Genomic DNA, 288,358 nt, shown 5'->3' on the forward strand with positions numbered 1-288,358 from the left:
TTAACGAAGATATTAATTTAAAACACATTTTTGCCCTAAATAGCTCTTTCTGCACAAATGGATGGTCTCTTTTTTTCGAATTCGATATGGTTTAAATGGTCTTAAAAAATACCCCATCGAAGTTTTCCACAAGGATCCCAAAGTCTTATAACCTAAATCCACTAGAAAAACTTAAGTGTTTTTTTAGTAAACGAAACTCATAATTTTTAAATTTAACTCTTTTTCATTGTTTAAACTCATTGTTCGTAGAGTAAAATATTAGGTTTCAATTGATTTATCTACACGAAAAATGCATTTTAGTGTTCAAGCTTGGGTATGGCTGGAAAGTTTGCAAAAATACCCTTTAAGCCAGGAGTTTTCAAACTACAGGTGTCGGCGTAGGAAGAGGCTAAGGGTCCATGTTATCAATAAACATGTTAGGTGGGTTTGCCATATAAGGTCATACAGACCCATTACACCATCCCTCCATTTTTTGATGTAGCATTGAAAAAATTCGCTAAATAGTGACTTCATCGGCATAAAAAAACCTAACTGATGATAAAGGGTTATCAACAAGCAGTTTTTCATAACCAGACCAAAGTGTAGCAGAAGTTATTACAGAAGAGTGATGTAAAAACGACCTGATCTTATTTTGCTGCAAGTTTTGCTTCTACATGGTTCACTGTAGGTTATTAGTATTAAAAAAAGTCGTTTACAGCCGAGTCCCGACTTACGCGAGGGATGCGTTCCAAGACTCCTCGCGTAAGTCGATATTTCGCGTTGTGGAAAAATATATGTACATATTTTTTTTTAGAACCGTACCGAATTCCTTTAGACACTTATAAACACCCCTCAAACTGCTTTAAAGCATTCCTCAACTATACATTACAGTTTCTTACATAAAGAACAGAACTTATATTGTATTTAAAAAATAAAAAGGGGTTTTATACAACTTGAAATACTTCAAGATGCACAAAATGAATGATCAATGGGAGGGAAGGACATAAAACAGCACGGTACGCACAGTATGTAGTAATAATAAAACGATGCACTATAATAGTACTATACACTGTAGAGTAGATACAGTAACATATTTATGAGTTAAAAATGGACGATAATGATAATTTATGCTCTATATGATCATTTGTGGCTCAATTTGTGACAACAGCCCCTCTTCCTGATCTCTTTAATCCATAATACAAGAGCATCTTCTATTTTCATTTTATTTACTTTGCTAGACTAATTTGCAAGCTTAAATATTGAAACTAAGTTCTGAACTTTTACGGATATCGTTTTGTTTGACTTTTATTTGTACCCATGGAAGATCCACTCATATTGATTGTTGCGCTATCATCGGCGTTTTGTAGTTGTTCAAGCATCTTGAAAATCTTAGCCTTTTTTTTTTTTATCAGAAACTTTTTTTTCTTCCCATCTTCACAAAGTGTAGATAAAGGTGCCACTAAGGAACCAATATATTTCATCAACTTTAATATTTAGAATGAAAAAAAAAATGAAAGATGCTTGAGCGGTTATTTGATGCACTAACAACTCGATGCGTAGACTAATTTGATGTGGGATCTTTAGCTCTCAGTGACACTTAAAGGAATGTCCAGAGTTACTACATTAGTACAGAGTAGAGACTTTACGTCTAGAGTTTCCGCATGAACAATTATGTTTCCGCGAATAGAGTTCGTTCATTTGGTGTGTTCACCAGTTTCGCCGATACAAAATTTCCTTCCCCCGCTGCTTCAGTCATACCTTTTAATATATTGAAGGGAGGAGGAAATTTTAAATGTTGGCGAAACTAGGGGCAAACCGTTCATTTGATAGTTGGAAATTTTGTATTTCTAATTCTAATGTCAAGCCAACTTAATAATGTAGAGTTAAGTGGCTTACCTAAGTAATCTTTTTATAAAGAATATTGTTTTGACAGTAGTTTTACGTATAAACTGAGTTTTGCGCTATCATTTTACTCGGGAAGATTTCGATAAAAGGGAAATTGGCGATCTTTATCCATTGGAGTCAAATTTTATACACCAATGCCAGAGCAAGATATGTTTTTCCTTTTCATGCGTAAACAAAGAGTAGGGTAATATCTATTTGCATAGGGTTATCACTAAGAAGTGATACGAATGTTCACGAATGACGTCGCGCTTTAAGGTAGAGTTCAAGAAATTGTAACAGTTTGTTACAAGGGGAGGAAGGAAATAACAAGAGGGATATGCAATTGGGAGAGTGTGACACGCTTTTTTTAATAAGAATGTTCATGGAAACAGTGTGACATAAGGAAGAGGGGGTATGGTGAAGTGTGAAACTTTGTAACAGAGGGAGGAGGGTGTCAAAAAAGTTAGGAAAAAAGTGTGACATCAATACAGAGCCTTTAACCATTAACAAAAAACAAAGACAATACTTTTATAAAACTGTCTAATTATTGCAACGCCTAGTGTTCTCGAATAGGTAATTTTTTCTTGCTGTAAGCAGAGTTCATTCATTTGAGTGCTTGAAATTTGATGTTTATGGCGAAGGTCAAGACAACTTTCTCACTAAGAGTCGACTTAGTAGTATTGTTCATGCAGATGTTTCAAGTATGAACTGAGTTTTACTGCATCATTTCATACGATAATTGGGAAATTGGCGATCTTTAGCGAAACTGCTCCAGTGCAAGGCCACTGTGGTTCCCCAGCCCCCCCCCCCCCTTAAGTCCCGAGATGGCCCCCTGCGGTTTTTGAGAACATTTAAGATCGTGTTACAAAATGCAAAACCAGGTTTCACGCGGATCGATTTCCTGTAGCTGTGGCTGGTATAAGAGCGAACTGAGCTCAGTTGCCATCGAAAAAGCAGACCACCCACTACGTTTTCCCGCCTGTTGGAACACGCTGCACCGAAAAGTCACATCAGAAAAAAATCTAACATATGGGCCAATTTTTCTCACCTCAGAACTTAGACAGTCATTAAAAAGCTATCAGTTTAAAAAATAAATTAAGAGTTTAGCATTTAAAATTCAAAAAACTTTTTGCGGTACCATCCTCATTATTGGACCCATTCCTAGAGTTTGGAAGGGCATTGGCACACAATAGTCGTTTGGTTTAAGAAACATAAAAAAGTTTAAGGTATTTCTTAATTTCACGCTTCAAGGAACGCAGGATTGGGAATTTTGTTTTCCCATTTATCCAGTGTAATGTAAATACCAAAACATGATGTGTGATTGGTGTGTGCGGATTATTTCTCTTTGACTCTAACTAATCAAATAAAATCGAATATTCCTGCACTGTTTCACAAAACGAATAAAACAAAAAGATAATAATAAATCAACAAAATAAAATAAAAGTAAAGAAAACGCAGTTAAGTATTAACTAAATTACGCACAAAGAATATAAAAGCAAATAACCTTTTTTTTTTGCTTCGAATTTCTAGACTCTATAGTTAATTACTCCCCAGCTTCTAAAAGTTACAATTTTGGAAAACACTCAGTGCATCTTTTGAGATTTCTTCTTTAGAGCTGAAACAAAATTCCAATGTTTCAACTTGAGATTCATTCCTTTCTTTTGGATAAATTGAGATATAAAATTATGTCCAAGACTACCTCTCTGAGAGTAACCGGGAATGAAAAATTTGAATTAATACTTTTTCTTAATGAGTGAAATCATTTTTCCTTTTACCCCATTTACGTCCCCATGAGGTTGATGTAGCTAAATAATTGAACAATACAAAATTAGTTTAGAAGCTTCAAAAGTTCTACATCAACATTACTTAATCTGTGGCCTGTAGAGGACATGTGACCCACTGAATCCTTTAAAGGAATGAATCCTTAAATCCTAAAGTCATTTAAAAAGTGTGCGCTTAGTTTATGTAACTTACGCACAAAAGTATAATTTTCATAAAAATTTATCTTCCAAAAAACCAGAAGGAGCGCAAAACTTAGATGTTTATATTTACCCCTGATTACACTATTTATGGGGTAAATGGAAATACGTAATTGAACAAAGCTGGGAAAGAAAAATAGCTGGGAAGGGAAAACCCTGGAGAGGAAAATAATCACGAAACTTTAAAGTTCAACTTTTTTCACTGAGTCACATTTAAAAAATGATGACACCTACACAATTGTCTGGAAACTAAGAATCTCTTCTTCCTATTCCTTAGTCTTGACTCACCAGTCAAAAGTTTAGTTTCAAAAATTACCACAAGTATGGCATATATTTTCATTTATCCCATGTTTCCTTTCACCTCAACTGACCTTACTTGCATTACCTTTTATTTGATAACCAATGTTTTGCATCAAATGGCACGAAGATAAGCTGTGAGAAACTAAAATATATTGTAGACGAGCAGTTTAGGAGTTAATGACTGCAGCATATTGGCAACCCAATGACCGCAAGTTGCAGGTGAAGATTATTGATCACCGTTATGATAAGCGGTTAAAAGATATGCTTCAGTGGTGAAAGGTATGAATTCTCTTGTTGATGTTCTTGTTGCTTGTTTATGTAAAATTTAGCAGTTCCTTAAAAAAAAGTAAAGAGCAAACCAATTTATATGTCTTGTGTTTCCGTTAAACTGAGTTATAAAAAAATGAAGAATCAACTCATTTAAAAACAGCTTTGAATCCGCAACCAATTACAATGGCTGACCCGTACGAAACATTCGCACGCAGTGGAAGGGATTTAAAAGCCCATTTTTTTTAAGGTTTTTTTCTTTTTTTTTTTCATAACAACAAGTGTGACTAGTTTATTTAGTTTTCACTCATAGAGGTGAAAAAATCTTTAAAATAATGTCTTGCTTTTGAAGTTTGATAAAGCATTACGAAAGTTATGGGCGTACCCACAAAAAACATTTGAGAAAAATATACTAATTGCGATTTACCATGTTAAACGGTTTTTTCTTTTTGATTTCAATGCAGCAAAACTGTTGCTTCGAATCTTGCCCCCAATGAGTTAAGATTATATATTCCTAGAAATTTGGATCAAAATTCAGTTGAGAATGATTAGTCGCTCAAAAACTATATTTTCCGGCCTATGGGAGGATCGATCTCATGGTCTCGAGTTCGATTAGCAAAATGATTTTACCACTTTTACCAATTGAGTTAAAGGCTTTTCATCTCAGGAATGCTTTTTACACTAAATCAATACGTAATAAATCAATAAAATTAAAATTAATCCCTCTATTTTGTTAAAATATTTTTAAAAAGTTATACAGCGATTTACCATAGTAAAACTAATATCTTGGTTCCAGATTTCAACAACAACAGAACTGTGTATCAGAATCTTGAAATGAGTATCGTAATAAAAGAACTGAATAAATCGGTTTTTCGGCAATACAACCAAATTGTGTCTCTTCATTTTTCACCGAAATAAGTGAAAAAAAAAAATCTTTGAAATGATGTCCTACTAATGAAGTTTGCTAAAGTATTGAGCGAGTTATGACACAAAAACACCTTTGAGAAATACAGGGGTGCCCACCAGGGGTGCCATTGAAATTTTTAGGGGGCGTTGTTTTAAGGGGTATTTTTGTCCTTTTTAGGGGACGGTTCTTGGATTTGGAGGGGTCTTCGCGATATTTAGGAGGTGCGCCCTTGCCCTTAGGGGGGGGGCACCCCTGAATAATATATAGTAACAGCGTTTCTTAATTTGTGTGTTGAGTGAAATCCTTTTAAATGTCGAATTTTTTCGTGGAACTCCTACTTTTTCCTCTATAGTATATTTTGCAGCAAAATATTCTAGGAATTCTTTATTCTCAATAAAGCTCTTTTTTTTTTGTTTAAAAATATTTTCAATTTTTTTAATTTAAAAAATATTTTTTTGGACTTACGAGAGTAATTTCAAAATTATTACAAATTTCTCTAAATTATATCTACAACTCGTTTTCAAACAAAATTTTAAAGTTTTAGTTTTAACGATATGAGTGGTATCTATTTTCACTATGAGAGATACATCCTTAAAATCGGGCTTTATGGCTGAAAGTTGCATTCTTGGATCAGGTTCTCAAACAAGACATTTCGTGACAATTGAGAACATTCATATTTTAAATTACGTCAGAATTTCACTGAATGGCATCATTTTAAATTTCTGATGCAACTAGGGATCAAGTGCCGTTTCAATAAAAAAAAGTCGTATTCTAGAGTTGGCATAATTGATGGTCATACAATCACAATAAATAGCTTTCTAATCAACTATTGATATTTTCTCAACCGTTCATTTGGAAAATAAACAAACAGTTCACTCAATACTTATGTTTTTTAGTGACTAATTTGAACGTTTTGAGAAAAGAAAAAAAATGCACGTTACCCTTGCGTGATCTCCATGGAACCGTGGAGTTCCACGGAACACAATTTAAGGAACGCTGATATATACGATGGTATCTTGCCGTTGTATATTAATTAACGAAATTTATTTTTTCGTTTATAACAACAGTAGAGCTTTGGAAAAAGCCAATATCACAGTTTTACAGCTTTTTTAAGACTCTTCGCATCATAAATCTCAAAAAAGCGTGCAACCATATGTATACCGATGGAAAAAATCCAAAAATACTTATCAAGTAGCTTGATAATCTAACGATATAATGTTTTTGTTTCGAGTTTGTGACACAATAGCAGTTTTACTTTGGGTTTCTGAACTGTTCATGCGTGAATTTACGCATCTAAACTCTTCCATTTTTAAATTGATTGCGAGTGAAAGCTTTAAAAAAGAATGAGAGAATACTTAATGTAGCGTAAAAATATCGCTGAATATAAAAATTTATTAATGATAAATTACATAATAAAATAAATCTTTAAAATTAAAAGAATTGGAAGTAGAATTTTGAGCCTGTTCACCCCCCCCCCCCCCCCCTTAAAAACTTTTTAGGCAATTCTACGACTCAAATAAGACTTTTTTTATTTAAGAGATCTTTCAACCAGAAAACTCTGAATAGATCAATAAAACAGAACATTAGCATCTACAGGGAAAGTAAAGGAACAAACAGTTATCAAAATAATGCAAACACCTGTGAATAAAAGTGACATTTTTGAATGCGCTTAAGTAACAAAGAATAAAACTAGATATTTAGTTTTTTTATAAATAGCAATGTATATATTCTGGTAGTATATGGTGGTTTAATGGAAGTTCTGGAAGTCTTAGATTTTTTTTTCAAGCGCGTGAAGTGTCGGACCTCTCATTTTTAAAGAGGGCAAGTTGTTGGAGCGCGTCTCGTTGGAGCAAGTGTAACCAAAACATCTCAAATTTTTGACGTTTCTAGAGATACAGTATCTAAAGTCATGATAGCATGCACAAAGCGCGGTAAGACAAGCTCTGCAAAGCATGTCTAAAAAGCGAACAGCAGCAGCAAAAGTGACCACAGAACTCAATCACCATCTGGATTCACTAGAGTGTGAGTGATTACAATTAAAAGGGCACCTGTATAAACAAAACATTTACGGCAGGGTAGCGATTCCCAAAAATTTTTTCAAGTTGTTTCCATTATTTTTGATTACTACCTGTATATATTAAACTGAAATGCCGAATTTCTCGAAACAAACTTTGTAAGAAAAAGCTTTTGACGAAGAACATGTACGAAAATTCTTTTTTCTTGGGGGGGGAGGGGGGGATATTAAGAATATTTTTCATAAATTTCAAACTTTTTTTGCCATAAACCCCTACGAGAGAAAGTTAAAAAAAACCTTTTTATCTAAAAAATATTTTGGGTAAAGAAAGATAAACAAAAATACTTAAAGGAAAAAAAAAAAGATTTTAAATAGTTCATGGTTTTTCTGTTTCAGAAAATTGAAAGAAAAGCTATTAATAAAAATCGAAATGCATTTTCTCGTAGCCTTTAACATTGAGGAAAGTTTGATTTGTTGATTAAACTAAAGTGAAGTGAATTTAAAGCGCAAAGAAAATTTCAAGCGACGTCATTTTTCACAGAACTGGTTATTTAAAAATAAAATTATAATTTTTGTGGGAAACATGAAAATTGCTATAATTCTTTTTTGTATTTGGCAGGGACTGAAAAGCAAAGGTGTTTCCTTTGTGCTGATCAAGAACAAAATAAAGCTTCAAGGGAAAAACTACATTTGATTATATGCGAGAAAAATAAGGGTTTTTTTTGCAAAATATTTCATACAAATATCGTTTTAGGTTTTCTAATTTTTGTTTTTACTTATTCAACTTAAGAATTTTACTTTATTTCAGACAAATTTATTCTGTTTTATTTGAATGATTTTTTTCTCGTTTCATTTCACTTACATATTGAAGACAAAAATTTAAATATTCAAAACAATAATAATACTTCATTGTAACATAATGCCTAACCGAGTAAGGGAACGAATTCGATGTCTATATTATTTTACCATTTTTCTTTATTTTCATGAATTTTCCTTTTCAAACTTCGACTCTTAGAAAGGTATCGAAAGGCGGGGTAGATTGGAACATTTAATACATAACAAGCTGCAAAAAACTTAATATGAAGAAAAAATGTGCTGAAATCAAAGGTACCCATGAATTTAACGCTTGTTCTCTAATTAGTAACATTCATACGTTGAAAAGTAACATTAAACGAGAAAAAAAATATACGATAGACAATACGATCCGTTCTGTCATCCAGAACCCGGAGTAGAACGGAGACAATATTTACTCAAAAGTTGTTTTGGTGGTTTAAATTAACTTTTTCTTACTCATTTAGCTGTTTAAATTTAAGCGTTCAGCTTCTCGTCTGAAACTTTTAGGAATGACAGTAGAATTTATTTCATTTCCAACAGCAGATTAGAGCAATCGTGATCACCGCAATAAGTTTGACCATGATTCTCATCAGGTCAGACTCATCGGGTCAGACTTCTCGAAAGAGCATTGAAATCATTAACATATAGCCCAATGGGTTCCCAAACTATTTTGATTCGCATCACCCTTTCAAGAAATAGATTTTTCTCAAAGCACCCTTGTCGATCTCTATTATATACAAATATATTGATAAAACTTGACCACGGAGAAGTGGCGTATGACTTTGCAGCAGAAACATTATTTGTAATCGGTTGTTTGTTATTTTGTAACAGATAAGATCAGCGAGAACGTGCCTCTTACTACTCGGGATTTTCTGGCTGATTCTACAGATTAACGAGCTGATGTGTGCATCACATGTCTTCTTTTTACTCCAATTTAAAGTCATTTTCTCATTATTGGCAGTTTTAATATGATTCAATGATTTACTCTCTAAATATCACCAACAATGGCCAAATTGAAACCAGATTAAATTTAAAAAATCGCCAAATTTGTCGTCAAATTAGCGACACAACTTGGCGACCAAAAGACTGGCGATATATCGCCAAGTGTCCGCCAAATTATAACACCACTCGAGTTTACATCGAAATTAACAATAATTTCCCCCAAAAAAGGGGCAGAAGACCCCTTTTGGAGCATACGAATGCAACCAAAAAGGAAGGTGCACAACTAGACCCCACTAGGAGTCTACGTACCAAATTTCAACTTTCTAGGGCATTCCGTTTTCGAGTTATGCGACATACATACACACATACGCACATACAGACGTTACGAGAAAGCTCGTTGTAATTAACTCGGGGATCGTCAAGATGGATGTTTCGGGTGTCTGTACGTTCCTAGGCACATATCCAAGTGTGGTCGGGTTGAAAAAAAACTCAACATTCATTTGGGTGTGAGCAAAATGGAAAATAAGGCCGATTTTTGGGTGAAACTTTTTTCGCGAATACAATACTTCCTTTTTGGTAAAAGGAAGTAAAAATGATACAAATGATGTTTCCATTTCATTGTCATGCGAAAATCTCTCCGTAGTCAAGCTTTACCAGAGATACTAGCTTCGAAGAATTGAGAGGTGCCCTTGCCTCTTCTTGTGGCACTCACTTTGGAAACCCTTGATAGCCTAATTAATCGTCAATTATTCAATGTTGTATCTAAGGTATTTCGCCCGCTCAGTTTTTCTTTTTTAAACACTAAGGTTTTCTATATATATATTTTAAATCTTACCAAACACGATACACTTTCAGAAATGTTACGAAACAATGAAACGGGGTCGGATTGTGCACCGAACCAACTTGCACCTTGTTCAAAGCCTTTACCAGCACCAATATACATTTCTGCACAAAACGGGAGATCGATCCGTTTAATCGTAAACAATCCAAATGAATCAATTATAGAACATAGAGTGTTGCGCTCCATGTATAGAACACTTCATATTCCACAAGGAGTGTTGCGCTGTTATGGATTCAGAGTAATTGTGACACTTTCAAAAATGAGCAGGCAGATCAACTAGCTAAGGCTGAATCTCTTATGACCCAACCAGAATCTCTTCTGCCTCTACGTAACATTAAACGAACTGTTCATTACGAACTAAAAATAATATGGTATCTTCATATAGTGACGCAGAGTAGGTAAAAGTGGAATTTCCTACTCAATAAAAGTCGTAAAATCTCAAAATTCCTTACCACGATCTATTGGAGTAAGTTGTTTTTCGTGTGAATTCTGGGATATGACTATTTGCAAAAACATCTGCATAGAATTGAAGGATTAGCCCCGTTGTCTTCTGTGCCTCCCGGGTGAGATGGACAGTGATCATCTCAGGCGATGCCTCACTATTTTCAAGTTTTTAAACGTAAACTCGAACGACCCTAAATTTCATTTACATTTTTATACTTTTTCTTCTTATGAGGCTGCTCGTCGATTAATGGCAGAAATGCCGTAGACGGGCGTAGGATTTGAAAAAAAAAAAAACTAAATAGAACAGGTTGAACTCAGATGAAAAATTGCTCAATTTTAATGTCATTAAAATGAATCTCAGAAATTAGTAAAGGAATAAAGCGAGTGAGAAAAATAAATCACCAATGAAAAAATGAAAGTCAAAAGAAATGTTCACTGCCCGTGGGTAACAACATCGAACTACACTGGCAATCGTAAAAAATAATGATGTAGGGACGATTTTTTTTTTAAGTATCTGTCCAAAATTAGGGAAAAAATGAGGATTGCGCCTTATTACCCCTGTAGCAAACTAGCCCCGGTTTACCAGGAAACCATACCATAGTGTTAGAATGAAAAACATATATAAAGTGGAATCGAGGGAGCACAGTAAAACATGTTTTAGGACGCATGATTTATTTTCCCTAGTGTGTCCGTCATCGAAACATTAGGTGTTAAAATCTGCCGGATAGTAAGAAAAATCGTCAAATTTAGCAATTTTCAAAGAGAAATGGAACACACGTTTCACACGCTTTGCAGATGAATGTTTTGCCGCATGCAGACTGAAAAGTCTTGTAGTATCTTCCTTTTGCGTCAAATTTTAAAATTTGACTTTTCTTAAACTTCGAAAGAATTTAATACCGACACGATAAGGGAGACGCCAGGGTAAATAATTTATCAGCCAAAAAAATACATATTTTTTTTCCCTCAAGTGCAATCTTAACTGGTCCCAAGTTCCACGTCTAACGCAGTAGTACGTGTGAGTTCATGATACCATGAAATCTCAACCCCTTGAGTGGTCCAGTACTTATTCAGACCATTTCCAACTTAAGAATTTTAAAGATCACGCAACTGTCCACCAGAAAAAAAGGAAAAGAAAACTCTTGAAAAAGGAGGAAGTCATTATTTAAACTTTTACTCAAGGGAAATCTTCGGACAGAAGTCTGATTTAAAGGTATGCAAATTAACAATATATCCTCTCAAGTGCAATATTAACCGATCCCAAGTTCCACGTCTAACGCTGTAGTACGTCTCACATGGGATTGCTCGGCAAGTTTTGTGCTCTTTTTATGCAACGAAGAAATTTTTGTACTTATTATACCGCTTTTTTTCACTACTCTAATTTTAAGTACCATTTTATGTGTACTTAGCAGCACTGTTAATGCAAAAATCTACAACATAAAAAATATTCAAATAAGTTGTTCCTTTAAATATGCCCTTTTAATATACGGAATTCCGTTTCTTAGAAATTTTCTTACAGATATTTACTATGCAGATTTATTTTTCTTGAGGCAGTCACAAGTTTTAAAAATTGTGTGTTCTTTAGTGGAAACCCTACTAAATATTATGCGTTTTTTATCACTCAGTTGCGAGTTCATGATACCATGAAATCTCAACCCCTTGAGTGGTGCAGTACGCAAACAGACAATTTTCAAACTTCAGAATTTGGAAGATCACGCGACTGCCCACCAGAAAAATAGGAAAAGAAAACTCTCGAAAAAGGAACAGTCACTATTTCAACTTTTACACAGGGGAAATCTTCGGACAGAAGTCTGATTTATAGGTATGCAAATTAACATTATATCCTCTCTTCAAGTGCAATATTAACCGATCCCAAGTTCCACGTCTAACGCAGTAGTACGTCTCACATGGGATTGCTCGGCAAGTTTTGTGCTCTTTTTATGCAACGAAGAAATTTTGTGTATTAACTTTACAGCTATTTTCACATAATCTAGTTTTAAACACCTTTTTTATGTTCTTAACACTATACATGCAAAAATATACCACAAAAAAAAAAAAAATACTCAAATAAGTTGTTCGCGTTTAATTATGCCCTTTTAATATACGGAATTCCGTTTCTTAGAAATTTTCTTACAGATATTTACTATGCAGATATATTTTTCTGGTGGCAGTCACAAGTTTTAAAAAATGTATGTTCTTTAGTGCCATACAATCACTAAATTAATGTCAATATTTTTATATGACATTAATACATAATGTCATATAAAAATATTGACATTATGACAAGTGTTTCATCAAGTGTTTCAGATGTTGGTAGAAAATCTGCATAGTAATTTTCTTACAGATATTTACTATGCAGATATATTTTTCTTGAGGCAGTCACAAATTTCAAAAAATGTATGTTCTTTAGTGGAAACCCTACTAAATATTATGCGTTTTTTATCACTCAGTTGCGAGTTCATGATACCATGAAATCTCAACCCCTTGAGTGGTGCAGTACGCAAACAGACAATTTTCAAACTTCAGAATTTGGAAGACCACGTGACTGCCCACCAGAAAAGTAGGAAAAGAAAGCCTTTTGAAAAATATGAAAAGACATTGTTTAAACTTTGACACGTGGAAATCGTCCGAAAAATGTTTGATTTAACGGTATGCAAAATAAAATTTTTTCTTCAAGAGCAATTTTAACCGATCCCAAGTTCCACGTCTAGTGCAGTAGTACGTCTCACATGGAATAGCTTAGCAAGTTTTCTGCTCTTCCATCCAACGAAGAAATTTGTGTACTAATTTTACCGCTTTTTTTTCTAATCTATTTTTAAGTACCATTTTAAGTGTGCTTAGCAGCTCTGTGCATGAAAATTCTACTACAAAAAAATTTCACAAAAAAAGCTTGTTTTTTTAATCATGTACTTTCAATACACGAAATTCGACATTTTCTTATAGTTTTGCACATATATTTTTCTTGAGGTATTTACAAGTTTTAAAAGAATATTTCTTCAAGAGAAATCCCTACTAACGATTCGCGTTTTCCATCACTTGAGAGTTCATGATGCCATGAAATCTCAACCCCTTGAGTGGTCCAGTACGCATTCAGACAATTTTCGAACAGAAGAATTTTGAAGATCATGCGACTGCCCACCAGAAAAATAGGAAAAGAATGCCCTTGAAAAAGAAGGAACAGTCAAAATGTCAACTTCTCCACAGGGAAATCTTCGGACAGAAGTATGATTTAAAGGTATGCAGAATAACATTTTCTCCTCAAGTGCAATCTGAACCGATCCCAAGTTCCACGTCTAACGCGGTAGTACGTCTCTCTTGGGATTGCTCGGCAAGTTTTGTGTTCTTTTATGCAACGATTTAATTTTTTTACTAGTTTTACCAGTGTTTTTCCTAAACGAAGTTTTAAGTACCTCTTTCCATGTCATTAACAACACTATACATGCAAAAATCTATCACGTGAATAATGCACAAAAAAGGTTGTTTTCTTAATCATGCATCTTCAATACACGTAATTCCACTTCAATTGTTTTTACAGACATTTTTTATGGTTATTTATTTACTATTCAGATATATTTTTCTTGAGGCAATCACAAGGTTTAAAACATTGTATTTCTTCAAGTGGAATGTCTACTAGTAAGTCTGCGTTTTTCATCACTTAGTTGAGATTTCATGACCCTGTGAAATCTCAAGCTCTTGGGTGTGCTTGCTAACAATCGTTAAACTAATGAACTTAGATCACGGGAATGCGCACCAGAAAAATGGGGAAAGTAAGCCTTTAAGAGAGAAGTCAGTCTAGACAGATTTTACGAACAATCGTACGTAAATATGTTTTTGCAATTATTTTTAATTATGTTTTCCATATTCTTCAGAACGCTATTTTATTCGTACAAACAATTTTTAATCTTAAGAAATTTAAAGGAACAAGAGACTTAAAACTTTTACAATTGGACATTTTCAGAAATCAGAGTGATTTTTAAAGCAGTGTGGAATAATAAAGTTATGCTTTCTCTTCAAGAAAAATCTTGACCGATATATCCCAAGTTCCACTTCTAAAGCAGTCGTACGTTTTACATGGAATTACTTGGCAAGTTTTAGGCTCTTTTCGGTAAAGCGAATTTTACAAACATTTCTAATGAAAATTAAAATATATATGTGTATGTATGTGTGTGTGTTCCTGAAAATAAATTTTTCTAAATCATACTGAACCTACCACAGCAACTAGTACTATCTCTTGCCCCTAGTCAAAAGAGAAGTTTACCTAGCATTTGTACTGGTTAACCCCAAATTTTTAATTTTGTCACTTACATCCATTTGCTTCTCACTTCCTCAAATGGAAAAATCTAATACATTAAATAAGAGTAAAAAATTACAAAAAATAAAGTTTATTATCTCAGTTATACACCTTCAATGCGCAGAATTCCGCTTCTTACATCCTTTGTACAACAGAGAAATACCCTCGGTCCTCAATTTTTCCTGGTTTTGGACATATCCACAGGGAAATTTTTCGAAGTACATTTCTTCTTCCCTTTCCGCATTGCCATTGTAATTTGACTGCGTTACACACGAGCAATGCACATTTACGTTTTTTATTACTTGTTTCTATTTAAATATGTATTTGCACCGCAGAGTATTTTTTGACGCTGTGTTCTTTTACTGATTTTTGATACTCCTCAGTTATGGAGATTTTACTTGCGTAGTTTTTCATAGTGTATGATTAAATCAACCTGTTCTATATATTTTTCATTAGTAATGTTCTTATACAGGATGGGCCGTGGGAACTTTTTTGAATTTGGCGCGCAAAAAGTGTGGAGCATCACAGAGTGGTGGGGAGAGGCTCAACGGAAACATCCGAATGGGAAGTAGTATTACATGATGTTTTCGTCGCGACAGAATCGCGCTTTTACTATGAAGGAGTATTTTTCTAACAGCCGCTCGATGGGAATGGGACTTAAACTGGCCTGTACGCTCGCCTGATTTAGTCCCCTGTGACTATTTCCTGTCAGGTAATCTGAAGTCACGTGTTTCTAACAATCGTCCACGAACCCGGGAGGATCTGAAGAGCCACATCCGAGCCGAAACTGCCAATATACTGGTCGACATACTTCAAAGAGTTGACCAAAACATCCGAGTTCGATTGAATCAGTGTATTGACAATGGTGGGCAACACTTACCAAGATATTGTTTTCAAAACTGTAAAGCATAATCTTTCCTAATGTATGACAGGAAAAAAAAAGAATTTTTAGGTAAGTAACATTTTTCATTTCATTTTCCAAAAACGAAATTTCCGCGCCCCACCCTGTATATTATTCATTAGTAAGTTCAGAAGCTTACATTTCCCATCTTGTGAAGAAATACATTGCACTGTGAAAACTACAGATTGCATTTGGCACCTTTCAGGGGTGAAACGCTTGTTCACCAGCGGCACCCAATACGGAGCCGAAATCGCACTTCTTATTAGGGTGAAAAATGGGCACCTTTAAAAAGACAGACAGCGGCGGTGAAAAGAAGGAACCTTGCAGAGAGATAAATGGCACCCTTACTGATTTCTACAGTAGATCCTCTTTCCCCCTCCCCCGTATTGTGTGCGTTTTTGAATATTATTGTCTTTAATTTTTGGGTTTACGATATACAAAATCTTGGTACGTTTTTCACATTGAATTGATTTTGGATTAAAAACTTGTCATTTAAGGCATTTGATCACATTTCAGACTTTCCAACATAATTAAGAACCGTTCATGACTTCAATTCCTCAGTCCGAGTTTTAACTCTCATAAAAACCCTTGGATTGCTCTGTAGTTTTAAATGATATTGACATTTACTACAGCATAATACCAAAAATTAAGTGTGTAGGCATTTATGGATAATTTACAGGCACAGCCAAAAATATTCAGTTATATTACAATCACGGAAAAATCAAATCGCTTCATAAATTGCAGGTGTTCCATAAACGTTCAAAATATTTTAATCAAGGGTAACATATTGATACGTATATATGGTTCGACATTTGAATATCCTATTTCAACATAAGTAATCTAAAAAAGCACTTTTTTCTTTTTTAAATAGGAACTTTTTTGACATTAAAATCAAAACAAGTTTTTGGTATCCCACAAAATGAAAAAGCATTGGAAACAGAAATTAGAAAAAAAATAATAATAGCGTAAAAATAAATGCGTCTAGACACTGCATTTTTTTTTTTTTTTTTTTTTTTTTTTTTTTTTTTTGAAATAACACCAACGAAATATTTTTACGTAATGAGTCGTGGCATGAAACACACAGAGAGGTTTCTTTTTCAAGCGTTTTTTTTTTCTTTGCTACCTCTACGCAGCTATTTTATTGGGAAGATAAAGACATTTAGTGTATCTGCTGTAGCAGTTAAGTTACATCGTTGGACTTTCATAACGGTTACTTATTAATTATTTCGTATTGCTAACCAACATTTCGGGGAAAATCCGCGAAACCGCTGACGCGACAAGCAAGTAACAGCATATATTAGTACACATGATAGAAAAAAGCCATACATCACTATGTTAAAACGGTTAACTATAAACAATAAGTAGTGCTTAGTTTACTTTGTTGAAACTCGACTCTGAAAACACTAAAACCCTGTTGGAAAGCCTTAAATGTTATACCATGATTAAATGCCTGTACTTACGCAAGGTTTTGAAGGTTTGTCCCAGAAATGTTGAGTTTTAATCCAATTTCGTTGTCTATTCAATGTGAAAATTTATTAATCTACCAACAACTACGTTGCAGCATCGTCGTCCGCCATTAAAGTGGCTCAATTGAACTTGTGCCGGACCGCACAGCGCATGTGCGAGCGAGGCACCTTTCCGGAGGAAAAGATTGGACTATTGGCTACTGCGTGGGCTGATGGCTCTTCATTACCTTCTTTCATCCACTGAGGTGCTAAAAGATATCGGAACAATACTTCCTAGCCTCCATGGCTCCCTATGGCTCCGTCTTTGCACCCTAAGGCGGAAAATCGCACCAATCTGGCACCTCCGGTTTTAAGTGTATGGAGCTAGTAGACGTAAAGCTCGGGGCAAGTTTGAAATGTTCACAAATGAGCCCTGATACACTGTTTCATAATATTTTCTGCTAGCTTACCCTGTTTGATGAATTGTTTCTTTTCAGTACGGAAAACATGCCTATTTACCAAAGAAAACTGAATGAGTCAAAACACCGAAGAATATTTTAAGTGTTGTGAATACAGTATTAAGTAATGGACGATCAATTAGGCAAACTGGTAATACTCTTCCGAGAAGTCTAACACGATCTGCCCAAATAATGAAGAATGAATTTCAACTAGTTGCGATGTTCATCATTTATTTGTTCTACTATTGAAGATGAAGTAAGCTGGACTATCATTTTTGAAAGTGACAGCCGTGGAACTGAATACTTAGCTGTATGTCCTAGGAGTGTGCAATGTCGTTCTTTTTAATGATCCGTTCATCAGAGGATCGTTCATTATTTTGATCCGTTCATTTAACTCGTTCAGTTGAACGACTTCGTTCATTTGAAAAAAGTTGCAGGTGATTTCTCTGCACGACTTACTCACGCAAGTTCGAAATGTTTCATTGGATCAGTACAGTCGAACTGGCTTATAACGAGCCCTGTTATAACGAGAACTCGGATATAGCGATTAAATCAAAAAGATTTGGTTGGTACAATGATAGGTGTATGGGAATAAAACTCGCTTTTAACAAGCAAACCCCGCTTAAAATGAGCAATATTTTTATAATTTATAAAATGTCTGTTAATTTCCCGCTCAGAAAAGATTATTCTATTTTTTGAAAAAATCCATTAGCATTTTGAATTCTGCCGAAAGTTAGAGTTATGACATAAATCATGAGAACAAGTGATGGCAGTGCCCCTTTTTTTAAATTCGTGGAGTAGAGGACATTTAAAAATTACATATTTGTTGAAGAGAATGTTATTTCCGAGATATACTTCCGAGGATATTGTAGCTGAAAGTCAAGAGCGAAAACAAAAATAAAAACAACCACCAAAACGATAAATTTCAAGAACTTGAAGTTAAATAGCACTCGACATACTTGTCTTCTGAAGTGTAGGAAATATTCAAACAATTTTGAAGCCCCGGAAAGCAAATTAACGAAATTTTTCGGACCCCACGTTCCTCGAAAACAATAACAAGAAAGAGACAATAAGACAGTTTAAATCAAGTAACCAACTTCTTTAGTATGGTATAAAAATGACAATGCAAGCATGCATACATTTTTATGATTTTTCTCCCTAATCCGTTTTCATACGAACACCCGGATACAACTAGAAAATACCGCGATTCCTTCGTGCTCGTTATAAGAGAGTTCGACTGTAATACTCTTTGAAGAAAAAATAACTAAAATGATCTAAAAATCACCTAAAAATATTAAGGAACTTCAAAATTATTCCACACTACCGATGAGAACAAAAAAAAAGCGAAACACTTTTTAAATGGGGGAAAAAATTCGACAGTAATAATCAGTAAAAAATAAAGCCAAATCAATAGATGGTAGTTGATAGGGATGTTATAGAAGACGAAAGGTTTGCCAGAAACTGATAAAAGGTATTTTTCGAAAACATTTAGGCGACAGAAAGCGTGAGGATTTTAGTACGTGCGAGGGACAGGAAGTGGAATGTCCAACATTTTGTTAGTAGCCCAAACACGTTACACAAAACATTACTAATGGATACATTGGAAAATTGCAAATGAACTGCAGCAATTAAAGAAAACTGATGAATAAAGCATAAAGTAAATAGGTTTGAATGATTATATTGTGCTGCAACTGAGAAAAAGTAAGTTTGAGATTGATTAAAAGTTAAAAAATTGAAGATAAATGTCAATTTTAAAAAAAAATGCGATTTTATCCCAAGTGCATCAATGCAATGTTCCAAACTGTTCACCGTTCAAAAGAACGGTCGTTCATTTTTTAAGTGAACGAACGGATCCGTTCATTTTAAGGATTAGTTCTTTTTGACCCGTTCGTTCAGGAACGACACATCCCTAGTATGTACCAAGTTTTTTCGGTACTTCAGACGCTTTAAATGGTAGGCTTTTTCTAAAGACCTGGGGACCATTCACTTCTGAGGATGTTAGACCGTTATTAAACACCGAATAAGAAAGAAAGCATTTGAAAATAGACGTAGGAAAAGTTGATTCACCGCAATATTGACACATTTGCCAAATCTGAGGGCAATGGAAGTGGAAAAAGAAATTTTAGATGGATGGATGTGAAATTTAAAAAAATAAGAAAGAAAAGGTAGTAGAGGTGGTTGATCGAAAGTGATGCAACGATAACTAACAGTCTATTCCCACCTAAAGATTAATGATTAAAGCTCAATTAAGGAAAAAAAGATTTTTAAATTCAGAAAAGAATCATCATGACAATAACTCAGGAGACTGACAGAGAACGTTATTTTTGATACGTATTGGTAACTTTAAAAACAGCACACACGGAGAAAAGAAGCTGAAATGCTAGCTTAAAACCCGCATAAACGAAGATCCTCAATTTTGTAGTTGAGATTTCGGAATTGAGTGTGTTGATGATCATATATATTATTTGTCAAAGCTGACGTTTTGTGACATCGCCAGAACTTCGTGAATAAATTTCTTTAGTAAGACATCATGTTAAAAAAAAAATTTCACTACTTTTGGCGAAAAATAAGCAGAAAACTCACATTGTGACGGTTTTTCAAAGATATTGGTTTAATCTGTTTTTTAGTACACATTTCTTAGTGAAGTCTTATAGCTCAGTTGTTTCGACCGTCGTGCAAGACACGCGAAGATCGTCGAATTCGATCCTACCATGGGTTTTATAGCTTTTAATGACTTTTTCCTAGGAAAAATTTTGATCCAAATTTCCAGGAATATATAATCTCGCAAGTCATTGCAGGATTCCGAACCCCCCTCCCCCCAAAAAACGTTTATTTTTCATGGTAAATCGCATTATCCAGAATGATATTTCTTAAGGGTTTTTTTTCTAAATTATTATTATTAGTTAATGCTTCATAAAACGACAAAAGTAAGGCATCATTTTATTTTACTTTCCACCGTCATCGGCGAAAAATAAACTGACAATCAACATTTTCTGTTTCTCGAAACATTCCCGTTAAGAAAAATCGGGTTTTATAATTACCACTTTCAAGTACGAATGTTCTGCGCAGGTCAGCTAATGCGTATATTAGAACGCAGCATAAATCCTCATCATTTCTTAGATTAAAAATGTTATTGTTTCTACTGTACATTACTACTATAGTATATTATTTTATTATTACCGTAAGTACCGTACTCTTTCATTTTGTTTCTCTCTTTCCCATTGATTTTGTACATCATAACAGTATTTCATGTTGAATAAAACAGCTTTTTTTGAACACAGTAAAAATTTACTTCTTTATGTAAAGAACGGCAATGTATGGTTAAGGAATAGTTTAAAACAGTTTGTGGTGGTGCTTACAAGTGTCTAAAGTAATTTGACATGTTTATAAAAATTCGTACACATACCTTATTCTACAACACAAAATTTCGACTAACGCGAGGGAACTTGGACCGCATCTTTCAAGTGAGAGGCACGACTATATCTATTAGTAGGATAACTTTTAGTGTACGGGGGAAATTCTTTCTTTGAAGCAGTTGGGAGTAATAAAATTGATTTCTCTGAGCTGCGCCTGATTTGAGCATCAGTCAAATCCTTTCAAGTGTGCATCCAACTTATCCATACCCTATAGGGTATATTAAATATATTTTTAAAAAGCAATTATTAATAATACGTAAAAAAAATATTGAGACATTTGCGTTAGCTTCTTGCTTGGAAGTACAGGGTGTCTATAAAAGAACTCCTGGGTTAAAAAAATTAATATTTTTTAAACTATAAAAGATAGCGAAATTTGATCAATTCCTTTGAAACAAGCAGCTCAAAGAGTTTTACTCATACCAATTGGGAATGTTTCTCTCAACAGTTGGCGGCGCTGCGGAGCGTTGACCTTGAAATGACGTAGCGGCTGCGGCAGGCAGTCAGTGTCGTCTGGACTGCCGCGCTATGGCGACGCCTCAACAAAAGGCTCAATGTGTTATTTGGCTCATAGAAACTAATTCTGTTGTTACTGTACAAAGAAACTTTCGACGTAGCTATGGTGTTGACCCGCCTACAGACAAAACAATTCGTCAGTGGTTAAGTGCGTTCAAGGAAACAGGAAGTGTTTTGAAGCAAAAGTCGCCGGGTAGGCCGCGTGTGTCTCAAGAGAATGTAGACAGAATCCGAGCTTCATGCACTCGAAGCCCTAATAAATCGGTAACAAGACGCAGTCTGGAGTTGGGGTTACCAAGATCAACAGTCCATAAGGTCATTCATAAAAGACTTCGTTTAACTGCCTACAAGATTCAACTTTTACACCATATGAAACCGGCAGACAAGGTTAAGAGATTCGACTTTTGTTTCCATGCTGGATAAAATTGATGAAGATAATGATTTTTTTAAAAGTGTGGTTTTTAGTGATGAAGCTACTTTTCATGTGAACGGAACTGTAAACAGGTATAATTGCAGAATTTGGGGTTCAGAGCCGCCCCATGAGTTTATTGAGTACGAACGTGACACGCCCAAAGTGAATGTTTGGTGTGCTCTTATGCATGACAGAGTCATAGGTCCCTTCATTTTTGCCGAAAGGAATATCAATGGTGATGTCTATTGTGACATGTTAGAGGAGTATGTTTATCCTCAGTTGGATGACATTGAGGCGGAGAAAGGTTTAGTTTACTTCCAACAAGATAGGCGCCGCCACACTTCAGTTTGCGTGTGCGTGAGTCACTGGACGCTCGTTTGGGAAACAGGTGGATTGGAAGGGAAGGACCTATTCCATGGCCACCAAGGAGCCCTGATATGACTCCGTTGGACTTTTTCTTCTGGGGGCATATCAAGAATCTTGTGTATGCGGAGAAAATTCGAAATGTTCGCCATCTCAGGGAACGAATAGTGAATTGCGTGGCGTCCGTTCCCCCAGACATGCTCGCCAGGACATGGGAAGAGGTAGAATACCGTTTCGACGTGTGCCGTGCCACTAACGGAGCTCACATTGAACTTTACTAAGTTGTTAAAAAATCTTGAAAATGTAAGCTTTCTAATCATGTATAAAACATGTATGTACGTTTTTTACTTTATTAAAATATTTTGTCTTAAAACCCCGGAGTTCTTTTATAGACACCCTGTACAGTGAGCTCTCCCTTATGCGCCGGTCCAAGAGATCAACAGGAAAAAGCGCAAAAGTGAGAGGGACGTGAATAAGGGAAAAAGTTTCTTCAAAAGTCTAAAGTGCAACATACGCTCAAGTAAGAATAAATAAGAATGTTTCTATAGAAAATAGGTTGATATTAATAATGGTCTGGCAATCATTGTAACCTAACGACTATGCATAAAAAACCAATAAGTGATCTATTTCTATTCAAAAAAAATTTGCCGAAGAATTCAAAAATAGATTTTTCAAGTTCATACAAATAAGGAACAGAAGTTTCAGTAGCAGAATTAAATTGCAAATGTTCCCGAAGTGTCTAAAGCTTCTAACTTTTTTACATGATTTGAAGACACTTTTGTTTCATCTTCTTCATTTACATATCAATCACCACTAAGCACTACATTAGCGATATCTTCAACATATCTAAACAAGTCCATGAGATAATAGAGAAGGACTTATTTCTTCTTAGAATTTCTTTCAAAGACAATTCCGGATTTTCAAAATAATCAGCTAGTTTTTTTTAGACCCCCCCCCCCCCCGTTGAAGGATTTTCTTCAAATTTCTTTAAGACAACCACAATTTCGTCTTTTTTACCGTTTGATTGAGCGCATGGTGGAGTGATAACTCCTAAATGACTGAACAAGTTAAAACTTGCTAACTACACAGACAAATTGTTTAAACCACAAGGAAAGAAGCACCTTATCCTAGAGCTGCATTATTCCAGAGGCGGATACCCAGAAAGCCATTTTATGGAGGAGGGGGGAGGCGATTCATTGGCATGACCCCCCCCCCCATGAACGAACCTACGGTTTTGGGTATGAAAAATTACTGAAACTGCTTGGGTGTCAATAAAAAGCAACAAATCGGCCAGGAATAAAGCACCTAATTGGAGATAAACGTTGCAGATTAATTTAACAAGCAATAAAAAGGAGTAGTTAAAATATTTACTTTCAAAAATAACTATGATCTGAAAAGCGACTGTAATCGTTTATGTTTGATGCTCAAAGTACTTGAATACAATGTGGGCAGATACTGTTGTCGACGGTTTAAGGTGGGGGGGGGAGGACCCCCATGACCCTCCCCTTGTATTCGCCACTGCCCTACTTTCTGCTAAGATTTCACTGAGGAAAAAACCCTGTTTCATTTACCGAACTGGGAGAATCAATATGCATTATTTCTCGTCACCTGTTAACAAGTAATGGTATGCGACTTACTCGCACGGGTTCTCAATGGGGATGTTATACAGATAAAACATACCAAACTTCGTATTCTAATTCATGCTGAAAAATTCCTTCTAGATGCAACTAAGGCGAGATATTGTAGAAGGAAACTGAAAATGCACGTTCCATTCTATGTAAATTATAAATATTTTATTTGTTAAAGTTTCTATTCTGAAAAAAAAACATTAAAAAGGTTGAAAGAATATAAAAATAATGATTTTTTTTAATGTAAAAAAATTGGCTCATAAGTGAAATATTTATCTTCAGAGCGACACAAACGAATAACATTGTCATTATTTTCTTGTTAAACGAACAGGGGACACAGAAAATCGTTGTATAAGTGAAGAAGACGCATAAAAGAGGCGGTGTGTCTGGTATAAGTGAGGTTGGTAGGTTTGTTTGATTGGCATTTTGGCGGAAGAGCCTTAATAGGCTATACTGCTCCAAACGATTGTTCAATAGTGGAAAGAAGTGAGAGTTTACAGTAGTTAAACATTATCAATCTTCAAGCCACCAATTGACAATATTTCGACATGGTCATAAATATTATTCGAGTATAATAACGATTATTTGATGTTTATCGGTTTTTAAATCGATTTTAAAATTGTCACAATCGATATAGTTAAATATCAGTTAATACAAGAGATTTTATGAAGGTCGCACAAGAAACACGTTCCCTACCTCTGTTCTAGATAAAAGCTGAAAAGAAATATGAAATAGCTTTTCTAAAATAAATTGATGCGCAATATTTCATTTTGTTTTCACAACGCGAAAACGTGCTGTTTAATTTTAACCAAATTGGTATTTTCAGTTAACAGTTTTAACGAGCTCACATATTTAAAGCTTTTCCATAAGAAAAAAAATTAGAAGCTGTTTCTAATCGGTTAGACAGTTCATCACTTTAAATATTGATCTTAAATCAGAACGAACATATTTAACTTTTTTTTAGATACTTTTCTTGAATTCGTTATTTTCTCATTCCAACCGAAAAATATCGCTCGTATCGATCCCGTCAGTATCATTTCAGACGTCATTACAGTAGCAACAAGGTCGCAACTACGCTAAATGCCAAAAGATGATATATGGCAGAAATATTTATTTTCTTTTGCATCGACTCGAAATCTATTTTTGTTTATCCAACTAACAAATTCAACGATAGAAAGAGATATGAGAATGTTTCCCCCCCCCCCCAAAAAAGTGAGTGACTTGATTGCTTCATCGATAAAGCAAGTACGAAATAACTTTTTCTACATGCAGTTAACTTTTTACGTCGAAACATACGTCATGACCTATGACGTTGTGTGACGTCTGTATGAAGGGAGCAGGGGATACTTGATTTTCTCCTAATAGAGTCAATTAAAATTTGACCTTAGCTGCATCACAAAATCTATTTAATCGCTCCAAAGTGAAGCGAATCGAGCATATTCAAGAAGCTTTAATTTCTTTTTCTTTTTAACCCAAAATAAAAAGTCTAAATACTTGAAAATACAGGAAGTCCAAAAAAAAAAAAGTACCCCATCCTCTTCAAAAAGCAATAAAAACGAAGTAAAAAAATAACCGGAAATGGCCGCCAAAAAACAGAACATCACAACAGTTTTAATTTTTAAATCTTTAAAATTAATTAGAAACTATCTAATTGAATTAGAAAGTTTGAATGAAGTTCATCGTGCGTTAAAAAACATTTCGATTGGTAGGAACATAAAAAGTTTGCCCTCAAAATAGGAAAGTTGAGTCAAAGTTTCGCTTAAAACTGATACGAAAAAAGAACAAAATCGATTTATTCTTTTTTATGCGCATTTACGAAATAGTGCAATTCGAATGATATGTTTCGTAAAACTACTCTTGAACTTTAAAGTACCCAAAAAGGGAGGGTCAGTTTTTGACGTTGATGCATTTTTGTAACGATTTGTGGTTTTTCTTTTGGAGCTGTGGAGTCGAAGGGAAAATGATCGACTCCGACTGCGAGAATTTTAAAGCCTTCGGCTCCTTTACCCCAAAATCAGTCCGATTTCGCAGCCCTGGCTCCTTTGCATTGTTGTTACTTTCATAAAACATCACTGTTGACGATTTTATAAAAAAGGATCGAATATGCGCGTAACGCATTATTTGATGCACGTTGATTTTTGTTTCAACGAAAACGTCGCCGTCGAGTTTTAACCCCGTCAGTTCCCGAACTGAACCACTAAATGTTTTCTTTAAATGAACTAAATTAGATATCAGCTCTAAAGCAAGGCCCCTGATTACCCAAAAGGCTCGGGAAGCTTGAGCTTCCCCTCAGAATTTTTAGGAGGCACAAATGTCACAATAAAACTGTGCTTAACAATTGCAGTTTCTTGCTTTCAACTGCGTTTTTTTAAAGAGATTGCAAACATTTGAACTTGCTAAACAAAAATGTTTGAAAGAATTAAGTTATTGATAGTGAAGTTAAATTTGATAAAATGTAGCTACAAGCTAGATATTCAAATGTGGGATTTGATTCAATTCTGTTACAATGCACTTTTATGACATTTAATTTTCTTTGTGAAGTGTCAAATATGATTCAAAAAACGTTACTACCCAAATTTTCTGAGAATTCAAGTGTAACACATGTAATAAACAAAATTTCTGTCAGTTGGTAAGGCGAAATAAACTTAACTCTGAATTCTGCTCGCCCACTTAGCATTATTCATTGTAGTATCAATGTGCATAGAATTTTTAGAAAAGTTTTCCCGAACAGACAGAGTTTTACCCAATTTCAGAGGTTAACCGGACCGTGCTCCAAAGTGAAAATTTTCATTACAATTTTAAATCGAAGATTTCGTTTCTCTTTGAGGTTGAAGTTATTAGGTTTTATTAGTCAGTTCTTATTTAAAGTATTAAAAGCAGAAAAAAATATAATTAATGCACGACTACGATTTCATTTATTATTCATTTTTGCATGTGTTCTTTAATAGTCTGAAGAGATTTGGGCTGAGAGTTTTCAAATTTGTAAATTTAAAAGAAAAAAATCTCAAGTGTTCTAATTATCATACAGAACTCTCATGAAACTGGGTTTCTTAGTTTTTTTACGGGCTTTAAAGTGGTATAAAATTCGAAACAATACAGAAATTCATTTGTGTAGAAGAGAGCAATTTAGACAATTTTATGGTTCTAAATGTAGAGTTATCCGCATTTATTTTAAACTTAAAAACCCTCCTATATGAAATCCTGGACATCGAAATATCTCTGTACTAAATTTAACGAAGATTCGAAATGAACTGTAGAACAAATACTTTCTCTCTCTAAAACACATACACGCGAGCGCGCACACACGCACACAAAGCAACATAAACATTTTATGTGTGTAGACATGCGAGTATATTATGTTAATTATACCTGCATAGCAGTGATAACATTAGTTAAATAAAAGCAGTCCCCTCCTCCTCCCCCGGAGTTATGCTTATTTTTGCGCAATTGAAGGTAATATCAACAAGCAGCAGAAGTGTCGGTAAGAGTGAAGTCATATTTCTGAAATCAAATGAAAAATGGGTAACACTTAAGCAATGAGAGGGATCGTATCTAAGTGTTTCGCGCTTTTTGCGAGATTTCTAACCGCTTTACCACGAGTGCTGGTATTTCAAGCAATTATTTTACTAAAATTTCAAAAGTTAAAACAGTTAACTGATGTATGTCCATATGCAAATCCACATCCCGCAGGGGCGAATTTACAGGTTTGGGGACCCGTCGCAATGCATTTCGAGGGGAGGGGGAAGGGGCTTAGAGGTAATAGTACAAAGAAAATATTTCTCATGTTCCTTTTCGGATCTATTTCGGGATCCTCATTAATAGGGCCAATCACAATCGTGACATTTGCGAAATGGTAAAGTCTCCCCAAGATTTGAGAATTATCCACGGTCCTTCGCGATCTCTTTATGACGATTATTTAGAGAATGCAAAAAAAAAAAAAAGACACGCTTTGAAAGAATGTACATGAATCAGAATCAGCAAATGTAGACTATATTTTTTACTTAAGGACCCCAAATATTATACAGATGATAGAAAAACAGGTGCTTACTAAGACATCCGTGCGTGGCAAGAGATGTTGTTTAACAACTTCATTCGCAAACAAAGAGGAATTTCAAAACAAAACCAATAAATTGACCTTTTACATTAAAAAAAATATATCACTGTATTGTTAAGCAAGTCTTAATGTAATGTGTCAGTACATATTATGATTGATACAAAAGGATTGAAGTAACATTTTTTGGTCTGTTGACCTTGATTTGTTGATCAACTATTGATCTATTGACCAGCTTTGATTCGTTGATCTATTGATCAACTATTATGCGGTTAATTTATTTATCCGTGGCCGCCGGGCCACCATTTCCCGTAAATAATCGTAGTGGTTTGAATAGTTTGTCTCAAATTTTTGGTAGTCTTGTAATTTACAGTTATTTTTACATCTTTTTTCCCTCCTCTCTTTAGAAATGAGACCTTTCATTGGGAAAGATGAATTTCAGAGCTTCAATTGTCAACGGGAAAAAGCTTGAAATTGAAGGTTTTTAATTCACTTGCCATATTTTGTTTTGTTCATTTGCATCTAGGTATCGATTATTGATTTTCTATTTAACCTGTTAAGTGCCAATGATCTCAAATGGGAACATCAATTTTAAAAAATATTTTAAAAACTTTTTTTCACGCTTGACTACTTAATAAAAAATCTGTCTACTATAAAAGCAGACTTGATTTTTTGAAAGGAAAATTATTACCCTCTTATAATAGTTATGGCCCACAAAAATTTGCGAAAACTTCTATTTTTGTCGGCTTTCACGGAGATTAATAAAAAAAATTATAGAACATTTTTAAAACGCCAAATGTTTATGAAATTTCAGAGTAATAATAAATACGGACCATGTTGATGAACAAAAATGACAGAAAAAAAAATTGCATCAAAAATTAGCTATCTATAAGCTATAAAACTATGTTACTGATCGGTAACATAGGCGTGTTTCAGTATACAAGATCGGACATTTTTTTATGCTCTATTAGGTCTGTAATGTGCAAAGTAAGAGTCTCATAATTGCTGTGCACCACTATTGGCGCTTGTCAAAACAAGTTGATGACGTGTCAATCTTTAACTTGCACTACTGTGCCCCTTTCTTGTCCCCTCCCCCCAGGGGGCTTGCCCCCGCCCAGCCCTCAATTTTCAGATGAAAGTGATTTAGGAAAACCCCCTTTCTACTTTTAAACGGAGATATTTACAACTTCTAGTGGAGTCTAGTTGTGCACCTCCTCTTTTGGTTGCATTCAGGTGTTTCTAAAAGGATCTTTTTCCCTTTTTTTTGGGGGGGGGGGATCATTGTTAATTTCGATGTAAACTCAAGTGATGTTATAATTTGGCGATATATCGCCAGTCTTTTGTTCGCCATGTTTTGTCGTGACAAATTTAGCGATTTTTTTTAAAATCTGGTTTCAATTTAACCACTGATGGTGATATTTAGAAAGTAAACTATTGAATCACATTAAACTTGCCAATTATGGGAAAATGACATTAAAGTTGGAGTAAAAGGAAGTCATGTGATGCACACACATCATCTCGTTTTATGTTTGGATAATAGAGCGGCGTATAAAGGGCTATTTAAATAATGAGCTGCAAAGAACACAGCTCGCAATGCAAAAGGGGTTATAAGGACATACGGGATGGAAAAAGGACTTTCTATCCCGTATGCCTTTTAAACCCCATTTTTTCCTGTTGCATTGCGAGCTGTATATTCTTAAGATCTCCTTAAAGGAAAAATTATTTAAGAAGCGTTTTTTTTTTTTTTTTTTTTTGTGGGAGGGGGACAAAACGCAGGTTCCCCTCGGAGATAAACTAAATTTGTTAGTATCCTAAATCCACTTTTAACCCCAGGTTCACCAACGGTGTTCCCTTCCCTTCCTCCCCAAAAAATATTAAGTGATTCAGCCCTTATTTTTTCTCTATCTTTTTGATAATCGAAAACAAAATTTATGTTCAAGACATTTCATTCATTGATTATTAAAATTGGTTAATTTCAAGCATATCTGCTTTAAATTTGTTTCAGTATGATATTTAAAAAGGTTTTGAAAGAAATAAAGATTAACAGCTCGATTGAATGAAAAATTACAGTTAAATGATTTTTTTTTTCCATGTTTTGAATTCCGATTAGAAATTTAATTTCATGGTGTCGTAAGTTACGTTCACAAACCCGGTAGCTTATTTAAATTACGCTCTCCATCTTAAAAACTCATCCAGATTAACGTCTAAAACTCTTTTGAAATCAAAAATTTCCTCTAAAAATTGTGAATTTAAGAAGTAAAGCGAGGTCATAACTAAGTACACCAAACTTGTTCCACGTGCGTTTAGATTTTCAAAATATTTATGTACAAATTTTAAATTCCAGTATGTAAAAGCTTGAAATGTCCAGCACAAATTGTGCAAAAAAAACATCCTGCTGAATCGAATAAGGTCGAGAATGAAGTTAGTTCAAACACTGGAAGAAAAATGGGTACAGATGTGATATACCCCCACCTTGGCGAGGATAGAATTTTTAGCTCATTTCGAAAATCGACAACGTTGGCGATAAAACTTTTTCCGGTAGCCCTAGTAACCCTGCAGAATATACCTGGGAAGTACAGATGTGAACTAATTCTTTTCGCACGTGTGTCCGTGGAGGTAGGTGCACATATGTTCCGCTCTTAGGGGGATTTTACGACGTGGTGTTTCGTGCAATATACCTTACAGGAATGCTTATTTTGTGTTAGTTTAAATTCAGTAGTTGTGTTTTGAAGTAAAAACATTAGAAAATGTCAGTTTCTTCAAACTTGAAGGTTAATTAAAAGTTAACTCCAACGTGGTGTGTATCTGTAACGTGCCATTGTCATATGATGTATTGTTTTAGACTGAGTGTGAATATTTATACCATATAAAAAGGTAAGTTCTTTATTTTAGAATTCAAAAAAACCTCTCACTTCCAAAATTCTTTGTTTTTTACAAATCCTTGAGGGAATCATGTAGTATACATAACTGTGATCATACTCCGACTGTAATGTATATTAACAGTCGGAGGGATAACGGACCGTGCGGAGCGAGGTCCTGGCGAGCCAGAGGTCTCATAGTACTTTCGTAATGAGACCGAGGCAGGGCCGGCGAGCCGAGGTCTCATTACGAAAGTACTATGAGATCGAGGGCTCGTATCCCGGAGAAATGATGAAAAAAAAATTAATGCATTAATTTCGACTTGTAATTTATACAATAATTTATTTCATTGTATTTTAATATGTTTACAAAAAACCCCGGCCCTGTACATTTTTGAAGCATATATTCGTGATGTTTTTTGTTGTGCTTTTAGTTGTTTTTATATATATTGTGTTCTGAAGTGCTTTGATCATGTTTTCTTATCTGATTTTTTCCTGTTGGCGCTAAAAAAGCATCGCTAAGAACGATGTATGACATATGTCGTCATACATCGTTTTCTTGGCGACGCTTTCTTGGCGCCAACAGGAAAAAGTCGCCAAGGGTGGGGTATATCACATCAGTTCCGAAAAATGTAGAGTTTGTGAAAAAAGTTCCTAAGTAAATAAGTGTCTTCTAACACGAAGCAAAGTTTAAGAACTGCTTATCTCAGCAGCCTTTTTTAAGTGCCAAATATTGAAATTCGTGGTGTTTGTTTTCGTCATAAACATTCATTCCAATGACGTTCTTTAGGGGTTTCCTTCTTTTCTTTCTTTTTTTTTAAAGCATTTGTGCCTAAATTACATGCAAATTTCAAGCTAAATAAATTTATATTTTTCTTAATTTCCGAATACAATCCATATTGAAGTAGCGCACTAAATCTATGATATGTAAACACTGCGTCTGTTACTGAACAAATTCAACGAAAATATTATTCAAAAGTAAATTCTGGGCATGGAAACTCTGGGCACAAAATCATTCATTCAACATTGTAAAAACTTATTTTCCCCCCCAAAGACTCGGTCAGAAACGCAAAAAGGTACAATTTTCCGACGAAAAAAAAAAGTAAGTGTTGCAAAACAACGCTTACTTCCTAAAACAGGTCGAGAAGCTACACATAAAGGTCTCAACCTCTGTTCTAGAAAGTTGCATCAGTTGACAACAGAGGGGCTCTAAGCAGTAATAAGGCTTCGTTGACAGCGATTTTTATTCCTGCTTTTGTCCTTCATAAAAAAGGGAAACAGTAAAAGGAAGGATATTTTATACGTTCGTCTTTTGAAGCGCAAACCTAAGACCTTGATTTATTTCTTGTGCAACTGCGAAATTATTTTAACTCACAGGGAGTAAAGTTTCGTAATAATTTTAGAAATTAAAGTCTTATGCAAAACCACCAGTAGTTTTACTTTCCTTGAGACGTAAAATTCATTAGACTTAAACAACAAACGTCACAGAAACAGCGAATATCCAACAAAATTATGAAAATGTATTTCAGATTGTTTCAGTAATGAAAGGGAAAGTATTAATTTTCCATTAAAAACAAAGCATGCTTTAATAGAAATATAAACTCATCGCATCATGCATCTGATTCATTCATTCAGCCATTGAAGATTTTCACGGTTTTCAACTGGTAAAAATTATTGAATCATTAAGCCTACCAGAAGAAATATATTCCGTCACAGTCAGGATCTGGCTTGACTTTTGCGGCTACTGGACAAAACTCTATTTGGAGCCCTTACCCTCGTAAAAATTGTTTAGTGAAGTAAGGAAATAATTAATAATTACGTATTAATTAAAATCAGGCCAATTTCGGTGATGTCTTAATTACAATACATATTATCATACATGATGAAATGCATATATATGTATATATTATAATATTTTTAATGATATATACATATTAACAGTGCTGTAGCAGGATAAGATTTCGTGGGAACGCATTTTTTTAGAGGGTGGATGACATGGTTGACGGATCTTTTGTTGGACCAAAAAAGGTCGATTTAGATTTTCAAATAGCTTAAAAGGTGAACTTTTTTAAGACTTGGACTGAAACCAAATTACATTAAATTTGTATTATTATTACAATAAAAAAAAAAACATTTTTGGAAGATTGGGTGTTACCCGCTCCCCAACTACAGTGACTAGAATTGATAACATCTCTCGCACCCTCAGAGCTAGGCTCTACGGTTGCGGCCCGGCAAGAGAGGGACACAACTCAAAATCTGGGGAAAGTGTACTAGCTATCGATTTAAAATCTAAATTTCATGCACTTTCTTACCACAAAAGGCGCACAAAGCTAGCTCACTTAACTAGTGCGTGGTGGGGTTAAAACCGATATAATCGATAGCAACATCAAGATTTCGTAATTTAAAAATAAAAATTTCCAAATTTTAAGAATGCATTATTAATTTAGACAGCAGAAACTAACCAATAAATAACTCATTTACAATTTTTTTTTTGCCCGTATGGAAATATGAGATAAAATCGTTTAAAACTACTAAAACGTAAAACCTTGATTGTCTTTTTTTTTTTTTTCAATTCGGTTGTGTCACTTTCCTTGGCGGGACACGATGTCGTAAATGTACTTAATATAAGATGACGTCAAATTTTGTCTGACTGTAATACGACAAGGACCAAAAGTATCTATTATATGAGGCCCCTAGTTTCAAAACCGGATACTTGTAGGAGCGGGACAAACGCTCAACTTGTAAAAAGTCCGGTTTTGAAACTGAGGCAGACCTTCCCGCCCCATTTCAAGGGGGAAAGAAGCGGTTTTTGAACCCAATATTGAGCAGGCAAATAGGCCTTATGATTCTCTACAAGATTAACAAAAAAAAAGAAAATCGAATTTTTTGCAAGTAATCCGGTTTTGAAACTAGGGGCCTTATATAACATCTAAACGTTATACAATGATGTAAATGCAGTGTTAATCCCGGAATTGCTTCGAAACTTGCGATAAAGATTACAAATTTTGAAATTATTTTTCCTAGATTTCGTATTTACATCTTGCTACAGTGCAATATGAAATTACTAGATTTTTTTGCCTTCAATTTTGCTTCAAAATTTGGTGCTTACCGAATTCTGGGGCCGGCAGTTATGGTATACGAGAACAATCCAAGTTAAAATTGTAAAGCATGATTTTTTTTTTTTTGGGGGGGGGGGGGTCTGTAGGAAATAATAAACCGGAAGAAAAAAGAAACAAAAGTACGTTTTTCAAAGTGGGGGGGGGGGGCGATAGGGCTTATGTCGAAATAGGAAACTGCAGAATGTTTCTTACGGTAGATAAAATAATGTTCAATACATACAAAATAATTCTTCTATGGTACAATAGAAAAAAGTTGGGGGGGGGACGAAAACAGGAATGTAAATGTTAAAATTATCGGGATCGTCTATCATCAAAAGAAGTTAACACTACTACCAAGGATTCGTCAGAAGATGAATTTTTAACTATTCGGCAATCATTAAACTCTTGCTTAAATCGTTAAAACGAAGTAAGTTGAAACTCTGTGGGTTTTGAAAATCTGGAAAACGCATGAAACACTAAGTCCTTTAACCATCTCTCAGATCATTTTTACGCGCATTCAGTTACATGAAAAAGAAAGAGCCCAGAGATATACGAAGAAATGTATTCTAAGAAATTTCAAAATATAATTTTTTCCAACCACACGTCACTTAAAACTAAAGTTCCACCGACAATGCTGTCAAAAATAAACTAGAGTCAACAGAAAATCATTTATCAAGAGTCTTAAGCGAAATTACAGAAAACTATTTAAAAAAAAAAAACGAAATTACCGTAAACTCAAAAAATAACTTACAAACACAAAATTCACGTGAAAGTAAAAACAAAGTTTTTCTGCAAGCACAGAGAAAATATTTATGCAAAATTCAAGAATTACAGCTAAAGCAATTCAAAAATCTTGACCGCAACCAAACGGCCAAGATTCGGCAGATTTAGCAAATATAAATACACTAGACTGTAAACTGGCAGAAAATTGCAGAGACGAGGTATATTGAATCTTCTGGAAAACCTTCTGGAAAAAAATCCCCCCCCCCCCCAAATTTTGATGGCGCAACTTTCGCCATAACCCCCCCCCCCCTTGTGGACACCCCTGGCACAAAATATGCTAAATTACTTAAATATCAATTAAACGCAAAGGTTCCACCCTTAACTGATTTTGTGGGGTGTCCGACACCTCAAAAGAATTCGATTTTTGCAATCAAATGTTTTATAATGTTTACATATAGGGATTTATATGTATTTGTATGTCATTAGCGGTACTGCTTCAATAAATAGAAACTGCTAAAACTTCCTACTATAATTTAGTAATCCTTGTGAAGTGAACGAAACATAATTTTGGGGTTAAATACAGTTCACCTCACCACTTACGTTACAAAGAAAATACCTTACCCTCAGCAGTTCAAGATTTAAAAATAAACCCCTTTTTTTACATTTAAGACTAAGTTTAAAAACACATTAAACAATTACAATGGTTGTAAGAGCATACAATTATTTTGAAGAAGATTTATAATTAATTAACCATGTCTTTTTTTTTATATATATATTTTTTGATATCTGAGATTTAAAAAAATGTTCACAGTAACTTCAGTTTTTAGACTATATAGTGTAATCACTAGTACGATCAAATATTTACAAATTTCTGAACGGTGTTTAAATGAAAATGTTCGACGTGCGCCTCAAATAAAATGTTTAGGTTACATTCTTCCCACCTCAAGACTTAGGAGACAAAAAATCCACTCATCAGTTAAGGGTTAAAATTGTAAAGCTTCTCTAATTAATGTACAGGAAAGTAACACAAAATTAAATGAAAAAATAAATTTAGAACCGACCTTTTATTCCGTGTCTTGCTTCTTTTCTTTCACGAACATACAATCCTTATTGCTTCATCATACCCTTAACAATCCAAGATTTCCAAACACCATACGACATGCATAGTACACTTAGATTGCAACTCGCACACCACTTATTTAACCTTTAATTTCACGTCTTCGTGATTTTGTTTTCTTTTATATTGATTGGTACTTGTAATTTAGAAGAGTTATTCAAAATCATTTCAGTTTTGTATATTAGACTATATGGTTCAACCACAGAGACGATCAAATATTTGTAAATTTCTAAACGTTGTGAAAGGAAATTTTTCAATGCGCCCTACAAATAAAATATTGGCGTTTCATTTTCCCCACTTCAAGACTTAAGTGACAAAAAACCCCCCCTCATCAGTTCAGGGTTAAAATTGCAAAGCTTCTCTAATGAATATGCTGGAAAGTGACACAAAATGAAATGAATGAATAAATTCAAAACTTACCTTTTATTCCATTTCTTGCTTCTGTTCTTTCACAAACATAAATTACTATTTTTATAATCCTTATTGCTGCATTACATACTTTACAATCCTAGATTTCCAAACACCAAATGACTTGCATAGTCCACTTACGTTTGCAACTCGCACACCACTCAATTTAGGCCTTTCATTTGATTCGATAAACTTGATCCAGTACTAGAAAGTTTAGTTTTTCACATTTTTCAATCTTTTCCTACCCAACTAGATGAAAAGAATTCCAACGAACAAGTTTAAAACACTTTCAGTATAAGTTTCACACCAACGCTCCAAACATGGCGGAGGGGTGGATATCGCATGGGTTGCCATACAGTTAACGAAACTTCCAAAGGCCATCGTCGGCAGTCAACAACTAACAGCGAAAAACCTAGATGCCAATTCATTCATGCCTATTCTTGGATTTACACTCGAATAAAAATATACAAGAATGTTTATTGTGAGGCTCTGATAAATTGAGTTCCGACTCTGACAATGTTTACCTCTGTTTCGGAAAATAGGGAGGGGTAATTGGCGTTGAGTTAAGAAACTTTCTTAGTAGTTTTTCAGAAATATTCCAACTAAAATCCGAGCCATTAACACGTCTATTTTTCACTAAGCTCCCCTAAAACAGGTAAACATAGTCAAGATCACAGCTCAACTAACCAGAGCTGCACTATACTCTTTATGTCGAAATAAATGTATTATTACACAAAAAAAAAAAGAACTTTTACTCTGACATCAAGGATTTAAGAGGTGCTTGATTGAAAAGTGTTTTAACCTTTTAAAAACCATTGAACATGTGCCCAGTAGCAGAATTCTTTTCTGAAGTGTGCGACGAAAATAAAAAAAAGCCCAAAAATAGTCTGCTAGGTAAACCAGCATGAGATTAGTCGTAACACTTATAAATCATCACCAAGGACGCCTGAAAAAAAGATGCTAAACTTAAAATTACGAGTAAAACGTAGTCTAAAAAGCTTCAAAATCAAATGGGAAAATGAGGCGCAGGTAGCTGCCAGTGAAAGTGCATTTAACCTCTCAGCAACTGTCAACTACATACAGATTTAAACAATTTTTTTATTACTTTTACTTCATGTTTCATGATGAACTTTTTTTGCATTCTTTAAATTCGACACATTCCTGCAGAAAACGAAAAAATATTCGAATTCTGAAACAGTCACATTTCTCAGGGATCTGCGACGATCGTCGCAGCGTCGCGTTGTTTCTGCTACCGGGTATGTGACCCCTAAGTTTTGTAAAATATCGATAAAAATAATTATAAATATCCATGTTATTGAGTCATCAAAAACTTAATACTTAACAAAAGAAAAGTTTAAAAATAGCACTAATTTTATTTTGAAGGCTTTGTGAATGATTGATGATTACGAATCTGCATTCATGCTATCATGCTTTTAATTTTATTGAAGGCTACTTTTTTTCTGATTAAATGTTGGTAATGTCATCACTTGTCCAAATATTTCTGATTTTAAAAATAAGGCAATTGTCTTTTTTTTTTTTTTTTTAATTGCAGTTTTGTATCTTTTATGCTCTTCGGATGCGATATATTGGCAGATAAAAAAACTGCATTACTTACGAAAAAGTGGAAAAGTGTGCAAATAATGTTTCTCGTTTGTATGTTTTATGCAATAATGATGTTGTTTCCATAAATACAGTTGCAGGGTCCACCTCAACCACATTTTATTGCGATTAATATATTTTTTTTAATTTATAATTACTAGGGCTCGACCGATGGCATTTTTTGGCCGATGGGCCGATGCCGATTGTTGGCCGATTGTTCAAAGATGGCCGATGGCTGATTGTTTTCCTCCAAATGGCCGATTGCCGATGTTGTTGGCCGATGGCAAAAAAAAAAAAAAATCTAACAGAAATAAATTGATAAGATTGTCAGGTTTAAAGGATCACTGATTCATTTCACTTTACTTTCTTTCGACGAATAAGGAATTGTAATCACAAAATATATATATATCAGATTTCGACCTAAATTTATATTTTACGATCACCCAATTTAAACTTCACAAGTTTTTTCGGCACGTCTGTACATGCATATGTACCTAAGAACATATAGATGACCGAAATTTCCATTTTGAACTCCTCCTTAGTTAATTATCGCAAACACACTTGTGATGTCTTCATCCGCGTAAACTTGCGTCACTCAAAAACGTTATGGAATAGTAAGTTGAAAACTCATACGTACACTGTTAAAAGTTCAGGAAGATTTTCTGGTAATTGTTACTGTAAAATTGCATCGCTAACGCATCGCTGATTTTTACGGTAATTTATACCGGAGAAATAAGCGATCCCAGCGCCAACTGGTTGCTGTGGCCTACCGAGGAAACCGTAAAATTTTACAGTAACATTTGATTTTTACGGTAATAGTTACTGGCAACATGGATGCCAGTAACAATTACCGTAAATTTTCCGGAAAATTTTTAACAGTGTACGTAGTATGATCTAAAAGTTTGAGGCAAGCTTTATAAAACCTTACCCTGAATAGTTCACATTACCGAAGCACATCTATCTACAAAATTGTCACCTCGATCGATTATGCACTTCTGCCAACGTTCGTAAAGCTTTTAGAAGCACTGGCAGCCATTTTCGCAACTTCCTGTAAGGCTTTAACTTCATCGTGAGAAGGCGACTTTCATGTTGAGGATGCACGATTTGGTTTGTCAATACTCTGATATGACAAACAAATAACGTAACGTTTCGTCGGACTTAGCTCCATATGACTTTTACCTGTTCCCAGCAAAAAAGATTTGCATGGACGCCGCTTTCTTCCGTCAGGAGAAGATAAAGCTTCACCACAGAAGGTAGCGAAAAATGGCTTCCAGGAGTGTTTCCAAAAGTTATATGAACGCTGGAAGTAGTACATAGTCCAGTGTTGCCAGATTGGGGGAAATTTCCCCATTTTGGGGAAATCCGGTGCTCTCTGGGGAAATTTTGGAGAATTGGGTTTTGAGGGGAATCCTTTGGGGAAAAAAATTTTCTTGGGGAAAACCTGGGGGGAAAAAAACCTCGGGAAAATTTGTAATTAAATTTGCGTCTTGACATCTGGTAGTTACATTGTTTGTATCAAACAGCGTTGGTTTAGTTTTGTTCAACTTTATGGAATTCGCATTTCGTATTATGTGTAATATTATGTACGGAATTCGCATTAATAGTTCTGCGTGAGTTACTAGTTGATACGTGAAACAGGCAAAAATAAGTGTGATGAAGAATATTCTTGGATAAAAATATATACAAAATCATAGTTAAAATTTAAAGAAGCAGAGTAGTAAATGCGAGTAGAAAAAAACATATTTGGTTATTTCTTATCTTTCGGTCAGGCGCTTGTATTTATGACTAGTGGCACCTGCACGGTTTTGCCTGAAGTAGAAAATTAAAAGGTATTTTGGTTCCCCTGTATATTTACAAATAATGCATGGTGAATTTCTCGCCAATTGGCTTGCCCACGTTACGGTTCCACATTATGATAACTTGGTAATTAAGTCTTCCATCTTATGATAATTTTGCTCGGGAAAATGTTCTTAAAATTGGAATAGAAAAAGAACAAAATCGAATTTTCCAAAAATCGCTTAAAGGTGCGCACCCACATGCTACAAACTGATTCTTTGACAAATTTCATGAAAATCAGTTGAACGGTCTAGGTGCTATGCGCGTCACAGAGATCCTGACAGAGAGCGAGGGAGAGATCCGGAGAGAGAGACTTTCAGCTTTATTATTAGTAAAGATAAAAAAAAGATAAAGACAAAAAAAAAAAAGCAAAAATGGGAAGAAAAAAAAGTTGAGGAATCTTGTAAGAAAATTTGGCTATTTGGGGGGAAAAAATTTTTTCAAGAGACAAAAATATCAGGGGAAGTCGATTCATTTTATGAAAATTTTAGTGGAAAAATAATTTTTGAATTTGGGGAATTTTGATAGAAAACATCGCTTTTTGGGGAAAAGTTGGAAGTTAACTGGGGAAATCTGGATTTGACCATCTGGCAACACTGACATAGTCCCTCATGGTGACCTTTTGAAGGTGGATGTGCTTCGGTTATGTGAACTATTCTGGGTAAGGTTTTACACAGCTTGTCCCCCGAACTTTTGGATCGTAGTACGTACAATCTGTATAGGGTGTAGGTATGTTTTTCCTTTTTTGACTGCTGTATGATGGAAGACAAAGAACAACCAAAAAAAAAAGAATAAAATAAAATAAAGAAAGAAAGAAAAAAAGGAAGAAAAACAAAGAAACTGTTTAATAACCAACTGATTTTTTTAAATTGAACATATAACTAAGATTTCAGTAATATTGTAATAATGTATGGATTTAGGTACATTAAACATAGTTAAAAAACATTAAATTATGTTTTATCACTAAAAAAAATTAAGAATAAAACTATGATACCGTCAACAAATAACGCAATTAAAGTGGAAAAATTGCACGTAGACATTTTTTAATCATCAAATTAAACAAAAAAGGTAACAGATAAATTTCAATAATTAATCATATTAGGAATATTTTTATACTTATTTAAAATTTATGAATAGAAAAGTTTGCATTTTTCATAAAAGCTATAAGAGTGACATAAATTTTGCTGAAAAAAGAAATAGCCATGAAAAGAGCGAGGTACGCAACTACAATAAACAAACTCAATATTTACACCAAGTTCATAACTGAATACATATACTACTTGATCTGATGTTTGCACACGTAATATTGAATAATTTGATTGTTTAATCTTTTATGAAGCACTACGAAGAAGTTCAAATTAATTTTTTCAATTTAACAATAATTTTCTGAAATTTAAAAAATTGCATAATAGAAAATCGTTTAAACTTTTCTATAACATATTATTAAAAATATGATGAAAACAAAAATAACTTATTCATTGATTTTATATAAATACATAAAAATAGTTACTTATAACAGAAAAAAAAATCGATCGCTATTGATGATGCAAAAAAGATGGCGCATTACGAAATATAGGTAAAACAAATATAAGAAATACGCAAAATGACATTTCTTGACCAAAATAAATAATCGCTAAATATGTAAGAAATGCTTGACACGACGAGGGGGGGGGGGGGTAGGAGGGTCATCCTTTGATTTTGGGGTTACTCACAACATTAAACTTCGGCCTCATTTTTTTAGTACAGAACCGCTACCACCAACGCCTCGGAAGAGTTTCTGAATCTACTTCAGTACTTACGAAGAAAAAATTCAAAAGTCCCTTTGATTTCCGAATTATGTCACTATTAAAAACGTCTTTAATCAATTTTGTTACATTAATCCTCTAAATTTTTCCTAAACAAAAAATAAAGCTTGAAAAAAAAAAAAAAAAAACTGTAATTTTATGAATGGTGTTACTTTTAAACAACTCAAAAGTACAACTACAGTTTAATTTCAGGAATTGAAGGAGTGGGAGGAGGGGCACGCAAGTGTTCTCGGAAATACAAAAAATAGTCGTAAAAAATAGAGTTCAAAGTAATCATAAACATTGAGCAGAAAAACTCTTTTAAAACTTGCACCCGAGTTGGTTTTGACGCGCAGTGGCGGATTTAAAATATAGCAAGTATTGCAATTGCACGAGAGGCCCCATAACCGTAGGGGCCCGAGTCACAAAAATGCTTACGATAAATGTTTTACATTTTCTATGATAGAGAAATAGGGCCCCAAAATGTATTTCGACGGGCCCCAAACTTGTAGCTCCGCCGAAGCGATACAAAAAAGACTGTATTACTGTGATTCATATCACAAATATCGAAAAATTAAAAATTACCGTCGGTTCAACGAGAATCTAACAAAATGAAACAAAACCGGTTTCGCCATCTCATATTTGTTTCCATGATCTCCAATTCGGCAATATATCACCAAATGATCGTCAGTCTGAGGCAGGGGCGTAGCTAAGGGGGAGGGACAAACCCCCCCCCCCCCGAAATGTTTGTCCCAAAAAAAAGGAGAGAGAGAGAGAAAGAAAGAAAAGAGAAGAGAAAGAAAAGAGAAGAGAAAAAAAAGAGAAGAGAAAAGAAAAAGAAAAGAAAAAAAATCAAAATTTTTTTTTCTGAATAACAGTGGTCAAAAATTCACTTCGCTCTCCCCCCCCCCCCCCCCCCCCTCCAGTGCCATTGAAAATCAGCTAAATGAGTGACCCTCAAGCGTAAAGACGCCTCACTCCTCACTGTGCTGCAACATTTTTTTGATAATTGAGTGAAATTTCACACTTCGCTTTAGAAATGAGATTGATTTATTAAATCCACGTATATGCAGCCTCTTTTGTCATAGATTCTGAAAATTGTTAAGTATGTTTAATTTTATGAGCGGCGCAGTGGGAATATTACATACAGTTGAATCTGTATGTTTCGAATTTCACAGGAAGGAAAAAAAATCGAGATAAAGAGGTTTTAAGATACGGGGACTTTAAGAAACTTTATAGAAATTTGGAATATGATGGTGAAAATTTGAAATCGATACTATAGACCACATGGGCTCTTGATCAAAATTCCTCTGTATTAGTTTTGTTAGGTCTTTGTTCTATTATTACATTATTATGTGCTTTATTGCCAGTTTAAAGAAACTTTGAGCATATCTTTTTGAAGAAAACATCTTTTATTGCTTTTTGGTGCCTGATTTTTTCTTTTTCTTGTTTTTTGATTAATTATTTATCCTCTTGAGGTTAGCAATTGCTGCAAATCTAACCTGGCCAATATTCTAGGATTTTCCTTTTTTCTTTACTTGAAAAAATCTTAAACTTCCCTCCTATCATCTTGGTTTTCTTTAAGGAATCATAATTTTAAGAAAGATAGCGATCACAGAACAGTACTAAACCAGATAACAGAGCAAAATGGCTTTTAACTTGAATGACCTTTAACCATGAACTTGAAATACTCATCCATAAGGCAACTAATACTCAACCTGTGAATTTCACCCCTTTACTCTTCTTCCAAGAAAGTGCTCGAAACGACTGTCCTTTCCTTAATTTTCCTAAAAAACCTATTCGTGGAACGCATTTCTCCTTTTTTTGCCCCCTCAGCCCTTTCTGTTTCGAGTTGAAGAAAATGCTTTTGCTTGCTGCTTTGAAGATCATTGGGCTTCGAATCCGAAAATGATAGCATAGCCGGAATTCGAGACATAAGATTTTTGTTGGCGTTGTGCTGTGATAGTCAAAACGGCCTTTGCTAACCAGAAAATCCACCGCAATCACATCGATTTGTCGAAAATGTCAGCCAGTATTTACTGCGTATTCTTTTAAAAACGTTTAGTCTGAACTATTTAGAATAGTATATTCTAAGTGAACGTTGTTGTATAATGAAGAGAGCAAAACCGATAACAAGCTTTTCAAACCTCCCCCCCCCCCCCCCCCAAAAAAAAAATGTAAATGACGAAAATGGTTGCTCTAAAAAGAGAAAGTTAACGTCCTCTGAAGAAAACGAAGAACAGTCTGCTGAAGCAGCATTAATTCCATCGAACCCTTCTGAAGGAAATTTTATTTTAATTTAAAAGAAAAACTGCATAGCATTACAGGAATAAAATGTTTAAAAACGAAATGAATCTAGACTTCTGTACTATTTCTGTTACCTTGGTTCGCATTAAAAAGTAGAAAATAAACAAGACTTCTGTTTATAACACTCGAAAATTGTTGTTGCTCTCTCAAATAGATATTTATATAAATTCTAAAGCAGGTAATAAAATTAAAAATAAAAACTTGAAAGGAGAACAGATGGTATGCAGCTTTGTGCAAATAACTTTCTACCGCCTATATTTCTTCCCTCTTTTTTAATTCAAATTTTATTAACTGCTTTAGAACTAGCATAAATGTAAATACATATAAAAAGCAACATATAAATATAACGATATGAAAAGTCATTTCATTTTTTGCAGGTTATAATCAAGAAGTCTTTTTTTATTTTATTTCATGCTTTTAGTGCGAACCAAGTTAGTAAAAATAGTCTGACCACCGATGAGATTGAAAGTCAAACATCCAGTTCACAGGCGGAAATGGATCCATCTATTAGCTTTCAGGGATGCCAGCTTTTGAAGATGTGTGTTAGCCTCTAAATTAAGCAGTCACACTGAAATGAACCGAACACGCTCATCAGATATTTGATTTTCCCCCTGATTTGGATAGACTGGTTTTGACTAGACCTGTTGCTAGAAAGTTTCACTTTAAATTAAATGGAGAAAAAGGAAAAAAAAAGTTAAATTTCCCAAAACATTACAAAAAATAAATTAAAAAAAATTCTTTGATTTTGTTTTGTTTGACACAAGTATCGAACTTGGGGCACCCCATTCCAAAGTATGTAAAAGTTCACACACACACACACACACACACACACACATATATATATATATATATATATATATATATATATATATATATATATATATAAAATTAAGCAAACAGAATTACAAATATTAAACAAATTATAAATAACAAATGATGATAAAAAGGAAAAATGCAAACAGCTATTAAGTAGGAATAGAAAAAGAGTGAACACCGCACCTACTTTCTTTACTATGGGCTTATGTACAAATAATCGTTGTAAAATTTGATCTTTGGCTGACACTGAAGCTAGTGTTCATTTTGAGGGTAACTTTTGAAAGCAACATCATCTTGTTTATCTTATTAAATGTCTTTCCTGAAATCTATGTTATATTGGACAAACTAGGAATTCTCTAAATATTCGTATCAACAATCACAGACATGATATACTTTCGTTCAAAAACAAAGAAGACAAAGAACTTCAGCATTTTCAATTTCACAGTTTTGATAAAATTTCTATTTCAATTCTAGGTTTTGAACACTCTTTGGAAAAGAGACTTTCACTAGAATCTCATTTTATTCTTCGTTTCAAATTTATTTTCCCTTATGGGTTAAATTCCTCCCTTGATAATAAATTATATACAGCATACCATAACTCTTCTAAAAATCTTTGTATTTATTCATTGTTTAGATTTGGAAATAATACAAGTACTTCTCGTTTTAATAGAGGATCAGGAAAATCCCCTCCTCGTTTCTGCATTTTTTCGCCCTTTGAAATTCTTAATAAGCTTGAAAATTCTTTTTGTCATTCTTATGACACTGAATATGTTAGGAAATTTCTTTTTGGTCTTAAACAAAAATTTCTAAAAAAACTTAAATATTTCCTTCCAAACTACCTTTTTAAAAATTCACACTTTGAATTTCTTTGTTATGATCTTCTGATCTACAAAGTTGGTTATACGCAACAACATCAAACTTACTACTGCACCTTTAGTTTTTTACAAAAATCATTCGACTATTTAAACTTTTCTAAACTACACAGTAAACTTTTGGATTTTTTTCCCATCAAGGATCTACAAATTGTCTTCAGCTACAAATTCAATCCTCCTTTCTCAAAAAATATTCTAAACTATCAAGAAGTTGCAAAAAACTTTGATAAATATTTGAATTTTGATTGTAATTGTGCTAATTTCTCTAATTCCATCTTCTTCAACTCTGATTTTGGTCATATTCTGACCGGTGATTTGAATTTTTTACAAAACAAAAAACTCATTAAACTTTTTAGTTTGGGTACTAAATATCGGCCTAATTTTCGTATTAATTTCCTAAAAGCTTTTAATAAGCTTACATTTGAACTTGAATATTTTTTAAGAAAAATCTCCTATTGTTTTAATGTTCCACTCAATGCATTTCTTGAATATAGACACCACTTTTTAATTGAAGTGAAATCACGTTTACGTGATATTGCTAACACTGAATCTTCATACTTCCATCTTTCTGCTGATGAAAATAATGCCATCAATAATTTTAAAAAAGCTTTTGTCTTTACAGTTGTTGATAAAGCAAGTTCTAATTACTCTATCTGCTGCAAAAAATTATATGCTAATATTTTTGAAAAATGAACTAGAAAAAACCACCACTTATGTTTCCTCCAAACTTAATGAATCCTCCATCATCAAAAAATTTGCTGCTGCTTACAAACTTTTTAAATTGCCACGTCCCGATTCTGTTAACTTACCTTACTTATATGCAATTCCAAAATTTCATAAAACACCTGTTGGATTTCGATTTATTTGCTCTGCCACCAACACCATTGGAAAAAATCTGAGTGTAAAGCTTGAACAATTTCTCAAAAAAATTCTTGAACAACTTAAACTTCAACAAATGAATTGGTTCTGGATAGTTAATAATAGTGTTGAAGTCATCAATTTACTTAATATGCTTGATATAAACCACTTAGAAACTTTTGATTTTGAAAACCTCTTCACCAATATCCCACTCGTTGAACTTTTTTCCTCTGTTTCAGAACTTTTTAATTCAGTCAAGGATTCCCTTGATTTTAATGAATTGTTTTTTCTTGGTCTTTTTAAATTTTGTATTTTCAATAATTTTTTCAAAAATGGTAATTCATGTTTTCTTCAAATTAATGGCATAGCAATGGGAGCTAATTTTAGCTCTACATTAGCCAACCTTTTTCTTTTATATTATGAACGAAAATATTTAATTGACAATCCTTCCTCTACACCTCTTTGTTGCAGATACATTGATGACCTTTTGTGTATAAATTTTCCTAATTTTTCTGAACTCAGCAAAACTATTTATCATAGTTCATTAACGCTCAAAAAGACCAATTCTAATCATAATAGCTTTAATTTCTTGGATATCAACATACAAATTGACTCAAATTGTTCCACTACAATCTATGATAAAAGACGTGAATTCAATTTCACAGTTAACAGTTTACAAGATTTCTCCTCCTGCCTAAGTAAAAAGGTTTTTATTGGCATTATTGTTTCGCAAGCTATCAGAATTAAAAGAATTTGCAACACCATTTCTGCATTTAAGCAAGAAATTTCAGTACTCAAAAACTTACTTTTTCATAATAACTTCCCTGAAAATCTAGTTGAAAACATCTGCTTAAGTATAGCCTTCGATGAACATTTCGCTTCTTTTGAAACTGTTTAACTGTGTAAATGTATGATACAACCGTGACAAACCATTTTTTTTATGAATCACCGTAGTGGATAAGTTTTACACGTGCGAAACAGGCGACCTGGTACGTGTTTGGACTGATTTCCGGACAAGTTTTTTATATTTTTAATGTTTTGTTGACGAATGGATAGGCTTTTTTATCAGGCTGAACAACGGACAGGATATGTTTACGCGGATTTCAAGGTAAGACAATTTTGTTATTGGCAGGTACTGTCCCGTGGAAGGCTAATTATCGGAACTTGTTTTCCTAATTAGTCGAGGCGAAACCCCCTGCTTTTAGTTTTAGGTTTGAGCTCTAGTTTATTGTTTTTAGTTTAGCAAGTGGTGCGTTTGCCCATTGTTACTCTATATTACATGTACTGGAGCTTAAGCATTCTCTTCTAGTTTATAGTTAAAATTTTGGTCTTTTGACCACAATTAATGAATCCTCCACGGCTGATGAGCTCTGGATTCACTCTTTTTCTATTCCTACTTAATAGCTGGTTGCATTTTTCCTTTTTATCATCATTTGTTATTTATAATGTGTTTAATATTTGTAATTCTGTTTGCTTAATTTTATATTTACTTGGCTTTTTAGTTTTGCTGCGTTGCGCATCTATGGGCTCTTGGTGTGGTCTTTTCAATATTTTTCACTTTTATTATTATTTTATATATATATATATATATATAATAAAAGAAGTAAGCCCCCCGAAAGTCGGGTCTAGCTACGCCTCTGGTCTGAGGCGCTGTATTAGTTTTGCCTTGAAATAAGTAATTAATAGCCACAAAAAATGAGTAAATAGGCTTTTTAGAACACCCGATTGAAAACAAAAAGGGAATTGCACAACTGGAACATACACACACCCCACACGCGAAAATTTAGCCTTCTACAGCTTACTATTTTTGAGTTATGACTTATGAGAGATACTTACGTACATCCAACCGCAAGAAACAACGCAATAATTAACTTGTTTGGTACCTGAATGTAGTATTAAAAACTCTTTCAGGGGTGATTAAAATAAAAATTCATACTGAAATTTAAGTAAACAATTTTATGTGAAAGCAATAACTCACTTTACTTTGTATTAAAAAGTAAAACAACTAAGGTACTTTTTTTTTCTCCAAAAACATCGGCCAATTCCATCGGCTTTTCGATGTTTTTTAAGGCCGATGGGCCGATGTTTCCTGCAAGTTAGCATCGGCCGCCGATGCCGATGCCGATGGCTAAATTGTTGAACCATCGGCGCCGATGCATCGGCCAGGCCGATGCATCGGTCGAGTCCTAATAATTACTACTTCGAAAAATCGTAAAAGGTGAAAAATGCAATATATTTAAATTCTGTAGTCAATGTTAATTATACATTACTGCAATCAAATAACATATATCCTTAGAAGCGTATATGTTACTGTGAAATACCAAAATTGGAAACTGGCAACATTCACCGGCGACTCATCAGAAATATTCGGTCTTCCATCGATGTCTTTGCTAGGTGAATGCTGATATTCAGTGGCAAATGTCGACATTTAGCAGGTTCTGATTCTTCACAGTAACATATACATACTTCAATGTGTAGAAGATCTTCCACGAGCTGCGAGGAGAGGTTTTTACAGCTGTCTCGCATTGAAGATATCAACTTCTGAATGTACTCCTGAATATGCTTGTGTCTATAGGTATCTTATTTAAATGAATAAAGCAGTCGTGCTGGCATCAGTATTTCTCAATGTTTCTAATGTACGTGTGAAGTCGATTTGTTCTGCTAAACGTGTTTCAAACATGAATCTATCTTTGCAGAAAAGAATTACGAGAAAGTCCTTTGAGTGCCCTATATTTGGCCACCCGAGAGATTTGCCAACAAATAAGCTCCCTACTTATGAAAATGTACTTCAAAGTTACTTTCAAGAGAGATTTGAGTTAGCTAGAAAAGTCAATAACACGAAAGTGAGTTTTTCCATTGTTAAGGACATAGTGGCGCAAAAAGTTAAATATATCTTTGATAAGGCCTCGATTCCTACAGTTTCCGTGAAAAGAATTGCTCAGCTCATTGATATCTTCTACAAAAAATATCTCAATTTCATGAGATCTTACAACCGAGACAAGGATAAACCAAAGTTTAAAGAAAGGATTGATAAATTTAAAAGTGAAGTAAGGAAACTCTTTGACGTCTCTGCGTGTAAGTGCGTAATGAATGTTGTTTGCACTTGTCAAAAAACCCCAGTCATTTGTGAATGTCCAATTTACATGAAATGTACGTGTGAAAAATCTAAAAAGATACCGATCTCTGAACAAAGATTTCTCTATCTTCAGAGGAAACATGGCATAGGAAAAATTGGAACTTTGGACCAAAAGGAAACAAAAAGGTTGAAAAAAAGATTTCAAAGAAAAGCCTATGCCTTAAAACGAAAAGTTACTGAGTGCATTTCAGTCATGAAAGATGAATCTGATCTTTCAAATGAAGAACAACCAAGTTGTTCAGTCAAGAGAGAACCTGATAATGATTACAAGTCAGCCGACCCCAGAGAAGAAAACCCGGTGACAGATGAGGATTAAGCTGAAAACTATGGCACTAAGTAGCGATCGTTACGGCGTATCTGATCGTGCAACTGCTGCCATAGCATCTAGTGTGCTTCAAGACGTTGGCTTAGTGACTGAAACAGATACTTCTAAAGTTGTTGATAGACAAAAAATTAGGAGAGAAAAGAGCCAAAATAGAAAAGATCTGCAAAGTGGCATTAAACAAGACTCCGTTCGAGGTATTTATTTTGACGGAAGAAAAGATGATACTTTATATATAGATAAGATTGAATCAAAGCAATTTTGGCGAACAGTGAAATAAGAGCATTATTCTATTATCAAAGAACCTGATTCCGTTTATATTGGCCACGTGCTCCAAACTCTGGATCAGCCAAAGACATAGTGAATAGCATTGTTTCATATCTAAATGAACAAAGAATTTCACTGGATGGTTTAGCCATCGTAGGTTGCGATGGTACTAAAATCAATACTTGGTGGAAAAGTGGCGCGATTGGTCAATTTGAAATTTATATTGGACGACCATTGCAATGGGCTATTTGTTTATTACATTTCATTGAGTTGCCTTTTCGCCATCTTTTCGGTATTTGGATGGTGGAACAACTGGCCCAAATTCGTTTTCTGGACCAATAGGAGAACAACTCAGAGGTTGCGAAAAACTGCCAGTAATATATTTTCAAGCAATTGACTGTACAATTCCAGATGTAAACAGAAAGTGCTTGAGCAAGGATCAAAGATATCTTTTAGATATATCTCAGGCAATAAAGGATGGCAATTGCCCAAATGATTTGTCAAATCGTGACCCTGGCCCACTCTCACATTCCAGATGGCTCACTTGAGCAAATAGAGTCCTTAGACTGTACGTAAGTGTATCGATCCCATCAGGTGACTTAAAAGACATAGTGACTTTTATTTTGAGATGTTACATGCCGGTCTGGTTTGAAATCAAGAACCGCAAAAATTTCACAGACGGTGCCATTCATGTTTACAGAACAATTCAAACCTGTCGATACTTACCTGACAATCTAAAACAAGTTGTTTACCCTCTCATTGAAAGAAACTCTTTCTTTGCGCAACCCGAAAACTTTTTAATGGCAATGGTGTTTGATGAAAGGAGGCACATAAGAGAACTAGCGTTTAAAAACGTCTTAAAAGCCAGGGAGTCTGTTTCTAAAGGCAAAAGCATTAGAAACTTTGTCATTCCATCTCTAAATTTCGAAGCAGAAGATTATACAGATATTATTAATTGGAACACGACAAAGCTATCTGCTCCACCTTTTCTTCGAAAAGTTCCTAACAAAGACATTGAAAATCTGATTGCAACAGGCACTATACCCGACTGGGATATAAAACTATAACCCTGCCATACGCAAGCTGTCGAAAGATGTGTGAAGCTAGTGACGGAGGCTTCACTCAAAGTGTGTGGATTTAAATCAAGAGATGGCTACATAAGAGCAACATTGAAATCTAGGTCAATTATGCCCGAATTTTCCATAAAATCTGATTATAAATTAGCTTTAACAAGTAACACTTAAAACAATAAGACTTGTATACTGGATTGTAAATTTGGTAAATATTTTATAACTTTCTATTATTTGAAAATGTTTCATTGTTGTAAAGAATGGTAGTTTTGCATGTTTAGAAAATACCTTAAAAGTCAAGAAATAAATTAATGTTTATGTGTAATATAGTGTTTTTTAAAAGGCTTTTCCCTGTAACACCGGGGGAAGAAAACAAGAAGAACAATTTAATTTTTAATCACTATAAGAAAAGATGAAATTCTCCCTTTTTTTTTTTTTTACTTTTCATGCTTGTTCCTGGATCAGAATGATTTCAATATGTTTTTTTAAATTTCTGAAGGCTTCAGCAATCGTAACTTTTCCGTGTTAGAGTATTAAAAAGAAACGTTGGAGCAAAGTTTTTAAAAAATCGCTAAAAACACATGAAATTTTCCATTTTTTCAAATTTTTAGGCTCGTTGCGGGATCAGAAGATATTATCCGATTTTAAAAATTTTTGTTTTGTTTTGTAATTCTTCACCAATCGCAACTTTTCTGCACTATTACAATTCGAAAATAAAAACTTTGTTTTTTCGTTCCACCCTTATATATATATATATATATATATATATATATATATATATATATATATATATATATATATATATTGTTTTGGGCGACATGAAATTATCATTGCTTTATTTCAATGAACAATTGAACACCTGAATTCCTTGTCTCACATTTATCTCAGTCATCAGTGAAAGGAGCACATGTTTGAAGAAAAAAAGTTTAGAAATCGGACCTAAATCCAATGTCAATAATTTCATTTTTTTGCTACACATATAGCAACTATTTGTGGCTAGTAATGTTTTTCTACACATTGATTTTATGCATCTATCTTTTTTCAGGTAAGAGATTTTCTTATTAAGTTAGTGAATCCACATGAAGCGTTAATGTAGTACACATGACCTATTAAAGATGATGCTTGTATGGAACTTCTTGAAATACATTATTGAAAGTACTATTAATGTCTTCAACTGGGTTTTTCTACAAAAAATGAGCCAAAAATTTTTAGCCAGTTTGAAAGAACTTTTAGAGAGCAAAATAAAAAAAATCTTTTAGTGCATTTGTTGAAATTATGATTATTATTATTGCTTAAGATATAAATTTTATCCACAATTTTTTTTTTTTTATAAATTTCACATTATGCCAGCTTAATTTTTTTTTAAATTGAAATGAATTGAATGTTAGATGATGATGAATGGTGATGCTTTTACATTTAGCTAGTTCTTTGAATTTTCGTAATTTCACATAAAACACAAAAAAAAAATGCTGCTGGTGTTTTTTTTTTTTTTTTAAAAAAAGCTTAAAAATCAAAAACCAATTTCGAATTTCTTTAAGCAAGTAGTAGAAATACTGTTCTATTTTTCTATTTTTCTGCAAAATTACTGTTCTATTTTTCTGCAAAATTTGAAAGTTGTCGAAAGTTTCCCTCATTTAAATTTGTGTGCCTATGTGTAGGGGAAAATCACCATTTTACAAAATGTCACTCTGTTCAAAACTGATTTTGAAGACAAAAGGAGTTAAAATACAACTTCAAAAGTTAGGTATTTCTTCTATGACACTTAGCACGTTATTGGGTATTAATTTCAGCTAAGCTAATACATTCCTTAAAGATTGCGATTAAAAAATAAAATGCTTAATCATGAGAAAACTTAAATATTTTCAGTTTTTGAAACTCGGTTAAAAGTTAATTATAATAACTTTGAAAATTTTACTGATATCAAATGAATTGCCCTACTCCAGAGATTACAACAACATATAACTTTTATGTTTTCATTAAATAGTTAATAAAGTACAAGCCTTCAAAAATGCTTTATTTAGCATTTATGGGAATGCTGTTCAATTTGACCAATTTTCAATCGCATGTAGCTACTAAAATAAAAAATATTAAGCCAAAATATTTTAGATGTTTCTATATGGGCATAGAAGGAACCTGTATACCAAATTTCATAAAAATCGGTTGCCATGCTGCCACCACTTTTTTGTCATTATTACTCATTTCGTATGGAATGACCCTCAATCAGTAGCTTGAATTAAGAACTTTTATCTTACTAGATAAAGATATTTCAGAAATAACTTTTCCTCTTTTTTATGGAAGTCAACTGCTGTAAAGTGAGACTAAAAGTCATACCGTGTTGAAACAAAGCCTTCTGTATCTGTTATTCTCAATAAAGAAGTAGTACGCCTAGAGAAGTAAAATTCTAGATAATAGTCTTTTGGATAATATTCTCAAAAATATTCTTGGAAAGGTGAATATTCTGTTAAAAATCAATTCCAGTAATAACATCACCTAACTCATTTTAGATGTGGATTTCTATCTCCAAAAAGTACTAAAAAATTCTTGCATTTTAATGAATAATCATTCCTGCATGACAATAAGATATTATCAAATGCATGACAATAAGATATTCGCCCAAAAATAACCTCTCATTGTTTTCCATTTATCATCATCGATTTTTCTTAGATCATATCTCCCTCTCTCTCCCCTCTCCCTCTCTCTCTCCTCTCTCTCTTACACACAAACACACACACACACAATAGATCTAAATCGTCAGTAACAAATATTTAAAGCCTTGTAAAGTGTCGGAGACGCAGTGACTTTAATTGGAGTGCTTGAAAAAACTGTTTGAAGTAAACTTTACTTCATGAAACTAACTTTATGGAGGAAGGGGGAGAGTTGTACCTTCGGACACTTTTCATATTTTAATTTTTAACATCAGTCATTTGAATCAAATTTAAAATCTAAAAGCCATATTAAAACAACCCAACTTAATTCTCTGTAATATATATATTTTTTAAATTCAGACAGTTTGAAAATAAAATATTGCCTACCATTTAAAGTATAAGAGTTCCAAACTGTCCCAAGGTACAACATCCAATTGTACATTGGGACATATCCCGTTGAATCATGAAGCACTCTTATGATTGAGGAAACAACCATATACTTTAACCAATTGTGCACCAAAAAACATTTTTTTTTCATGATAATGAATTAAGAAAATAAAAATGCACAGTTAGAACAAATACAAATGCACAAGATACAGCTATTTCTAATATCTAATTGACAGCAGATAGATACAATTCCACAATAATAAATACAAATTATTTAATATTATATGACGTAAAGTCAGCTGCGTAATCTGTCATTCTAATCCATCTGTGGAAATTCGATGCGGAAGTTTACACTCGATGTCTGATAACAAAATATCATAGAAATTTTCACTTCCATGAACGAATTTGTTAATTTGTTGTCAACGTGCTTTAAAAATTTTACCAGAAATTCTTCATTGCTAAGGTCATCAACTACTTCTGATACAGAGAGTGGGTCGTTTTTTCTTTGCCAGATACTTTTATAGGAAGGTAGTCTCTTTTTACTTCCTTTTACAAAAAAAGGAAGTATTGTATTCGCGGAAAAATTTTCACTCAAAAATTGGCCTTAATTTCCATTTTGCTCACCCCCGAATGAATGTTGAGTTTTTGTTTCGACCCGACCACACGTGGATGCCTAGGAACGTACAGACACCCGAAATATCCATTTTGACGATCCCCGAGTTAATTACAACGAGTTTTCCCTTGGCGTCCGTATGTACGTATGTATGTGCGTATGTGTGTATGTGTGTATGTGCGTATGTATCTCGCATAACTCAAAAACGGTATGTCCTAGAAAGGTGAAATTTGGTACGTAGAGTAGGGTCTAGTTGTGCCCCTTCTCTTTTGGTTGCATTCGGATGTTCCTAAGGAGGGTCTTTTACACCCTTTTGGGGGTAAATCATTGTTAATTTCAATGTTAACTCAAGTGGTGTTATAATTTGTCAAACACTTGGCGATATATCGCCAAGCTTTTGGCCACCAAGTTTTGTCGTCAACTTGGCGAAAATTTAGGCGATTTTTTTTTTTTTTTTAAATTTTCAAGTCTGGTTTTAATTTGGCCAATGTTGGTGATATTTAAAGAGTTAACCACTGAATCACTTTAAAATTGCCAATAATGGGGAAATAAATCTGTGTAAAACATTTTTTTACCTCGATTCGCAAGAAACTAGTGATGGAAATATTTAGTGTTTCCTTGCTTACTCTCTTGCAAGGCGCTAGTATCATTAAATTGGCGTAAAAGGAAGTCATGTGATGCACACGTTTATTTTCTTCTTCTAACACATCTGTGGTATGATCGTAGTTAATATCAGTACAGTCATCATCTGTACTTGATAGAATTTTATAAGCGTTCTGGTTCTGGCATGCGAAAAGTTTTTTTACATGAGGTGTATACTTTTTTTAGTTGATTTTGTCTACTGAATTAGATATAGATAGGAAAATATAGTATATGCATCTATATGTTCCTAAAAGCATTGCAGTTACATTTTATTCAGGCCTGTCATTTCGAATTTTTCCAGCGGGGGGCAAAGGGTGTCAATGTAAATTTTCCAAAAAAATCTGCAGAAACCAAGCTCAGTTACACAAAATACATTAATTTTCCAAAGCCAGGGAGGAGAGCCCTTGATCCCCCCCCCCCTTCTCCTCCGAAATGACAGGCCTGAATCCCTGAATTTACTGTTTTTTGTCTGACGTGTAAGCCGTAGTGGTATCAAAAAGGTACCCTTTTTCCTAAAACAACTTAGCAGGGAAAAAATCACGATTTTGCAAATAATCTCAAATATTTTGTCAACTACTATCAGAACACCCAACTGTGGCTGACGTAGTAGCTAAAATACGTCAGATGATAAAAATGAGCTCAACGAAGAAAATCATGCCATTCCATCGGATAAGATAACATTTTTGAGTCTCTGTAGTTAGTACTAAAGTACCAAGATACAACAATTTCGGTTTTCGGCAGCAAGTTTCAGATTTTTCAATGATTGAGTAATGTCTATGAATTATTGCTATTTGTTTGGATATTGACCTTTTAAACAAAATGAATTAAACTGTTCATTAACTTCATGAAAGTAACCATTTACAAGCTTTTGCGTGGGTGTTCTGAGTAAGTAGCAGGGATATGTCTAAACTCAAGAAACTTGAATAAAATTGAAGCACAAGTCGATATTTCTTACATAAAACAGTAATTCGTAGGGCGCCCTTAACAAAAATTTTGAGAGGGCGAAAATTCTCAATTTGCGAAATGAAACCCAAATTTTGCCGAAGGTTAAAATACGAGTATGCACACAAAGTGCATATAATGAATGGGACAATCGGGCATTTAAAAACTGCAATTATGTTACCAAATTTACCGAATCATCAGGAAAGATTTGCTGAATGAACGAAATTTTTGGAAGGTCACTTTGACCTCCCGTGACCTCCCATCGTGCGTTGATGCAGCCCGATGCAATGAAATTAAAACTTGTGCTGACTTAAAGGCCTTTCTAAAACATGTGATTATTCTTCTTTTAAAAAAATCACGAGTGTAAAAACGGACCGCTCTCACACTAGAGTACAAAAACTACATTTCCGTTTTTTAATTTATTTATTTCACTTTGTTTTCATTTTTTCAAAAATATTTCTCTTTAACTTCGTGCCGTTAAAAAAATATAAAAAAGGCGTTTCGAAAGGGTGTGAGTGAAGAATCTTTTGGTTGCATATGTTAAAACAAAAATGGCTGATCAAAAAGGAATTAACTGCAGAAAAGTATAAGATTAAAACTTACATTCTAGTATGCTCAAAGGATTTATATGACATATAGCAAGTTCCGAATAAATTAATATGAACATTTTCGCAAACAAAGAGTGTTTTCTAGTAGTAGTAGCTGTTTAACTACTACAATAAAATTTTCATCAAAAAGTATTCCCTTGTTTATTAAGTGAACTGAAATAAAATCAATATTTTTTATCCACTGAAAACGTGCCAATGCCATGAAAGAGTATTAGATTATTAAGCAATGAATAAATACCTTTGTGCCGAGGAATAACAGGAAATATCCAACGTTGTTTAGCACAAATAAACAGTTTACAGAATACACGTGTTTCGGGTTTTCAAGTAACGCCTTTTTCAATTCAAAGGTGTGAGCTTCAAGATGTAAAGACACATTTGTGATATGAACCTTGTAATAAATTTCATCAATGCAAAAATAAGGGTAAGTAATACTTTGTCTTAAAACGTTGTAATCTTTTATGGAATAAAGATTTTTTTTTAAAGGTTTTCTCTCTCAATTTTTAAAAACCTCACTCTCATTTCATTTCAGGGTAAAATTTTCATCAGAAGGTAAAACCCGGGGCTCTAGAGGTTACTTTAATATCAAGTTAAACTTGTTTGCAATCTTTTCTAGTCTAAGGCTTGTTGCACGTATATATATTTCTTTTTTAGTTTTCAATTGCATGGTAACCATATTTATATTCAAAACAGACCAATTTTGATTGCTTTGATTACATCATAGATGTATTTATTTTAGATCTTTAGAAAAAGAAATTTTAGTTGTATGGTTGAAAAAGGTTTTTTTTTATTTATTTATTTATTTTTTTTTTTTTAGTCACGAATAATAAAATTTGGATAGAAATCAATAGGTATGGTGGAAGTATAGGTGCAAGGAATCCCAAATTTCTGTTAGAGACCCTGCTCAGATTGAATTATAATTCAACATAATTTAACATTCTTCTACTGGAAAAATATTTTGTGTGAAAAAAATGATTCATCTCTTTAAAAATAAAGAAAAAACTTATCCGTGACATTAATTTATATCGCTTCTATTTTTAGATCTACAATCATGTTTTACTAAAAAGGGAATAATCGATAAAAATATCTATAGAAACAATTTCACCCACGAACGCAAAAAACACAAATTTATTTTCCACTAGAGGGCAGCACGATAAACATGACCTAAAAATAATAAGAAAAAAAAACTCCTCACCATGTGTGGTGTGCTCCCCCACTACGACTTGTTTCTCTACTTCTTTCTTTCCGGGTAGTCAAATCAAAGTGCTTGTATTCGAGTAGCGGTGGGTCCGATTCGGTTGGAAAGCGGCTTCTCAAGGTGCATTCCACTTGGTTTTATTACGGTGATTCACTTCTGACTCAACAAGCTGAAGTTCATTAATCGACAGGTAAGTGAAGTTGTATTTGCAGTTAAATGTTTCAAAGCTTTTGCTCCTGATATGGTGTGTAATTTGCGAATTTAACTCAGATACTATTATGCGTTTCGGAAAAAATTAACATGTGTTTTCATTGTATGTATATCTGTTTGTTTACGTTCAAGTTGTTTACTTTCCAAAGTTGTTGACTCTTGATTGCTCCTTGATCGCTCAAGACTTCACAATACCGTTATGCTTTTTCAACCAGTCATAATTCTTTGAATAATATTAATTCTACAAAAAGAGAAGTTTTTTTTAAAAAATAAATCATTTAAAAATTTTATTTAGTAGTAACAAGGAACTGAATTTTGTTTATTTATTTATTTATTTATTTTCGATTATAGTTAGTTATAATTTTTCTTGTATTAGCGACTACTGTAAAAGCACTTATTTTCGCAAGTCGTAGTTGAAGATATCGGTGATTTTGCAAGTTAGATATTTCGCGAATTTCATCTGAAGAGAACCGAAAGTTGAACAAAAATATATTTCGAGAGGCTAAAATTTTAGCGAAAATGATGAATTCGCTAAAAATCAGGAAAATTACTGCCTCGCGAAAAAAAAGTTCTTTCTACAGTATTTGATTCAAGTTTTAATGATTTAAGGTAGAAAGATCATCAAGAAACAATATCAATGAGTTTAAAAATTTATATTCTTGTGAAATATGGAAAATACACTTTTGTTTTCAAATAGTTTGTATTTGATTAAGCATAAATCTCCAAGCTAAAGACACTTTAAATAATCGTCACAGTATTGAGCAATGAAAAATTATGTCAGATTTAAATTAAAAAACAAAATAAATAAAACACAGGTTCCCAGGAAAATGCAGAATTTTCCTGACGATTTGGGCTGTATTTACGTTGTTTTTCAATTTTAATCATATTTTAAGCGCAGAGCATTATTGATCATTTTAGTCAATTATTTGATTTATTCACTATTTTTAAAATGATTAATTTGTACCATACTAATCATTAACTTTTGAAAAAAATTCAGGGGAAAAAAGTGATAAACTTGATGTATACATATTTTTTATTTTTCTTGTGAATTCGTTTTAATTTTTCTACATTTATATCTAATCCTTCACATTGTACTCAAAAACTCACTAGAAATGTCAACCCATACTTGATACAATTATTTCCAAAACTAAACATTGAAAATAATTCGCTTAAATAAGTTGTTTTTAAGTCTAAAAATATATTTCACCGTCTTGCTAATTTGCTTCCTACACGATTCCAGTGTTTACTTTCTGTTTGAAATTTTGTTTTATGATATAAATAAAACATGATGAGAGAGAATGGGGCTTTTTGATTTTTGTTTACTATTTTAAATTCAAACCTTTTACTGACTTGCCAAAAACTCCTACGTTATTTCTTCTGAGGGGGGGAAAAACTTGTTTCTCAATTGTTTCGCTAGAAAGAAACATTTGTCTCACTGAAAATAAATAAAGAGTTGGCGAGAATTCTATCTTTTTACAAGATTTTACAAACAATTAATGAAACAGAAAGTTCGTTCAGAACTAAACGAGCCTACTTTCCCATTCACTAATATTTCACTAATATTGCTTTTGTAATATTAGCTATCACTAGGTTTTGGCCCCAAATTACCGCTAGAAATCCTTTTAATCTTTTTTATTTTTCTTTTGTTAACTACACACGTATTTCTTTCACAGTGATGCAATCAGAACATTTTCTGATTGGAGAGAGGACGTATGCATGCATATTATCGTACTAGGATTGACAATATGTCTCAAGGCGACAGGTGCTAAGTAGAGATTGATATAGAGGGGGTGATTTCGGGATGGTTCTTTTTTGATAGACCTCATATTTGACATTTAGTAATCAAGTTCCCCAAGCATTAAAAATTTTCTGAATATATTTAATATTTTGTGATTTTTCCATCAATTCTGAGATTACGTATTTGATTTTTTTTAAAGGTTTATTCTTTGCTAAAACAAACTCGCTGTTCCCCGAAATGTGTTTTTTTTTTTTTTTTTGTCGTAAAAGTAAAGCAAATGTATTGTATATTGAGATCAAGTCACCTTTTCTTTTGGTGAGTTCTCTTCAAGCAGTTTTTCCTAATACAGCGATGCATGCGAAGGCTCATATCACCAACCCAGGCCCGTCATTAAAAATTTTCCGAAGAAGGGGGGGGGGGTATATAACCGATGCATTTTATGTCGAAAAAAAAAACTACACCCATATGGCCGCACGTGCAAATACATCTCCAAGCCAGGGGGTTATTGACCGACCTGCATCCCCCCCCCCCCAAAGAAATTAATTTCTGGCTGCGCTAGTGATGCATTAAAGAAAAAAATCATGTACGCACAAGGGCCGAGCCAAAACTCAATTTTTTTCAAGTGTGTTATAACACACTTGAAAAAATACAGTTAGCAATTGTCATTTGACTATTACAGCCTTTTTTGTTTTTCTTACTGTAAAATTTTGCTGGTTATGCATAGATCTTTAGTTGAACATCAATAGCAATGTACATACCCGTAACAGTCGAAAGTGTTATATATATATATATATATATATATATATATATATATATATATATATATATATATATATATATATATATATATATATATATATATATATATATATTGATAGCATTACGACAGACAAGTGAAGGTAAGCGGATTTCCGTGTTTAAATGAAATTTTCGAATCTCCCGCCCGGCCTATTTTCAAAGTGGTTTCTAAGAAAATTCTATGGGATTTCCGTCATTCCGCCCTAAATTTCAGCCGCTGTATAAATTTCCATAAGCAAATCCGACTATTTAGCCAACAGTTATGAAATATGCTATTTCCGAGTGGGGTTATTGTTAAGATTTCTACCATCTTCAAAAATTGATCAAAATAGTGTCGAAATCATAACAATGAAACATGAAAATAAAGCGCGGAGGTGACGATCTTTGGAACGAAAAAATTAAATAAATAAAACCCTTAAAACGTATGGGAGGAGAGGGGGGGGGGGTTCAGACCGATCGCACGACACTTCTTTTTCCTTTTCTTATAAATCAACTTTTTCTTTCTTTCTTTTTAAGTTAATTTCATTTATATTTCTTCTCATATTAATTCATTTACTTTTCTCACGTATTATTATTATTATTTTTTTAACTATTATTACAGAAAAGTAGGTCAGAAAAAAGTTTTTGTCAATAGTACATTATATTTTTGACAAGTTTCTTCTTTTTTATTTGCTGTCGTAGTTCAGTCAGTTGTCTTACTCAATATCCTAAACTAAAGCTTTCGTCCATTTATTATTTCTTTTTCATATACATTTCTATGTGTAGAAAGTTGAAACGAAATAAAAATCGACATTATCAAGTGACGAAAAATATTTCATGTACCTGAAGCATTAAAATGATTGTAAGATATGTGTATCATTTAAATAATGTTTAGTTTTTTGAGCAAAATTCCGTAATGAATAGCATTTTGAAGTGATGGTTACTTTCAAAACATATAAGGTAAACACACCAGTAGTAACCAATGCTTCAGTAGCAGCCACTTCAAGTTTTAAAACGCACTAATAGTAGCCACAGTGATGTATACTTTTAAACTCTCGGCCTACAATATTAATTACCTCTCTTGAAACTCAATGAGCGTATTATAGCAAAACTCTTCCTTAATCGTCCCACATTCTATAAACACCAAAATTTCAATTAATTCAATTTTTTATCAATTTTTCCCCAAACTTCAAATTTGATCCATTATGACCATTCCAAATTTTGAAATTTTCAGTAGTGGCCATCTGACATTCTCCCATCCGAAGAATTTACATTACTTATTTTAAATTCAAATAACTGATGAATAAAATGTAAGTACCAGTACATTAATCACATTATTATTGTTCATTTCTTTCTTCAAAATACAAGGGTCAGTCAGAAAGTTAGTTGTAATGCTCAAGAAAGCAAAAAAGGGATTGAAATTTTACAATAACTTTATTGTTATTCTAAAGTTTCATTCAAAATCTAGTTTTTTTAACGTAACCACATCCGTTATTTACGCAGTTGTCGTGGCTTGGTACAAGTTTTTCGTTGCCTTCTCTGCCAAGAATGTCCGATAACCATTGTTGGGTTGCAGCTTTGACTTCGGCACCCGAATGGAATCGTTGCCTTTAAAGTTCTTGTTTCATGGGACCGAAAAATATGGGAGTCAGGTCAGGACTCAGGTTAGAAGTCAAGAGTCAGGTCAGGTTTTAGGCGGCTAGGGAGGGCGATAACACACTTCCCACCTAAACTTGGTCTTCCCTCGCGCTCAGCGTCGTCAATATCTGTACGTCCATTCTCAAACCTGTTGCACCATTTCACAATAGCTTAACGTAATATTGCATTTTCACCATACACTTCATGCTACAGCCCATAACTCTTTCAGTGCAGTGTTGCATTGTTTTGCTCACAAAATCGAATCACTGCACGCATTTCGAATTTGGACGCTACTTGCAGCTGTCGAGACATGTTTGCGACTGATTATAAGAAAAACTAAATTTGCCTTGGGGAAGCCGCTACGTCACACGATAAAGGTACATGCCAGAAGTGTTGCCACAGAATTTCATCAAACTTGTCTCAGACGGGACATATTTACGAAAGAGTGCAACTAACTTTCTGACTGACCTACGTATATAAGTTACCTTGAAGAAACACTACTGGTGTGTTTACCTTATGTTGTTTTAAATTAATTTTATTTCATTAGTTTATTTCTCTTACCATTTTTTCAAACACATGAGTTCGGTAAGCACTCAAGCTAGCTAATTGCCATAATGTCAGTTATTTTCTCATTAGTATCTTTTTATATATGTAATCGAACCAATTGGTAATCAGTTTTTAAAAAATGCAAGGGGAGTCAGTGAAAAGGAAAGAAAAAAAGAAGCCCGAAGTCGGAGTCGGCATGTTTTCTAACAACTCCGACTCTTCGACTCCGACTCCACGGCCCTGGTCGCGTGATCCATTGCTTTATGTGTTTTCTTTTTATTTATTTCAATTTTTTTTTCGAAGACGATAAAACCTTTTACATATTATTGATTTTTTTTCGTTTCGCCTTCTTTATTTTGTTGTAGACGAAATATCTTTTTGCGTCTTTCTGCTTATTTTCCCCTTTGGCAGACGATAAATCTTTTCGCATCTTGATTTTTTTCTTTTTTCGCATACGTAAATTACGAGTTTGTCGAAGCTTACAGACGATTATAAAATCACCACTTTGTACTACTGAACAAAATTTTAACAATGATGCATCATGTTCCGGAACTATAATCCTTGATTGTGGACATTTTAGTTTGCCAAGAAACAAATTCAGTTTTATATATATATCTATATATATATATATATATATGATATTATTACTGAGTGTATATGTGCTTATGAGAAGATTTTCTTTTTTTTTCTTTTTTTAATTTTCCTCGGCAATAGTTTGTCACTTACTTTTATTTATTTATTTTTTTTTTATTTAGTATTTTCATCCCTCTCATTACAAAGTCTATTTGTGCCATATAGCATCTTTAACGCTTACTTTCTTACATCAGATTTTCAAGTCAATTTGCTTTTTCGTTTTTGGACAAAGGCTCGCCGCCGACATTTGTTTTAACTTGTTCCAAAAGATTCATTGTAAATTTATTTAGTAAGATTGAAGAGGTGACACGCTTTCTGGAAAGTATCCAGAAACGAAATTCTGACACCTCCATTTTAAATTTGGAACAATCTATCTTTACAAATCTATTTTTAAGTGGAAGTTCATTTTCTGTAATATAATTCGTTATTTTTCTTATTTATGTATCTTGTTTTATTATGCCACTCTTTAATAGGTCGTAAAAATTCTTTTCTCTTGTTAATCATAATAAAACTTGAGCTGCTCAAATAGAAACCTTAGAAAAGTTTCCTTAGAAATAAGTAGCTATTTTTATTAATATACTAGCCGCCTGCGGCGACCAACTGGTCCGCCTTTTTACGCCAAGTTTGCCGCCTTCGGCGGCGGCTTAAAGAAATTTCGTGGCGGTATCAATCAATCTATATCTATACTATTATTAATTTGAACAGAATAATTTCTAGACCTTACCGTTTTCCCGGTAAGCGCGCCACACACACACACAAACATCTTATTTCATCATAACCGCCTGCGGTGACCAGCTGGTTCGCCTTCTTACGCCATTCGCCATTCTATGCAGGCAGCCACCTACGGCGGCTGTTTGCCTAACATGTCATTTACCTTTTTACTTCAAGTTTGCCGCCTTCGGCAGCTGTTTAAATAAATTTGGCAGCAGTATTAATCAATCCATCTCTATCTTTTTTTTGTGCCATTCACATTTTTACGCAAAGATTGCCGCCTTCGGCGGCTATCTACCTTTACGATCTATCTCTAAATTTTCTTATATATCTCTATTTATTTTAACCTTCCCGCCCATTTCCTAATAAAAACAAAGATCACTAAAAAACCGCTTTTTTTATTTAAGTAGGGCAAAAAAAAAAAAAAGTTATCTCCAAAATTCCCCGTAGTGTGCAAAAAGTAGCGTTTGACAAAGAAAACAAATCCCGCTGTTTTTATTGAAATAAATGCGCACAACTGTGCAATGTAACCTAATATAGATACAGCAAAACGTCCAGCTTGGGCAGGGGGGGGGGAATGGAAAAAGAAATAAATGCAATCCCTAAATAAAACAAAAAAAAAAAAGGAAAGAAAAAAAGCAAGCGCTGCCGAAAAACACGTGGTCATCACTTCATAAAATGTAGAAGTAAGCTATATAGGTAAAAAAAAAAAAAAATTACCATTTGTTTGCGATTAAGATTCCATCCTAAATATCGAATCGAAATCCAAATAGTGACGTCAGAGACATAAAAGATTGAAGAACGCTTTTTTTCGACCGATGCGTGGAAAGACATGATGTTCAGTATTAAAAGAATTGTAAAAAAAAAAAACTATTGCGTATTTTTAAGAACTTTTTTCTTCTGAAGAGGGCGAAATGTTTTTACTATTACCAACTTAAATTTTAGAAATGAGGCTTTGATACTTCTCGCAGGATGATATTAGAAAAAATGAAACCCAGGAAAAAAGGCAAATTAAAGGTTTTTCCAAAAATTCATAAAAAATACCAAAACTGCTCTATCTTCAAAATTTTTTCATTCATCATATTTAAAATTAAATTTCGTACACTATAGTACAAAAAATATTTGTGTGGTGCGATTGGTTCGGGGTCTGTGAGGTAAAACGTACTAAAAAGTGCAAAAAAAACACATAAAACATTAAATAACTTTTTTTCTAATTAAAATTTCAAAAATCGAAGCCCGAGGTGCACATCTTCGGCAAAAACTGCAACTGTATACCAAATTTCATCTTTCTAGGCCTTACCCTTTTCCGGGAAGCGCGCCACACACACACACACACACACACACACACACACACACAAACATCTTATTTTATTATATGTATAGATTCCTACATTGAATATTTAAGCCGTATCAGAAAAGCTCACTTCTCATGATAAATTATTCGCGACTATAAAATTTAATTATAATAAATAAAAATTAAGCTATAATAATCAATAGCACAATTTGCGCTCATTACATGAAAAAAGTAAAAATGAGAAAAAAATATTTATGTAAAAAAATCATTTGTATACCGTAATAAAGTTATACTTTTATATTTCAGTGACATAACTTAGGCTAATAATCAATAAACGCTTATTTGAAACGATTTTTGTTGATTCGTTTTCATGCATGTAATGAAGTACTCAAAAACTTCAGCTTAAATGATTAGAAATTATTCATCCACACTTTAAAGATTGCTTCAGGCAGAAGCAAAGATATGTAAAAGTGGACTTTTTAAAGTTTGAGTGAAACGTGTGCAAAGTTCAAACTGCAAGTAGCATTTCATTGAAAATGCTGCTTTTCGTTAGTATATAGCAGAGGTACCCCACCCCCTCATAAGAACAAGGGCACTGCCCCATAAAAATGGCGAAGACCCCCCAAAAGCTAGATTCCCACCGCCCGTCCAAAAAAACAGAGAAATGTCCCCCAAAACAACGCCACCCTAAAATTTTCAACGGCACAGTCTGTCATGACACACCCCCCCCCCCCTTCCCTAGGTATGCACCCCTCTATATACAGTAAGTAAAGAATTAAACAAGGCCTAACTTTGGGCCGGCTCAAAGTTGCGCTAAAAAATGGAGCAAAACTAAAATCTCGTTACGTATTTGTAAATTTTACTACATAAACAGTCAAAAAAAATAAAACGCCGGATAAACAATACAATATAAACTTCTAATGAGTATAATATCATTAATCATTCTTTAAAAGATTTGAAGGTTTTCATCAACTTCAAATTGGCATTCCAAAATAGAGGGGGGGCTTCCAAGTGACTGTAGGTTTGTTGTATTTTAATTAAAAATGTAAAACAAAGGGTAGAGTATAAAAATTAAAGTAAGAGTAGTAGATTATTAGACTTTTTAATTTATATTTATTTTCTGATCGCCCGGTATTTGGTAAAATTGATCTCATTTTGAACTACTGTTATACATTAAAAATTCTTTTAAAACTCGCACCTGCTTCAAAACGCATTCAGAAATATTAGTGCTTTTAAGTCTTTAGTGCTCATCAGTCCATAGAAACTTTCACTTAATGATTACGATAACCGTCACTCCACCAGGTCAGTCCAAGTTGCTTCTGTTAGGAGCTCAGAATCAAAGTCTTCAAGTTCGTTTCAGAAATTTTTGCATCCGTGCTACTTAATGACATTTGGTAACATATTTAGTAGAAATTAATCTCATTTTTGACAAAAATTTCACGTTAAAAATTCTTTAAAATTCCCATGCTTCGAAAAAAAAAATAATAATAATAAAAATATAAAAAAAATAAATAAATAAATAAAAATATTTTAAAAAAATAAATAAATAAAAATAAAAATTTTTGTGCAACCCAAATATTTTGAACTTTTAGAGCAATAACTAACTTAATTTAAATGATATTACTGGTTACCCACCATATTATATTACTACCACCATATATTAGGTTTTTTTTTTTTCTCATGATCTTTGTTAACAGTTTTAAAGTTTTGAATAAAACTGACTAGTAAAAAATACGCATTGCATTTGGATTTGCAAAATTTGTACTATATGTAAAGTTACAGGACATAAAAATGTTCTTGCTCAAATCGAAAATATTTTAAATTAATTTTGTGTAGTTAAATTTGCTATAAATAAATTGCAAGTTTTGGATAATTTAGAATATTATCTCAAAGTGGAAGGGGCGGAGGGGGGGGGGCTTAAATACATCTGTAGCAAGTTAATGTTTCATCGCAATTTGCACGTCGTCGTAAAGCTCAGTGACGATTGACGTTATGTGCATACAGGGGCTCGCCGATAGGAGGTCACGGGAGATCATTGTGACCTTCCAAAAATGTCCTCATTCGGCAAATTTTGTCTGATGATTCGAAAAAATTTAGAGTCCCATTCAACAAAATTATCATCATTCTGCGAAATTTGGAGTTCCACACGACAAATAAATTAAGAATTTCTGCCCTCCCAAAAAGTTACGTTCGGGGTGCCCTTTTGTGCATATGATCCATTGTTCGACATCATCCAAAAGTTCAAAACGTTCTGTAAGCTTTTAAAAAATTTCAAAGTGTAAAAAAGTTTCACAAGTGAAAAGTTCATACCGAATAAAGTAAAAGTTAAAAATATTCCTATTATCTGTGAGCTCGTTGTCCAGGTCAAGAAGTCGCAACCGGCCATTGTGTCCACATCCGCTTTAGTCCTTTGCATTGTATATTTTTCAGCCGAGTGCGCTTTTACTTAATGGCCAAAAAATGACGAAACGTTGAAAAACAGACATCATATTTATTTTTAAATGATGTTTACACAGCCTCAATGAAGGTCACATTTCTGATATTGATAGTAAAACGAAGGAAGCTGTAAAGAAACTACAACTGTGTAAAATGTTTTCCGCAGTGTGGAGCCCATTGTTACTCCAAACATTTAATGCTCCACTTGACTTTGTAGACATGAAAGAATGATTCACACAAAGTAAACACAAGAGAATTTTCCGAAGTATGACGTCGGAACTTGTAGTAATATAACTGGGCGTGGAAGCGTGAGTAATTCTCTACTTCCAATAGCTCACGTTCTTTTGAAACTTGTTGAAATCTTTTCTGGTGATGTTTATTTAACTTAATCAAGGCTTGTTAAATGTTACAATAGTGCTCCCTTCTTGTTTAGCCAATTTATGAATTTCGGCACAAATTACAATGAAACATATTTCAAACGCTGCGTAAAATGCAGTCGGTTAATACGAAATCTCAAAAAAATCTACGAATTTTTTCGTATTTGTCCTTAACCGTGAATTAGTGACACTGTATAAAAATAAAGAAATGCTCACCTAAAATAATTACTACAAATTATTATTGCTATTACACACATTTGTTATCCAAATATTGTCGCATTCTTCAAAATTGAACTTATTTTTTAACATTGAATGCTTTTGAAAAAAAATGGAAAAGGAAGCTGACAATCAACAGTTGCGGGACAGGTTGTAATCGATAATGAAAGATAGACTTCTTTATCTCCAAACCAATCCACTGGTAGACAAATGGATGACTTTAATAGAGTTGAACGCGTGCACTGTATGTTGGTCGAACCACATCTAAACGGTACTCAAGTCCATACCGTGTCAACAAACGGTACACACATTACATTCTAGTAATGAAGGGTATTTTTTTCTCTTTAATAAAATGATTAAGCACCTTACATGACTTTTTTTTTTTTTTTTTTTTTTTTTTGTGGCGATACAGACAGGGGCGTGCACAGAAATTTCGGGGCCCGTCACAAATGACTTTTGCGGGGCGGCCCCCACCCAAAAATCAACAAAAACAACAAGGTTGTTCAAGAAACACGATACAAATCGTTACTGCCTCGTAGAGCGGAGAAGCTGACTGCTGACTTTTATATCTCCTGCTGCCTTAGCAACGTCCACAAGAATACATGAACTCATTTCAGCAACACCAGCGCCATAGTGCTATTATATGGTAACCAAATGTCCAGGTTTTATGAGATATTTTCCAAGAAATGTGTGAAAATGCCTTCCATCTCTTAATTTTGTTCACCACTATATATATATATATATATAGGTCATTCTCATTCTTCAAAAAGTGTAATTTTTCTGCCGCACGCCTTTTACAGTAAAAACTTCAACGATCAATTCATTTAACAATAATTTTTAATTTCATCAAAAATATATCTACTGAAACCTGCCAAAATTTTTCAATAATAATTTTTATTTTAGTATAATTTTGGTTCACAACATGTGAATTCTCAGCTTCGTGGCATGTCACACACCTTGTGTGGCTGTTTATGTTGCTTAATAACTTGTTTAATTAAAAGTATATACTTATTTATTTATTATTCCTTTCACAAATGTCTCAAATACTAATTGTTTAAGTATATTTAATTTTTTAATATTATATTTTAGTTCGTGTTAGAAGGACAAGGAGTCATGTCACACAATAAATTCTCACTTCCGTTACCTAAATGCAAAATGCCATTCCTCATTAACACGTAGTAATAATGACATCGAATTTTATTTTCCATGATACAGGGGAGCCCCCTTGTTTATTTTCAGCCATAGTTGAAGTTGTGAGATTTTTGTCGAAAAGCAAGAAGATAGATTTTGCTTTAAACACTTAATGTGGTTATTCTGACTTCTCACCTCCGTGAACTTGAATTCAGAGATGTAAATTAATGTAAAAGAAGAAGTAAACATGTATGCTTAACATGTGCAGATTATAACAACGAAGAAAAAAAAATTCCATGAAAAATGTATCTATTAGGTCTTTATTAATTGAAAGATCCTCACCTCCGTGACAGACCTTATCAATGTCATTATTTCTGAGGTGAAAATAACTAATGGAGGGTAAGTACATCAATAATAGGCATTCTACCAAAATCATAAATTGCCAATATATCCTCAAATTTACTAAATACGATTTTTTAAAATACATTTCAAACTACTAATTAAGTCGTACTTTAATTAAGAGAGCTAAATATTATGTTCCCACTAATCATTAAAATAGCTGATTATTTGCAAAATTAACAAAATTACTACTTTGATATTAAATTTGCCTTGATTTTTAAACATTAAAAGTTTTTTCTTTTTTTTTTTCGTGAACAAGGCATTTTGTAATTTTTTTTTTTTTAAATTTATAAGGAAAATAATTGGAACTTAGCTGGGCCTTTGTTTATGGTCACTTCTAGTAGGTAACACTTTTATGTAAGAATGAGAAAAAAGAAAAAAGGTTTCGAAATTGAAAAATATTTGCGTTCAAAAGTTACGTTTTCTGGAGAACGACCCATATATATATATATATATATATATATATATATATATATATATATATATACACAATTAAAACAGTTCCGTCAGCAACACTCATATACATATAAAGCCATAAATTGTTGCCTCACAGCAACAGTAAGACATCTAAGCCCAGGAATTACAGCAAGATTTCCGACTCTTTCTCTGAGGTGAGGACATATAAACATTCCAACACATTTGATTTCAGAAGTCCAATTCTTGTGTGATGTAAGACCTCAACAGTAAAGGTTCAAAAAACTTCTAAACTAATTATTTTCCTAGTTAAAATACCACTTAACCCCCACTCCACTTTGATAAGTTATTGAATAAAATTTTATGCAAAGGTTCTTGTGATAAGAAATACAGTTTATAATTTTATGTAGTATTTGAACTTTTGAAGGTTTCCAAAACAATGGAGAAAAAATAAGAGACATTTTAGGAATTTTTCTAAAAAAATTTCTTTTCTTACGGTTACATTTCAAATATCCCATTACTACGAAAAAGAAATAGACTTGATTTTCTTCAGGTCCTTTCAGTTTTAAACTTATCAGAGAAGCAACCTTTTCTCATTATTATTCTCAGTACAGTGAATTTCTCGAGGCAATGTAAAAAGCAAAAGCTACCGACTTTGACTCTAATGTAATTAAATTGCAACCTGTAGAAAATAAATTAGTAGTTCAGGTTTAATCGAGCGTATCGCAATAGCCATTTTGTTGAGCATGGTTTCACTGCAATAACAGTTAGACACGAACTTTTGAAATTGCCACTGTTTTGCCTAATTGTATGATTTTATCACTGCTAAATTGTCGCACTTTATTCAGCGTGATTCATGCAAAATCTTAATTACTCGAAGCAGCTCAACTACTAATTAATATGCTTATGATTTTGAAAGTTTGAAGTAAGTTACAACAAACTGTAGATTTAAATAAAACTGAAAACTTTGTTCATGTGTATATATTCTACGCAATAACAACCAATTATGGTATGAAGTTCTTCGAAGAATAGCAAATTTAAAGCTTTTACTTTTCTTGATTTCATTATAGCAACCATTCCCTATAATCCCAGAAAGATCACCCCAGATAAAGTTTGGTATAGGGTCATTCCATACAGATTCAACGGATGAGTGCACTCGACCATTTTTAATTTTTTTGAAACTCATATCCCAAAAAGATGCATATGAATGATGTTTAAAACCACTTTTATTTTTTCTCTAACCTTAACCCTTCATTTGTTAGAGGTCATCAAAAGTCATTTTCGTAGTCAAAAATGGGACTTTTAGACCTTTGCATTTTGGCCCAAATCTAATTGAATAACAATAATGGCAGAACATTTTACATTTTGATGTTAAAGTACATAAGATAGTAGTCTCACACACTGAGTTATATAGCTGTAACTTAATAATTAAAATGATGGCATCAGGCGAAAGTTCAAGGTCAAATGTAAAATTTTTACTCATTTCAAAGGGTCATAACTCGCTTAGGGGATAAAAACACAAAGTGAAATATGGCAAAAACTAATCACTGGAGTCACACTAATGAGAAAATATAGCTGTAATTGTGTGTTTGTTTACTCTTTATAAATTACAGCCCCTCAAAGATCAGAAAATTGAGAAAAATGACATTTTTAGACCCCTGTAAACCAAAAGGGGATGGAATTAAAAATAAAATTTCTTGGTCAATTGAATATTCCATTCAAGTACTATACATGTTATCTATATTGTTCTGTGTATTTGGTTTTTAAAAAAGATATAGGTTTTTGAAGTTGAGCTATTTTGCTAGTTAAATCACACAGTAAAACAGAAATAAAATGTGTGTAAACTTTATTGCACTTTCTTAAATTACGTCTAGTGTGCTCTATGTAATATATTATATTGGAAAAGATATTTTAAGTATAAAAATATTTTTTTTAATTTGAATAACTTAGAAATATTTGGTATATGAGGTATGTTGGTTCGGTTTATGAGTAGTTCATATATGATTGACAGCTTAAGTAGTTAATTTATAGACTATCTACACACACAAATTTTCAATACATACAAACATACGCTCTGTACATTAACTTATGTAACTTGCCTAATCACGTGCAGAAGCATTATCTACATAGTTGAAAGGGAAAAAAAAGGTGCGTTTTTCATTTCTTGCTTCAGTGTAGTTTTAAGAAAATGAACTCACACAGTAGTACTATAGTTCTGGTGGTGACACAGCATATGGCGTACTGAAATACTTTACTCAAATACACAACAAAAATAGAAAGAACTTTCTTAATTTATGTAATAACGAAACGGATGTCAACTTGAGAGCTGAATGGCATTTCTATGCAATATCACACGGTAATGGACATTGAAACGGAATCAGAAGAACCGTAAATAGAATTGATACTACTAAGACTAGCTTGCAAAGAACTACTAGAAGCCACATTTTAATTTCTACAGAAATGTATACCTTCTGCATTTTTTCTACTAAACATTGCATGTATCCTTGTGAGCATTCAGTATATTAAACTAGTTAAAAAAATGCTGCAAGAAAGGTTTGACTCTGCAAATTAAATTCCCAATACAACATTTAATCACTGCTTTATGCCACCGTATTTAAATATTATCACTGTAAAATTATTGTCCCCTAGCAATAGGTATGAAGAATAGTGTGTTACTAAAAATATTATTAAAAGAAAATGCCCATTATTGTCAAAAAAGTTATTACATAGCTTGTGTTGATCACTAAATTTAGAACCCATGTCATTGTCTTGCTCCTAGTACATTTTCAAAGTATCGAATTATGAATGTGCTTTGGTAAAGCATTCCCAAAAGGCCATATACTTGAGTCACCATTACAACTTACTAGGTGACTACAAGGTGAGTTCATTTTTTCAAAACTACACTCAAACAAGAAATAAAAAACGCACTTTTTAAAATTTAAATTTTGTATGTATAATGTTTTTGCATATGATTAAGGCAATTTAGATGTGTTAATGTACAGAGCATATGTCTGTGTGTATTGAAAATTTGTGTGTGTAGATAGTCTATAAGTTAACTATTTAAGCTGTCAATCAAGTATGAACTACTCATTCATATCCAAATATTTCTAAGTTATCAAGTTAAAATAGTTTTTTTTATACTTAAAATATGTTTCTTCAGTATAATATATTATACAGGCCATTTAAGAAAGTGCAATGAAGTTTTCACACTTTTTATTTCTGTTTTAGTGCGTAAATTAACTAGCAAAATTGCTCAATTTCAAAGACCTGTATCTTTTTTACAAACCAAATACACAATACAATATATATAACCTGTATAGTACTTGAATGGAATATTCAATTGGCCAAGAAATTTTATTTTTAATTCCATCCCCTTTTGGTTTACAGGGGTCTAAAAATGTAATTTTTGTCATTTTTCTGACCTTTGAGGGGCTGTAACCAATTGAGTGTAAGCAAACACATAGCAGCAGTTACATATTCTTATTAGCATGGTTCCAGTGATTAGTTTTTGCCGTATTTCATTTTGTGTTTCCGTCCCCTAAGCGAGTTATCCCCCTTTGAAATAAGTAAAAATTTTACATTCGACCTTGAACTTTAACCTGTTGCCACTATTTTAATTATTAAGTTACAGCCACGTAACTCAGCATGTAAGACTATCATCTTATGCTCTTTAACATCAAAGCGTAAAATTAACTGCCATAAATCATTTATGGCCATAAATCATTTAAAATGTAATTCAAATAGATTTTGGCCAAAATGCAAAGGTCTAAAGGTCCCATTTTTGACTGCGAAAATCACTTTTGATGACCTCTAAAAAATCAAGGGTTAATGTTAGAGAAAAAATAAAAGTGGTTTTAAACATCATTCATATGCATCTTTTGGGGATATGAGTTTCAAAAAAATTAAAAATGGTCGAGCGTACTCATTCGTTGAATCTGTATGGAATGATTTTCTGCCATACTCACCCTATCATTATGACGACGGTTCAACAGCGAGGTTTGCCAATACGTGAGGCTTGAAGTCACAGAATTGAAATTGGTATTCATCAACGAAATTTTCCGTTTACGGCCGTATTCTCAATACCGTCACAGAACGGAGATGAAACTCGGCTCACGTGGGTCTCGCTCGGCTCCCCAAAACCGAGAAGTAAGGGAAAACTAGTTTCGAATGCGGTGCGTATTCTTCAAGTCATTTCAAGCACGATTTAGGGAAGCCGAGTTTTAACTGAAGGAGAAATGAAACGGCTGTTACCATTGGGTAGAGTGACTCACGTGACATTTTCTACATGACTGCATTCTACGTGGTAGTAAATTCGCGCGCAGAAGAATGATTGACATATAATAAGAATTGGGAGTAGCAAAATGGATCTAGTTCATGCAATTTTTTTTTATTAGACTCAATTTGAAATTTAAAGACATCAATGCATTTTTTTAATGTTTCTGTATAGAAACTTAAAACGTTTTTTATCTTGTTATTAATTAAATGTTTTTTTTTTCATCTTGTTAGTAATCAAGATGAAATAAAAACTAATTCAATAACGGCCGTATTCTCAATACCGTCACAGAACGGAGATGAAACTCGGCTCCCCAAAACCGAGAAGTAAGGGAAAACTAGTTTCGAACGCGGTGCGTATTCTTCAAGTCATTTCAAGCACGATTTAGGGGAGCCGAGTTTTAACTGAAGGAGAAATGAAACGGCTGTTACCATTGGGTAGAGTGACTCACGTGACATTTTCTACATGACTGCATTCCACGTGGTAGTAAATTCGCGCGCAGAAGAATGATTGACATATAATAAGAATTGGGAGTAGCAAAATGGATCTAGTTCATGCATTTTTTTTTTATTAGACTCAATTTGAAATTTAAAGACATCAATGCATTTTTTTAATGTTTCTGTATAGAAACTTAAAAAGTTTTTTATCTTGTTATTAATTAAATGTTTTTTTTTTCATCTTGTTATTAATCAAGATGAAATAAAAACTAATTCAATAATATAGTCACATTCTTGGCAAGGGTTTCATCTGGGCCGGGCTGTAATTTACGAAATCCCCCCCCCCCCCCGCTTTCCAAAAGATGTTTTATGTAAATATTAAGTTCGTGCTATTTTTTTGAAACAACAACTTTTTTTTATTTTGGCGTTGTAACTCTTAAAAAAACGAGTTTAATAATTACGAATAAATTTTATGTAAAATTTGCCCTAGACGCATATGTAACGAGCTCCGTCCAAGCGCAATATTGTGCTTTGTTTTCGTTGACATTTAATGAATTAAATATGATTTAAGAAAAAAAGGGAAAACTTCAGAGAATTAATTAAAATTTATTTATTTTACTAACTTTGAAATCCACTTTGGATGCAATTCCGGGGCAGACTGTTGTTCCCCCCAATCTAGATACGCTACTAGTTAATATATTAATCTCTTTCTAATATTGAAAATCTGTCAGTCATAAATGTTTTTTTTTTTCTTGTGTGTGAAGTAAACATTTTTGAATAATATAGAAGCCTAATATTTTCTACTATGTTGTAAATGCATTTGAAAGAAAGAAAGAAAAGAATTAAAAACATAGAAAAGAAAAATAATCTATAATATTATTAAAAACTTGTTACAATGTATTAGCTTTAGAACCCGATCCCCTCCCCCCTCCATCTGTTCCATTTCATGAAACATTTGTTAACATTTATTGTCTTTAAAATCCATAAACTTATTAATATAAACGACACAGGGCAAATTCATAAACTGAATTTTGCCCTGCATTCGTTTTCCATGTAAAGAACTTATTTTTCCCAACAATATAGTCCTTTCTAAAAGTTGAAAAAATAATTTTATATTTTTATCATCCAAAAATTCAAGGGCACCCATATGGGGAGGGGGCAAGTGGGGACTCAAGCCCCCCCCCCCCCCCCACCTCTTTAGAAATTACAACTTCCTTGCTTTAGTATTTTTTTCTTTGGCTAAAATGTAAAAACATTTCTTTTCCAGCCATTATTGAATAAGTAAAAATGTCAAATTTTATTCGCTCTAAAATCTGTACTGAAATCGGTTTCCGCGGGAAAATATCCTGCTAAAACATATGGAAAATACCTGAGTCCCTCCCCCCTCCTCTTAAAATTTTGCATATGGACGCCCATGTAAAAATTCCTTGTTATCATTCACACCTTAATTTTTACAATCACTTGTTTTTCAAAGCTCTTTCTCATCCCCTGTCTTGTAATTACATGCGTGTTTGTATGCAAAAATAAAGTCACATTCTAATTGCTTCTATATTTACATTCCCTAGCATAAAATCAAATGTTATTTCATCCATTGAGAATATTTTTCCACATTAATGTGTTCATGAAGCTAGTAATAGTAATTTCTTCTGCAGTTAAAAATCTCCTGAACCGTTTTATTTATAATTATTTGAACAAAGAGAATTTTAAATTCGTTTAGGTATTATTGTGTTGCGCATTGAAATTTTGCGGAACATTCAACTTCATTCTGTCATTTTCTGTCTTGGAATGATTTATGTAATTCAGAGTCTCTCAATTGGACAAGATACCTTGTTAGAGTAAAAAAGTTGCAACAGGTACTACTGTTTAAGAAAAGTAATTAATTTTTCCAGGGGTGCCCCCGCCCTCCCTAAGAGCAAGGGCACACCCCTCCCTCCCGAACACTTCAAAGACCCCCCAAATTGGATGACCCCTCTAAAAAAAAGAAGAAATTATTCCTTGAACAGCCCCCCCCCGAAAAATTTCATGGCATATTCTGCGCCATGACGCCCCCCCCCCCCCTCCTCCCACAGCCGAGGTGAGCACTCCTGATTATTTTGCTTCAGACCATTTTTTCATTTTCCCCAAACTCATAAAAATAATGGCAAGTGCTATTCTGCTACATTTTTCACAAATTTAAAACAAAGCTTTAGCAATTATAAAAGCTCCGCTGTGACGTTATATGACTGTAATTCAGGGAAGAATTTGTTTAAAAAACTATTAGCGGTTTAAAAATTGTTTGACCTGCATTTTAAAATTGGAGCAATGCTGCATTAAAAAAAAATAATAAGTTTTCGTGTTCCAGAAATTATTTGATAAAGGATAGTTTGTAAGGGACGAAAGTGTTCTAAGATATTCTCTCAGAAGTGGCATCTAATCCCTCCCCCCCAAATAGTTATTTTTTCATGCAGTATTCTTTTGTAACGTTTTTGTTGTTAATTGAGGCGAAAGTTTAAAATACGAAGAAACGGTGCGGCAGAAATAAATCAGATTTCAAAAAAAAAAATGCTTACCAATCGCAACTTTTCCGCGCTACAGTGGCGTGGAAATAAATAAAAAAAATGATTCTTTTCGCACCATTCTGTTGATCATTGCATTAATGTTTTCGGCCGTACTTTTTGATAACACCTATAACGAATGTTAATTCTGATTAAATTTTGTAATTAATCTTTGTTTCTCTGACGTCAAGTTAGCGAATGTTTATCAATAGTTTCTAGCATTTGCAAATCACTCAAAATAATCCAAACAGCCGTCGTCCATTTTGTTTGCTCACAAAGGAATGATGGGAAGGAAATCTAGTTTTAAACCGTCGAAGTAGCGGTTACAAGCCGAGCTCTGGAAGTGGGCGTTCCGTGACCGAGTTTAACGCTAAACCGAGTTCGAGGTTTAAGCCTTGGTCCGAGTTTTAACCGGAGTGGAGAATACCGGTGTAATATAGTCACATTCTTGGCAAGGGTTTCATTTGGGCCGGGCTGTAATTTACGAAATCCCCCCCCCCCCTCTTTCCAAAAGATGTTTTATGTAAATATTAAGTTCGTGCTATTTTTTAGAAACAACAATTTATTTTTATTTTGGCGTTGTAACTATTAAAAAAACGAGTTTAATAATTACGAATAAATTTTATATAAAATTTGCCCTAGACGCATATGTAACGAGCTCCGTCCAAGCGCAATATTGTGCTTTGTTTTCGTTGACATTTAATGAATTAAATATGATTTAAGAAAAAAAAGGAAAACTTCAGAGAATTAATTAAAATTTATTTATTTTACTAACTTTGAAATCCACTTTGGATGCGATTCCGGGGCAGACTGTTGTTCCCTTCAATCTAGATACGCTACTGATTAATATATTAATCTCTTTCTAATATTGAAAATCTGTCAGTCATAAATGTTTTTTTTTCTTGTGTGTGAAGTAAACATTTTTGAATAATATAGAAGCTTAATATTTTCTTCTATGTTGTAAATGCATTTGAAAGAAAGAAAGAAAAGAATTAAAAACATAGAAAAGAAAAATAATCTATAATATTATTAAAAACTTGTTACAATGTATTAGCTTTAGAACCCGATCCCCTCCCCCCTCCATCTGTTCCATTTCATGAAACATTTGTTAACATTTATTGTCTTTAAAATCCATAAACTCATTAATATAAACGACACAGGGCAAATTCATAAACTGAATTTTGCCCTGCATTCGTTTTCCATGTGAAGAACTTATTTTTCCCAACAATATAGTCCTTTACACAAAAAGTAGTCGAAAACTTTGTACTGCATAGTGAATAAAATATGACAACGTATATAAAGTACAAATACAAAATGAAAAAAGGTTAAAAAACCAGCAAACAGCTGTTTCGGCACTCTAAAATACAAATGCCATCATCAGTGCAAATAAAAACGAAGACAGGTTCAACCCGACTAAAACACAGTCGAGGCGAACATTGGAATGAGAGACGAGTTGTAAAAGATATGAGAGCAGTACCGGAAAAGATGACGTCAGGGTTACGTCAGAACTACAGAGGACAGTTGCACTCAGGAGAAAACGACACAGACAAAAAAAATAAATCAAATAACAGACTTCCAAACATTAGGAAAAGGGGGAGTGCTAGACAAATCATTGACGATTAAATTAGCATTTTTCCATATGTAATATGACTCCCAAAAATCTAAATCATGAATGGACGAACACTCGTGAATAACTTTGGCGGAAGAAAAAATAAAATTATGGCCACAAGACCAACAATGTTGAGCAATAGAGGAGCGTTTGAGATCCTGTTTTTTGACGTAGTTTTCGTGTTCTTTTATCCGGAATTTGAGGGATCGTCGAGTCTGCCCAATGTAGGCTAATTTGCACTGGCAGGAAACACTATAAATGCCCCATTTGTCAAGGTTCTGAACAGGGTGTTTAAGCTGTGAAAATTTTAATTTATTAACAGGAGAAAAAGTGACGGAAAAATGAAACTTTTTTAAGATTTTGGCAATTTGTAGACTGATTTTAGGAAAAAAGGGTAAGACAACGGAACTCGAATAGTTCACAGGAGCAAGTGTTTGATTTTTGTTAGCTGAGTTACATAGCTTCTTATAAATGGTATCAATAATATCAGATGTGAATCCCCGATCAACCGCAATACCTCGTAGGTAATTCAGTTCTGATGAAAGTAAATTGGAATTTGAACAAATGGCTAAAGCACGGTAAATAAAAGATCTAAAAGCAGCCAATTTTTGGTCTTGTGGCCATAATTTTATTTTTTCTTCCGCCAAAGTTATTCACGAGTGTTCGTCCATTCATGATTTAGATTTTTGGGAGTCATATTACATATGGAAAAATGCTAATTTAATCGTCAATGATTTGTCTAGCACTCCCCCTTTTCCTAATGTTTGGAAGTCTGTTATTTGATTTATTTTTTTTTGTCTGTGTCGTTTTCTCCTGAGTGCAACTGTCCTCTGTAGTTCTGACGTAACCCTGACGTCATCTTTTCCGGTACTGCTCTCATATCTTTTACAACTCGTCTCTCATTCCAATGTTCGCCTCGACTGTGTTTTAGTCGGGTTGAACCTGTCTTCGTTTTTATTTGCACTGATGATGGCATTTGTATTTTAGAGTGCCGAAACAGCTGTTTGCTGGTTTTTTAACCTTTTTTCATTTTGTATTTGTACTTTATATACGTTGTCATATTTTATTCACTATGCAGTACAAAGTTTTTGACTACTTTTTATGTATTCACTAGCTTCAACGGGCTTTTGGTCGTAAGTGGATTCCATTTTTCCATTCCTTTCTTCTGTTTGTTTCTGTCCTTGATTTTAATCATGTCTGACATTAATAGGTTTTGTAACCTACGGGTTAAGAAATTTAAATTTTTAGATCATTTATCCTTTTTGTGTGAATGTAAAAGGAGACGAGTTATTCCTAATTTTATTTCACTTGAGTGCAATTTATCTCGGTCAACGAGAATTGATAAAACTTTGTTCAACTTTAAATTGGCTCTGTTAAGAGCTGTCATTCAAGATACGCGACACAAAGTTGCAATGATTGAGCAGGAGCTTTTTTATTTACATTTACGTGTTGCTAATTCCAGTCGTCATTTTGAATTTTTTGACAGGAGGTCTTGGCAGAGAGCTGCTTTTTATTCAAACAAACACAAATCAGTACTTAATAAAAAGTTAACCAGTTTATGTAAAGTTTCTTCTAATCTTACAACTTATAACTTACCAAAAGTTAATGTTAATGCTGTCGTCAATCTTTCAGATGTTTCCTTAAATTCTGTTCAAGTTAATGCTTTAAAATTCAATAGTAATTTTGTGGCCCCATCTAAACCGTCGTTTCCTCTTTTAATTGCTCCGGTCGAAAAGGCCTTGAAATTTAGTGCTTTAACTTCCACACAGAAGGATTCAATCCGTCATCTCATTTCTAACAACATCAACTTCAATTCACAGTTCCATAACAACAAGTTATATAATGTAACTCGTACCGTAAGAGATTTATGTGCTAACTCTGATTTAGTCATTACAAACGCTGATAAGGGGGGCCAAATTGTTGTTCTAAACAAAAAAGATTATATCAACAAATGCAATAACTTAATTTTAGACGGGCCATATGAAAAAATCAAACAAGATCCTTGTGGTAAAGAATTAAAAACTATCAGTAACGCCATTAAGTCATCTCCGTTGATTCCAGATTTTCACAAAAAAACGCTTGATTCCTTCTGTTGCACAATGTTCCAGATTCTACGCTTTGCCTAAAGTGCATAAACCACTCATTCCTCTCCGTCCCATTGTTTCTAACATTGGTAGTGCTTCTTACAAATTGGCCAAATTTTTAGTTTCCGTTTTTTCACCTCTTCTTTCCAGCAATTGTTTTACTGTTCGGAACTCTCTTGACTTTGTTCGCAAACTTCGAATTTTTCAGCTAAATAACCATAGAATGGCCTCTTTTGATGTAAAATCACTCTTCACTAACGTGCCTGTTGAAGGTGCGTTAGACTGCCTTAAAATGAGATTAACTGAACATCACTTTTCCGATTTTGAGATCAATGAATTATGCAATTTAACACGTTCTTGCTTAAAACTAAACACGTTTATTTTCGACGGTAATTTTTTCCGTATGACTGAAGGTCTTGCTATGGGCAACCCTTTGAGTCCAATTCTAAGTGATTTGTACATGCACTATTTCGAACTTAAATTATTTAAATTTATACAATTTGATTTTTACGTCAGGTACGTTGACGACATTTTTGTGCTTTTGGACTCATCTGTCAGTGACCTTGATAACCTTTTATCCATCCTAAATACTATTGACCCACATATTCAATTTACTGTTGAATTGGAATCTGGAAATCATCTTTCTTTTCTTGATGTGTCCATCACTCGTCATAACAATATGTTTACAACTACTGTTTTCCGTAAACCCTTTGCTGTTTCTCTTCCCCCCCCCCCCCCCACAAGTTATCCGTTCACCCTCCTAAACAAAAATTGGCTGCTTTTAGATCTTTTATTTACCGTGCTTTAGCCATTTGTTCAAATTCCAATTTACTTTCATCAGAACTGAATTACCTACGAGGTATTGCGGTTGATCGGGGATTCACATCTGATATTATTGATACCATTTATAAGAAGCTATGTAACTCAGCTAACAAAAATCAAACACTTGCTCCTGTGAACTATTCGAGTTCCGTTGTCTTACCCTTTTTTCCTAAAATCAGTCTACAAATTGCCAAAATCTTAAAAAAGTTTCATTTTTCCGTCACTTTTTCTCCTGTTAATAAATTAAAATTTTCACAGCTTAAACACCCTGTTCAGAACCTTGACAAATGGGGCATTTATAGTGTTTCCTGCCAGTGCAAATTAGCCTACATTGGGCAGACTCGACGATCCCTCAAATTCCGGATAAAAGAACACGAAAACTACGTCAAAAAACAGGATCTCAAACGCTCCTCTATTGCTCAACATTGTTGGTCTTGTGGCCATAATTTTATTTTTTCTTCCGCCAAAGTTATTCACGAGTGTTCGTCCATTCATGATTTAGATTTTTGGGAGTCATATTACATATGGAAAAATGCTAATTTAATCGTCAATGATTTGTCTAGCACTCCCCCTTTTCCTAATGTTTGGAAGTCTGTTATTTGATTTATTTTTTTTGTCTGTGTCGTTTTCTCCTGAGTGCAACTGTCCTCTGTAGTTCTGACGTAACCCTGACGTCATCTTTTCCGGTACTGCTCTCATATCTTTTACAACTCGTCTCTCATTCCAATGTTCGCCTCGACTGTGTTTTAGTCGGGTTGAACCTGTCTTCGTTTTTATTTGCACTGATGATGGCATTTGTATTTTAGAGTGCCGAAACAGCTGTTTGCTGGTTTTTTAACCTTTTTTCATTTTGTATTTGTACTTTATATACGTTGTCATATTTTATTCAATATAGTCCTTTCTAAAAGTTGAAAAAATAATTTTATATTTTTATCATCCAAAAATTCAAGGGCACCCATATGGGGAGGGGGGCAAGTGGGGACTCAAGCCCCCCCCCCCCCACCTCTTTAGAAATTACAACTTCCTTGCTTTAGTATTTTTTTTCTTTGCTAAAATGTAAAAACATTTCTTTTCCAGCCATTATTGAATAAGTAAAAAATGTCAAATTTTATTCGCTCTAAAATCTGTACTGAAATCGGTTTCCGCGGGAAAATATCCTGCTAAAACATATGGAAAATACCTGAGTCCCCCCCCCCCCTCCTCTTAAAATTTTGCATATGGACGCCCATGTAAAAATTCCTTGTTATCATTCACACCTTCATTTTGTACAATCACTTGTTTTTCAAAGCTCTTTCTCATCCCCTGTCTTGTAATTACATGCGTGTTTGTATGCAAAAATAAAGTCACATTCTAATTGCTTCTATATTTACATTCCCTAGCATAAAATCAAATGTTATTTCATCCATTGAGAATATTTTTCCACATTAATGTGTTCATGAAGCTAGTAATAGTAATTTCTTCTGCAGTTAAAAATCTCCTGAACCGTTTTATTTATAATTATTTGAAACAAAGAGAATTTTAAATTCGTTTAGGTATTATTGTGTTGCGCATTGAAATTTTGTGGAACATTCAACTTCATTCTGTCATTTTCTGTCTTGGAATGATTTATGTAATTCAGAGTCTCTCAATTGGACAAGATACCTTGTTAGAGTAAAAAAGTTGCAACAGATACTACTGTTTAAGAAAAGTAATTGATTTTTCCAGGGGTGCCCCCGCCCTCCCTAAGAACAAGGGCACACCCCTCCCTCCCGAACACTTCAAAGACCCCCCAAATTGGATGACCCCTCTAAAAAAAGAAGAAATTATTCCTTGAACAGCCCCCCCCCCCGAAAAATTTCATGGCATATTCTGCGCCATGACGCCCCCCCCCCCCCCTCCTCCCACAGCCGACGTGAGCACTCCTGATTATTTTGCTTCAGACCATTTTTTCATTTTCCCCAAACTCATAAAAATAATGGCAAGTGCTATTCTGCCACATTTTTCACAAATTTAAAACAAAACTTTAGCAATTATTAAAGCTCCGTTGTGACGTTATATGACTGTAATTCAGGGAAGAATTTGTTTAAAAAACTATTAGCGGTTTAAAAATTGTTTGACCTGCATTTTAAAATTGGAGCAATGCTGCATTAAAAAAAATAATAAGTTTTCGTGTTCCAGAAATTATTTGATAAAGGATAGTTTGTAAGGGACGAAAGTGTTCTAAAGATATTCTCTCAGAAGTGGCATCTAATCCCTCCCCCCCCCAAATAGTTATTTTTTCATGCAGTATTCTTTTGTAACGTTTTTGTTGTTAATTGAGGCGAAAGTTTAAAATACGAAGAAACGGTGCGGCAGAAATAAATCAGATTTCAAAAAAAAAAAAAAAAAATGCTTACCAATCGCAACTTTTCCGCGCTACAGTGGCGTGGAAATAAAAAAAAAAATGATTTTTTTTTCGCACCATTCTGTTAATCATTGCATTAATGTTTTCGGCCGTACTTTTTGATAACACCTATAGCGAATGTTAATTCTGATTAAATTTTGTAATTAATCTTTGTTTCTCTGACGTCATGTTAGCGAATGTTTATCAATAGTTTCTAGCATTTGCGAATCACTCAAGATAATCCAAACAGCCGTCGTCCATTTTGTTTGCTCACAAAGGAATGATGGGAAGGAAATCTAGTTTTAATCACACGATTGTTTTCATTTGTTATTTATTTTTGTGTGGGAAGAGAGATTTCGCTTCCTAGCTTTTTGCTTTTGCTATCTTTGCATCATGTTTAAAATTGAAAACACGCATGTGATTTTTACTCAGTTCAGAAGAGAACATCTACGAGAACTTTTTATGGAAAGAGGATTCAAATAATTCAGAACAAAGAAACAAATAAAATTAACTCGGCAAAAAAAAAAAAAAAAAAATCAGAACCCGTTGTTGCTCAAGACCTCAACCCAAGTGTTAGAACCACTAATCGTTTTGTTCTGAAGCACTTTTTCAGCAACAAACTGATGAAACTAAAAACTTTGTTTGATCATCTTTCAGCGTAAATAGCTGGGTATGATCAAAGAACTTCAGCAATTAGTTTACTTAATATTTACAATAATTTTATACATTTTCGTGAAATTACTATTTATATTCACAAGGATAAGCATTTCTTTCAAAAATATTAGTTTTGTTTGCTTATGTTTTGGCTCATAACACGAAGTGTTTTCCTTCAAACTTGACCAAACTTTCAGAAAACTTGACTGCGTACAAGAGAAACATTATGCTAGAATATAAAATACAAATACTAAAAGTTAGAGGAAGTATGAACTTTTAAAGCAATAATTTCTCACTGCACATGCGCAACAGATAGAAATTTATAACTTTCAAATTTCTTGAGCAATATATTTGGCAACTTATAAAATAATTTTAGTTGAATATCATAAAAACTTCACAAGATATCGGTGACCTAAAAAGTCGAAATTCAATTATTCTCGGGTAGGCGACGAAACTTAAGAGATTGTTTACAAATAACCTGTTTTTATCACGAATCACACTGAACGATTGCTGGCAAGTGTTGCAAATTTGTTAACGATCCCTAGTGAATGAGAGAGGTTACGGTATTTTGAAAATTATAAATACCAACTCACAATGGAGCGCACGCAAAAAACGCCCAAATACATATATGGCTCCGTAATTCGAACGAGCCAAAAAGGGAAAATATTCAAATAAGACCATCTCTCTGATGCCAAATTGCTCAACTAAATTTCTTCCGTCGTCTCCTTTAGCTCCTACGTTTTAGCTTTGGCATTTACGCTTTTGACCACAAGTCTATGTCTTTGAAATCGTTTTTCTAAAATTTTTCTAGAATTTGATAAAATTTCACATTTGAAATACCAATATGTTTTAAAAAAGAGTTAGTTGATGATGCATTTGCATTCAACAAAATTATTTTGCCATTTGAGGTAGCTAGAAGCAAAGGGATGTAAGTGCCCAAATTTAAAATTTTAGAGGTAACCAGTACAAATAATAGAGGAACCTCCCCTTTCTTTTGGGGTAAGAGTTAGTACTGGTATCCCTGCCTGGTATGTGCTGAAATGCAGCATGATTTAGAAAAAAGGTTCAATGAAAGCCTACCTAAGATCTAAGCTTTAAACGCGTTTCACTCAAAACTTTAAAAAAGTCGACTTAAGAGACATTATTTGAAGTTCAGACAAGGTGTGGCAATGACCATTTTTGATTTTTCTAATTTTTTTATATGTCAAAGTAGGTCATGAGAAGTGAACATTCTGAAATTTTTAGCCTTCCAAAAAATTTTTTTTCGCTTATGAAAAATTTCCAAAGTTTGAGGTTTTGCAGCGCTTTTTTAGAAAAATTCTAAAAGTCGCATTTCAGTGCGCTTTAGCTCTTTACAGAAACACCACCCCACGGTTATGTTTATATTTATTGGTTGTACTGTATCTAGTGATGATGACTTCAAAGTTATTTTGGTTGGGGATTGTCGCTTTCTTCAGATAATTGGTCGCAAAGTATGGATTTTATCCGTTTTTTCGCGCAAGTTTAACTTGCGTTATTTCCCCCCAAAAAGCCACCCCCCGAAAAAAATGAGACATATACTGAATGTTTATACTATGAAGAGAGTAAATAGCACAAAATTTGTTTGAGGTTTAATTTTTTTAGGAGAAAAATGCCCTGATATTTTTCAAATTTTCAAAAATTGTGCTTTTTTGATCGCAATTACTCAAAACAGCATCACTAGGAAAAAAAAACCTTTTATATATTATGGTACCTGGCTATGTGTAAAACATCATGAAAAAGAAAACAGCATGGGATCTCTTCTTGTTTTCTAGAAAATAATTTTTTTGTAGCTCATTTTATGCGTTTTCCTCGTGCGTAAAACGTGTGTCTAGTATGCAGATTAGATCTGCTAAAACTTAAAGTATGTAGTAGGAATGTATATATGTGTGAATAGAGAAAAAGACTAGCAATACTTTAGTTTTCTGATTTTTACAAATTGATTGTATTTTAACTGCAGGTAAATCAGAAAACGATATATCTATATGTATAAAAATGAATGTTTCTCTGTATGTCATCCATGAACTCAAAAACTACCCGGCAGATTTGGCTGAAACTTTCACCGTTTGTTATTTTTGGTACTGGGAATGTTTATAGACCAGTTTGGAAAAAATCCGATCGATAGTTCCTTTTTTATTCCAATTTAAGTCACAATCCATTGGATAAATACGAATAAAATTATCGGCTGCAGAAATTAATTCGCGTGAAAGATCTCATTGATAAGAAGTTAGCTGTTGCCATTTTTCTTGAGTTTGAACAAATTCTTTCTTTATTGTTTTATGGCTTTTCATGCAACGGGGGGATTTAAAACTTTTTCTATTTGATATTTTTAGCGATTGATTGATCTTGCAAACTGCGTGAGTACAAAATTTGAGTATCGTCACGGCTTCACTTGATACTTGGACCGATTATTATGAAAATTGCTATATATATATGTATTTTTCCACGGAGAAGGTGCATAATATGCTCATTGAAGCCACTCGCCACCAGGTGGCATTGCAGAGTAGCAACTTCTGCCCCGTTCAACCGATTGTCATGAAAATCAGTATAATGATGTATTTTTTTGTTGGCGTAGCAACGCGCGTCGGGTACAGCTAGTGTATATATATATATATATATATATATATATATATATATATATATATATATATATATATATATATATATATATATATATATATATATATATATATATATATTGATTTATCGTATCAATCCCAAAATAATTCTTTTTTATTTATGTCCATAGCTGTGGAAGAAATTTCATGAATAATATCTGCTTCACTTTCCTCTAAATGTCTATTTTCTATGTCATCTTCAAATACCTGTTGAGCGTTCTGTTTCTTATGGTCTTGGTCAGGCATCTACCAGTCAACAAGGAGAAAACAAAGAAGAAAACGTTTTGTCAATCTCATGTGAGGGGTGGGCTCTCCCAACTCGTAAAAGTACACGATTTTCAATGAAACAAAGAGAGTTTCTTTAAGAAAAGTTCCTTTGTGGTGAGAAAACCGGAAGAAATCGGACGCCCGACCAAGTAGAACATGCAATGAGAACAGAGATAATTGAAGACATAAAAATATTCCAACCGAACAATATCTGACAAAAAGTCAAATTCAAGCTGCTTTTAGCCTACACTCTTAAATCAAAAGAACGAAAAAATAACTCTTAAAAAGAGTGAAATCTATTTCGGGTGCATTCATTCTTTCTGAGTGCTAGCTGTATCGAAAAAAGACGTTTTACGAAAAAACCAAGACCAAAATTCCTCCTTATTCGCGTGAAATTCGGAAACAATCCTTTGATGAGCGAAAAATAAAAATATTCTTTAAAAGAAGGACTCAAAAACATTTTCATTGGTTCGATTCTGTCCACTGATTCTGTCACGTGATTTTGTTTAGGGAGAATCTTCTATACCTCCACGTTCGGCTTAACTAACGTTGGTCGCGAATACCAAGTGCATGTCGCTATCTAAATGTCTTCATTTAATGAATTTAAACAATATTTATTGCCGAATGAGATTTCTGAAGGAAATGCACAAAAACTGCATGGTAAGTGTGAAGAATTTTCTTTTTTATTAAAACTTGTAACTGTTAATATTTCTTGAACTGCTCGTATATCGTTACAAATCACCCACGTGCAATGTTAGGGCGAACTTTTTGTAACTTTTTCTTCCAAATTTTTTGTTTCGGTCATCGAATCAAAAATATGACATTTGAAACAGTCGTTACCATCTTTGGTGTGTGTGTGTACTGTATATATATTTTAGGCAGGTGTTACAGACCCGACCATGCGCAAATCTATAGGTCGGATACCGAATCCGCTCCCGATGGTCGGAGCTCCAACCACTGCATAATTTTAAATTAATCAAATATTGTTTTTGTGTGTAATACACTCATTCATATGTGTAACGGGCCATTCATTAATTAAGTAAGAATCCTGAGAGGGAGGGGGTGAAAAATTCTCTACATACCCTTGCTTGGAGAGGGGGGAGAGGTTAGATCCATTCTTACGTAATATTTTCCAAGCCGATATTTTATATAGAAATCCGCGGTCGAGTGGTTTGGCAAATATTATATTTCATTTGCTTCAGGAAGGTAAAAGTATGTATTATAGGATGAGCTGTTTTTTACTTGTGTTTCAAAGAATGAAACGTGTAAAATATAATAAAAGAATCGCACTGTGTTTTGCATGTCTTATTTTTAATTATTATCGCATCATATACAAAAATTATTTGTCGAAAAAACATTCGGTCTAGATTCCTTACAGTAAACATTTCTTTACTCAAAAATGTTTTAAAAAAATAATGATAGTTCATTTAAGAACGATCCCAGTGATGTAATATTTGTTATTTTATTATTGTGAAGAAAAAAAAGAATCTTACATAAGATGGGGGGGGGGGGAGTCTTACATACCATTACATAGGGGGAAAGGAAAGGTCAAAAATTGCCAAAATTGTCCTTACGTAATTAATGAATGGCCCCGAAGAAACAAAATTGAATTCAAACGTATCTTGTCACAATTTATGAGTGACTTTTAAAATTAATTTGGACTGATGTAACTTTTAAAACATTATTAATGTTAAAAGACACACCGAGAATATAAATATAGAGTTTCAAAATTTTAAATCTATTTATTTGGAACTGTGTGGGTTTTTTAATTTTATTTCAATCTTCAGATTGGGAATTGTACGTAATATTGCACATGGGTGATTTGTAACGATATACGAGTAGTTCAAGAAATGTTACCAGTTAAAGTTTTAATAAAAAAGAAAATTCTTCGTACTTACCATACAGCTTTTGTACATCCTCTTCGGAAACACTAAAAACAGTTTTTTCCCCCTTTTCTAACTTAAAAACTATTTTTTTTCTAATGAAATAACAGTTTTAAAAACAGTTTTAAATTCAAATACACAGTATAAGCACATGAAAACACGTTTAAAAAACAATTTCACCAAATGAGAGTGAAATGATTTTACCTATTTTATTCTAAAAAAGAGTGAAATAGCGGCTTTCCAAAACGGAAAACAGCCACTCATTTAGGATATTAATTTAGTCTTAAAAAAGGGTGAAAAACACTTATCAAAAGCGAGTGAAATTAGCTTATCCAAAAGGAGTGAAAAAAACCGCTCCGCAAAAGGAATGAAATTCACTCCTATAAGGAAAGTGCGTTTTCAATGCTGGAAAGGAGTGAAAATTTACTCAGTCTGAGTTAAAATCGCTGGAATTTTTTAAGAGAGTATATACAAAGCAAAAAAAAAAAAAAGCAAATAATACTGATTTATCAAGAACCGACAGCTTTTTAGAGGTATTTGAAGATAACATAAAAAATTCCATTGCTATGGACATAAATAAATAAATAAGAAAGAATTATTTTGGGATTGATACGATAAAACGATAAATCAATATATATATATATATATATATATATATATATATACTCACATATGATATCGATTTATCGTTTTCTGATTTACCTGCAATTAAAATGCCATCAATTTGTAAAAATCAGAAAAATAAAGTAGTGCTAGTCTTTTTCTTTTTCTTTATACATACATATATACATTCTTACTACATCCTTTAAGTTTTAGCAGATCTAATCTGCATACTGGACACACGTTTTACGCACGAGAAAACGCATAAAATGAGCTACAAAAAAATTATTTTCTAGAAAACAAGAAGAGATCCCATGCTGTTTTCTTTTTCATGATGTTTTACACATAGCCAGGTACCATAATATATAAAAGGTTTTTTTTCCTAGTGATGCTGTTTTGAGTTAATTGCGATCAAAAAAGCACAATTTTTGAAAATTTGAAAAATATCAGGACATTTTTCTCCTAAAAAAAATTAAACCTCAAGCAAATTTTGTGCTATTTACTCTCTTCATAGTATAAACTTTCAGTATATGTCACATTTTTTTCGGGAGTGGCTTTTTTGGGGGAAATAACGCAGGTTAAACTTGCGCGAAAACGGATAAAATCCATACTTTGCGACCCCTTATCTGAAGAAAGCAACAATCTCCAACCAAAATAACTATGAAGTCATCATCACTAGATACAGTACAACCAATAAATATAAACATAACCTGGAGGTGGTGTTTCTGTAAAGAGCTATAGCGCACTGAAATGCGACTTACAGAATTTTTCTAAAAAAGCGCTGCAAAACCTCAAACTTTGGGAATTTTTAACGAGCGAAAGAAAATTTTTGGAAGGCTAAAAATTTCAGAATGTTCACTTCTTATGACCTACTTTGACATATAAAAAAATTAGGAAAATCAAAAATGGTCACTGCCAAAATTTCCGTTTTTTGTCTGAATTTCAAAATAATGGCTCTTAAATACTTTTGCTTCTCACTGCCTCATAAGTCATTCACCTTTGGATAAAAGGCAATTTTTTCGATTTAGGGTAACGATCCACTGTTTAAATACTATTAGTCTAAACCAAAATATTTTCAGGACACTTCAAAAGTAAATAAAAATATTTTACCAATGTAATTTCTTCTTTGCAGGAAAATGTTACGCATGACGAAATAATTGTTTGTGTTCCTAAAACGAAACTAAATTTAGCGCTCTAGGTGAATAATCTGAACTGAAGTATATCGCGTTCTTCTTCCCATTAGTTTCATTAGTTTGACATTAGTTTCACATTACTACAATGAGTAATATTGAATTTTTTTTTCTCCGTTTTTCGAGCGAGAAATTCAAAGGACTTTTCCTTGTTTTAAATATTAGTCATCGAAGTTAACTTATTTTCTAAATATTCAGTACAGCGATGATTGAAAGCAGCTTCCGATATACGGTTTTTGTCATTTCTAGATATTTTAAATACTTCGTTAAGTCACTTTTGACAATACTAATGCGCAAAACTGATTTATCTTTCTTCTGCTCTGATGCTGCTTAGGCAAAATACCTACTCTGCGATGGGCAGGTAAACGACAGTATCTGCAAAAATGAGTTTTCGAAATATTTGAAGCAACGCGTTTTGGACTCAATACTAACAATAGGGAAACTTTGGAAATTGACGTTTTTTTTTTTTTTCCAGCAGAAACCAAATAAGCTTGTACAATAAAGCGAACATAAAGTAGACGTAGAAAATGCAAAAAAAAAAAAAAAAAAAAAGAAGAAAAAGAAAAAAATGCAGTTACTGCCCTTTACCTGCCCACGGCAGTACTAGGTACTAGTGTCCAATAGATGCCAAGAATGTTTAACTTAAAAAGAAGAAAATTAAAAAATTGGTTTTATTAACAATACTCAATCCATTTGCACGGGTGTGATATTTTTACGCATATATTTGCCCTCTATTTATGATTAAACTTTTGCTTTTAACTTATATTTGACGATTAGGAACTATTATCTATCATAATAAAAGGATCAACTTTCTAGAGGTTTTTTTTTTTTTTTTTTTTTTTTTTTTTGTGCTTGAAAAACATTGATATTTACGTGTTCCGGTGTCATAACACGTGAAAATCATTATTTTTAAAATGCAAGAAAACTTTTTAGTTATTTGATACTTCATATTGTGATACATAATGGTTCCTAATAGTCGAATGTATAAAAGTTAGGAACCGAATTTTAAAATTCCGGGAAGAAAGTGCAAATATATTGTCGGCACCATGCTAAACTATCGAATGTGAAAAATAGCGAATTTCAAATTCGAGGGTTTGCTAAAGTGCTCGAAAAGGGCTACCTACTGGTTATGACTATTTCAAATGATAGTTTTACACTTACAGTTATCTATAAAAATTAAAACATTGAAAATAACAAAACGCGTCATGTGAAAAGAAATTATTGTTTTGGCTCTCCTGAAAAGTCCCAAATTTCACTTTCGTTAGTTTAGCATGGTGCCGACGATATGCGTAAAAATTTCTCATTTGTGCAAATGGATTGAGCAATATCTAAGAATACCGTATTAAAATGGCTGCTGATTCATTCTAAGTCACCTTTGAGTTCCATTTGTCATTTCAAGCTTAATTCCGTTCGAAAAGTCAATGCAGAAGAAATAAATCACAAATTTTGCATCAGTGATGGATTTTTATGTAGCCTAGTTTTCACCAAACGACATCCTATTGTACATGCAACAAGCGGTATAATAACCAAATATAAACCGACTTGATAATCATCTTTTTGTTATTAAGAAGATTTTTACTATAGCAATAAATTGAAAAACATATTATACAAAACGCTCTTACCAATTTACTCGTTTATATTATCCTAATACTAACACAGCATAAAATTTGAAGATATTCCTTGCATAGGGATGTTACGTACTATGTTAGTTTTTTATGCAGTGAGGAGGTTATAAAAAAGAATGATAATAAAAATTTAGGGTTGACTGGGGCACGTTTACGAGGATTTTTTTTTTTTTTTCAATAAGTTTTCGAATTTTTATGCTTTAGCTTAGGAAATTTTAAACGTTGTGGTTTTATGAAGCAGTTAATGGAGTCAAAATTGGTATATTCAGTTGTTCAGCGTGTGTTTTTAACCGTTAAAAAATTTTTTTTTGAATCCAAGTCGGTTGCGTAAACTTGCCCCGGATACGGGGCACGTTATTTTGACACCTAACGTGGTTCTTGTAAGTGTTTTGAACGTAATGTCTTACCATCGATAAAATAAAGCAAATTTGTTACAGACTAAATAGTGTATAAAGTTGAAGCTGAAGGGGCATGAATACAGCACTATATGGTTGTAAGCTTTTAGATACGAATGTGTAACTTAATTAAAAATAAAATGGTAATTTTCAAAACTAAATAGCCGGAAAATACTAAAAATGTTTGAGACAGCTTAGAGCAAAAAAAGGTGTCAGGGGCACGTTTAAGTAAGACACAGTAGGAACGATCGTAAGGGTGCTCCGACGTTCAACGCGTAAACTTGCCCCGTCACCAAGTTTGAATTTATTTTTAACGTGCAAAAAAAAAATTAATAACATTTCAGTTCATACAAATACAACTTTCAAAAAAAGATAAAATTCTGCTAATTTTTGTAATTTGTTCTTTTTTTTAACTAAGTATTATTTATTCACAATAAGCTTCAAAACGTGCAACACAAAATTCACTCAACTTGTAGAAAACAGATTATTCTTTCTGCATGCTGGACCGAAAGCTCGACTAATGCTCAAAAATTTGTGAGAATATTTACTAGGGAGTAGCATCAATCTGTTATGACTGTTGGCTATCCAGTTATAATTCGTTTTAAAAAAAGGGCACTGCGTAAACGTGCCCCGGTGTACCCTATTTGTTGCTCTTTGTTTTCAATACTTAAGAGAGATAATGGAGATCGAACGAATTTCAAAATTTCGCTATAAATAGCTATTTAAAATATTTCTGTGTTGCATTTAAGCTGAGGAGAAATGTGCGTAAATATGCATAAAACGTGAAGCTCTTACTTACATGGGACATTTCACGAAATTTGTTACAGGTAAAGTAAGGCAAATAGTAACTTTGCTTTTTTTCTTTCTGACTAACCCTTATCATCTCTTTATAAAAGTGAATAAGCACACAGTGTCGATGTCCAAAACTGACTCAAAGAATCTTGTTTCCACTGTCAAATTTTTTTGCAGTCAAAACAAAACATTTCAGTCATTTATATGGAAAATGTAGCCTATGTAGCATAAGTTTATGATAAATGTAACGAAATAAAAATTAGTTTATATTTCGAGATATTAGCACAGATAACCTTCATCCATGACGTTGACGCTACAATTACTCTTATCCACTCGAAAGTTGAACCATTACCTTCTCAAGTCTTTCAGTTGACTGTAAAACTTTTCAGCCTTTGAAATTTGCCTTCTTTCTTGGGGCTGATTTGACACTGGATGTTAGTACAAGAGAAACTAATGGCTTTTGTTTAGAATGTAATTACGCATTTCAACTGTCTAATTTTGTCCATTATGCTTGGTTTCCCTAATTCAACCCTCATTATAATAAATGACTTTTTTAGACAATGCCGTGTAACTAACCTATACACACACTGCAGCTTTGCAACATTTTCTTCTTTTTCTGAGTCATTGCGGATACGAAGGGTGAACTCAACAAAAGGTGGTTTTGAGAAAAATACATTTGAAACTTTTGCGGTGGGGGGGGGGGGGGGAACTCAACAAAAATGGTGTCACTCTTTACGTATTTTGAAGGAGAACAAAGAGCGAACTCAACATGAAAAATATACTTGCACCTTCTCTGCTGGGTCTAGATTCTAATAACAAAAGAAATAGGAAAAAAGCCCAATGTTGAGCTCGTCCTTCGCGCCTCGTATTTCTTGTACAGCAAAGGACACATGGAAAGATTGCTTTTTCCTTCTGGATGGGAGGAGGGGTGATATATGTTCATGTATCATTATGAAGAAAATAAGAATTTTTTGATTTAATCTCATCAAATTTAACATTAATGTCACATGCAGTATTGCTGTTCTCTTCCTTTATATCTGCATTGACGTATCAGAAAATTGAAAAAAAAAAGGGTAGACATTTGTGTCATGCTTTTTAATCAACGCAATCGCATCGTGGGATTTGAAAAGGGCACATTTTTGAAATGCTCTTTACAGTGCCGAGAAGTATGTCTATATTCTCTGCACAGTAGGTAATGCAAAAATCTTTTGTTTTGAATAACTCAACGTTCTATTTATAAAAAAAAAAAAATAGCTCAAATGCAAATTTGCTTTAAAAAATATGCAGTATAACTTTTCATTCGATTGCTAAAAACCTGCTTTTGCAGTCACATTTTGCCAGCGAAATCTTTCTAGTGCTATTTTCAATTGATTAGTAATTGGTATTAGAGAGTTAGAAAACTCGAGAATTCTCAAACTTTCAAAGAAATTAATATTTAGCCTGTAGATCTTATCTTCTTTTCATCAGTTAATAAATTTTCTGGCTTGAATTAGATTTTGTGAGCTTATCTTGCGTTTTCCTCATAAAAAAATATTAATATTCTCTTTCGAGATAAGGGTACAAAAGAAAACCTTCTGCACATTAGTCATGCATTGCAGTCAGTCTCGAAATATGATTAGAAGAAAACAACTTTCGCTTCTTATCTTTTCCTTCACGGGGTATTTTGGGTCGGTTTTAATCTTGAAACAGATATCAGTACAACAAGGTTTCTTTTTCCACGTGAGACTCATATGGTAATAATAGATAATTCATGATCCTGAAGGAATAAGGTTAATAATGTCATAAAATATATGCGTTATGTTGACGCCTTTGGACCTAACTTTGATGTAGGAAATAGTGTCCGATTGAAAACAAACGATATCCTGAAACATTTTGGATCTCTTCCACTTGCTATACAAATTATAGATTAATTGACTGTTTTCGGGAAATGATCGATAATCATATTTTCTATGAATGGGCAATTCCATTTTTATACACTTATTGATTATTACGCAAAGCACCCTACAAAAACTCCAAATGTGTTACATCTTGCTTCATTACAATTCCTTTGAGAAAAACATGGACTCTACTTTTATTTATGCAATTAAATTTTGAATATTTCCGGATGCAATATTTATTTATTTACAGTAAACTCCGATTATCCGCCGGCGGCTTCTCCGCGGCTTTTCGCACTTTCAAAGAAAAAAATTAACGATGAATAACTGAATGAGTTAGCTGAACCTATTTTAAACATTTATATTTATTTCTTCCCCCTCCCTTGCAATACCATCAAATCTTTTTAAATCACAGAAACCTGCTTTTTAGATCTGCAGTACTTACTGATTTAAATAGGGATTGCAATACTGGACCAAAAACTTAATACCGGTATTCGGTACTTTTAAAACGTGATACCAGAATACCGGTATTAATACCGGTATTTGAAATTTCTCAAAAACTACTTCAAAATATATTGTTTCGATGCCACATTTCATAATTTTGTGCGAAAATTGTATTATATATGATAGTAAGCAACATAATGCATCTATTGAATTGTTTCTAAGCCTGGAACTCATTTTAGTGCTCAACTTTTCTACAGTAGAAAATACTCTTTCTGAATTCACGCAGGTCAGTAGTACTTTTAACAATGCGCGATACACGTCCTCTAACTGTCTAGAAGTCCTCCATTTTCAAATAATTTGGTCACTTGCATTTTATTTTTGCATAAATCCTTTTATGTGTGTGTGTGTGTTTCTTTGTATTGTGTGTATTATTATTATTTTAAATTTATAGCTAGTTGTAGGGTTGACCGGGGCACGTTTACGCATGGGGCATGTTTACGCAGTGCCCTTTTTTCAAAACGAATTATAACTGGAGAGCCAACAGTCATAACATATTGATGCTGCTACCTAGCAAATATTCTCACAAGTTTTTGAGCATCAGTCGAGCTTCGGTCCAGCATGCAGAAAGAATAATTTGTTTCCTACCAAGTTGAGTAAATTTTGTGTTAAACGTTTTGAAGCTTATTGTGAATAAATAATACTTAGTTTAAAAAAATCAAATGTATAAAAATCAGCAGAATTTTATCCTTTTTTGAGAATTGTATTTGTATGAACTGAAATATTATTAATTTTTTTCACATTAAAAATAAATTCAAACTTGGTGACGGGGCAAGTTTACGCGTTGAACTTCGGAGCACCTTTACGATAGTTTTTACTGTGTCTTACTTCAACGTGCCCCTGACACTTTTTTGCTCCAAACTGTCTCAAACATTTTTAGTATTTTCCGGCTATTTAGTTTTGAAAATTACTAAGTTACACATTCGTATCTTATAGCTTACAGTCATATAGTGCTGTCTTCATGGCCCTTCAGTTTCAACTTTATAGACTATTCAGTCTGTAATAAATTTGCTTTATTTTAGCGATGGTAAAACATTATTTTCAAAACACTAACAGAATCACGTTAGGTGTCAAAATAAATATGGGTAAACGTGCCCCGTGTCCGGGAAAAGTTTATGCATTCGACTTAGACTCAAAAATAAATTTTTTAACGGTTAAAAACACAAGCTGAACAATAACTGAATAAACCAATTTTGATTCCATCAACTGCTTCATAAAACCGTAATATCTAAAATTTCCTAAGTTAAAACATAAAAATTGGAAAATTCATTGAAAAAAATCCTCATAAACGTGCCCCGGTCTATCCTAATTTCTTTTTCCCGAGAGACAATAATTTTCCAATATTAACGTAATTTTCTCTTAAGCAGGAGATGTTTGTGTTTGCTTTTTATTTGCCCTTGGGTTTGAAATTTACAATATGCTTGACTAAAAATGATCTTGTTAGTTTCTCTTCGTTTTCGCTTTATTTTCAAAATTCGTTGCAATTATAATTACTTAAATATCTGAAAATATGTTTCAACTGATTATACTTTACCTCTATGCAAATTTTTAAAGCACTATATAATTTCTAAATATCATCTTGCCAAATATAAAGCCAAATAGTGAGACAAGACAACAAACCAATACCGGTGACAACAAATTACCATTTGTTATGCTAACTAGAAAAAGGTTTTGTCAAACTTTTGTACAGTTAAGACAAATAATTAAGAAAAAAATCACAAAGTACTACTGCAATTGATGGTTTGAATTAACTGTTCATAGAACAAATTCATATAAAATTCCACTCGAAATTAACTTTCTCGAAAGGGAGAATGTGTGATCAGGGAAATTGAAAGAAAAATGAAAACATGATGCACAAAAACGCAAGAAAATGCGATTCATCTCACCATTTAGTAAAGACAATATCATTTTGCAAGCTTTCCGTTATTTTTGTTTAATAATATTCTATTCGTGCTTTTGAAGCCAAATTTTTACATCAAAAGATTGATTTTGGTTCTGTATCATGGAAAAAGAAATGTATATTTAAAATATAAGTAGATATTTAGTAATTTAAACTGAAAATTCTTTAATTGAAACTATTTATTAATTTCAGCTAATACCGAAAATACCGGTATTTTACCCCAGCAAATACCGGCATTACAAAATTGCGAAATTGCTCGAAATACCGGTATTCGATATACCGGTGTACCGGTATTGCAATTCCTAGATTTAAATCTACATTACTTATTGATTTTTAGAATTATACTACAAACGCGAGTAAACGAGTGACCAGACCAGTTTTGTTCCGAAAATTTCTCTTCTCGTATACCTTATGATGCAATCTAGCTTGATCTGTTTCAGTTAATCTGTTTTCAGATTAACTGAATTCTGCAATTTTTCCTGGCGTTTCAATAATGAGCGATTCTTTTTTAGCTTTTACATAATTTTTTTTATATACACTGATAATCGTTTTTAACATAGTTTAAATGCATGAGAGTATTCTTGTATTTTTTAAGCAATTGCATAAACTAGTTACGCTTTTTACCTATTTTGTGAATTATCCGTGAAATTCGTTTATCCGCCGTTACCGTGCCACTTTACTCCGCAGATAATCAGGAGTTTACTATATACTTTTTTTCTGGTTCAGTAACAGGGCCGCAGAGAGCCAAGGCGGGCCCCTTGTCAGTTTTGTCGCCCCCCCCCCCTTTAAAAAAAAAGAAAAGAAGAAGAGAAAGGGAAAAAAGAAGGGGAAAAAATACTGCTTTCTAGAATATAATTGACTCGATTATTCTATTAAATAATTAACTCTATTATTGTAATGCCACAACAGTAAATACCAAAAGAGTAAATTTTACTTTATCTTTACGTTTCCGCTTGTTCGGAGTTTTCCCTCTTTTTCTTTCTTCCTTTTTTTCTTTTTCTTTTTTTTTTTCTTTTTCTTTTTTTTCTTTTTCTTTTTTTTTTCTTCCTTTTTTTCCTTTTTTTTTCTTTTTTTTTCTTTCTTTTTTTTTGCGTCAGTGTCGCCGGGCCTCTAGTTTCCGATTAAGCTGACATGACCTCTCGTCGGGCCTGATCAATAACAGATGTATCTTATGAGATACGTGCCCCTAGCCATAGAATGCAGGTACACGAATTTTATTCATTGTTTTCTTTTACTTATGATAAGTCATACTTTTACTTGGGTGGAGCGTCGTGGAAAAACCCGACTTCAAACAATACGCCGTGACTCGCAAAAGTTTGGGAAACATTGTCATCAAGTGATGAACAATTTGTTTACAAAACAGTAAGCTGTCTTTTACGCTAATGGGGAAAATATGATTTCGGAATCCATTTCATTAAGGCAAACAAGATATTATTTAGGGCAGGCATAATAAAAGATGGCCACCGCTATTAATATTGCAAAGAATTTGGAATTTGTTTTTATATAAAGGGCAAGCAGTGGTAAAAATATTTTGACAGATGTGAAATTAATTTCTTACAACCAAGTAAAAAAATAATAAGATTGTCAAACTGGTTTTTAGACGCCGCACAAACAATTTGCACTTGCGAGTGTCTTATATTGAATTGCATTATTGTATATTATTGACAAGTTATCGTTACTAAATAATTTTATCACTCACTTTATTTTGTCCGTTTTAACTTGGAAATCAATTAAGATAAGTCGGGGGAAGATGCAAGTTGGCGGAAGACGCAAGTTTGTTCATTATACGTTAATGTGTCGTTGGTAATACTGAGCCACTTTGAAGTGTCTGGTTCGACATGGGATGTGGCTTGGCCATTTGTTTGAATTCATCGTCTTTAATCGGCGTTATTTTTGATCTTGTGAGCATTAACGTGGTGAATACAACTTTTATAATATTCCGTTCCTCATACTTAAAGCTCATAAACGTATTTGTTATTTTGAATCAGATATTAGCAATATGAATGATTTACGTATTTTTTATTTTATAACACTGAACAGCATCGTATAAGATAGTTCACCGGTAAGATGAACGAAACATCCGCCTACATCAACTCAGATGTGTTTATGAAGTTTCTGAAGAATTATTTTATCCCTAGAAAAGAACCTGGGAAAGTTCTCCTTTTAGATGGCCACGCATTCCATTGCTCCGATGTGGCAGTACTAGATTTAGCTGCAGAAAATGAGGTAATTTATTCATGTCTTCCAAGCCGCACCACCCACTATTTACAGCCACTTGATCGCTTGTTTTTTAAATCATTGAAAACTTATTGGCAACAAGCCCTGAACTGCTGGATACACAACTATCCAGATCGTAAAGTTTCAAGACTGCAGTTTGGATCTCTTCTGAGTACAGTTTGGAGCAAGGCAGCCACAGTAGGGAATAGTACTTATGGGTTTTCAGCAACTAGGATTTACCCCTATGGCCCACAAGCAATCCCACAGCATGCGTTTAATATTTCTGATGGTTTCAGCGATAATACAGCTGTAACTGCCACAAGTGGAGCATGTTACATGCCTATACTATCAGTTGCTTCCACCTGCGGAGCTAGTGGCAGTGGAATATCATCATCGGTTGCCTCCACCAGCACAGAACACGAGATTTCCTGTCTAAAAGCAATTAGCCCTATTCCTCTGGTCAAAAAGCCTAAACCATTCGGACGTAAAAAACAAATATCAGAAGGTTTAACTAATTCCGAGAGGAGAGCAACTATGCGAGAAAAGGCCCCGAGGAAAGCTAGAAAACACACATAACACAAGGGTAAACATAACAAGAAACCTTCGAAAATACGGAAGAAAAAGAGACATGTCAGCTCGTCATCCTCAAGTGAAGAAATTCCTCTAGATACCAGTGGTGACATTTTTGATGAGGATAATAGTGACGATTTTTGTGTTGTGTGTAAAGGGCATTTTTATGCTAAAAAAGGTCCCAAGTGTGACTGGATTCAGTACATCGAATGCAACAAATGGTTGCATGAAGATTGCAATGATTGATCATTTGCATTGAGTGAAATGTTGTATAGGCTATCATTCTAACCTGTAATGTTACTATTTTTTGCAAACTAATTATGACTGAATTTAATTTGTTTTTCTATAGTTATTGTTAATTCACATTTAATTTTGTAATGTCTATCTTATTTTTTTATTTGTTGTGGTGTGGCATCTTACCCCATAACTGATGGCATTTTCTCCATATATAGTAGGAAACGCACACAAATAAATGATTTTCTTTGACATTAAATTTCTTACTTAATTTTATACTTTGAAAAGTATTAACTTGTATGCATAATCAATTAAATAGTGAAAAATAAAATGTGTTTTTTTCATAAGCTACTTGTTTCAGTTTTCACTGTGATTATCGAAAAATCCTTAACTGTGACATCTTTCCCCCGATTTACCTTACATAAAGGGGAAAAAATGCTAACTTAATAGCTGGTTTTTGTAGCGTGAAGTCGGTAGTTTAATGAAAGAAAAAAGCATAAAAAAGTTATACGTGTACAATAAAATAGTTTTCAAATGTCAACTTTAATTTTATATGAGAAAATCGGAATTGTATGCTTAAATATATTACGGTTCGTAGCGTATTAGCTACTTACACTTTCTCTTAAACTGACGTTTGTATTGTTAGTCATGATCATGATTACTCAAAGACAAATAAGTACAAACAAAAAGATTTAAATATGTACATAGCTAGATTATGATTACTCTAAAGCAAACACAAACAAAATAGTGAATAAAATATGACAACGTATATAAAGTACAAATTCAAAATGAAAAAAGGTTAAAAAACCAGCAAACAGCTGTTTCGGCACTCTAAAATACAAGTGCCATCATCAGTGCAATTAAAAACGAAGACAGATTCAACCCGACTAAAACACAGTCGAGGCGAACATTGGAATGGATCCCATTCCAATGTTTAACCTTTTTTCATTTTGAATTTGTACTTTATATACGTTATCATATTTTATTCACTATGCAGTACAAAGTTTTCGACTACTTTTTATGTACAAACAAAATAATTTAAATGTGTATGTTTGATGCGTCATGAAATTGTTTTGTGTACTTAAAATGTAGTTACAAGCTTGACTATAACTTCCTGGAGAAAAGAAATGATAGGGGCCAAAAACCTTAATTCGAACTCGGATAATAGAAACTCAGGGGCATTGATATTTTCAGGACATAATTAATTTTACTATGTGAGCTGAAAATGATGAGTTTAACTCAAGAGCATAAAAAAAAAATTAAAAAAATTAAGTGCTGCGTTTTAATGTAATAAATATTTCAACTCCTTTTTCATTGATAAAAAGCGCAAAACGAGTGGTCCGAATTGGATTTAAGTTCCAAATTATGTAATACATTGAGTAATAATAATATGCATTATATTCAGAAATATTTTTAGCTTCTCTACAGTCGTATTTCACGCACTGAAAATTGAAAAAAAAAAAAAGCCTCGAAAATTTAGTAACGGCTATTTTCACGCTTTATATTTTTCCCGAAATTTCAGCCTCTTGTGGAACGAAAAAAAAGCGATTGAGTTTTTTAAAGTAATAATTTGAAATTTTTGAGTACAAAATACCAAACGTTTTAAATGTTTAAAATCAAAATAGTACGAATGTCTCCTTACCCTACTATTTTCATTTCTTCCTTAGAAATATTGATTTGATAAATAGTGCGGTCTTTCACTGGTTTCGTATGTTTCACTCCTAAATAACTTCCAATCCTCTGAAAATGTCAAGAAGAATTTTCAGGCCTTTAAAAATGACACTAAAAACTCTCGATAATGTATAATTTACAATAATACTGGCACGGAAGGTGCGCTCAAAAAAACTGATTATTTTTTCGACATTTTTTCACTAAAATGAGGTTTTCTTATGTTCAAATTTAATTTATCATTACCAAGTGCTAAATACAACGGTAGACGAAACTAAATATTCTGAGGCTTATCCATTTCTGTTATTGAGGGAAGTGAAGGGGGTCACCTCTCCACCCCTTTCCCCCACACTTTGAAATGTTATTTACACATAAGTGGGTGTAGTTTTTGTATTTCGATAAAATTCGCATTGTAAAAACACCCTCTCCCACCCTCCCTCTCCTGCACGAAAAATCCGAAATGACGAGCCTCAGGGATGCCCACACAAACAAATTTTTGAAAATAAAATAAAATACCTATTATTTTGGTGGTTTTACCGGATCGCTCTTTCTGATTTTTTTATTCTCGCGCCTTTCCGTCAAATCATTGAAATCATCTTTAATAATACCCTCGATACATACTTATTAATTCTCTTATTTATTTGAATCCAATTAATAATGTACTTGATATTTGTCCTTACATTCCTTAATATATCCATGACATAATTATCGATAATTTAACCCCTGAAGTGATCTGCCGCTAATTATCTACCTGATTTCATCTCTCTTTTTTTTACGCTAAGAGGAAAAAGTTAAGCGAGAACTTAGTCACCCAGAGCGAATGCCGTTTATTGCTCTGAGTTATACTCCTCACCATGAGGGAAGTCCATCAAACCAAAATACTCGATCATCGTTCGTTTCCATCAGCTTAGTCATGTCTTGGAAGAGGCTAGTGATGTCGTTCTCAGACGTTTCTTTTCGTCTCGTGTTTATTTTATTTCACATGGTTGTCAAATCGGCGCCGAATAAGTCAAGGTTAATGTCATATTCTTGGTTTCTTGCGTTATTGTTCAAATCGCTGTCGGCGAACTTTCACGAACACCGTTATTATCTGGGTTACTTTATTTTTGAGAGTAGCGGAGTTCTTTGGATATTAGCAAAAGCGAACTTTGGTGTTTCTACTTGTTATAACGAAAATGCTATAATTGTTGCGCCCAGGAGTGCATAAATTTTTCGGAAGGGTGGAAATTTTCAATGGAACTCTTAATTTGGCTGAATAATAATTATTTTGCCGAATGATACTCTGAATTTCGCCGAAGGATGATAATTTTGCCGAATGTAACTCGTACCTTTCACCGGATGATGACACTTTTGCCGAATAGATCTCCTAATTTTGCCGAATAATGAAAATTTTGCAGAACTGTCAGACAAAATTGAACTTATTCGTCCAAATTTGTCTGAGGGTTCTGCAGAATTATTTTTGGGGCATTTTTGGAAATTCACAGTGACCTCCTGTCGGGGCACCACCCCTGATTGTTTATTTGTTCCTTTTTTTGATATGCAAAAACAGTCAGCAAACTGCATCAGCGCTGCTAAAATACTATCGACAAACTTAGCAGTTGCTGTGATGCTTTCTTCAAGAGTACATGACTAAGACTAAATTTAATTAATCAACTCAGTCAGCAGTAATCCACCTTTTTTTCTGCCAAGTCGGGTGCATATAACAACTATTTCATACGAACCGCAAAATAAAGTCTATAAAAACTGATTGGCCTCTTTTGCACCATCAAACATGTATCTAGCTCCCCATTTTTTTTCTTTGTTTCTTAAGGTGCCGCGGGATAGAGATCTAATTTGAAAGTTGCCCACCGCTTTACTTCAGATCCTTTTTCGACATGGCGAGAAGGCATGTGCTAAGCTCACATGATTGACAGACGAGCATCCAATCAGAAAAGGAATTGACACTGTATCTAGGACCCCCTCACATGTTATTTATTAGCTGCCATCCCAATAATGGACAACCTTCAGGCGTTGAGGTTTCCCCTTGTTGCTTTGACTTGTTTACTATTTACTACGCCTGCGGTCACCCCGGGGCTTTTAGGAAGACCCTCTGCTTCGCTATAAGACAGGAGACTTCCAGAATCGGCTCGTTGAGTTAGGAAAGAGTTTTTTTTCAGAGAGAGAGAGAGAGAAATTACGATTTGAAACAAAAAGAAACTTTAGTTTTGCAATGAGTTTGTCTTTACTGTTTTCAACCATTTTTGAACGATGGGAAAAAGCATTTAAATACAAGATTTATTTTGCTAAAAGACATTTTGAGAAAGTTAGGAGATTTTTTGAAATTGAAAAAACGTATTGAAACTACATACACACATGTATTATTTTAAAGTAACACACGCATGAATAATACATTTTTACATTTTCTTTATTCTTACATTCTACGCAATCTACAGCTCCGTACGGTATTAGACTATTGTAGGTTGGAAAAGGGTAAGGTTTTGGAAGGGGAATTAGTTTTAACGCCCCATCTCCACCCCCCTTCCCCTTTTCTTTCAGTTTTGGACAGTTTCATGGCCATAATTTTTATTTGGACAAGAAGGGAGTATTATAATAACCATTAACATTTCCATGAGGGTTTAGAGAAGTGCAACGTTCAAAAGCACGCGTATTTGGAGCAAGGTGAGAGTCTCGTAGGCATTCCCCCTAAAATATTCAAACGATCATGAAAAATATCTTTTTCCTAGAGGTTTGTTTTACAATTCTTTCACTTAGTAATTCTTTGGTGTAAAACCTGAGTATCGGACTCACTCCTATGAGCCCCATGTTCAAAAAATATGTTTTAATCAAATTATTCTAATCAAATAATTAAGATTAAAAATGAAGTTAAGTTTTTTTGCAATGTAACATTGCTGCTTTTCCATAGCTCACGGATCGCTGTCACTAATAATCACCGCCTGCTAACACTTCTTGATATAGTGATGGGGGCGGTGTATCCCTTTATTGAAAATCTGTGGTGCGACTCGAATGCAACATGTAGTGTTTTCATGTCCTATTTAAAATATTTTTGCAACGGAAAACATTTTTTGGACACGGGGCTTACAGGAGTCCAAAACCCTGGTTTTACTTCGAAAAAGAAAAAAAAGGAAAACAAACCCTAGTATAAAAAAAACAGCGTTTTCGATATATTTTTTTAAAAATTAGGGGAACACCATTCTTTCTGATTCTTATGTAAAACGCGACCCTCCCTCTGATCCAAATATAACCGCTGTTTTCTCCCATCACTCCTACTTATTTATTTATTCATTTGGCCGTACAGTGTAATTCGTTATTTTCTCTTTTTCGCTCCTGCTTACAGTTCCTGCAAATGAGCAGGATATGCAGCAATGGATCATATTCTTCACCCAAAACCTGGTGACAGGAATACTAATAAGGCGAACCACGTTCTTATCTCTTCTGTCATACCCATCGCTACACTGTTACCTGGTGACAAAAAACTGCTAGTTGATAGCGCTTTATCATCATTTAGACTATTTGATAAGGATGAAGTCACGATTGAGCTGATAAGTGTTATGTTACATCAAAAATAAGGGGATAGTCGATATTTGAATTTTTGATCAAATGAATCAGTAAATAAAAAGTTGAAAATAAATGAAATGATACTGAACGCACATAGGCGTTTTGCAAGGGGAAGGTGCAAGATCGAAAGCCTCATTCTCATATCATACTCCCAATACGCCAAACATATTGACTTGATTTTGTCGATTCTTGAGAACGAAAAACAGTAAAAAGTAAACTATTGAATAAATAATTAGCATTACTTAACGAAATAAACTTAAATAAATTACCAGAAAGCAAAATAATATACGCATTAACTTTTCTCATAAGTAAAAAATGGATTCAGCAAAGCAAATTCATCGTTGCAGAAGCACCATATGATTATAGAAGTACATAGCATCTCATTTGATGTAATCTGTAACTACAAAACTAAAAACATGGATTTTTAGTGTATTCATTTATAATCACCACTCACCAGTCTACTTGTTATAGGCAATCCGCTGTAGGAAAAGCGCACAATGTTTTTAAAAATCTTTTAATATGAGGATTTTTTTCACTTATTACAACTGAAATTATTGTTCGAAATTATTTTACGTACAAAATACATAGAATCGTAATCAATAAGGGAAAATAAAGCAAGACCTTCCCTTGTGTGCGCCACTGGCAGTAGCGTATTAATGGGAATATTTGGTAGGAGACTAATCCCTTCTCACATTTGGTCAAAATTTAAACGCAGATTAAATTGTGGTCTGCAATGGTATGCAAAGGCTTGGAAGAAATAGTTTCTTTCTGCAATCGGGAGTTTTTTATTCTTAAAATTTATTACTTTCAAATTGAACCAGTCATACATATTTACTTCATTTCCAGGATAAGAGGGCTGTGGCCATGTCCCCTCCCCTCATGTGATTTGCAAAGCCATGGAAAAGCTTGGAGGAAATGGCTTCGTCCTGTTATCGAGTTTTTTTTTTTTTTTAACCTGAAGTTACTACTTTCAAATTAACACAGTCATGTATTTTACTTCGTTTCCAGGAACTGGAATGTCACTTTTTACCATTTCTCGGACTGTTGGAGGGACGCTCACACAAAAACTAACGGTCTAAAATATTTAAAAGTTTTTTTTACTACGTACATTATTCTTTTTTATTGTGTGTCTCGAAAATGAAACGAACATTTTTTATTTGATAAAAATGTGCTCTCTTTTTAATGATGTGAAGGAAAACCAAATTATAGAGGACCCTTTTGAGATATGATTTTTGAAATTGAGACAAAATTGACGAAATCGATTTCTGGCTCATTTTTCAGCTAGGATGATACAGCAATTATTTGAGCTATCAAAATGACACTTGCATACCTTTCGGACATAGCAACAGGCAGCAAACGAGGAAAAAATTAACTTCAGAAAACTATTCTCTCAGCAGATACATGTCGATGATGTATGGTTAAAATTTGTAAAAATGCGATTTTTAACCTACTTTGGCAGCAAATTGTGAAAAATCTACCCTGCATAGAGCTTTTGCTATACAACTAGGTTCTTCTATCCCAAAAGTTGATCAGGATGACCAAATGGATGTCTTAATTGCCAAATCGATTCTCTCCATTTTTTAAAAAAATCCTCATTTCTGCTTTAATAGTGATTTATCAATGCCTTAGCATGTGAATTTATATAAAAGTTTTGGTTCAGTACATTTCTGACCGCGTGATGGCAGAAAATGTACCATGAGGGTCTATTTACTCCTATGTATAATACCATCTTCCTCATAACTATTCCCTACCTTTTGTTTTATGGAGTTGATCAATTCGGAAAGTGAGGCATCCAAATATCAGCATTGCAAACATCTCAGGTTGTAAGCAAAGAAAGCAAAAACTTGTTGATTTTGTCATTTCAATCGCGACGCGATAAAAAAACGAGGCCTTTACAGAACTGTGGACATTGGCAGAACCATTCTTCTTATGGAGCTGTAATTTAGCAGAGTTTTATGCAAGAAATCAAGTGCTCTCCTAAGCAATATTTCTAGCCTTTGGACCTCTTGCTGATTCCTAAGTGCACTACAAATAATCAAACTCTTTTTGAACACTTTTTGCACATGGACACTTGTCAGCTTTTTGAGAACACATTTTTTGAAATAGGTATTTCAACCCTCCTGAGAACACTTTTCAAAATACTTTTTAAGCATGGACTCTTGTCCCCCTTTTTAGAACGTTTTTGGATAATTTTGAGAACACTTCGGATAACGCTTTTCGGAACATGTATTTTGTTCAGCATACATTTTAACGCACTTTTTTAACACTTCATGGCGCACGTATCGGTACAGTTTTTAGGATATACTTTAGAACAATTACGGAGCATTAAAATATCCTCCCGGAATACCTGCTAATTTTAGAAAAAAAAGTGTTACATTCGCCTATGTTGAAACTGCAGGCTTGATGATGGGTTTAAACTTTGTCTGTATCTGATTATTAATCAGACTAAATCGTTCAGATGTAGATTCATTCGTCATTCAGATCATAGGTTCATTCAGAATGAATGAATCTACGAAAGTTTTAAATTTAAAACGCAATAGGTACCTCGAAAACAATTGAATAGCTTACAGCAAAATTACAAATAAACAATATGTATTAAAAAGATGGAGCAGGAAAATTGTACACAATCATTCTTACTATGAAAACTACATTTAAATTAAAAATATTAATTTCCTCAAATGGGGTCGTTTCCAAAATTTTAAAAGTATTTTTTCCCAAAATTGTAAGCTTAAAAACATGGGATCTGACCATTTTTTAAATGATTTGACTAAGTTTATATTTTTAAAAAGATATTTTAATCGGTGCGCTTTCATTGTTTACGCTTCTGCCGATGTTATCACAAATGATGAAATGCCATTCACTGTTGCCATTCACAGAGCGAAATATTTAATTCGCATCTCTACTCACGTGTGCTGGCAACGGTTGAGAGCAAGCGTAGAGCGCAATATTTAATTCGCTTCTTGATTATCATAACGTGGAAACGCGGTAGACAGATGCGCCAAAGTACATCATTTGTGACGCCATAAAGACCACGCCTTATTTTTAAAATTGGACATTTAAAATAAATAATTAAAAATTAAACGTTGGGTAATGAAAGTTTTTTTCTTGCTCCATGTTATTATTATTATTATTTTTTTTTTGCTTATTCTATCAATTTCAGTAACTAAAAGTAGTACATACTTTTGACTGAAGGAAACAACCCCATTATGTTTTTAAAACCAATAAATTATGTAAAAAGTTTTTAAAAAATATTTTAAAAGCAAATTATTTATAAATTAAAAAAAAGTAGTTTTTCAAGCACAAACAGTTTTTTGGTTCACTATCAAAAAGTCTTATTTCGTATTCAAGCTGGTTACTGGTAATAATACTGAAAAGGTATGGCCAATTGCGATGGCCAACGATGGAATAACTTCTCGACAATGACGATGTGATTGTCTCTTACATTCTATAATTCTCATTTTCTTATCATCTAATGTCTTATCGGATTTTTTTTTTTTTTTTTTTTTTTTTCAATTTGTGATGCATCAAACGTTATTTTATAATATCGTTATAACTAGCTTTAATCTTGTAATGTTTTGTGTAACATTTACTATATATTAACCTGTATTCAATATTTATAATATAGTGTCATAATATAACTGATTATGAGCCTTCTCAATGTCTTATTGTACCTCATTCCAAATCGCTCTGTGCTCCCACGCGGGGCACCTCACACTCTCAAAAATTCTTCCTTCAATTGACGGAAATTCTCTTGGCAGCAGTGCTGTCGGACTTTTCACGATATTTAACGGATTTCCGTTTCTATTTTCTCCTGTCAAATGAAGGAACGTCCTTCTTAATTTATTTCGTCATAGAAGGAAACTTTTCCGTCATTTGACGAATTTCCGTTTTTATTTTCTCCTGTCAAATGAAGGGACGTCCTTCTTAATTTATTTCGTCTTAGAAGGAAAATTTTCCGTCATTTGACAATTTTCTGTTTTTTTTTCTTCTCCGTTAAATGAGGGAAATTTTCTGTTATTTAAAGAAACGTCCGTTATGGTCGTTTTTGTTACATGAAGTCAACTTTTCGTTATTTGAAGAAACGCTCGTTATTTTTGTTTGTACCATGAATAATTTATTTCGTTGTTTGAAGAACGTCCGTTATGATAATTTCTGTCAGATGAAAGAAATTTTGTGTTAATTGAAGAACACCCCCTCCCCTGTTTTTTTTGTTTCTGTTACAGCAAAAACTCTCCAAATATGCATACAAAAATCATTGAAATCATTAAAAAACTTATTTGAAAACAACTTTTAATTTTTTAGTTTTAGTATGTGCTGTCAGCCCTAAATTGTCAGAAACAGCAACCCAAAATTTTCGAATCACAAATACGCCTGAAAATTCCACAAGAAAGTTCAAAAGTAGATTGATTCCTCATTGCTAAATATATTTAGCAAAAGTCTATTTTTGTCACCTGAAAGCAGGTATCTAATTACTTTGCGGTCATTTTTCAAAATGCAGGTTTCTTTCACGAAAGACAACAAATGGTGAAAGTTTCAAATTTTCATCAACTTCATAAAAATTTTAAGAATATGAAAATTGGTTTGTGAAAAACGGCCATTTCCTGTAATGAGATAACCACTTTCAGATGCTGGAAACAAAATTATGAAAAATTGATTCGATGCTTGGTAAACTTGAGATTTACTCACTCTGGTATTTTCCCTGAAGTTCTTAAATAAGAACCTATAAAATGCACGCTGTAAAACATAAAGGACCTCAACAAAAAGCTGTGCTTAGTATTGGAAGAATTAAGAGATTTGTGTAGTATCACTCAGTAAAATACAAAAATAATGGATTTATATTAAGAAAAAGTAGAATTAACTTTATTTTTATAGGCATTTATACATGCAGATAATATTAACAACAGCAGCAACAATTTCATTTCATTGGAAAATTAATCTTTTGCAAGTGAGTAAAAAATAAAAAATCTTTTCAAATTCAGTTAATTTTATTTATATTCTTGCATCGACTACCACCTTTAACGATATGAACAATTGACTAAAATAAAGAATTGAAATTGATATTATATGATAACAATTTAATTGATTTAATTCTGTTAAAAATAATTGAAGCTAGATAATTTATGAATGGGTTTACACCCCAAATAAGAAGATAGTTTCTAGACTTTTATTTGTTCAAAGAGTATGTTGTAGATTTTGTTCAAAATATCATAATTTTTCAATCAAAAAAAATTCAACAAACTAGATAAATAATAAAGCTTAATTTAATTTTTAATATGATTAATTAAAATATTAATTTCTGAAATTAAGGTTTACAACATAAATGTAAGCTTCTATACATAATTTTCTGAATAATGAAACAGAAGAATAGCCAAATTTCTAATTAAGACATCCCGAAGATTATGTAAAAATATTACAATTTTGAAAAATAGGCGAGAGCAAAGTATAAAAATTACCAGGCACTTTTTTCTTTGCTTGCTTGTTTGAGCAAAATATTTCTATTAATGTATCTTTGATCTATACTTTGGTTTTATATTGTTTTTAGCTTTATAGTGATATGACAATACTGCCCATATAGTTTGAATCTTTATCACCGTAGTTTTCTGTGCAGCTGAATTTCTTTTCGCAAAGCAACAAAATGGAGATAATACATGTTGAAGAGTAATTAAAAGTATTAAAAGTATTTTGCATCCATTAACTTTGAACCAACAATGTAGTTTTAGTTGTAATAGCAGGTAATTAAAATAAAGCTAATCCCATAATAAACTGTAAAGTAATACAGAATCATCGGCAATAATTTTCAATGTAGCAAAATTAGCATTTAGATAGCGACTTCTGACATCAATGTTTATTCATTTCAATCATATTTACTAATTCAAAAACATTTCTTAAAATTTTAAGTCTGTCTTTTAATTTTTAAATGACTAATTTTTAGCCGAATCCATTTTTCTGCCAATTTTATTAGTTTCAGCAGAGAACATAATGCTTTTCAAATTGTTTAAGCAAGAAAAACCTATTTTAAAAAAAACTTAGGGTCTTGTGTAAAACCTCAAATGTTTTGTGAGTTCTGTGCCACTAAGGATATTTTTTTAATGCTGTAATTTTTAAAAAAAATTGCATGATTTGCAAGGTAAAAAAGTTCAAGATTTCAAGTTTTCAAGATAACAAGGTCATAATCATAATAAAAAAATTCTAAAAATTAGTCACAATAGTTAAAAATAAGGAGAAACATATAATGAAAGTTAAAAAAAGTCTTAATACAATAACAAAATTTTTTTGTTTTAAATGAGCCAAAAATAATAGAGAAAAAAGAACTCTCTAAAGAAGTAGCAAAATGTAGTGATCTACCATGACTAAATTGATCAAAGATTTGAATTACTAAGTTACAGAATGGTTTCAACGCAAGTTTTGAGCGCTCTGGAACAAAAGAAATTAGACAGAGGATTGTACCATTCCCTGAGTCTGTAAAGGTGTTTTCCGTTCATCTCCCCTTTTTATGTAGGTGAAAATACCGTAAAAAGGTCCAACAAAATGGCGTGAGAAGGGGGCGAAAAGTTTTAGGTACATTGCTTGGGCTTCTTAGGACTTAAATTTCCTGAATCCTCCAGGCTGTACAATGAAAGTGACAGTAGATAAGCTTCTCTGAATCATTCCCAACCCCTTAGAGAAATAATGAAAGGGGTGAGAAATTTTTGGAAACATTCCTCGAGTGACTTCAAGACAATAAACTGTGGTTTTTCCAGAAAAATCATATTTGACTTGGAAAAATATTCGTCATAACAAGGTTTTGATTAAAAACTCTTCGGCGTAGTAAAAAATAACATTAGATAAGTACGCAAAATCAAGGGGGAAAAATAATTTTTCATCATATTAAGGTTTTCCAGATATCGTGAATATACTGAACTTGAAAGACATAGCACAAAAATAAAACATTGGTAAAAGACCAAAGAATAAACGTGTAATTTTTCCGCGCTCTTGGTTCTTCTTTCCAGGTTTATTTCTGCAAAACACTGAAAGAAAAAAAAAAAAAAGAAATTATCATAAGACAATAAAACTAAACTGAGAAGGGCGCAGAACTATGCCTGTTATTTGTTTAATGAAGTCTTGCCCTTTTCCATACCTTGAGTCAATTAAAGGTGAGCATTCTTTTTAAAAATAAGAAAAAAATATTTTAATAAATTAGCTTCTATTTTAAGTGACATAAAAAATTGATGGTGAAAAATGTTGACATAGTTGCAACCATCTATAAATAATCATCATTCCAAAAGTGATGTAATTTTGTTGAATTTACCAATGCATTTTTTAAAAATACTTACAGTATGCTACAGTAATATTAACATTATGGACAGGATATGGGAACTACTCACATGTGCCCCACCATTCACCTTAGAACAAATTGCAAAAGTGAAAAATCTAAATTTACTTAAAAAAAGGGGGGGCATTGTCATTACAGGGTGGCAACAGGAACTGTGAAAAAAAGTTCCCCGACTTTTCCCTGATTAAGTTCACCAAATTTCCCTGATTTACGTTACCAATGATAATGGTTTTCTTTGTTAGCTCTACTTGAAATCCATTGTATGTTTGTATAAAATGCAGTATTTTAAATGTTTTAAGTTGTGTAAAGTTGTTGAACTAAAGATATATTTTAAAAAGATACTACTTTTCTTAATAAAATGGTTAAAAAACATATCAAGTCAATTATTTGGGGGGGGGGGGGAGCCTACAAAACAGCATATTCAATTTTTCTACATGGAAAGATTATAGAAAATTAAAAAAAAAATACTTTCCTTCCAGAAACCACTTAGCATAAGAATTTTAAGAAACTATTAAAATTACTCTTAAAAACATGTGTATATATGATAGAACTAAAAAGCAATTGAAATTTTTTTGAACTAAGTTTTCAAACAGTATAATAATTGTTGCAAGAATAACAAGTAATAGTGAAAGAATTGAAGTAATGTAATTGTTCTTAAATAACTAATCGACATATTTATGCAAAACAGATGAAACTATTTGACATCCATTCATAGGGAGCTTTTCTGTAATCAAGAACATAGGTTTTAATGAATGAATACAGCATTTTAACAATAAAAAAATAAAGATATTTACTTAAGTGCACAAGTTAACTCTATTTCAATTGATTTCAGTATGTAACGAAAAAACTCTTAGATTCCTTTTGTAACCAACAACTTTAAAATGCAAGGGAAAAAAAGATAATTTCAAAATACATAAAAGAAGAATACAACTTGGTTATAAAATTAAAGAATCACTTAAGTCTGAAGAAAAGACAACCTTTATAATCTGCGGTGACAACAAATAGTATAACGGCAAAAAACAAAGTTTTTTTTATTGAAAGTTCAATTTTAGCAATTAAATTTAAAACGCAAAGAAGTAATAACCTTTAAGCTTTTATAGTATTAATTCAAAAGTTAAAGATTTCTTCTTGAAATCTTGATTACAGTACGCTAATTACTTCAAGACAATGGAATAAAGGTAAAGGAGCTAAGGCATTAATGAAGGCTTCCTCTTTGCCTGTATGGTTGTTTATTTTACATAGCATTGAAAGTGTAAAAGAAAATTTCAAGCTAGGTAAAATAAACAACCTAACAGACACAGAAGCAATCTTAGGAAGTTCATCCTGTGGTTAATAAGTAAGATTCAATACTTTGACAGGAAAAAAAATGCACAAATATGCGGCAGCGTATAATCGCACCTCATTAATTTTACTTTTTTTTTTTTTTTTTTTTTGAACAGATAATTGGCGGAAAATGCGTAGGGAATTAGAGTACTTAATTTTGTAAAGCAAAAAAAAATTTTTTTTTTCTTCATAAAATTAATTTTCCCTGATTTTTTGTTATTTTTTCAAAATTCCCTGATATTTCCCTGATTAATAAAGTTCCCCGACTTTTTCCTGATCTCCCTGATCTGTCGCCACCCTGCATTAATTTACTTGAATGTTCGTGTGGTCAAACTGGTACTGAGATCACTCAAACAATTTTCTAGATTTTTTGCAAGTCAATTTGGCACTGTCTAAAGATTTGAATTCTGAATCTCTCCATTTGAGGTTTCATATGCCAGTGATTAATCTCCTGAAGTTACATCATATCACATGCAACTTTCGACTGTAAACAAAACTAATAAAAAAGTTTGAACGAATTTAAAGCAGGTAATGCGTTAGGAGATTGAAAAACTGTTCCATAAGAGACAATGACGAGCTACAACAAATAGATAAAATTCTACTGGACAGAAGTTTTTTTTTTTTATCAACCTCTTTCAACAAAACACGATTGCAAATTTCTTTTCTAAATAAATGTTAAACGCATACTTGAAGAATGTCTTTTTTTTTTTTTTTTTTTTTTACTAGAAAGGTGTTTATTTTTGGATTGGTCTTGGTAAATACTTCCCAAAGAAATATAGCCAAATATTAACTATAACTTAAGTTATTAAAATTAAGTCACACATGCATGACAATAACAACATACCACTGGATGAACTAATGCAGAAAATATATTACTTGCATGTATTGATGCTTTCCATCCAAAAATATTAAAAACTCTTCTGTATTTTAATATCGTCCCCTTTAAACAAACAAAAAATGCATTTTGTTAAAATTATGCAAGTGGTGATATCAAAAATTTTAGGACACAATTTTGATAAAATTTTAGTACATTTTTATGACAACAAATATCAAGTTTTTTAAAATTTAAACATAATTCATTAGCTTAATTTCGTAGAAGATGATAAAATGTTTCAAATTCTTGAAAACTACAACAGAATGCATTCAATCTTTTATTATTCAACACAGTGACACATTATGAAGTAGAAACATATACCAGTAGAATAAATGTATGTCCAAGTGATTCTTTATTTGCCTTGTTATTGTTTCATCAAAATGAATTAAAGAATGAGAAAGAAATATCCTTAATGAGGAGGGATTTAAAGTAGGGTGCAAGTCCAAAATTTATTGTGTACTTAACTTTTGTCAGATAATTTGATACTTTTTTTGCCATCTCAGAATCATCAAAAATATCCCTGTAAATTACAGATAAATCATTTAAAGATGCAAATGAATAACTTTTTTACGGCAACCAAAACTAAGAAAACCTCAGCTTTAAAATTTTTATCTTGGAGTGAATTTGGCACAAAAGCTTTGAATTGCTTCATTACAACTAATTTGTTTTCAGTAGAGGACGAATTTAAAATACAGTTCGATTTTTCAAGCTACTTTCAACCTATTATGTCTCGCCACATCAGCATGAGACAGTACCTGTGAAAATCCCTGATTATCAGTATTGGAAAGATAGTGTACAAACAGAACAAAATGCTTTAAATTGATCCTTTTCAGAATGGCACCTGTGCTGATCTTGCATGCATTTTTTTTTTCCAACCACAAGGAAGAGAATTTCCTTTTCTGTGGCATTTAAATAAAACAAATTACTATTTACAATTTTAAAGCAAAAAGTTAGTGACTAAATTTAAAAATTTTATATGCAAGAAATAATCCAACTTCACTGAACAGAAACACAAAGCAAACTGACTCTTAGTACCAAAAGAACAAGGTAATGCTCAGACCACAATACAAGTTAAGGATTATAAAAATAAAACTACTTCCCCCCTGGGGACAACCTATTTAAGTTTTGCTCTAAATATATTTTTTGATCCAAGTGTTTATAGTTGGATTCTAACTCAACTCATTGTATTTAGTTTATTTCAATAAGCTATGATGCCCTTCACCCCCCCCCCCACCACAGAACTGCAATTTGAGAGGAGGAGGGAATACTCCCTCCCCCCTCTGGTTGACATATTTTTCATTTTTTTTGAAAGGGGAAAAATCAAAAATATCATATTCTATTCCTTATCCCTACCTCTTTTTCTGCAACATTTGCTGCACAGCTGTTTTTATTTCCTTTACTATTTTATTTTTATGTATTTTTGGCAGAAGAGAATTATAGCAAAAAGTATATCTCTTTAAAAACTGGATGTCATGTATACTGGGGCCCAATTAAACAGATTTTTGATCAGCGCAAGCATATTACACATGTTCTATCCACTTCATGCAGGGTGTATGAGAGCCGTTTTAAAAAATTAAGATTCATTAGCATTTATCAGAAAAAAAAGAAAGAAAAGAAAATACATTCACATATTATTTCCTTCTTAAGCCTATCTAGCTTTGAACTGCCATATACATAGGAAGAACTCGCAGCAATGTATATTTATTTCTAACCCTGAATTGAATTCTTCCTCCTTTTTACCGATATTTAAAATTTTCTCTCCCTTAAATGTATTAAACGGTAAGGTTGAAACTGAGAAACAGGGGAAGGAAATATTTTACCGGAAAAAAGTATGAAACACCAAATTCTTGGGGAAAATTTCATTGTTGAAGGTTCTTAATACAAGGCTAGTAAAATCAAGCTCAGGTTCTGTTGGATAAAAACTCCTAAAAATTGCATACATCGTTAAATTACTTTTTCTCATTACAGTCATCTCCCAATAACTCGAAGTCCCAAGGGACTTTAAGCTCAAACTTTTGAATAATTGGTAGTTTGAATTATCAGAAGTTCCTTTTCAAAGAATAATTTGTGTTTTCTTTGTCAGGAACAGTGCATATTGGATAAACTAGAACACTTATAGTTGGGACAAAATTAAATATTAGTAGAACGTAAAAGTATTTTTACAGAGAGGATAATTAAAAAGAATAAGATACTTTGAAAAAGGAAGTTAGTTTTGACTGCTTATGATTTTTTATCGCTTCTTAAAATGTCATTAAATGTATATGTTGTGGACTCTATTTCTTTTCTCTCAGTCAATCTTGTATCTTATTATATTTAAGTCTTTTTGTTCTAAAAGCAGATTCTTTGAGTCATCCAGAAAAAAAAACTTTTTTCAATTTTGATTAAAATTTCAAATCTTTCAAAGACTGGCCAGCAATAAAATTTTGAACCTTCAGCCGCGACAAAAAATATCGGCTGCTTTTCCTCACGCAATCTTGCAACACTATGCGCCTTAAGGAACACTACTGTATTAATAATCAACCTCAAGCAAAGCAATGAGTTAAAGGGGAAATTTTTTTTAAATTTCTTACTTCGACTGAAAAGGAGTACATTCGAGATACAAAGACAACTTTGAATTGAAAACATTATTTTGGGACCGAAAGAAAACTTTGTGAGAAAGAAAGATTCGAGATATCGAGAGTCGACTGTAGTTTATCAGAAATAGAATGACGAGTTGCTCATCTTCGGACAAAAATTGCATGTGCAATGTGCATACCAAATTTCATTTTTCTAAGCCATAAAGTTTTCCCAAGAAGTACTCACCAAAGATCCAAATGAAACATTTTATTTTAATTTGAGTATAGATTCATACAGAGTGACATGCATTAGAACAATTTGAATGAAGTCAATGTTGTAACCAACTCGGAAATCCGACAAGGTTCAAAAACATTGCTTATAACACAAATGGATCATTGACAAATGCTCCGAGTCTGAAAATTTACATTATTTCAGAATCGCGATCCGGAAAATAAGTGGTGATCCAAGTCTAATTTTAGTCTTGGAAGATTGGCGAAACACCCAAACATTCATAACTGTGACTTCAAACATTCATAACTGAGATAGCAGAAGGGGAAAATTAGTTGGATGAAAAAATAATAAGCAATCCCTCATCTCTAAGGACTCTAGAAGACTAAAAAAATATGATGTATTAACTACTTGTGACATCAAAATTGAAATTAAAGAACAGCAAGTTGTGGCCCAACCCAGAAACACTTTGACAAAACTACTGACGAAATTTCTTAAAGTTATTTATTGAGCTCATATGAATTTTGGTCACAGAAGAATAAAATTAAGTCATATTAGAACAATGTTTTTCACTATGGTCAATTGAACATGCTTTTCTAACTGTAAATATTCAATAGACATCATTAAAGTGAAATTTTAACTCAAATACCTTAGAGTTAAAAATGACTTTTCTGATATATATTTGGCTTAGTTAGAAATGTAAGGAGTATTTCACCCATCTTTTAAATATGAAGTAAGACTTGGGTCATTATCAATTTGCCTGATTGCGAACTGATAAAATTTAAATGCACTAACTCCGAAAATAAATTTCGGAATGGAGTTGTTTCCATCAGTCAAAAGTACTACGTTTTGTCACTAAAGTTGATAGCATGAGCAAAAAAAAAAAAAAAAACATGGAGCAAGGAAAATCTTATTTTGAAAACGGTTAATTTTCAACTATTTTTTTAAAAAACGTACGATTTTTCAAACAAGGCGTGGTCTTTATGACGTCGCAAATGATCAAATTTGGCAGGTACTCCAGTGGTTTACTGAATGCCGATGCTTGCTGTCGACTTCATTTTCAGATTATGATAATTCAGAAGTGAATTGAATAGTGCGCTCTATACTTGCTTATCAACCATATCAGTATGTGAGTAAAGATGCGAACGATATATTTCGCTCTGCGCTAATGACATTAGTGGATGGCATTTCATCATTTGTGGTGTCATGAGCAGAAGCAAAAAAAATAATAATAATTGAATCTGTGCACCCATTAAAATAACTTTGTTTAAACATTAAAATTTGAAATTATGTATTTAAAAAAGTGGTCAGATCCTATGTTTATAAGCTTGCTCTTTTAGAAAAAAATACTTTTAAAATTTCGGAAGCGACCCCATTGGCATATTTGTTCATGATCCATTCATGTTGTGAGCATTTGTTTTCAGACATTGTCCAACTTTGGTGCTGGGTTTCAATATAAATATAATATGAACTTACCAAAACGTCCTAAGAAAGGTGTTAACATGAGAATTTTACACATCATCAATGTTGGGAAAATCTAAAGCATAGGTTATCAATACGTAAATAATCAACTTTTTAGCACAAATAGTTCTTGATAGTTTCATTTTAATATTAAATTGTTTAAAAAATAATAGACTCATTTTTTCTAAGATAATTTTGAGTTTTTAATAGGGACGTACTGAGTACTTGGCACAATAAAGTACATAGATTTCTTTGACCCCCCCCCCCCCTCTACCGGTTCCATATGAATTTTTTTTAATTTTTAACAAATTTCTTTTAATATATTAGAATGTGCGCCCTTCTCTCCCGAGGGTGCTATGTATGCCATTGACTCTGCCAATACCCGGTAGTTGTAAAAAATTAAATATCGTTCAATACACATTTTTCAATTAATAAAAAAGTACGAGTATTTGCAACGACAAATTAAAAAAAATAGATGGAAGTCTTTACATCCATAAGCTTACCTTTTGTGAATTGAAAAAGCATTGCTTGTAACGCCGAAACAAGTGTCAGCAGTGCTCCTGAACATTTGGGTTTTTAACAGTTTTATTTGCTTAAAAACATTATTCATGTTTGGCAGATGACTAGAACTATAATAGATTCATATAATTCGTATTAGTTCCAACTTGATTAATCATATCTTTCATTTATTTGTTTTTAATTAAAAAAAAATTTTTTTTAATTTTTGTAAACAAAATATTTTAAATAAAATTTAATTTTGGCTGGAATTAGTTTTGAAAACTATTATATATGGAGGTCTATATATTTATATGAGTTTTCAAAATTTATCACGTTGTATGTTAATGGTTCATTTAAAACATAATTGGTCGGGTACTCTGTACTCTACCAAAACAATAATTGGTACATCTCTATTTAATATTTCCTATGACTGAAAATTCAAAAATTTAAATACTGCAAAATTGAATATACTAAGTGTTTCCTTCCTTCCATATATTATTGACCACCTTTTCTACTATTTACCAATTGAAAAAATTTTTTGGCAGCGTATTTAATAGACAAAACTAGCAGCTAAATTGACTTTTGAACACTTGATAATATAATATAAACTTTTTTTCTGGTTAATGTTTCATATTTAAATGAAATAGTTATAGTAAGATTAATATAATATCAATGTGTTGTAAGACTAAAATCGAGTATTCGGTGCCTCCCTAGTTAAAATTATATAATGAATGCTAAAATTATAAATATTCAGTTGATGCTGTTTCAACATTACATTACATGGTTTTTTCATAAATTTGAATATTAAAAAAGCTAGCAAAGTACTTAAATGCAAAAAGCAATAATCAACACAATGGACAAAAAGGGGGTTTGGATATTAACCCCATAAAAATTCTCCCCTAACATTCTGAAAAAATATCACTGACTCAAATAGTAATGTTTTATAACAAGTCTTTTAACAGTTCAATATATTTTTCAATGTTATGGTACAAATGTGAGAAAAATTTAAACTCATCACACATATTACTAAAGCACATAAGCAAGGAAGAGGGGGGGGGGGGTAATGTAAAGTTATGAGACACTTGTTTTCTTGCTGATATATATTAATAAAATGAGTTTCTAAACATCTGGATAAAAACTCCATACAGCTACCCAGAAGCGTTTAAACAAGTTGAAAACCTTTAATAAAACATTTAAATAAAAGAAATCAGTAGAAATATTGCAGCAGTTAAAAACGTACAACAATCACTCTTGGCGGAGGGGGGGGATGAGCAACATAGTGGGTGGTTAGGGGCCCTACTGATTTTTGGAAGGGGGGCCCAAAATTTATAGATCAGGCCCTGTGTATTAAAAATGAAAACAAGAATCAAATTCCATGATAGAAAATATTTTAAATTTCATAACAAAAAGGAAAATATTTTTCATCGATAGAGAAATTTAAAAGGTTCGTTCAATTTACTTATTAATTATTTCAAGTAATATAAACAAAGATTTATTCTTACTAGCATACGAATTTGTGTTATCATTTTCAACAAAGACAACTTTTTATTAAAACGAAATTACACTGCTTTGATTGAAATTTTTCAACAAAAACCTCTCTCAAGGCTTTTCAAAAGGAACATTTTTGTTTCGCTAACTGTAAAATCAATTTACTGGAAATATCGTGCTCTCAAATTTCAAAACAATTATTTAGGTTTAAAGCAAATCTTTTTCAATTAAGTCCAAATAAAAGTACATTTTGAAGCTTCGCATAAGCCTTGTTATGTTCCTGCTGAATAAATAGAAGCTTTCTTTTGATACAAATTTAAATATGGCGGCATCAACTAATCTGCGAATTTAAGACAGTTTGTTTTTTTTTTCAAGCTTATTACGTACTGCTTTCAAGTAAAGAGGAACAATACATATTTATGGAATCAAATTCTAAAATAAGTACTCACCCAATACGGATTAATTACTCCTGCTGACGAATCTTTTTGAAGTAACGAATTTCACGTACCGTTGTCAGCTTTTCGGCAGGCATTTGGCGGTGAGTAACCGGCGGTAAGTGACGTAGCCTACGAGGATGAAACGCTCCACACCAGCAGATCTTCGTAGGCTGCGCAAGTGAAGAACGATAAAAATGTCAACTACGCATGCGCGGACCAACTTGATGGAAAGTTTCTGTCTCTTTGCGATAAAAATATCGTTTTTCCCAAAACGGATATTTCTCGTCGAAAAATGAGGAAAAATGTAGCGTATAAAAAAGGATTTTTTTGACAGTGTAGAGTCGGCATTTTTGCTTTTTCAGTTGATTCTGCATTCTAAATCTTTGAGTAAAGTAGTATGTAGCTTGACCATATGCACTTTTTCAACTTTTATTGAAAAAGGAAAAACCAAAAAACATGTATACTTTGCGTACTGACAACTATTCATCTGAAAGCCCACCTGAAAGACATAATTTTATTTTTAATAAAAATAAAGGGGATTTTTTTTGACAGTGCAGTTTCCTAATTGCTGTCTCCTCTCCCCTAGCTATATTTCGGTAGTGAGAGGGCCAAACTAGGGGGAAAAAAGTATGACTATAAGCACTTAGTGATGCATTAATTCCCGAATAGAACTTTTTAAATAGCATAAGGCTCCTTTCGAACCATGAAGTTAGATTTTCAGCACGCGAAAATTAGTTCATTATAGATCAATAGTGATTCCGGATAACGTATTTATGTGATGACTTTGAGTACTCTTTTAAAAGCGCTTATTTTCGTGAGGCTTTCATTTTCGCAATTTTCCAGAGCTCGACGTAATCACGAAAATTTAAAACTCGCGAAACAATTTTTTTTATAGAATTATTCTGTTTATATAAAATTCGAAAAATTTGCAACTCGCAAATTCGTAGATTTTTTTTAATTTTGCTAAAATTTAGGCTCGTAAGAATAAGTGCTTTCACAGTATTTCATCCTAATTAATGCAACTGTTTATTTGCATAAACGATTGTTGATGCTTTTCTTAAAAGTTCATTGTAATCACTTTCAATGGACACAGAATTATGACATGTTTTATTTTATTTGCATATTACACTTCTGATACATTTTTTCTGAAAGGAAGTTTTTGTTTTGTATTAAAATATAGTTGATAATGTGGCAATTACGCAAAGTTAAAATGCAAACCTATTGTTACATAATGTAATATTTTCGCTAAAAAAAGTTTCAAATTTATTTAAATTACTTGGGGGTTTCCCCCTGCTAGGATATGTATTTCCAAATTTGTATGTAAACAAGGAAAAAGTTGTGTAGCGAAGCTCAAAAAATTGTCTTCTCCAAGTTTAGACCCGAAAGAAATAAATGCTCTCGCTCATTCAACCCTTAATTGCTGTCATCCCCTCCCCCTAAACACATGTTTTTTATTACCCTGAAGACTGCCTGAAGACGATCTCCATGCCCCACCCCAACAGGGGATAAAGAATGTCCCCTCTTTCTCTATTGTCACCGGCGGGAGGCGTGGTTAACACGGAAATTCGTCAATTTTTGCAAAATTTTCCAGTTTTTCCCTCCCAATTACTCTTATCCTAATTTAAGTATGATAAAAAGAAAGGTATCCCTGAAAAGCCCAAACTTTCAAGAATAACGCGTAGTTTTTCAATTTGAGCAAATGTTAGATCTTGAGTACTTATGAAGCGTTTAAACAGAAAGCACCTCTTATTTTGTCAACTCATAAATTTAACAGCCATTTAATATTAAATTTTAACGGAAACTGAAAAATTAAAAAAGGCGCGTTATTTGTACTGCTGTGAAGAATGTTATGCAGAAAAAAATATCTCAAAATATTTAAATGCGAATTAGCAATCGGGAGGAAACTTCCCCATAGACTTAACATTGACTTCGAAACTTCGGAGGCTCTCTCCAACGGCACCTTAAGGTACTTTTCATGTTCTTTCTTTTTTTCCTCCCATGTTTTTTAATCTACTCCAAGCATTTTGAACAATGCTTAGTTTTGAACAAATCCTTTCTGTTTAGTTTGTTAGTTTGAGTACTTACTTAGCGAAAATCCGAACACTTTTTATGTGTACTCAGAAGAGATTATACAAAAAATGTTCTTCTCCTTTCAATCTTGATTATTAAATAACATTTCATGTTTGGAGGAATTCTCTTGACAGCCCCGTCTTTTAGAGGGATTGGGAGGGGCAATTGCATCCCCTGTGGTTGAGAAATCAATGCATTTACATGTATGTGAGCATGGTTTTTGTTTTTATTCATAAAAAAAGCATTGTGTCGAAACTCTCCCCCTTGGAAATTTCGGAAATGCCTTATTTGTCCTGCCGCCTTATTTGGTTAAAAAATCAGCTTACATTCCTGCCCCGAGGTTCTGCATTCGTTTTTATAAGACCTTTGTTGATTGTTGTTTAATCCTTAACTGTTTGATTCTTTCCACTTATTCCTTCTTGAATTTTCAGTTAATGTTTCAATAATCTGTTTCGCTTTCGGATGTCAATCGATTAAGAGTTTTTTTACTTTTTTTTTCTTTGCACTTATGGGTAAATGTGTGAAGTGTTTTGAATACCGTTTTCCTATTATCGTATTATTTACCAATTTATTTTTGTTCCTTAAATTTGTACTGTATTTATAACGATTTATTTTTTTTTCCTTCCACTTAGTTTTGACAGATCAAAAAATTTTCCTGTCGATGCCAACTACCCCTTTGACTGGAAGTAAAGTTCTCCTACCAATATTTACCTCCTTTCGAGAGGATTTTCGTGTTCTGAGAAATCTATCCGAGTTGTTTAATAATTTAGCTTCCATTCCTTATCTTTTGCGCAAGTTTAGCAAAGGTTTTTGTTAATTTTCTGATTCATTCTTTTTAATCATGTCTTGACTGATTTTTTTTTACTGCTTGAATTTTTCTACTTACTCCTTTTTGAACCGACGAAAAAACGGAGGAGGTTCTCAATTCGACACGTATATTTTTTTTTAAATGTATGACCACGCATAACTTTTTACAGAACAGTCTGATTTTGATAATTCTTTTTTTATTGGAAAGGGTATACCACGAAGGTGGTCCCATAAAAATTTTGAAAAAAAATTCCTACCCTAAGGGTGGGAAAAGGGGGTTGATTTGTTGTTCACTGACAGATTTTTAATGTATGACCACACATAACTTTTTACAAAATAGTCCGATTTTGATAATTCTTTTTTTATTGGAAAGGTTATACCCTGAAGTTGGTCTCATATAAATTTGGAGAAAAAATTCCTACCCTAAGGGTGGGAAAAGGGGGAGATTTGTTGTTCACTCACAGATTTTTTTATATATGACCACACATAACTTTTTACAGAATAGTCCGATTTAGAATATTCTTTTTTTTATTGGAAAGGGTATAGTTTGAAGTTGTTCCTATATAAATTTGAGGGAAAAAATCCTACCCTAAGGGTGGGGAAAGGGGGGCGATTAGTAGTTCACTCTAAGATTTTTTGATGCTGAATTGGGTATAACAAAAAAAAAAAAAAAAATCCTCACGATGAATGAGATGCAGACTTGTATGTCTCTCGTGTGTACTGTCTTGAGCAGGTAAACGACAGTATATGCAGAAATGAGTTTTCGAGATATTTGAAGAATTGTGCGCTGGATTCAGTACTATCAACTGGGAAATGTTGGAATTATATTTTTTTAGCGGAAACCAAATAAGTTAGTTTGTACAACAAAGCTAACGTACAAACAATGATGACAAAATGCAAAAAAAAAAAAAAAAAGATAAAATTGCAGTTATAGCCCTTTACCTGCACACGGCAGTGTAGACCTCTCAATCTCTGGTACTTGTGATTAGGGTTAGTTTTCAGTGCCAGTCGTCAAACATTTTTTATATTCAGGATTTGTATGAAAAAATAGGGCGAAGTTTAGTGATGGTGACATACTATTTTTAACCGACGAAAAAACGGAGGAGGTTCTCAAGTCGACACGTATTTTTTTTTTTTTTTTTTTTATAAATGTATGACCACATATAACTTTTTACAGAATAGTCCGATTTTGAATATTCTTTTTTTATTAGAAAGGGTATAGCCTGAAGTAATTCCCCTATAAATTTGAGGGAAAAATTCCTACCCTAAGGGGGGGAGAGGGGGTGATTAGTTGTTTACTCCAAGATTTTTTGATTCTGAGTTGGGTATTACAAAAAAAAAAAGCTCACAATGAATGAGCTTCAGACCTGTATGTCTCTCGTGTGTACTGCCGTGGGCAGGTAAGCGGCAGTATCTGCAGAAATGAGTTTTCGAGATATTTGAAGAAATGTGTGTTGGATTCAGTAGTACTAACAATAATAAAATGTTGGAGTTATATATTTTTTTCAGCGGAAACCAAATAAGTTAGTTTGTACAACAAAGCTAACGTACAATAGATGACAAAATGCAAATTCGTCAGCAATTTGTGTTATCGTAGAAATATCGATCACAGTAGGAAAATGCACACGAACATCTTTATACAGTGCATTATTCTTTAGGAGCCACTGCAATGCCACTTGAAGTTTACCTATATCAATTTGAAACTCCCTAGAATGTTCTAAATTTTCACGACTTTCTACTACGAGCACTAATCCAGTTTGATTACGTTCAAGCGGAAGTTGTTCCGCCAGCTCGACCACATCCTGAGCAAAAAAGGATTGCCTGCCCTTTGCACCAGTCTTGGCTCAAACGATTTTGAACTTTTATTATTTTAAGAAATGGCACTACTCTGCAAATAAAACGTTTCTCAATTTCCGATAACTCATCAATTTCTGTAGGTATTGCAGCTACCGACATTTTGTTCCAATAGGCCTGGGGTGGAGTTTTATGTTTTTTAATATTGTAAGAGTGAAGGCTTTCACGGCCGGTGTCAGTATTATGAAAGGATTCCGGGCTGTTGTGCCGTGGTCTGAGTGTATATTCTCCAAACGTTTCGGCTGCATCTGCGGCAGCCATCCTCAGTGGTTCCGAGTTCGTAACTTCCAGGGAAGAGACTTCTTGGCAACTGATGCAAGTGTCGAAGTGCTGTCAACATTTATAGGGCATGGGTCCTCTTGGTTCTGGACTGGGATTGGCTGGTGAACGTCTGTCTTCATCGCTTCCTGATTGGAGCTTAGGCTCTCCTTTTCCTGCTCGGGGATTGGCTGCTGGGGATTCAGCTGAAGGTCCGTCCTTGTTTCTGATTGGCTGGAGGTTCTTGTTGTTTTGATCCTTTTCAGTATGGGATGCCAGAGCTTGTTTATCTTTATTCCTTCTTCTTTTTTGTTGAAATTATTTGGATGTTTGAATATCTCGATGGCTTCTCTGTTCAATCTCGCATAATAATGGCAAGTCCTTGAAAGTATAATACTTTATAGTATAATATATACTTATATTTATAATATATACTTTAAGTATAATAATGGCAAGTCCTTGAAAGTATAATAAGCGATGAAGACAGACGCTGGTGAACGTCTGTCTTCATCGCTTATTATACTTTCAAGGACTTGCCATTATTATACTTAAAGTATATATTATAAATATAAGTATATATTATACTATAAAGTATTATACTTTCAAGGACTTGCCATTATTATGCGAGATTGAACAGAGAAGCCATCGAGATATTCAAACATCCAAATAATTTCAACAAAAAAGAAGAAGGAATAAAGATAAACAAGCTCTGGCATCCCATACTGAAAAGGATCAAAACAACAAGAACCTCCAGCCAATCAGAAACAAGGACGGACCTTCAGCTGAATCCCCAGCAGCCAATCCCCGAGCAGGAAAAGGAGAGCCTAAGCTCCAATCAGGAAGCGATGAAGACAGACGTTCACCAGCCAATCCCAGTCCAGAACCAAGAGGACCCATGCCCTATAAATGTTGACAGCACTTCGACACTTGCATCAGTTGCCAAGAAGTCTCTTCCCTGGAAGTTACGAACTCGGAACCACTGAGGATGGCTGCCGCAGATGCAGCCGAAACGTTTGGAGAATATACACTCAGACCACGGCACAACAGCCCGGAATCCTTTCATAATATTTTTTAATATTGTTTGAGCATCGTGAACAAGTAATTATATTACCTAAAGCTACCAGTTCGTTAGGCAAAATAGAGCCTAAATTTTTAGTTTGCAATTTCCTACGTTGCTGAGGATACAAATTTTTTTTGCATATTGAACACGACAAGTCAGCATAAACATTAATTGATTTCTTAAAGTTTTCTGCGTTACACTGGTTTCTTCGCTCGCGAGCTGCTTGTCGCATGGCGCTCAGATGATTAGTTTTCTCCTCGGAAGATTCGTAAAGTACCACCATTGCTGAACGGTTACGAGCAGCATCCAAACGCAGCATACGTTCGTCCTCAATTTCATTTGAAACTCGCTCTCTTATCAGATCTAAACGATGAGCGCGTTGCTCTTCACTCTCATTTGAAAGTCGCTCTCTTATCAGATCTAAACGATGAGCGCGTTGCTCTTCACTCTCATTTGAAAGTCGCTCTCTTATCATATCTAAACGACGAGCGCGCTGCTTATCACCTTCTTGCAATAACCTATCGTTATTGTAGCTTCTCATTCTCGACAGTCTTTCCTCGCGCTGACCTAAACTCTCCTGTGAACGTGTTAATGTAATTCTCTTTCTGTTTGCTTCCAACCTTTTTTCTTTATCATTAATAGATTCTTAATAAACACCTTTTCCTCATCCGAGCAGCATTTTTTGTAGGCCTACCCATGTTAGTATATAAAGCCTGCCTTTTTAAAATTATTTATGTAACACAACAGATAATTGTTAAAATACGACTATATATATATATATATATATATATATATATATATATATATATATATATATATATATATATATATATATATATATATATATATATATATATATGTTAATAGCTAAAGTAAGGTAGGTAGCTATTTTAAAAGTAATCAAAAATATAAGCATACAGATTATAGCCACATTAGTAGCTTATAGCCACAAAAAATTATAAAATAAAAACTTAACAAAAAAAATTGAACCGCCGAAAAAACTGAAAAGCAAAAAATAATAAACCATTTTAATTAAACCTTAATAACTAAGTTCTTAAACTGATGTAAGTATACCTAAGTATATATTTTTGTAATAATTTAGAGTTTTTAATTAACCTTAATAACTCAGTTCTTAAATTAATGCAAGTATACCTAAGTAGTTTTGAGTCGGTGCCAAACAATAAATAAACAAAGATCCCTAAATTACCTAAATTTAAAGAAATAACCAAATAAAATTAGCAATGTAATGTGAAATGTCCGGCGATAAACATAAATGTTTCAAAAAATGCTCCCTCCACACGCCATCATTAAATCATGAATACTAGTAGATCGTATACAACAAAAAGTACCTCTCGTTGGAGCTTTGAAACCTTTGGGACCTCGCACGAGAGAGGCAAACAACTAGTGAGAAAAATCTTCAGGATCATGTATGCAATTAACGGCTACAGTTGTTATGCCATACTTACGCTGAATAATACTATGACCCACAAAAACATTTATTTGAGCTTTTAACAAGATGAGAAATCCTTCTTCAGTATGATGAACAATGATATAAACATTTTGACTGTTGTATATGAGGCAAAAGCTCAGTAGCAGCCAAATACTCGACACGTGCTTCTTCGAGACCACTCGACGACGTTCGGGTTTAACTTCGTGAACGCTCGGCATTTTCCGGCGAAGGGGCGTGTCGCCATACGCCATCGCTGCGCCTCACGCTTTACAAAAATAATTAATTTGCTTGTTTGGCACCGACTCAAAACTACTTAGGTATACTTACATTAATTTAAGAACTGAGTTATTAAGGTTAATTAAAAACTCTAAATTATTACAAAAAATATATACTTAGGTATACTTACATCAGTTTAAGAACTTAGTTATTAAGGTTTAATTAAAATGGTTTATTATTTTTTGCTTTTCAGTTTTTTCGGCGGTTCAATTTTTTTGTTAAAAAGTGTTTATATAATCCAATTTCTTGAACTCAGTGGTTTAAATGTTTTTATTTTGGTTTATATTTTTGGTTAGTTGAATACTTTCCCTTATCAGATCTTATTCACCTGTTTTCGAAGAGTTATTTTCTCCACGCATCTTATTGGTCTGCGCGTTCTGTTATCTCTTAATGGCTCTGGTATAATAAGCAGCGGGATTTGAAGTAGCAGCTTTCGACATCCACTTTGCCTCAATTAACTATGCACTGCCTACAAGTAACCGAAGCTCCAACTGTTTCACATTGAAAAAAACCTGAAACCTCGATACAGGCGCATGTAATATAAAAGTAATGTTAACATTTCAGAAAAGTAAAAAAGAATGAAAATTATGAAATTCACTGTAAAAATTAAGAAAACTATATAAGAAACTCGTATTAAAAATAAAAGAAAAATAAAAAAATAAAAAAACAATATGTTATAACCTGTCAAGGAGCTTTCTTCTACATCTTGCGTACAAATACATTTTTCTAACAATATAATGATAGAGATGTTTGTGTAACATAGCATAACATGTGGCAAAAAGAGGGGAGGGGGTAAGGTCAACCGTGATAACTTTGACAAAAAGGGGAGGGGTCAAATATGTTGAAAAAAGCGTGACATCATTTATAGAGAGCCCCTAGCGAATTATCAGAGAAAAAAAAAAGACTACAATTTTCTTAACAACTACTCGTAATCTTGTTATCAATGTATTAATTTATGCATCTTTGTTTTGTTTTTTTTTGGGAGGGGGGAAGGACCTCCAGTTTGAAAGTATTTCCCACGCACACATCCCTCAGACCCTTCAGTATTGTCCCTTTGAGGCCAGGGTATTTTAAACACGATATTTCTTCCCAATTTGTCTCAGCACATAAATACTTATTGAGGTAATTTTTGTACGCTGAAGGAGCTTTAAAGCAAAGAGTTAGTAAAAACTTACACTACTCATTGTAACAGGCAATGTTAAACTTGCTATAAATATTAAGTTATAATGCTATAAATATTATTTCATAAATATTTAGTGACACGTTTATATCACCCTTTAATTTTACATCATGAGAATTTATGCCATGCTCATAGTCATAAGGGCCCGTATGAGTCTTTTATTATTATGAATTACAGAAATTTTTGTGTAAGAAGTCTCAAGAAAATCCACGACAGTAAGATTTAAAAAAAAAAAAAAAAAAAAAAAAAAGACGATTTGAACATAGAAATTTTTTACGTGAAAAATTAAACGGTATTTTTAGAAATATTAGAGATATTTTCAAAAAAAAAAAAAAAGCTACTAAAATGTGAGACCCCTTTACTTTTGCCGCTTTTAATTTTAAACATGGGTGTCAAGTTTCTGTGTAGTTGCATCGAAATGATCTCTATTGATTACACTAGCGCCAAATTTCGTACGTAAACTTGTCATTCATTTGTCTGAAGAGACTAAATCTGTTTAAATTTGCAAATGAAATTAACCGAAGTCACAAATGCGTTCCCAAGTTTAGTTGCATAAAACTTTCTACAAATTACAATAATAAAAGAAATACATGACCAAAAGAAGAGTATCATACAAGAAGTAACAAAACATCCTGCGGCAAGTGTTGTAAAAATTGTTACACCTACTATTAGAACAATAGGAATTGTTTTTCTGCTAAAACAATGCAAAATGTGCGCCAACAAGCGAATTGTAATGGTCGCTTATTCCAGATGAAAACATTTCATTTCTAATGACATCGAAAGAAAAGGATTGCTTACGTCAAAATCATATTTCATAGCTTGATAATTTCAGGAATCAAGTCATATTCAGTGACAAAAGAAAGTTCAATGATTTTAATGCTAGTGATCTGGTTGTTTTTTGTGGAAAGGGAACTTCTTTCCCAACACACCATCCTGGCTGTCAAGAATGATGCTCTACTTCGAGCAGGGACGCTCGACTTAAAACTTAACTTAAAAATGGGGGGGGGGGGCTCTCAAGTTACCGAATGAAATTCCGAATTTTACCGAATGGGCCATTCCACTGAAAACAGTCATTTTGTTTCGCACGTGACGCCTCATATATTTCATAATAATGAGAAACAGACTTTTCTTTAAATTTGGCTGTAATTAGCCTAAATCTCAATCCTGCAAAATATGTATCAAAAGCAAATTGTTTTAACAACTTGAATCATTAGAATTTAATATAAACGATGAAATACAAAAGCATTATTTTTGCCACGGCATCTCAACAATTATTGTAATTGCAAATTTTAAATCATAACAGCAGAACTTGTGCGCTGTAGTTTTAGCAAATAACGCAACTATTGGCTAAAATCATGTATAAGATTCCAGAAAGGAGCGTCAATCCAGTTTAAATACGCCTACAGACTTCAGTTCATTGAACTTTCATTTAAAAAAAAAAAAAAAAAAAAAAAAAAAAACGAATGAACTGTGATAACCGGTTGAAATTTTACTATTACTTAGGTTGGTGGTTTTAATGAGGCTTAAAATGAATGTCTGCTTTTTGAGTAACTAATTCTGAAGCAATAAAATAATGAATAAAATTAAAAACTTTGAAAGAAAGATGTGAATAAATTACAATGCTTGCGTTTTCTATTTGTAAAAAAAAACCTTATAAATCCCTGCATTTTCCGTGTTTTTTATATCTTTTTCTTTTTATTGCTTACGGTTTTAGTTCCGTTTCGTATTAATGTTTTTTTTTTTTTTTTTTTTGACATGAGTTGTTTTACCATATTTATTTACCATTATATTTGACCCATATTTAGTTTCTGCAAGGTTTTTTTTTTTTTTTTTTTAATTATAACATCAAACCGCAATCAGTAATTTATTGTGTTTTATCTCGTTCAACAGCATTTCTTCCGATTATTCTTTAGCTATTTTAGATTAATTAATAATTCTGGGAGTGTGAAGACCCAAAATATAATTACACAAAAGCATGGGTGTGAAAACAAAAATATTTTCTCAAAATTCTTCTATTGAACAATATTTTGTCATTTTGTCTTATCATATGTTAAACAGCTGTTCGAAAGAATAATGCTTACTGATTCACATCACAAGATAAGTTGAGTTTCTTTTTATGAAGCGTCACTTTTATAACTTTTAATGCTATGTAATTCAATTCTATTAAATATTTTATACTGTGGAATCATATGAACTATTGGGTTCGATAGAACGTATTTCATTCATTTCTCAACTTATCCATTTTTCGTGAAAGACAACGTATTTAAATAAAAAAAAATGACATTACCAATTGCAGACAGGTGTTTCAAAGAAGTATATTGCAAACAGCTGTTTCTACATTTTGAATAAGGGCATGGAAATCATGCTTTGAAATGTTGCTGAAGGAAATAAAGCTTGTCTTTTATGTGCGAAAAAGTTTTTGTTTTTTCCTCACACTCAAACGTGATTTTGTTTGCTATGTTAGAAATCTAAGCAAAGGTAACTTTTTCAAAAATTAAGCTTCTTAAGGCATATTTTGTGTGTAAAACATCATATAAAATACCAGAAGAAGACTTTTTTTTTACTTTCCTCTTTTTTTTTTCAATGGAAAGACTTTTGTTCAAGTGTATGAACCATGATTTATGTGAAAAATTCTACCAGCTAATTTCTAAACTACGTATTAGCCTATAAATCCAAAAATGTGACTTGATTCAGCAATGAATCATAATAACTTGGTGGCTCCGACCCACGCTTGTCAAACAAACGGACGTTAGCCACCAGCAGCGAGTGACAATTGATGATTTTAATGTTACATTTATCAATTCATAGCTCCGGCACCTAAGGTTTAGAGGCGTTGAGACAGAGTGGAATGGCTTTCTCTGGATGTCTTAAATTCAACATTACCAGTTTTGACCCGGTAGACATTGAGAGTCCGGAGGAGATGGGGTTACAGACACGCGCACAGACAAACGCTCACAGATTCTACACTAGGTTTTAACTTGATGTTGTTGATGTTACCCGTACCTTTTTACTGGGGCCGTACAGTGAAGGCATGAGCTGAGCTGGTTTTGTTATAAAACCGGTTTATGGCAGCGGTTTTCTACCAGATTGAGAGGATTCTATCCAAATCGTTTAGTGGCGTAATAGTATCGATCAGAAGTATCAAATAACGAAGAGAAAACATTTACAAAAAATCATTGATTGAAGAAGTGAGAAGCAAAGGGGTGTAAGTGCCAAAATTAAGAATTTTTAGAGAATCAGTACAAATTGTAACCTATAATATGTTTTAGGGCAAGACATGGTAGGGTAATTGCACCAATAACAGACATGCTTAAGACATCGCTCTTAGGTTAACTCAATTTCCTGAGACTTTTAATGTATTTAGACTTTTAAAACTATTTTTATATCATGCAACTACATCTCATCTAACGTTTGGCTGCTTCTGTATTCTCTGAATTAGTTAATTTAATTTTTATTTGCTCAATTTCGAAAACATCCGACCACCGACCCCCAGTAACAGACACCGACAATTCTGATGATACCCAGTAACAGATAGGATGAGGAAAGCATGAGTAATGGATATAATTCCCCTTTTCTCATCAAAATGTGCAAACATTCTTTATTTTTAGATCTAAAATCTTATTAAATTCAGATGAACATGAAACACCGGCAGGCCTCATGGTGGCTGTCCATTAACTTCCACCACTGCCTTGTAAATACCAACTGACTCATAAATTCACTCTTATAACACTAGATGGTCGCACCGTATTCATGGATTGCAGCAACATCAGTTTTACCCGCCTAAAATTCTTATTACATTTAAATCTAAACTTACGACTGTTTGCTACTGGACCCTTGTTTGTTACTGGTGTCGTTATCTTAAACCCTACTAGTTGCTCTGGTGGGTACTACGATGAAAAAAATTCAATGGGAAGCTTTAAACGCGTTTTATTCAAAACTTGAAAAAGTCCACTTGCATCTTTTTGCTTCTTACTGCCACGATTGTGCTGGTTTTGATACTAAACGCCTCAATTCTGGATAACTATGCAATATTTCCGGAGTACTTCTTTAGTTTTATGCCAATAGATGTCATGACACTATCAAAGTATGAGTGGGGTTGTCAGAAATAGAGAAGTTCTGAATCAAAGTTATATACCCGGATAGTAATTTGTTTCCACAAACATTTATATTCATCCAGTACTGAAAAAGAGCTGTACATACATTTGCCTGTTTTTGACCAATAGCAATTGTCCTTTAAGTAGTTCATGCTTCAAAAGGCTTCTGTGTAAGTTTTCTTTTGAAAAAACCAAGACTAGGACCACAAATATCATATTTATTCATCTTAGAGCAGCACGTAACTGCAACAGAATTCTTTCTCCCTGAAAACAACTCTGTGTGCATTTACTCCATAACCATTTCTAGGTTTGAAAATTTCTTTTTGATCATGACATAATACCAATTATTGTCGATGGTGTCGCCATGCTCCAACGTAAGCACACTGGTGCACCGGATGCGCTCTTCTTTAAACTGCCATCTCTCATTGAACAATTTGGATGATAAAGGGACGTGCCACAATGGATATTGAATGGTTTTCTTGGAACTTTCACGAAACTCTTTGCGTACTTTTACTGTTACAAATGTAAAGCTCCTTTGTGCTCTTGATTCCCCTTCCTTTCCCCGTATTTTGGATTTTCAGACTTATACGAATGTTTTTAACAGGAAACGGGGGAAAGAAACAAGTATTCTTGTGCAATGAATGCGAAGACTCATAAGTCACACGTCCCAAGATATTCAAAATTATTTTCTCGATTTTAGATGGAGCGAAAGATCTTACGAAAACTCATTGAATAGCACAAGTCTACAGTAAAAGGTTCCTGACTTTATGGAAATCACTGACTGGTTTGTTAGAAAATCCAAGATAACTATGACGATTGTTCAGTGTAGTTTTAATTATCTTTTCAAACCTTATAAGCAAGGTAATATTGTGTTCTGAATAGTATGGGCGTGTAGCACCCACACCATAGTTTTAAGAGTGACGATATGAATAAAAATGGCTTGTTTATAAAGGAAATATAGTGAACTGACTGAAAATCGCACCTAGGGATTTCCTATGACACCCGTTTACGTAGCAACCGGTAGTTCACCTATTCTATTTTGAACTAACACGCTTTTCTCCTGGTATTAAGGAATAGGTCCTGTGAGGGTGCGTTTATTTCCCCTGGTAAAGGGAATTTAATTATCGAGGTTTGAAAGTGTACTTCTAATGAGCCTGGCTTTTTGGTATATGTGTTCGGTCAGGCTCAAGGGCACCCCAATGGGAGGTCACCGTGACTTTCCAAAAATGTACACATTCAGCAAATTTCGTCTGACGACTTGGAAAAATTATCATCATTCGCAAAAATTTGAAGTTCTATTCGGAAAAATATCATCGTTCGGCGAAATTTGGAGTTCCATTCTGTAAAATTTTGAGTTTCATTCGGGAAAATTGAGAGTTTTCACCCTCCCAAAAATTTGAGTTCACATCACCCCTGAACAGGCTCTGTGTTTAATAGTAGAGAGAGAGAGAGAGAGAGAGAGAGTAACTTCATGTGTGCATTTCAAGAAGCATTGAATGATTGATATGTTGCTGCATTCCGATATCTTTACACATCAAGTGCTTTGTTGCTGCATTGAAGATTTTTAACCAAAATTTTGTCATTTCGAATAAATATTTTTTGAAGATTAACAATGTTAACATGGTAACTGGTTTTCCTGCTTTTAAGAAAACTCCTGGTTTTCTTGCTATGCACAGAAAGAGTTATGAAAGACATATGCATATTACAAACTTTAGGGTTTCTGTTCATCATATTGTTTAATCTCTCACCTAAGGAACGGTGCTAATATAATGTCAAAATAGTGCATATGTTTGTCTAATGTCATATTTTTCTGAAAAATGCTTTGAAACCGTAAATAGATATTTTTTAAAATTAATTTATTTGCTAAGTTTCTTCCCCCCACCCTTACTTTTTACGTAAAACAAATTAACTAAAATACATACTACCAAAGCAAACTCCAATTCAAAAGACAATAGAAAAGTCACGTTTTATACTAGAACATATTTTGCCGATACATTCTGAACTTACAACGCTTGGAAAGTCATTGTCCATCTATCCGGAAAACAATAGAATTTTTTTTTCCTCGTTCGAAATGGTCACAATAAAATTTCAAACCACGTGAGGAACATGAAACTCCGACTAGAAACAATGTTTAATCTTCATCACTTAAGACTACATTTTATTCTTAAAGCATGTGGAGCAATGTTACCAATCCAAAAGATCAGTGCAGTGACTTTTTGAACTTATGAGAAGCTATGTAGGCAAATATCTCTACCAAAATCAGACCCGGATCTGCGTACCCGCTGTGCGCGGAGGGGGGGGGGACGTCCTTACAGAAACCAACGGCTCAAGATATTGAAAAAAAAATAGCACTGGGGGTTTATTAACGTTGCAAATATACACTGCTTGCCAATGGCCTTAACAGATTTTGTTGCAGGTGGGCTCTAAGTTTATAGATTCGGGCCTGATCAACGGAATGGGACTATTCGGCGCGGCTGTTTCGGCGCGAAACCCATTTCGGTGCCGCCGTTTTGGCGCGACCCATTTCAATACGACCTGTTCAAAAATCGAAATTGTCTGCATACAAATATGCCAAACATTGCTTCAAAATTCAAGATATCTTTTGTTTTCTAAGTTCTGTAAAAAGTTTTATGAATTAATATTTTTAAAGATGTATTTTGTTTTCTTTTTTATTATTAGTTGATAAAATATGTTTAAAAACACCTTCATAATTTTTCGAAGTAGATAATTTAGGAGACAGCATTGACATTTTTCTGTGAAATTTAAATATAAAACTCATTAAATTTAAATTGAATTTTTTTTTTTCGTTGCTGATCATTAATTTGTGCATTTGCTTAAATATCTTTTCTATAAAAAATTAAAAACTGTCAACTTATAATAAGATGAATTTTTTATATTTGTCATTGGAAAAAGTTAACGTGTTGAGAAAAATGACCCGTAACCCTGCTCTCTATAAAGTTTTCAGCTGTGTGGCGTGCTTTGAACACTAGATAGACAAGAAAAAAAAACTTGTAAGACTACAAGATACGAATAATATTTATTATGAAAGATTATTATTATATATTGTTTTTAAGTTTCATAAAGACCAATATAATGAATAAAAAATATTTTAAACTTTTTTTTAATTAAAATAAAATATTTTGTGTCTTTTTAGTTCCCGTAACTGTTCTATAGCACTAAACTGTCGACTAACTATTTGGTAACGAAAAAAAGCAATAATAAAAAATAATAATAAAAATTTTTGAAAAAAAAAAGTAATTTGCAATAAATTTATAAATCGATTACAGAAAAATACTAGTGTTTATATGGAACTAACTTTCAAAGCTAAATGATTTTTTAGTCAATAAAAAAAATTAAACATTGCCTTAAATTTACCTTGATGTCCATACATGGGTTTGCAATAGTTAAGTCGAGCTTTTTAGTTAGTTTGAAAAGTGTTTTCATGTGAAGAAGATTTATGAAATTATTTCCAATAGCTGCTACAACAAAGAAGTAATCACCACAGAAACACAAAACGGCTCAGCATTAAAAAAAAGAAGGCCAAAATTAAACAAAAATAGGACTGGCACTGGCATTATTTGCTATTTTTTTCAAGATACTTTCCTTTATGTTATCGCAGTAAAACATACGTGGATCACATATGCCCCCTCTTTCCCCCGCACTGTAATTTCTAAATTAATTTTAACTAGTCTCTGGAGCGCCAAATTCACATACTTCTTAAAGAATTTTTTTTTCTTCTTCGAACTAAAATTTCTAAAATTCACAAAGTTCTGAATGCAAAAATCTGGCTCCGAAACGGTCAGCGCCGAAACGGTGGCGCCGAATCGTAACAAAGCCCCTGATCAATATCAATGATCTTTAGGGTATTTCAGACCCTGAAGATAAGTACAGTGACTCTAAAATGTGGTAAAAGCTCTTGTTGTTAGTACGACAGTCGCAAGGGTCTTTGAGAATACTTTATAAACCTATCTCCTTCATTTCCAAAACAAACTCTACCGTTTTTTCCCCCAACTTTTTTCTGCGCCTTTAAAAAACATATATACTTGTTTCTTATCTCCTTTTTTCACTAAATGTGTGCATATACGCTCTGGGTATAATTTCCAACCAAATGTGTTCGTTCATGCGCTACATTGAAAAAGATTAACAATTCCATGCCACTAATACTCTTCAAGTTAATGAAGATACATTTCCGTATGTAGCATCTGTAGCATAACATAAATGCAAATATAAACTCTTCTTCAAACCACAATGTACTGCGGAAAAGTTTCACTTAAATAAATCATACCTTTTCGTAATCATATCCTCATCTGTAAAATTAAAATGTTGAGTTAATAATAACTGGACGAGAGCTTTTTTTTTTTTTTTTTTTTTTTTTTAAGAAAGTCGCTGCATTGTGAGTCATGAAAACAAATAGTAATACAGTGGCCGCCGCAAAAAAATCGCATTTGTTCTAAACAGTTTTGATTCCATGAAGCGGCTGATTCAATAAAGCGGCTAATTAAATAAAACTGGATTTTATTCTGTTTTTGACAATTTGATTCATTAAAGCGACTGATTCTATTAACCGGCGTCCACTGTAGTAAAAATTATCGTAATAGAATATATTTCACTTACCCTTTTTTTTTTTAAGTGCCTCTATAGCCTTATACACTATTCAGGCTTCGGTCTCCTCCACAAGATATCTCCATCAGGGATGCCCCGATGGGAGGTCACGGAAAGTCACTGAGTTACCTTCCAAAAATTTCCTTACTAATTTTGTCTGTCGATTTGGCAAAACTATCATCGTTCGGCAAAATTTGGAGATCTATTCGGGAAAAATATTATAATTAGGCAACAATTTGGGATTCCAGTCGGCGAATTGAGAATTTCCACTTTCCAAAAATTTTAAGTTCGGGGCGCCCCTGATCTCCATTTATCTTGCTGAAAAGCCAGTGTTTTCCAATTCTGGATCTTCATTTGTTTCATATCCTTTTCGAAATTAGCAAATCATATTCCCTTTGTCTTCCTCTCTTTCTGCTGTTGAACAATTTACCTGTTGTAATCATTTTGATTATGATTAATATCATCATTCCGCGGAATGTGTCCGAGTCATCGACTTCCTTGCGACTTGATGTGTCTTACAATGTCTGAATTTTTATTTAACTATACTTTGGATTAAACTTCAAATCGTATGCGAATATCCGGTTTGAGTAAAAATTCGCGTTCACTTTTAGCGAATTCTGTCAAAAACGTATATATTATCTGTAATGAATCGTTATTTTTTAACTTGATGCAACACTTAAACTTGGTGCTTTTATGAACTTAAAAAAAAAAAAAATGAAAAGTTAGCTTGATTTTCACAACATGAAAATAAAGATAAATGCTTGTTTTTCAAAACAAAATGAATCATGAAACTTTGAAAACGCGTATCAGGTAATATCAGTTTACATGTATCCAGTGCTGTAGTTGTGAAAAAATCCTTGAGGGATCTTACCTTCAGGTTTGGGAGGGGGGGGGGGACTAACCAAAAGAGAAAGTGGTTTGAAACTAATTTACATTACATTTGCATTATTTTTACAATAATAAAAAAAAATGTATATTTCGAGGGCGACATGCTCCGAGATCATCCCCCCCCCTCCTCCCCCCCCGTCTTCCCAAGTACAGCATTTCACGTATCCTAACGTGGTAGTTAAATAAAAATAGTTCGCTCTGGAAGCTTTACTTATCAGGAGATGCAGCCATTCTCTATTTTCAGTTAATTGAACTTAAAAATGGGAAAGGTTATGGGGGAGTGATTTATCACTTTTTGCTCATTTACAATCATTGGTTTCGCGTTCTTGTTTCAAATTTATCATTGCTAAGCTTCATTCTTGAAATTACACATTTTATGTATAATATTATGCATTGGAAGAAAATACGTATAAATGCACAGAGTGTAACCTGTTTTTGAGGAAAAGACAATTTAGCTTCTAAACTAAGTGCTTATAATATGTATATTACCGTTAATTCTCGATAACTCGGAAGTCCCTAGAGACCAGCTAAAATATTCGAGTTATTGGTACTTCGAGTTATGAGAAGCTCCCACAGCTTTCTTAAGCGTTTGAGACTCAGCGAAAAATTCGAGATAAATGTATATTCGAGTTATGGAAAGTTCCCACAACCTCGTCAAGCGTTTAGGACTCTATGAAAACTTTGAGATAAGTCCTGTTTCAGTTATAAAGTACCGAGTTATTGTGAGTTGATAGTATATAAAAGGGATGTTGACCACAATGGATGTTTCCAGGCTGCCAACAAGTGCTTAGTTGTTTATTAATTTATTTTTGTTACCATTGGGTGATGTTATTTTGGTATTTTTTCAAACCACAGATATGTTTCTTTCTGCCCCCCCCCCTCTTCCGAAATGGTTTGCACCGTAGTGGTGATATCACTATCGCTCTCAGTTCAAGGTGCAACAAACATCGTCACATAGTCAGGTAGGTCATAGATCATATGATGCAGATAAAAATACCAGCCATGACGAAAGCATTTTTTTTTCTTCTTCTTTTCTAAAAAGGAGTAAAAAAGCAGCTTTGATCTTCTGGGTTTGGAAAAAGGATGCTCAAAACTTGCAGTGTACTCGTAGAGTTTGGTAAATAAGCGGATAATTAATATTTCAATACAAAGTTTAAGAAAAAGAAAGTAGTCCTAAAAGATGGAATAAAATTGATAAAATATGTTTTTATAGCACATTTATTCAGAAGAGTTTTACAGTTGTGCTTCGTAAAATATTAATTTATGACGTGGCCGTTTAGGTTGTCACAACTGCTAAATAATGGTTTGATTATTTGATCAAGTTAGTTTGTTAAAGTAGGAAATCACTTGAACTAACAGAGGAATATAAAGTAGGAAATAACTATCAAATAATAACAAATTTTAATATTTTTGTTGTGGATCAAAATTTTCGGTCCGAGAAAGATATTTTTTCCCGCAAATTTATTCATAACTTTAGTTTAGTCACAAGCTAATGTTTATATATATATATATATATATATATATATATATAATAAAGTTAACATCTCGAAGCCAAAAAGTACTAACTAGTTATAACTAAAATTGATTTGAGAATTATGTTGAATGAATGACAATGTGTAAACACTTTCAATTTATAAATCGTAATACTTGAATACTTATCTGAAATTAAATGTCACTTTTTTCTAACTATAAGTAAAAAATGAATGAATGAATGAATTGCAGTTATTTCAAGTTAAAAATTGATACTACAGTACGATTTTTTTAACCACAACACTAGCATTCGACAGTTATGATTTTATTTTTTTAATAATTAATTTTCAGATAAATAAATGCCTTTGTGCTAAAAATACTGCTATTTGTGCTGTTTCAATTCAGTAATCTGCAATTTGTGCTTTTTTTACGTTGTTATTTCTTATTTCAATTAAATTATCAATTATTTTTCAGTACTGATCAGAAAATTTTGATCTCAAAGGGCATGAAAAGTCAAATAAGTTAAACCTCATTTTATAATGAAAAATGTTGAATAATAAAAACTAAGTCAACCTGCAATTTTTACCTTTTCTAGTTATCTTACTCACTTCAGAAACTCATGAAGTAATTCGTTCAGGAAATGATTTTACATTTTGTGGTTTATTTTGTTGATGAATCGGAACCTTGGATTCCTTCAGTCTATGTATGGTAGAACAATTCAGTACTGATTCAGCGTTAGCATTAACCACATTGCCTTAATCATCATGGCTTTATCGGTGAACCAGCAACTGAGTGCAGTGCTTCCCACGCTTTTGATTGTAAAATAAAACCAAATCGTCTTCAGTCAGCACACGTTGGTTTTAAATTTGAATGAAGTTTTTAATTGTTAAATTTTGCATTGTCTTCTTTGAAGTACGAATAGGCATTTTCTTGTTTCAAATCCATCTACTTAGTACGTGCTTCTTTTGTAAAGTGATGAAGAGAATCACGCAAAGGTCCAATAATCTATAATTGCAGATTTTCAACCTCTTGGTGTTGAAAGAATCCTAAACTAGCCTGAGAACTTTCTATTGTGTTTTAGACGATTAGAAACGAAACCGGTACCACAACTTCTTGGGACATGAGTGATGCCGAAATATTTGTAACCTTTTCCTGTAGTTTTTATTTATTACTTCTCTAAATCTACTGCCCTTGATTTTTTATTAGCTTTCTCCTTCTTTTCTGTCGCTTTCAGTTTATGCATCTTCAGCTCATTTTTTGTTTAAAATTGACAAAACTATGGATCCATTTTCGCATGTATCCTAAGAGATGTTATTGTTCTTTTTCAGGATCTTCTTTCATCGGATTAATTTCTAATTAATACGTGAAGAATTGAAATAAATAACAGGAAAATAAAACCAGTTGCCTATTTTCGATATTTCATTAACCTCCAACCTCCAAAACTACTTTAACTGCGGAATTAATGGTGAATTCATCAACAGCAACAATTTTAAAACGAACTTCTTTTTTTTGAATTATTTTATTTATATGCCAACCTTGCAGAGTTTTATGATTAATTTACTTAAATAGAAATTCTCATCAGTTTTCTTTGAGAAAAGAAAATAGGTATTTATATTTAGGAATGGATGTTATACATTTACAAATTAAGGCTTTACGTTCAGCTATAATTGTATCTCTATTAACTGAAATTTAATCACCCGCAGCTTCTATTATTTGAGGAGTTAGCCAAACTGATAAAGATTGGTCTCTAATTAGTCTTATCAGAGAAGTTAGCATGCTTCGTCTTTCATATCGCAAACAGTTTAGCTTTTTGAGAAATTCATGCCACAGGTTTTTTCATTTTTATCTATTTGTATTGTTTATTAGTCAGATAAGTTTTCCTGCGTACATATTTCTTTCATTACTTTGCTTATAAGAGTAATCTTCTTCAAGTAAACAAATTTGTTATTTTGATTTTGCAATTATCTTAGCCATTCTTTTATTTAATGTTATGTATCATAATTCTGAATCTTACTTACCTTTTTAATGAAGTATCCATCTACTGATTTATTTATTTATTATTTTCATTTATTTATTTATTTTTCCATTGATTGTTTTTCTTAAGTGGGAGCGTTCTCTCCGCAGTCCGTTCTATATAATCGACATTTTAATTAATTTTTTTACTCCAGAAAAGTTTTAAAATAGTATCATATTTTTCTACATATGTTTGTAATTTTTTCGTACGTAAAGCAACTAGGGTCTGGTGGGGTAAAGTGGTCATAAAATCGTACGTTTTCAACTTAGGTGGATAATAAATACAAAAAATTCTTTAAACACTTAAACTTTTTTTGTTGTTATTTTACATTGCATTATTAAAGAACACGGTACATTGAATTTTAGGAAGAAAAATATTTATTTTAGTAGTTTTATAGCACTTTCTTTTTCCCTATGTTTTTATGACCACTTTACCCCGTATGGTGGGGGAAAGTGGTCATAGCATGGGGTAAAGTGGATATAGTTAAAAATAGATGCAAAACCATTATAAATAACCCTAATACTTGTATATTTTGGTTGTTTTTATAGTTGCAAGTATATTCACGAGTACATGCGTGTATACACCAATATATACGTGTCGTGTTATACACGAGTAAACACGTTCCTATATGAGTAGATACATGTATACATCAGATACATTCATGCACGTCCCTACTCAAGTATATACGTGTATATACGAGTATATAAGCATATATACGAGTATATAAGCATGTATACGTGATTAGTGTACATGTCTACATGAGTACATACGTGTCACGTGTATATCCGAATATATACGCGTATAAACAAACATCATGTGCACGTATGCACTTGTATCTCGAGAAAATACGTGCATACTTGAGTATATATGTGTATAGTAGACGTGTATATGCATATGTAAGTATACATACATATACGGGTATACACGAGTTAATTCGTGGATACATCCTGTGTTCCTTTGTACGTGTGTACACAAGTATATATAATATGGAAGCACGAGTATATACGCATGTATACGTGTAAACACGATTATGTACTTGTATAGACGTACATTTACGTGTATACACCAGTACATGTATGTATACACGAGAATATACGCTTATATACATGCCGGCCTACAGAGTGAATCTAAGCTCTTGGGCAAAAATCAAAGGGGTGTGAGAGGGGAGGATAAGAAGCAAAGAATCATAAGGAAGTTATAATAACTGACGCGCTACATGCACACAAAGCCAGAAACTGATGGATGCAATGCAGGGCACAAATTTGTTGCACAAAGATGATTTTACCTATCATTTTAGTGTTTAAGAATATTTACAGCAGTTGTTAAAAATTACGGCCTGTAATAGCTCTAATACATGCATCGCAACAAAGACGCAGCGGCTGATGAAAGTTTTTCAAAAGTCTCGTTATTGCAGCAGAGAGTGATTTGTGAATGCGACGCATGTATTACAGCTGCAGGCTGCAAATTTCATCAATCGCTTTAAAACTTCGTTAAGAGACCTAAAATGCTGTGTAAAATTGTCTCTGAGTAATAAATTTGTGCCATTTTTTGCATCCATCAGTTTCTAGCTTTGCGTGCATGTAGCGTGTCAGTATTGTGTTTGTGACCATATGTTCCTTTTGTGATTCTTTCTTCTTATCCTCCCCTCTAACACCTTTTAATAATTTGATCAAGAGTTTAAACTCACCCTGTATACTTGTATTTCTTATGCTTGTATGTAAGTGTCTACTCGAGTACGTACGCGTATATAGGTGTCTACCTGAGTATATAAGTGTTCTTATATATACGAGTATAAGCGAGCATATACGTGTATAGTAGAATGTATAGCTGTATGGATAAAAAATACTTGTGTACGTATTTATTGGCGCATTTATGTGAATACATCTATGTACGTACCTTCACGAGTATATATGCGTATGTATACGCATATACTCGTATATTTAACTCCGTTTACAGTAAAATCAATACATATTAAGTAAAATTAATATTTAATTTGTATCTACCTTATACTTAAAGATTAAGTGACATTAGAAGAACAATATTCGTTTAAGCCTAATATTATGACCACTTTACCCCATCTTACTTAAATTGTTCTAAAATATTATCTAAAATAGATTCAGCTAACTGCTAATAAGTAAGAGTTCTTGAGACATGTAGGAAGCTTCCTGTGCGGTCAATCTGTTCCTAATTCTAACAAACAAAATTTCCCAAGGAAGTTGAAATAGGTGTTTAGATTTTAAAAATTTTTCTATTCAAGCAAATATTTTTTTTCTTACCAAATAAGATTTTGCCATTTGTAAAATTTTGTATTCAAAATGTAGTTTCTAACTGCCCTACTCTAAAATAAAATTTTCACATTCATTCGAACATTTATTTCCAAGCTATAGCCATTTATATGACGTATGACCACATTACCCCATTGACCACTTTCCCCCACTAGACCCTATTATTTTTTAACAATCACGATTGCTTTCATTTGACTGTTTTGATGTGCTATGATTTTATTTTCCCGCCAGCACCCTCTGCAGCATCACCGTCGACCGGCTCCTCACGATGCTGCTGCTCTAGCGAAAGCCATCTCCAGGTTGCGTCAATATCCTACACTTACACGCATACATGCACGCACGTATAAACAAACACATACACACACATACATACACCTACACACATACATACACCTACACACATACACAAACACATACACACACGCATACGCACACACCTACACACAACTACCCACATACTCATGCCTGCATACAGACACAAACACATATGCCTAAATACACATACACATTCCCCCCCCTACCAGAAACACTCATACACACAACTACCCACACACTCATACCTGCACACAGACACAAACACACACGCCTACATACACACACTCACACTCATGATTGCGAAAAACATAATTCGAATTCCAGATATCAAAATTCAAATTAATTTTTAATTTTTATCTCTGACATTTTATTTCGTTTTTACATCAAAGTAACTGCGCTAAAATATTACGACGTAAAGAAGAACAACATAAGTTATTATTTTTAACTGCTAAATTGTGAGAGACATAGCACGTTTCCCCCCCCCCCCGTCCCCCAACTACAGTTCGCACAAAGATGAAAATAAATAAAATTAGAGACAGCAAGTGATAGGATGTGATAAGATTACAACATATTTAATTATAATTTATTCAATAAACACTTCTCCATAAATACTTGAGAAAAAACGAATATTTTATTTTCATTGTTATTTATTCAACCCAAAATTGTTCGACATGAATACTAGATATTTACATGACGCAGATATTTCCATCACGACATGCTAGAGATATTTTTACTGTCCTATAAGCGCGTGTAACGCATTTTTTTGAATCTCGAAAATATGCAACTAAATTTAGTAAAGCGTATTTTCACGCTTAGTATTTTAAGTAAAAACTTAGTATCTTGTTAAGTGAAAATGTGATGTTGAGTATTGGAAATACGCCACTTAAATTTAATCACGCGTATTTTCGCGTTTTGTATTTTAAGCAAAAATTTAATATCATGGATAAATGTAACATTTTCCACGAAAAAAAAAGGGTTGGAATTTTTAAAATATTGCACTTGAACAAGTTTTTTATTTATAGTTTAAATAAAAATATCATAGAAAATATGTGTATCCGTATATAATGTTTTCTCAAAGCCGAAGCAAAATATCATATCTTCGTTATAAGGCTTATTTAATGAATAACAGTTTTCAAAAGACGAGAATAAAAAATGGAATCAATCGCATGCCGGTAATACGCTTTTTGTATCACTACAAGAAAAGAAAAAGCCTCGATTTACGTTTTTATTTTTAGAAAATTTCCATTTTCGCAAAATCATTCAAGCAGTACGCTAATACTTTCTAAGCCTCATCGCCTAAGCCTTTTAAAACAGTTATTTGAAAAGTTGTTAAAATTCAGACCTTGTTAAGATTGAGTGATTTTCGTTTATTTCACTCTACATAATATTAGAGTTTCGAGTTTTTAGGATTAATGTGCTTTATACCTTGAACCACTTATGTGAGAGTAGAAAAAAAAATCTGCGATTTTTTTTAGAGCACTGATTATTCAGGGGGTGCCTAGAACTTAAAATTTGGGAGGGAGGAAAATTCTCAATTTGCCGCCAAGTTTTCTAAATGATGATACTTTTGCCGAATAAAACTCCAAATTTTGCCGAATAGAGCTCCAAATTTCGCCCAACGATGAAAATTTTACCGAATCGTCAGACAAAAGTTTCCGAATTACCACTTTTTTGGGACATTTATCTTGGTAAGTACCCGACATGAAAAAATAGTCGGGGGGCTACGGGGAAAGAAACTGCAAATTGTGATAAAATTATGAAACTCGGCATGCTTGTAGACATTGTACAAACAAAAATTTTAGGAAGGGGAGGCATTCCAAAATCCCCCCCAAAACCCCCCTGGCGGCCATTTTTGGTCCAAAACCAAAAACGGCGATTCTTTTTAAATTTTCGTTATTATAATTTTTTAAATCATTGGTTGTGTCATTCCATGGATGTTTATTACATTTTTTACTATTTAAAACTCCAAAAAATGTCTAATTTCAGAAATAACTTCACAAAAAGTGTTTTTTTTTTTTTAAATCGATATTTTTAAATTGTGAGTTCCCTGAAGTGAATTTTTCCCCCCATAATAGATTTACAGGTTTCTAAAGTTGAAGATACATTACATTAGTGTTATATCAAAGTAGGGTTCCAGTTATCCGAACTCTAATTGCCCGAACTGTCCAATTATCCGGTCACGATGCCCCTCGTTTTAAATGACTGAGCACGCATAATTGAAACTATTTGCGAAGGGTATAATAGAATAAGGACTTGAAGAAAAAAGGGTGAAATTAATTTCAAGACAACATAATTCTAATAGAAAGAAATTTAAAGTTTAATTTTAAATTTCTGTTCATTGTTATTATTACTATTGTTGTTGTTGTTAATTCACCCTCACACCATTGATCATCAGTAAGCTTTTTCTCATTTTATAAAAAAAAGGAAAAAAAAACATATATATATATATATATATATATATAAACAAATTCAAGTTTTGGAGCACCATATTTTAGCTGGTGCTTTTAAAATTAAAGTTTATTAGATCATAGATTTCAACCAACTTTAGTATCTTTACTGAAACTTTGAAGAATTTGATTTTGTGTGCGTGTGTAGTGTTTTTTTTTTTTTTTTTTCATTTTATTGCTATACGCTATACATATACTTTGGTAACTATGCTGGATGGTTACCAGTTTTTATTCAAAATCTTTTTCTTTAACCCACAAACCTTCCAGACGTACACAAAGCCTTTGAAAAAGGAACGTTTGTTGTAAAAAAGACAATGAACGTGTTTTCTGCATAGATCTTTAAAAGGGATAGATAGGCCTTTCCCTCTACAGCGCAGCGTATTTCGCCCGGAGAAAGTGGGGTCATCATGATTCTTCCGAGAATCACGTGATCAAGGGACATCGTGTCTCCCTCTTCTCGGGCAGCAGTGATATAACGATATAACAATGCGAAGCGTCGTTAAAAGTCCAGGATTGTCTGAAGATTTTCATTATACTTATGTGAGAAATCTCTATCTGTGTGAATCTGAGATTTTCTAGCGAAAGAGGGTTTGATGAATTTTATTAAAAAATAAAGACATAGTGCGTAACAGAAATATTTCTTTCTGCGAAAGGCAAAAAAAGTCTTCATGCAGAGTTGAAATTAAGAATATTTTAGGCAATTTACTTTAATTAGATGCCGAGCATTTTATTAAATCACTAAAAACAAGGGATGGAAAATTAGTTATAGTATGTCTGCGAAAAACTGGATTTTTAGGTTTTTCTAATTTCTCTGAAAAGTGTGCTGGGAACATATGAAAAGTATATAGGTGCTTGAATTCCAATTCTAAACTGCGTAATGACTTATAAGCTTACTCACGATCACCTTGAAACTTTTTTCAGTGCAATCAGGTTATGAGGGGGATTCAACAATAATCGTCGGACAATTTCGAAGTGCGAAAAAAAGATGATTCATTTATACGGAAATTTTAAAGAGTCCAGTTCTTCAAATTGCCTGATTTTGACAACCTTCAAAATGCTAAGATGAAATTTGAAGCGTAACAAAAATGCTTTGAAAGAAAGCCTTTTCTTCCGATTCCTTTGACGACGATTTGGAAAATTCAGAAATCATCTCAATTAACATGACACAGTTAATTAATGATGTTTCTGACTACGCTGGATTTTTTGTCTGGCAAGTGCACTCTGTTGTGAACTGCGACGACTGCAACGCAGTCTTAACTACAACAAATCAAAAAATAGACCTAATAAAATTTAAGAATTTTGGGACACATTCATGTATGATAACTTATTGCAAGATTGCAGCCATTAAAATATGTACATTTGTGGAGAACAACTGAGCGAGAATGTGAAAAAGTTTTGGGAGTAAAACACAAAAATATAATGTTACTCATGAGACCACAAGAGTGATGAGAAAATTTTCGAATTCCGTTTTTCTAAGTTTAAATAAGCATATGTTGGAAACAGAAGCAGCAGATTTTCTCGTTAAAAAGTTTATAAAATTAATCGTTACTAAATATTTAAGCGTTAGAATGTATCACGCAGTCAATTCAAACAATGAAAATAATTCACAAAGACCAATAAGTAGGAAAGTAACAAAATTAATATTGTTAAGGGACAATAATCACTAGTTTTCTTCACCCTCGAGTTTAAATTCTCAAAATTATCATATTCTGTGGACGAAAAATAAAGAAGAAAAGAAAAATTGGGGAGGGGGCGGAAGTCAAATGACCATTCATGTAATTTATAATTGCAAATGAATTTATTTTCTGAGTACTTAAAAAACAAAAAGAAAACACTGAAGTTGCTTAAAAATTAGGAACAAACCAAAGTTATTGGTTTGGCTAATTTAGTGTTGGTGCGAAACGCATGCGAATATTAGAATTTTATTTAATTGAGTTGATATTCGATACTATTTACATTTGTATTTCTAATTGGTTTATGGTCTTAGATAGGGTTTTATGTTAAATTGTTGCACTGGCTTCAAAAGTTGTGGGAAAAAGCACGCATTGAAACTATTTATCTGTATTTGAAAAATTTGATTGAAATAAAAGAAAATTTATAAGGTCAATTTTTGTTTAAGATTTTTGAAGACGTCTATTTCTACTCAGTATTTAAAGTACCTGAAAAACTGTTTAAATAGCTTGTGCACCTGCTTCAAAAGTTATGATGGGAAAATATTTAATGAACCATTCCATGAAAAAGCTGTCATTTTGTCCCGCATTTCATTAAAAAGTAATAACTTAAAAAGGTAACAAAGAACATTTTTTGCAAAAGTACAACAAATACATTTGCGATATCTTAATGAAAAAAAAAATTGTTACTTTTTTTAATTATTACTTTTAGTGAAAAATATGAGGTGTTACGTGAGGGACAGAGTGTTCCCTTTTTCTTTAATATTGGGTAAAATGCTTTAATTTAACCCATGCTTAAAGGGGGTTTAACCCTAAAAGCATTTAACCCATGGGTTAAATGCTTTAATTTCCCTTAATTGCGCAAATGATCGCGGCGCAAAGTAATTCTCTTCGATAAGGGAAACAGTTTCTTGTGAGGGGTGTCCCTTGATCACGTGATGTCCAACGGGGGATGTTGACGCGCGCTCTGAGGAGAAAAATGGGGAGAAGGCACATCTATTCTATTTTAAGATCTATGGTTTTCTGTAATTCGATCGCACCATGCTTAGCAAAACAATGCGATAGTGAAAGGAGATGGTGGGGCTATTGGTCTTTCACAGATCCAACTGCATTAAGAAGATGGGTGTTGGCTGGTCTTCAAATTATCGATTTAATTACACACTTTGAAAAAGTTACCTCTGCTGATTTAAAGAAACGCTGTATATGCGCAATGAAGAAATGTTAAGTTTCTAAAGCATGTTTTCAAGAAAGTTTTTGAAGAGAAATAACTAAACATGAGAATCCATTTTTAGAGTCATCGAAAGAATTGGAGACGAATGTAGCAGTAGACGAAAAATATGTGGAGCAACTGATGAAGATTGGGCAAGTTGAGGAAAAAAACAGTGCAACAAATTTATAGAGAAAAGAGTTGTGACTCGAAAGACACTTTATGTTCACGGGTAGAAAAACAGTAACTTTTTAGCATTTCATTTTTCCAGAAAAATAAGTAAGTCTGCTCTTTTACTGAAAAGATAAAAATCCGATACAGATTCGTTTTCAAAGCTTTTCATTATTTGCAATACCGTAAATTTCAACGTAGTTGAATTTCTCCTTTATGAAAATCAACCTCACCCTCCATCGATTTCAATAAATGGAGCTCTTTGAACGCGAAATAAGTCTGGTCAATAACATTCCTGCTCAGTGAGTTAAATTATAGTATTCTTACTGATGAAAACAACTCGAGAGAAGAAGAAAACGAGTTAAGATGGGATGATGAAGATGCAAATGATGAAAGCTAATTTTAAAATAAGTGCAGTGGAGATACATTGAGACGCAATTGTCTATGATGGTTCTTTCATCGTTCACATAAAACGACCTCGGACAGAAAATTTTTCGGTGGAGTATCTGCATTCTTTTCAGGATACAACAAGTAAGACATATAAGAGGAATAAGAGAAAGGTATCATTTTACAGAAAATGGTTTGCTTTCTAAGAACTGGTTCAGTTTCTACCAAACGCAGTTAAGACAGAATTGTTTTCCATGATAGCACTAACTATATGATCTTATGTTTGCTCTTAATGATGTGACGGTGATTTTCATCGAATAAGACATCTCTAGTGCCATAAAATCACGAGGAAGCTAATTTCTGAATTTTCGTTCATGTTTTGCATGTTGCAATAAGAGGACACATGAGCATATTCGTTCGAACTGTTGACAACGATGCTTCCATCAGCTGTACAAAAAGGGGGTAAAGAAGATTTTGGAGCTGGAAAATACTTTCGATTTATACTAGTCCAAGACTTAGCGTACAAATTCGGTCAGCAAAAATCAGTTGTTCTAAGAGAATTCCACTCATTCTCAGCGGAACTCTCATGGTTACCTCTTTTCTTGCAGATCGGAAAAAAGTGACGATGTGGAAATGATGAAAAGACTATCCTGATGTTATTGGTGTATTTTCATATATATATCCTAACCTAAAAAAAATGCACACCCAATTAAAAATTTCAAATATCTTAGCGATTCATTAATATTTGCTACTACTAGTCTTCGTGCAACTTGCCGTCCGTAAATGTTGCTGGAAACTTTTTTCACCAGCGAACAATGATCAATGAATAACTTACCATCCACAGCTGAAGCCCTAAAACAAGTTGTTTAGTGCTTATCAAGGTGGACATCGGTGGGGCATTATGTCCAAAAATTTAGCTTTAACTTCAATTTATGATTGGGGTTTTACAGTAACTGATGAAAAGCACATTCTTATTTGTTTGAGTTTGCCCAAAGTTTCAAGCTCTTGCTGAAAGCGAATTTACGTTATGCAAGTGTAAAAAAAACTCCTCTCAAATAATTTGTGGGTGCTTCAAAAATGGACTTATCTAAACACCTATGCGTAAATACTGCAATGGAAAATGTTATGTACTTGTGTAAATTACTTGTAAATTCAAACGTTTTAAATTGCCTTCTATATAGTCGTTGTATGCATCACTTAATCAGATTTGTATTGCAATTTAGTAGTAGTTTTTGTAACAGTGAATTATATTTCAATAAATAACAATTTTATTAATAGTAAAAATATTGCTAGCTTTATTAACATAGCACTAAACTTCTTATTGTAGTAATTAAATATTTCTTCCTCTTACATCGTTTAAAACATAGAACAAACGCCTCAAATCGTCTAATGAGAAAAAACTTGAAACTTGTTTTAAAGCGTTTAATAATAATAAAGATTAGAGTTCTGTAAGAACAACGTCCGTGTCCCCTCCCCCTTATTTCAAGTGCACATATGACTGATAAAACTGCAGAATGTGAGTGAACTTCCAAAAAATTGCGTACTTCATTTCCAAGTGTTTGAAGTTTTTTTTTTTTTTTTTCCACCGATAATGACAATTGATTTCGTTTTAACTAAAGTGCTGTATTTATTCTTAAACAAGAATTCAAATGTTTGTTTCAAATTTTGAAAAATTACTAGCTTTGTTTATGGTTTTTAATTTCTAGTTTTATTCTTAGTTTTGTCATCAATTTTTAATAGTAAACTTTAAACCATAGGTTCGGATTTTCAGATGTTTCGGATTTATGGGGTTCGGATTATTGGGTTCTACTGTAAATGAATTGATTTTCCTTAGCACAGTGCTTTAAAATGCATAAAAAAACATTTCTCAAACGACCCCTCAAGAAGTGTTAAAGACTTTGATTAGTTGAAGTTTTGTATAAAAAATCATGTTTTTAAAATTAATTTTAAAATTAGGAGGTTTAGAGATATTTTGATGACTTTTTATGCTTTAGTAAGCATAATAGAACTCCCAAAAGAAGATATAGTGGGTATTTTTCAAAAAACAAAAAAAGAAAAGTAGTTTTGGATTTTTGACCAAAAATGGCTGCCAGGGGGATTCTGGGGGGACTTTGAATTGCCTCCCCTTCCAAAAATGTTTGTTAGTACATTGTCTACATGCATGACAAGTTTCACGATTTTATCACAAAATGCAGTTTCCGGCTATATTTTCTACCATAGCCCCTCTACTAAAAGCTTTAACAGCGATACAAATTAAGTTCTTTGGTCTTTGGGAAGTTTTGTCAAAGATAATAGAACTAGTGAAGATTGGACACTCGACGACCGGTTTTTACGCATGGCAAGGAAAACAAGCGTAAGTAGAATGAAAACTGGTGCTTGAAAAAAACTGACATTCAGAGCTATAGCCGCCAAGTTGAACTGGAGATTCTTGGAATTGGCGCAAAGGTTACAACACTAAGAATTCTTAGAAAAAGTGGGGAGAAAGGACGGGGATACTAACCACCGGTTTCAGTTCCCGCGACAATGATAACAAAACCTAATTGATTCCAGATTTCCTACGGAATCTTGAAACTCAATTTACATCCTCTTCCCATTCTTTTGAAAATCTATTTAACGGGACGCTGATTAAGCGGCGATGTGTTCTTCATAATGCCATAGAAAGTCTAAAGTACAAATACGTTTGGAGTGGGCTGTCAAAAACTAAAACTAAACAAAATAATTTTTCTACACGCCCCTTTAATTCCAACGCTTTTTCTTATTAATGCTTTAAGTTTTTGCGAACAAACAAAAAAAAAAAAAAGAAAAAAGAAAAAAATATGATGTTGTGAACTACTAAGAATTTTTTAATTTTAAGTTCAAATTTTTTCTTCTTGATCAAATCAAACTGTGCCAAAAAAAAAAGATGCAGTAATAGATCAAATATCAAAATATATTTTAAACAAAAATCTTTACTCACGTGTATTGGCAACGATATGGTTGATGGCAAGCATAGAGCGCAATTTTAATTCGCTTCTTGATTATCACAACGTGGAAACGTTGTGAAAGATGCGGCAAACTGCATCATTTGTGACGCCATTAAAACCACGCCTTGTTTGAAAAATCGGACATTTAAAAAACATAATTAAAAAATAAGTGTTGGGAAAATGAAAGTATTTTCTGGGTCCAAGTTATAGTTTTTGCTTATTCTATCGATTTCAGTGACTACAAGTACTACTTTTGACTGAAGGAAACCACCCCATTTGTTTGTGAAAATTAAATAACCACGTCAAACAGACTGAATTGCAGATTACTGCAGACTCGTGTTTCGGCGTTACAATGGACGGCTTTCTCAATGCAAAAGAAATGAGCTTTTGGTTGAAAAGACACCCGACAAAAGAAACCTAACCATTTCTCCGATGTTTTTTCAAACATAAGCTCATTTCTTTTGCATTGAAAAGGACATTCATTTGTAACGCCGAAACACGTATCTGCAGTAATCTGCAAAGTGTGCTATTTGGCGTTGTTATTCCTCATTTTACTTTTTGCACATAAGTATTTATTTGACTTATAGTTCGTTTTTTTTTAACCCAATTAACATACAAAGTAAAAGAAAAATAAATTGAAATAGAAGAGATCTAAAAATTCAAGAAAGTTACATTAAGATTTAAAAGGAATCAGTTTTGTAGACTTTTTTTTTTTAACGAGAAATAAATTTTTAGGTAAACACGCATTTGTCTGTGTGTCTTTTAACCCAATCTCCTCTGGATTAGGAATGTCTCAGGTCGAAACTGGTCTCGTTGGATATCGAACATCCAGAGAAAGCCATTCCGCTTTGGGCTTTCAACATCCAGTCTTGAGAATATCATGAACCCTGTATGTCCCGAGGACACCAAGGAGTAAGCATTAAAATTACCAATCGTTACGCGCCACAAGTGGCGAGCGGAGGTTGGCGAACAAAACGAGCAGGGAGTGGAGCCCCCTAGTACAAAATTAACAGGAGTGAGAATTTAAAAAATAATTGTAAATTCATTCAATCTAACGAATTTGTCGCCCACTTCACAGTGAAAATTGAAGGGAAATCTTGCGAGATAAAAAATTTTAAGTAATGTAGTCGATGACTGAGAAGTTTTTTAAACCTTATCAACTTCTGCAAAATAGTGCAGCGAAGAGGAGAGCAAGCGGGGGGATCATCCCGGGCGCCAAAATATGAGACGGCTCCATAAATTATGGGTTTCCTGATATAATAATGGTATACCTGTGTATAATAATATAGTTTACATTTGAGAAATTTGTGAAAGTAATCTTTGTAAACAGTGGCGTAAATAGGGATTGGCCGGAGTAACTCTCTCCAGGGGCGCAACAGCGAACGGGATGGAAATTTCAAAACGTTATTCCCAAAAAAATTTTGATTTTTTAAAACTATTTCATAGACTTTTTTTTAGAAAAAATAGTAAAAATAGAACTAAGGGAGTGTGGGGGTTAGTTTGAGACCCTGCTCATTGGATTTCTTGTTTCTACTAATGGTTTTTATCGCGGCCGTAATTTGAATTCAAGACCTCAAAATTCAAATGAATGCCAGGAAGAGTGTTTCGAATTTCTATACTTTGTTACAAAAGATGGCTTGCTTTGGCATTTTTCGCACTTTACGACTTCAATTTGAAAAATTTCCTTCGCTTAGAATTACGATTTCGTGAAATTTGAAAGGAAAACACACGCACACGTATGTACATGAATTGCGTAAATGTTAATTAATTTGTTGATAAATCTAATTTGGAAAAACATATTTTGAAGTTTAAAATTTCAGTTAACATTTTGAAAAATTTCATGTCACGCAACCCCGTAATTGTGGATGAAACCTACTTTTTTTTTTCTTTTTAATCACAAGACTTTCAAAACTATTTTCATAATTCTATACTTACGCTTGCTAACATTAACTCCATACCGAACTGCCTTGCATTCAAATTTCAAAGGATTGAGTTCATCTTCAGGGTGTAAATCAGTATTTCAAAGTGCAGTAGCCGTTTGCGTGAAATCTTCCCGCGTTTGTCCACAGCTTTGCTTATCTGCCTCATTGTCACCAATTTTTCTTTGTTATCTCCTATTATTGTCCTTTCTCCTTCGCAGCCGAAGACAGCGCAGAAGCAGGGGCAGAAGAGTTTTTCCTACCCTGGGCTTCACACAAAAGAATCTATAAACTCTTATCGTCGACCGCACTAATTTACTTCCTTCACAAAAAAAACTTCTTAGGTGTTCTCATCTCATAAGAACATTGTCAAGTTAAGAGCCTGTGTCGAATTGAAATCCCATGTGGTGGAATAGCAGAGGAACTTCCAAACTACTGAATCCGATATTAAAAAAATAGCAACACATCAGTCACAAAAAATCATCTTGGAAAAATGTGCTGCAAAAACGCGAGAATCATGTTTTTTACATTTTTTACTCAGAATGTATCAAGGAGCTGAATTTGGCACATCTTGGTAACCAGATAATAGCCTAATCAGAAACTTGGGGCCCGGTCCTTGGAGAGTCCCCGGCTCGAAATCGGTGCAGTGTAAGTTTTATAAGAGTTTGGGGGGGGGAGGCAGGGGCGTTCACAGGGGGGAGAAGGAACACCTGTTGGTCCGAGCCTGAAGAGGGCCCAATATTTTTATGACTAGGGGTGAAAATACGGGTAAACAATATGGAGAGGGGCCCGAAAAAGTCATTTGTGACGGGCCCCGAAATTTCTGTGCACGCTCCTGGAGGAGGGAAAGTCTACCAAACTGATAAGGGACCTACCTGCCTTGACCCTGGACGACCCAAAATTGAATTTGGAAAGATAGCAGAAAGTCCTATTTAAGGGTCTAAATTTCAAATATGCTTTGTAGTTAATGAGAACTAGAATTGCTTTTTCTGTGTTTCTTCAAATTTTCACTCGTTTCATAGTTTCAAAATTCAGAATTAAAAAAAATTGTTTCTTTTCCTTTACTGACATGAGAAATTAAAAAAAAAGAAAAACTTTCTTCTGTTTTACGCTACAAAACGTTCCGGATTTCTAGAGGGGGGGGGGTTGATGGTCAAATTCTTTTAGGAGTGAGCGAAATACATAAAGTTCGGAATAACACATTTGAATACTGATAATCCGGTAAATATAGAATTTATAGTCCCCTTGAATAAGCAGTAGTCACCGTTTTAAATAATTTATCTTTGTATAATATAAAAAATTGAAACATTTAAGTACTCGCTCACGTTCTTTTTGAATCATTTATTCCTATAACATATGCTTTATTTATTTATTATTTTGTTTTTTATCATTTTATCCTGAAAATGAAATTTTTTTCTTCGAAATTAATTCAAATATTAAAATGCTGAAATACCTGTTGTAACAAGATTAGTTCGTTAAAAACGCATTCCTGTGAGATTCGTTTCATACTTTTCAGCAGTATAAGTGTTGCATTTGTCCCAAAGAGCCGATGAACAAAGTTTCTTAACTGTACAGTTGCAAATAAAAATAACTCATGAAAGGTAGGCTAAATAAAGGGAGGAATTATATCTACGTTTACTGTTACAGTAGAATGCAACATTTCTACGGCTCAGATACCAACGCTTGGGCGCTGGGATGGATGGAGAATGAGAAAAAAACCTATTTCTATTGCTTTATGTATCCTAATTTAATGAGATTTATAACAACAGCAGTTTGATAATTTTAATGATTCTTATTAGTATTTTGTTTCACTTTTTATTTATTTTTTGAAAAACCTTCGCCAAGTCATAGGACATAACATGAAAGAACGAAATTAGGTTACTAAACTTTATAATGAAGGTATCCTTGAATTCTATGCCATGAAAGGAGGAATAAGAAAAAAAATCAATTGGTTGTCGATTAAAGATCCGATTCGACTGAATGTAAGAAATTAAACATAAATAGAAGGAAAATAAAGAACCATATGTAACTGCGGATTTCAGAAATAATTATTATTTAAAACAGTGTTTTTTCCAGTTGTACTTAGAAACCTGTTGGAAAGATAAAGCACGCAATAGAACACGATTTCTTAATAGTAAGCACAAGAATCTTACGAAGTAAGTCGTGTTATATGCATTAAAAAAATCATTAACATATTCTAACAAATATGCATCAAAAATACCTAAAATATTAGCGAAAAATTAAAAAATATGCATTAATAATACTTTAGTTTCGTCGATAATTTTATCTGAACTGAATACAAAATACTTAGCCATTCTATTTTTAAATTATTTGTTATTCACGCGATCCAGGGCCGGATTTGGAAGTGTGGAGGCCCCGGGACAACGAAGGAGTGGAGCCCCCCCCCCCTTTCTGATATATCCATAATAATATTATCTTGTGCAATCATTCTTTGTAGAAATACCAAAAAAAAAAGAGGATATTTTGTAAAAATTTTATTGTGGGGGCCCCTTTGCTGTGGAGGCCCCGGGACAGTTGCCCCGCCTTCCCTCTTCTAAATCCGGCCCTGACGCGATCAATATTCGGTATTAAACAGGGGGATACGAGGGGAGAGTCATGGGGATCATAACCCTTTTCTAACCGTCCGCAGATTATAAGCTCACGTTGTGTTCAAACACTTTTTCCTTAACTTAAATACATTATATTTTCATCTTTTTCTTTCTGCTAGTTTGACATCTTGAACTTAATTGTAATGTAATACAAGATTTGTTGACATGAAAAAAATAAAAATTATAATGTGAATAGAGAAATTATAAAATTTATAAGTTAAAAAATTGTGACAAAAATGAAAATACATCTCTGCATTCGCTTCACAAAGTAAATAAATACAAAGTCAATGAATTAAATAGAAATAAATAGGCAGTAAAAAAGGAAAATAAAAGTAAATAAAACAGCAAAAAAAGAAATGAGAAAGATCTTTGCATCTTCGTAAACAGTCTGTTATTGATACAACACACTTCTGTGTTCCTTTTGCTTATTTATTTGCTTTCATTTTTTTTTAATGACCCTCTCTGAGGCTTAAATGCCCATATAATTACCACCCTTCGCCAAAGGAAGGGGAGAAGAACTGATTCAAACACGGCACACGGCGCACGACGCACAGTGGCTGAACTTGGCGATTAATCGCTGCACACAGTATAAAACATTTTTTCCTCCAAAATTCAATCGCCAACACGCCTGTGAAGTTTTTTTTATGTGCTCAACGACTTTCATTGAAGTGGGAGAAAACGCGAAAGCATTGATTTCTACCGGAGTGTCCAGTCTTATGCGAAGCTATATGGTCTTTGGTTTTGTCGTGCTTCAAGTATTGAAGTGGTGGGTCAAACATATCTATTTATTTGCAGTAGGAAAATCATTGTCTTAATGCAACGGAACGTGAAAAGACATTTCACATATATTGCGAAATTAGTGTTTTACATTTATTTTTGATTAAAGCTCTCTTATTGCTGTGAATAAATTCGTGAGACAATAGGCAATGCTTACAAGAATTTTATTTTGTTTTTCCAGACTCCCATCTGAGTGTTTTACACGGTCTTCAGCAAAATGATTTTGTTTATGTTCTCTTGGTTTTCATAGGGTGTTTTTAAAGCTTCGATGCCAACAACAGACAAATCTATACATATCTATACATATAATAAAATAAGATGTTTGTGTGTGTGTGTGTGTGTATGTGTGTGTGGCGCGCATCCCGGGAAAACGGTAAGGCCTAGAAAGATGAAATTTGGTATACAGGTGTAGTTTTTGCTGAAGTTGTGCACCTCGGGCTTCGATTTTTGATATTTTAATTAGAAAAAAAGTTATTTAATGTTTTATGTGATTTTTAGCACTTTTTAGTACTTTTAACCTCACAGACCCCGAACCAATCGCGCCAGACAAATATTTTTGGTACTATAGTGTCGGAAATTTAATTTTAAATATGATGAACAAAAAAATTTTGAAGATAGAGCAATTTTTGTATTTTTTATGAATTTTTGAAAAAACCTTTAATTTGCATGTTTTCCTGGGTTTTATTTTTTTCTAATATCATCCTGCGAGAAGTATCAAAGCCTCATTTCTGAAATTTAAGTTGGTAATAGTAAAAACATTTCGCCCTCTTCAGGAGAAAAAAGTTCTTAAAAATACGCAATAGTTTTTTTTTACAATTTTTTTAATGCTGAACACATCATGTCCTTTCACGCATCAGTCGAAAAAAGCGTTCTTCAATCTTTTATGCCTGTGACGTCACTACTTGGGTTTCGATTCGATATTTACGATGGAATCTTAATAATCGCAAGCAATGTTAATCTTTTTTTTTACTATATAGCTTACTTCTACATTTTCTGACGTGATGACCACGTGTTTTTTCGGCAGCGCTTGCTTTTTTTTCTTTCCTTTTTTTTTGTTTTATTTAGGGATTGCATTTATTTCTTTTTCCACCCCCCCCCCCAAGCTGGACCTTTCGCTGTATCTATATTACGTTACATTTCATAGTTGTGCGCATTAATTCAATAAAAACAGCGAGATTTTTTTTATCTTTGTCAAACGCTACTTTTTGCACACTAAGGGGAATTTGAGCTTTTTTTTTTTGCTCTACTTAAATAAAAAAAGCGGTTTTTTGAGTGTTCTTTGTTTTTATTAGGAAATGGGTGAGGAGGTCAAAATAAATAGAGATGGATAAGAAAATGTAGAGATAGATTGTAAAGGTAGATAGCCGCCGAAGGCGGCAATCTTGGCGTAAAAATGTGAATGGCACAAAAAAAGATAGAAATGGATTGAATAATACTGCTGCCAAATTTATTTAAACAACCGCCGAAGGCGGCAAACTTGAAGTAAAAAGGTAAATGACAAGTTAGCCAAACAGCCGCCGTAGGTGGCTGCTTTCACATTGGATGTCAATGCTCCCCTCCCTCCCCCACATACACCATTACTTTGAAAAAACAATGCTTTCACATAAAAGTGAAAGTGTTTTTTTATTTTTCGACAAAATTTGCATGAAGAGTACGTCGTTTGTGTCTCCACCCCCCCCCCCTCCTTTAAAAATATTCCAAATGACGAAACTGGAGACAGATCTAGAAGATATTTTATTCAAATTTTTAATGATATAGATAGATATAGATTGATTGACACCGCCACGAAATTTATTTAAGCAGCTGCCGAAGTCGGCAACATTGGCATAAAAAAACGAATGATAATACTGATTTATAGAGAAAAACATTGATTAATGTCGTCGCTAAATTGTTTAAGCAGCCGCCGAAGGCGGTACCCCTGGCGTAAAAAGGCAAATGGCGTAAAAAGGCGGACCAACTGGTCGCCGCAGGCGGCTAGTAATAAAATAAGATGTTTGTGTGTGTGTGTGTGTGTGGCGCGCATTCCGAGAAAACGGTAAGGCCTAGAAAGATGAAATTTGGAATACAGGTGCAGTTTTTGCTGAAGATGTGCACCTCGGGCTTCGATTTTTGATATTTTAATTAGAAAAAAAGTTATTTAATGTTTTATGTGTTTTTTTGCACTTTTTACCTCACAGACCCCGAACCAATCGCACCACACAAATATTTTTTGCACTATAAAGTAGGAGATTTAATTTTAAATATGATCAATGAAAAAATTTTGAAGATAGAGCAATTTTTGTATTTTTTATGAATTTTTCAAAAAACCTTTAATTTGCATTTTTCCTGGGTTTTGTTTTTTTTTTAAATATTATCCTGCGAGAAGTATCAAAGCCCCATTTCTAAAATTTAAGTTGGTAATAGTAAAACCATTTCGCCCTCTTCAGAAGAAAAAAGTTCTTAAAAATACGCAATAATTTTTTTAAAACAATTTTTCAATGCTGAACACATTATGTCTTTCCACGCATCGGTCGAAAAAAGCGTTCTTCAATCTTTTATGTCTCTGACGTCACTACTTGGATTTCGATTCGGTATTTACGATGGAATCTTAATCGCAAACAATGTTTATCTTTTGTTTTTACTATACAGCTTACTTCTACATTTTATGACGTGATGACCACGTGTTTTCCGACAGAGCTTGCTTTTTTCTTTCCTTTTTTTTTTGTTTTATTTAGGGATTGCATTTATTTATTTTTCCATCCCCCCCCCAAGCTGGAACGTTTTGCTGCATCTATATTACGTTACATTTCATAGTTATGCACATTTAATTCAATAATAACAGAGACTTTTTTTTCTTTGTCAAACGTTACTTTTTGCACACTATGGGGAATTTTGAAGATAACTTTTTTTTTTCTTTTTGCTCTACTTAAATTAAAAAAAGGTGGTTTTTTTTTTAGTGATCTTTGTTTCTATTAGGAAATGGGCGAGGAGGTTAAAATAAATAGAGATGGATAAGAAAATTTAGAGATAGATTGTAAAGGTAGATAGCCGCCAAGGGCGGCAATCTTGGCGTAAAAATGTGAATGGCACAACAAAAGATAGAGATATATTGATTAATAATGCTGCCAAATTTATTTAAACAGCCGCCGAAGACGGCAAACTTGAAGTAAAAAGGTAAATGACATGTTAGCCTAACAGCCACCGTAATTGGCTGCTTGCATAGAAAGGCGAATGGCGTAAGAAAGCGGATCGGCTGGTCGCCGCAGGCGGCTAGTGCATAATAAAGCAACAGATCGCAAATATTTTCCGCCTGCTTTTCTACTCACACTATGCGTGTTAGGCCCATTGCACACCACGCAGTGGCACAAAAAAGGGAAGGGTCCAGGGGGTCCGGACCTCTCCCAGCGCCCTTGAGTTTTTTTGATTGATTTTAATTCTTTGTATGCAGTACGTAAAATACCAAGCAAAGGTAATAATAATTTCAGATTTAGTATAAATGAAAAAATAAAATTTATTTTCTATCTTTCTTCCCCTGTAACTGTATGTGAACATAAATTGTTCTATAATGATGATTTTGCTTCTTTGTTTTTACTTTTAATTATGAGAAAAGTAAATACATTCATTCTTGTGCTTTCTGGTATTTCAATGAAGTATTTGTTATTAATGCATTAATTTTAATGCTAAGTAATAATTCAATAATTTTTTTTAATGTGTTTTGTTTTCCGACAATCGATAAAATCAAAAGAACATGTTTGGATGCGTGTTGGTGTTTTATATGAGAATGGTGGACCTTCGACCCTGGACCCCGCACCCCCCCCCCTTCTTTAAAAAAAAAAAATCCTGTGTGTGCCACTGCAGTTACGTTCAGGAGGATTAATTTCATAAATTACAGCTATTTTTGCGATCTATAGCACTAATGAATGACTTTTAATAATTACTGTCTGCTTTACCAAATAATGTTTTTCCTTATTAAAACTGTAGCGCAAAAATTTTGAAAATAATATTTTTGTATTGTTTAACCATTAATGAGCTAGACGTCATAAATGAATTAGTATAAACACGTTAAGACAAGAATTTAAAACAAAAATGGCGAGAGCAACTTTGTGCCTTACCGTGTTAATTTTTTTAAAAATCTTTTTTTTTTTTTTTTTTTGCATTGTGTTTAGTTGCGAACTACAGTGATATAAATATTTTTATTCTTTCTTTTGCGATTTGGATATAGCTAGTCACACGAGCTGTTGTCATTGCTTGAAATAATTTCTGAAAATTATGTTTACTTTCGTTCCTTTCCTTTTTCTTTGGGTTAGATTTTTTTTTTCTTTTTGCACGTGTCATTATTTCTGTAATTTTTTTGAAATTTATTTAACTTGAACCACATTTGGTATGATCGAATGTAACTTAAGAATTTCTTTTATCAATGCTATTTATAAGAAAATTCACTTAGAATATGATTTTCATTTTCATTTATTCTGCTTTAAAACAAAGTTTTTTTCTTTTTTTTTTATTTGGCAAACAGCTTTTCGCATTTTGTTGATATATATATATATATATATATATATATATATATATATATATATATATATAATGTATATTTTACATTTTTAAAAATTTTTATGTTTCATTTAATACTACAATTCTGCTTATTTCGTCCTACTTATTTTTTGATAATAGTTTATGTATTATGGTAAAACAGTATAACTTCTAAAGTTTTCCAATTTGTTGATGCTCCCGTGATTGGAGTGAATAAAAAAAATCTGACAATATTGTTTTAAATTTATGTAAAAATAAATATTTTAGTATGTGATCCATTCATGACTACCGGTTGCTATGGATGGACCATCGAGTTTAAGAACAACAATATTTGAGATTTTCCATGAATGAACCATTTTGTCAGGTTGGTCCATTCGTGAAAACACTTTGCGGTCCAATGATAGCAACTGCGTCATTTTGAATATTCTTATAGGTGTAACTGCAGTGACGAATCATGATGAAACATGAAGTATGGGGAATTGTACTTGAAAAGGCACTCTTTTAAGTTATTGTTCACGTTTAATTGATCAGTGGTATTCAAAGCATGTTATAACTAAATGAAAAGCTCAATAATTAGTAAGATAACGGTAGAAATCCTTTCTGATCGTTTAACAATGTGATGAAATAATTTTTGCTACTTGATGACTCTGCAGTAGACTGTTTTTAAACAAAGAAAGGTACTAAAACTGATTACACGTCTGCACAAACTCTGGTACGGGAAATATCTTTCCGGCATAGTCATGGAACCGGTTCACTGACGGCAACCAGGGCCGTCGGCAAGGGGGGTGGGGGTGTGACACCCCTCCACTTTTTTGGAAAAAGGGGCCGCCGATTTTACTTTATTATTTATTTCTAATTTAAGGAATAAAACTGCAAATGGAAAAAAAAATGTGGAGGGTTCTTAAATGAAATTTAGATGAAAAACGAAATAATTAAAACATAACTAGCAATATCAGTAAACCTGAAACCTAAATCATCCAGTACTTTTCAGCTATCGCGGCCCTAATCACCAAAAAAAAAAAAAAATTAATTGGGCCGCGAAAAGCAGCTAAGAATCGTTGCAGAAAATACGGATATTAATCGCGAAGTGGGACCGCGTGAACGATTACATATCGGTCGTCCCTTGTTAGAAAAAAAATATACTGTATAAACACATGCGAGAAGTTTAAAAGTTACTCCAACATTTTCAGTAAAATCTTAAGTGGAGAAGGTATGAATCAATTTTATATGCAGAAGTATTACATTAATCTGTTTCAAACTATGGCAGGGTTCTTTGAAATTTAGAAAAAAAAAAAACTAAAACATAGCTAGCAATATCAGTAAACCTGAAATCTAAAACATCTGTTACTTTTCAGCTATCAAAAAACTATAAATGGGGCCGCGAAAAACAGCTAAGATTCTTTTCGGGTGGCATTGGATGCAGAATATACGAATATTAATTGCTAAGTGGGGCATTCAAAATTGCACTATCCGATCTTTAATTTTGAAACATTTTATGTGACTCCCCCCCCCCCCTTCCCTTCTCTCCCAAGGAAAGTTTCTTGCAGCACCACTGTAGCAGTGTACTACTGAAAAATCTGAAAATGATGCACGTATTAATGCAGTACTTCTTTTTCTTCTATATGCGGGGTAAATCCCTATTCTACCCCTTGGCTACACCAAGGCTTTTTCTTAATAACAGCGCAGTCAAATGACGAAGACTTTTGCCTAATTTCTTTTTTGGTGGAAAACAGAAACAAGAGATACAACTGGATACAATTCAACTGTCGTTGTATAGACAGTATCGCAGAAACTAGACGCTATTTTGTGTCGAAAATCGAAGGGAATAATTGCTTTATAGCCCGCGGATCTGAAGTTCTCGCCACGTCCGGTTGTCATTTGATCGGGAGCTCAAGCCCTGGGCTCAAGCAATGTTTGTTGCCCTGTGTCGGTGCCCTGTGTGGTACGGTACGAGCACTTTGTTCTCATCACGTGTTTTAGTAGAATTCTGTCTGGTGTGTCCAGTCTGCAAGAGGGGTTTTTATTCTGAGCATGACCTTGAGAGCCCGAGGAGAGCAATGCAGAAAGAGAGAGGTACGTTTCCGAGAAAACGTCCGTCCGCTGTCAGTTCAGTGTTGACAGAAATTTTTCCTATTCTTATTATTAATTAGAGCTCGTGCTCAAAGCCAAACATTACTGGAGGAGCTGCATAGAAAAGCTGCTTTATTCAGCAACATTAAGTAAGTAGTTATAAGTTTTTGAACAAACTAATTTAGTCGATTATGTAGTTGAAAGCGGCGCTCCGCTTTTTTCATTTCATGTTTTTAACTTCTATTATTTATATTTGCTCTTCATAAAAGCACTCTTATACCAAGGAAGTTATCGCTGCTTATACTCCCCTTGCCCCTCCCAACCTTCGCGTGTAACTGCACCTTTTACTTACTTTTTCTTTTATTTTTTCAGTTAGGGGGAAAAAAACTTCTACAACTATAATCTATAATTGCCTTAACTCTGATTTTGCAACCATTAAATGATAATCTTGTGTATGAAATCATTGTAATACCTTAAGATTTGTCTTACACAGTGGTGCCCACCCATGGGTTATCGTGGCGCACACTGCGCCATTGAAGTTTTTAGGGGGTGTTTTAAGGGGTATGTTTCTTTTTTGGGGGGGAGGGGCACCCGAGTTGAGGGGTTCTTTGTGATATTGAGGGAGAGGAGGATGTGCTCTTGCTCTTGGGGGAGATGGGCACCGCTGTCTTACAAGTGAAAATTTATTCCATTGAAGAGATTTCAATTTAATTTTAAATTAATAGGGGCTCCGCCCCTTGCTCGTTGACACTCAACAACCTCCAAAGATTCTTGCCCAATTTTATTTGGATCGCGAAGGCTTATGTCTTTCAGGAAAAATCAGATTAAAATAATTGCTACGATTAGAAAAAATGAAAATTCCGTTCCCCCTCCCCTAAAAAAATAGATTTTAAGTAACAAGCACAATGTATTTTGAGCAATATTAAAATCCCGCTCCCTAACGAAAAAAAAAAAAAATAACTTGATGAAAATATATTTAGCAAAACTATTAATAAACTATTTGAAAAACCCTTTAAAACCTAAACTCTTCATGTATTGTATCACCTAAATCGTTTGAGGTGCTTGATATCAGATGTTTTAGATTTCTCATTGCAAGCTTAGACGTTATCATTTTTTCAGAATCCTTGAAAAATGCAAAGGGAAATCACCCCATGCTTTTAATTGTTTGGTCAATTATTTAATTCTCATTGTTTTAAACTAGTTTATTCTTAGCTGTGGCGCTATGTGACATCCTCTCCCTGTTGAATGACATTAAAAGATTATTTTTTACTTTTAGTTCATTCTTGTACAAGAGCGCGTTTATTACTTATTTAAACTATTATTTCATTAATATTTTACTTAGCAGTTTGTAAGAATTAAATGCGTTAAAAATTTACAGGGTGTAACAGTACAGCGTTTACAGACTTTCAGGGCAGATAGAGTACACCAAGATGATGGGAAATCACATAGCAATGCATGGTCGGAAACGCTTTCCAGACGCAGTAGTGATGACACAAATCACCAAAAAGACAAGACACGAAGGAGAGAAGAAAACATGTTTATTATCTTCTCTCATGTACAGTAAAAAACTAAGAAAAAAGAACATGAAGGAGCCAACGATCGCCGTCAAAGTAGGTGTTCGAAATTACGACCACGGGCCGTGATGTATGCCTCACATCTCCGGAGCATTGAAGATCGAACGTAAAAGCGAGTGCGGCAACAAAAACCGCGTGTGCGCATGCACCGTTATCTGACGCTTGGGTTTACGTAACGACGTCTATCGTGTGCACCAGATAAAAACTTACCAGCATTTTTGCTGTATTAGAAACAACAAAAATGTCTTTTCCTCTTATTTGTCTCCTGTCTTTCGTGTACTTTGTGTCGTCACTATCACGTCAGAAGCCATGCCAGCCTAGACGAAAACTAAGGAGCCGGCCCTTGGGGGTGGGGGTGGGGGGTCACAGTAGTATAAATCCTATAAGTTTTATAGGGGGGCTGGCAAGGAACCGGTGGCTCTCTGTGGTCCTGTATTTAAGGCTGGAAGGTCTGACTTTTTAACCTACGTCCCTCTTGCAGGCAAACCCGCGTCACCTCTCCAGATGTTTCCTAGCGTAGTTTCTGTACTGTTTAAGAACTAAATAATCGTCGTGCAACATTATATCCAGGGATTGGGGGGGGGGGGCATAATGAAGCACTTAGCTCATTTACTTTTTTTTACTTATCTGGTGGAAAATTTAACACTTTAACGATCGAAATTTTCAATTTAAAAAAATCATGTGTAGAGAAATTTTCACGAGAAAGTACTTTTTCTCCAACAACTCCCTACTGTACCTACCTTTCAGCACGAATCCTCAGAATTGTCATATATCACACGAGAAGTAGTAAACTATTGCCATGACCCGTGCCCGAATTCGAGCTCAGTTCGTCTCGCTGAAAAACAGCTGCCCTATCCATTAGAATTCGATCACTTGTAACACAAGTGACTGTACCTGGCAGACATTTTGGCTGTTAACTAGAGACTGTTCTGACAGAAGTTTGTTCTGTATTGAAATAAGATGTATTCAGCTGGTAATTAATAGATAGGGGCGGCTCCAAGGTCATGCAGTCTGGGCAGCCGCACATGGTCCCGCGGCTAGGGGACTCCGCGCTGACTTACAGTAAAAATCTTGGAATGAGAAATCTACAGTTTTTGAAAAAACAAAAACTTGAAACAGAGGTTTCTTACAAGTTTAGAACAACTTGGTAAAATGATACAATTAAGTATTAAAATGTTAGAGATTGGAAAGTCCTTTAAATAAGTTTAATTGTTCTAGAGTCCTTGAAAATAATTAAATAAGTCTTTGAGTGTACTTGAAAAGTGCTTCAATTTTATTTCTTATCTAGTGTATAAACTTTAAATTGTTTGAATGTCAAGGATTTGCTCTCTTTTTCCCTATTTTCCGAATCTCCACACCATTTCTTTTAAGAGATTTTTTTTATTTTTTACTAGTTATTTTGTTTGTCATCTGGTTTGGGGGATGATCAAAAATTAACTCTACCAAAGGCCGATGTGAGCAAGCGACGATTCGATGTCCATTCTCGTCTCTCTCGATCAACATCGACGATTTGCCGAACCAAAAAAGTATAAAACTCGCAAAAATTTTTAATTTGCCTATTTTTTACTGATATTTTTCTAGTTCGAATTATTCTGGATAAGGCCTCAAAATGCAGGATTTTACATCTATTTTTCCAAATTTTTCTCGGGGGAGAAACCATCGGACCCCCTCAAACTGAGTATTCTATATCGCATTTAGGGTCGTCCTTGAAACTTTATCCTGATACTCCCCTCCCTCCAAGTGCAATCGTAACAAAATTATCTATGTATGTGGGGGGAATTGTATCGAGAATAAAAAATGCTTTGTTAATCTTAATTAGGTATAATTAGGCTTAAATAATTATTGATATAGATTTATTTTATTTATAAATTAACAGGGTGGGCATTAATAATACGATCTACGTTTCTGAAACATTTTCAACAATTGAACTTTTATCTGCATTTCCTCTAAAGCCTTTTACTCCATTATGACATGTACTCTCAATGAAAGATCACCGCAAAAAAAAAAAAAAGGATAAAAAAAATAAAAAAATGCTGCCTCATGATAGTCAATGTTGATTAGTCTAGGATATACTCAGGACAAAACGCCAGAAGAGTAAGACTTTAACAAACATATACTAATTTTTGAACTTCTTGCATTTACAGTGGCTCCCAAAAGTGTTCGTACACCTACGACTTTCAATGATATAGGACCCTATCCACTGGTTAGAATTAATATTTCGGAATAGGTATTTAATCATAAGATCTATGATCAATTTTCAACAAAACTACATTAATTTTTTTTTTAAATATTAAAACTTAATTTTTTATAAATCAAAAACCAAAAAGTGCCGAAAATTTTATTTCACAAAAGTCTTCGTACACTTTGAAAAATGTCTATATATTATTGAATAATCTAACTTTTTGTTAAGTTATGAATAAGTAGAATATCAAGCAGTATCAACAACACCTTTTAAACGTCTGGGAATAGATTTCATTCTTTTTTCTTTCTTTTTTTGCGTAATTTCTAAGTAAGTGTTCAACCACTCTTCGAGTGTTACTGTTTCCTGCTCTATTTTTGTTTCAAAGCCATATTTTCGTAATCTAGCCTCCAGATATCTCTAAATATGTTACATAAAGTTCAAATCTGGAGATGGAGGAGGTATTTTCTAAACTTTAGGACAATTTTCGAGGGCCTAGACGCAAACGTTGAACACCGTGTGCTTCTTATCGTTATCTTGATAAAAAAACAAAATTGTTTCGATAACCAAATTTTGGCTAAGAGTTTAAAATTGGTTTTTAAAATAATTAAAGGAACAGCATGATTCATTATTTCATCAAAAAATTCCAAACTACCAAGTCCTGATGCTGATATGCACCCTCACACAAGAACACCTTCACCATCCTGATTAAACTGATCCAACTAAGTTCTTGAGAACAAGTTCCTAATTTTTTCTTCTATTTACAATTATACAATAATTTAACCAAAAATGTTGAATTCATATTTATCTCTAAGTAAGACGTAATTCCAAAACGTTTTGAGCTTATTTGTCATTGATTTTGCGACGAAAAGCTTTCTGTTTTTCGCACGACCAAGAAAATTTCTGCTGGAAGAGGTCCCATTTAATCCAGCTAACTGGAGAACTTGGCGAACAATTTTAGGTGAAAAATAAATGTAAAATGTTTCATTTAACTCCGTAGAAACTTTTACATCACTCAAATGTGTATTTTTCATAATTTTTTTGCCTGCTTTTCGGTCCGATTCTTTTTTTTAAAGCATTTTATCAAGCACTTTACTATAGAATGGAATAAATTATCTAACTTAGAAGACATTTCAAACCGATTTACCGCTACTGTGAGGAAAAAATTCAAATTTTGAACGGTGTTTGTTGTTTTTTACGAATACCAGCCATTTCAAAGTAATAAGCACAATATTAAGGAATAAATAAGCAAAAAATTAAAGCCAAATAACTTTTAAGGGTCAACACAATGCAAAAATTGTAAAAAAATGACATATTAATAATTTTAATCATGAATTTATTCCAAAATATTTGAGTGTACGATGACTTTTGTGGCGTATTATTTCTCCGTCTCTTCCTTTTTTGACCTCTTTCAAAAAGAAGATCCGTCAACATTTTGAAAAAACCACTGGGTTGTATTTAGAATGACATAGGAATGATGTGAAAAAAATATTGGACTTCATATTCGAATTCAGTTTTGCGTTATTTTGGTTTTCCTAAAAAATTTCAAAGTGTACGAACACTTTTGGGAGCCACTGTATATGATATTTGTACAAACGGTTCTTCATTTCAGTTGAAATTTTTTAGCATATACTTGAAAACAGTAGAACTGTTTGGGGCCGCCCAGCCCATCAGTTTAAATTTTTCCAGGAGTTGGTGACAAAAAGTGTATATTCAATGCAGATTTTATCAGAAAACAACGAAAACCACACCTACTTATATGTGTAAACATAAATTTTTCAATACCTGGGGGAAGGGGTGCATAGACCCCTTTAAATGATCGACGGGGGCCGCCAATGGTCAACTCACCCCCCCCCCCAGATATTTTAGCTAGTGACGGCCCTGACGGCAACCTTCCCCTATAGCAATAATTATAATAATAATTGCAATAAAAAATATAATAATTATTATTACTATTATTTTTTTATTATTATGATAATGATCATTATTATTATATTAATTATTAATTATAATAAATAGTGTTTCAAAACTGCAAACTCTTAATTGATAACAGATATCTTTTAGAAGTCAGGTGCATTTAAAGCTCTAGAGCGAAATATAAACCAACTAGATTTAAAATGTATCAAAAAAAATATTTACTGTATATTTTTCAATAGAATAGCAACATAAAGAATATGTTAACAATTGCGCTTCGGTACAAGGTCTATGCAAAACGTCTTCTTCTGAAAAACCTTCAAGGGACTTCCTTGATGTCTTATTTAATTCTTAATGCTACAAACAAAACCATCTAGTAGGATTTAAAATATATGTATTTGAGCTTCTTTTGTGTAACATTAAAAGAGATGACCTGTAATTTTTTTCTTCAGACCATATAAAAACGCTCTTATAATTTATCTCATGTTTCTCCTGAAATATTTCAAATGAAGACCGAAATAGCAATTGTTGTTGAATCATACCCTACTGAATAGTAAAATTTAGGACAAAGTAATATTCTAATAAGTTAGGATTTGCCTTGCTATAGGTTCTCCCTTTATCATTTCTTAAACTTATTTATTTATTCAATGATTAATTCCAAAAGCTTAATCCAATTGTTTGTGCATTTACTAAGAGAAATTTTGGACGCTTGTTTGAACTTATCTCGTGTGCAAACAGTCAAAACTTTTTTTTTTTTTTTTTTTCAGAGTTGAAAACATTCATAGGATTAATACTTAGATTTATGGTATTAACCGGCCTACATGAAGTATCACGATATTAAATCGATTGACTTAAACTAAAGTGATCATCTTCTTGTCCGCATGATAAGTTGATAAATTCGCGCTCTTTTATAAGCTTTACAGTACTTAAAGGTGACCTAAAATGATCCATTTCCAATAATTTGACTGCTTAAATTATTCTGTTTCACTATGTAATTCAAAGACGAACCAGAATGCAAAAATGGGATAAAATACAATTGTATGTCAAGTTGTATATCTTATCCAGTGTTGACCGCACCTTTTGCAGATCGTGATCTTTGTACTGCAATACGGAAGAGGGTGGAAAAATTCATGAAGCAGAAAAGAATGAGTTGAAAAGCTGACCTCCTTTTCACGCCTTTAGTAATCGGGTTAAAAGCATATCTGAATTCAAAATAATATATGTATTTTGTTATTAATCCTAAAGGATTTTCTTTCCAGTGGATAACAGATTAGTGGCCTTTAACGAGCTTATATTTTCTCTTTTTGATGTAGTAGAGTTTTTTTTTTTTTTTTTTTAACTCTTTTCTAAAAACCAGGTTAATAACTGTAACTTTTTTAGTGAAACGCAGAATTTTTATTTACGATTCCTTTGGCATTGTGCCAGATAGAATTCAGTTCATAGCTTATTTAGTGCAAATAATAAATTAGTGCGCATGGATTAATCCTTGGACACTGTATATTTGTATTTTCTAGTATCGGTTTTCTTGAATTATATACATTTTAATGGTGGATCTGCGAAACAGATTTGGCTTTCAGCATGGACCACTGTATGGCTAAATTTAGTCAAAATATTCAGAATCTACAAAGATTACGAAGGAGTTATTGCTATGATTGTATTATGACCTTACATCGCGCAAATTTAATCATTTTCATTTGAATTCGATCCCTAAAAGGTCACCTTGAAAGAGTAGTGTGAAATAAAAGAGCAAAAATCTTTTTTTTTTTTTTCATGTTCGCTTAGGTCACCATATATGTGTTTTTTTTTTTTTTTTCATATTTCTGGTGCGTGCGTTGCGCGTTTGTGAGTGTAGGACATAAAGAATGTGATATACGTTACAATTTAAAGCCGTTACGTGACAATGAAATACAGGTTCCGCAGAAATAAATGAGCTGACTTCAGTACTAAATGAATACATTACCAACGTTTTGATGGACAAAACTTGCAAATTACTGCAGACACGGGTTTTGGTGTTACAAGGAACACCTTTTTCAATGCTAAGAAGTGCGAGCTTTTGGATGAAAAGCCATCTGATGAAAAGACAAAAAAAGCCGAAACACGTGTCTGCAGTAATTTACAATTTTTGTGCATCAAAGCGTTGGTAATTCATTCATTTAATTTTCAAACACAAAGATATTTTTTTGTTATTGACTTCAGTACGTTAGGGCAAAATACGTCCCATGAAAATACTATTAATGGATAAAGCCTTTTTCCTTCAAAATTATGATTTTCTCATGAAAATAATCAGGGTTTTGTCTTACTGAGGAAATTCAAGTTATCCTTAAAAGGTTCTCCTTTTTTTCAAAACTAACTGTTCTGTACGTGTTGCGAGAATCTTAAGCACGTTTGAAAATATCGAATAAAGAGAGTCACGCTGCGTTTATGGAATATAGAATTGATACATATATCGGGGGTAAGGAACTTTTTTTGAACCGGAAGGCCCCATTAAATTTGGCCGTAGAGCAAAACATAAATACCATTGCTCTTTATCTTTAAAATCCAACATACCATAAATACATGTATACCATTACATACGTACCATAATTACATGTATACCATTACAGGATATATATGTACCCCGAATGAAAAAAGCTTAAGATTATTTTCAACGCGAACTGTAAATGAATGTAAGACTCAACAATTACTGTAACACCGGTATTCTCCACTCCGGTTAAAACTCGGACCGAGGCTTTAAAGCCCGTTTTTCCTACCTTCATTTGCCAACTTTCAAATGTAGATGGCGCAGAATTTCACTCGGTTTAAAGGGGGGGGGGGAATAAAGGTCCCTCTCTAAACAGCTTCACACAGAGGGGGGTAATTAGGCGTTGATAGCTGTCACGGGAACCGAACCCCTCTCCCTTCAGGCAAATGCAAAGACGAAGACCGGTTTGTTCTCTCAACATTTCTCAGGATGTAGTTGAGGAGCAAATTGTCAAAATTTAGCTTCTGAGAGATTTTTGTGATGCAACTATGGGAATTAGTTTTTCTGAAAGATTCACAGTCAAAATTTTCTTGGCGGCAAATTTTGCTTTAACCACACATTTCTTTAAATTCTTATTTTATTCTTAAAAGTAAAATATTAGCATTTTTTCATTTTTCACAGTTACAATTTTTTCTTGTCATCTAATAATGATTACTTTCACACATCTTATGAAAATCAAATGTTTTTCAATCATGGTAATTAATCAGCGTAAAATAGTAAATGAAGACGAAAAGCGGGTGTTAATTTCATAAAGTGTCGTTGCGTTTATCCAGAAGTCGCAACAAGATTGGAGTTTGACTAAGATTTTAGTGTTATAAGCAAGGGAAGAGAGACAGCGGCCCCAATCACAGGGCCCCCCATTATTCAGTGCTGGTTTCCTGAGTGATTGACGTTTATTTTTTTTTTTTTTTACATTATTAATATTTAAAAAAAAAATTCTGTTAATATTAAGTCTCGGAGACAAATAAAATGAATGACGAAAGGCTGACTGCTTTTAAATAAAGGAAACATGCTAAATTAAAAACGAAAGAACAAAAAAGAGTCATTAAAATTTTTTTCAACATGATATGTTTTTTTTTTTTTCCTTCAAATGGGCAGTTTTCGAAAGCGGAAACTTTTGCAAAGTAATACAGTTACAATTTACTAATGAAATACCATTGAACAGTGAGGAGTGGTAAGACCACAAGAGAGTGAACGTAATAACAGAGTAAATTATTCAAATCGTTGATTCGTAAATGAAAAAAATAAAAATAGAATAAAGATCCTGCTATAAATAAAGATAACAACTGATAAAATGGTTAACACACAAGACATTAAAGTTCAGTTATCATCAAAGATTCAGAGATATAGATATTAAATAATTAAGCTAGGTTTGATTTCAAAACAGTTTTGATCAAAAGAGCACGTAAACGTAACTTTTTTCCAAAAAGTAACAAAATTCATTCGGAATGTAATCGTGTTTTTTTTTCTTCTAAATTCAAAATGTTTTTTTGAGCAAACAATGAAACAACAAAGAAGCTATTTTTTTTTTTTCTGAAAATAAAGGTGCTGTCTTATGTGAAACATACTAACATGCTTAGCATTCGAGAAAAATCTCGGTTACTTTTTATCTCCCCATTTTTTATCATTATATTTTCCCTTATAGGTCTAACGACGAGAGGCCATGCCAGACTAATCTGAAACTTGGGATCCCTCTTTTGAGGGGGCCCGGCTCGGAATCGGAGTAGTATAAATTTGGCCAGTTTTAGGGCTGGAGTCGGGCCCGGCGACCAAATTGGTTTGAGGCACGCCTCAGCTCTCGGCGGCCCTGAGTGCAACTGCGAATCTCTTGGAAAGATTAAAAAAAAAAAATCGAGATCAGCAAGGCTTTAAAAAAAATACACTAGTAAATTTCACAATTGCACACCTATACACTGTAAAAACGGTTCAGAAACGTTCAAGGAAAATAATGGGCAGCTGATGCGCCCAATTTCTGCCAATTACATATCTTGCAAATCTAGGAACTTTTATCGCTAAAATTCAGTACCGGATGATTTTATATTTACTTTATATCCGATGAACCGTTTCTAAGAGAATGCATTTCGAGTATTATTTAATTATCAATTCAAGTTGAGTGAAACATTTTCCTCTTTGTATGATATGTATATATTCAGCTTGTGACCTGTGATATTGACTGCATAAACTGCAGAGTTCCTCGCGTACAATCTCTCTCAGGCCCTCATCAACAAAATGTAGCCGTTTATTTCGAAGTATGAATGTCTATTTATAGTCACCGCAACATTTTTCATTACCAGTAGTCATCAAATTGCAGGTAAAAAAACTGTCAAAATTAAGTTATGTTTCTGATTTTATATTTACTTTATATTCGATGAACCGTTTCTTTATTGAAGAGAATGAATGATTACGAGTATTATTTAATTTTCAATTCCAGTTGAGTGAAGCATTTCCCGCTTTGTATGATATATACAATGCAAAAAATAATTGTTGTTTTTATAGTAATTACTGTTTTTTCCTACAGTTTAATAGTGCTCTGCTAAATAACAGAAAAAAACAGTAGAACTCTTAGATTGCGCGCAAAACGATGCGCAAAAGGTGTTTGTTTTCATACGAATTGCATAAACTGAAGAATTCTTCGTATACAATCCTTTTGAGGCGCTCCTCAGCAAAGTGTATCTGTATTCATTTCATATACGAATGTTTATCTAGGTCACCGTAACATTTTTCATTATCATTAGTCATCAAATTGAATGTAAAAAAAATGTAAACATTAAGTTAATTATGTTTCTGATTTTATATTTGTTCTGATTTTATTTTATATTTCCGCTTTGTATGATATATATATATATATATATATATATATATATATAGATATAGATATAGATATATATATATTCATCTTGTGAGTTGTGATGCATATTGACTGCATAAACTGCAGAGTCCCTCGTGTACAATCCCTTTGAGGCACTCATTAACAAAATGTAGCCGTTTATTTCGTGTATGAATGTTTATTTATAGTGATCGCAACATTTTTCATTATCATTACTTAACAAATTGCATGTAAAAAAATTGTCAATAATAAGTTAGTCATGTTTCTGATTTTATATTTATTTTATATCCAATGAACCGTTTTTATATTGAAGTGAATGAATTTCGACCAGCATTTAATTATCAATTCCAGTTTAGTGAAACATTTTCCGCACTTTAAATTTTATGTGAAACAATTGTCAATATTAAGTAAGTCCATTTCATAATTATTATATTTTTCTACTTACTTTGTATCCGATGAACCGTCTTTTTATTGAAGTATGAACCGTCTTATTATTTTGTTTAATTTTCTGGTTAAATGTAACATTTTCCCCTGTGTATGATATGTATATATTTATCTTGACAGGTGTGATGCATATTTACTGCATAAACTACACATTGCATTGTGTACAATCCCTTAGAGGTAGTTCTAAACAGAACTAACTTACGTAGTGCATGGTTCGAAGGAATCCCATTTCTAGTTTGAATGTGTGAGCTTTAAGATGAAAAGTCAGCCGATAAAAGTGTAAACTCATCCTTTCCGTGTCATTGCAAATCACGACTGAATCTGTTTTAAATTTTATCAAGTTGGAGAAGGGGCTACATCCCTCTAACCCTCACCCCTCCAACATTAATATGTCGCTAAACATAGCATATATATTTATATACTTCTCTCTGAGTACCGACTTAAATTCAAAAAGTATTGCAGTAATTAGAATCTCCGGAATTTCGGTCTAATCTTTTGTAAGTTAAACGGCGGCTGACCTCTTAAATGGCGGTGGGAGGGGCGTGGGGGATACAACCCCCTCATCCTGGGAACAAAGTAATCTATATTTGATTGATTTAATTTGAAGGTAATAACTTCAGATAAAAATACCTCGATCGCAGAAATAAATTACTTCCTCCAAGCCTTTCCGTACCGTTGCAGATGACTGTTTACTCTTTTGTAAGTTTTGACTACGTAGGAGAACCCCCCCCCCCACCCTACCATATTTATAAGCTATTATACATTACCTGGTGTATGTTCAGATCTGGTGTATGTGTGAGGAGATAGAAGGTTTTAGCCCTTTGCCCCACCCCTGAATCCGCAATGCCCATGTAGCAGGACAGCAGGAGTGCTGACTTGCAAAATTATTGGGGGGGGGGGCGGGCTGTGCCAGTCATCACCAGGGGTTTAGGGGGTATGTAATCCCACGGAGGTGCCCCCCCCCCCAAATACCAAATGAAGGCCGATTTTTGTGCCTTAAAAATGCCAATTTACATATTTTCTGATGTGTATAATTTAAAAAAACAAACAGTATGTGACATGGCATTTTCAAAGTAAAACAATCCAAAAGTTGGTATACAAATTTTTCTGGTTCAACTAGATCATGTCACTTGTCTTAGTAAGAGACATTTTTTTGTTCTATTTTATAGGGAGTCATGCAGTGCCGTGGTAGGGCGCTTGACTTGCATTGAAGGGCACTCCCAGAGACGCCGACTTGAAAAATATCGGGGGGGGGGGAGGGCATGCCGCAGGAAATTTTCCAAATTAGAGATGAAAAATAGTGAGTTTTAAAGTTTTTTTAAAGCATTTTAAAGTCATATAATCAACATTAGAACCACGAAAACTCGACAAGCCCGACACATATTTTTTGGCTTTGAAAAAAGGAAAAAATAAACACAAATACACACAGTATTTTTGCAAAAAGGTAATTTAATTTACGCATGCTTTTTAAGGTCAGTTGTTTTTTCATTAATGATATTGGCTAACATATTTAAGTGTAAACGCAGTCAATCAATGTCTAAATCATTTTTGAAAAACTTAGTTGATTTTTCAAAATGTTCTCCTCTCTTTCACCTCTGTTTAATAAAAGCAAGCACTCTTGTTCAATTGCAATGGCCTGTGTGCGTCCAGTTGATGTAAATCGCCCAATAATGCAAATTGCACCATTTTACAAACCTCAATATATATTGCCTTGTAGTACAGTCGAGTTCCGACTTACGCGAGGGATGCATTCCAAGACCCCTCGCGTAAGTCGAAATTTCGCCTTGTGGAAAAGGGTATGAGTAAATTTTTTTATAAACGTACCTAATTATTTTAGACACTTGTAAACACCCCCTCAAACTGTTAAAAACCATTTCTTAACTAACTGTACATTACTGTTTCTTACATAAAGAACTGAATGTTTACTTGTACTTTAAAAAAAAAATTGTTTTATTCAAAATAAAATACTGCTACGATGTATCAATGGGAAAGAAAGAAAAAATAAAGCGGTATACGGTAGGCACAGTATATAGTAAGAAAAGCAAATGCATCTTTAGTTGTACTATACAGTCGATCCATTATTGACATTTGTACACAATACACGAGCAGTTTCCATTTTCATAAATTTTTTCATTTTACTAAGACACTACTCGGTGAATTTTTACGGATTTCCTTTTCTTAACTTGTAATTGTATGTATGGGAGATTCACTCATACCTAATTCTCGTGCTACCTTCAAAGCATTTTTCAGTTGAGCTTCAGCTTTTCAAGAAGCTCTAACTTTTCTTTAATTGTAAGAAACTTTCTCTTTTTATCTTCATAAACTTCAGATGAAGCAGCGCTCTTAGCAGGCCCGGGCTGGCCAGGTCGGCTAGTCGGCGATCGCCGAGGGCCCCCAAATGAAGCGAAAAAAAAAATCTGTAGCAAAAAAGGATTTTACAATTCTTTGATTTCCTTGTAACTATTTCAATCTGTTTCCTTATACGTTTTGCCAGGATCAGGGCCTGAATACTGAATAGACCAACTAGGCTGTGGTATAGGGCCCTTGCCTTTTAGGGGGCCCCCAATGGCTAAAGTTGTCTTAGCTAATGACTAAAAGTAAGATTTGACTGCATAGTGGCCCCAAAAAATCTTTGCTTAGAGCCTTCCTATATCTTAATCAGGTTCTGTCCGGGATGCTTTTGATCACTCTTTCTAGTTTTATACAAATAGCACATTGGGCCTAATTAAAGCCAGGTAGGCCCCCGGGGTAAACATTAATTTTAGGTTAAGGACCCCTAGGGCTTTAATTTAGGAATCGCCTTCGGGCTCCAACAGAAGTGTTCAACCTCCCTGCAAAAAATCATCAGGGCCCCTAACCGCCCACTGAATTGCCCTCCCTTCCCCCGCTCCCTCTCAAAAAAAGTTAAACGAGTGGTTGTTGTTTGTTTTTGTATGCTTCAATATTTCTACCTAAATTTTGAACTCATTTATTTAAATATTTTTACAAGTTTATTATTATTTTAAGGTTTTGAATAGTTATGTGGGGCTTTAAATCCTGATTTTTTGGATGATCATTTTATTTATAAGTTATATAAGCAAGTAAACAAGTTTCTTATGACTTAATAGTATTCTAATAATAACTGTTCTCCTCTGTAAATCTTGGTTTTGAAAAAAGTATTCACGTTGTATGGAATTCATATTGGTTTGGTAAATAATTTCGCTTTTCGTTCTGTATTTCTTAAAAGTTTGAGACATAATACATAAAGGTATTTTTGAATTTCATTTTTTTCCTCTATTAACCGGGATTAGAGATGTTATGTGCCTTTTATATAAGTTGAGAAACAAAACATTAACATCAATCTTTTGATCAAGTTAAATTTTTGTTTTCACCCCTATAGAACTGATGAGACTATCATTAAGAGATTCAGGGGTGCCCAACCCCCCTAAGAGCAAGGGCGCACCTCCCTAAATATCACGAAGACCCCCCCCCCCCCCAAAGCAAGACCCACTCCCAGAACAGTGAAAAATACCTCTCAACCCCCCCCCCCCCTCCCCAAAACTTTTAGTGGCGCAGTCTGTGCCATGACACCCCCCCCCCCCAGGTGGGCACCCCTGAAGAGAAATTTTAAAACTTTGCGGATGTTTCATGCTTTCCGTACATATATTTTTTTATATTACAGACTGAATAGTGTATAAAGTAAAAACTGAACGGGCATGAAGACAGCACTACATGATTGTAAGCTATAAGATACGAATTTGTAACTCAATTAAAAATTAAAATAGTTATTTACAAAACTAAATAGCCTGATGATGCTAAAAAGTTTTGAGACAGTTTGGAGCGAAAGAAGCATCAGGGCACGTTTAGAAGCAAGCCACAGTTTAAGAACGTGCGTAAAGGTGCGCAGACGTCAACGCGTAAACTTGCTCCGTTGCCAAGCTTGGATTTATTTTTAACGTGCAAAAAAAGTTAATAACATTTCAGTTCGTACAAATACAATTCTCAAAAAAAGAAAAAATTCTGCTAATTTTTATATATTTGTTCTTTCTTAACTAAATATTATTTATTCAATAAGTTTCAAAACGTTCAACTCAAAATTTTCTCGACTTGGTAGAAAACCGATAATTCTTTCTGCATGCTAGACCGAAGCTCGACTGATGCACAAAACCTTGTGAGGATATTTGCTAGGGAGCAGCATCAATCTGTTATGACTGTTGGCCCTCCAATTATATCAGGGCCGGATTACTAAATAGGTAAAGTAGGCAGTTGCCTATTGGCCCCGAGGTTCTGAAGGGCCCCGGAGAAATCTCAAAGTTGAAAATATGTAAGAAAAAAGTTCTCTTTTCGTCAAAACAATTAAAGTTACAAAAAGCAATTTAAGGATGCCTTATAGTCACCTTTTTAAAACTTCAATAGTTGAAAAAAGTTCTCTTTTCGAGATTCCAACAAATAAAATTGTAACCAACAATCAGGCCGCTAACTGCGTTTCTCCAAGTTTTTGTAGAATCAATAAGATGAGATAAGACAAGAACTGTGGAATATGGGTATAAATGGCCGTGTGAAAAAAACTGGAACACAAGAGAAATGCAGGTGTAATAAAAATTGGAGTAATCAAACTTAATGACTTGTTCAAGACCCAATGAATTCATGTAGATTGCTTTAGTACCCCATCTCCTTTGGCTTAAATCAGTAAATAAATGGGAAAATACATAAATTTAACTTTAGTTTTATTACTTAACGTATCCAAAAAGAAAAAGCAAAAAGCAGTTTTTGAAACAATAATTTTCTTACATTTTCGGGGGAAGGGCCCCCAGAACCCCCACATCAGGGGGCCCCTTTCCAGTACCTAGCCGACCACCCCAAAAGGAGCCAGTCCGGGCCTGGCTCTTAGGTGTCATATTTCATTAACTCTCGCATTTAAAATGAAAAGAAAAATTCCACTCTCAGCGATGCTGAAAGGATGAAAATCCATTCATGGAAAAAACATTTTTTTAGTAACCAATAATAAAGCCGATACGAACACACCACGATTCCCTTCCGAGAATTTTCGTGTTGCGGGTGAGGAATTCGCGTTAGGTCTGAATACAGGAGAAAAAATCACGATATAGCCATATCGCGTAAGTAGCGGGAGTCAACTGTATTCCTTTGGGATTCTGAAAGTGTGCGGTGAGCTGCCTTCGTTGTTTTCATGTTTCTTTGGTATACGTCGATTCCGAGGAAGGGAAGGATCATCATTTTGTGAAGGTTTTCTTTTAAACACAATTCCCAAAAGTGTTCAAAACTATCACGCCTCCCATATAATATATCAAACTCTCATCTATTTTTTCCCAGATCAGCAACACTTAGGTGAGTGTGCCGCAGCACTGCCCACCGGCAACAGACTTGACCCGTAAGTTCGCGCACTGGGACAAATGTTTACAGTGCTCGCAGCACTGTAACACTATCATTATTCACACCACTCGTTTTCAGTTAACCTGCTTACACAACCGTAATAATTATTTGTTTTAACTCATTACTGAATGTATTTTACAAGGTAAACTATCTTCAAACAAGAAAAATAAAAGATAAATTTATGAGTTTTGAAAACATAATGTAACTAATAATTTTCTTGATTAATTGGGGGGGGGGGGGCTCGGGCCCCCTCAGGTTCCAGGGAGTAGGCGCCACTGTCATGTAGATATAGTAAATGAATAAGAATACCATCCACGAAAATCTGCCCTGGATTTGAAATGTAAGAACTAAAATTTACAGTTATGTGCTGAGTAGGTATTTATTACGGAAATACTTAACAAAAAGGAGTCATAAATGTTAAATATTTAGAAGAAATTAAGTTAGTGATCAATTTGCATGAGGAAAAATCAAAAAGAAAAAGAAAAGGGGGACAAGATTAAATTTAACAGTATCGAATCCTTTTCCAAACCATTATTGAAAGGAGATTACTCATTTTCTTGAAAAATAGTCACAACCCTAACACCGGGTTCCACTTCGAGACCGGTTTGTAAGCTCCGCAGAGAAAATAAATTACTAACGAAAACATGTTTTGGGACAAAAGCCGACATTTAGGAACAAATTCGTCGCCAACGGTGAACTGACTTGGCGGAGGGTTGCCATTTCCTCGCGAGAGTCGGGGAGACACACCCCCCATGGAGATTCTAAAGCCTTTTGTATCTGAAGATTTGAAGAGTTCCAGATGTTCAATCGTTCTTCTCTTTTAACTAATGTACTCATTTGCTACTGTTGAAAAACCTAGGGTTGGACCATCTCCCGAAACAGGTTGTGGGGGGATGAAATTGGTGACGTAGCTCCGGAAGCACTCGCGGAGCACTTTAAGACGATTTCAATAGGAAATGGCATTGCTTCGCTTTTATTTTTGGACATAAAAGCATAATTTGAAAAAAAAAAAAAAATTAAGTCTTCGTGTCTTAATTTACCTTCTTTGATACTAGTTTCTCACCCATATTTTACGAGAATTGTTTTGAATTCGAATAAAATGGAAGAACAAAACTTGATCATGAGTGATTTCAAACGATAATTATTATGAAACTAAACCAAGTTTGACTACAACTTAAAATAATTTTATTAGAAGAAAATGGTAATCTATTTGAGTCATTAAATTCGTAAACTGCTACAAAAAACCTTTTCCTGATTTGGAAGAGAAAGTACTGTTATTCATTAACTTTAAAGTTTATCTTCAAAAAATTGTAGAAGAGAGAAAGAATCATTATTAATATTAATAATATAATAAATTAATATTAATTCTAAGAAGTAAAAAACGAATTTTTCAATGAATAATGATTGAATTTAATAATATATAGCAACTATATTAGTTCAAAATAGTTATATATTTACATTTATAAAATATATACAACAGCATAGAGGGAAAAATACAAATACTCAGAAACTGATTACCACATGGAAATACTTCATTTATACGTCTTTTATGAAAGTAATTAAATACCTCATGAAGCATTTTTAAAGCAATTACTGTTATTACAAGCAGATATTTCCCAAGTACTGTTACTCGTGTATAATGGAAAGATTTTGTAACTACTATGTTGATTCAAAATGCAAATAGCTGTGTACATAAATGACTACAATAAATACATATATTAAAATATTATTTTTGCAGAATATTAAAATAACTATAGAGGAATAAGTACGGAATATCAGAAGCTGGTTGGTACATAACGTTTCTTTAATAAACCCTCAAAAAAATTATCCTATGAAATATTTTTAAGATCAAATCTTTACTTTAAACTGATATTTCCAAGAACTATTGGCTTTGACTTTTCAAATGGATACCACTGATGAACATTCAAAGTATGATCAACTATGTAATTCCTGATGTTTATGATTCAAATAAATGAAATAAGCTATAATAAATACATATACTGAAATAATTGCATTTGTAGAATATATGCGCAACTCTAGATGGAAAAATATGCGTTATACGAAATTGAACATCAAAGAGATGCACCGCCAACCCTTTCATGTTTTCGACTTGATGCTCAATTGAAGAAATTTCGAACCTATGTTAAGCAATTTTTGTTAAATATTTTGCTTCTTGTGTACAGGTAAGTATGTTTCATAAGAAGATTTTAAACTCAAAAAAAAAAAAAAGAGAATAACCATTCAGGTACACAACTATAAAACGGAAATAATTATGAAGCGATACGAATTAATACGAATTGAAATGAAAACATGCACAAGTCATCAAATATATGCATATTTTTTTTATTAATCTCCAATTATTTTACATTCTTAAATAATTTCTATCAATAAACATCATTGATTATGAAATAACAAAAAAGTGCATAACATTTCAAATTCATAGGTATTTTTTAAAAAACCACTCTGAAATCCATAACTATTCAGGGGCGGACAGGATTCCCCAAGATAGAACCAACCTTGACTCCCAAAGGTTTAAAAAAAAAAAAAAAAAGAAAGAAAGAAAGAAGAAAAAACCTCGAAAGTCCTCAGGTTTAAGGGGGGGGGGAACACCCCTAAAGCGCACAGGTTTTAGTCCGTAAAAAATTAAGTAAAATAAAATAAATAAACCGAAGGTACAAAGGTTCAAGGGATGAAAGAAAAACTGAGCTTAGGTTTGAGGAAGAAAGGAAAAAAAAAAAAGAGGCTCAGGATTGAAGGGGTGCAAAAAATAAAAAAAAAAAAATGAATGAAAAAAAAAAAACGAAGTCACACAAATTTGAGATTGCAAAAAAGAAAATAATAATAACCAAGGTACACTGAGGGCGCATCGGCCGGCGGGCCCGTCCGCCCCTATCACTGTCTGTCCCCCTTTTTTTCCAATATACCAAAACCTATGTTGCAGCTGCTCTTAATTTTCGTCATTAGTTATTTTATTTTTGCTTCTGTGTTTTAAATTCATTATAAACTACACCCCCCCCCCCCTCACCGAACGAAAAAGGGAAAAAAATATAGGAAGGAATACTAAGAATTAAAGAATTTATTTCAAAGCACTGGGATAGTTTTTGAAAAATAATTTAAATAAAGTATAAAAAATTCTCCTGTTTCTTGGAAATGTCATGCCCAGGGCACGGGCAAGGGGAGCCCGTGCGATAAACAGTGCGAGCAGAAAAATTAAAATTGAAGATGCAAACCAGTATTGAGTTATGGAAATACGCAAGTCAGTGCTTCCAGGATGACGTCAGACACGGCCGTTTCTCCCCTCCTTTAGCCACGAGCGGCGAAACTGAAAGATCAAAGACACGGTCCCACCCACTGATACCGCGATTTTTCTCTTTGAGTGGGCCTGGAAGAAGTGTCATCGCGCCGTTCGACCCCTGAGCGTTGTGCGAACTAATGCATCTACTAATCAGAATGGATTCGCCCTAAATTTCCCCTTTTACTGATCATTGAGGGAAGAAACATTATTATTTATTTCCACTTTTGCTGATTTATATCATTGAGGTTGTAAAAACAAAATAACCTTTTTGGTCTGCTACGGGAGTTGTTTTAGGGGAGTATTCTTCTTTTTTTTAATTTAAAGAAATGGTTTAAACGAAGAAATAAATTTAAAAGTAGTTAATATTTTTTTTGCTTAATTTTACCCCTTTGACAGGAACACTAAGTGTCCCAGCATCTACTTTACAGCAAAGAAAAAAATGTTGTATTTTCGGTGCCCAGAGTTTGAGGACTGATTTTAGATAAATTTGGGGCTCTGAATCAAAATATGAAATTAGTTTTTCTCTAGCAGCTCTAGTTTTCAGATAATTTCAGCTGCTTTACCCAAATTATGCAGTTTTAACTCCATTTTATGCATTTCTAAATCAAAGTGTAGGCTTCTGAAACAAGGACTGCCTCCAGCATATTTGCTCTGCTATAATCAGTTGGCAGTCTAGTTACATTCAGAAAAACTCACTACATGAAGTTTAGTAACAAGGTATAAGGTTTAGTATCTAGCAAGTTTAGTAACAAGGCTTCAACGAATTGCGGTCAACTTGTAAGTTCTTGCAATGCATATATTCGCTTTGCGTGATGTGTGACGAATTGGATCTTTGTATGTAATATTTTCAGGGCCCGACTAATGTAGACCATAAACAAACTTTTTGGGGGGTCCTCTACAGTCAAACCTTATAAACAAAAGCATTAATAAAGAATCAGGGGTGGTAGTTTCAGGGGTGTTCAGGTGTTAGATCACTTATTCAAAGCAACCCACACTTGTACACATGAAAAACTGTAGATAAATTCAGTAGAGTACCTTAATTTTCTTACATAGAAACTACAGCAATTTTAGTATTTTTGGGGCTCTTAAAAATTGGGGACCCATGGCCAACAGCCTAATTGGTCTGGTTGGTAATTGAGCTCTGATTCTTTTGTATAATACACTTTGAATAAAAATTCCATTATTTGTTTTTCATTTGATCTATGGATGTAACTTAAACCCATGTCACAAATATTTCAATGTTATGTTTTAGAAATTTGAGCTCCTGCGCAAAAATTGATGCCCCGTAAGAAATGCTTTGGTGAAACGGATGCAACGTGAAAATGCAACTTCAGACCGTTTAGTTACATTCATTCCAATAAAAGATTAAACAAAAAATAAAATGTGTTAGCATCTCACCCCTCCCCCCCCCCCCCCCCGCACACACAACCGTACTCCGATTTCCCTGCTTTCCTTAACAAGGAGGAACAAGCGAAGTCTTAATTACATCGTATGCAATACTTCACACTTCACTGTGGCATTACGTAGAGGTCAAGTCCACCGAGAAGTTAATCGGGTCAACGAGAGAACATGAACCAACGGGACCCCACCTTACCCTAGCCTTTTCAAATAGAAACGCAGCTAAAAGGGAGCTAAGAAAATAGGAACCTGTACAGCGAAATAAATGCGGTGTGCTGATCTGAGGACAATTTAAGAATTCCTGTAGTTTTTGAAAATGACACCACAAACGAAGAAAAGTGCGGCTCATGTCATGAAGAGGATTTATTATTATCTAGCTTTCAATCATAACTTTGAGTGTTGAAACATGCATATTTTTGTTATTGGGAAAGTTTGGTTTGAAATGACTAGAACCGCACTTTTCTTCGTTTGTGGTGTCATTTTCGTAGAATTTTCGAAAAATACAAGAATTCGGATCTAGAAAAGCTATTTTGTCCTTTTGAGTGCATTATGAAAAGTGCTTGGTATTTTTAAAAACATTCTGTTCTTTTATTCTTTTTAGTGTAAATGTATTTCAGAAATAGAATAATTTTACCCTCACGTTTTTAATATAAATGCTCCCCACTAAAAGGGAAAAAACCTATGTACGTGTCTAAAACTTTAAGCAGTAGGCACTAAAATTTAATCCTTATTCCTCTGTAGGATTTATGTTTGCTAATTTCATGATTGCTTCAGAGGAGCCTTGATTCAAAATTTTCATTATGATTGCTTTTAACATTAGTGTTGAAAGGCAACAAAATTTGTAACAATGAGTTTTATATTTAAACATTTAATGAGGAAATTACATGAAACTTGCGGTTTTCCATCTTAACTGAAATAATTATTTTATTTTAGAATTTTATTTTTTCAGCGCTAAGTTTTACCTTAAGATTAAGCAAATCATTTAGTGAAATCCCGAAGTCTCTAAGTAGTCTAATAGCAGAGATATAAGCAAAACCAGGCCTCAGATTTCTCCGAGACAATCAGGCCAAGTATGATAAAAGTGCTTAAATAACAGAATTTAAAAAAAAGAAAAAAAAAATACTAAGCACTTTTCATAACGCACTCAAAAGGACAAAATAACCTTTCTGGGTCAGAAAGGACAATTTAAGCATTCCTGTAGTTTTCGAAAATTCCAAGAAAATGACACCACAAACGAAGAAAAGTGCGGCTCAAATCATGAAGAGAATTTCTTATCATTATATAGCTTTCAATCATAACTTTGAGTGTTCAAACATGCATATTTTTCTTATTGGGGAAGCGCTTTTTGTGTTCTCAAGAAGCATTATGATATTGAATGCAAAATAAACATAATATTTACTCTTTGTTAAGCTTTAGTAGTTCAAAAAAAAAAAAACTCTTAAAAGTGTTACATGACGTTGTGTATTTATCTCTGTACTTTTTTGAAAAACCTTCTTCATATAAAAACGCTGTCCGAAAAGGTGATTTTCAGGAAAAAGTTATAAAGGTCACTATATATGTGTCGTGGAAAAGGTCTGCGGACTGATTTCTAGCTGATAAGGATACAATGCGAACATTTATCGCTTGAAATCTGAAGACTTTTATTGTCTTAAAGTTAAAATTGCGGAATAAAACGCAAATGCGTATATTCCGCAAAGGAACGATAAAATTAAAAATTTTAAAAACCTCCGATTGAGTCGCAACTGCAGAATCAAGAGGGAAAATTGAAAATCTTTTTAAAAGTCTTATATTATTTAAAATCAAAGTCAAGTATTTTTTTTTTTTTTTTTTTTTTTTTTTTTTGCTATTAAATAGAAACTGGCAACAGATTAAAACTTTAAATCGCTGCTTTTAATTCCCTTGTTGGTCAACAATGAATGGGGTCGTTTCCAAAATTTTAAAAGTAATTTTTTCTGAAAGAGCATGCTTAAAAACACAGGATCTGACAATTTTTTAAATAATTTGTTTAAGTTTAATATTTAAAAAAAATGCTAAAATCTGCGCGCTTTCATTGTTTACATTTCTTGCCTATGACATCACAAATGATGAAATGCCATTCTGTGTTGCCATTCACAGAGCAAAATATTTAATTCGCATCTTTACTCACGTGTATTGGCAAACGATATGGTTAATAGCAAGCGTAGAGCTCAATTTTAATTGGCTTCTTGATTATCATAACGTGGAAACGCGGTACAAAGATGCGTCAAAGAGCATCATTTGTGACGTCACCAAGACCACGCTTTGTTTGAAAAATCGGACATATTAAAAAATTAATTAAAAAATAACTGTTGGAAAAATGAAAGAATTTTTTGGGTTATGTTATTTATTTATTTATTTTTGCTTATTCAATCAATTTTAGTGACTAAAAGTACTACTTTTGACTGAAGGAAACAACCCCATTCGGTTTTCAATCGCGTGAATAAATGCTTAGCGGTTATTAAAATCTGCATTAAAAAACGTCATAATTCGAATTTTATGAAACACATTTTATCAGAAGGCGGAAAAAATTTCTCTTTATTTTGGTATTAAATTTTAAAATTTTTAACTATGTTCTCACTGCAAAAATCGCGAAAAACATTTCAGAGGTTTTTAACTAATATCTTCGTTAATTAATGTCATCCAAAAACACAACCTAGCTAAAAACACTCCCGATCAACTCCCCTTTCGATTTTTTTTTTTTTAAATTTTTTTTTAAATAAAGCTGTCCGTCCATTTTGGCGCTAGAGTGCGACAGACAGATACACACACATAACGGGAGCTCAGATTTTAAGAAAATGCATATATACTTGCAGTGGCGGATACAGCCGGCGGGCAGCCGGGCATTTGCCCGGTGGGCCAGTCATGCTTCGTGCCGACCAACTAACAGCAAAGTCTTTCGGACCTGTCTACTAACAGCAAAATAAATTTTGCGCGCATGTGTTTAGAATAACGCAAATTCGCAAAACACAGCCTCAGCTCATCTTTATGCATGGGCTAAAGCTTGCAAGCTTGCTGGTGGAGGGAGGCAGCGCGTCACCAAGGGGGGGGGATTTCTGAAATGGGGGGGCTGCTCAGGACCTGATTTCCACACAGGCTGACTAGGTCTAGGTCTGGGCCCCATGTTCCTAAGTGATCCCAAATGTTTAAAAGAATTATGCATAGCATTGCAACGATATGAGAAATACATGTATTTTTTAAAAATTAAAAAATATGACTCTTTAATTGGGAAAAAACTTCTTTAAAGGGGGATTTTTAATCATTCTGCCAGTAACGAATTTACTTGGTCACGATTATGAGGGTGCCCAAAGGGGATACATAAATGTACATAAGTGATTTATACATAGTTGTGTGATTAGACAAAGAGGCCCCCAAAAGTGCTGTGCTTTAAAAATATAAATCAAACACTGCACAGTGTTCAGGGGGTCTCCAAATTAATATCGGCCTAGGGCCTAACTTTTAGTTAGTCGGACCCTGGGCTGCCAATATGTTATTAGTGTTGTAATGAAAAATAAATGCATAAATCTAAAAATAAAAAAAAACAGGGAAACTTTAGCGGTCGTAGAAAATTAAAATACTTTTGGTCTCTTTGACGCTTTTATTTATAAATGACAATTCACAATTGCTATAAAATGCAACTTACAACAAGGACTGACGTGAGGTCATGTCAGCTTAGTTGGAGAATAGTTTGGAGGGGCCTGGCTCGGAATTGAACTCGTTCAGAGGGTAAAATATCTTAATGGTGAAAGGTGTAGAAGGGGGCTTGTGAAAAAATTGACCTATGTCATTTTATTTCCCTGATCCGCGTTTGCTCTCAGCGACCCTGTTTGTAACAATTGGAATAAAAGTGAATAAATATTTTTTTCCGTAAAATTATTTAAAAAATGCAATCTTAAAATACTATTGAAGAGCATGAAAGACTCTAGATTATTAAGATTAACAAATCAAAAGCCAAAGGCCGCCGAAATGTGAATTTCAAACATTTTGTGACGAAACATAAAGTATTTTGTATGCTGTACAAACTCACGGTTTCGGACCCCTCAGTTTAAAAAGAAAATAAGTTGATAAAAACCAATGTCGAAAGAATTCCGTAGTCCCCAGATCCCCCCCTCCCCCGCCCTCCTAATATCATCGAAGATCGTGTAAAATTAAAATTTTCGGGCTTCAATTTTGAATAACTACATAAGAAAACAGCCAAATCCACTCCCACCATAACATGGAATTCCAGTTTCGAAAATTTGCAGGAGGAAAGTACTCGAACCTCTCCCATTTTCTTAACATTACCAAAGATGGTCTAAAATGTGTTTTTAAATTAACAGTATCGAAAATTTTCCGAGAAAGTGCACCGTCCCCTCCTCTCTCTCGGCATCATCAATGAAGAACGTTTTAAATCTGGTTTTTAGTGCTTCAATTTCGAAAATTTTCCGGGGTGAATCTCCTGAAAACTCCTTCTCCTAACATCACTGAAGATCAGCAAAATTTCCTTTTTGGAACTTAACTTTCCAGTAACTGCCAGTGCATTAGTCTTTACCAAAAAAGGCTTTTTAAAACTTCAATTTAAAAAATTTCTGGTGGATGGCCTCGGAATCTATCTGGACTTTAAACCGCTCTTCATACCATATACTCGAATATAATTTAAAATTCTGTTTTGGATTTCCACTTCCGAAAAATTGCAGCAGGAGAAACCCTGAACCTACGCTCCCCAAACATCACCAAATATTGTCTAAAGATGAGTTATTAAGACTACAATTTTGAACATTTTCCGGGGGAGAGGCCCCGGACCCCCTATTTCAAACTCAATGTTAATCTTTCCATTAAGTTTATATTGCTAGTACTTTAATGACTCCCAGAAGTCAGAAAGCAAAGTCCTCATATTTAAGGGATATCCCAATCGTTAAGTAAAATTTAATATTTATAAGAGCTTTGGGGCCGCTACATCTCGTAATGCCAGGGCCGATTTTTTCAACCAATCCGCCACTGTGTACTTGAATAATTGCAAATTGCTTATCTCTACTATATCAGTGATATAACTGATTCACGTGCTTTAAGAAGTACTGCGGAACTTAGAATTGGATATGGAGAATGTCCATCCGTCTCAATTTTTCAGGCTGGCCAAATTGATTGAGAAGGTAATTCAATAAATGATGAATTATTTTTTTTTTTCGAAGATCTTCTAACAATTGTTTTACAACAACATGAGGGGTATTTAGCACGTTTGGGAACAAATAACAGACGTGTTTAGCGTTTATCAAAAGTCTAGAACATTTGACTGCAAAAATCCACAGTGAAAAACACACGAACACAATGAAAAAGTATGTTTTGGTTTTTCCAGTAACTAAAATAAAATATTTAGATTTCGGATGTTTAGTTCTGATGTAAATTAGTATGCTAATTAATTAATATGTTGAAGTTTGCTGATCGTTTATTTAGTACTTTTGATATAAAGTTATCTTACCAACCCACTAGTACTCTCATTTTTAGAATTAAGAAAGGGGAGGGGGGGTATGTAAAAGGTAAAAATGTCGCGTAAAAATGAATAAGTGAAAGGGAGGGGGGGGGGGGTTCACAAGCGGCTTCTTTAATATCTGATACCAGGGTCCACCGACTGATGACAGGCCCTGGTGTTAAGCAAATTGTGATTTAAAAAAAGGACAAAAAGAAAAAAAAAATTCGAAGTGAAAAACAACGCATGTTTTCTTTTTCCTGCAAAATTAATTTATTTTAAGGATTCAAAATTTTTACTCGTTTCATACTTTTGCGCCATTCTAATTTCGCCCCAATTCTTTTAAATCACGTATCGCTCACGTAATAACTTACGCTTGACGATTCTACAATGACTTTTTTACTACCCTTTAGCAATGAACCATCGTACAAATGAGGCTTAATTACCTCCCTTTCAGCAAGACCCTGCCTTTCAGCGCTTCCGCAGAGGGGAGAGAAGAGAGAAAACATCTTCACCTCCGGATTCGCATTGCAAATGCAGCGACATCAGCATTGGCGATTTAGTGCCTTTTCGATCATTCAAGCACGCTTTTTCCCAAACTTGTCTCGCCAACCTGTTCCTGAATGTCGGCTTTTTGGTCGAACCACTTTTTCGTCAGGGGTCGAAAGGAAGGTTACATACGTTTCTACCGGAGTGGAACATCTTTGCGTGTGAACTATCTTTGGAACGCCTACTTCCGAGCTCGGCTTGTAACCGCTACTTCGACGGTTTAAAACTAAATTTCCTTCCCATCATTCCTTTGTGAGCAAACAAAATGGACGACGGCTGTTTGGATTATTTTGAGTGATTTGCAAATGCTAGAAAACTATTGATAAAACATTCTTGATAGAAACAAAGATTAATTACAAAATTTAATCAGAATTAACATTCGTTATAGGTGTTCAAAAAATACGGCCGAAAACATTAATGCAATGCTCAACAGAATGGTGCGAAAAAAAATCTTTTTTTTTTAAAATTTCCATGTCACTGTAGCGCGGAAAAGTTGCGATTGGTAATTTTTTTTTTTTTTTTTTTTTTTTTTTTGAAACCTGTTTTTTTCTGCCGCACCGTTTTTTCGTATTTTAAACTTTCGCCTCAATTAACAACAAAAACGTTACAAAAGAATACTGCATGAAAAAATAACTATTTGGGGGGGGGGGGGAATTAGATGCCACTTCTGAGAGAATATCTTATTAGAACACTTTCGTCCATTAAAAACTATCCTTTATCAAATAATTTCTGGAACAAGAAAACTTATTATTTTTTTAATGCAGCATTACTCCAATTTTAAAATGCTATTCAAACAATTTTTAAACCGCTAATAGTTTTTTAAACAAATTCTTCCCTGAATTATAGTCATATAACGTCGCAACGAACTTTAATAATTGCTAAAGTTTTGTTTTAAATTTGTGAAAAATGTGACAAAATAGCACTTACCATTATTTTTATGAGTTTGGGGAAAATGAAAAAATGGTCTGAAGCAAAATAATGAGGAGTGCTCAACTCGGCTGGGGGAGGAGGGGGGGGGTCATGGCGCAGAATATGCCATGAATTTTTCGGGGGGGGGGTGTTTAAGGAATAATTTCTTTTTTTAGTGGGGTCATCCAATTTGGGGGGGGGGCTTTGTAGTGTTCGGGAGGGAGGGGTGTACCCTTGCTCTTAGGGAGGGGGGGGGGCACCCTTGGTAAAATCAATTACTTTTCTTAAACAGTAGTACCTGTTGCAACTTTTTTTACTCAGATCAATTATTAAAGTAGCAAGGTATCTTGTCCAATTGAGAGACCGAAATACATAAATCATTCCAAGACAGAAAATGATAGAATGAAGCTGAATGTTCCACAAAATTTCAATGCGCAACACAATAATATCTAAACGAATTTAAAATTTTCTTTGTTTCAAATAATTATAAATAAAACGGTTCAGGAGATTTTTAATTGTAGAAGAAATTACTATTACTAGCTTCATGAACACATTAATGTGGAAAAAAATTCTCAATGGATGAAATAACATTTGATTTTATGCTAGGGAATGTAAATATAGAAGCAATTAGAATGTGACTTTATTTTTGCGTACAACACGCATATAATTATAAGATAGGGGAAGAGAAAGAGCTTTGAAAAACAAGTGATTGTAAAAATTAAGATGTGAATGATAAACAAGGAATTTTTTACATGGGCGTCCATATGCAAAATTTTAAGGGGAGGGGGCTCAGATATTTTCCACATGTTTTAGAAGGATATTTTCCCGTGGAAACCGATTTCAGTATAGATTAGAGTGAGTAAAATTTGACACTTATTACTCACTCATATTTTACTTATTCAATAATGGCTGGAAGAAGAAATGTTTTTACATTTTAGCAAAGAAAAAAATACTAAAGCAAGGAAGTTCTAATTTCTGGGGGGGGGGGTGCTTGAATCCCCGCTTGCCCCCCTCTCCATATGGGTGCCCTTGAATTTTCGATGATAAAAATATAAAATTATTTTTTTCAACTTTTAAAAAGGACTGTATTGCTGAAAAAAATAAGTTCTTCACATGGAAAACTAATGCAGGGCAAAATGCAGTTTATGAATTTGTCCTGTGTCGTTTATATTAATAAGTTTATGGATTTTAAAGACAATAAATGTTAACAAATGTTTCACGAAATGGAACAGATGAAGGGGGGAGGGGATCGGGTTCTAAAGCCAAAACATTGTAAAAAGTTTTTAATATTATTGTAAATTATTTTTCTTTTCTATGTTTTAAATTCTTTTCTTTCTTTCTTTCAAATGCATACACAATATAGTAGAAAATATTAAGCTTCTATCTATATCATTCAAAAATGTTTACCTCACACACAAGGAAAAAAAACATTTATGACTGACAGGTTTTCATTATTAGAAAGAGACTAATATAATAATCAGTAGCGTGTCTAGAGGGGGGACAACGGTCTGCCCCGGAATTGCACCCAAAGTGGATTTTAAAGTTAATAAAATAAAAAAAATCTTAATTAATTCTCTGAAGTTTTTCCCGATTTTTTCTTAAATCATATTTAATCCATTAAATGCCAATGAAAACAAAGCACAATATTGCGCTTGGACGGGGCACGTTACATATGCGTCTAGGGAAAATTTTACATAGAATTTATTCGTAATTAAACTCGTTTTTCAATATTCGTAATTAAACTCGTTTTTTAATTGCAACTATAGTTATAACGCCAAAATAAAAATAAGTTGCTGTTTCTAAAAAATAGCACGAACTTAATATTTACATAAACATTTTTTTGAAAGAGGGGGGGGGAGGGGGTGGAATTCGTAAATTACAGCCCGGCCCAGATGAAACCCTTGCCTAAGAACGTGACTATATTAGACTTTCAGTGAGTAAAAACTCAAAAAGACCTGAATTTCCTCCTCCTTGTAACAAAATGAGTTTTTTCCTCATGCGAAAAATGCTCGCCCGCCTCATTTTTATCATCTTCGAGTTGGAGAAATAAAACAGCATTAGAAAAGGAATCATCCTTCAACGACTTCGTTACTCAATTTGTTCTGGAGATGATTTTTCCATGTATTGTGATATTGGTAAAATTAAATTTCATGCATGCATATATTTTTCTGGATCATTATCAATTTCTTAACTCTGAACTTTAGATTATACCCCCCCCCCTGCACTAAAGTTTTGAAGCTTTTGTTTTGATATTATTCTACCGAAACATTGTCAAAAAATAAAGATATGTAGGTAGTTTAGTGATGCTACGTTAATATTTTAACCGCTCACAAAATGAATCGGATTTCCAATTTAGCATTGCTGGAAATCTTTGCGATGCATTTTAACTGTTTTTATTTTAAGGTATCGAAATTAATTACATCTTTTTATCTCATTATGTCTCAAATTAACGTTCTGCGTTATATATGTTAAAAATGGTTAAGTTCTACTGCTTTTGTAATTCCTTTACCAATGGCCAACTCCTCAAATGAGAACCCTTTTTTTAAGCACCACCACATTTTAGCTACTAAATTCGTTGGTAGATAGTATCAGAGGGAAAAAAATGGCCTTCTTCAAAGTAATGCAAGACTTAAACATTATTCAGTCACATTAGTTTTATGATTTTTTTTAATCCTTTATTTATTTTTTTATTGTGTCCCCCCCCCCCCACCATTCTTTTTTTTTTCTTTTTTTTTAATTTTTATTTATTTTACTTATTTATTTATTTGTTGATGAATTTTTGTATTTATTATTATTTTATTTCAATTTTTTTTTTTTTTTTTTTTTTTTCAGCACCACCACGTTTTAGTTTACTAAATTGGTAGGTAAGAAGTATTAGACGGGGAAAAAAGCCTTCTTCAAATAATTACGAGGCTTGTTCGGAAAATTATTCGCTAGGTCAATAGTTTTTTTAATGCTTTATTTATTTATTTATTTATTTGTTTATTTTTGTTGTTATTTATTTATTTTTATGTCTGGCTGCTTAAATATAACGGTTTGGAGTCAAATAATCGTCTTTTCTCCATTGAATGATGACTCCGAATTTTAATTTTTAACTTCATTTTTTTTTTTTTTTTCAAACAGCTATATTTTAAAAAAAGAACGTAATACTACAAGATTTGTCGTAGCGCAGGTTTCTGCCGCCCGGGGCAGGCAACAAATTTGCTGCCCCCCCTCAAAAAACGACATTTTTAATATTTTACAGAACGAAAACAGGATTTCATTATCCAAAATATGTATATAAATCTTACGTCAAACAAGAAATTTTTCAAAAATTATTGCATTATGAGCGATAATATTTCCCTTAAATCCAAACATTGAAAACGTGATCAAAAACTGTATATTCTGGTAGTAATTCTTAAACCATTTATTGGAAAGAAAAAGAAACAAAAATATGACTATAAATTACCTGATACATACATCGTCAAATCATCATCATCCAAAAAAAAAAGTTTTTGACCTCACCATTCCCGATTTTAACGGCAATTGGTGTGAGGGTCGCATATGACAAGGTAAGTAATCCTGCCAATTTTTAGAATTCTACTTCAAAAATTTTACGAAATACAGGGCTGTTAAAAAACTGAAAAAGTACAAAAAAAAAAGAAAAGTTGTGACATTGAAATGACTATAACTTCTCTCCTAAATATAGTAATACAAAAATTCAAAAAACCATTGTAAAGCTGAAGAATAGAGCTTTCTTTGATATAAAATATGACTTTCTTAGAAGTAGTTTAAAATTTCAAGGTCATTCACCATGACTTTGACCTTGAATATCGTAAAACAACTCTTAGAATTTCTTCAAAAAAATGTATTTTATAGTTCTAATACTATTCTTCCACTATGCTAAAACTTAGACTGGGATCGCAATGTCAAGGTACTGAAAAAAAAATCAAGTATGTTCACATGTTTTACATTGTGGAATTCTACATGTCAGGTCAGTCACTTTCTTGACCTCCTCACCATTTCCAATTTTCATGAAATTTCGGGGGAAGGACACATATGACTAGATAAGAAATCCTGCCAATTTTCAGAATTCTACTTCAAAAATGTTAGGAAACATAGGGCTGTTAAAAAGTGCAAAATAAACGGAAAGTTAGGACATGCTAATGAATGTAACTTCTATCCTAATTACAGTGGAATAAACATTTAAAACTAATTGTAAAGTTAGAGAATAGAGCTTTCTAATGGTATAAAAATGGCATTCTCACGACATAATTTAAGTTTCAAGGTTCTCCGTGAGTCAACGGTGTGAATGTTTTCAAGTGTTCACCATGGTTCAATTCACCTTGAATCTTGACCTTAATGTCTCAAAACACGCCACCTTAGAATTTCTTTTGAAAGTTACATATTGTAGCTCTAACACTTGTCATTTAAAACTTGGACTGAGACCGCAATGTCAAGGCACTGCAAAAAAAACTCAGGAATGTTTACATACAACTTCCCGCAACTCGAACTATTGATAACTCAAAGCTATTAGCCGGTCTCTTGGGACTTTAACAAATATTTTTATTAATTTTGGGATAGAATTTCTAACAATGGTTGTGTTAAACAAAACATTGCCCTTATACGGTAAGCTTTGTCATAGGCTATAACTTGTTTTTTATTTCCAAGATTTGTTGCTAATTACGGATAAAAATTATGGTTATCAAATAAAAGTTCTGGCATATTCTAGCTCATTAAGAAATCTGTCGATTTGTCAAAATATGTATACTTTGAAGAATACGCATAAAAAAATAAAACAATAATATTAGGACAGAGTTAATGTAAACCATGTAACAAAAATATGTAAACATTCCTGATTTTTCAGTCCCTTGCCATTGCGATCCCAGCCTAAGTTTTGTTGTAGTAGAAGAACAGTGTTGGAGCTATAAAATATATATTTTTTGGAAAAATTCTAAGGGGGAGTGTTTTAAGATATTCAAGGTCAAAATTCACGGTGAATGACCTTGAAACTTAAACCTGTCATGAAAAATTCATGTTTTAAACCAGTAGGAAGCAAAAATTATTTAACTTCACAATGGTTTTTAAATTTTTATTCTACTGTAATTAAGATAGTATTTACAGTCATTTGCATGTCACAACTTTCCGTTTATTTCGCACTCTTTTAAATTTTTAACAGCCCTGTATTTCGTAAAATTTTTGAAGCAGAACTCTGAAAATTGGCAGGATGGAATTCCACAATGAAAAACATGTGAACAATTCCTGATTTTTTTCTTCCCCTACCTATCCCATTTCGGAGTTCTGAAGATAGTGCCACTTCCTCCTCCTCTCAATTTTTTCTGTTTTTGACTGATTTATAACCGTTATTTTATTTGGAGTGGGAGAGGGCATAGAGAAAAGAAAAGTTTAAAAACATGAACATTTGTCGCAAGGAGGGACCCTCAAGGTGGTACTCCTCCCTAAAATATTTTAAAATCTTTTTTTTTTTTTTTTTTCCTTTTTTTTGCGCTCTTGAACCTGTGCGCCTTCGTTTCTTGTTGCACCCTCAAACCTGTGCACCCTCTTTTAACTTAACTCTGCGAACTCCACCTTCCACTGACCTCCGCGAGAGAGACCAAACCTGGGTGGCGGCCAGTTGTGGTGGCGTCTATCCCCTGCACACGCGCACACACACACACACACACACACACACACACACACGCGCGCGCGCGCGCGCGCGCGCGTACGCGCGCACGCACGCACACTCGTGAATCTTGAATTGCGAAAAACACAATTTGAATTCAAGAAGTAAAAAAATCAATTTTTTTTTTATTTTTATTTTATTTTATTTGCGTCCTCAAACTCGGTTTTCTTCTTTTTTTACGTTCTCTAACCACCTGCGCGAATTCCGGGGGGTTTTTTCCCCCCTTTTGCGCCCTTTGGTACTCAAGGTTGGCGCCCTCTTGGGGGACCCAGTTCGCCTCTGACTGCTTGCCGATCTTTGTGATTTAAAATCCTCTCCAACGACGTTGAACGCTCTCTTTCTCGTCTTACTATGTCAGTTCCAGTGATAAATGGTCCCTGGTCTGCATGCATGTTAGTAACCAGTATTTCGTGCTCGTGGCTCAATGAGAAAAAAAATTCTTGAGACAATTTAGAACTGAAGAGTAAAAAAAAAAACGTTTCTGATGTGTTGATTTAGTGAGACAAAATTCGCCATCCCTAGCCAAGCGCCATCTTAAAAAAAAATTATAAATTCATAAATAAAAAATGATTTTACTAGTGTTACAAAATTTGCAGCCCCTAGCAAAGTGCCGCCCGGGGTGAGTGCCCCCCCCCCCACCCCCAACGCTACGCCACTGATTTGTACGCAGTGAAAATTAAAATGAAGAACAGCAAACTGCAACCGTAGAAGAATATTAACTTGAATTCTATAGTGGTGCCATCTATGGGTCATATTGATGAATGAAAGAATCCAGTAAAATATTTTGTTAAAAATCCTTTTTTTTTTTGATAAAGTACACTATAAGATGTCAAGTCACATCACCCTCCCCTCGCCCACATCCCCCATGTTTTTTTTTTTTGTTTGGAAGGAAGAACTATTTGTAACAAAAAAAAAAGAAATTTGATGTTTTTAGTTCTGTGTTGAGCCCGTAAAAAAACTAATTCAAAAATCTTAAAACCATAAATTAGCATATGTGTATTTTTTGCCAATTCTGTCGTACAGTTTATGTTGCCACGATTAATAAAAGTTAAAATAAAAGTTTTACTTGAAAATTATGACCAGGACGGTCGCCATAGGGGGAGGGTGAGGGGGGTGTCTCACCCTCCCAGTAATTACATCCAGTCGGCAAAATCAGTTCATAAGTCGGCATTTTCAATGTTTCGGAATTTCAGAGCTTTAATTGACAGTTTCACCTTTTATTGAAAAATGAAAAACCAAAAAACATGTATATTTTGCGTACTGACGACTATTCATCTGAAAGCCCACCTGAAAGAAATAATCAATTCGTCGACTGCTAATCGCACAGTATTCTCAATTTACCGACATTTACTTGAACAAAGTATTATTTTGTCGACACTGTATCCAGGAACACCCCAAACTTAAATTCTTGGGGAAAATTCTCAATTTTCCGAATGATAAAGTACGGATATGCAATGCACACATGAGAAGGGACATTCAGGATTTTTTAAAAATGCAATAATGTTTTAAAATTTGCCGAATAATCAGACAAATTTGGCCGAATAAGGGCTTTTATGGAGTCCGCTGGGACCTCCCAATGGGCGTCGCCTTTCTGTACGCAGTCGGCAATTTCAGCTACAATTAGCAATTTTTACTTTTAGAGTGAATTCTAAGTTCACTATAATATCTTTGATAAAAGTTAAATGGAAGTGTGCACATTTTCTCATTTTAACAAACTTACAGTGCAAATCATGAGTTCTAATAAGTGTTTATACTGTAAATTTTAAATAGATAATTCAATCGTAAAATATTATTTAGAAATATCTGTAAAGCTGTATCACACATGAAGATTACCTGTGAGCAGCCGAGATGTAAGATTCAATTTTTTTTTTTTTTTTTTTTTTTCAAAATAGAAACTGTAGAAATCCACGGAAAGTCTCAGTTTAAAAACACAACTACATTAATAAACATGATAGCTTTGGACAGTGCACAGTGGACACATTTATAAAATTGAATCATCAATAAAAAATTCACAGCAAAGTGGAGAAATACTCAGGGTGCCGAAATGATAAAAAAGTTAAAATAGAGAGAAAGGTTTTGTTACAACATAAAGTCCCATTGATATGTATTTTAAGTGTTTGATTTGGAACGAACTTCTGAATACACATTCAGCACCATTTCCCCTTTTTCTATGCTGACGGGTAAAAATCAAAATAGTATTCTACTCGCAGGGTTTTATGCCTATTTGTCGACCACACAAGTTTATTGTGTAACTAAAGCAAGACATTTGTCCGTCTATTGTAACACTTAGAAATGCCGTCGTGGAGACGGCGTGGCGTAATCGCGTGTAGGGGTGACATTAGAAACGTCAGACCTTCAGGGGTCTTTTCTGTTAAAAACCTTTCTCTGGAATCTGGAACTAGGAGCTCGAGGGAAAATTAGAGAAGAGTTGGATCAACTGTTGTTGTGTGCTGGCTTAGGACGGTCTGTCCGACCCCTGCTGTGTGAACTTTCTGCTTGAAGAAGGAAAAAGAAGGTTATTGGCGTTGGAGTCTTGAAGAGATACAAGTGCATTGAGTTTGTCCGGCTCCCGAGTTTCGCAGAAGATTTGAGTGACTATTCTGCATAGTTATTTTATTCATTATGAATTCCAAAAAAAAAAGAGACTAGTTAAAGTTTTGAACTTCATTCGTATGTGGATGAACAATAATTGTCATTGTGGCAAGAAATGAAAAATCTGAAAAAGCATTTTACTTGAATTTGAGGAAAAAAAAAACGCTTATTGAAATGCAGCAGAAAAAGTATGATTATTTTAACTAATATTTTCAAAGCATTATTTTAACCTTTCCCCATTTATATAAATATATATATATATCTTCCGCTAAATATTGAAAAATAAGAGTTCTAAGTAGTTGCTGGGATGAAAAAATCGGTGTGAAAAGTTTCAAAAAAGAAAAGAGGGGGGGGGGGCAAATGAATGTTTTTTTTTTTTTTTTTGCTGTGAAATTTCAGAAGAAAATGCAATCTTAAAAAATTATTTAGGAACATTCAAACATGTACATCATTAAAATTACCATTTACCAAACCAAAGACAGCTGAAATACGTTTCAAATTTTTTTTTAACCAATAGAGAAAATGAATAGCCAGAGCGTTATAGAATTACATAACAAGTTTCAATTTAAAAAAAAAACCATAGGTAAATAAACATGATAGCTTCCTAGGGCACATCCGTACAAAAATAAAGAAAAGATTCAAACTCTTGTCTAGAAAAGTCACACCAGCAACTCTAATGAGTGTTTTAAAAGTGAGTTATAAAAAATTTACGTACAATGAAAGTTATCAAGAGATTCAGGATTCCTGATATTTAAATAAAGTAAAAAAAGTTATTACTAAAAAAATACCACCTGTATTCAAAATGTTAAACGTTTAACCCTACCTCAATTTAAAATATAAAAGCTTTAAATTATCTTAGTCTGTAAGTTCAAAATGTTAACAGATTGTTTTAAGGTTGCATAATTTTGCTCTTTAAACAATTAAAAACATTAGAGTGAAAATTGAAAATTTCGTCGTGAAAAACTAAAACAGCTAAAATGTTTTTTAAAAATAAAATCTGGAGGAGGATCTCCTACATTTTTTTCTTTTAATAAATAAAATGATTTAGGGAAGTAGCTTAGGAGGGAGGGACGGAGGAATGGCGGAACCTAACCATTTTCTTTTATCTTATGGTAATGAAATGTACTCTAAGTTGCGTTTTTAAAAACTTACTGCAGGAGGGCCCTATGACATCAACGAAGATCGTCTGAAACTTCTTTTTTTGGCATTCAATTTCAGAAATTTGTCGAGAGAGAGTGCCTCTGAACCTCGTTTACCACAAATGGCCTACAATGGCACTTTTAAGACCTCAATTTTCAAAAAAATTTCGAGCGAAATCACTTCGTATCACCTTCTCCTAACATCACCAATAGTCGTTTAACGTTTAAAACTATATGTTTAGAACTACAATTCAAAAAACGCTTGGGAAACACTCCGATCCTCCTTTCTTAAATCCTATGGTGTAGCAAAGATTCTGTTTCGGAAGAGGCCCAGGTTCTTTGGTTCTTACCTCAAGGAGATTATCACATTAATTATTTTTCATTCAATTGCTAAATTGGTTACATTATAGATTATGCTAATTATTTATATCTGCTTATTATTAATTAATAGTTGTTTAAAACTCCAATACACTCCTATTTGTTAAATCTGGGTATTTTTAAAAAGTGATAAATAACCTCAAAATTTATGCATGAGTCATATTCTTAACTAGAGTATAGAAATGCTGACATGTTTTCTCCTTCAGTATTTCTGAATATGGTGTTTGGGAACTGACTCTGCTAAGAACACAGGGGGAGGAGTGGAAGATCTTACCTAAAATTGTTTAAAACTTAAAACCCAAAAACCGCATTTTTGAAAACATTACGGAAGTGCTTGGAAATCGGGGGCTCGTCCCCGAAAATCTTCCGAAATTAAAAGCCGAAAAACAATGTTTTAGGCTCTCTTTGATGTCCAAGAAGGGTTATGCCCTCGGCCCCTCTCCCTGGGCGCTGGGCCCCTTCCCTGGCTACGCCGCTACCCAAATGCATCAAAGTTGTCTAGAGATTTTTTTTTTTTCAAGACTTACGTTCTTAAACTTTTTCCGTGGGGTAGCCCCCGAACATCTTCGCAGATCGCGTAAAAATACATTTTTCGAACATCATTCGCAGAAAATTTCCGGGGAGAGTCTATGAAATCCACTCTTTCCCACAACACTAGAAATATGTCATTCCCCTCTCCTTTCCTTAATATCACCAATGGTGGTCTATGATTGCCTTTCTGGAACTTTAATTTCACGAAATCGTCTAGGCAGTGCCCCTGAGCCCTAGCGGAACGAAACATGACTTACTATCACCTGTTTAAGTCTTCAGTTTCGAAAAATTTCCTGAGCCTGCTCTTCCCCTAACATCGTCAAAGACTGTCTAAAGTTTCATTTTTATAATCTTCAGGGGCAGAAACCTCCGAACACCACTTTTTCTAGCCTAACGTTACTAGCATGATATAACTCATTTTGTAAACTATTTCTCCCATACAAAGCAATTCTTCTGATTTGTATACTTAAAATCCCTATTTGTGCGCCATGGAAATGTTCAATCAGAATCAAAGTACTCAAAGATACCAAAACGAGTGATTACCATAAGGGTCCCCCCTCCCCCCCCAAAAAATTATATACAACATTATTAATTCACCATTATATTATAAAACTTTTTGAGTAGAAAATGTTCTTATGTGTTAAATTTTATATGGATAAAATACGTTTTATTTTTCTTTTTTTTTTTTCGAATTTCCTCAGAACGTCTCCTCCAAAATTCCTTGTAATTCCTCATTGCCGTTTTCTCTAGCTAATCTGCCATTGTTCACTGGGCATCTGTAAATACCTATCCTTAGTGCTGGATTTAAGGGGAGGAGGAGACGGGGGTTGCCAAGGGCCACGACTTCTAGGAGGCGGCAAATTCACTCTATTTTTATATTTTTTTTCGTTGAAACTCAATTTTAAAACTTGAAAGATGGATAGGGGCGGCAGTTTCGATATTTGCCCCGCCTCGGAAAAAATGTAGATCCGTCACTCCCTACCCTCTCCTCTAAAGTATCCTTAAATAGCCTAAAACTGTGTTTTTAAAACTTTAATTTCAAAAAGCCTTCGGGGGAGGGCCCCCGAATCTCCTATCCCTTTCCTTCGCGTAAATAAAGATGGCATAAATTCTTTGCTTTTATAAATTTCTATGGAAAAACTCCTGAAAAGCACCTTTTCTAGAAAAAAAAAAAAGCCCCATATTGACTCCAGCGAAAAAGATGAGAATGAATCCACGATCCTCTTGCTTCTTATATAAACCAAGCCTAAAATCATGTTTTTAGTATGCCAATTTCGGAAATTTTCCGGAGGACAGCAGTCTATCTTGACTTGAATCGAAATTAATGCATCCCATTAGTATCACTGATGCACTGAAGCTTGTCTGCAATTGCATATTTCAGACTGCAATATGAAACGAATTCTGGTCAGAGGCCCTGAACTATTATTAATATTATATATATATATATATATATATATATATATATATAATGTGTGTACGTATGTATTTGTCGGGTCGGCAAAATGTTAGGGGTCAGTCGGCAAAATCAGTTTCAACACCCCCCCCCCCCCCCCCCAAACGAATGTACCTGGCGACGGCCCTGATTATGACATGAAGACAATTCAAAACATAACCTCTAAACAGAGCTTAATTTTGCGTGGAAACTCATGGGAGCGTTGTTCCTGTACTCTCTTTTCAATTATGTGTAAATTTGAGTATATTTGACGGAATTCAGGCTATCCAACCATTAAAATAAGTTCTGAGGACTATAGACCTTTTGCTTTTTCTTTGATAGAAATTATAAGCTCTGCCTGTAAATGTTTTTCTTTGAAATCTTATTAAACAAAATACAACCTAAAAGTTGCTAATTTGTGCTTATAAAGATCAAAGAGCTTTCATCAAACTTGCTTTCTGTTTTTCAATCTTCATGGAGTACTTTTTTTCTCGTAAAGAAGCAAAAATTATTATTCAAACCTGACTTTAAACAGTTAAAATTTAGTTTTTTCTGTGAATTTTTCAACTGATTAAAAAATAAATCTTGAATACATACATCACAAAGTGACATTTGATCCGAATTTCTAAATTCATTTAAGTTTAATTCAGGCTGTGGGCATGGCCATTGTCTCAAAAATTAAGGATTAAAATGAATAACTGTTATTAGAAACCAAAATATATTATTCCTAGGTTGATATTTTTTTTAACATTTAAGCTTAAAAACCAAACGCTGTAACATATTATTCTGGCTATCATGCTTAAATATCTTTAAAAAAACTGCAGAACAATACAAAACCGGTTTTAAATTATTTTGTTGAAGAAAACATTTGTTTGATGCAACGGAATAAAACATTTTAGGCGGTACAGAAGCTGATTAATAGAATATTTATGCATATTAAAAATGTATAAAAACTGTACTTCAAATAGTGCTTTGTATTCCTTATGCATACATTGCGCAAGTAATTGTTATATCATCAAAGGCGCAGAAAACATTTAGAAGTGCATTCATAAAAATCAAGTATTCTAAAATCTATACTCATTCTAGTAATTTTTTCACTGCATTTCGCATTAGATTACTCATTTTGCATTTTCAAAGCAACGCATTATATACTGAAGTAGTTTAATAGGACCTTTTTGAAACTGGAAATGAAAAATCTTTAAGTTTAATGATTTTGATGCCTCACAGTAATGTTTGTCCCTGGTTCCTTCTACATCTGGGTTAATTGAACCCTTCGTGACTCAATCTTCGTGTTTTGAAACCTAATATGACTCATCAATGAGAAATGTTTCATTTATTACATTATTTTTTTTTTGAATAAATTACATTTATGTGCTCAATAATTTTTACTTCTTTTCAGATGTGTTTTGTTCAGTGTAAGATTCAGAAATAAAGATGTTGGATGAAGAGATGACACCACAAGCAAAGCTTGTAGCCGTTATTGGTGCTGGCGCTAGTGGTCTTACAACCATTAAAAGTTTAAAAGAAGAAGGCTTTTATGTTGTGTGTTATGAAAAAACTGATAATGTTGGTGGTATTTGGAAGTATCGAGACGAAGATATTGAGGGCGTTGGATCAGTTATGAAATGCACAGTATCTAATATTAGCAAAGAATTGATGGCTTTTAGTGATTTTCCTCCGCCTGCTTCATTTCCAAATTTCATGCCACACAAATATGTCCTAAAATATCTTGAAAAATACGCGGAAGCTTTCGATCTATTACGTCACATAAAGTACAGACATGAAGTAATACGTGTGCTGCCTACGAATGATAATTACAGGACTGGTCGTTGGGAAGTGACGATAAAAGACAATGTGAAAAACAGGATACTGGTAGAGGTCTTTGACGGAGTTGCTGTTTGTGTTGGGAGGTATGGCTTCCCGAAGATTCCGAAGTTTAATTCCATTGAAACTTTTACTGGGAAAATAGTGCACTCTCACAATATCAAAGATGCCGAGCCATATAAAGATCAAAGAGTTTTGGTGATTGGTGCTGGAAATTCGGGAGCTGATGCTGCAGTATATTTGTCTACATTTGCTGAACAGGTATTTATGTTTTCTTTTCTACTCTAAAATGTCAACCCATCTAGATTTTTTTTTTCATCTTTTTTGAAATGTTAGGTTATCCATCAAATTATTGAATTATCACTTGGAATATAATTTCTTAACAGATTATTCATTTAAATAACTCAAATACACTAGCGTAAAGTGAATGGAAATCAGATGGCCGTTCACTTTACGCTAATATATAATAAAAACGCCGTAAATGTTAACATTTCAACGTGAATATTTTAAAGCATTTCTATTCCTCTTATATTATGGTTTTACGTTCATGTCTAACTTTTACATTCAGATAAGTAGCCATAAAATGGAATTCAGACTTTCACTTTACAAAACCAAAAACAGATTTTTTTTTAATTTAACTTTGCGTAAATTGAAATTTTAGGGAAAGAACATCTAAAGAATGCATTGAGAGAGTTCGTTTGTTTTTTTAACTGACTTCAAAAAGGAAGCGGTTATCAACTCAAACCGTATGTGGGTCAATCCATTTGAAATCACCCAAAAGGAATAAAATTTGTTGCTGGACATTTTTGATTTTCCTAATTTTTTTACTAGTTATTTCTCACTACTAAGTGAGTTCGAGAGTGTTAAAAGAAAAATTTTAGGCTCATACTTTTTTCTAACGCGCCATTTTAAGTTTGCTTGATTGCCATTTTTGGACCAAAAACAAGTTTTACGTAAATGCATCTAACTCGGTTAGTTTTACAGCTATCAAGACAAAACAAAATCCTGCATAACCAGAAGAATGCCCTAGATATGATTTGTTTGCAAAATATTATTTAAATGGTGAGAAAGGTGAAGAAAAAATTAACAATTACAAACTGAAAATTAGCATAAAATACGAGTTTTAGTGCTGCAAAATTAGTAAAAAGAGGAAAGTCTCAATTCTATTTTTTTTCTTGAGTAGATATTATATAGGACTACTTATTGTAGAAATTTTAAGCTTGAGAACTTTGTCCTTTTTTTCTTTTTTTTTGTAAAATATTTCAAAAATGGCAAAAATCACAATTTGGCAATGTTTAAAGTCAAATATCTCAAAAGGAACTGAGTGAAAATTTCTGAAATTGATACAGGTAACACCTCTTTGTGATATAAAAATATGATAACAGTTTGATAACTGAAACTCAACTGGTACTAGTAGAGTTAAAGGGCGCTAAAGTTGGCCAAATATTGCATTTTCGCAAAGTTTAAAGTGAAATATTTCAAGAGGGACTGAGTGGAAAAAAATGAAATTAATACAGGTTGCACCTTTTTATGATATGAACCTGTGATTACAATTTGGTGACTGAGATTTAACTGGTATCAGAGTTACAGTGCATCAAAGTTGGCCAAATATTGCCTTACACATACACTAAGTTAAAAACTAATTCAAAGTAAAGCTCCACTTTCCAAACATTTAACAGCAAAAAGAGTTCCTCTTATTTAATAGATTAAATTCATGCAATAGAAATATGCACAAAAAATAGGCAAATGAATAAATGAAATAAAATGGACGAGCATTGTAAAGAATATATCTCTACATACGAGGGTTGATCTAAACGTGAGGTTCCCATCAATTTTACAAATGTACAGCACTGTCTATTCTCATTGAAATTTGCATCGTTGGAAAGAAAAAAAAATTCTCTATTTTATACATAATTGCCATCTTTTTCTATGCATTATTGTCGACAGTGCCCTAACTTGTGTATCGAGTGTCACAGAATTCCACAGCCATTCCGTTGAGGAAGCGTCACTGCAATCAAAAACGGAGTGCTTTGTTGACTGTCATGTCCCACTATCCTTGCAGTCCGGAGCTTGAGTATAGTGGTTACCACTTGTTTCTACTCGTAAGTATAAGGAACACTTTGATTGCCATCGTTTCCGGAGCGACGACAAAGTCAAAAAAGGGTGAAACGCTTCCTCAGCAGGTTGGCGGTGGAGTTCTGTGATTCTGGAGTTCTTTACAATGCTTTTCCATCTTAATTCATTTATTCATTTGTTTATTTTTTGTGCATATTTCTGTTGCATGAATTTAATTTATCAAAGAAGAGGAACTTTTGTTGCTGTTAAATGTTTGGAAAGTGAAGCTTATCTATGAATTAATTTTTAACTTTGTGTATGTGTAATGCAATATTTGACCAACTTTGATGCACTGTAACTCTGATACCAGTTGAATCTCAGTAACCAAATTGTAATCATAGGTTCATATCATAAAAAGGTGTTACCTGCATGAATTTAATTATTTTTCATTTGGTCCCTCTTGAAATATTTCACTTTAAACTTTGCGAAAATGCAATATTTGGCCAACTTCAATGCCCTATAACTCTAGTACCAGTTGAGTCTCAGTCATCAAATTGTTATCATATTTTTATGTCATAAAAAGGTGTTAATAAAGGTTAATTTTTCATTCAGTCCCTTTTGAGATATTTGACTTTAAACTTTGCCAAAATTCGATTTTTTCCATTTTTGAAAAATTTTGCAAAAAAAAAAAAAAAAAAGGACAAAGTTCTCTAGTTAAAAATTTCTACAACAAGTAGTCCTATATTATATCTACACAAGAAAAAAAATAGAGCTGAGACTCTCCTCCTTTTATTAATTTTGTAGCACTAAAACTCGTAATTTTATGCTAATTTTCAGTTTGTAATTGTTAATTTTTTTCTTCACCTTTCTCACTATTTGAATAATATTTTGCAAACAAATCATGTCTAGGGCATCCTTCTGGCGATGTAGGATTTTGTTTTGTCTTGATAGCTGTAAAATTAACCGAGTTAGATGCATTTACGTAAAACTTGTTTTTGTCCAAAAATGGCAACTGAGCAAACTTAAAATGGCGGGTTAAAAAAAAGTATGAGCCTAAAATTTTTTCTTTCAACACTTTTGAACTCATCTAGTAGTGAGAATTAACTAGTAAAAAAAGTAGGAAAATCAAAAATGTCGAGCCACACGGCCTGGGTGATTTCTACTGGATTGACCCATGTATGTTTTTTTTTTTTTTTTTTTTTCGTTTTTGTTTGTCCACTCATAGGCGTCTCACCTAGTGAACCGATTTTGATGATTATTTTTTAATATATAGGGGATGCTCTAACTTAGGTCCCATACCTTTGATTGACCATATTTGTTCTTTAAAAAATAAGTTGTGGGCAAAAACAGTATATCTCATGTAATTTCTCTATTCATGGACTGACGCCTAAGCGTAAGCACATCAAGTGCGGTCCAAGGAGGATAGGAGGCCGCACCTCCTTTCTAGCACCACCCTTTCTATGCCGCACCTCCTTGGTGCGGCTTAGAAAGATTGGTGTGCAACTCGCGTATGTTTTCTCAAACGATTCTTGAAGCCAAAGCTGTGGGAATCCAATTGATGGCAGTGCGGCCAGGGAGTACGCTACTTTTAACGGATTCTACATTAGTGGATGCGGCGTAAAGGGGAGATACTTGGGTAATCTCAACTCTATGGTATGCAGGCTGAAGTAATAATTCAGTTCCGCGTTAGTGTTGTTCTACCGCGTTTCGTGAAAAATTTATGAAAGAGCTTTATTAGAAATTAATGGACTCATCAAAGTTGAATATTAAGAGAAGAATTGTTTCATACATGGGTGCAAAAGTGGGCACGGACCAGGCAAAGAAAACTTTTCGCATTTCAAAGCTCCAGAAGATGAGGAAAAACTTGCAAAATATCGTCGCCTCAGAGCAACAGTAAGCTATCTTAGTGTTATTTCTGGGATTAGATACCTTACTGTTGCTTTTAGACGACGATATAAGTCTTTAATTCCTTTTAAAACTTTCAATAATGCAGTCTGCACCACAAAAAAAAAGAAAACATTTCTAAAACCATTGATTCAAGTATCATTCTTGCTACTCCAGATCCTATTTTACTACTCCAGAAGCATCTGGCGAACGTGCGATTTTAGTCCTCTGTATGTTCACCACATTAATACAGTACTCATATTCATACTCCTACATAACAATAACAAGGAAATTCGACCACTGATTTCAAAGTCAGAAAAGTCACTCAAAAGAGGAAATTTAAAAGTGAAAAGTTATATAGTATTTATTCTAAGATTTACTAGAATCTGCACGTGAAAGATATACTCGACGTAAAATTACAATTAATATCCTTAATTTATAAAATATTAAAGCTGGAATCTTTCGTGCGTCTTTATGTATTTAAGGCCTTGAAAACGCAAATAAATGGGAAATTGCAGATGGTAACTAATCTTCACGTGTTTGCTTAAGTGGCAGGCTTTTTTGGCAACTGGTCTGGGAGTAATAAGTTTCCAACTAGGGCCGTTTCCATGGACACTTTCGACCCCGGAAAAAAAATCTGCTTTTCACCGCATTCCAGTCATTAGCGGGTTTTATGTGGAATCTTTCTACTCCTGTTAGCTTCTGGAGTGAAAGCGGTGTTATTATCTGGTATGCATTACGCGAAACAAGTTCGTCTACTAGCCGCTAAGGATGCTGGGTAAAAACCGCTTTTTCTGATACAATGGGAGAACCTCTTTTTATATGGAAACGGGGAATTTTTCAATCGGTTTTTTTGCGGATCCAGAGCGGGGATTTACCGGGTCGAAAAGTAAGTTGTGAACGCGGCTACTGTGTATCTAATGAAGTACTCTATATTAAAAAAATTGACGCACCAAGAACACTCTCAATAATGGACTTTCAAATTTGACGAAATTTTCTTCGTATTTGACGAAACCACTTCCAGGGATATGCTCCGAGCGAACATTTCGTCAATTTGAAGAAACTGCTTTTGTTAGTGGTTTGAGGATGCGAATTTCGTCAAATGTAATGAAATATTTCTTCATTCTAGTTTCGTCAAATTAACAATCATTTTCGTAGTTTTGAGAGCATTAGTTTCGTCAAATTAATTTCGTCATATATGAGGACGTTAATTTCGTAAATTTTTAAGAAAATTTATTTCCTTTTTATTTTTCTATGAGCACATTAGGTTTTTTTTTTATATTTGAGAATACAGTCGAACCTCGTTAATTCGAACACGCTTAAAACAAATAACTGCTGAAATGAACTTTTTTGTAATCCTTGTCTTATTGTTTATTGTTTTTTGGATAAAGCGAACCACGTTTTATAATAATCGATTTTAATGGTCCTTTTAAGTTCGTTATAACGAGGTATTTTATAAGATTTTGTGCGTGTGATCAAATTCTAACTTCAGAATCTTACCACCTTAGTTTCCCACTTTATTGCGTGTAGTCACTTTCACAGGCCCGTCATTTACGGGGTGAGGGGGTCAATTGACCCCCCCCCCCCTCCCGTCTTTATTTTTGAACATTCATGTTTTTACATATGACTGGCTATTGTTTTAGTTCGTTTTCTGTAAAATTTTTACTGAGTACAGACTCTTTATCATATTTGGGATAAAATTGAAACAACGGGCCTGCAGCCCTCCCCCCCCCCATAAAAAAAGACAAGTAATTGCTAAAAAATGAGGCACATAAAATATGTCAAGCAAATTTTTATTTATGTAAAATTGCAAACAAACAATTTCTCTAAAAAGGTAAAACAAATCATTGCAGATTAAACTCCCCATGGTATCTAATTAAACCCCCCATAATGGGGGTTTTCCTTCAAAAAATCTAATTTTTGTCGGATATTTTCCAAATTTGGCACAGAGGTTCGTTATTGGAGGCTCGGGAATTCACACAAGGACGTTTATGTCCCTCTATGTGGGGGGCGGGGGGACAGACAACCCCGCATTAGGGGGTTCTCCGTATTAAAAAAAGTTTTTGTCCGATCTTTCCAAAATTTGACACATAGGCTCTTTGATGCGCGGAGATTCAGGCAGGGTAGTTTTCGGCCTTCTATGGGGGGGGGGGGGGTTAACCCCTATGGTAGTTTTCCTACAAGAAATCCAGTTTTTGTTGGATCTTTCCGAATTTGCCAGAGGTTTGTTATTTGATGCTCAGGAATTCTCATAGGGTGGTTTTCTTTTCGCTATGGGGGGGGGGGTCCCCATACGGGAGGGGTTCTTATAAAAAAAAAGTTTTTATCATATCTTTTCCAAATTTGGAACAGAGGTCCTCTGATGCTCGGGAATTCACACATGGTAGCTTTCAACCCTCCATGATGGGGGGGGGGGGTGAGCAACCCCGCATTGGAAGTTCTCCTTATATATAAAAAAAGTTTTTGTCTGATCTTTTCTAAATTTGCCATAGAGGTTCTTTGATGCTCAGGAATTCACGGAGGTTAGCTTTCGTCAATGTATGGGTAGGGGGGGGGGGCAACACCGATGGGGGTTTTCCTTGAAAAAAATTCATTTTTCGTCGGATCTTTTCCAGATTCGGCCCAGATATCCTTTGATGCTGGAAATCCACATAGGATAGTTTCCCATGGGGTAGTATTCATATGGGGCATATATCCCATGGGGTCCATCATGGGGTATATTCCATGTGATTAAAGAACCTATGTGCCAAATTAGAAAAAGATCTGACAAAAGCCTGGATTTTTGTAAGGAAAACTCCCCTAATTGCGGAGGGGGATGCCCCTAAAGCGGAAAGAATAGTTCAAACTGTTCGAATTACATCGCTACATCGCGATGTAAGGATGGCGATGCATCACGATGTAGAAATTCCTACATCGCTCTGCCCCTACTGGGAATATAAAAGTGCTACTTCCTCAGCAGACATTGGGTACTGGAAAAATAAATCATGTGCCACTTTTATGCACAGTTAGATTGATATATGCTCGCAAGAAAATTGCTGAGAAGTTTCTTCTTCATTGCATCGCATGAAAAAATTCCAGAAAAAAAAAAGATTTTTATCCAATTTATACCAAATTTCAAAAAAAAAAAAAAAAAAGTACAATAAAATGGACAACTTTAAGTTAGTATATATTTGTTCTAAAATTAGATACAGAAAATAAAATTAGATAATCTTAAGAAAAAGCTTACCTTTTTCTTTTTCCAATTAATTATTTGTTTTACTAATTTTGTTTGTATGTAGAACGTTTATTTGGCCAAATTTATGTTTAATACAGGAACTTTATTATTGCATGCATTTCATACTTCATACTTTGAAAACAATTCTCTGCCAAAATTGCAAAAGGTATTTGAATATATAAATTTTAAAAAAAATGCAGATGTGAAATAAATCTTTTGGTAAAATTAATTTAGTGTAATGTTTGTTAAATAATTATAAAAATATACCTTTGCTTTTTACCCCTAAGTTTCTATTTTTATTTCCAAACATGTGTAACATGAAATCAATGTATAATATACGAACATTTAGAATATTGTTATAATTATGAAAAAGTCTTCGTCTGTCCTTGTTCCGATTATCTCCGTGATGATGGATCCATCCTAAAAAAGTTTTAAAAAGAGAATATATATACATAATAAGAAAAGGTTAAGTCCATGGGTGTATGCCCTCATGCACATGGATCTTTTTTCTATTCCGAGGAAAGTTTTACGATTAAATTCAGCAATTTATTTCTGAAATAAAACATGTTTTCACGATTTCTTTCAAAATCTGAGTTTTTTTTCCTTAAGTTAAAAAGCTACGATTCGCTTGTGACTTTGAAAAGCATCTGACTTAATTTTCATATTTTTCAAAACATACGATTATTTCGATGCTGACAGCTTTTTATCAAGCAGATTGCAAGAATGAGTTATTTTTACAGCGGATGAACAAAATTTTTATTTAGGCAGCTAGACTCTCAATTAGTTTCTGAAATTAATTTCTGAATAATATTCTAGAATTAGAGTTTCTTCAATTTATCGAGAATCAGCATTATTTAGCCATTAAACGAGTTAATTCTTTTGCACATCAAGTCGTAAATTTTCATTTTTTTGAGCTATAAAAAAATCAAAAGTGCAAAAATTGTTGATCTGTGATTTTTTTTTAAATTTATTTTTTATTTTAACCGATAGCCAAAATACACCTTTTTTTTTAGATTTTCGTGTTTCGTTTTCTTCACGAATGTTTTCTGAAGTACTCCCCCCCCCTACCCAAATTAGTTCCAATAAAGTAGTTATGAATTAAGTAGTACTGAAACTGGTGATTATGATTTTATTTGCTCTTTTTTCGGAGATTTTATTGTGCTATGTTATCAATAAACAACATTTACCTACCGAGTTTTACCTCCTTAAACCACTACCAAATTAGAGTCAAAAAACCCAGGGCTCCAACATTCGAAGCCATCGATGCCACGCTCCATTTCATAAACTAACTAGTAATTACATAAAGCTACCTTCTAGCTGATGGATAGGGATTTAGTAGGAAAAAAAAACTGATTTTTCTGCAATACTGGGGGTAGAGTACTTACAAAATGGGGCGTAGCTTAAGGGCGTGTGTACTTAGGATTTTTTTAACTTAGCTGGTAATGATTTTAAGAGGGAGTGCTTTGCCAAGTAAAGTTGTTAATTGATAGTATAGTACCTTGAAATTTTTAAAAAATATTCGAACAAAATCATAAAATCATCAGAATCAATCACTAGTACAAAAATATTCAAACGTAGTTCTACTTACTAGTTTGGGACGGAGACGAAGGGAGTATCACCTTTTAACTAAGCATATTTGATTTTTAAAATATGCAATTTTCACGCAGTAAATAAAAAAACGTCAAGGGAGAAGAGCTGCCAAAGATAGGGGAAACCCAATAAAAAAGTGCATTTTCTTGTTTGTTTGTGTCTTGAGAACTAATTGACTGATAACGATGGATTTTTTTTTTCAAAGGCATATAATGAAAATAGGGACTAGTGTGGTGAGTAAAGCTTGTTACATATATAAAGCTTATCATATATTTTCATTATCCTTTTAATTTTTCATATATTTTCATTATCCTTTCAATTTTTCAATTGAAGTTCGGTTAAATTTTCAGACATTTTACTTTATATCCAGCAAAATCACAACTTCAACTAAAAGATTTAGATTTATTGGAAGTTCATCTATAAAATGCTTCTTAGTATGATTTAATGTAGACCGGGATTTCTCACTTTTTGTTGTCAATATCTTGAGGCGGCAAATATGGCAATAAAATTAATGCTGCATTTATTTTAGCTGTAGAAACTATGCATAATGGAAAAAATTCATAATTATGACAAATCATGTAACACAAATTGACATAGAAAAACTTATAAATTTAGTGCATGAAGTGGGAAAATAAACAACAAAAAATGCTTATTATTGTTATTACAATTTTCAAACATGCTATACTATCTTTTCTTTTTTTCTTTTTAAATCGAGGTTAAACATTAAAACTTCACTTCAATAATTTATTTTAATTTGCGGGAAAATTGAAAAAATATTGAAAATATTCTGCTGAAATATCAAGCACAAAGATAGAGTTCTTTATGGAAATTAATACTTTTTTAATCTTAAAATGATTTTATCAAATTGATATTACTTCATGTTTTATGCAAGTAAAAAAAAAAAAGGCTGCACAAATAATGAACGTAAGCACTTATTGCTAGAAACATCTGCCGCAGGGAAAGAGATTATATAAACAACGTGGGGTAAGCTGGTAAGCGTATTGGGGGATTGGTATATAATATTTGTTTAAGAAAATAAAAATGCAGAATGAAACAAATTTGAAAAACTAAAAAATACACTTCGTTTAACAGAATTATTTTTGTAAAATTCATGGAGAAGAATGAAAACTCATAACCATGTAATATATTCCATGTTGAAATTAAAAACTTCAAAGTTCTATACCTTTTATAAAAGCGCTGTATTTATCATCAGTGTTAGTTAAGCTACGGTGGAGTTTTTTTTTTTTTTTTTTTTTTGTAAGTTTAAATTCGTACAAACTCTTTAGTCATGTTTGTAATTTTTTTAACGAAATAAAGGAAGTACGCTTTTGGAAACAAATGTCAACGAACCAACATTTTCTTTTACAAATAAAAAAAAAACAACACTAGCTAAGCCTAACATGGAAGTGACTCAAAGTTAACACACACAGAATTCTAAACCTAATCGAACCGTTCGTTTTCAATTTTAATGTGTTTTAAATATAACTACAACACAACACTAAACAAAAATGTAACAATACATAAAAGAAGGCACATTGCACATATAAATTTCAATAAATACTAACCTTTTTTATGAATCCTTTAGAATAATTGAAGTAAGATAATTTAACGAGCAAGTACAAGATTGAAACGAAAACTCCCAGAATGCACTGCAATGTGACGAAATCGGAACGAAATAATTTCGTGAAAAATTTGAGATTTCTGGTTTCGTCAAATATCACGTGATTCAGTGACAAAAAGATCGTCGAAAATAACGAAATAGTGCTCGAGGATTGCCGAATCGTCAAAATTGAGCGTTTCATTTTTGACAGTGAAGGATTTGTCAGAATGAAACGAAATCTTACACACGTGATGGCAACATTAATATAAGAAAGTGATTACAAAATAAAAGTAAAATGATCAATTATTACTGAAAAAATCGCCCCTCCCCCCGTTGAACCAACTTTAGCGTGAATAAAGGAGACGATACAGTAGAGCAATGAGGCATAGCAGTCACGTACGATGCCTACGTCATCTTGTACCACAGTTACTTGTAAACACGCCACTAATTCAATCAAACTCATAAGCAATAATATTTACTGTCTCAAGCGATCCCAGATATGCTCGATTTGTGACAATTCGGGGCATCGCACAGGTCAGAGAAGTTGATAATGTGGAAAAGGAAGTCTCCTGAAACCTTTTGTTGTGTGTAAACGAGCCTTTCTTGTAAAAAACCTTGAACTGAACCTTGTTTTGTTAAAATATGGTTCCTGGGAATCCCGCCATGAGTGCCAACGCATTTGACCGAAGCTTGACACAAACGTACCGTTAGGCTGACGTAATACTGTGAATCAATATTAGGGGTGACTAGGTCTCATATACTATATCATTTCATATTATTACTCCAGATGCAGTGTGCCCCTGAAAAGCAAATGGATTATTAGAACATTCACCCTGTCGACTCCACTTGGAGTAGTGTTGAGTTCGACGGGATTTGACTGCAACCGGATAGATCTAGATCGTCCTTTGCGAGGAATCCAGATCGAATTTGGACAATGGAGACATTTTTGTCGCTTATGGAGAACTCTATATGTTCTCTCAAACAGTGCCTTTGCTTTTCAGCGGCACACCGCACCCACAGTTGGGCGGATGTTATAGGGTGCTATCATTTCCGAAGCATGATCACCCTTAATATTGATCCACAGCACCATGATAGCATAACGGTACGTTAGTGTCATGCTTTAATAACATGTGTTGGTTCTCATGGCAATGCGCCCAGGGGCCATATTTTAACAGGACAATGCACAGTCACACACAGCATGGGTGTCTGGAGACATTCTTATCACCCTCTCTGACCTGTGCGATGCCCTGATTTTTCATAAATTGAGCATATCTGGGATCACTTCAGACTCTAAATTGGACATCCTACGAGTTTGGTCGAATTAGTGGCGCATTTAGAGTAACTGTGCTGCGAAATGACGTAGGACATTGACATTGTAAGAGCTTGCTATGGCTCAATGCACGGCTGCATCGCCTCGTACATTCACGCTAGAGGTGGCTGAACACAGTACTTAAACCACCATTCATTTGGGATTTTCCAGTTATAAACGATCAATTTGCTTTCATTTTGTAATCACTTTTTTATATCAATGTTGCCCACACGTATGTTAAATTTCGATTCATTCTGACAATTCTTTCTTGGTTCGTCGATTTTTTTTTGTTATAGAGCAGCGGTTCTCAACTTGGGGGCACGCCTCCCTAGGGGTTACGTAGAAGAATTTGAAAGAGGACGTGAACGCATAGAATAATTAATGCACTGAAAACAACTCTATTTTACTGATTTACTCAATGTTTTAGTCGTATTGAATGTTTTAAGATTATCCCCCCTCTTAGGGGGGTAGTGTATGGTGTATGGGAGTAGTGTATGGGGGGGGGGGGTAGTGTCATCCACATATACCCATCATCCATCTGGATTTTAAGCACTAAGCTTACCCAAGCAAGTCAAATCATCGAGTTGGACATCGAAAGTGCTTTAAGTTGTGCTTTATCACAGTTGCAACCTAATATTAAAAAACTTGTGAAAGATAAACAGTGGCAGCCTTCCCATTCATTTTGTGAAAGGGACTGGTATTACGTGTTAACTTCACCCATATACCTCAAATTGTTTTGTGTTTAATTTTTAATTCTGTGATTTCATGCGTTTCGATTATAATATGCTCAATAAAGTCAAGAGTATTAATATTAAATGGTTGGAACGAAATTATTTATATTTTAATTAAATAAGCGGTTTTCTGCTATCCTAACCAGATTCTCTCTCAAATTCCGATAGGAATATTTGTATTGATCACATAAAATGGGGAGGGTGACATCACATGGACTCAAAAGAAACGCAGAGCCTGAAAGGTTGAAAACTACTGTTATAGAGTGGATTTTTCTTTTTTTCTTTTTTTTTTTTTTTTTTTTTGAGACTGAGAAGCAAAGGGATGTAAGTGGACATTTTCAAGTTGTGAATATAACGCGTTTAAAGATAAGGGCTGTACTGTATGGCCTTCATTGAAAAGTTTTTCTAAATCATGCTGTTTAACGGAACCTACCAGGGCTACTACTCTTGCCCCAAGTCAGAAGAGACGTTCACTTAGCATTTGCACTGATTATCTCCAAATTTTTAATTTTGTCACTTAACATTTCTTTGCTTCTCACTGCCTCATATGGAGAACAGTTAATCGCTCAAAAGGTTTTTCACGATCAAAATGTAAGCTACTTAATGCTTTGATTGTCAAAAGATTTTTGCGCATTTAAATTGGGCGCCAACATGTTGATGTAACTTTCCATGCATAAATAAAAATAAAATATCTCTTACTTCATATGGAAGATAATCTCTCAAGAGGTTTTCTCTCTTAAAGTGGGGACTACTTAATATGTTTCTATCATCAAAAACTCTTTGATGCATTAGGCTCTAGTGCTAACTTGTTGATATAAATTTCCATACCTAAAATGGCCTTCTAAGTCTGGTACTTGAGTTATAAAAAAGAAAACCGTTGATGACAATACGAAATTCTGAAGTGACTGAAAACACTTTGTTTTATTCCAGGTATATTTGAGCACCAGGCAAGGTACGTGGGTTCTACAAAGGCCAGGATCAAATGGACTTCCAGCTGATTTGAGTTTTAATAGAAGAATTTTCAACACCGCATTCCAAAAGTTGCCTCGAAAGTTGGTATTTTGGTTCATGGAGAAACAAGTCAACAAAAACTTTAACCACAACACATACAATTTGAAGCCTCCTTACAGATTTCTTACTAAAAGACCTACAGTAAATGATCATCTCGCAAGTAAAATCTTAAGTGGTGATATCATTCTGAAAGGTGCAATAAAACATTTCACTGAAAAAGGAGTAGTCTTCAGAGGAGACAATGATATTACCAACATTGATGTTGTAATTATGGCAACTGGCTACCAGTTAAAAGTACCATTTCTGAATGATATAATTTTTCAAGTAATTGGAGATCACGTTCCGTTGTTCAAACATGTCTTTCCTCCGCATTTATCTGTGCCATCTATGGCCATCATCGGGATGACTCAAGTTTTTGGGGGTGTACTACCAGTGTGTGAAATGCAAGCTAGGTGGTTCGCTAATGTTTTGAATAACAAAGTTGATTTTCCTGACAAAGGTGACATAATCAACGATATTACTTTAAACACTGAGAAAGAGACTAAATTGCTTCATTCTTCTGCAAGAAATTGCATGCAAGTGTATGGTATTCCGTACATGGATGAACTTGCTCAACTTATTGGTGCTAAACCTAATTTCAAGAAATTGCTTCTCAGAGAACCTAAACTTACATGGGCCTGCATCATGGGTCCATGTTTACCATATCAATACAGATTGGAAGGGCCCCATGCGTGGGTTGGAGCAAAAGATGCGATACTTAATTATAAAGAAAGAGTTTTTGCGCCTCTAAGGACACGCTATGAAACTCGACAGAATTTCTCAAATACGTAACAATGTGTCGTATGCTAGATTTAAAGGTACGTTTAGTGAAAGAACTGAAAAAGAGGAAAGAAATAAGTGTTTTAATTCGGCTTTCGGTTTTTATGATATTTTTCCATGATGCAAATGAAATCCAACAAGACTGAACATTGATTTTATGTGATATTTATCACCATGAACATAAAAATGTCAAGAAACCAGTTTTGTAAAAGTTGTTATGCTACTGCCTTTTAACCGCCACATTCATACTTTTTCTATGGCATTCTTTTATATGAACTAGATTTTTCATTCATCGAACACGATGAATAAGATTTTCAAAAGCGTATATAATTATATTTTATAAAAAAAAACATTATCTATTATTGTTTCTAAAAATATGAAAAACTGATATTCGTAAACAGTATTATTACAGTAGTTTCCATTTCCTGTGCATTGAAATATTTATTTTTCTTTTACAAACATTTCATATAGCTATTTATAGAAAAAATCTCTTTTTATGTAAAATACTTTTCTGCTTTTCGAAGAATATTGTGAAATAGTCAAAGCTTCATAAAAATATCATTATAATCTATCATTAGCAACATATACAATTTTTAGAACACTTGTTGAATACTGCCGATTTTCTTATAGAAATTCATACGTTCCTATAAAAGCTGAATCTATACGCTTATGTAACTAATTTTTATCTCTTCTGCTGTGATTTTTATTGATAAATGGTGTAAAAGTGTGTTTATTAAAGTATTTATTTATACGTATAACGAGTCTCTATTTTTTCGACATCAAAATTACTCCTTTATTTACCAAGATGTATCCGTGATCTTTCATCAGTTAATATTTTGTTGCTGCTATTCGTGATCATCTTTTGAATTACTTAACACTTCATAATTTTGAGTGAATATTTTATGCTGTACTTTTTTTTCTAAGCAAATGCGTGGTTCATTTTATTGGAATTAAATGTACTTTTCTCTACCTTTTAGCGTGTAGCCTAGTGTTAAAATACACCTGTTTTATGTGAAACAAATACTGGAAACGATTCGTTTTAGAACTCTGTTTCGAAAGCACATAAATTAGCCGACATTGTCTTAGCCGAAACAAAAGAACTTGCATGCTTATTTCTTTCTGTGTCACGCGAATTACATGTTTACAGGTTCAAAAGTATGATGGTAGTTTTGCTTTAAAAGTACTTGTAAAGAAAGATAAAAATGAGAAAAAATATTTGCGTATCACAGGGGTACCCCCCCCCCCCAGAGAACAAGGGCGCAACCCTCTTATACATATCCTCTTCATACAACCTCCTTACATACAAATTTGTTTACAAACCCTCTTCCACAACGCGAAATTTCGACTCACGCAAGGGGTTTTTGGAAAGTCCGGCGTCTGCCATTTTGTGTCGTTCCGCAACTTTCTCCCTATCTCAACAATAGAAAAATACAGAGTTTCGCTCATTGAAAAGTATCTTTTTATCAACGAATGTTTACAGATTTTTATTCGTAACTTATGTAACTGACAATATACATACAAAAATTTTGAATTTTTAACTTAGTAAAATATTTTTTTTTACTATTAAACCGAATGTTAGTAAAAAGGTGTTTCGAAGAAATTTTCGACCATTTTTAAGAGTAATTTCTTTTTTTCCCCCCATATAGACCTTCTGAGTTACAAATTACTTGAAGTGTTTTAAATATGCGTTTTATTATTAGAAAGTTGGTGTAGTAGAACCAAGGGCGGATACAGAAACATTTCTCGGAGGGGGGCCGGGAAATGAATAGCACCTCCTCCTCCCCCTGCCACATACGATGTTTCATAACAAAGTTTTAATTACTTTATTTTAAAATGTCTTTTTTTTTTTTATAATTTTTTTTTAAGGATCCCTTAAATTAATGATTCACTTCTAAGTACATACATATTATGTACCAATATACTTTGAATGTGGACGTAAAACATCTTTAACGTTTCAAGCCAGTTACACACTAAACCAAACCCTTACCGAAATGCTATACAATGAGCGGTTTTAATTTTAGGAACAATGTCGTAATGATTATAACACGAGGGCAAGGTTATTCAATTAAAAAAATATACCCATACCTTATTTGAGATTTTAAAATTGTTTTATAGTATTTTAACTGTAAAATATTATTTAATTAAGAAAATCATAGCTATTAAACATATAAGTTTTATTGAAAAATTCAGGACAATTTCTGTGTGAATTTCAAAGTAGTTGCTGATTGTTCTTGAAGCCATTATACAGTTGAGATAACATATTCATATTACATGCCGCCTCCATTAATATCATGGTTTTCTCAAGAAACTACGATATGATTTCTTTCATTTTGCATTTTTTATAAGCTGAAAAGGAAAAAGCTATTTCGCAAATAGCTTCCTGGGTCAAAATAATTCTTTTAGACACGCCTACACTTTTTTTGAAGAATGTTAGTTATTGATTCCATCAAAGAAAAATTAATGGATGAATGGCGATATTACGTTCCCTTGAATTCAAAACCAGCGAGTTAAATGTATAAATGTATTCTGCGGCTCTAGGACTCTAGTATGACTTCTTTAGCAAACAAAAATGCTATTCTTCAAAATATGCTCTATGTGTATTTTGTGTTCTGTTTAATTAACTATAAAAAAAATGCTATGGAGAAGTCAATTAAAAAATAGTGAATAAAACAATTAAATAAATTCATCCTTTAGGGGGCGTAGGGGCCTCCCTGCCCCTCCCCTCCCCCCTTAAATCCACTACTGAGTAGAACGGTAGTGAGCTAAATTAACTATGTCATAAATTGTTTGTAACTTGGACAACAGTTTGAACTTATTCATACAAAGCAGTATCATTTATATTACTAATGTGTGTAGTTTTCTTATAGAGAATTATTCACTTCTAAAAAATTGCAAAATTTCTTTTTGTTTTAACTAAGCAGGACTCTTCCATGTTCTTTTTTTTTTTTTTTTTTTTTTACATTCAACCAACACTTTCATGTTTCTCATGACGATTTTACATTAAAAAAATGCTTTTCATTTAAACCAGATTTTTAAGGTATAACTACTAGTTCTTAAAAATTCAAACTGATAATAAAATATTATAACCAGTTTTAAATCAATATATAAAAAAAAAAAAATAATTGAATTATTTGATACCAATAGGAATTCAAATAAAAGAGTGCAGTTTACATCTGTGACGAACTGTTATAAATAGCAATAATGAATTTATAAATTAACAGATACTGGGATAAATCATATATATATATTATTATTATTATTATTAAATAGGTTTTCACATCAACGTAAAAATTAAACGAAAACAGATTTTTCCCGGGCAAAAAGGAAAAAAAAATCTTTCCATATTTATATAACTTGGCTTGAGTTACATGTTACTGTAATCTCAAAGAAGCTTAATTTTGTAATGAATACTTTCATGCTTTTAATATCTTAATTTTTATGCGCAAAATAGATAAATAACTAACTTGGCAAAACCCTGAAACTCATGGCTATGACACAATTAAAAGCAAAACGACGTGTTCTTAAAATAATTTTGCTACAGTTATTGAGACATTTAGAAACTAACTAAACAATAGAAAATTTACATTAAAAATAAATAAAATAATTAGTATATTTAAAATTTGACGGCTTTGTTATCTTAAACTCAGAAAAATCAGTTTTAAAAACAGTTTTACTACTGCTAGCAATTTATTAGGTGCCGTTACATAGTTGAGCTTAACAATATTTGAGGGAACTATTTATGATGACTTTAGTGATTGTCCTTATTAACCCATAAAAATTAACAAACCATCAGACAGTTTCATGAAAAGTAAAAAATATTACAATTTTAGCAAGAGTTTCAAAAAGTATCTGAAATTGCACAGCAGTAATTGATAAAAACATTTAAAATACATAAATAATCTTTCAATGTATTTCGATATAGTAATTTTGAACTGTTAGAACATCTTAATACCCTACACCAAGGTATCTTCACATTAAAGATAGCGTTTGATGAAAAATATGAATAGCAAAGAGAAAATATCTAGTATTCCGCACAGTGAAATCACACAGCCAACGACACAAAATGGCGGATTGAACCCACGTGACTGTCCGCCTCCAATCGCAGTCGAAAGCGGCGCGCAGTGCATGGATCAAAGTGTGTCGCTACTTAAGAGAAGGATCCAGGGCTTTAGGAAAGTCGAGACTCGACTGTTATTTATTTGCAATAAACCGTGGAGCAAGTTTGCGTTAAAATTTGCCAAGCGATCTACTTTTTGCCGTGGCTGACGACCTAAAATTCAATTCAGTAGCAGCTGGCTAATCTTTTAGAGACTTGAAATTTTGACAAAAATTGAAAAAAGTAGCCTTGATTTTCTAGATGACTTGAATAATTGTGCTTTCAAAACAAAAAGACGCTTGAAAGTCACGAGAGAAAAGTTCAGCCTGAGACAGAAACATTCGTTAAAAACTGCTTTCAGGGCTGTGGTTTCATTACCAGTACTTTAAATGACCGAGGAATGGGTTCATTTTGAAATTGTTGTTGATATGGACTGGGATGAAATGGAAAATTTCTTGAATACTGAAGAAAATGCAACAATTTGTGAATCTTTGTTCTATGAAGCGATTGCAGGGGCGTAGCTAAGGGGGAGAGTTGGGGACAACCCCCCCCCCGAAATGTTTGTCTTAAAAAAAGGAGAGAGAGAGAAAGAAAGAAAAGAGAAGAGAAAGGAAGGAGAAGAGAAAAAAAAGATAAGAAATAAAAAAGAGAAGAGAAAAAAAGAGAAGAAAAAGAAAAAAAATCAAACCGACTTTTTTCTGAATAACAATGGTCAAAAATTTACTTTGCTCCCCCCCCCCCCCCCCCAGTGCCATTGAAAATCAGCTCCATGAGTGACCCTCAAGCGTAAAGACGCCTCACTCCTCACTCTGCTGCGACATTTTTTTGATAATTGAGTGAAATTTCACTCTTCGCTTTAGAAAGGAGATTGATTTGTTAAATCCACGTATATGTAACCTTTTTTTGTCATAGATTCTGCAAATTGTTAAATATGCGGCGCAGTGGGAATATTACTTACAGTTGAATCTGTATATTTCGAATTTCACAGGAAGGAAAAAAATCGAGATAGAGGTTTTAAGATACGGGAGCTTTAAGAAACTTTATAGAAATTTGGAATATGATGGTGAAAATTTGAAATCGATACTAAAGACAATATTGGGCTCATGATCAAAATTCCTCTGTATTAGTTTTGTTAGGTCTTTATTCTATTATTACATTATAAAGTGATTTATTGCGAGTTTAAGGAATCATTTTGACAGTAAAAGAAACTTTAAGCATGTCTTTTTCAGGAAAAAGTCTTTTATTGCTTTTTGGTGCCTGATTTTTCTTTTTTTCTTTTTCTTTTTTTGATTAATTATTTATCCTCTTGAGGTTAACAATTGCTGCAAACCTAACCTGGCCAATATTCTAGGATTTTCCTTTTTTCTTTACTTGAAAAAATCTTAAACTTTCTTTTCACTCCTATCATCTCGGTTTTCTATAAGGAATCATAATTTTTAGAAAGAGAGCGACCAAAGAACAGTACTAAACCAGATAACAGAGCAAAATGGCTTTTAACTTGAATAACCTTTAACCATGAACTTGAAATACTCATCCATAATGCAACTAAAGGGGATATCACACGAGAGAAATTACGGGACATCGTAACCGTAATAGGAACCGTCAACTCTATCTGGAACTGGTTTTTCGGACGGGAAGTTGCCTTTACTGCTGGTTGCCCGGACGGTTGCTCGATTTGTTCACAACGGGGGCTACCATTTTTTAGCTTACATCCATGTGCTTGCGCTTGTTCATCGCTTTTCGTCAATTCCGCATTTGGTTATCACGCTGCGTCGCGTTAATTCGACACTTATGGATGAAATTAGTAATCAAATACTTAATGCAGCTCTTGCAGCTTTAATTGTATGTGGATTTGTGAAAAGATGGCAAAAAAAAAAAAAGGGAAATGATCAAGGCAATGATTTCAGAGCTAGAGCATCAATTATTATTTCATGCAGTCACCAAAGCTCCTCCTGTTAAATTCATATTTGAGTTTTAACATTAATTTGTAGAACTTATGGTGAAAATTTCAGAAAAACAGAAAATTTAAAGTGATACTCTTGTTATATTTAGAGACGACATACAGAATATATGACTTCTCTAGGCTTATTTTTTCCCATAACTACTAAATTAAATCTTAATTTTAGATAGGAATTATTAGTCACTTAGGTAAGAAGAAAGTTTAATTCTAAAAAATTATACCTAACTTCATAGCTAAAAACATGAAAAATTAAAAAAAAAAAAAAAAAGCCAGCAAACTCTGATCAATAGGCCTTTCATAGTTATTTTTTTAAACTTCGAGTTCATAAATATATTGGAGATGTGCTAACACTTTAACCTACAGAAATATAACGCCACTAGATACATATTGCACACAGGAAAATCTGTGGCCGAGTTTATTAAAATAGTTCCAGACATTTAAAAATAAAATGACGCTTTAAAAAAATGTAATGAAACGATGAAGCGCAAAAAAGCCAGTATTATTTAATGTACAATTTTGAAACTTTTTAAAAACATTCCTTTAGTCGATTAATAAAATCATTAAAATTTCAGTTAAATATGCTACGCGCAAATAACTGGGATTGCAGACTGAACTTTCATAATTTGAGCTGCAATTAAATATTTTACTCTGTCAATGGCATTTCATCATTTGTGACGTCAGACGACAGAAATGTAAACAATGAAAGCGCAACGATTTAAGTAATTTTTTAAAAATATTAAACAAAAACAAATTATTTACAAAATGGTCAGATCCTATGTTCTTTCAGAAAAAAATACGTTTAAAATTTTGGAAACGACCCCATTGTAACATTTGTGCAAAACAATTTTCAGAAACCCAATGAAACGAAAAGCACCAATATAAATTAAGAAATGCATAAAATTCGCACTGATGTTAACTAACATATAAGTAGCAATTTAAATTCAAAATCAGATGCAAAACCAAAGGTTAAATGTCGCTCATCCGTTTTTTAAAGTGTAACTGAAAATTTTTGAAACATAAAATAAATAGAACAATAAAAAGGAATTCCCACATTTCTGTCGCCACGATTGCAAAAGTATTTTCCAGTGACGCTGCCTGACGTCACGAAATCCCAGCGCCCAGATTGGTTCCTTCGTAACTTGCCCAGAATTAAAGGCAATTTTTTTCTAGCGGAGGAAAAAATTTGCCCCTATACAAGCAACTGCGAATTTCCATAGCACACGAGAATTTTGGAGCGATCGTTTGTGGAAGTGAGTAGAAAAACCGGTTCCAGATAGCGTTGACGGTTCCTGTTGCGGTTGCGATGTCCCGTAATTTCTCTCGTGTGATATCCCCTTAATACTCAACCTGTGAATTTCACCCCTTTACTCTTCTTCCAACAAATTGCTCGAAACGATTGTCCTTTTGTTAATCTTCCTAGAAAACCTATTCGTGGAACGCATTTCTCCCTGTTTTGCCCCCTCAACCATTTCTGTTTCGAGTTGAAGAAAATGCTTTTGCTTGCTGCTTTAAAGATCATTGGGCTTCAAATCCGAAAATGATAGCATAGCCGGAATTCGAGACATAAGGTTTTTCTTGGCGTTGTGCTGTCATAGTTCAAACGACCTTTGCTATACAGGAGTATCCACCGTAAACCGCAATCACATCGATTTGTCGAAAATATCAGCCAGTATTTAATGCGTATTCTTTTAAAAACGTGCGGTCTGAACTATTTAGAATAGTATATTTTAAGTGAACGTTGTTGTATAATGAAACGAGCAAAACCGATAACAAGCTTTTTAAAACCCAAAGAAAAAAATTTAAATGACGAAAATGGTTGCTCTAAAAAGAGAAAGTTAACGTCGCCTGAAGAAAACGAAGTACAGTCTGCTGAAGCAGCATTAATCCCATCGAACCCTTCTGAAGGAAATTTTATTTTAATTTAAAAGAAAAATTGCATAGCATTACAGGAATAAAATACTTAAAAAAAATGAATCTAGTCTAGACTGTTCGGAACTTTTTCTGTTACCTTGGTTCGCATTAAAAAGTAGAAAATAAACAAGACTTCTGTTTATAACACTCGAAAATTGCTGTTGCTCTCTCAAATAGATATTTATGTAAATTCTAAAGCAGCTAATAAAATTTAAAATAAAAACTTGAGAGGAGAACAGATGGTATGCAGCTTTGTGCAAATAACTTTCTACCGCCTATATTTCTTCCCTTTTTTTTAATTCAAATTTTATTAACTGCTTTAGAATTAGCATAAATGTAAATACATATAAAAAGCAACATATAAATATAACGATATGAAAAGCAATTTCATTTTTTGCAGGTTATAATCAAGAAGTCTTTTTCTGTTTTACTTCATGCTTTTAGTGCGAACCAAGTAAGTAAAAAAACTCTGACCACCGATGAGATTGAAAGTCAAACATGCAGTTCACAGGCGGAAATGGGTGCATCTATTAGCTTTCAGGGATGCCAGCTTTTGTAGATGTGTGTTAGCTTCTAAATTAAGCAGTTACACTGAAATGAACGGAACACGCTCATCAAATATTTGATTTTTCCCCTGATTTGGATAGACTGGCTCCGACTACACCCGTTGCTAGAAAGTTTCACTTTAAATTAAATGGAGGAAAAAGAAAAAAAAAAGTTAAATTTTCCAAAACATTAAAAAAAATAATAATAAAAATTCTTTGCTTTTGTTTTGTTTGACACAAGTATCGAACTTGGAGCACCCCATTCCAAAGTATGTAAGATTCACCTCCCTCTTATTATTTTTTTAATACTAAAAAAAGTTTACACACACACACACACATATATATATATATATATATATATATATATATATATACAGGCCCGCTGCTAGGCGTCTGAGCGCCCGCGTGCGAAACCTATTTTGGTCGCCCCCCCCCCCCATATCATGGGATATTCGGCCCCTCCCCCGAGGGTCATGAAAATTTATTTATTTATTATTATTATTATTGTTATTTATTTATTTTATTTATTAATTTATTCATTTTTGAAGTAGGTTGAAAAAAACTTATTAGCTTGATTTACCCAGCGATCTCCCCTCCCCCCCCCCAAAAAAAAGAAATCTCTTTGCCTGTGCAAAATTTTCTATCTTCTATGCTTCATAACACACGAGATACATAAGTTGTTCTTTTATTGCTACGTGAGAAAGCAGAAGATGAATGACACTTTGCCACTTTTGCAATTTATAGATTCTTCTCTCAATTAGCTTATTTTGGTGATTAGCTAGCACATAACGCTTACTAGTAATCAACCTGTTGCTTCAGTATCTTAAATGAAACTTTTCAGTAAAAAAAGAATAAAATTAATCATATTTTTGATTTAATATTTCTCTGGAGAGGGAGCTTGACATGCATAAGATAACTTCGGAGTTTAAATGTCGGCAATGAAGGTAATAAGCAAGTAATAAGCTTAGTAAGCAAATAATATGTTTAGTTTATGATCGAAAATATGAAAAACAGATCCGTAATTAATGAGACATGAAACAGTAACAGAAATAAGTACAGCAATTAGTTGTATGTTTATTTTGAGAACTTTTTTATGCTACATTTCTATTACAAAGTTTCAAACCCACTAAAAATGTTTTAAAACAGTTACAAAAAACAATATGATTATGAGTGGTGTAGAAAATGAGTCAATACTCATATCAAGTAGAAAACATAAGGGAGTAAGTAATAGCATTTTTTGATTTGAAATGAAAAACACAAGCTATACAAAGAAAAAGAACTTCCTAGGAACTCTTACTTTTTTCGGATTGTCAAATTCGTTCAAGAAAACACAACATTTTATTCCTTCTTTCGTGCGAAATATACAAAGCAAAAGACATTTTTCCAAAAAAAAAAAAAAAAGGAAGAAATAAATAAAAAATACCTGCACAGAAATTGGCATATTTTTTTGCTTTCTTGCAAGTTGTTTAGTACAGAACATGTTCAATTACGAGCAACATGTGATATTTCGATTAGGTTGCATTGCTCTGAACAGGATAACCTAATGTTTAGCACATTCGGTCGGTAAATAAACGGTTTGAAGTAAACTAAATGTTGGATAAATAAGTACATCATTGATAAAACACGGTAAAATTTATGAGAAGTGCAAAAAGCACTCTGGTGAGCGAAGATCTAAAAAATTATTGCAATTGTAAAATTTTTGATATGTCAATGTCTAGCTTTTCGAGGCACGAATTTAAAAAAAAAGAAAGAGAAAAATGAAACCAGTCTTTTTTCAGATCGTTGCTAAAGTAAAATACCTGTAATAAACAGAATGTTCAGGAAAGTGGAGAATTTATAGGGTGAGGTAGTAGAGGTATGCCTAAAAACCAATGCGACTTCACTTCTTGGGTCATTCCATACAGATTCACCAGTGGTTGGAAGTAGCGCGCTACAAGTAGCGACGCTACAGTAGTAGCTACATATTTTAGTAGTTTGTAGTGTAGCGCACTCCATTTTTAAAAAAGTAGTGTAGTGAGTAGTTCGATACAAAAAAAAATAGCAGTTTGTAGCGATTTCTGGAAACTACTTTAAATTAAACTTTTAAAAAAAATCAAAGTTCAAACGAATTTGACTGGCGCAAATTTTACCCAAGTTCATCAGCGGATGCAACGATAAATAAGACTTATAAAAATACGAGCTGACCTCAGGCATATCATTTTGAAGCCATACGTTCTATCTCTTTGCCGCCATTAGTTTGTTTGCCATCGTAGTTTTCATATTTCGCCAATATTCGCGTTAGATAGAGCTAAGCTTAGAAAGAAATGAAAAAGAATAAGCGATAACCGCAAGTTTAGTAATTCATTTGTGTTTTCTGGCTGCCGAGAATGTCCCGTGGATGAACGTAGATTTCAATGAAATTATGGTTTCAATAGAGTAAAAGCACTTTTTTGGCGAAAACAGAGACATCGGTGATTTCACGAGTTGAAAATGTCGTGAATATTATATAAACAGATCGAAAGTTGGAAAACAAGAAATATTTCGCGAGGCTTAAATTTTCGTAATTACGACGGGCATGCGAAAATCGCGAAAATTAATGTCCCGCAAAAACAAGTGCTTTTACAATATTCACTAAATAAAGAAGCTACTGTAAATGTTATAGAAGAGGATGATATATGGATGTGCCCTGGTCGGCTTACAATACATAATTACGAGCATTACATTGTTATACAGTCGAGTCCCGGCTTACGCGAGGGATGCCAAGACTCCTCGCGTATGTTGAAATTTCGCGTTGTGGAAAAATGTATGCATAAACATTTTTTAGAAACATACCAAATTTTTTACACATTTGTAAGCACCCCTCAAACTGCTTTAAAGCATTCCTCAACTATACATTACAGTTTCTTACATAAAAAACTCAACTTTTACTGTATTTAAAAAATAAAAAAGCTGTTTTATTCAACATAAAATAGTTAAAATGCACAAAAGAATGATTGATAAAATAAAACAACACGGTACGTACAGTATGTAGTAATAATAAACTATGTAGTAATAATAACTATAATAGTACTGTACAGTACATACAGTAATAATATTTATGAGTTAAAAAATGGAGATGATGAAGATTTTTGCTGCATAGTCAGATCGTTTTTTTTTTTATTTAATACATTTTAAAATACGGTTGCTTCAGATTTTCTTTTATAACGTTTCCATTAATGGCAACAAGCCCCTCTCCCCAATCTCTTTAATCCACAATGCAAGAGAGCAGCTTCCATTTTCATATACTTTACTCAGACTCTGGAAGCTTTAACATTGAAACTAAGTTCTAAACTGATAATACGTATATCATTTTATTTTGACTTTTAACTGTACGTATGGAAGATTGACTCATACTTATTGCGTTGCTACCGTTAACGTTTGGTAGTTGTCCAAGCATATCAAGAATCTTAATCTTCTTTTTATTGTCAGAAATTTCCTTCCCCCCCCCCCCTTCTTCATAAATTTTAGATGAAACAGCTCACTAAGAGGCCATTATATTTCATCAACTTTAATGTTTAGAATGTAAAAAAAGAAAGCTGCTGAGCGGTTTTTTTATGCACTAACTACGTGATGCATAGACTAGTTCGATGTGGGAACTTTCGATGGTCAGTGTGAGGCTAAAGGGATGTAATAACATTCACAAAATATATATTTAGTTGTCAATAACGAAGCTGCTACTTCCTTCTAAAGAAATTCATGTTGTGGACGAGGAACTCGCTCGCGTCAGTTCTAAAATTCGTTACCCATTTAAAATTTGCGTTATTGCCAATTCGCGTAAGTTGAATCGCGTTGTAGCGGGAGTCGACTGTATTAGAGTATGATAACGGACATGTGTGGAAAAAAAAGAAATAATAGATAATTCTTCGTAATATTCCATGTTCAGATGAGCTAATTTATCAATCTAAACCTTTTTTCGTTCAATTCTCTTACGATGTGTGTGCGTATGTATTAGGGAGTCTCAAAAAGTGAAAAAGTTGAAAGTTGATTGTTCAAACTTTTTTTAGAGACTCGAAATTTCTGTTGATAAAACGTTGCCCCTATGTCCCACATGCAACACAAAAACCATTTATTCAAATTAAACTAGTATGTTGTGGCCATCACGAAACTTTCTTCTATATTTTTCTTTTTTTTTTCTGATCCCTCCCCATGCTTGATGAGGAAGCAATATTCCCAACAAAAACAAAATTACACATGCAAAAACTTGACGACCATCCCAATGTCTGAATTATTGCAAAAGCACAGCAAAGAGCGAAAATTGAAAGTTATTTTAAAAGCCTTGCTTGAGTTAATTACAAATATTTTATTTGTCAACAAACATAAAATGGCAACAGTTAAAAATTTTAAATCATTGAGATAATATTCCCGATCATCTCCATACAATTAAAATCACGAGAAATACGCAGACGAGAATCTATTACGATTTATCTTTCTTATTGTTGCATTAATAAAGCTATTTTTGTTCGCAAAAAAAAAAAAAAATTCAACACCTCTTGGAGCGATTGGCGTCAAAATTGAATCAAAGCCTATTTACATATGGAATCGCATATATTCCACATTTCAACCAGAACGTAGCATTACTTCTTGAGATAGGGCACTCACAATGGAAAAAAAAGAACGGGCGATTGCGCTACCCCCCTTTTTAGCTGTTGACACCAAAATGAAATCAGCTCTTATACCCACTAAGGGCTACTTGCCGATAAATTTTTCTTTCATTCCGTTCATTATTTCTTGAGATACAGCAATCACAATTGACGACAAAAAACGTTCTATAGCTCAACCCCCATTTGAGTTATTGACACCAAAATTGAATCAGCACCTGTTCCTGTTAATGGCAACATATGAACCAAATTTTGTTTGATTCCGCCAGTTACTTTCTGAGCAAAAGCAAGCACGCGTAACTCAAAAAACGTCCTATTGCTCCAAACCAATGGGCCAAAACGTCCTATTGCTCCACCCAATCCCGCCAAAAACCAATGGGCACAAGTTCACATAGGGGCACATATGTGTACCAAATTTCGTTCGATTTCATGCGGTAGTTTTTGCTGTAGAGCGGCCACAAAAAACTGGTCACACACAGACGTGACACACGGACACACACACACACACACACAGAAATTTTTCAAAAATGGTCGAAATGGACTCAGCACACCTCAAAACGTTCGAATCCGTCAAAATTCGAAATTCGAAAATTTGCACGAATCCAATACTTTCTTCTATATATTAGATATAGAAGAAAGTAAAAACATTTTGGTATCCCACACTTGGCCTAAAATTTAAAATTTTCTTCAAAAAACTGATTTTTTTTTCGATACATATTTTTTAAAATGTAAGTAAATTTTACGAAGTTATCAAGCTGAAAAATATTAACAGTAAAGTAAGTAATTAGCGTTAAATATAAATTTTTGCTCTCCTGCAATATTTAAGTCTCCCACATAGTACTCAAAGATATGAATTTTTTAAAGGTTATAAGTAAAGTTTTTCATTTTAATTATATTAATATTTTATTATTCATTTGCAAATGTTGATCTGAAAATGTGTTCGCTAACAATTTTTGAACTTGTTACTTTATTTAAATTTATATGTAATTTTTTAAAAGATAAATAGAAAAAAAATCATTTTTTTTGAAGTTAAATATAAATTTTCGGCAAAGCGTGGGATATCTAAATGTTTTTTAATTTGAATAAATATTTTTGTAATAGATGTAGGATGTGGGGTATAGGGGCAACGATTTAACAGCATAAGTTTCGAGTTTATAAAAAAGGTTTTTTTTTCCGATGTGGCCTAGGATACAAGTGCTGGTTTACACTTTTCGATGCAAATCTACACGTGTTGCCGTTGTTCAAATTATATGAAACTTTTTTTACAATTTTTACATAAGAGGAAAAATATAAGAGGTATGCGACTTGAGAAATCGACTTTAATTTTTTGCTGAATACCCTAGTTCAATGTGTATGCTTTTTATTTACTTATTTTTTGAAAAGTAGCGAAGTAGCGACTATATTTCAAAAGTAGTTTGTAGTTGCTACATTTAAAAAAAAGTAGTTGTAGTTGTAGTTAACTACATTTGTGACAAAGTAGTTGTAGTTCGCTACAAAAAAATGCAGTTTTTCCAATCACTGGATTCAACGGATGAGTGCGCTCGACCATTTTTAATTTTTTTTTGAAACTCAAATCCCAAAAAGATGCATATAAATGATGTTTAAAACCACTTTTATTTTTTCTCTAACCTTAACCCTTGGTTTTTTAGAGGTCATCAAAAGTCATTTTCGCAGTCAAAAATGGGACTTTTAGACCTTTGCATTTTGGCCAAAATCTATTTGAATTACATTTAAGGCAGTTAATTTTACGCGTTGATGTTAAAGTATATAAGATGATAGTCTTACATGCTGAGTTACGTGGCTGTAACTTAATAACTAAAATAATGGCAATAGGTTAAATTTCAAGGTCAAATGTAAAATTTTTACTCATTTCAAAGGGGTATAACCAGGGCCGGACTAATACTCCGTCAGTCCGTGCCCCGGCACGGAGTAAAGATTTTTGAGGGGCGCAAAATTGCCAAATCAAAATATGAAAAATATTTGCAACTGAGCTGCTGAAAAAAAAAAAAAAACTAATTTCTCTGGAAAAAATACTGGCACCATCTACAAATGAAGAGGGCGCATCGCGATATCCCTTTATCTATTCTATAACCGTAGTCTGCACAAGTTTGAAGTAAAAGGTGTTAGTTCTTTTATACTAATTACAGAGATTTTAAAATTATTTTGTCATAAGTAGGATCAACACCAGCAGGGGCGCCTCGAACTTAAATTTTTAAGAGGAGAGAACTTTTCTGCCGAACAGAGCTCTAAACTTTGCAGAATGATAAATTATGGATATTCACACATGTGCTTACATCTTTAGTAAATAATTACATTTAGGCATTTTATTATTTCAACTAGTGGTACCCGCACGGCTTTGCCTGTAATAGAAAAATTAAAAGGTCTTTTGGTTCGCCTGTATATTTACAAATAATGTATGGTGAATTTTCTCGCCACTTGGCTTGCACATATGTTACGGTTCCACGTTATAATTTAGTATCTCGCCAATTGGCTTGTGTCCATGTTACGGTTCCACGTTATGATAATTTCGAAATTTACTCGTCTATCTTATGATATTTTTGTTCTTAAAATTCGAATAGAAAAAGATCACATCGAATTTTCGAAAAATCGCTTTGAGGTGCACACCTCCATGCTACAAACTAACTTTGTGCCAAATTTCATGAAAATCGGCCGAATGGTCTAGGCGCTTTGCGCGTCACAGAGATCCAGACATCCAGACATCCTCCGGATATCCAGACAGAGAGACTTTCAGCTTTATTATTAGTAAAGATTATGTCTCCAAATTTTCAGAATCATCAGGCAAAATGTCCCGAATTATGAAATTTTTGGAAGATTACAGTGACTTCCCATCGGAAAACAAAATTTCGCGGTATTTTTTTGCAAACAGAAGCGAAAATTGAAAAATCCGACGTAAAAAGATTTTTTACAAGGTTTAAAAAATTTTATTATGACGGGGTTGCGAAAATTAAAGCCTCGCGAAAAAAATGCTCTTACAGTATTCAGTGCAATTTGGAAACTCATGGCACGCTTTAGACTAAAAAATGTATAAATTTATAAATAAACAAGATAGCGTCTGGGGTGCTGATGTTTTTCTGTTTCTGTTTTTCTTACTTTCATTTTTTTCTTACCATGAAAATCTCAAAGCTGAATGCTGAAAAATGTATATGCCGTTAAAATATGGTTCAAACAGATAAATCAAAGTAGAGAGAGATAGAGAGAAGTGAGATTTAAACGATTGATATGAAAAGTCGCACTAGAAGTTGTTAAATGGTTGAAGGGAAAAAACGAAGGTTAAAACAAGAACTCTGCAGGAGATTAATGAGACACGATATTTAAAATGAAACATAGTAGATAAATGACCATAGTTATCACACAAAAGTCAAAAATAAAATAAAATAATAAATAAATAAAAACACCTCCGTCCAAATCAATAAAATATACTTCTGGGGCTGTAAGCATTTGAATTCAAACATGTTAAAATGTAAGGTAAGGGTGAAAATTAAAAGTTTTAATATTTCCGGTTTTAGGACTATATTCTGAAAGAGTTCCCAGGGTTAGGTGAAACCCTAGAACCCTAAAACCTGATCCCTATAACATCATCAGAGATTGTCTAAAGTTGTTTTCAAAACTTTAATTTTGAAAAATTTCCGAGGAAGTCTCCGCAAATCTTACCCCTTACCCTAACGTCATCAAAGATTGCTTACAATTTGCGTAATTATAATTTCAATTTTGAAAAGTTTTCGCGGAAGTTTTTACAACCTTCCCTTTCCACCTTTAAAGGTCAACTTTTGTTTAAACGATTTCAATTTCGAAAAATTCTGAGGGGAGAGGCACTAAATTCTCCTCATCCTAACATCCCGAAGATCGTCTAAAACTGCGATTTTGGAAATTAAAACTTCTGACAATTTACTAATGAAGATTTCTCCAATCCCATTCCTTCTCTTACAATTACTTACAATTACGTATTTTGGACGAAAAATGTATGGGGGATGATCCCAGATCCCATTCCGTTCCCTTACTTTAACAAGTGTTGCCTGCCGACCGAGTGGTGTAATGGTTAGGCGTTGGCATCTTACGCCTGAAGACAAAGGTTCAAACCTGGCTTTAATCGATGGATTTTCAAGATGAATAAAATAGACAGCTCCCGGGTCGTATGATTTTGCGGCATGTGAAAGATCCTTCGATTATTCGTTTGGCTTGAAGTAGTCTCGGGAAAATTAAATTCCCAGCTCAGTTTCGCATTGTAAGAGCCCAGGTACCTCCATCTGATACGGATGCTACATCGGGAGATCGCACTAGGTCTACAAAAGTGAAAGCCTCTAACACAGTCTCATTAGAAATAAATAAAAAAAGACAAAGATTGCTAACAACTGCATTTTTTTTTTTTTTTTTTTTGGAAAATTTTCCTCTCTAGACGCTTTGACAACCTCTTCTTCCCTTCTCTTTTTCAAATTTTGTGTACAGAATTAAATTTTTGAATCGTTTAAAATTTTGTTTTGAGCCTCAAGTTCGAAAAATTCCAAACTAAGGTCCCCTTAACATTCCTTCTCTTCCATCATCAAATCATCAAAGATTGTCTAAAATAGCGTTTTCAGAGCTACTATTCAGAAAACTTTCCAGGGTGTAACCCCTAGACCCCCTATTTAGGCGCAAAATTTACCCATGACGCAATGTTCACATTGCTTTTTTTTTTTTTTTTTGAGCAATCACGAATTGCTTATTGTTTTCACTTGACCGTTGAACGACGTCCCGTCCCTTGATTTTATTTTTCTATTATAATGCAGGCGTCCACGTGCCTCGGAATCGAATTATTTAGAAACGACCGTCGATTGTACACAATCTTTTTTTCGCGAAAAAAGTATTCAGCACACAACATTCAGCACACAACATTCAGCACACAACATTCAGCACATAACAACCAGCCCCTGGCATTCATTTGAATTTTAAAGTCTTAAATTCTAATTTTTGTTGCGATAAGAGCCATTAGTAGAACCCAAGGAGTAGAGTCCTATCGCAATTCGTGATTGCAGAAAAACATAATCTGATTTCAAAATCTCAAAATTCAAACTGTTTTATTTATTTATTTGCACATAGAAAAAGGATTAGTAATACGCATGTAACACATAAGCATAATTCTACTAATTCTAGATTCCACATAGATAACACAAGTCCCCTGATTTGTGAGCTCTTAGCGCTTCGCGCCCCCACGCCACAGGCCCGGATTTCTATTCCCGGGTGGAGCATGGTTGAACTCAGCCGTTCATCCCTTCAGTGGGTCGATAAAATGAGTACCAAGTGCACTTGGGAACCAAACACTGGGGGTTCCGCGTTAGGCTGACCACCTAACCGGGTCGTATGCCTTGCAACCCAGAGCCCCTGGTCAGGAAAACTGAGTTGGGCACAGTAGGCCTCGGCCCTCATGGACTGCCGTGCCGCAGGGTTTGGCTTTTTTACTCCCACTTAAGCCACAGACGTTAGATCTACTCTCTCTCTCTCTCTCAGATCGCTGTCTTATGAATGGAGAATTTGAAATCACCAGAATCAAATCTGTCAACCGATTTGAAAATTGTTATTTACAATTTACATTAATTGCCAAGTTACTTTGACACATTGTATGTGTTTGCCAAAAAATGTAAAAAAGATCGTGTGTTTTTTTCATTTGTTGGGGGGAGGGGGGGGGGCTCTTTATACATGCAGTTCAAAAGGGGCGCAATTTTTCCCTTTTGCACGGAGTGGTTCAAAAGCTAAATCCGGCCCTGGTATAACTCGCGTAGGGGACGGAAACACGAAATGAAATATGGCAAAAACTAATCACTGGAACCATGCTAATAAGAATATGTAACTGTTGCTGTGTGTTTGCTTACCCTTTATTGGTTACAGCCCCTCAAAGATCAGAAAAATGACAAAAAATGACATTTTTAGACCCCTGTAAACCAAAAGGGGATGGAATTAAAAATAAAATTTCTTGGCCAATTGAGTATTCCATTCAAGTACTATACATGTTATATATATTGTTTTGTGTATTTGGTTTTTAAAAAAGACACAGGTCTTTGAAATTGAGCAATTTTGCTAGTTAATTTACGCACTAAAACAAATAAAAAGTGTGAAAACTTCATTGCACTTTCTTAAATGGCCTATATAATACGTTATACTGGAAAAACATATTTTAAGTATAAAAAAAAAACTATTTTAATTTATAACTTAGAAATATTTGGACATGAATGAGTAGTTCATACTTGATTGACAGCTTAAGTAGTTAATTTATAGACTATCTACACACACAAATTTTCAATGCACACAAACATATGCTCTGTACATTAACATATCTAAATTGCCTTAAACATATGCAAAAACATTAGATATACAAAATTTAAATTTTAAAAAGTGCGTTTTTATTTCTTGTTTGAGTGTAGTTTTGAAAAAATGAACTCACCTAGTAGTTCTATAGTTGTAATGGTGACTCAAGTATATGGCGTTTTGGAATGCTTTACCAAGGCACACTCATAACTTGATACTTTGAAAATGTACTAGGAGCAAGACAATGACAGGGGTTCTAAATTTAGTGATCAACACAAGCTATGTAATAACTTTTTTGACAATAATGGGTATTTTCTTTTAATAGTCTTTTTAGTAACACACAGTGGCGCAGCCAGAAAATTTTTCTGGGAGGTGTTTTTAAAATTAAAAATTGTTGCTTTCTTTCCCATTCATTTACAATGCGTAATTATTCAACATCAAAGAGTTTCTACAGATTTGTAATTATTCATTCAAAGTACTTGCTTAAAAACAATTAATAATTCGTATTGATATCACTATGAAACAAAGCAAGTGAGAAAAAGCATAAAATATTTATCATTAGTTTTACTTTGATCTTATCTTAATTTTTTGTGTTCTTTTCGCGAGATCATTTAAACCTCTTTCTCAAATACATTCATAGCTTTATGAATGTCAAGTGCTAGCTAATAACGGTTAAGAGCCTCGGAAAATCCGGTGCAGTAGGCTTCCTCTCTCTAATAGATGTCCCTAAAAAGGATTTGTGCAGTGATGGAAGTGCTGAGGGACCTTGATACTCTGTAGAGCTTTATCGACACCATTTTAGCTATCTTATACCAGTGGGAACGTGGGGTGCTCATCATGATACATAACATTTATATTTAAGGATTGAAAAGTAATTTCTAACTGCTTCCTGATCATTAAAAGCAACAAGATATTTTGTTGAAACTTATTCCGCTTGGAAAAGTACAATTATACTCTGCTTTTTTCCCTTGATTTTAACGGAGGGAATGAATGTGCTTGTGTTCTGGGAGGGGTTTTAACCCCAAAACCCCTCCCGTGGCTGCGCCACTGGTAGCACACTATTCTTCATACCTGCTAGGGGATAATAATTTTAGTGATAATATTTAAATACGGTGGCATAAAGTGGTGATTAAATGTTATATTGGGAATTTTATTTGCAGAGTCAAACCTTTAAGCTGTCAATCATGTATGAACTACTCATTTATGTCCAAATATTTCTAAGTTATCAAATTAAAATAATTATTTATGTGCTTAAAATATCTTTTTCCAGTATAATATATTACATAGAGCACACTATACGTAATTTAAGAAAGTGCAATGAAGTTTTCACATTTTTTATTTCTGTTTTAATGTGTGAATTAACTACAAAAAAGGCTGAATTTGAAAGACCTGTATCTTTTTTAAAAACCAAATACACAAAAAAATATATATAACATTTATAGTACTTGAATGGAATATTCAACTGGCCAAGAAATTTTATTTTTAATTCCATCCCCTTTTGGTTTACAGGGGTCTAAAAATGTCATTTTTCTCAATTTTCTGATATTTGAGGGGCTGTAATTTATAAAGGCTAAACAAACACACAATTACAGCTATATTTTCTCATTAGTGTAACTTCAGTGATTAGTTTTTGCTATATTTCACTTTGTGTTTTTATCCCCTAAGCGAATTGTGACCCTTTGAAATGAGTAAAAATTTTACATTTGACCTTGAACTTTGCCCTGCTGCCATTATTTTAATTATTAAGTTACAGCTACATTACTCAGTGTGTGAGACTATTATCTTATTTACTTTAACATCAAAATGGAAAATGTTCTGCCATGATTGTTATTCAATTAGATTTGGATCAAAGTGCAAAGGTCTAAAAGTACCATTTTTGACTACGAAAATGACTTTTGATGACCTCTAAAAAATCAAGGGTTAAGGTTAGAGAAAAAATAAAAGTGGTTTTAAACATCATTCATATGCATCTTTTCGGGATATGAGTTTCAAAAAAATTAAAAAATGGTCGAGCGCACTCATCCGAATCTGTATGGAATGACCCAATTGTGAAACACATTTTATCTCATCTCCGGCTGGGGCCCGGACTCCAATGAGCAGGGATAATCATTACATAAGTCTTCCCCCCGACCTTCTGGAAGGGCAGATTATCGGCAAATGTCGTGGAAAGTTGCATTAAATTCGAACCTTATGCATCACATACGTTCATCATTTCAAAATATTCCTGGAGGGCTCAAAAGATACATATTTGTCAATGCATATTGCAGTAGACGGTCAAAATTCGAAATCCCAAAAATCCGAAGGCACTCCCACGAAGCTTTTATAAATTGCTCAACTGTTGCTGAGGAACAGATGCATTTCGTGAAATAAATTAATTTCCTCACAGTGCATACAGGGGCGGACTGGGTACATCTCATTCATCTCTTGGCGCCCCCCCCCCCCTCTTCGGATTGTCCTGATCCTATGTTAAAAATTACCTTGCTTTTACGGGAAGAAGATATCGGGCTTTAGAAGACCAGCCATTTAATTTCGCACCCCAATCCGGCACGTCACTACCTTTTTGGCTTGATCTCCCAACGGGGGCGGCAAAGTGACCAAACAAAACACAAGCAGAACAAGTTCTACACTGCCACTGAATAAGCCGTGAGCCCCTCTCCAGCCTCGAGGGTTGCTTTTCATTTATTTTTTCCTCTTGTCTTGATATACTTCCAAGAACATCAGGGCTATCTGGTCTCAGGACTAGAGAATACAAGGGCTAGCTCGTTCCTTTGATCTTTTCATCCGCCGCGAAGTGGACAGCGAGAAGAGAAAACTCGTTTTTGACGTCATCGGGTACACTCCGCGGGACAATATCCACAGTGTATGCCCTAAGAACTGTGGTATGCCTTAGCTAAAATACAATTAAAGAATTTTTACTCTGTACAAGGATTGTTGAAGAGGCAGTTGAAGGGGCTGAGGCCGCTTCCAGACAAGGCTAAAAATCATTTATTATGAATAAGGATATGAATATTGTCTTCAAGGTTTGATTTCAATTTTCAAATGTCTCATAACATTTGACTACGGTTTCTTCAGAAATAAGCTCCTGCGCTAAATCTGTTGGCAGGTTATTTTCCCTTCACGTTATGCTAAAGTAAAGGTCACATTTTATAGAATCGAAAATATTTGCGGGTAATTATATTTGAAAGCATTGAAAATGCCTTCACGTGCTGATTTCCTAGTTGCTGAAAAAGTTCTGGAAACTTAAGCTTCCCTTCAAGATTTTCAAAGAGCTCAAAACACACCCAAAAATTTAGGAATACAACTTTTTTTTTTCTGTTTTGAAATGCTTTTTATTTATTTGTTTAATTTTTTTTATTGAATACTAACTTTGAAGCTGCTTCAATAAATAATTGGGGGAAGAATTTAAAAAAGTTAAGATAATGAGCAAGATAAATTTTATAAAATGTGGTGTACGAAGTTATTTTTTAATGTAGGATTTGGTTCAACCCTGTCACAATGCAAATTTATGATATTTAATTAGTTTAGTAACGGCACTGTGAGACCGTAATAAATTTCCTTCAACCGTAAAATTACAATGCATTTATATGTAATGCATGAAATTTCTTTGTAAATATTATTCAATAGATTTAACTCTACAATTTCTTGAACACGGTATCCCCATGCTTAAAATATATAATAATTCGCATTGATGCGACAATGACTTAAAGATGGGAGAAGAGAGATTGAAAATGAGTACTATATCGTGATTATCTCAATCGTGTATCTATTTTTGTAAAGAAGCTTTTTTTTTGTGATTATTTAAAGCTTTCAAATAAGATACATTAGTGTTTTTATGATTGTACAAAAGCTAGGCCATTTAATTGGTCTTCTGTATTGAAAGATCAATTGCCTGACCCATATAAAAAGGCTATTGAACTTTTTTCTTGAGTAAGAACATTTGGAAGAATCCGATATTTGAATGAAAAACTTTCTGAGGACAAAAGGTAAGCCGGCAGAAATATTTTTTTTTTAAATGGATTTTATCACAGAAGAAAACTTTGTAGAATATTGGGAAATATTTCATTTATTACTGTTACGTAATGTTTTGGAGAATTCAGACATGAAGAAATTTTTCAGTCTACAAATAAGTTAGCTTTAGAAATTTGGTGATAATCATTGAAACTTTAAATTTGGTTTACGTTGGTAAATTTCAATATGTTATTTTTAAATTGAAGTGATTGAAATGATGATTAACAATTTCAGTAAACACCTATTAATCTGGACTTCGCTTTATCCGGACAACCATTTGAATGTACATACGGTATAAAAAAAGAACGCGTTAGCGCAATAATGTATTTTTGTAAGGCTGTAACTTTATTTTTTTAACTTTTTCTAATGCAGTTTGATATTTCATTCTCTTTAATTCAAAATACAATTTTTACTGTGTTCAAGTATTTTACTTATGTACATTGGTTCAATTTATAGGTCATTTTGCTTAATTCGTTTTAAACAATCTAGATGACCTGGATCCTCAATTAGTCCAGGTTAATGAGGTTCTACTTCAGTTTTCAAATACAACGTTTGTTAAGATTCTTGGTCAGAGTTATAGTTACTTCGTGAAAAAAAACTTCCTCTAAAAATATCGGCAGTATTTAGATTCAAATGGGTTATCACGAAATTCCAATATGTTTTAGTTATTTCTTATACTGTTTGACATTTTAAACCGCAACCTTCCTCAAATTTGCGCATGCGTCAGGTTGCTTCTGATTTTATCAAAATAGGGGAGATATTGATAAGAAAGATAACGAATGTGCGGGGGATTTTTTTTTTTTTTTTTTTTTTTTTTTTTTTTTTTTTTGTTTTCCGTTGGATTCGTTTATTAGAAATGTTGGTTCGAGTTGAGGCTTTTTTTTTTTAGCAGAAATGCTACCATGGTGCATTCTCTTCAACAAGCTGTCACCCCTTTTTAAAATAGAACCGTTCAACGGTGCTAGTCGCGGCTTTCGAGATCAGACAGTATCTATCTTATCTCTTTCATTTTCTTTGAGACAAGGTTCAAATAACAATATTATTATTATTTTTTAAAGTCGAAACTGACAAAATTATGTACACACATGAGGAAACTTGACAAGCACAGTAAATTATTTTCATTTCTTTATAAGTTCAATTTTATTGCGCAGAATTTCCGCTTTCTATCCCTTTATAAAACATGCATATTGGATAAAGAATATCGAAAACAACACAATAGGAACTAAAAATTTGTATTGTAGATTTCTATTATGTTTATTGTTTTTGGTATCGCTTATTAACTTGTCGATAAGATTCAAAACATTTACCCTTGTATTTCATTTTTTTGAAGCTTAACCCTCAAGAAACTTTTAAACATAAAAACGGGGAAAGAGAGTGAAGAATTACGCACGCAAGCACTATACAAATGTCCCAGATCGAGTCTACCCAGTGACGTCACTGGCACTTTCCCCCTCGTTCCTACTTTCGCGGCGCTAAGAGCCAGCCCTTCTAACTTCTATAGTCCTGATCTGGTCTGCTTGGGCTGGTAACTGAGTGAACATTGGAAAAGGTCAAAAAAGGTCATGAGACTCCCTTCCGCCTGCTTTTATTGAGCACTGGGCACAGGTGGTTAAGAATGAAGTTAAAAGAGCCTTCTTTCTTGCTGTTACTAAATTTTCTCGCACTGAATGGTCTCCCATGAGGGGGGGGGGCATCGTTTTGAGCAAACAAAATTTTTGGAAAGTCAAAACTGATTTTTTTTTTTTTTTTTGATTTTTCCCCCTTGATTTACCATGTTGAAACTGATTTCGGCGCCCCTTTGCCGCCTCTCAGGCGTGCGGCGCACGCCTTGCACGCCCGCTTACGGCGGGCCTGTATATATATATATATATATAGAATAAAAGAAGTAACCCCCCCCCCCGAAAGTCGGGTCTAGCTACGCCTCTGAGCGATTGTGCAAGCTGTTCATGCAGATTCTGATGAAGAGTCTTGACCATCTCCAATTAATCAGATTTCACAAATATTTTACTGCAGTGCCTAGAAAATTCCGAAAACGTGGATATTTCGAGTTGTTTACAAACTTAATGACTTTTAAAGGCGCGATGAAAAAAGTGTAAGCAGTCGAAAATAAATTTTATTAAGATACTGGGAAAAAAAGTTATTTTCTGTGAAGCTATTTTAATATAGTACTAATAATTTGTTTAAACTAAACTATATGTATTACAGTCTATCTATTATACACTATTTCTGAAAAAGAAAATAATTATTTTTGAGAAGGTTGGGAGGGGAACTTCCGATAACTTGAGCTACGACTGATTACCCGAAGGCCCCGAAAGTTTAAGCGGTCCCTCGCGACTTCGAGTTATCGAAAGTAGACAGTCTGAACATTTGAAGCAATTTCTCTCAGCGTATGCGCCAACGATAGCAATTCATAACTTTCATAACTTTGTAGCCAAAGAGATTTGGTAACTCATAAAAAAATTCCATTCCTCAAAAAAAAAAAAAAAAAAAAAATCTCGACATAAATCGCGGTATCGAAGTCTGCGGATGGCAAAAAGCGAATTGGATTGAACATACAATTTTAGCGGCTAAATTAAAAACTCGAAGAATAGTTATGCTATCTAAGCAATAGTTAAAATTAATCTAAAAAATAGACATTTCTATTTAAAATTAGGATTATAATGCATTAACACTTTTTAAATGCAAAGGCGCTAAGTCAGAAGACAGTGTACAAACGGTTCAGTGCTAATGGAGACTTTTTGTTTGCCCATAGGGTTGTTTATTTTATGTAGCGTGAATCGCGTAAAGGGGCTGTCCATAAACGAGGTCACTTTCTTTTTAAACATTTTTAACCCCTTCCCCCCTTTGTCATACGGCACGCTAAGTTTCAAACATATTCCTATAAAAAATAAGTCATGTCACATTTCTCGTTGCCCCCTCCCACCCCACGAGTGGGTACAAAGAGAGGTTCTAGGATGTTATGCCCCCCCCCCCCCAAACCGTCGACGATATTATCCGTTCACATTGTGTCCAAACACTTTCTATGAATAAACAGTAAACAATTTCAGTAAACTTTTCAATTCATTAATTATTTTTAAAAGTAAATATTTGAAATACTACTTTTTTCATTGTTTATGAAATTAATTAATAACGCTATGTCCTAATAGGAACCTTATTCCCGGTCAATTTGGCGCCTTTTATTGACAGCGAAGAAATTTCAGAAACCTTTCGGACCCAAAATTGTAGATTCACTCATGGAGGAGGGAAGAGTCCTTCTTTATGACTCCCCCTAAAATGGTAGTCTGGTTCCGCCCTTGTCACAATTTCAGGATCCTCCTCTACCCGGTCAAAGGGTGACATCATTTGTGGACTGCCCCAAACAGAAAATTCAGGCTACGTAAAATTAGCAACTCTACAGGTAAAGAAGCAGTCTCCATTAGCTATTTATCCCATTTAATCATTCGTAGATTATCGTAGCCGAAAAATACATGCGCGACAAAAAATAAAAAACTCCCATGGTGACGAATGCTCGAATTTAGAGTTAAAAAATTAAAGTTGAGGCGCAATATTTTGGCGTAGAGGAAAAAAAAAGAGATAATCATCGGCAGCGTACATAAACTATAAGAGGCTCGTACGGGGGGGGGGGCGGCAACTACCCCCCTCATTTCCAAAAGTAAGTTTTCCTCACCTTTTAGAGTTAAAAAATTAATGATCAATTGAAAAATTAATTTTTTATGGTAGATCGATTTGTTTCACGAAAGTAAGATTAAAAATTTCAAATAAATGAACTTATCTCATTTTATTGCATAAGAATATGGAGCTTTGACATTATAGGTGGTCATCGGTGGCCATTCGTCACGATTTTTGATGCCATATTCCACATTTTTAAAAGTTATTTCATTAAAAGCCAGTAATATAGCTCAATTTTACCAACAAAAAAAAAAATCAGCTCCACGGGCCACGATCCCTAACCCCTACACTGCTTTTGACACGTTTAGATTTCCCTCGCCAAAATGAGCCTTTTTTTTTTCCTATTTATCATTACAAAACTAAAACACTTCTGTTCTTTCACTAAGTTAAAATGTTTGTTTCCAACTTTCGTGTTACTTCCTAAACGAGTTTACAAAGTGGAACCACATGGAAAAACCTTCCATTTTATAAGTTATTCAATAGAACCCACACAACATAAACTGGTGGAATAGACGTTGAAAAGTCGTCGAATCTGGTCCAAACACTTGTTTATAACTGATCTAAAAACCGTCCCTAACTCGTCGAAATGTCCCCTCAGAACAGTCGAAAGTCGTCTTATACACGTCGAAAAGACGACTACAATGGATGAAAAATGGTGGAATTAGATCAATAATAGACGCGATATCCATAGCGCTAGGTAACGTTACCAAGAACAGTTATAGATAATCTAAAAAACGTCTTCTAGGTGCGCTTATTAACGCAGCACACCTTTTTTTAATTCTGGACTCTTAATTGTAATGTTTATATGACACATTACATTTTCCTTAACCTTTTAACATTCATACATTTTTGTCTAATCTGCCAGTTCAATTTTTTAGTACTTATTGCAATTACACTATTAAACTTAAAACCTTATTTTAAATTTTTCATGTGTGCAAGCTTATCATTTTATACAAGTCTTATTGCTATACTAGCCGCCTGCGGCGACCAGCTGGTTTGCCTTCTTACGCCATTCGCCTTTTATGCAAGCAGCCACCTACGGCGGCAGTTTGGCTAATTTTACCTTTTTACTTAGCGTTTGCAGCCTTCGGCGGCTGTTTAAATAAATTTGGCAGCAGTATTAATCAATCCATCTCTATCTTTTTTTTTTTGTGCCATTCACATTTTTATGCCAAGATTGCCGCCTTCGGCGGCTATCTACCTTAAGTTATCTCCAAAATTCCCCGTAGTGTGCAAAAAGTAGCGTTTGACAAAGAAAAGAAAATCTCGCTGTTTTTATTGAATTAAATGCGCACAACTATGAAATGTAACGTAATATAGATACGGCAAAGCGTCCAGTTTGGGGGTGGGGGAGGGGAATGGAAAAAGAAATAAATGCAAACCTAAATAAAACAAAAAAAAAAGGAAAGAAACACAGCAAGCGCTGCCGGAAAAACACGTGGACATCGCGTCATAAAATGTAGAAGTAAGCTATATAGTAAAAAAAAAAAAAAAAAAAAAGATTAACATTGTTTGTGATTAAGATTCCGTCGTAAATATCGAATCGAAATCCAAGTAGTGACGTCAGAGGCATAAAGGAATGAAGAACCTGTTTTCGACCGATGCGTGGAGAGACGTGTTCAGCATTTAAAAAATTGTAAAAAAAAAAACTATTGCCTATTTTTAAGAACTTTTTTCTTCTGAAGAGGGCGAAATGTTTTTACTATTACCAACTTAAATTTTAGAAATGAGGCTTTGATTCTTCTCGCAGGATGATGTTAGAAAAAAATAAAATCCAAGAAAAACTGCAAATTAAAGGTTTTTTCAAAATTCGTAAAAAATACAAAAATTGCTCCGTCTTCAAATTTTTTTCATTCATCATATTTAAAATTAAATTTCCTTCCTTACAGTACATAAAATATTTGTGTGGTGCGATTGGTTCGGGGTCTGTGAGGTAAAAAGTGCAAAAAAACACATAAAACATTAAATAACTTTTTTTCTAATTAAAATACCAAAAATCGAAGCCCGAGGTGCACATCTTCGACAAAAACAGCACCTGTATACCAAATTTCATCTTTCTAGGCCTTACCGTTTTCCCGGGAAGCACGCCACACACACACACATACAAACATCTTATTTTATTATATGTATAGACTAGTGGTACCCGCACGGCTTTGCCCGTAATAGAAAAATTAAAAGGTCTTTTGGTTCGCCTGTATATTTACAAATAATGTATGGTGCATTTTCTCGCCAAATGGGGCTTGTAACCATGTTACGGTTCCACGTTATGATAGTTTCGTATCTCGCCAATAGGGAAGTATTCGATTTTCTAATTTTATTTTTATTTGATAGAGTAACATACATGAACATCATCTGCGAAAAAATTTTTACGATACGACTAATACTTTTTTTTTAAATAATTTTTTAAAGTTCACGCGCGAGTGACGTCATTTGCTTGTAAGTCCTTTGACTGACGTCACTGCCGCGCTGCGAGGCGGCGGGGTTGGCTAGGACAAAGAAGTGCTGGGCGATCTTTGGGGGAAGGCGCGGGAAAACAAGAGCCTTCTAACAGCAGCGCGCATAAAAGGCGAGTGAAAATCCTTTGCTGTCTGTAGGGTTTAATGCATTCTGCGATTGTTTTTAATTTGATTTTCTTTGTCATGGCTAGTAGAATAAATTACAAGTATTGCTTCGTTCCTGGATGCGTATCTACATCTAAAAAAACTCCTCACAAGCGATTTGCATTTGTTATTGTTCCGTCCCATCAGGATCTTCGAAAGAAGTGTTTTCAAGTGTGTTTATTAATTAAAATTTGAAAATGAAAATTTGCACTTCATTTTAATTAAAAACTATGTCAAGTGAGAAATACAGTTTGAAATATATGTTCACAACTGTTCATAAATAAATGTTTAATAAGCATATGAGATATTTTTAAAAAAATGCAAGTAAACAAAGGAATTTAAACCCTGCACAATAAACTTAAATAGAAAGTAATAGATGCATTACTATTTCCATTTTGATAACAATGCAAAAACTATTAATACTTTCTTTTTAACATTCAAACTATCTTCAAATTTTAACTATTACAAATTGATAATTTAAAAATACATTTTCAGTTTATCACCAGAAGCGTTTCTATACATACAAGACCTTTCTCACCTGCAAAAAGGTACTTATTTTATGAAATGAACACCATTTTCAAATTTATTATTTTTATCAAAAGAGCAAAAAATTATATTTTTCCTTTTTTTGCTAAGTTGCACAAAAACTCAAGGATAATTAACATGTATTAGTGGATTTAAAACAATTTTCCACAAAAAAAAGCAGATCAACTTTTATTGCCAACAAAGCGAAAAATTTTCATGCAAAAACTGCTCTAAAACTTAGTACTGGAATCACTTGCAGTAGGGTTGTTACAAAATGCGCGCCTCATTAAAAGCCGCCAAGTGAGAACTGGAATAGCGCTCTTACATTGTAATTTATATATTCAGATAAAAAAACCATCGACACACAAATGGAAATGATCAATCTTGATAAGGGAAACTAATGCGAATAATATGAACTGCAAACATAGACGGATATGTACGTACAATTTTAAAGAATAACAATGGTGAAACTTTGTTGTATCACTCCCCGTACTTCTAGGACATTAAATATCTCGTCCTTTCGAAAAAAGTCAAACACCATGAATGACTTTACTTGAGGAAGGTTATTGGATTAACCTTTCGTGAATCCTAGCCCCATGATGGAAAAAATGCTGGTTAAATGCTTTAAAAAGGCTGAAAAAGACAGTGCTATTCACCTCCTGGTAGGCGCAACACGGCATGGAAATAAAGCTCTGATCGGAACAGGGAAATGACGTCAGCTGCTGACGTTTTAGGCCACACCTCTTTTTTGCGCATCGCTCTTTAAAAAATTCATAAAAAATCAATCGTTGGTTTTAAAAATCCGGCCATGGTGAATTTTTGTGTTTTGTAAGCCTGTCAACATTGTGCAATAGTTAAAATTGGAATATTTGATAGGTTGATACTTCCCTATTGGCTTGTGTCCATGTTACGGTTCCACGTTATGATTATTTCGTAAATTACTCGTTCATCTTATGATAGTTTTGCTCCTAAAATTGGAATAGAAAAAGAACCACATCGAATTTTTGAAAAATCGCTTCGAGGTGCACACCCCCATGCTACAAACTAACTTTATACCAAATTTCATGAAAATCGGCCGAACGGTCTAGGCGCGTCACAGAGATCCAGACATCCTCCAAACATCTAGACAGAGAGACTTTCAGCTTTATTATTACCCAGGTAGCACAAACCATCGGATTTACGTTGGAGAAAGGTTGAAAATGCATCGCAATGGTTGGAAATATGTTTTGGTTAGATATTGGTTTTTTTTCATACGCTCATTCGATCATTCAAAGCATCGGAGGATGGTTTAAAACCAACCTATATCCGACTAAACGCATTCCCAACTTATTTCTTACCTTCAAACCTGTTTCACATTTATGCCCATTCATTGCATGCTCGTTGCTGATTTGCGCGTTCTGCGAAGCGTGCGTAAATGCGTCCCATAAGTCCTCCCCCCCCCCGCCTCTGCAGTCTTGTTGAGACCCAGGATTTGAAAGGGGTGAGGGAGGAGTGCGCATAGGGCAAACTCGAAGTGCGCACCGAGCAACCTTAAAACAGGGTTGGCAAAAGAGAAAAGTTATCGCCAAGCATGAACTGCGCTCTTTCCTCCCCCCGAATGTCGAGCGATCTCGATTTCACCGGGGTTGACATATCTCTCGCTTTATCAGTAAAAGTTTTGTTGGCGAAAAGAAATGAAACATAAGTGGAATTTATTTTTAGCTCGTTATCTTGCAATCTTAATTTTGAAAAAAAATAAACAAATAAATAAAATACATGCATGTATATTGTTTCTGTAAAAAATAATTAATTGACTTTTATTGCTCTTTTTCCCCATTTTCTTGATTTTGTTCATTTATTTTGACATTTTTGGAAAAATTAGGAATTGCAACACTGATGCGTTTTCTTTAACAATTAACAAATTGTATCTCAAGATCAAATTATGTATGGGGGGGGTCTGTTCCCTGGACTCTCGAATACCCAGGGCACAAAAGTGACACATTTTGAAAATTTAAAAAAAAAAGTATTCTAATCATTCATTAAAATCTAAATTTAATGCTATTTTTTTCCACAAAATTCGCAAAGTGTCTGGTGATGTATAAACGGTATCAGCAGTGACACACTATTAAAATTTCGTAGTCTAGGAAAAGACTGTTTGTACTTTAACTATACACCATTAATTTAGAATTAAAAAAAAAAGACAGTAAATGCGCATATTTCAGTATTTGCGAATAAATCAGTTAAAAGTAGCATTACGTACAACCTTGGTTTTCTCCTAAGCTGATCCCCCCCCCCCCTGTCAATTTTGTTTTCGGAAAGCGATATAAGTAAAAGTATGAATGTCTGTGTGCATAACATATAACATTTTTTTCCCCTTGGTCTTCACAATATTGAAGGAACATGGGGTTACTAATCCAGTTCTGAATAATAGAGCAAGGGACAAGCAAGTTGAACTAGAAACAATTATGATGGACCAGGTGGTGCATCTAATTCCCCCAATTCTTGTATGTACATTCATTCTTTAAAAGATTTTTCGAGTAGGAAAAAGGTTTGTGCTCGAAAACTATACGTTGCTTCCTGGAAATATTTTTACAAAGAGCTTCATGCATTTTCATCTGTCTTTTAGAAGCATTCCAGCTTAATCTCTAAGTAATACTATTGAATAAAGCTATCTCCCCCTTGGTGGTATTGATAATGCCCCCATGCCCCCACTTACAAAAGAAACACTCTTTCACAAGTCTTAAGAAAATTTTTGAATGACATTTAAGAAGATAAGGTTCTGTTAACAACTGAAAATGTGAAAGTATAGGTGACTTTTCTGACCTTTAAATATTTAGAGGTCACAGGTACGATCACTAGTACACTAAAACCACGGCAAATATCATTATCAGTGTCAAGAAAAACAGATGTATTTCTTTTATTGTTTTATTTATTTTTTTTTTTTTTTTGTTTAATTTGAGTTTAAAACCTTTCTATCCCCCCCCCCTTTCAGCTTCAGCCGTCCTGAAGACACAACACAGCGCCCGAGCGAAAATTACATGCCGTCCGCTACCAAAAAAAAAAAAAAAAAATGCTTTATGCAAAATATTTAACCACCGAGTGCTGTTCAACTTAGTTTTTAGCCTACTTTCCCAGTAAAAGTTGAAAAGAAGAAAAAAGACATGAAAGAAGGCTGGCTTATTTGCATCTGAAAAATATTGCGAAAAACAAAAAAAAAATTCAAAAATAAATAAGATAATTAAATAAATATTAAAAAATTAAAAATTGAAAAGTAGGGTACTGAAATGGGGGGAAATATCTGTCGGTCTGTCCGCCCCCCCCCCTAATAACTTTTGAAGGAATCTGTCTCCCCTAATAACATTTGAGGGAGTAGTCCGATTCAAACAAACAGATCTCGGCGAGGACACCTCTTTCCTATGTTTAATTTTGTGATTTGAAGTTTTTCGTTCAATTTTAAACAGTTCAAAAAAAATTAACATTAGCGCCTACGGGGAACTTCAAAGCAAATATAAATTCCGAACTTAGAGGCAAATTTGCTTCAAACAAACTTCGCAGGAAAAAGTTTTTGAGGAGCATGTATATAAAATATCTCTTTGATTTGAACAATTTTCCTTTCAATTTTGAACAGTTCAAATCCTTTTTCATTAGCGCCTACGGCGAAACTAAAAGTTAATATAAATTCCAAACTTAATTGCGGATTTGCTTCAAACAAATTTTGTTGGAAATAGATCTTGATGAACTACTCCCGACTCCGACTCCTAGAATTTTAGGGCAGTCGACTCCGAATCCGACTCCTACACTCGAAAATTAGTCGAGCTCTGACTCCACGACTCCAACTCCGTGACTTTGGCAAAAATGTCTATACGGAGGGAAAATGACTGACTCCTAATTTCGGAAATTTAAAGTCTTCCTCATCGCCTCTTACTCCTTTATCAAAAAAAAAAAAAAAAAAGAAGTCAGACTCCACAAACAATGGCAGAGTTGCGGACTTTAAGGGAGAATGACCGATTCCGAGTCTTTGAATTGAAAACCTTCGACTGCCGAATCTGACTCTTTTACCCCAAAATGAGATTGACTCCGACTCCGCAGCCATGGTTTTTACTTTGAAATAATTATTATCGGTATGATTTGTTTTCATTTTCACGCGAAAGTTAAAAAATGCTTGGTGGAGAAATTCGGAGCCCTTTATGTTTCTACATAAAAATATGCACAGACGATTTATTTATTTATTTATTGATTTATTTTTTTGATAATGAAAATTATTTCTTTAAGCTGTCATTTTGTTGTTTTTATTTCTTTATTTATTTTAAAAGTACATTTACTCATTTGTTTAAAAAAAAATTTTGGTAACAGGGGAAAAACAAACGATTTTTCTTTTTTTTTGTTTGACATAATATATTTATTTTAATGTCGGCGTAATAATGCCGTTTTTATGTATTCACATGCATTAACGACAAAAAGAGTAAAAATGTGCGATTGCATATGCATATGCATTAACATATTATCCGTATTTCTAGTTTCGAATTATGACGAAGTAAAAAAAAAACGAATATTACAGATGTAGGTTTATGTGTCTAATCTTTTATTGTAGGTAACAATAATGTGTGATTAATTAAAATTTACTCATACAAATAGAGAAAATTTCCAAGTACACCATTGTGTTACTTAATTGCCGTTGCTCACGGAAATGGCAATTTTGCATATAATACGTGCATTTTTCTTCGGAGCATTGTCGTATATTGTAATAATTAGTACCAGATTTTGCTTACTATCAGTACATAATTGGTATCTTAAGTTTAGTTTACAATAATTTGTAAGAGAATGACGAGTACCAGTTATTGTAGTCATTGTCAGGTAAATAATGTTTTGAATATTTGTTTTTCAATCTTTAACGATGTATGTTTATAGAAGAAGACTTTCTCTGTTTTAGAAAATGTCGTACGCAATAGTTATTAATAATAATCCTGACAAATATATTCTTTTAGCTTCTATTATCATAAAATTGTTGTAACGAACATTTGTTACATTTTCTCATTCAAAAATGATATGTATGCTTTGCAGTGTCATATCAGTTTTATCTTCCTTTATTTTTTATCTTAATTTACAATTTTATTGATCGTTCTCCGGAAAACAAGAACACCATTAGAATCATTCGTTTTTTTCAGCAATTCTAGAATATAAGTGTAGGCATCAATTTAATTTTAAATTTATGACTTTTATCCTTGGAAGTAAAACAAATAAGAAAAACGTAATACACTCCTACGAGATTTTGTCTTTAAAATAGCTCTTTTTTCGAACTGTCTCGCCAAAGTATTTAAATTTAAAAGTAATTTATAAATAAAACATAAACAAACATTCTTTTATACTTTTAAAGTAGCAAAATTAATTAAACGAGTTTTAAAAATATTGTATTTTGGCTGAACTAATTCTCAATCATATATTGGCAATTTTTTCTTTGTCCAAGTCATTCTGTTAAGAAATCCTCGCCAAAAAGGGAAAGGGTTACAAAAAACGTTCAATGCAGATTTAAGCTCCGACGGGGGGGAAACCAATTTTCTGTTTCGCTGATCTTGGTTAGGGAAGAGCTTCCTCCCCACTTTCTCCCCCACTGGAGCGCATCTCAGGTGAGCCCTGCGCATAGCCATTTTCTTTTCATTCCAGGGTCACATACACATTCACACGGTCGTACTTGCTCACTGCGAATTTCAATCCTCGCAAGTTCAAGTCTTCCAAAGTAAATCAATTCATTTTTCCAACTGTTTTTCTTTCTTTCAATAAATTTTCTCTTTTTTTAACGGGGGGGGGGGGGACTCCCGATTTGGGGGGTCTCCGATGAATCGAAATTCCTAAAATTTTTGCGCATTCGAACTGATTTTGTTTTTTTTTTTTTTTTTGATAGATGCTTTTAACTAGTTTTCTGGAACATTTTGTGAATGCTTTGAATTTGTTTCAGAATTTCGTGTTGTTCCTTTGCTTAACCTTGATGGTAATTTTAAACGCACAATATTTTAAAACAGTTTGCTAGTCATACAAATTACACGTGCAATTTACCATAGAAATAAAATTGTGTCTTTGAATGAACTTTTCTCGTTGATGGATAAAATACATTAAAATTCCTTCCATAATAATAAAATGAAAAAAAATAAAATAAAAAATCAATGAACATGAACTTTTGAATGAAATGGGAGAGTATAATATAGTTCGGCAAAACAATAAAATAAGTACTTTTCATGATATTCAAGTTTAATCTACGTCATTTTAATTGTTATGAAGATTTACTAACTGAATGTGTATGCGTATGATTTTTTTTTTTTTTTTTTTTTAATTTTTATTCTTATTTCAGGTCAAAGCAAAATTGAACCTTCAAACAAGCTAGGTTATTTTTCATGGCAGAATTTTAAAGTCAAAGATTTTATTCTGTCTTAAGAATAACCTTGCTGGTAATTAATATTTCCTGAAAAAGAAAAAAGAAACTAATGTATGCTTATGAAGATAATTTTCGAGTAATTATTCAGAAAAATAAAAGGTAAGAATTATAAATATCTTAATTTTTGTTCATATTTTATTGAAACGTTTGTAAATGATAGGGAAATGATAAATTGCGTTTTTTTTTTTTTTTTTTTGTTTTTTTTTTTTTTTTTAAGCATTTTTACTTTTTGAAACAATATATTGATGTAATGAGTGAAAATAGTAAAAACTTTAAATGAAACAGGTTTGAGAGCAATCAGAGGTAGCAATAAAGGTTATGATGTCACAAAGGGCAAAAAGTCACATAAATTATAGGTACTATACATGATGCAACTATTTCTCTATTATATTTTAATTTATTTTAGCATATAAGAATTTCCATGCTTCAGCATATTTTTTTAATTTTTAGTATTTCTATTTCTACGCTTGTAAAATAATAACGATTTGATATATATTTGGTAAAGTATATTGATTTGATGAGGGAAAATAATAAAAAATTCAAATGAAATAGGCTGGAAAGCAATCTGAGGTAGCACACTATTAAGGTTGCGCATATTAAATTTCAATAACATTGGGAAATAGTTACTTAAATAAAAAGTCAGAACAAACAACGTAAGTAGAAGCACAAATTTGTAAATTACCGCAGACACGTGTTTCGGCGTTACAGGGAACGCCTTTTTCAATGCAAAAAATAATGAGCTTATGGATGAAAAGACATCCGACAAAAGCCAAGAGCAGATAAGCATGCAGCTTAAAAGATAAAAACAGCGGATTAGCCAAACACCAATGACAAAGTTATAAACCGAAAAGGAACCAATAGGAATGCAAGCAAAGGCCAGGAGCTTTCCCTTAGGTACGAACCCAGAAAGAAAGAATTCAATTGGACAAGGATTAAGCCGAAGCTTAAACAAAAAGAAAAGAAATTGTCAGTAACCGCGTGAACCGCAAGAAAGGAAAAGCAGAATGGAAAACCATGAAATAAAATAAACAGAAACAAAAAATATTCGAAAAAAAGGAAAAATAAAGATAAATAGAAGAAAATTGGGGGGGGGGGGGTGTCAATCACGACAAAAAGGTAAAAATAAACAAAGGAAGATCGATAAAAATGAGTGGGAAAAAAGGGGGTATTAAAGATATGGGAGCCAAATGTTAGAAAAATATGGAACTGAACTAAGATCGTTAACTAAAATAGAACTGTTCCTCAAAATATGAAAGGATTCCCAAAAGTCAAGATCTGATGAATTGGGGCATTTTTGGATAATCTGATAAGAGTTAAAATCAAAAGAGTGATTCGAATCCCAACAATGTTGAGCAATACTAGACTTGTTTAATTGTTGTTTTTTCACATAATTTTGATGCTCTTTCAAGCGAATTTTTAAAGCACGCCGAGTCTGTCCAATATAGGCAAGTTTACAACTACAATTAATTCTATAAATTCCACAACAATTAAGAGGGTGAATAGGATCTTTAAGAGAAGAGAATGAAAGTTTATTAATAGGAGAGAACACCACCTGGAATTGGAAACGTTTTAGAATCTTAGCAACCTGATAGCTTACAGATGGAAAGAATGGCAAAACAACCAAATTCTTTCTGATGAAGGTTCGGTTAAGAACATTAGTTTGGGATTTATTTGAAAGTTTTTTATAAATGGAATCAATCAAAGTTGGCGGATAGTCTCTATCAATTGCCACAGCTTTTAAGATAATTAAGTTCCACTTTAAGAAGTTCCGACGAAGAACAAATATTAATTGCGCGATAAACAAAAGAATTGAAAGCAGAATATTTTTGATTTGGAGGATGAGACGATAGTCTATGAGGAGGTAAAGAGACAGCAAAAGGTTTGCGATAAACAGTAGTTTCAAAACCAATTTCAGTACGAGAAACAAGTACATCAAGAAATGAAATGCAATTATTCCGTTCTTTCTCACAAGAAAACTGAATTTGAGGATCAATGGAGTTTACAATAGATAAAACCTCATCACTCTCAAACTGATTCTGGTTCATTAGAACAAAACAATCATCAACATACCGAACATAAAATTGGAACTGCAGTTTTTGGAACAGCTTAACCTCAAAATAATGCATGTAAATATCACTAAGAATGGGGCTAAGTGGGTTACCCATAGCCAGACCATCTAACATAATATAAAAATTCCCATTAAAAACAAAAGAACATTGCTTAAGACAAGTACGGGTAAGGAAAATTAAATCCTCAATTTCCGTATTGGTGAAATGAAATTCAGAAAGTCTTCTACGAAGGCATAACAATGAACCCTCGACGGGAACGTTCGTAAATAAAGAGTTAACATCAAAAGAAGCCATAAAAGAATTATTTGGAACGAAACTATGAATTTTTTTAACAAACTCAACAGAATTTTTAATAGTAAATAAATTGTGACTCCTAAGGGGAGAAAACACAGAGACTAAATATTTTGCAAGTTTGTACGAAGCCGTACCAATATTGGAAACAATCGGCCTGAAAGGAATACCAGCTTTATGCACCTTAGGTAAAGCATAAAATCTAGCACAATTAGCAATAGATGGAACAACAGAGCGTTTAACATTTGAAGGAATAGACTTAACAGACTTGACAGCAGATGCAATAGTTTTTAACTCTTTATCACTAGGATCTTTAGAAATTTCAGCATATGGCCCAGAAGAAATCAAATCATTAGTTTTATCAACATAAGATGATTTGTCAAGAACAACAATTTGGCCACCCTTGTCAGCTTTGGTAACAACCAGATCAGAATTCGAAACTAAGTCTTTAACAGAACGGCTAACAGTATTAGCAAATACAGGTTTAGAAATTTTCGAGTTAAAGTCAATATTAGAAGCTATAAGATGCCGAATCGAATCTTTTTGAGAGGAAGTTAAGGCACTAAATTTAAAAGCTTTCTCAACAGGAGCAATAAGCTTTGAAAAAGACGGATTAACACTCACAGCAAAATTATCATTACATTTTAGAGCCTCAATTTGAGAATTACTTAATGGAACGCTAGAAAGATTAACAACCACATTCTTATTAACAACAGGTAAATTATCAAGAGGAACGACATGAGAAGATTTACAAAGCATAGCTAATTTCTTTTTCAAAACAATTTGATGTTTATCAGAGGAACGAAGGGTTCTAGACCAAGAATTTCTGTCAATAATGTTAAAGTTGGGAATGGAATTAGAAACCGAAAGATGTAAATCATAAAGTTCACGTTCAATAAACGATAAATGTTTCCTAGTTTCCTGGATCGAAGCTCTGAGTAAAGCCAATTTCGACCGAAAGATTACTTTGTCAATTTTTACAGAACGTGGTAAATTACATTTCAAAGAAATAAACTTCGGAATAATTTTCTTGCGCCTACACTCTTGAAGAAATTTTAAATGGTTCAAAAAACGAAATTTCTTAATCCGAAGATTGGCAAACCTATTGATTTGAGACATAATCAAAAGCAAAACCAAAACAAATGAAAGTAAACAAAATCAAACAATAACAGAATGAATAAGAAACAAGAAGTAAAAAGTCACGATCAAAATACAACAATAGACAAAAATTCCGAAAACAAAACAAAAACACAAATTGCATAAAAGGCGGAAAATGTAAACGTAAGGCCCGTTTAAGCCAAAATAATAAGATAAATAAATACCTTTGTGCTGAATAGTAAAGTCAGAACAAACAACGTAAGTAGAAGCACAAATTTGTAAATTACCGCAGACACGTGTTTCGGCGTTACAGGGAACGCCTTTTTCAATGCAAAAAATAATGAGCTTATGGATGAAAAGACATCCGACAAAAGCCAAGAGCTCATTCTCATTCTCATTCTCATTGAATGTTTCACAAGGCCTAGGCAGAGCCTATTTACCTCGAGTCTAGTAAGGTGATGAGAGTAGCCAAAATATGCAAAAGCATACCTAGAAGGGAAGAGAAGGGGGGGGGGGAGAAGAAAGCCTATGGGCTCGTTAGGGCGACGAGTCCGGCGATGACGGCTTGGAGCTGTTGCTGCTGGGCCTGCATTTGTGAGAGCGCCTGTGCGAGCATAGTCAGAATTTGACTGGTGTCTGGCTTTGCAGAGGATGTTGACTGTTGAAGAGCAACGGGTCGTGGGATGAAGTCCAGAGGAGTGGTTGTCGGCTTGATGAGGGGGCGAGTCCAGGCGTTGCCGGATGCATTCGGGAACATTCTGGGTGGTTTTGGCTGGCGAGGCTTGGGACGTGCAGGGCAGATGGGAGCGTTGGCTGTATGGGCTCCACCGCAGAGGGCGCAGCAGGCGGGCGTGGACTTGTCTTTGCTGCATTCAAAGGAACGATGCTCCTGGGCGCATTTTAAACATCGGGGGGCACGAAAACACTTTGAGGCGGTATGTCCGAAACGCTGGCATCGGAAGCACTGTACTGGGGTGGCCTTGGGCTTGAGACGCTCGACCGTGATTCGCAGGTGTCCTATGTTGGTGATGGCAAAAACATCTTCGGCAGTGTCATCCTTGATCAGCACGGCAAGGAAGAGTGGTAGTGGCCTTTTGTCCGGGCCGGTCTGCATCCTTATGACCTTGGTGACATTGAAGCCGTAGCCTCTCAGGTCTTGGAGGATGTCATCGATGGGGTAGTTCAGGGGCAGCCCCCGGATGACGGCTTTCAGCGGTCTTTTGCTGGCTTGGACTCGGCTATGAAACTGATGCCTGTGGTCCTTGAGATAACTCTCGATGAGATCAACGTCATCTGCCAGCGAGGGGAAGATGTGTAGGTCTTCGCCTGACAGTTTACCTTGGATTTTCCCCGCACACATCTTGTTGAGAATGTCCAGGAGCTGGGTGGGATCAGGTGGATTCGCTACGGTGATGGGTGGAGGGGGTCGCGTCTTCGGTTTGGTGGTGGAGGACTTGTCGATTTTCGGGACGTCAACCAACCTAGGAGCGGACGTTTCATGTGTCGTAGACTCCACATCTGCATCTGCTGGGGCAAGAGGGGAGAACTTGTTGCTGGTCGGGATCGTCGCCTCATCTGATTTGGGTGGGGTCTGCTTGGCTGGACTTGCCCTTTTTACTCTCTTGAATTTAGATGGGCTGGTAGCCTCGTCGTCGGTGTCGCTGCACGACGATATTTCCATGTTCTGGATCAGACTTTCAAGTTTGTTATGGTTAAGTTGATAGAGACGAGTGATGTTCATAGAAATTTGCATTTCTTCCTTTGACAAGTTGTCACCGTCCGTCTTGTGGAGTTCCATTTGCATTTTTGTAAGGTAGTTGCCGATTCCTTTGATCGTAGGTAGGTCCGTTGCCTCTTCTATTTTTGCTCGGGTAGCCTTGAAGTCGTACTCGTAGCGGCTGAGTGTTTTCTTGAACGCCGGGGAGATCCCATTTGTCGAAACATCGCTGCGAGCCTTCCGGGAGGAGGAGATCGTAGAAGCGGTAGAAACGGGAGAAGACGAAGCGCTGGCCTGGGGGACGGTTTCGATGACGGGGGAAACCCCGCCGGCCCTGAGAAGGGCCTCTACGCCGTTATCCCCGGGGGCGCTCGACTTCTTCCGTGAAGTGTGCTTTGACATAGCACCACGGAGCAGGGAGAAAGAAACACGTCTAACTGGTCCGGACGCTCAGCTCCCGAAAATGATTCAGATAAGCATGCAGCTTAAAAGATAAAAACAGCGGATTAGCCAAACACCAATGACAAAGTTATAAACCGAAAAGGAACCAATAGGAATGCAAGCAAAGGCCAGGAGCTTTCCCTTAGGTACGAACCCAGAAAGAAAGAATTCAATTGGACAAGGATTAAGCCGAAGCTTAAACAAAAAGAAAAGAAATTGTCAGTAACCGCGTGAACCGCAAGAAAGGAAAAGCAGAATGGAAAACCATGAAATAAAATAAACAGAAACAAAAAATATTCGAAAAAAGGAAAAATAAAGATAAATAGAAGAAAATTGGGGGGGGGGGGGGGGGGTGTCAATCACGACAAAAAGGTAAAAATAAACAAAGGAAGATCGATAAAAATGAGTGGGAAAAAAGGGGGTATTAAAGATATGGGAGCCAAATGTTAGAAAAATATGGAACTGAACTAAGATCGTTAACTAAAATAGAACTGTTCCTCAAAATATGAAAGGATTCCCAAAAGTCAAGATCTGATGAATTGGGGCATTTTTGGATAATCTGATAAGAGTTAAAATCAAAAGAGTGATTCGAATCCCAACAATGTTGAGCAATACTAGACTTGTTTAATTGTTGTTTTTTCACATAATTTTGATGCTCTTTCAAGCGAATTTTTAAAGCACGCCGAGTCTGTCCAATATAGGCAAGTTTACAACTACAATTAATTCTATAAATTCCACAACAATTAAGAGGGTGAATAGGATCTTTAAGAGAAGAGAATGAAAGTTTATTAATAGGAGAGAACACCACCTGGAATTGGAAACGTTTTAGAATCTTAGCAACCTGATAGCTTACAGATGGAAAGAATGGCAAAACAACCAAATTCTTTCTGATGAAGGTTCGGTTAAGAACATTAGTTTGGGATTTATTTGAAAGTTTTTTATAAATGGAATCAATCAAAGTTGGCGGATAGTCTCTATCAATTGCCACAGCTTTAAGATAATTAAGTTCCACTTTAAGAAGTTCCGACGAAGAACAAATATTAATTGCGCGATAAACAAAAGAATTGAAAGCAGAATATTTTTGATTTGGAGGATGAGACGATAGTCTATGAGGAGGTAAAGAGACAGCAAAAGGTTTGCGATAAACAGTAGTTTCAAAACCAATTTCAGTACGAGAAACAAGTACATCAAGAAATGAAATGCAATTATTCCGTTCTTTCTCACAAGAAAACTGAATTTGAGGATCAATGGAGTTTACAATAGATAAAACCTCATCACTCTCAAACTGATTCTGGTTCATTAGAACAAAACAATCATCAACATACCGAACATAAAATTGGAACTGCAGTTTTTGGAACAGCTTAACCTCAAAATAATGCATGTAAATATCACTAAGAATGGGGCTAAGTGGGTTACCCATAGCCAGACCATCTAACATAATATAAAAATTCCCATTAAAAACAAAAGAACATTGCTTAAGACAAGTACGGGTAAGGAAAATTAAATCCTCAATTTCCGTATTGGTGAAATGAAATTCAGAAAGTCTTCTACGAAGGCATAACAATGAACCCTCGACGGGAACGTTCGTAAATAAAGAGTTAACATCAAAAGAAGCCATAAAAGAATTATTTGGAACGAAACTATGAATTTTTTTAACAAACTCAACAGAATTTTTAATAGTAAATAAATTGTGACTCCTAAGGGGAGAAAACACAGAGACTAAATATTTTGCAAGTTTGTACGAAGCCGTACCAATATTGGAAACAATCGGCCTGAAAGGAATACCAGCTTTATGCACCTTAGGTAAAGCATAAAATCTAGCACAATTAGCAACAGATGGAACAACAGAGCGTTTAACATTTGAAGGAATAGACTTAACAGACTTGACTATGGGTAACCCACTTAGCCCCATTCTTAGTGATATTTACATGCATTATTTTGAGGTTAAGCTGTTCCAAAAACTGCAGTTCCAATTTTATGTTCGGTATGTTGATGATTGTTTTGTTCTAATGAACCAGAATCAGTTTGAGAGTGATGAGGTTTTATCTATTGTAAACTCCATTGATCCTCAAATTCAGTTTTCTTGTGAGAAAGAACGGAATAATTGCATTTCATTTCTTGATGTACTTGTTTCTCGTACTGAAATTGGTTTTGAAACTACTGTTTATCGCAAACCTTTTGCTGTCTCTTTACCTCCTCATAGACTATCGTCTCATCCTCCAAATCAAAAATATTCTGCTTTCAATTCTTTTGTTTATCGCGCAATTAATATTTGTTCTTCGTCGGAACTTCTTAAAGTGGAACTTAATTATCTTAAAGCTGTGGCAATTGATAGAGACTATCCGCCAACTTTGATTGATTCCATTTATAAAAAACTTTCAAATAAATCCCAAACTAATGTTCTTAACCGAACCTTCATCAGAAAGAATTTGGTTGTTTTGCCATTCTTTCCATCTGTAAGCTATCAGGTTGCTAAGATTCTAAAACGTTTCCAATTCCAGGTGGTGTTCTCTCCTATTAATAAACTTTCATTCTCTTCTCTTAAAGATCCTATTCACCCTCTTAATTGTTGTGGAATTTATAGAATTAATTGTAGTTGTAAACTTGCCTATATTGGACAGACTCGGCGTGCTTTAAAAATTCGCTTGAAAGAGCATCAAAATTATGTGAAAAAACAACAATTAAACAAGTCTAGTATTGCTCAACATTGTTGGGATTCGAATCACTCTTTTGATTTTAACTCTTATCAGATTATCCAAAAATGCCCCAATTCATCAGATCTTGACTTTTGGGAATCCTTTCATATTTTGAGGAACAGTTCTATTTTAGTTAACGATCTTAGTTCAGTTCCATATTTTTCTAACATTTGGCTCCCATATCTTTAATACCCCCTTTTTTCCCACTCATTTTTATCGATCTTCCTTTGTTTATTTTTACCTTTTTGTCGTGATTGACACCCCCCCCCCCCAATTTTCTTCTATTTATCTTTATTTTTCCTTTTTTCGAATATTTTTTGTTTCTGTTTATTTTATTTCATGGTTTTCCATTCTGCTTTTCCTTTCTTGCGGTTCACGCGGTTACTGACAATTTCTTTTCTTTTTGTTTAAGCTTCGGCTTAATCCTTGTCCAATTGAATTCTTTCTTTCTGGGTTCGTACCTAAGGGAAAGCTCCTGGCCTTTGCTTGCATTCCTATTGGTTCCTTTTCGGTTTATAACTTTGTCATTGGTGTTTGGCTAATCCGCTGTTTTTATCTTTTAAGCTGCATGCTTATCTGCTCTTGGCTTTTGTCGGATGTCTTTTCATCCATAAGCTCATTATTTTTTGCATTGAAAAAGGCGTTCCCTGTAACGCCGAAACACGTGTCTGCGGTAATTTACAAATTTGTGCTTCTACTTACGTTGTTTGTTCTGACTTTACTATTCAGCACAAAGGTATTTATTTATCTTAGTTACTTAAATGTTGATTTTTCATCAGAATAGCGTCGGAAAATAATCAGTCTAACGTTGCAGCTAACGTTGGAAAATTGTTGGATAAGCGTCGAAATTTATATTGGGATAATGTTAAGAAGTGTTGTTTAACTGTTGTAATTTACATTGGAATAACGTTTGGAATTGGTTGGTTCACCGTTGCATTTTACGTAGGAACAGCGCTGGAAAAATGTTGAGATAACGTTGGAAACCAATCGTTGGATAACCGTTTTCCGACGGTGCACTTTAACGTATGTTCTAACTAGAGTCCCTATATGAAAACGTAGTTTTCAGAGTTGCGACAACAGCTACGCTTGGAAAGCGCAACCGGTTACGGGAGAAAGATAGGGTTGCCGCCGAGCTGCAAGATTGGCTCCTTGTTCGCTTTCGAGTTTCATTACAAAAATAGTCACAAGCGGGGGCGGAAAGAGTGGCTGAAACGGGTTCTGAAGTATGTAAGCACGCGGATTCGAAAATGCATGCTGTCAATAAATGAAACGATCGATTTTGATTCAAACATTAGAAAAAGACAAAATGGCCCTGTGTTAGCAGAAGTAAAAGCAGATTTTTTCTTTAACCTTATTCTCTTTAATACGATTAATTTTAAATTAATCAAAAGATTCTGAGACAACGAAAATTATATTATAGTTTGAATTGATTCAAAATGAATGAAGGAATAAAAACTGATTAAGAAAATGAAAATAAATAAATAAGCAACAAATAACGAACATAAAAAATTGCTTGTTTTTGCTACATTAATTAAGTTTTATAAAGATTTTTGAACATAGAAATATTTCTTGAATTGATATCAAAAGCATTGCTTATTTATTTTTTTTTCTATAAAAGGAAAAAAAATACAATTTTCTGATTTAAATGGAAAAGTTTAGCATTAGCTTAAAAATTCCGAAAGGAAATATATGCCTGGGATGTCCACCTACGGGGGGGGGGGGGGCACCCATGTATATGCAAAGGAAAGTTTGAAAGAGTAATACTAGAAATATGCAGAAGCTTAAAACAAGTTATCCTATCCAGGCCCGGATCTATATATTTTGGGCCTCCCTGCAGCAAAATCTCTATAACCCCTCCCCAGAGGCCATCAGTGTGTATTTGCAACATTAAATAAGTCTTAGTGCTAGGTTTTTTTCAATTTTTTTTTCTTCAATTTCATAGGCCGTCCCCTTAAGACCTGGGACACCCCACACTGCGGGGATCCTATCTCGCTCCCCCCCCCACTCCAAAAAAAAAAAAAAAAAAATTAAGAACCTCTGAATATTTGAATGGTTTAGTGGGCACACCTAGTTAATAGATTAATTTGTATTTAGTTGAAAACGAAATTATATTAATCAGAGGTCATTTTTATTTGAAACTAGATGCAGATAGAAATATTCAGAAATGAATTGGGAAGTTAAGGGAGGGGGGCGTGTATTTTGACATATATTTTTTAACATTCGTATATGCATAAGAAACAGATGTCTCCATTGTTTTATATTTATTTCTTGAAAGTACACTATCTATTATTTAAAATTTTCAACAACATTTTTATACCAAAACAGTTCTAGAATGTAAGGTAGTAGACATTTTTTTAATGAAACAAAATTAAAACAATTCAGAGCACCAAAAAAGGACTTGTACTTATTTTGAATTTTTATGAGAAAAAAAAAACTAAAAATTAAAAACAATTTAGCATGAGGAAAACTCATTTATTTCATGCTAAGTTTTCAGATCAATAGCATGATCTTATAGTTGTTATCTTGTTGTTGTAAACAACATAGATCTCTGTTGTTCAATTTATTTTTTGGTGTTATTGTATCTATAAACTTTATTTAAAACACAAAATGTCCAGCATTTTCATCCGAAAAAGAAAACATTAGTTTAATTAAAAACTTCAGTCACTAATGGGCTAATCTTCAAAAAGTGCAACTTTGCTGTCACATGCCTTTTACAGTTAAAACTAAGGAATAGTTTATTAGCTTTTAATTTCAGCAAAAATATATCCATTTAAATCTGCCGACAGTTTTTTTTTTTTTTTGTAATAATTTTTATTTATTTATTTATTTATTTTTGGGAGTTTGCAGCATGTGAATTCTTACCTCCATGTATTAGAATTTAATTAATTCAAAATAAATGAAGTGATAAAAAAAGGTAAGAAAATGAAAATAAATAAATGAACGACAGATAATGCACGTTAGAAATTGCTTGTTTTTGTTTCGGAAAGGCAAGCGTTATAAAGAGTTTTAAATCTAAAAATATTTCCTGTAACCATCTAAAAAGCAATATTACTAATAAAAATGGTTTGCTATTAAAAAAAATTGCATGTTTAAGTTTACCCTGTACAATTTTCTGATTTAAATGTGATTAAGTTAAACATTAAATTAAAAATCTGAAAGGTAAATATGCAAAGGAAAATTTGAAAGCTTAATACTAGAAATAGGTAGATGGTTAAAACGAGGTAACCCCCCCCCCCCAAAAAAAAAAGAAAGAAAAAATACCAAGAACTTCTAAATATTTTAGTGGTTCAGTAGGTAATCATGGTTAAAATATTAATTTGAATAAAATTTAAAATTATTACTTTAATTTGATGTAGATAGAAATATTCAGAAATAAATTGAGGAGTTGAGGGGGTGTAATTTTAAACATTACTTATTTTCAACTCATATGAATAAGAAACAAATGTATCTATTGTTATTTATTTATTTCTCTGCATCATACATCTATTACTTAAATTTTGAACAATATTTTCACATCAAAACAATATTACAAAGAAAAAATCATTCACAGCACCAGTAGAGGACTTGTACTTATTTTCAATTTTTGTGGAAAAGCAATGTTTACATTTAATTTTGACAGATATTTTAAATACAACTTAGCATGAAGAAAATTCATTAATTCCATACTAAGTCTTCAGGTCATTACCACATAAAAATTACAACCAAAGTATCTAATGTTCAATTTATTTTTTGGTGTTGTTACATCTGTAAACTTTATTTCAAACACAGAATTTCCAACATTTTTACACGAGGAAAAAAAAAGGAAACAAAGACATTTTTCTCAACTAGGCAATCAAACTCAAATTGAGGGTACCGAAACAGGATTTGTAGTTTTTATAGATTTTGGGACACACTATTATTATCAATAACTGCTTAAGTAACAAAATAGGCAAAGATTAATATTTGTGTTTTCTGAAATGCAACGTAACCTCAAAATATTTAGATGTTCAAAATGTAGTTATTATTACCAAATTTTTAAAAATTCCTTACTCCAAAGTATCATTTCCTAAAATTAATAATTATGGACAAAACATTAGTTTAATCAAAATTTTCAGTCACTTATAAACATAAAGAAAATAAATTTTGTTATAGGTTCTTTTCCCATTTACTCAATCAGGGAGTTCCGATTAGACAGGGCAAAATATACTGATGCTTGTAATTTATTTTCTCTTATACTATTCGTGAAGTGAATTTTTATGAAAAAAAAAAAACTCCCTTGATTGAAATAAATTGAATTTTTTGTTCAGATTTTTTCATATAGATTGTTATTCCATTCATTACCCCATATCATGGATTTATGAACATGACGTATGTTCTAATATCCTGAAAAATACTTCCAGAACTCAGTCAGAAACAGAACAGGTGCACTGACAGTCAGAAGTGAACTAAGATAACAGTTGCTACCAATCCCTTCCAAAATTGGAGCTATTTGCAGTTATTCAAATTCTGTCCTGTAGTTTAAGTGGGGCGAAAAATCTCTTTTTGAGAGGGGGGAGGTTCTGGATAATTACAGGAACAGAATAAGCAGAAATGAACTGTTTATTTAATGCTGAAATAAGGTATAACAATAAACAAACCTAAATACATCTTTCATAATTTTATGTATATCTAAATTTTTTAGCCTTGCTTTAAATACCAAAAAATTTATTATAAATCTGAATTGAAAACAATATTTTTACATGACAAACAAGCATAAACCTAAAGAAAGCACTTGATTTACAAAACAAATTCAAAACTCTAAATTTAGAGAATCAAAACAGAACACCAGCTACTATTTCAAAATTTCTGTTGCAAAAGTATTGTTTGTTTAACCTCTTTACATTTCAATATATTTATACTAATGAATGATAATAAATTTGATAATAAGTGTAAAAAATCAGAAATACAGCATTGTCTGCATGAAGAAGATCAAAATTTCATTTAATTACACTATTTAGCATTTAAACACAAAATTTTCGTTGGTTTGTATGTCGTTGTTGAAAATCCAAAGACCATTTCGGCAACAAATTTCCTGAAGTTTACAACATAACAAACATGAATGGCATATTATACATGGAAATTGATTATTATTTTTTAAACAACTTCATTAAAATTAGTTTTGATAAAGCTGTCAAGCTAAGAAAACTTCGAAAATGATTTCTGGACATCCTTGTAAACTTAATACTGGAGATCATTCTATTATACAACTTTTTAAGCAAACAGTACAATATTATCATGAGTTTTCTAGAACATCTGCATCAGGGCTACATATCAATTAGTAGTTGAGCTTTCTTTAAGTTGCAGAATATCTGGAAGAAACTTAAAAAACAATAAGGGCAAATAAATTTTAAAGCTGAAGTAAAACTTTTCAAATGTGCTAAATCATCAGTACGGCTGATGTTTTGAATTGGCAGGAATGTTTTTTAAAGTAGTTCATAAAATTATAAATGGAAAATAAATAAACACACTTTAATTGAAATAGAGCTGTATTTCAACTACTTTGCATTAAGTGTGTTGTAAAGTTTAATTTCAAATAACAGGGTGTTCTAAAAACACATGAAAAAGTAAAACACATATTACAGGGAATATTTTAATTCATCAATCTCTTTTGACTAGCATAGATTATGTTTTTCATTCATTTATGTACATAATATTATGTACATATTTTTTAGTGTGCATCATCTTTGCTCTTAAGAAGAGAAATCATCAGTTTATGGTGACTAAAATAAGTAATGATTGTTCGTGATTCCAAATTTTATAGGAACCGTGAGAAAACTTGCTTGTTTCTTCTGCATTTCACTTAGGAATATCCACAGCAAAATTGTAGGGGTTAGGTGGGGTATGTTGGACAGTGGGGCACGTTGTTCAAGTCCCAATTATTTTAATAATATTAATATTTTTTATTTTATTTTCTGACCAACAAATAGCTCCTATGGTCCTACAAATCCTATCACGAAATCACATGGCACAGTTATATTGAACAAATTTTTTTCCAGAAAGTGTTATTTCAGCAGTCCTGAGTAATTTTCAGAAAACTAAAAATTAATTTTTTTAATGGTTTTAGTCAAGATTGAGGAGAAAAAAAATTAAACTCCTGTCTTAAACTTTTACGTGAATGCCACTACCTCATCAAAGAGCTTACTTGTGCTTGTGATTGAAAAAATGTGAGTGCATACTGTAGAAACTATTTATAAACTGTTCTTGTTTGGCTTTAACATATAAATTTAAGTGAAGTAAAAATATAGAGAATGCAATATAACTCATGCTTAAATTTATTCTTTAAAATAAAGCCACATTTTTCAGTAAATTCATTTATCTATACCAGATATTTCAGCTGGCCACATGAATCAGTTTTGAAAGCCATATGTTTTCAAAATTGTCCATTTTCACCATTGTCTTAGAGCATTTGAATTCCCCTTTATTTCAATGTTCTATTTCCTGACAAAAGTATTGATTTTCTAAAGCCTTTAACAAATTAAGATAATCTCTGATGAATTGAATATTTTTTATTTATACATTTATTTTTATGAGTGGTTGAAATGAACTCAGATGCAATTGAATTACCTTTTGAGTGGGTGAGGCAAAATCACGAACATGTAATAAATGAATATAAATAATGAAAGAAACATTACTTTTAAAGTGGATGCATTTATAATAATAATAATATAAGAGAAATAAACAACTCTGATTTAAGGAAGCAGTTACTAAAGACTTTATTTTGCATTGATTGAAAACATCGGATAAATATAAAAATATCTAATATATATCAAAATATCGGATATTTTCGAACCCTGATCTTTACGGATAATCTCAAAAACCCATTATGGCAGCCTTTATTTTAAAATGCCACACTAGTTAAAATTTAACTCTACATTAATCGAGATAGGATTATTTAAAAATCATTTTTCCACCAAATATCGAAATTTTTACGAAATTGATGTGGGGTGAGAGCTTCATGTACTTTATTTTTCTGCTGATCTAGAAGAGTAGAATTCTTCTAAAGTTTGATTCCAAGAAACGGGTTGTGTCATAATGACACACGATAGACGCGAAACATGTTAATTGTTCATCAAACACTTTTGAATAGATTGTATTTCTTATTCATTTTCTTACATAAAATTACATACATGTGTCCACTTATAATGATCATCTTCTTCCTTCTTAAGAAGAGAAATGATCTGTTTACGATAACTAAAGTAAGTAATTACAAATGTACATATTGATCTCCGCGCTGCCTAAACGTAGTACATGCAACCATACAAAATGAGAAAGAAAGCGAGAAGAGCGCAAGGTCTCACTTTCCTCCAATATCTGAAGGCAAGCAAGCCACTATTTTCCTTCTAACCGACATTGCTTATCCCCACCACTTTTCATCACACAAAAAGGTTGGATATAACTTCAAAGCCCTTGCATAAAAAGTTTCACTTAAAAAATCTTTGATTCAGCATTTTATTATAAAAGTATTGATATTTCAACTCGCAAAACTTTAAATGTACCTAATTTCTGACAAACAAGAGCTTTGTGGCTGGGAGGACTTTTACAATCTCAAAAACCCATGATAACAGTCCTTACCTCAAAGGTAATTCAAAACTTGTTGAAACTTAACTATGTATCAATCATGGCATAATTATTTAAAAATCATTTTCTCAATAAAAATAGAAATTTTTACGAACCTGAAGTGGGGTGATAGCATGCACTTGATTCTTCAGGTGATAGAGAAATAGCAGGTAAAGGAAATAACAAGGCAACCTAAAAATTAGTAAACCCTAATTAGAGCATAATAAAACGTACCAACACACTACTTGAACCGAACTTAGAACACCTCAGTTTTCTGTTTATGATGGAACACACAGCGACTGGCATGCTTGTTGAATAAAAAAGAGTAAAATACCAAAGTAACCAAAACTACCTACAATTCATTAAATTTTTAATTAAAATAATACATTTTAAATTGGCTCGCTCAACCTAAAAAATAGATAAAAACTGTACTGTGTGTCAAGCAAGTGTTGCACTTCATATCCACCTCAAACGCTTTGGCAAATTCATGTGGTCACATTAATTTCATAATCGAACTGACATTTTTTTAAACAAATTTTAACTAATAAACATTTAGCAGAATATCATAACAAAACGTTTCCATAAATCAAAATGTTATTAAAAGATACTGCCAGCAAGCACTGAAAGTCCTATAATTTATAAGCATTTTATTTCCTCTGCATCTCCTTTCAAAAAACAAATATTTGACACTGTAAATACTTACGTTGCATAAAGAGAAGATTTAACTTGGAGTTTTATAGCTTGAAGGAACATTAAAAAACGATACATTAGTCAATTTTTGTCTAAGAAATGATCAGGAAAAATAAAAACCTTAACATTAAAACATAAGTTAAAGCGGGTTTTAATATCAAGTCACATTCATTTAAAATAAAAATTTCCGCAGCATAAGGCATTTATAATACAAATCACAAGTTAAGATCTCTTCACATCACAAGTGTATGTTTTGTTTACTTCCACTCGTCGCCAAGCACGAAATTGATCGCGCCAAACCGAATACAGAGATGTATCGTTAAAAAAAATTTAATTTACACAATTTAAACATTTGCCTTGTCTTAAAGTGTTGTTTTTCAATAACGTTGTGATTGGAATCATCGATTTAACAGAAAAAATAACTATAAAAGACCCAAATAAAGTGTCATTATGGAATTTTAGCACACCGGAACACATGTTCTTGATATAATTACGCGATAGTTAAAGAATTAGGAATGGACTCACTCAAGTAAAGCTACACACGTATAATTTGAACATTGTAGAACAGTAATATGAGCATTAAAATCCTGGACTCACCTTTAATTTTTCAGATTCTGGGTTTTTCCACAGCACTGTCATACGCTCCATGTTAATCCTACGGGAGAAGAAGAAACCTTGCCTCAGGGGGTCTTCGACCAATAGGAAAATGGTACCGCGTTGTCGCAACTCTGAAAACTACGTTTTCATATAGGGACTCTAGTTCTAACGTAAGAGGCCGACATAAGTCTAACGTAATAAGCTAACGTTGGCCGAATGTTCGTGTGCTAGCTGGGTAGTAAAGATATCATTTTGAAACAGAAACCATCAACAAGATGAATAAGCTTACCGAAATCAAGGCGCTATAAAACAAATGCTAAAATATCAGAAGTAAAAAGCGGTGCTGCTCAACGTACGTTGAAGTACGCAACACGCTCCTAATAACATAGCAACAAGTGTTGCCAAATATGTCAATAAATTATAAATATCACCATTGTCATTTTTTTTTAAAATAAAGTTCTAGCCCTTTAACCGTTGTTCTATGAACTAATGAACTATTTTTAATTCACTTTTCGCAGCACCGCAATCCGCTCTCACCCATCACTGTTTGTGTTGATTCTACTGGACACTTCTATTCGACGTTAGACGACCCTTGTGGATGATCTAATTTACGTCTGTAAAGGATAACTAATAGACGTTTAATAGAACATCTAGAAATAACGTTTATTAGTCGTAGAATAGATATCACTTTTAGATGTAGATGAGTATAGATGACTTTTTTAGATGAGTTTCGACGAGAAAAGCAAAAACAGCAGTCGCGTAATTTCAAAGTTTTCTGGTGGGGGGGGGGGGGCAAATTGTATATACTCGGTGCATTTTATAGGGGGGAAACCAAAATTCACACAAAATGTATATTTACGTCATGTTTATAAAATTCGAAAGGGGTCAATTACCCCTCTCCCCCCCCCCTATCGCCGAAATAACGGGCTTGCGAACAAGTACAAGATTAAAACTAATGTATTTGCTCAAAATTTAAGAGATTCATGAGATTAAAATAATTAGCTCAAACAGAAAGGAGACCATCATTGTTCATTGCCGCGAAAGAACAGAGAATCACGTGAATTTGCAAGTGTTTTGCAAGATCGTATTTAGTGGTAGAACCTTTCTTACTTGTTTTACCTTTCATTCTTTCCCTGAAAAATCAGTTAAAAGAGCAAAATATCACAGTTTTGTACTTAGCACAGTCAGAACATTAATCGCCATTTTGGGAGGACGTTTGAAGTACAATACATCTTTAAAAAAAAAATTTCCGGCAAGAGTTTTTTGTACTTTTTAAGTCCAGATTTCCGAGGTTATCCCCATCAGTTTTGTCTCATTATTTAGCATCTTTAATTACAACGAAATCTTATCGACTGTGTTGAGGGATTTAGTAGCAAAAAACTTCGCAAATCGTTTCAGTTTGGAAACTAAATGGTTCCAAACAGTCAATATAATTTAGAATCTAAATCATTATAAACACAAGTTGATTATTGTTAACACAGACGAAATGTCTCAAAGCCTCATAGCATGAATTAAGCCTGAATTTCAGGACGGTTTCAAGCAATAAATTAGTGATATGTGTAATTAGCAAAATATTGCTTGCTATGAATAAATAATAGTTATTAACCACATTAGTTAACATTATGCATAAGGCAAATGTGTTATGATGAAGAAAATTATGTATTTTTAAGAAAATGACAAGTATCAAGATTAGAAATGTAATTATTTATTTACTCATGGTACAGGTAGTAAGATGGCAATATATTAATCCTGTTTACAATATACGTGCTTATAAACATTTTCCTAACTTCGAAAATTTAATAGACTTTTTTTTTTAACTATACGATGATACTGTATTAATTGTTTCACAGATTCCTAATAAGCCAAAAATGTCTTCCCGATGTAGTTTTTGAGTCATTTACATTGGGAACAATTCCAGTTTAAATTTTTTGGCAAAACTCATTGAATATTCAATTTAGAATTGCAGTTTATTGCTATATATGGACAAATTTCTATACTGAGATAGACAGATATTTACATTATGCTAGAAAATCATACGTTATTTCTTTCTAACTTGATTGCCTTGCTTAAATTTTATACATACACTTTCTTAAAGCAAAAAAAAAACTAACTCCAATAATAGTAAAACACTGAAAGTAAGAACATAAAAACTTCAAAATACAATTGATAGCACCAATAATTTAAAATTATAAATAATTAATGAACTGTAAAATCATTAGAAAAAAAACAGAAAAGGGGAAACTTGAAACAAGAACATTTTGTCAGCCTCTATAATATAGATCAAAATTTAAAAACAAAATTTGATTCAGTGCATGATGCAAACTTTGCAACATTTACACAGTAACATTTCTTTTAAGCCATGTAATTGAATACACACATGCCTCAGAGCAACAGTAGGATATCTTAGTGTTATTTCTGGGATTAAATGTTTTAGTGTTGCTCTGAGGCGACGACATGTCATCATGAATCAGCAATAAAAACAAAAAAAACAAAAAAAGACTAGTATGATCATAAAAGTATGTTTTTAAAAACATTTTATAACCAGAAATTTTTATGTTAGTACCTACTATATAAAAAATCAATTTTGATGGGGCTTAATTTATTTGCACATTTAAAAATTGATATATTAGGTGGCAAATTATGATTCTCTGCTTCAGGAAGAGGGTAGAGTAAAGTAATTTACAATAGAAACTTAAATTTGATGCCTGTGGTGAAATTTCTCCAGCTGCCTTATTTCTAATATTAGAAATAAGGCCAGACTGAAAAAAGTGCAGATGAGAAGGCAATTTTTGAAACAATTATTGATACACCCTACACATTTATGTCGATTTTAAGATAATTTTCCTTTCCTTTTTTAATTCTTAAACCAAAAAAAAAGGGGGGGGGGAGGCAGCGAGCCAAAGACATATTAAGCATTAAATATCCCAAGCTAAAAGTGTTGTGTCAATTATACATGAATTTTCCTCAACTAACTCAAAATAAAAATTTCTACATATTTTACTTCTTGTAAAGTAAGCAAATATTACAGAATAAAAGCCAAGAAGCCACACATTTTTCTTGCTGTAAAATGTTGCAAAATTCAGACAATGAAATGAGAAAAGCAAAAAACGTTAAACATATGATATGTCTGTATATAATAATATATATTTTGCGAAACATTCTTACTGAATTTAAAGTTGAAAGTTGTATACATTTAACAATATTCAGAGTTGAATATAAAAATATTTCTTGCACATTATGAACTGTTAGTTCATCGTAGACGGGTAAAGGCATTTATTCAACCTGACTTAACAAAAAGGCACAAATAACCTACAGTTTCAGAATATCTATAGACACATCAATTTTTCTGTACATGTTCTAATGACAGAAAAATATACTGTTTTAAATTTGTGTACCAGATTCTAATGTCTCTTAAATTAAAATCTATGACTTGAATAAGATCAAAAATGCATACATGCTAAAAGACAACTGCTTACAAAAAACAATTTCACTATAAAAAAAATGATTTTATAAAAAATACACAGAATGATTTACAAGAAATATATTTTAGATCACAAATGTTAGATATTTCACAAATGAAGAGAACGCAGGATTAACATATTAAATGACAATCTTGAAGAAATCCATATTTTTTGCCAGAAAAATGTATTTTATTTCAGAAACATGTTATTATTTGTTATGAAATGCATGTTTCATGACACAAAATCTAGTTCAAATTGAAACTCAGAATGAATTACTGATACTGGAACAAAATTTACAGCTTAAAAAGAAATCCAATTTACAATAGCTTTCTTATATCATTGTTACAACATTGACCTAAATAATCTACATGAAGAGAGGAAAAAAATAAAGCCAAAAACTTTAAAGCCTTTTTTTACTCACTCAGTTGTCAAAAAACATGTCCTCCCATAATGTTCTTCTCATGTGAATATGTAAATTCAGCAAAAAATGCTTTATTGCTGCAAGTATAGAGGATAGAAGTGATCGCGGGGGGGGGGGGGGAGACAAATTAGGATAACATTTCAGGATAACCAAGATCAAGTTCAAATAATATTCTAACTTTATAGTATCATTTCCTTTTTATGTAGAATTGGTTGTTTCTAAATGATTTTTTTAAAGAATGATTTTTTTCTAAATGATTTTTTCTTCTTCTTTAATTTAAAGTGGGACTTGTGAAACACTTTATCCTATGCTTCAATTGCTTTTATACCATTGTTACGGTGAAAAAGGAGTTCAACTCCACAGTGTTGAAGACAGAAGGCCAAAACCATCGTTTTAAGGAAATTAGAATTAAAAAATCAGTGAAAGCATGGTAGGGATCGATTTCAAACCTGCTCAAAGCCCTCTTCAGTGAAAAAAAAAAAAATACAGAGAGAGAGAAAATAGGAGATTTTGATGATCGCACGAGAGAAAGTTCAATACGATAAATGAATGAAAAATAGAGAGAAAGAAAAAGGTAAGCTAAATGATAACCAGAAACATAACAAACCAAAACATACATGAAAGACAGAAAAGATGACAAAAGATTTTTACAAGATTTTACAGTGGCACAGCCAGAAAAATTTTCTGAGAGGGGTTTTCAAAATCAAAAATTTTTGCTTTCTTCCTCCTTTATTAATAATATAAAAATATTTTTCAATATATTTAATCATGACTTTGAAACGTAGAAGGGGGGAGGGGATGAACAAGCACAATACAGTGTTCTCATTACTTTTATTTTAATCTCATATTCACTTTTCGTGAGATCCTTTAAAAACTCCTCGTCATATGCATCAATGTCTTTATAGAAGTCAAATGCTTGCTAAATAACTGTTTCCAACTTTTGATAATTAGGAGGGAACCACAGAAAATCAGGTATGGTGAGATTCCTTATTCTTCATTTCCCTAAAAAACATTTGTGCAGCGCTGGAAGTGCCGAGTTCACTTTATTGAGACCATTTTAACCCTCTTATACTACTAGTAGTGATCATCAGGAAACATTACTTGGAAAGTAATTTGTGATTGCTTCCTGATCAGTAAACAGGAACTGTTTTGTTGAAACCTATCTCGCTTGGAAGAACAGTTTAAATACTGTTATTCCTATTGTTTTTTTGGGGGCGGGGGGAATTAATATGTTGTAGCTATGGGACGGGTTTTAACCCCAAAACCCTTCCCGTGGCTGTGCCACTGCTTTCCCATTCCAAAAACGATTCTGTAACTGTACTTATCCATACTACTTCAGCTCCCAAATATTACACATAATGATTTTATTTGGTTAAAATAATTATTTTCAAAAAGAAAGCACTTTTATTTTACATAATAAGAAATCAAGTAGTTTTTGTGAAGATAATATTAAATTAATTCTTTGTGTTGTGTGTTATATTCCATTAAATTTCAATTTCCAATATTTTTCATAGATAGACCGAGGGGACATGATTCAGTTGTTTAAATTTATTCAAATGAAAGATGTTACGGGGCTAAAGTTTAGCACTGAAAACAGGAGAAGGGGTCATTGTTTTAAGCTATTTAAATCTCAGGCTAAGGAAAAATTATTATTTTAGCAGGGTAGTGGAACCTTGGAACAGCTTACCGGAAGAGGTGGTAATGAGCAAGGGAGTAGATAGTTTTAAGAGGGCCATTGATCTTCACTGTGGTTTGTAAATTGACTAGGACCGCCTAGCTGGGCCCAGAGCTTGTTGCTGGTCGTCACTTTTGTATTTGTAAAAATGTAAATGCATAGAAAGAATAAGAAATGAAACATATAACTGAACCACAAGTTTTTTGTAATTTTTTTTCTTTTTTTGCAGATAAAAAAGTTTTAATTTTACCTATACAAGTCATTCTCAGCTATTTTTTAACTTTTTCAAAAAATAGCAGTAAAATGGTCAAATACAATATTCCTATCATATATATTATTTCTCAAAGGTATGTTTTTGTGGGAACACCATAACTTCAATACTTTATCAAACTAAGTAAGGCATCAATTTAAAGATTATTTTGTCTGCTTTCAGCAAAAATTAGACACAATTCACATTTTGGTAATTTCGTTGATTTTTTTTTGGTTTTTAATAGGCATTGCATCAATGCATAGCGTCATGGGACATGGCGCCTGGACATGGCTCAGTTGGTTAAGGCGTTTTGTTAATAACAAAAAGCTTGTACTATGTCTATTATCACTTTTTAGTTTTTTATTTCTAATGGTAAAAGGGCTAATAAGGTGCAAAGAAATGACCATGAAAAATCAATTATGCTAATTAACTTTCTTCAAAATTTCTTAAAATGTTTTTAAAAAACTCAAATTAAGAACAAAACTACAATTCTCAGTTACAGTTAAGTCAAAAAATTGAATTAAACAACTGCTGAACAGTAAAAGCATAAAAATATAAATGTTAAAAAAGCATTAATTTACAGACACTTGTTTTGGGGTTAAAAGGATCTTCTTTTTTCAATGCAAAAAGTTATAAATAAATAAATAAATAAATACAAATGTGATGCCCAGCAACAGGCTCTGGGCGCAGCTAGGCTAGTCCTAGTCCATTTATTAGTCCCCAATGAAGATTAATGGCCCTCTCTAAGCTATCTACCCCCTTGCCCATTACAGCCTCTTCCAGGAAACTGTTCCAAGTGCTCACAACAATAAAATCACACACAAATAATAATTTAAATTGTTCAAACATTATAAATAACATACTTTGGTACTATACTCATAAATATAGAGAGCAAATTAGACAGCAAAAAAAGAAAACTTGCTGAACCATGTGAAGCATTTGCGCTTGAAATTCATAGCCCTGCTTTAAAAATTTCATGTAAAAAACACCCTATGTAAAAATTCACATATTTGCTATGCAGAAAATTACTGGACTCAATAACGCACAAACTACATTGCGATACCGACTTAAAAATGCATTATCTATCATAATTTCGTATGCTTAATGAAGGCTGCATCAAGAAGAGCATTCCTGCTGCATTAATTTTAACTTCTGAGATCTTATAGGCAAAATGAAAACTTCAAAAATGCTATAAAGGCAGGCCACTCGAACAGAGGCTTGCCCCTAGAACCTTTTGGTTGAAAGGCGAATGCTCTACAGACTGAGCTACCCATCTTTCCCTTCTGACAATCCTAGAAAGAAATTTGTAACCCATTAAAAGACCTCTTCTTAGAATGTTTTAACCCTTCAAGCGGCCGTGACGTAAAATTCCTTCACCCAGCGATGTATTGAAGAGCGGCCGTGTCGAAAAATTTGGCCTTGAATATTCTGCTTCAAGAACGGCTGCGGCGTAACATTCTATGGAAGAATATTCATGGCAAAATTTTTCGACACGGCCGCTCTTCGATACATCGCTGGGTGAAGGAATTTTACGTCACGGCCGCTTGAAGGGTTAAATCTCAAATTTATGAGAAGCAGTACATTTTCTAGATTGTGGGTCTATTTTTCGTCATTAGCCAACACGTTAAGCTTCCAAATAAGGAGATTTTGACAAGGGAATAAGGAAGATCTCACTGACCGACAGAGAAACAGGCTACAGAAATAATATACAGGTATCCCTCGTTCACACGGTTAATTAGTTACATGTAGTATTGAAACCGTATTATACGAGACTTTTTTTAAAAAATAACTTTACCTATTTTATAAACTAATTAATCATGTACATAATAAAAATCATGTCAATATGTACCGTGTTGTATCCAAACCGTGTTTCATGTTATATCAAAACCGTGTCATACGAGAATTAAAAATAATGTAAATCAAGGTATGTGTACCGTGATATATCAAAACGAAGTCTTAAGGTGCAAATTTTATAATCGTTGAAATTTTGGCTCAATAGAACATACAAACGAAAACTGGCAACCAAAACATACAATGGCCCACAGATTCAAAATTAAAATTGTTATAAATGATACAACTTAATAATTTTACATACCCTTAAAATTTAGGCTTTTATGAACAGCAAGAAAAAACTTCATTAAATTTCTTGACTGAGAACAAAACACATTCCATCAGAAAAACAGTCTGAGCTTTTCTATAGCAATAAAGTTTATCTGAGCAACAACAATGAAACAAAACATAAAATTAAATAAATAGCATTATTCTATTTATTTTATTTCATATTTTGTTTCGACTACATTTTTAATTTATTGTTTGCTAAATTTAGCTTATAAGTTTAATCCTAATGTTACATTCTTACAATGCATTGGAAATGAAATAATTTTCATCTTTTTGTTTATAAGGAACCCTGATGAAAAAAAATCAAGTATTTAAAAGTTAAAAATTAGTGTTATACTGGGAAAACAAATTTTCGAGTCGGAGACTGACAATTTTTTTTATAAGTTTTTTAAAAACAAAGTACAAACTTTTTACCAGTGTACTAAGCAAAAATAAAATTCCATGTTTTTTAAAAATAACTTACCATGTTATATCAAAACCATTTTGTATTAAATTCAAGTTTCATACCATATAATATCAGAACCGTGTTATAATAATTGCAAATTTGGTACCGTTTAATATCGTAACTGTATTGTACAAGTACCATGTTATACGAGGGACACCTGTATAAGATTAATTAGCAATTATTTTTAAAACCTGACCTATTTCAAATTTTAAAGAAGGATAGCCACAAAAAGCGATGTCAAACAAAAGGACAAGTAATTCCTACTATTAGAAAATGAACAAAGACACAGATATTTTATAACATTATTTGCACAGAAAAAAAAAATCTTATACAAATTTCATAGGCTCTGAAACAATTACAATACTAGCTACCCAGTTTACTTTACTATTTTGACTTACAAAGTTTTTTTAGTCTAAAATCTCAAAGCCAGAATGGGGGTTCGGCAAAAGGGGGGGATGGTTCTTAAAAATTTACTGGTAAAAGGAATATTATTGCAACTTATCCCAGTTATTGTTTCTTTGTCAAGTGTTATAGATTGGTTAATTTCAATAAAAAAAATACATACATGCACTTTATTTTGAATCGAAAATAAAGTTGGGCACTTTAAGTTATTTTCAATCCTCATCTATTTGCCAAAACTTGCAAAAAAAATGATATTTATATTTTAAGAATTCAATTCAAATTTTAAAATATGATTAGGTACAGCCCTAGCAAAACTCAAATTATACAGAATGTATCAAATGTGATCAATTTCCAAAAACATAACAAATCTGTGACTAGCTTTCTGTTTTAGGTAATTAACTACCTACAAATATATACCTACATATTAAAAGATATCTTACTGTATGTAAAGCAAGAGGAAACATTACACAAAAATGTAATAGAAGAAAAACAATGAGTTAAAGCCATAATTAAGAGTAATAAAATACAGAATAAACACAGGCATAGATCACATAGTTCATTTACAAGTCACAAAAATAGCTTTAAGTGATAGCAAAAGTCTGTGAAAAATACAGCAGATGTTTGATGTACCAGTCACAAAATTGAAAAAAGTGGATTGTAATTAGCAGATCACAAAGTTATAAGTAAGCAATTTATTGTTTAATTAGAAGCACAAAATGAATGGAAAATTCAGCCATTTTAAGAATGAGTAAAGTTGTAGACTTTGAGTCATAAATAATCCATCATTGGATAACTTATACCACTGCCAATGTTTTTTTCAATATTCTGACATGAGCGCCCTCCACCCAAACCATAAGTAAACACCCTTTT

The 288,358-nt window shown here is 33.5% G+C and overlaps 1 protein-coding gene across 1 annotated transcript; it reads left to right on the top strand.

The window, feature by feature from the left end:
- The first annotated feature begins 58,024 nt into the window (after positions 1 to 58,024).
- Positions 58,025 to 225,646, top strand: LOC129218406 (dimethylaniline monooxygenase [N-oxide-forming] 2-like). The gene is made up of 3 exons (XM_054852658.1): positions 58,025 to 58,159; positions 210,272 to 210,957; positions 224,010 to 225,646. The coding sequence occupies exons 2-3, from the start codon at positions 210,307 to 210,309 to the stop codon at positions 224,919 to 224,921; spliced, it is 1,563 nt and encodes a 520-aa protein (XP_054708633.1). The 5' UTR covers positions 58,025 to 58,159; positions 210,272 to 210,306; the 3' UTR covers positions 224,922 to 225,646.
- The last annotated feature ends 62,712 nt before the right edge of the window (positions 225,647 to 288,358 follow it).

This window comes from Uloborus diversus, chromosome 3, assembly GCF_026930045.1.
Source record: "Uloborus diversus isolate 005 chromosome 3, Udiv.v.3.1, whole genome shotgun sequence".
Lineage (NCBI taxonomy): Eukaryota > Metazoa > Arthropoda > Arachnida > Araneae > Uloboridae > Uloborus > Uloborus diversus.

What these genes read in the sequence shown, in the direction of transcription:
- LOC129218406 (XM_054852658.1), top strand. Translation starts at nt 210,307, where the DNA reads ATGTTGGATGAAGAGATGACACCACAAGCAAAGCTTGTAGCCGTTATT. An exon ending in TGTCTACATTTGCTGAACAG is followed by an intron (nt 210,958 to 224,009) that starts GTATTTATGTTT and finishes GTTTTATTCCAG; the next exon opens with GTATATTTGAGCACCAGGCA.